At 39.4% G+C, this 212,424-nt stretch overlaps 8 protein-coding genes and 2 pseudogenes across 15 annotated transcripts; 1 reads left to right on the top strand and 9 right to left on the bottom strand.

The window, feature by feature from the left end:
• Positions 1 to 4,380: 4,380 nt before the first annotated feature.
• On the bottom strand, positions 4,381 to 15,467 carry hsd17b2 (hydroxysteroid (17-beta) dehydrogenase 2). 2 transcript variants are annotated; one of them, XM_020927537.2, is made up of 5 exons: positions 15,256 to 15,467; positions 10,459 to 10,671; positions 7,322 to 7,453; positions 5,998 to 6,135; positions 4,381 to 5,345 (listed from the first exon to the last, which is right to left on the bottom strand). In XM_020927537.2, exons 1-5 carry the CDS (start codon positions 15,458 to 15,460, stop codon positions 5,011 to 5,013), a joined length of 1,023 nt encoding a protein of 340 aa, XP_020783196.1. In that variant the 5' UTR covers positions 15,461 to 15,467; the 3' UTR covers positions 4,381 to 5,010. The 2 variants fall into 2 exon arrangements, with proteins under 2 accessions (XP_020783196.1, XP_020783195.1); XM_020927536.2 differs by having other exon boundaries at positions 7,322 to 7,507.
• A 966-nt stretch (positions 15,468 to 16,433) lies between these two features.
• gpia (glucose-6-phosphate isomerase a) lies at positions 16,434 to 32,341 on the bottom strand. The gene is made up of 18 exons (XM_020927556.2): positions 32,019 to 32,341; positions 29,235 to 29,325; positions 27,223 to 27,291; positions 25,606 to 25,725; positions 25,407 to 25,490; positions 24,761 to 24,907; positions 24,147 to 24,218; positions 24,009 to 24,053; positions 23,211 to 23,264; positions 23,044 to 23,104; positions 22,879 to 22,922; positions 22,369 to 22,521; positions 21,392 to 21,521; positions 20,575 to 20,651; positions 20,372 to 20,500; positions 17,101 to 17,176; positions 16,946 to 17,012; positions 16,434 to 16,793 (listed from the first exon to the last, which is right to left on the bottom strand). Exons 1-18 carry the CDS (start codon positions 32,135 to 32,137, stop codon positions 16,673 to 16,675), a joined length of 1,659 nt encoding a protein of 552 aa, XP_020783215.1. The 5' UTR covers positions 32,138 to 32,341; the 3' UTR covers positions 16,434 to 16,672.
• A 4,463-nt stretch (positions 32,342 to 36,804) lies between these two features.
• Positions 36,805 to 50,733, bottom strand: lsm14aa (LSM14A mRNA processing body assembly factor a). Of its 3 annotated transcripts, XM_055155330.1 has the most exons (11): positions 50,461 to 50,733; positions 48,046 to 48,209; positions 47,544 to 47,682; positions 45,639 to 45,722; positions 43,771 to 43,992; positions 43,097 to 43,168; positions 41,774 to 41,959; positions 41,354 to 41,528; positions 40,931 to 40,963; positions 40,562 to 40,790; positions 36,805 to 40,030 (listed from the first exon to the last, which is right to left on the bottom strand). In XM_055155330.1, the coding sequence occupies exons 1-11, from the start codon at positions 50,582 to 50,584 to the stop codon at positions 40,007 to 40,009; spliced, it is 1,452 nt and encodes a 483-aa protein (XP_055011305.1). In that variant the 5' UTR covers positions 50,585 to 50,733; the 3' UTR covers positions 36,805 to 40,006. The 3 variants fall into 3 exon arrangements, with proteins under 3 accessions (XP_055011305.1, XP_055011306.1, XP_020783181.1); XM_055155331.1 differs by lacking the exon at positions 45,639 to 45,722; XM_020927522.2 differs by lacking the exon at positions 43,097 to 43,168.
• Positions 50,734 to 51,619: 886 nt separating this feature from the next.
• On the top strand, positions 51,620 to 80,785 carry LOC110168308 (transcription initiation factor TFIID subunit 4-like). Of its 2 annotated transcripts, none has more exons than XM_055155321.1 (16): positions 51,620 to 51,970; positions 53,588 to 54,274; positions 55,170 to 55,333; positions 56,308 to 56,382; positions 56,870 to 57,034; positions 57,665 to 57,787; positions 64,250 to 64,339; positions 64,535 to 64,717; positions 65,116 to 65,185; positions 65,602 to 65,704; positions 66,549 to 66,718; positions 67,877 to 68,007; positions 68,701 to 68,826; positions 69,091 to 69,147; positions 72,268 to 72,390; positions 78,075 to 80,785. In XM_055155321.1, exons 1-16 carry the CDS (start codon positions 51,628 to 51,630, stop codon positions 78,231 to 78,233), a joined length of 2,769 nt encoding a protein of 922 aa, XP_055011296.1. In that variant the 5' UTR covers positions 51,620 to 51,627; the 3' UTR covers positions 78,234 to 80,785. The 2 variants fall into 2 exon arrangements, with proteins under 2 accessions (XP_055011296.1, XP_055011297.1); XM_055155322.1 differs by having other exon boundaries at positions 56,873 to 57,034.
• Positions 80,786 to 82,267: 1,482 nt separating this feature from the next.
• LOC110168314 (BTB/POZ domain-containing protein kctd15-like) lies at positions 82,268 to 91,562 on the bottom strand. The gene is made up of 5 exons (XM_020933747.2): positions 91,432 to 91,562; positions 88,768 to 88,943; positions 87,610 to 87,754; positions 84,143 to 84,445; positions 82,268 to 83,131 (listed from the first exon to the last, which is right to left on the bottom strand). The coding sequence occupies exons 1-5, from the start codon at positions 91,456 to 91,458 to the stop codon at positions 82,970 to 82,972; spliced, it is 813 nt and encodes a 270-aa protein (XP_020789406.1). The 5' UTR covers positions 91,459 to 91,562; the 3' UTR covers positions 82,268 to 82,969.
• Positions 91,563 to 96,720: 5,158 nt separating this feature from the next.
• On the bottom strand, positions 96,721 to 165,505 carry LOC110168307 (carbohydrate sulfotransferase 8-like). Its single transcript, XM_020933742.1, has 6 exons — positions 165,494 to 165,505; positions 163,866 to 164,003; positions 150,574 to 150,784; positions 129,814 to 130,038; positions 99,579 to 99,625; positions 96,721 to 97,713 (listed from the first exon to the last, which is right to left on the bottom strand). Exons 1-6 carry the CDS (start codon positions 165,503 to 165,505, stop codon positions 96,721 to 96,723), a joined length of 1,626 nt encoding a protein of 541 aa, XP_020789401.1.
• On the bottom strand, positions 148,548 to 148,664 carry LOC129409647 (5S ribosomal RNA; annotated as a pseudogene).
• LOC129409581 (5S ribosomal RNA) lies at positions 164,390 to 164,507 on the bottom strand (annotated as a pseudogene).
• A 9,290-nt stretch (positions 165,506 to 174,795) lies between the features above and the next one.
• Positions 174,796 to 187,715, bottom strand: tph2 (tryptophan hydroxylase 2 (tryptophan 5-monooxygenase)). Its single transcript, XM_055155329.1, has 13 exons — positions 187,408 to 187,715; positions 186,167 to 186,284; positions 185,064 to 185,374; positions 181,651 to 181,782; positions 180,978 to 181,161; positions 180,800 to 180,900; positions 180,318 to 180,385; positions 179,588 to 179,784; positions 177,123 to 177,258; positions 176,409 to 176,535; positions 176,231 to 176,326; positions 175,543 to 175,673; positions 174,796 to 175,459 (listed from the first exon to the last, which is right to left on the bottom strand). The coding sequence occupies exons 3-13, from the start codon at positions 185,226 to 185,228 to the stop codon at positions 175,285 to 175,287; spliced, it is 1,512 nt and encodes a 503-aa protein (XP_055011304.1). The 5' UTR covers positions 185,229 to 185,374; positions 186,167 to 186,284; positions 187,408 to 187,715; the 3' UTR covers positions 174,796 to 175,284.
• Positions 187,716 to 190,705: 2,990 nt separating this feature from the next.
• Positions 190,706 to 201,843, bottom strand: tbc1d15 (TBC1 domain family, member 15). 4 transcript variants are annotated; one of them, XM_055155326.1, is made up of 19 exons: positions 201,704 to 201,843; positions 200,173 to 200,274; positions 199,989 to 200,063; positions 198,672 to 198,813; positions 197,779 to 197,986; positions 196,299 to 196,401; positions 195,793 to 195,927; positions 195,656 to 195,715; positions 194,971 to 195,099; positions 194,178 to 194,281; positions 193,846 to 193,940; positions 193,533 to 193,649; positions 192,844 to 192,944; positions 192,489 to 192,588; positions 192,119 to 192,216; positions 191,614 to 191,730; positions 191,443 to 191,529; positions 191,297 to 191,317; positions 190,706 to 191,209 (listed from the first exon to the last, which is right to left on the bottom strand). In XM_055155326.1, exons 1-19 carry the CDS (start codon positions 201,725 to 201,727, stop codon positions 191,048 to 191,050), a joined length of 1,980 nt encoding a protein of 659 aa, XP_055011301.1. In that variant the 5' UTR covers positions 201,728 to 201,843; the 3' UTR covers positions 190,706 to 191,047. The 4 variants fall into 4 exon arrangements, with proteins under 4 accessions (XP_055011301.1, XP_055011300.1, XP_055011302.1 ...); XM_055155325.1 differs by lacking the exon at positions 201,704 to 201,843 and adding an exon at positions 201,289 to 201,476; XM_055155327.1 differs by lacking the exon at positions 201,704 to 201,843 and adding an exon at positions 201,285 to 201,476.
• Positions 201,844 to 212,424: the final 10,581 nt, after the last annotated feature.

Genomic DNA, 212,424 nt, shown 5'->3' on the forward strand with positions numbered 1-212,424 from the left:
CAACTGCAGAACTGCACACCAGAAACTAAAGGTTTATCCTGTACCAACATGTGTCAGTGCAGCAGCCAGTGCCAGAATGACGATGATTCCGAAACCATGTTGTTGCATAGACTGTATAAAAGAAGTGGACTAAGTGAGTGTGACCCACAGAGTTCAGTACCACTCAAATGACGCTTATGATGTTCACAGTTACAGGAGCCAATCTGGAGTCAGACTCTATATTATGAATAGGATCATGTGTCGTGGGTTAACACAAACATTTTAAGACCAAAATGTTGAGGCTCACTGCAGCAGGTACAGAGAGAGGAGCCACAAGAACCTAATGTAAGTCCATTGGAGCCAGAGTCAGAAGGAGCCGGAAGAGCCTCCTGGAGAACTTCCTATGTGGCACATGGCGGCTACAGTGTTAGATCTGTTCACTCATATATACAGTTTATGGTTGTATGAAAGTGATGATGATAATGATGATGTATAGAAAATGTCTCATCAAAAAGTTGTGTAATCATATTGTGTCTAAATGTGTGTGTTTACATCCAACATCCAAATTTTATGTTAGCTACTTTTAAACTCTTTGAGTTATCTGACCAACTGCATGTGATGTTTATAATTAGTTTTACCCATATTGTTGATGTATTTCAGCAGGATAATAAAAAAAACAAAAAAAACATGTATTTGGAGGAACATGGAGTATTACATCATTTTGACCCACTTATTCATCTAAGGGTTAATGTGGGTAGGTCTTACAGCTTTGTAACTAGCACCATTTGATTCCCTGACCCTGAAAATGTGGGTTTAGCAGTTAAAATCAACATTTCAACTTATTCAGAGGCTGAGATATTCCAAAAAGGGTTTTTTGGTGGCCTTTTTTTTTTTAAATCCAATATGGCCACCATAAAGGAATGTGGGCAAATGCAAACATTGATTTCCTGACTCCATTTACTATACCCTTTCCAAAAATATATAGGTTAGCAAATCCCCAAAAAATTCCCACAAAAGTATATAAGGAACCGGACTAGAAGCACAAATGCGCATTTAACAATGACTGGTACAAGAAATTCTCCGTTTTCCGTCCCGGTCGGGACAAGTGTGAGTCCATGTGCACAGGTTGCAAGGTGAGAGTACAGTGTCCCTCGTTTATCGCGGGGGTTACATTCTAAAAATAACCCACGACAGGTGAAATCCGCGAAGTAGTCAACTTTATATTTTTATATTTTAACTATTCTATCTGTGTTAAGGCTGTAAAACCCCTCAGCACACACTGTATACACTTTTCTCAGACAGGACAGGTGCAACCCTTTTTACTTCCTTCTTAAAACTTGTTGCTGCTGTCATCATGTTATTTTCCTCCTTCTTTATGTAACAAACTGAAGATTCATTTATTCCTCCATTTTTGGAGACCCCCAGTACAACACCGCACCTGCGCAGTACAACACCGCACCTGCCCGTTAACGCGAGATTATATCAAACTTTTGCGCTGCCTATGCCACGGACTGAACCAAGACTAAACCAGAACTAACCCAGGACTGATTCCAGGACTGTAGAGGAGGACTAATCCACGACTGAACTAGGACTAAAACAGGACTAAAAAAGGACTAAACCAGAACTGAAACAGGACTCACCGTCAGGACGGGCACAGAGGTGACGCAGGAGAAAGGACCGGCTCAGCTCCGCACCTCACGGAGTTAAATGCGGCAATTGCCCGATCGCGCTTTGCGGACAAACTGCTCGGCGTTTTCTCTCTTAAGTCCAAGATTAGTCCTGGTTTAGACCTGGTTTAGTTCTGACCCACCCGTGTGTAATTACTACCCGCCTGTAATACACAATACGCGTTCATATGCTGTAAAAAATTGGACACAAAAAAAAAAAATCCGAGAAATCCCCCCCCCCCCCCCCCCAAAGGTGTCCGGGTTTTCACAAACGGAAATATGGTCACCCTACAATCAATCAATGAACCTGCCCAGGGACGAGAGGTGGAAATTAGCACTGTTGCTACAACCTGACACAAAGCATCTCTCATCTCTCTGTTAAGGTTAATGTATACAGTGCCTGTCTCATTAAATAACCTAAACTAAAATTGTGTTTTGTTTCATTCACACATGTTTGAGTAATCCTTTATTATTCTGTCATCTCCAAAGCTCAGAATGCTCTGTTTCACTTTGTGATGTCATGTAGTGGTAGTTTTCAAGTTCAACAGCTACATTTTTACTTTTATTTAGAGATGGTCAATTCCAGAGCTGGAATCATAGAAATGATTCTACTGAAGATGGAGATTAAAAACACAGTAGAGTACTTCCTGTATCATCACATGACATCACAAGGTGGACCAAAGTGTTTTCTGTTTTAGAGAAGAACTATATGCAGGATTTGTGTGTTAAACATGTGAGTGAAACAAAACACAACTATAGGTCTGTTTGTGATGAGGAAACAACATAACGTAGATCAGAAAATAGTGTAATATGGGTCCTTTAATTATATTTTTGACATCTTGACAGGTTTATTAGTCCTAGGTTGTGTTCAAGTTCAAGAATTTGATGATGCTGAACCTAATTTTTTTATTTATTTGGGGTTGGCTCCACAAACTTGTCATATTAATTATATGTTTTAAAGTCCTTTCAACTGACAACAATCACGTCTTTGGGGTTGAATAATGACCCACTTTCTGAAGCTGTCTTATCTCATTTCATTTCACATAAATAGGCCCAGTAATTACAGAGATATGAACCATAAACGAGGCTAACAAATCTGCAATCTGACAGTCATACAGCAAATTCCTGAGCTGAGGCACACTTTACATGTTGTCCAATGAAAAAGCACATCGCTCACTTTGTTTGGGGCCCCTCCCTGAACTAGGCCCTGGGTAAACAGTACCTTTTCACCCACGCAGTGGTGGTGACTGAGGCCAGTGCAGGTGCTTATTCCTGGTTGTGATTTTTGGCGGTCACCTGTTGTACCTGGCATCTGTCAGTGTGGCTTAGGTTTGCAGTGTTCTGTGAATCATGATTCCACTTTATTCCCTCAGGCAGGTTCAAGCAGCGGAGTAAAAAACAAATCAAAGCATTTCAAATGTATTACTATGTCAGTCATTAATTTAATGATAAATTACACCAGTTATGAAGTTTAATTTGTGTTTTGGTAATTTAGTTCAGTTTTATTATCTGTCCCACTACAAATATATTGTATAAGCAGCTTTTGAGGTCAAAATAAGTTTGCGGCATATTGTCTGCATCTAATTATAAATGTTTTAGTGTCCAATAATCAGGAAATTCACTGTTAGCATGGTAGTTGTTGCTAACTTTACCATCACAATAAACTCTCTGCTGTTGTCTCTGAAAGTTGTGAAAAGTGCTTATAAAATCATCGTGGTGAGTAATTAAGATGCTCAGAATTCATAAGGTAAGTGAGGAAGAACTTTGGACAACTGCAAACTGTTTAATATGAACTAACTTTTCGTATTTTAAGTAAAACTCGGGTACAGGGGGTCAAACCAACTCAAATATGATTTATTTCTGAAGAAAATTGAATGCTTCTTTAGTTTTTGTATAATTTATTTATTATGAACCAGCAAAAAATATAAAACATTTTTGGAGGGGAGGGGGGATGGACACACACACGCATGCACGCACGCACGCACACACACACACACACACCCACGCACACCCACACACACACACACACACACACACACACACACACACACCCACACACACACACACACACAGGTACAGAGCCTTCATTAGGTAATAAAAAAATGTCATTGTCACTAACCCTGGATTAGTCCTGGTTTACACTTGGTTAAGAATAGTATAAAACTACAGCATTAATTTACACATCTCCAGAGGACAGCTCATACTAGTGGAGTGCACTGTAAGAAAAACACAAAATGCCAAGTTTCCCTGAGTAAGTAAGTTCTGTTGCTATTTGAAACTCTTTTCACATACTCTATTTATTCAGATAAAATTGAATTAGTAATTGACTTGTCAGTAGTTTCATTTTTAACAAGTTATTTCTTTTGTCATTTGTATTGTATTTAGCCTAGCTGTGAGACAGAAATGCTTGTATAACTACGCTACCAGTCAAAAGTTTGGACACCCTTTTTATTTTTTGTTTCTTCTTTATTTCCATGATTATTGCATTGCAGATTCTGACTGACAAAAAAAAAAAGAAAACTTGTTTTAGATTAAAATATCAAATGGCCACCCATTTCTTTGGACCCTGCTTTGCACTTTTGGCATTTTTTGACCCGGACATGGCCCTGCTGTGATGTGAAAACCATTTCAGGAGCCTTCATCATGAAGCTGTTTGAGAGAAGGCCGAGGGTTTGCAGCGCTGTCCACAAAGCAAAGGGTGGATACTTTAAGGGTTTGAATATAAAATATAAAAATATTTAGCTGAGTTATTTCACTTTTTTTCTTTGTTTCGTAATTCCCTATAGCTGGCTTCATATATGTCTTCCGTTTACATATAAAATGTAGACAGTAGTAAACATAAAGGAAAAAACATTGAATGAGAGGGTGTGTCCAAACGTTTGACCGGTAGAGTACAGATGTATGATCTGTTTGTTCTGCTCAGGCCCACCTGAAGCTGATTCTTCTCAGGCCCTATTGCTGAGTGTGGGTCTGTCAGCTGTTTGTCCAGGGCAGGAGCTCCTCTGCTCTTCAAATACAAAATACAGATGTACTACAGACTTTTGGACAAGTTTGTACTGCACGGAGCAGGAGAAGAGCTGGGACAGCACCCAGAGATCATCAGAGTCCAGAATGGGACAGTCAACAAAGATGTGAATTTTTCTGTTCAGTTATACAGGGGCAACAGGTGTAGTGACAGGTGTAGTTCAGTTTTGGGGGGGCAGGTGTAGTTCAGTTGTAAGTGCAGTTCAGTCTTGCAGGACGTTGAGGTGACAGGTGTCAGTTTCACAGGTGTAGTGGGATGACAGGCATAGTGACTAATGTCAGTTCTGCAGGGCACAGGGGTGACAGGTGTAGTGGCAGGTATCAGGTGTAGTGGCAGGTGTCAGTTCTGGAGGGCGCTGGGGTGACAGGTGTCACTGTTAAACTTCAATATGATCCTGTCAAAGACAGTGGTCGGCAGGTGCGTGTAGAGGAATGGGAGGAGCCAGGCGGCGTTCCCAGGACAGTACAGCTCTCTGGGACGTGTGGAGAGCAGAGCGTGCCCAATACAATCCAGAACCGGGGACACATCCTGCATTGCATTCTGGGACATGGTGTCCAGTGAGGAGGGTAGATTGGAAATGTAGTCCTGACCATAGTCCTGTAGGACCTCAGGGGGTGTGTGGGAGAGGAGCTCCTGTCTGTACCTGGACAAGTCCTCACTGCTGCCAAAGATCTCTGAGAAGAGAGGACATATACTTTAGAGAGGATTTCAAGATGTTAGATTATTATAATAAGCCTTACACTTGTAATGCGCTTGTCCAAGCCTCCCAAAGCTCTACACTGTAGTCATTATTCATTCACTTCACGCTCAGTGATGATAAAATATTTGTGCATCAACAGACTGCCCCTCCCACCACCAACACACTCACACACACACACACACACACACACACACACACACACACACACACAACCACGCACCCAACCACACACACACACACAACCATGCACCCAACCACACACACACACACGCGCACATGCACACCAAATCTAGAAAAAGCTAAGGTGGGTAAACCTTCTTGCCCAAGGATACAATAACAGTATGGAAGTAGTAGTATTGGAATTGAACTGCCAATTCAAAAGCACCAATATGAGACACTATTCCAACATTACTTTATACACAACTTACATTGGCATTAAATGCAGAATAACAGTAGTATGTACTATTAGTAACATTAGAAGTATCAGTGACTGTATTAAAAGTTACTTGTCTTGAAGCCTGATGCTTGGATGAGGACTACTAGTAGCAATAGTGTCAATAGTAATAATAGTAGCGCTAGTAGCAGTAGCAGTATTAATATCAGTGATTATAATAAAGGCCCCATACTTGTTTTAAACCCTGAGGGCTGGATGAGGGCCACGTGGACTCCCCATTGAATCATCTCCAGTCTGAGGACTCTGCAGAAGGAGCTGAGAGCCGCTTTAGATGAGGAGTAGGCCGAGAAACGTGGCAAGGGAACCGCTCCTGAACATGAACACACAATAGAACACAACCAGGAAAGTGACACATTGCATCTTTAAGTTCACCATTCATTCACTTTTGGGCACTGCTCCCTAACACAAACACACATAACATTAGGTTTCACTTTAACATAGTGTACCAAAACAAAACAACATGTACTCGGTGAGTGCTGCTGATCAAAACTGAGTGAGTATATGTTTAAATACATGCCTAATATTTTCCTGGCTATTTCCTCATCTGCTTCTCCAGATATGTTATTGTGATCTTTGAGATTCAATTCACATCACCTCAATCATAGTTCTTGGCTTTACTTGCATTTAGAAAAATCACTTTAAAATGGACTAGATCACTTTTCTGGTTTTCCTGTCATACTTGTAAAAGGTAGTGGTTGCATCTTTAACTCCACAGATACCTGAACCTCAACCACACTATTTCTGGCACATTTCTGATAGATTGTAGATTAGATGATCGTTTCTGAGATCTGAAATGACCTGCCAATAAAAACAGGTCAAAAAGTACAAATCTGATATGACATATTTGGATCCTATTGACCTTATTCTGGAAAATGCTACAGGCGCCTCACTGTGGTCGTGTGATTTTACGTAGGTATTTGCCTGTCAAGTCTAGACTGATATCTCTCTGTAGAAGTCAGGTCCCCACTCCTTGCGATACGTCTAGAGCCAAAACCAAAGATGTCCATCCAATCAGATTTGTTGTATTTCAGTGATACATGTAAAACGAAGGAGCTCATTGGTCACTCATCATTTTGAATTAAAAGTCATTCTCTCACCTCAGGTTAACAAGAGTTTAATGCTCTGCACATTGATTCTGCAGAAATCCACTATGTTTTTCAGTCCACTATGATATCTTGATTCCTTTATTTTTTCCTCATAAGCAGCCATATTTGTTTTGATATGGACAGACCTGCACAGCTGTTTGAAAGCAGTTGCAAATTTGACTTTTCAGAGCTTTTAACTATGTTATTGTTTCCCTATTCATTGACCGTCTGAATTTGTATTTAGAGAGATTCATGCATGTTTGAGTTGTTTTTATTTTCCTGTATTCAAGATGTCAGTGCTCCAAACTACCCTTGTTTTCACCGTCACTGGTGCAGATTAGATTATAAATACATAGCAGTGCTCTGTAATTAAAAGCATCATTTGTCTCCTTTTAATGTTATGGCTCTTACCTGCCAGACTGGACACACTGACCACCCGCCCTTTGGCTCTTCTGATCAGAGGGAGGAATGCCTGTGTCACGGTAACAGCAGACAGGAAGTTCACCTCCATAATGCGCCGGACAGTGGAAGTGGACTGCAGCTCTGCATCAACAGGGCACAAGAGGAGCCCAGCGTTATTTACCAGCCCCCACAGGCCTGCAACAAGGAGAGGTCAAGGGTCATAAGGAGATATCACAGTGTTACAGTAGTTTGTTTCATTCATTCCATTATTATTAGTCTGCCTACACCACCATAGCTCAAATTGCTCTGTTCCACCTTGTGATCTCAACTAGTTGTAGTTTTCAAGTTAACAGCTACCTTTTACCTTAGGTTCAGTAGAGACTGGAAAATGCAGAGCAGAAATTCTTAAAATGATTCTAGTGAAGGTGTATGGAGTTTAAAAACACAGTGAAGCTCTTCCTGTATTACTACATGACATCACAAGGTGGAACAGAGTGTTTTCTGTGTAAGAGAAGAACTGAGCTCAAATATGTAGGGTTTGTGTGTTAAATATGTGAATAAAACAAAAGGTATGTTTCAGGTATGTTTTTAATGAGGAAATGTTATAATAACAGAGACAAGAAAATAGAATAATATAGGTAAATGCATGGAAGTTTAGACGAAGTACTTCAGTAAAACACAGCTAATATATTTTTGTTTAATTGTTTTTACTGAAAATCTTGTCTAATTTTTTTAATTTAAATTTTTCCCTTTGTAAACGTCATCACAATGAGTGAAGCTTTTGGCCCCTCCTACTTTAACAATACTAACAAAATAGCTATATGATATTGCCAAATCCCGTGTCCCGTATCCCCAAATGCGTATCACAAATAAAATAAAATTGGAAAAGGAAGAAAATACAGAGCAGTGGGTGTATGCTGGGGGTAATGAAAATGGGGGTTGATTGGCAATATGGCGTTTTGAAAATAAGCAATTAAACATTGCTTGAATCACACCAAATACAACTTTGGATGAGGAAATGGTGAGGGAAAACAACTATAACATGGTCAAAAGCTCTCGATTTAAAAGTCAGTTTTGTAGAATATGTCTGCTTTAAAGCTGAGATAGAAATAAAACAGTGCATGTGAGCAGTAGGAATGTGGCAAAGGTGAGGTGGTTACACACATAAATCTAACTTTTTTTAATTTATATTAATCAGGCCTTGCAGCATACAAGGTCACACAGACTAATAACTGTGTTTTCTTGTTTATTACATTCATTAATTAGATGATGTCAGACTTGATTGACTGGAAAACATCTTAATTTGAGCCAAAGGGTGTGGGAAGTCAGTCTGAAAAGTCATAGTTTGAATATTAACCTTGTAATCACAGCTTTTCACAGACATAAGTGACAAAAGCCATTTAAGTACACACAATACATGATTAGACTGATCCAGCTGCTTCTGAAAACAAATAATTAGGAAGATCAGAACAAACTGTTCTTAGCATAATTTATACAAGGCATAAAGATCAGGAATTTAACTCACAACCTCTTTACTGAAAGCTGAAAACGGGCAGAGCAGGGTAGAGCAGCCAGTAATTTTACTCAAGTAAGAGTAATGTTAACTTAAAAAAATATTATTCAAGTACAAAGTAGCGGTCCAAGAAATGTGAAGTGAACAAGTATTTGAGGTAAACTATTATTCAAGCAAGAGTAACTTAGAGTTAAAGGTTGTATAGAGGATTTTCCAAAGAACGAAAAATCCAGCGATTGTTTGTCCTTTTTCAAATGTTGTGCATGCGTGAAACCACCCCCCCTCCCCTACAGCTCCCTACGTAGAAACGCCTCCTCCCGCCTCTTCCTTACGCCAGAAACAGGTTTGTTTACAGCCGGTGCGCTGCACATGACTTGTAAACAACTAACTACAGTGTTGGTTAGGCAAGACGGAGAAGTGAGGAGCGGGGGGAGCGGGTGTGCGGACATTTCGTGCGCGGACGAGAAGTGAGGAGCAGGGAGAAGAGCGGAGCAGGAAGCAGGGAGAGGAGAGAGGAGAGGGGAGCGGTGCGCGGAGATTCCGTGCCCGTAGAAGTGAGGAGCAGGGGGAAGAGCGGAACGGGCAGCGGGGACAGGAGCAGGAAATGGGTGCAGAGAAGGTTGCGCGGAGATTCAGTGCGAATGAACTAGCTACAACACGCAGCAGCAAGCGGACTCTTTCTTTGCCTTGAAAATTAAGTTTTCAGACATAGGATATCGCTTTCGTGTCCTGAAAAACGTTTGACTAGCTCTTGTAAATAAAGTACATTTTCATAATAAGCAGAAGTGACCTGTCCAGGAGTAATTTGGCGACCAGTGCGTCAGTCTTTAGACCCTGCGTCTGCTTCAGTCGCGCCATCGCTGGAATGAATCTTCAAGAATCACCTTAGTTTGGCTTCGCTGCTTTTCCCCTTGTCTTCTTCTTTCAGCAATCTCAAAAACGGACTTTCTTTTGCGGCTAACTGCTCCTGGATTCTTGTCGCCATTGCAACAAACTTTGTGCTAACTGTGAGGAAGATATAGGTCAAAAAAAGCCGCTAAGAACTGTTGCGTTGGTGGAGTAAACAGCGTCTGTGCGTCTGTGAACTGCGTGACAGGCGTACGTAAAACACGTACCGGTGGCGCGCAGGCAAGTCAGTTACGCTAGAAACGTAGGGAGATTGATTGACAGCCTGTCAGCTAACAGATAACGAGGCAATGTCGTTATCTATTAGCAAATGTTTAGCTGGCCCCACCACGTCCAGAGTTGATGAATTTTTATTCTCTTTTTTTTGGTCATCATAATTACAAGGCTACTGCACCTCTATAATGCTATCATTGACAATTTGAAACCAAAAAAAATCCTCCATACAACCTTTAATATAATTGGAATGACAAAATATTGTAAGACCATAAAAATTAAACAAACTGGTTCATATCTGAAGGAGAAGAGCAAGAAACACCAATGTGCAAATCATTTCATATTGTCCACATAAAGCGTTCGTCACTTGTAGACTTATACTCACAGAAGAGTGACCAAAACTTTTACTCAAGTAAGAGTACTCTTACACTGTACAATATATTACTCAAGAAAGAGTACAAACCCCTCTCCAGGCTAACCACTCTGCCACAGTCACACACTAGTTTAAACGTACCTTTCTCTCCCAGCTGTTTCTTTATGGCCTCTTTAACCTGTGCGATGTGTTCAGCATTAGTCACGTCCATCTGTAAAATTGTGATGCGTTCAGGGTCCTGTTCTTTCAGCTTCTTTGCTCCAGTGCCTTCACTGTCCAAGACTCCAGCGAAAACCTGCAGTCCGAGCCCACTGAGGCGCAGAGCCAAGGCGTGACCGAAGCCAGAGTCACAGCCTGAAGAAACAGAGGGGGGGAAAGGGTCACAACACTGTAGAATCCGTCTAACCTGCGCTGGAAAACTGGCAAAAAATTCAGCATATGTCACACTGCTCCCTTTCTGTGCAGAACCATAAAGAGCTGCACTTCACAAACTCTTCAGAATCCGTTCTTGTTCAGCTCTAGCTGAAGCATGGTGATGTAGAGACTGACCAATCACAGAGCAGCATTGCGGTTTGGGCAGAAGCCAGCTCCAAACAAAACAATCGTGGAGACACCAGCTGATGTACTTTAGCCAGTTGTAGCAGAAATCCAGACTGACTCTTTAGTTTGTAAAAAACGTGCAGAGAAAAGCGCTTCCTGGCTTTGTGGAGAGATGTCTGAGCTTTTCTCTCAACTGGATTTAGCTAAATGTTGATTTTTCAGCTTGGAAACCTGCATAAGGTCATATCTCAAATACTTTTCAATGAGCCTAATATTAATTTAATGGAGATTTTAAGATGTTAAATTCAAAACTAAATCTTTCATTCAAAAGTATGAATGAAGGCTTTAGTTTTATTTATATAGTGTCACTGACTATACTGGTGGCCACAGAAATTTCAAGTACTACGTGAACTGCCCTAGTTACTGCAAGGTGTTTCTGATTCCAAACACCTGGAACACCTGGCTGCAGGGGCGGAGTTTGAAGTGCAGAAAGGAAAAGGAAAGACTTTTATATATATATATATATATATATATATATATATATATATATATATATATATATAAAACACAATACACACTGTACATCATATAACATAAGTCATTACTCAAGTCCATTTTTTCCAAAGCTTTTTTTCTGGGGACCCATATTTTAAAGTCAAGTCAATAAACATTATTTGTAAATCACAAAATAAAATTGTGACCATTATTGCACATTAATGAGGATATTTTATTGTTGACTGAGTGATCATATCTCTCTGACCAATTACTATTACCGTATTTTTCAAACTATAAGGTGCACCAGATTATAAGGCACATTACACGAAACAAACGGATGACACTTGAAACTTAAGACTGTTTTGTTTCCTAAGAGGAGGACTCAAATATACATTTGTGTTAAATGCAGCTTTGCGCACATTTGTTTAAGTTTTACAGAAATTTAACTTAAAACCACATGACTTATTTGCATAAACTATAAGCATTAAAAAACAGCTCGCTAAGGAGCGGTCAGCTTCTGTCAGACTAAAGAACACGACTCAGTGGAATATATGTGAAAATCAGTTTGAGGTTAGTAAGCACAATCAGAATTAATACATAAGGTGCGCCGGATTATAAGGCGCTCAATTTTTCAAAAAATTAAGGGATTTAAATGCACCTTATAGTCCGAAAAATATGGGACTCAAGTTTTAAACAAGCAAAAAACAGTAATCAGTGTTTCCTACAGAAAATTGGTTAGGCAAGGCGATCCCGGCAAGTCACCGAAAAAGTGAGCAGCGGGGGTGTGCATAGATCCCGTGCACGGAAGAGATATATGTATATGTATGTATATGTATATTACAGACCTACATGCAGATCGTGACAAGACGACCCAAAAAAATCCTCTTGCGACCCACCTGAGGTACACCCAGTCTTTGGGAAACAATGCTCAAGTCCATCTGTCATTTGTTATCATTGGGTGAGCAAATTAAATCAGCTACAGGGTTTCTTAAGTCGCCCGGGCCTTTCTGTGTGGAGTTTGCATGTTTCTCCCAGTGTCTGGATGGGTTTCCTCCGGGTGCTCCGGTTTCCCCCATCAACCCAAAACATGCTACAGGTCTCCAGAACAGTTGATAGTCAACGTCAGTTAAATACAATCAATCAATGAACCTGCCCAGGGACTACAGGTGGAAATGAGCACTGATGCTACAACCTGACGTACAATGCACCTCTTCTGTTAAGGTAAATGCAAAAATTGTGCACTGTCCCTGTCTCAAATAAATAAATAAATAAAATAATTTCTAATATTGCTGATACCATTTGTTCAGATATTCGAGTCTTTAGTGCTCTAGATGTTTTTCTTGCATAACCAAGACCAAATGAATAACATTTTTGGTGGAATGTGTAATTGTCCCTTTGATTTTCATAATCTTCCCTGAGGTTGGGTGTGTATAAGTTTCATATTTATGGGTAAAATTACATTGTGTACATGACCTGCAGTGATAGTTTCCTAGTGGAGGGTCTAAAATGTACTGCTTCTTGGTGGAATCAGAAAAGAAAAAAGGAGAAAAATTTACCATAAGATTAGAGATTAGAGCTATACAGATCCCGGCATACCCTCCATCTGAAACTATGACATCATCAGATTCTTGAACCTGCTTTACCTTATGTTGTGTGGTTGGACTCACAGTTACACAAAAATGTTTTTTAATAGACTTCTGTGCATTCTGTTGCCCCATGTCTCGCCTCTGAGAGCACATAAGGTCAGTGCGTTTTACAGTAAAATAAAGAATGTATTGAACCAAAACAAACCTGAGTATAATACAAAATGGAGAATAGTCTGCTTAGGATGGAAAATAAGCAGACAAAAATACAAGGCATGTTAAAAAGCCTTTATTTGGTTGTAAACAGTAGCGAAAACAGTATTGTTGTAAACAGTATCAAAAATCAAATACTAATCGATACTAGATACTCTTTCTAGCAAGTAAGTCACATTCAGAGGACAGAAATGAACCTTTCCTGAATAGCTTTAGAATTATCTTGAGCTGTCTAAACCAGGTCTAAACCAGGTCTAAACCAGGCCTGAACCAGAACTAAACCAGGACTAAAGTAATATTGTGGTCATCTAACAATTAAACTGGAGTCTAATCCACAACCCTGTGACCTAAACATGTTTTCCATCATGTGTGTTCATGGTTTCTTGCTCTGAAAGCATCTCTCAGCGTTTTCTTGTGTCTCGATTATAATTGCATCTATTTAGGGAACACTGTAACTTATCTGGTTTATGGTTTGACACCTGACCTTTGCCATGGTTATACACTTATTACAACTTGTATATCCTCAGATCTGGCCTGTAAATTAGGCTTTGCTCCTCTGGCTTTGCTCCTCAGACTCTGCTCCTCTGACTCTGCTCCTGCCAGCTCCTGTTTGCTCTTGTCTGCACCTCTAAACCTGAATTACCCCCTACTAAAAATGTAATATCGACATAATAGCATTCATCAAAGTCAAAATACATTTTTTTTCAGTGTCACACTTTCACTGTATATTAGTCATTACAGTACCTAACACAAGTATGTCTACTTGTATTACAGTCGAGGGAAAAGTGAAAGTAAAATGGCTACATTACAGTTTTTTTTTCCAAGGTACGTATCTTTAAACTTGACCTGTAACTTGACCTGGTGGTCAATGTGTGTTTTTCAAAGTGGCTTTGAGTAGGGATGCACCCATCCAGCTTTTTCAGTTTTTATGATGACTACTTGAACGTGATTGGTCGAAACGTCACAACAGCGGAACAATCAAAAAAAAAAAAAATCAAACTTCGACATCTTTCCCTCCACAAATGCACAATGTGCTTATCTTCTGCATGTTTTCGTAAGCAAAATATTCTGTATTGATGCTAAAATAGTCTGAAGTATGTCTGTCTGTGTCACCATGTTTGGTTTGGCAAGGTCCAGTGCTTCTCCTTTGGCTTCCGCATAAACCTCAGTGCTGTGACGTGATTGGGCCGCCTGCCCGATTAACCGTACAGCAGGAGTCTCTCAAAATGGATTCTCATGAGTTTGTGAAATCACAAGTATCGCTACACACATCGATACAGACAAGCAGGTATAGAGGAAACTCCACTGGAAAAGTTCCATATCGACATGTAACATTACATAAAATGTCAAAATCCTGAATTATCTGTGTTTTTACAGAACAAAAATACAGCATTCTTACTTCCCATGATAGACGACAGAAAAGCTGTGTAGTGTACCTTTAAAGGAAATGTATGTAAGATTTAGATTTTAAATTTCATGAAGATGACCTAACTGTGTCTCCAGATTTGAGGTAAACATGTTCAAATCAAATAAAACTCTTACTGATAACAACTGCAAATCTAATTTATTGTTAATTACAGAAGAAATGCTATAATTTGGTGTTTTGGTTGGTTTTGGTTAAGGATTATTCAGTCAGAAAGCAGAATGAGCTCTCTCTCATTTGGGTTACCAGTTTCAATGCTGAAATGTATTTGAAATGCCTCTCTCTGATCTGAATGCTAAACTCCAGCACCTGCAGCCAGTTACGACTCAGTGCTAGTGCAGCTTCTGCAGCTCAATAAGGGAATTCTGGAGGTTCTGAACTTTCACATGAGGTATGGTGTGTCCATATACTGAGAATGTGACAAACTTGTATGTGTCCTCTATACCTTATCTGCGGGTTCAAGCACTGGCAACACAGGCTCAGTTGTGATTATAGAACCTTTTTAACTTACCCGAGAGCAAGGCTACATACAGTTCCTTTAAAATTGTACTACTTTTTAAAATGTATAAGCCTATACCATTTATACTTATTGTTTTGAGCTATTTCTTCTCTAGTTTTTCGGTCAAATTACAACAGAACTCATCTAAACGTGTTCAGGTGTTCATGTGCGCGTGTGTGCCAAACCTGTGATGAGAACGGCTCTCCCGGTGCAGGGCAGCGTCTCCTCTTCCCTCCACGCTCGTGTCCAGAGAGCGCTGAACATCAAAGCTGCGGCAGCTACTACACCTGCCCACGCGCCGCATGACCCCCACGGGCACGCACACAGCCCCGAGGCCACGCACACGCACGCCGTCAGCAGCAGCAGCAGCAGCACGCGCACCAGCTCCATGGCACAGACTGGCACACAGACGCACACAGACGCACTCACACCTGAGCGTCCCGGTTCACGTGCCACCCCCGCCAAACGGCCACGCCTTCCGCACGAGACACCGGAGCAGAAACGTGAGCTCGTGACAAAAGAGCGTGCACACACCCTGAGGAGATGTAGGCCACAAGTGACGAGATAAACAACTGCCTATTCCTTTACTATCAAAAGGACGCATACTTCCACGAAATGTCAAACTAACCAACAGCAGCTGGTACTAAACATTTTTGACTTCTTAAATAAAGCTAAAATAACATAATAAAATAAAATAATATTGATGAGTCTTCATGTTAACCACAATATGGAATTAAACATGTCTATATCCATGGAGACACTATCAGGCCAACTACAGATCTGTGAAGTACCCAGCTCACAGTAAGAATGAATGTTTTTGATGGTATGTTTGAGAAATTAAAACACCTGTAATTGAATAAAGGTAAACTGGTGGTGTACCCTCCACAGAAAGGTTATGAAGTGCACCTTTAAGTAAATATAACTGGTTTCTGTCTGTTTTGGATCTGGTTTGAGCAATATATTGTAAGGTGTAAGAAAACGTACAAGTGACAAAAGCTTTATGCTGGTAATATGAAATTATTTGAACATTTGTGTTTCTTGCACCACTCCTTCAGATAAAGTTTGTCTAATTTTTAGGCCTTTCCTCTGAAAATACCAGCTTTTGAGCATTATCTAAATAAAAAGGTACATCTGTGGGATATTAATTGTTAACACAGAACATATTTAAATATGCATGCACAATTATGGAGGATTGTCATGTGAGAGCAGAGTACTATATTACTCAAACATGCATGAATGACATCTAAAACCTTTTCAGGCATGTTTCTGATGAGGGAAAGCTAAAAATAATAGATACTGTGTAATACACCCCCCCTTCCTTTAAATCCTTTAAATCATAAATAAAATAGCCAACACTCAATGATTCAGTGACATAAAGAGTTTTATTTTTATATTAATTTTCATTTTATTTTAAAGTCAGTGCTGCTTTAACTCACGGGGCGTTTCTCACCTACAGTTTTCTGCACAAACACAGGAACACAAGATTCCCTTTTTAAACACGACTTTACAGCTGCGATGATCACGACATAAAGTGCACAAAGAGGAATGGTGGAAGCAATTTCAGACAGACGCAGGAATTTTCGGGAACGTTTTTAGCAGTTTTTAGAAGTTTTTCTTGAGGAAGTTGATGAGTCCATTTGTGGAGGAATCGTGAGAAGAAACCTCAGAATCGTCCTTCAGCTCCGGCTCGATCTTCTTTGCCAACTGTTTTCCGAGTTCAACACTGGGAATAAAATAGAAAAAAACAAGAAGTCATCCTTTGCCATCCGCTGACCCATCTAACCATCTCCCCGGTTCTATCAGACCCTCTCCTCTGCATAACATAAATGTACAAATAAGCTAAAGCAAAAATAATGTCAAAAGAACAATACTAACCCCCACTGGTCATAGCTGTTAATGTTCCAGATGACCCCTTGGACAAAGATCTTGTGCTCATACATGGCTGAAAACAAAAGAAATTATACTCAAATATTTGTGCATACAGAACTTTGCAACTTTTACAAAAACATGAAAAAGTAAATTGGACTCACAGATTAGAGATCCCAAAATGAATGGAGTCAACTTCTTGAATACAATGGAGTTGCTGGGCTTGTTTCCCTCAAACACCTTATGGGAAAAACATACACAATTACTGTTTTTTAAATAAGATTTGAGGGTTATTGTCAATGTCACAAGTAACAACAAAATTACATTTAGAGCAGACCATTAAACTGTACACATGATTATAGTGCAATATAGTGCTTCACCTCCTAGGCCCTCACCTGGTCCCTAACCCAAATTCTCTCATGCTCAACCTCCCCCGCCTTTCCCCAGAGCTGTTATCACCAAGAGCTAGGACGCACAGGGCCTCTGCTGTCCCAGGACAAAGAGTCATGATAAAGGTAATATCAGGCTGGGGCCCTGCGATGGAGATATATCTCCTGTTACACCACGTAGACGGATTAACAGGACAGTTAGTTTGTCTAATCAGATAAATTTAGTTCACATTCTCTGTAAGAAAATAACATCCCGTCCTACTGAAACTAATCTGAAACTTGCTGTGCTCAATGTCACATCTTTATCTAACAAATCATTTTTTAATTTATAATTTTATTTCTTCTTTTAATCATGACTTTATATTTTTAACTAAAACATCTCTTAACAAAAACACAGGTCATGCAGCGCAAATGGAATCAAATGGTCCCAATTTCAAATTTGAATCTGAAACACAGGTAAACAAAAAGGGTAGAGATGTGTGTGCATTTGTAGAGATCATTTGGTTACACACAGGTTGCCATACTCTACATAGTCATATACAAACCTCCTCAGCACTGTCAAAGTTTTATTGATGATTTTATTGAGATGCTTTCAGTCATTTGCACAAACTTTGATGGTTTGGTCATTACAGGTGATTTTAATGTACATGTGGATAATGTGTGTGATGAAAATGCTAAAGAACTCAGTGTTGTCCTTCAAACTTTTGGTCTGACTCAGCAGGTCACTCACAACAGAGGGCACACTCTGGACCTGCTCATTACAAAAGGTGTAAATATTTCAGATGTCAATGAGGTTGATGTTGCTCTGTCTGATGATTTCTGTGTCTTCTTTGACCTGTCTGTTATTCCCAAACCACCGGCTGCTCCTACAGCTGTTTGAAGGAGACACATGAACGATAACACAGGTGCACTGTTCATGGAAATGATACACTTTGAAATTGCCTCATGTTCTAATGTTGATGATGTAGTGAACTTTGTGACTTTGAGGGTTTTGAATTTTCTGGACACCATTGTCTCGATGAATGTTAAAACGGTTAATGATGGGCAAAAAGCTCTGTGGAGTGAAAAAGGAGTGCCGGATGGCTGAACAAAATCATTATGAGATTTACAGAGAAAAGATGCATATGTACAACCACAGTTTGGGTACAACAAGAGAGCTACTTTTCAGACATTATTGGAAATTGCATTAACAACTCTCATGTCTTGTTTGCTTGTTTGCCACAGTGAACAGATTAACAAGCTCTCCTGCCGTTAGAACTAATTTCCACATCTAAGTGCAATGAGTTTGCAGTATTCTTTAATGACAAGGTTCAGAGCATCAAAAATGCCATAAATTCCAAAACGCAAATAACAAGCATGCAGCCACAGAGACAGAGCTGAGTCATTTCACACCTGTAACTGACAAAACCTGTCTTAGAGCTCGTCTGAGTTCATCTATATGCTGCCTCAGTGTTTCACCTACCAGATTTCTAACGTCCGTTCTCAACGCTTTGCTTTCACCACTCGTTCACATAGTTAACATGTCACTTCAATCTGGAACTTTTCCAAGAGCTTTGAAAACTGCAGTCATTAAGAAAGAAGAGCAGTCTTGAAGCCACAGTACTGAACAATTACCCAAGGGGCCTGTGGGGTGCCCCAGGGGCCCCTGTTGTTCAATCTCTACATGCTTCCATTAGGCCAGATAATACACAGTAATAATGTGTCTTACCATAACTATGCAGATGACACTCAGATCTATGTCTCCCTGGCAGCGGGGGACTATGGACCAGTGGACTCACTCTGCTACTGCATCCAACAGATCAGTGTGTGGATTCAAAACTACTTTCTCCAGCTAAACTCCGACAAGACGGAAGTCATAGTCTTTGGCCCACAGAAGCAAGGAGACAGTTTCAGCAGTCACCTGTGGCTTAGGGAATAGACTTTAAGGTGGCTCTGCTTGTGTACAAGTCTCTCCATGGCCGAGCACCAAAGTACATCTATGATATGTTAGTGCCATATGAACCATCTGCACTCGGAGGAGCTCAGGGACCGACCTCCTGCTGGTGCCCAGAGTCAGGACTAAACACTGTGTGAGTGTTTCAGATTCATGCAGCTAAAACCTGGAACAGTCTCCTGCTGAACATAAGAAACATGCCTCTACTTTGACTCTGTTTAAGGCAAGGCTCAAAATAGCTCCGTTTATCTGCATTTGACTGAAAGGTTTTCATTTTTCATTCCAAACTCCTCTCCCTTTCTAATTAATTTTATGATATTATTTATGATTTGATTTGTTTGTACTGTGATTTTAATGTATTTCTTATTCTGTAAAGTACTTTGAATTAGTTTGTGTACAAATTGTGCAATACAAATAAACTTGCCTGGCCTTGTATAGTACATTCATAAAGTGCAAATAATGTAACTATATACACTATTGACATTGATTTTACAGTTTAAATCAATATTTAAAAACAATTATTTAATGTTGAGAGAACACATGGAAGAACAGACTTATTACCATTTATGGAATAATTTGCGATTTTGGGACAACAGATTTTTTTTTTTTTAACAATTAGCTACAGAAAAGCAGCTCTAATATTAGAAATCAACTGATTTTTTTATGGCCAATGCCAAAAAGTTATTTCATTTATTTTTGGACCATGTGGGTGTACTAATAATAATAAACAGCTCTACATAATATTATAATAAAGGAAAAATTATATCTAAAGGCAATGATATTTTGGCATCAACAGCCCTGGTTAACTAAAACCTTGCAAGAGAGCAGAGCAAACATTTGCTTTTTTGCACATAAATGTTCAAATAAAGCCCAGCAAACTTTGAGCTTGAATAGGCAATAGCCAAAACTGCAAATACTAGCCTGATACATCGGCCTATCTCAAACTAATAGTAACTAATAGTTGTCATTATGCCATAATCATACAATTATCTTGTTATGGTCTTGGGATGAAGAGAGATGGGGAAGTTACAATGCAAAAAGAATTATGAGCAGGAATAAGCCGGTTAACTTGAAGAATTCTCAAACATCATGGTTCTTGTGGTGGACTCTTACTTTGTGTGGTAGCAGTTTTTGCAGAGCGTCTCCCTTCAGTCCTCCAGCCTCGAGTTCAGCCCGAGCCTCAGACGCTGTTTTCCCTTTCATCAAAGCTTCAGTCTGGGCCAAAAAATTAGCCACCAGGATCTGCACAAGCAAGAGACATCAGGAGTCTAACCCACAACCTGCTTACAGGATAACCATTCTGCCACAGGGAGTACCTTGTGATGGAGGTTGTTTCTGATTGGATGCTGAGACTGTGCGGGAATGAGGAAGTCGCAAGGAATCATACGTGTTCCTAAAGAAATAATGATAATAAAAGATTTATCATGCAAGTTGCCTCTCCAGTGTTTCTAAATTCAAGGTTTGTAAAGACATTATGCACACTGGGGAAACAGCCTGCATTAGCACTTAATGATTGATCTGAATCGACGATTAAACCCCATCACTTGCAGTCAGAGACAGTCCATTTAGGTTTAAACCAAATGGATTTCAACATTGAAACTGGCAACTCAAATGAAATACTCAAGCATGCCTCTTTCTGACTGGATAATCCTTTTGGGAATCAAAAATACTAGATGATAACCAAATTACAGACATCATGTCCAATGTTTTTGTAGAATAAAACAACATTACAATGTTAAAAGCTATATTTGATTTGAACATGTTACCTCATATTTGGGGACACTGACCGATCATGTTTATGGAATTTGAAATAAAAATGAATTCTACATATTATCCCTTTAAGGCTACTTGGCAAGTTAATTGAATTAAATCACAGATCTAATTGCAATAGTCTCTGTGCACAACCGCAGCTGGCTATGTCCAATCAGAGGGACACTTCCACTGTAATGTAATCTCTTTGAGGTTTTTGCTGAGACATTCTGAAATCAATCAATGCTGATCCTGACAGATAAGGTAGTGGACAGAGTGCTGCTGGTGGATGTCTCTGACATGTTGACAAAAGCAGGAAATATTTCACAGGAGGACTCATTCTTTTAGAAAGGTAAGTCTCTATTAGATATACAAGTTTCAGACCTTGATGTATGAGCTGGTAGAATGCATGTTGTCCGTTGGTCCCTGGCTCCCCCCACACAATGGGTCCTGTATGGTAGTTCACCCGGCTGCCATCTTTAGTGATGTACTTTCCATTGGATTCCATGTCGCCCTGAGCAACAAACAGATATTAAATTAGAACTACAAGGCGTCAGCAAACTCAAGCACCACTTTATTTAATGTAAGTGTAATTTTGTCATTTAATAGATTATGTTAAAGTTTTTGTCCATGTAATTTGTTTGCAGACAAATAATAATAATAATAATAATAATAATAAATAAATAAATAAATAAAACTAGAAAAGCACTCAGAGAGCGCAGACCTCCGCCAAGGACTACACCCATTTTTTATATAAATTGCGATAAAATCAGTCTTCTGGATCAGATCCGGATCAGCCTTTGGAATATGAAAGAGGATGCCATTGTCCATCCCTGAGTCAAATTTCATGGGGTTTGGTCAATAATTAACTGAGATATTGAGAAACAAACCTTTTGGCCCCATTTACCACAATGTTAACTAAAATTTCAAAGTGATCCAGAATCCAGGATTTCTTCCGGATCACCCCCAAAATGAAATCAGTTCTTCCTTTTCACATTTCCAACAAATCCTGAAAATTTCATCAAAATCGGTCCATAACTTTTTGAGTTATGTTGCTAACAGGCAAACAAACAAACAAACAAACAAACAGACAAACACCGGCAAAAACATAACCTCCCTGGCGGAGGTAATTAAATAAAATACAAGTCTGCATATATGTGAGAGAAGGTCTATGAAGCAATGATCGAGAATGACCTTAACATATATAGGTTTTTGGTTGACTAAATGCTTGTCAAATCAGCTGACTAAATTAGCATTTTGCCATCTTAATGGTTCTAAATAAAAGCAACAAGGTCTCTATGGAGACAAGAAGGTGGAGGACCAGACAAAAGCAGCATGTAGCTCCTTTAACATTTTCTCACCTGTTGGAAGTATGCAGCAAAGCGGTGCATGTACTGGTCATAGGGCAGCAGCGCCTGGGTCTCTGCCCCAAACAGGTTTATATACCAGACCCCCAGCATGGCCATGATGACAGGCACATTCTGAGCCAGGGGGGCGGAGCAAAAGTGACTGTCCTGCAGGAAAGACCAAATATGTGAGTGTTACATAGCCTCCATAATGAAGTGGACTACGAGTGTGACGTCATCCATAGGGGAAAGAAGGCACCTGACCTTTGTTATTAATGTCCATATTTTCACTTAGGGAGGATCATGTACGTGGATTAATACGAACAATTTTACCTTAACATTTTTACCAAAATGATGAGCCTGACAGCAGCAATTACAGAGAGGCCATGTTTTTTCAACAGAATGTGAATTGGAGAAATACAGACCCATGTGTGATTATTCAAACTAAATTCAGACTATGGGTCCTGTTGGGTTTCTCACAGATAAAAATCACACAAAATTATGTTGATAAACATGAAACTTTACCATCCAGTGTGCTCCAGCCAGAAGCTGCTCAAAGTTTTCAAATCCTGAAATCAAAAAAAAAAAAAAAAAGCTGATTAAAATGAGATAGAAGAGGCCTGATTTATTTGAAGTACATTCAAAGAAAACTGTATACAAGGTTCTCATCTCATACTGCTGTGTGCTTACCTATGTGGAGAGCAATGGACAGACCGATCGCAGACCACAGGGAGTAACGGCCTCCCACCCACTGGAAAATAAAACCAGGATCAATAAAATGTAAAGGAAATGTATATTTCCTAAAATGTAAATAAGAATGTATATATGTAATACAAATAAAACCTGAACACACTTACATCCCAAAACTCAAACATGTTTGCAGTGTCGATGCCAAAGTCTTTCACTTTTGCCTGCGGAGAAAAGGCAACACACTTTTATTAACAGAAATGTCATTTTGCTTATTTGAAATTGCAGTTTTAATGGACACAATTAGCAAATCTTATTCTGCATAAATACTGTCACCCCTGCAGTTTAGATGTTGCATGCTCTGCTGCAGCAGCACAACCTACAGACCCTGCTGAGTACACTGTAATGTCTTTTGTAATGTGTGTGTGTTGTTGACGTCTGTCTGTATATGTCAAATGAGCTGTGCATTTGTGAAAAAGAATTTCCCCTCAGGGACAATCTTGTCTAAAGTCTAAAGGTCTAGATCTGTACAAACATGTTCTGAAATGTAATTCTTGTATTACTTTGTCAGTTCATATTGCAGTCTTTTCGTCAATTCTTTTGGGCATGTTTAAAATGGAACTCGAGTAAATTCAGCCTGGACGACTTCACTCCTGTCTAAATCACCACTTCTCCAGAGTTTACCTGCACCTCGACCTTCATCACCTCACTCCAGATACACCTCCCCATTGGTTTGTGATGTACCCCCTTGGCTTCTCATCCTCTCATCCTCTCATCATCCCCCTCACTCTCCTCTGCCTCACCTATCTTCTGTCAGGGCCAAAGCTAACTCATTCTATAAAACTACAAATACTTTTTCTTTGTGTCTGTCTGGGTCTCTACAGGTTGAAACAATAAATGTTCCAGATAAGTGTGTAGAATTCCATCTGGTGCTAGCCTATTTAGAACTTGATGCAAATGCTACTTACTGCGTTGGTGGATAGGGCCACGAAATGTTTAGCCACAGCTGATGCCTGTAAAGCAATTCCTCGTTAGCTTATTTGTTATCAGCATGGTTAGCATGTGATGTTAATATCTATGGAGGGTACAGATCAGTTTAAACTCACGTCCTTCGCTGTTTGGAGGAACCACTCTTTGGCTGACTCTGCATTGGTAATGGTCTCCTGGGTCGTGAATGTCTGGAAACAAAAAATTATCAGAAATTAAGGATTACATTTTTAGTACTTTTAAATGTTTTTAGAGACAGTTCATTTACTTGAGTCATATTTTTATGAAATTGTACTTCTCAAAGTAGTTTTCACATCCCATACATTACTATTATATGAGTAATATATTGTACAGCCAGCGGAACAGTACTCTTTACTTGAGCAAAATTGGAACTACAAGTTACAAAAGCTTTACGTTGACCATATGCAATTATTTAGATATGATTTGTCTAATATTTGTAACTATCCTTTGAAAATACCAGATTGTATGCATTATTTAATATTTTGTCCATCAAGTTCTCAAATCACTTCAAACTGTAAATAAGTTGTTGTGTCTATACAGTTAGTTTAATAGTAGTTTCCTCAAATACTTTACTCTTTTGGCCACTCTGTTCATCCAATTCTGGTTCATTCTGCATTTATAAACTGTACATTTATATAAAAAAAAAAGCAGTAGTAGTCTCACCTTGGATGTGATATGTTATGTATTAAATACAGTACCAAGTATTTTTTACCTTGGATGCAATGATAAACAGCGTAGTCTCTGCATTGAGCTGTTTGAGGGTTTTGGCCATGTGAGTCCCATCAATGTTTGACACGAACCAAACGTTGGGACCTCCAGCTGAGTATGGCTTCAGTGCCTCCGTCACCATCAGGGGGCCCTAGAGAGCACAAGGACAGATATACACTGTAATGCCTGTGTCACCATAGACAGTGTCAAGTTAAAATTAATATCCCAGATGCTTACATTTTGTTACTATTTTTGACAAACATGGAAAAGTATTATCAGTTTTATCAAGGGACTCTGTCCTCTGCATTTAACCTGTCATTCAGTGTCTCTGGATTAAATCTGTCAGTAACAGGAAGATCCATCTCCAGATCTTGAGCTAGTCTTGCTCAGGATTACTTTAGCTGGAGGATTTATTCTGCTGTTTGTTCTGCTGTTGCATGTTTTAGGTTGAGGGGAAAACTGGAGAGCTCAGAGGAAACCCATCCGGACACAGGGAGAGCATGCAAACTCCACACAGAAAGGCGAGCTGCTCAACCGTAGTGGTTCTTTGAGACAAAATTACACATCAAAATGGGTTTGTCTAACTGTTTTACATAAATTCCATCGAAGTTCAAATTATATTTATAAACCTGTTGAAAGACTATCCTTACCAGGTCTGATCCTCCGATGCCGATGTTGACCACATCTGTGATGGACTTTCCACTGAAGCCTTTCCACTCTCCACTGCGCACTCTCTGAAACAGCAAACAGAAGGGCGGTAACTCACAGCTGCTAAAGTGCATGATTACAAGACCCACTACAGTAGACAGAACAGAATAGTCTGTGTTAGAACCACAGGTAAGTCCTTACGTGGCAGAAGGCCTTCATTTTCTCCAAGACGCGATTCACTTCTGGCATCACGTCTTTCCCGTCGACAAGGATCGGAGAGTTTGAGCGATTGCGAAGGGCAATGTGGAGCACCGAGCGACCCTAAAGACATAACATATATAAATATACAGTCCACATACAAAGACATGTATATTAACCCTCTCAGGCTCAAATTAATTTTTAGTATCAGGAAAAATCTGATATTTGGGGAAAATTATAATATGGGGTAGTAATATACAATTCTGACTTTTTTATCCTTTGTAAACAAAAAAAGTATTTTGCACTTCTGGCAGGCCGTTCGTGTAGCCATTCTTGCACAGTCTGCATCTCCCACGTTTATCAGCTTGGATGGGAGAAAAGGCTCCTGAGTAAAAAAAGCTCATATAATATGGATGTGGAGCAAGTAGGTATTTGGAATTTAGCTGTTGCAAATCTGCAACGCATGCCTGGAGAGGGTTAAAGATGATTTTGCCTTGGCATCTTGGATCTCTGCTATGAACTCTTTCACTACGAATTTTACACTCATTTCGACTGCTGAATTTGAGGGCTTGAAAATATTCTTGCTGAATATTTTTAAAAATGTGTATATTTTTTGTAATGTAATGATTAAAAACACACTGAAAAGTATATGTACAATTCATCAACTGAAATGCAAAATAAAATCCTTTTCTTTTTTTTTTTCAGAAAAAATTTCCAACATTTAAACTAAATATCTTCCATACAGTATCCTGCAAATAATATTAACTGGAGTACTTTAAGTAGGTTCATCCGTGAAACAATTAGCACATTCCTATGACTGCAGTTGAGAATGAGGCTACTCAGAACAGCACAACAGCATATGCCTCAAGCCCTGATCAAGCCGGTGACAATTCCATTATATCCCATTATTTCCTCCACAAACAGAGGGCCTTTGTTAGAGTGGATGATGTAACAGAACGGCCTGTTTTTGTGCTGAAGGGTCACACTGAAATAACCTGTTTTTGTGGTGAAGAGTCACTCATTGGAATGAACTGTGAATGTGCAGAGTCACTGTGAGCTCAGGAAGATTCTGTCCTCGGCTCCTCTTTGGACATTTCTTTCAAAAACCATAAATCTCCCATAGAGTTCTGTAGGTCACTGTTCTTCATCTGAAATTATGATACGTGATATCATAGAGAGCCCTTTTGGGTTTATAACAAACTAGATCGAGACATATTGGTTTTACTGATAACACGATTTTGGTTTGCCAGATGTATTAGATTTGAACATACTCCAGCATCTTCAATCTGAAAAGCAGAACTATGTCTCCATCTTGTGGTGCAATGTGTTACTGTATTTGTTTGACCTGCCAGACCTACAACTTTCCACTGCAGAAGAGTCTGGAACTGGACCATAAAGGGGGTGAAAAAAACACCTTTGTTTAAGGTTCAGGTGCACTTTATCGGCTCTGGGAAATGCGCCCTCTGCATTTGATCCATCCTTCAGTGTTTCTAGGTTAAAAATGTCAGGAGCTAGAAGATCCTTCTCCGGATCTTGAGCTAGTCTTGTTCATACCTTAGCTAGAGGACTTGACCTGCTGTGCATGTTTTCAGTTGGGTTTATCACAACGTTTAAAATTACCTCAGTGAAGTTGATCTTTTCTCCAGAGAACATCTTATCTCTGGCCTCCTCCACTCCTCGAGACTTGGCCTGGACACAAAACAAAATAATGACATGTTAGTTTATTAAATAGGGGATATTATGCAAAAATCATTGTTTGCTGTTATGTCATTAAAAACATGTCTGAAGAGGTTTTAAATGTCATCCATGCATGTCTAAGTAATTATCAATTTCTTCAGGGCCTATTCAAACCCTCCTTATGATTAGATGTAAGATTCTGTCCAATGCTCACTCCACAAACCTACAACATCCATGCTCCCACACAACAAGATTTCATAAAAAACACTATACAAAACCTAGTTAATTGTGTTGTGATGGTGCTCTGAAGGGGGAGCGGCTTAACTGGAGGAGTAAAGAAAGGGCAGACTCAGAGCACCAAAAACAAACGTGAAACTTATAAAACATGTTAATATGTTGTTTTCTGTGAATATCTCATTTTCAAAACAATAAAAAGTGCCTATAGCCTTAATCTCTGTCATAGGGCGGCAAGATTAATCACAGTTTGAATGGACACAATTAGCAAATCATAAAGTACCATAATTTCCTCCACAAACAACAAAATCTCCTGTCTTATTCTGCATAAAAACTGCTAACCCTGTAGTTTAGATCTGCACAAACATGTCCTGAAATGTGATTCTTGTATTAGTTTGTCAGTTCATATTTCAGTCTTTTTCTCAATTCACCTGGATGAGTTTAAAATGAACAGAATCTTATTAAATCTAATCACAATTGCAACCTCAAAGCTCTTCACGTCCATTTTCTAGCCACTAATATTTCACTTCTGCAACAAAAAACCCAAATTTCCTCACAGCCAAACTTTGTCTTTGTGAAACGTTCCTCTTTTCAGACAGGAACCAGGAAGCAGCAGTCGTATTGTCTGAGCACGGTGAGCTTACAGTTAGCTCACATTGGGTCATTGTCACAAAGTCAAAGCGGTCATGATGGAGCAATGATGATGCAAGAGACACTTTACAAAGAAAGTGTTGCAAAAAGGGGGGGGGGGTATTTGAGAGTTTGACAAGATATGGAGAAAGAGAAGGGGGGGGGGGGGGGGGGGGGGAATACTAGTGTCGGGACAGAAAATGTCTACTGAACAGCTGAAGTTTTGTATGAATAAAAGTTCAAACACAATGAAATGTAAATAGTCTTATTACATTCAATTAAAGACCCAATCAGCATATCGGCTTAATCGATTTTATGGAACAGATGCCCTGTTCAGCTAAATTTTCAATATCAGTGCAGACATTTTATACCAGTAACAGTAACAGTGCATCCCTACTTTGAGATATGGAGAGACAGAAGTGAGGGAGAGGTAAAAAAGGGGGAGAAAAAGGGAGTAGAAGGGGCAATAGGGGTCTTTATAAATGTGTAAGCAACTTTGCCAAAATAAAGAGAAGGGGAAAGACAGAGAGAGGACAGAGATGAGAAAGTCAAAGAGATAAAATAGAGGCAAAATCAAAATGAGTACGGGGTAGAGAAGGGAGAGAGAAGGAAAGAGAGAAGAGGAAAAAGGAAAGAGTGGTGGAAAGCAAGGACAATGGATGAGTGTAAGTATTTGTAAATGTAAGAATGAGGAAAAGAGAGGGAGAGAGAGGTGAATGAAAGAGGGGAAAAAGGAAATGAGTAGTGTGTAAGGGGGAGGAAAAGGAGGGGTAGAGGGAGGGAGAGGGTGGAGGGATAGAGAAAGAGAGACAGAAGGAAGGCTAGCTGGAGAGAGAGGGAGCGATAGAAAAGAGAGGGAGAGAGTGAGAATGTGAAAATTGGATTAAAGAGGATCATGTCTTTTCATTATTGAGCTCCAGGCTTACAGGTCACCAGTTTAAAGGGACAGTGCCGTGTTTTCAACCTGCATTAGACATGTTTGAGTACACACAAAATAGGGTCAGATGAGGTCAAAGGTCACAAGCTCTTCTCTACCTAAAGCACTAAACTAAACAGGAGCTATGCCGCCATCTTTTTTTGTCGATACGTACCAGAGCAAAAAGCATGGCCATGATGTCTTCGTTGATGAGATTTTTGGAATAATCCAGAAGAATTGGTCCATCATCTGTTTCAAGAGTAGTGCTGTGAAAAAACAGACATATTAGATCATAATCAAAATGACTTGATTTACAGACATGTATCTGACCAGCAGAAAAATTGTTTAAGAAAATTTAAATATCAGTAACATAGTAACTCAGAAGTTTTAACAACTAGAACCCCAGTGTAAATAAAACTTCTATTTAACTTCATTTATTAACTAATTTAAAAATACAGTTCCCTCATAACATACTTACTAGGGATGCAATGATCATATATTAGTATCGGATATCAGCTGAAACATTTGCTGGGTTGCATGTTATATTATGGACATTTTAAATCACAATGATGTCATTAAAACATGATCAGAACAAAGAGTTGCATGCTGTTCATCCCTCCCATGGATAGCTGCACATCACAAAATGGGCAGGGATATGGGGTAGATTAGAACAGACATTTACTGAGCACTCATACCTTAAATATAAGACAATACAGGATTACTCAAACATACATGAATCAATCAAAATGCAAATCTGACTCAGGTAATTATGACGACAGAAAAACTATTACAACATAGTTTAAAGTCAATTTTACAGAATAAGTCTCCTTGATTTGATGTTTTAGTCAATCCAAGAATACAATAGCTGTCATGTCACAATACACAACAGAAAATGAGAAATGTGTGTAACTTCTTTTTAAATACCATGACCTAACCTCTATCATCAGCCTACAACTTTCTTTTATTCTTTTCCATTACCACGTGTGCAGGTCATGATTTTACATGCAGTTAGCTGTACTGATCTCTCATTAGTACGATGACTCACTGAAGGGAGGGTTTATGGGTGAATGACGTGCACAATACGAACTAAATGAAGGCAACTTTATAGTAATGTTAACTTTTACTCGTGATCCAGTATATTCTACTCATAGTGTTTCTGTATTTTTCTTAATACTCTCCCAGACAAGTTGCAGCATTACCCCTAAATACGCATACATTTACTATACTAGCTAAATTATCATCACACCCAATTTACTTGTCACCTCAACTGACCTTTAGTTGTGTCATTTGGCACAAAAAAGCAGTCAAGTTACTGCCAGTCTGCCACAGGGCAGCTGTGGCTGCAGCCATGACACTGCAGATGGAGCAGAGGCTACAGACCCTTGCTCCATCTGGCCCTCTCCTCTACATCCTTTACTCCTCTGACCTTCTCCTCTGCATCTTCTGCCGTGTCTGGCCCTCTCCTCTGCTTCCTTTGCTCGTTGTGGTTTATAGTTTATGGTTTATAGTGTCCCCTACACGGTTATTTCAGAGTCAGAAGAGGAGAGTGCAGCGGTGCACGTACACACACGGGGACTTTACGTAAACGCACATGAACCAAAGAGGCTGAGCAACACAAAGCAACGCGCTGGAATCTGCACAAGATGTACCAAAGCACCAAACAGAGGGTCAAACAGGCTAGAATGATCCTATAAAAGAAATAAAACAAATAATTACGATAGACATAGGCGATAATTAGTCTCTCCTTACTACTATTATAAACACGGGACTGCTGAAATTTATTAACTCGAAATACAACATGAAGAAAGTGTTCATTAGGCTCTTCCTCATAACATTCATTGTTTTAATACAGCATTCCTTTAGAAATATACGATATTAAAGCTTTTTACATGTGCATACACAATTAAAAGTGCGTTGTATCTAGGAGGTAAACTGGTAACTGTTTTTATGTAGTAGTACTAGTTAAGCTAGTTACTGCTTTGCAGTTAGCCTCATTATGATAATCAACAGGTATCTCAAACTAACTTTTGATTTAATTCATGTTCTTCATACATTAAAAAAAAAACATTTATTACACAGATGATAAATGATTATACTGCAAACTATACTAGCAAGAAATTACTACATTAACCAACAGCATCGTTTCCTCAGCTTCATTGCAGGAATTTTGGAATAAATCCAATATTGTCTCGTTTAGCCAATATTAAAATGTGTTTATTTCGTTATACACAACACATTTATACCTCCAGATTTTGTTAAAACTATCTAAAGAAAATTACTTCCCGGATTTGGGCGTTTAAACTGCGATTAATTATGTAAAATCCAACTACTATTACGCTGTCCGATAATGGAAGCTGTGACATTAGCTTTTAGCATTAGCAGGCTAGCGCAGTTACCCAACTCATTCACAAATCAAGTGTGACGTTCAATTATGATAATTTTAACGATCCACGTATGATATTTTGAAAGATGATGGGTACGTGATGTTCATTTCTAAAGCGGATTACGCAAACGAAGTGAAAACGTGGAGAAATTAAACTATGACCTTGCGATTAACTTTGGGCATGTTACACACTTGTGGCTAACAGCATTTACGAACCAATTACTACTTTTGGTTTGAATGAAACGAGTTACGATGGTTTGAATGACTGAACATGTTTTTGCGTGGAGGTATTTTAAAGGCCAAGCACGTGTGTCTCACAAGTAATTCACTTAAATTTCAGTCACGTTTCAGAAATGCTCTCCCCACGCCCACCAAAATGCTCCAGGACTGCTCCAGGACTACACCAAGACCAAATCAGGACTAAACCAGGACTAAGCAAGGTCCAAACCAGTTCTAAAGCAGGACTAAAACGGTACTAACCTAGGCCCGAAACAACTATAAAACAGCATAAGGCTAAACAAAGTCCAGAATAGCCATCTGCTGATCCAGCGTGCTCCAAATCGCACAAATATTCACCTGAATTTGGAGAACCGACCCGGGTCGCTGTCAAACATCTCCCGCATGTTTAGGCTTGAAGCATTGGCTTGGTACCACTGCTGCAGCTTCATGAAGTTAGGGTCGCTTGAGAGTGCCATTTTGTTGATTATTTCAGGTGGATCTTTTTAGCGGTGATGTGTAGAATCCGTCCCGGGGTTAAGGTGCTTGCGCGAAGGGTAAATTGATCCTTCAGTCCCTCTGTCCTGGAGGTTTTGGAGGTGTGGAGGGAGGAAAATTACAGATGGAGGCAGTAGCAGCAGGATGGAGAGCGGTGCAAAGTGAACAGACTGTTCAGGAAGAGGGGAGGTCCAAGCCGGGCCAATACAAGCGTAGAGCCGGCCCATTTACTGCAGTAATCACGCCCACGGATGTCAAGGACAAAACAGGAGCGTGCGCCCATTACAATGCATTTATTTTAACAATAAACGTATCTTATCATTTAACCAACAATTTATTTTTGCATAGCCCAATGCTTGTTATTGATGTACACCTTGGTTTGCTATGCCTACTTGTAATTCTAATAAAAGTAGTAGTAGTAGTAGTAAAAGTATTCGTTACGTCTAATTAAAGCAAATACAAAATAAACACAATATCTCTAAGGTGGTGTAAAACCACTGCTATACTGTTTACACTGATAATAAGCCATAAACCAAGACATGAAGTTAATGAACAAACGTTAATTTGCTTTTATGAACCTCAGAGAAGGATGCCATGCTGGGGATTTGGGGTTAGGTATGTGTCACTGTCATTGAGCAACGAAAAAGAAAAAACTGATTTGAAAAGTAAACATGAACTTAGCCCATGTTACCTCTGCCTCTACTCTGCTGTGAGAGGAGTAGCGAAAAGAGTACTTTACTTTAAAACACAAAGTACACGTAGAAAGGACGCAAACAGTAACAAAGGGTAACAAAATTTACAAAAAATATGAATTTGACGAAAACACCTTCAACTGATAGTTAAATAAACAACTAAAGTCCTACAAGCAATGAACATAATTCATTTTGGACTAACTGATTATTCAGCCAATGATTTCTTTTAAAGGGGCACTATGTAACTTTTCTGTTGAAGAGTCCATCACCTGCTTGGCTTCAAGGAAAACCATTTTGAAAAACATGTCTTCGTACAGTGACCCGGGCTTGCTACTTTATAAATCTTGTAACTTGGCCTAGTAGCATCATCTGCTTGTTTCCATGGAGACAGACAGGTCTATTGCCATTCTGTGTAAAAAAAAAAAAAAAAAAAAATTACTCCATGAAGACAAGCAAGTGAAAAAGTTACATGGTGCAGTTTTAGTATAAAAATGGATGTGAATGAACTATAACATCCTCTGTTCTAAAACTGTCTGTTCTTCAGGATGCTGAGGTCATATGATCAGGATGGGGGTATTTAAAGCTCTGAGGATGACTCTGCACCTGCAGCAGTATGAGCCAGCCTCCTCCTGTCCCATTTGTCTTAAGAGAGGCAGGACAGGGGCCTATATAACAACTCTAAATGAGATTCAGCTTTTTAAATAAATATCCAAATTTAAGATCCACAGATGTTGAATCTAAAGTGCTTTAATTTCAGTTTAGTTTAGTTTTGTTTTTTTTTGCTTATAATTAGGGTGTTTAGGACGTGTTGGGCGTGTCCACTCAGCTGTAGATGCGGTGGGCGTGCACCATGCTCCCAATCCTTTTAGTCAGGTACAAAAGAAATAACTATCATATAGGCCAAAAGTCGTTTACACGTTCAGTATTTGTCATCCCTAATGCACTGTGTAATTGGCTGGTCTAGAATAAAGAAAAAAATGTGACTGCGTTTGCCTATTATATGCTTCGTGATACAGAATATACATTCACCTGACCAGAGACAGACAAGAATGTTTTAGCATCAAGATCACTGAAAAACACTACACAATGAACATATAAACTTCAGTGACTACAAAAAGCCTCCAGTCCAAAAGGCTTGCATGCAGCCGCAGCGCAGCAACAACCAGATCAAGTTGTTAAGGCACGCCCACCACATCTGCAGCCGAGTGGACACGCCCACCACATCTGGATCTGGATGCAAAAGATGTAGTCTACCTGTAGTCTACAGTCAGATGTTTTATATCTGGTTTGATCCTAGTTTAGACCTAGTTTAGACCCATATTAAGGCAGCAAATTGTGTGAAATGTCACATTGCATATATGTACATATAATATAGGCCTATCTCTACACACGCAGACCCCTGAGAGTAACAGGACTGGCAACAGTTTATCTTTGAGTATTTTTTATCGGCAGGTTTGCGACTTGAAAGAGAGCACAAGAACCATAATATTAGTTGTTGACATGGAGCGTCTACAGCAGCAGCAGCGCAGCGACAACCAGATCAAGTGGTTAAGGTGCACGCCCACCGCATCTACAGCTGAGTGGACACGCCCAACACGTCTGGATCTGGAAGCAGGAGATGTAGTCTACCTGTTGTGTTCACAGCAAGATGTTGTGTAATATTTCACTCTGGGTGATTGTGTCAAAATGATCCAATGAGTCAATCCCTATTTTGGTAGCAAATTGTGTGAACTAGATCATTATACACATTATATAAGCCTGTACATGTCTACACAAACGCAACATTCATGACAGTGAAGACACGGACAGCATTTTGTGTTTGACCATATTTATTTGTTACACGACATAGTGATATGGCTCCTGTTATAGGAGCGTCTGGAGCAGCGAACAGATCAAGTGGTTGAGCGCGTTTATGCGCTGCAGTAAAAAGCAACGTTTGTTATTTCAAACCAGGTCTTGATGGGAACATGTGCGGGATACATTTGGATAATTTTTCAATGGGGAAATAATACGCCACGATAAAGAAGGTTTAACGCGACAACACAGCTCTGGCAGTTTTGTGTCTCTATGGGAGTGAATGGAAGCCGAGAGGACACGCCCCCCCATGCTTCCAGATGTGGCCCCGCCTTTACCAGTTAAACTGATCGCCAGACAATCCGGAACACCGGTCACCCCCAAATAGCTGTGGTTGCCAACTGAGGTCCAGTGATCTCCGGTTATAGCAACACAGTTGGGCGAATCCTCCACCAAAATCTCAAGTTTATTTTTCTTTTCGCTGTCGTACATCTTGCTGATTTTGGTGGTCACTGTAGTCCTGCACGGTGGCTTGTATGACGGGTCATTGGACGCAGTTTGCAACACCTCTGATAACCCTTCGCCTTCCACTATATTTATCGGCCAGCAGTTCATCGCTATCCACTTGGCAAGAACATTCGTCAGCCTGTCGGTAGCAGACTTGCTCAAACGCGTGGTGTTTTCCTCCAGTGTAGTTTGGCGAAGAGCTTTGCTTTGGCTTGCTAAATTGCTAATGTGTTCGCTGCTAACGTTAGCCGTGGCTACACTCGCGGCTGGGTGTTTTGCATTGATGTGATAGGCTAAACTTGAGTTGCTTCGGTGGTAAGCAAACTCCTTCTTACATAGAAGGCATATGACTTTACCCTTATTAATGGTGCCGTCGGGGCGTTTGTGAAATGTAAATTTCCCGTTCATTGGTCCAACTGTCAAATGCTCCTCCATTGTCACGTCTCCGCTCCTCACCTTGCCCTGCAAACAGGGTGTGACTGACCATGGTTCCACCCCCAACAATTCAAGCACAAGGAGCTCAACACATAAAAACGGATTTTATAGTAAGGCAACTCGCATACAGAATCAGTAAAGTTAGAGATTAAAAATGAGATTAACGCGATTAAAAACATAACGCGCTAAATATGGCTGTAATTAATTAATCGCAATTAACGCGATAATGTGACACCCCTAGTTATATCAGCACTTTATTTTGTGTTACACAATGTTACTTTTGATGTGCTAACTTACAGCACTGTGATGTGTTTGTTTTAATTTATTTTTTTATTATCTGAAGCAGAGGAAAAGCACCAAGTTCAGGGTTGTAGTGTTTTTGCTGTTTTTTGATAACTTATAACACTTTATAATGTGGACCTGATGTTTTATTTTATTTGTATTTTCTAATTATTTACAGTTTGTCAAAAGAACACAGCAGAATGTAAATGGCTGCATCTGTTAAAGTTCATAAAAAAAATAAATGACTTTATGAAGTATTTTTTTGTTCTATATCAGTCTTTTGATCTGCCACAATAATGTAATAATGAATTTAAATGAAAATACCTGAAATTGAAGGCTGTTCTCAGCTATTTTTAGGTGAGATTAAAAAGCGATTAATTAGATTAATTAATTACAGATCATAATTAATTAATCGCTCAATTTTTTTAATCGCATGACAGCACTACTTATAATACCAAGAGCAGTTGATACTGGCCTAATGTTTTGATCATGACCAACTACTGGCACTGACTGTTCACAGTTTAAACTGAGCTGAAGAAAAGGTCAGAATGCTGTGGTGGAATTTGCTGTTTAACCGTCAGATGGCAGATTTGTTGACCTGGTTTATGGTTCATCTCTAATCACTGGGCCTATCCACATGTGAAATCACATGAACATCAATATCACAACACATTAGACAAACCTTACAACAATTGTGCTTAGAATATATAAGAGTTCAATTCTTAAAAGGCCATGTAGTAAATTTTCATGTGTATTTGAGCTATTGTGACTTGCACCAGTACAGATATATTGTATAAGCAGCTCTTGCGGTCAAAATACATCCACTGTTGTACTGTTGCTGTACTAGTTCTGTTTTTCACATTTTTAAGACTGTAAAAATTTTGTAAAGCATCTTTAATCTGTAAATACTGATTTGAGAATAAAAAAACAATCCCAGATGGCATTGGTCTTCTACTGTTTATTCCAGCAGTACATTTTAAAAGGTTGCTTCAAAATGGCTTCGTGTTAATGGAAAGTCTCAACTATTTAATATATGTTTCTGGGCTTTTTACCCTCCAAGGAATTACAATGGTTTTGACAATCTCAGGACGAAATACATCAACAAAAACACAATTTATCCCCAAAAAAGTGCTTCACAACTTTTTCTATATTTTTTCTGCCAAATTTAACAAAACCAAAAGAATTTCAGAGACTGTTTTATGTCAAATATTACATTTCTTTGTATTGCTAGAGCTATTTGCTACAGGTAAAGTTGACATCAATAACTTTTGATGAGTTGAGTTTTGCAGTGTCTTGGGTCAAGGTTAGTGGCTTCAGGTGGAGTTTTTTGTATTTAAATATGTTGGGTGCAAGGTAGAAGATTTTTAGAACCAAATTCAAGAAGTTAAATCTGTGAATGTGTTTTTAACCAGATTATGTTGGTCAAATATGGCTTGTTTTGGCAGTGGCTTAAATTCCTGAAAATTGTGCAGCCAACAAAATAATTTGAATAAATATGTTTTTTCTTTTTGTATGTTTGAAACAGGTAAATCGTTTTAGCTGTATACTTGTTAGGCCCTTACATGGTTTGCAAGTTATATATTGAAATGAAAAGTTACACTATGTTGCTTTTCTGGAAGAGAAGTGTGTGCCACCTTCTTGTCACTGTGGAGATGCTATTGCTTTGCCAGGAATGTTCATCAATATGGCATTAATGCATCTACTTTCAGACAAGCAGGTGATATTAATACAGGACCAATTTCTTCTTAGCATTAAAAAGCCCTGCAAATGACCGATGAAAGACAAGTTTAATGCCGTACAGTGGAACATTTTAGGCAAAGCAATAACATCTCCTTGGAGACAAGAAGTTGATAAACCCTCCATTAGAAAAGTTACACTGTGCACCTTTAAATTATTAAAACATAACCAAAAATTGCTCAAAAATCTCCTAAAATGCACCCAAAGTTTGTGTATTTTTGAAGTGCCCTTTGTGAGACTATGGCTTGTGTTGCAGACTCAAAGCTGTGTTATAAAATTGTGTTTCCCAATGACGAACCATCCAACATATCATTAACATTTTATTATTAGCATTAAAAAAGTGCAGTGAACTTCATCTACTGGATGAACTGTTAGCAGACTTCAGCACCTTAACTATGGTAGAATGTATTGATTGAAAAATGAAAATGAAATACTGGATTTTGCCCAAAGCTTAGTTAGCTTGCAAAACTAAAATAAATGTACATGAATGCATTTACAGCATCTCCCTATTGTGAATATAATATTACTACTACTCCAAATACTTTTAAATTAACTTCAAATTTGTAAGATAAGTTACAAGTTTTCAATGCTTTGTCAGTTATAGCTATGCAAATTAGCCTTTCCTAGCAGTTTTTAGCATTTACTTAAGTTGAAGAATTATACATTTTAGCAGTTACTGTATGAATGCTATGAATGGGGTAACATTAGCCAAAACACTGCCTAAGATGTATAAATACAATGTCACATATTGGTCAAATGCTTGGAAAAAGTACCCAATTTGTTTTGAAAATTACATTTTTGGAGGGACAATATGATCTAAAACGATAAGGTCTAATTTTGTATTGTAGTGTTTTGTTTTGTTTTTGTTTATTAAACTGATCATATAGGCTTAAACACGTAAACCTTAATGACTCATCACTACAACTACTTAAGCTAATTTATATACTTAAAATTATATTCAAGTGAAATTTTAATTATCAGACTTGAGTACTTTTTACTATAGTAGTCCATTGCAAACAAATTGAATGCCAATAAGAGTATACAAGCACAGGATGGTTGAATTCTTGACAATCAAATGCTTTTAAATTTTCAGTAGAACTTAACATTGACTGAATCATTTTAACTTTTAAATGGTGGAAGTGTCAGTTTTTACCTTAAAGCTGTACTATGAAATTTTAGAGGTGCTACTGCTTTACCTGGAATGTTCCAGAGTACGGCATTACATTTTTATATCTTAACAGGTTCAAGTTACAAGTTTTTCTCAAGTCAATAAAAAAACCTGAATCAATGCATCATAAATTTAGTGCTACACTGCGGAACATTTCAGGCAAAGTAATCACATCTCCATGGAGACAAGCACCAGAAAGCTACATAGTGCATGTTTAGTGGTTTCAAAATGTTATGTAATTTTTTACAATTACTAAAATCTCAAATTAATTACTTTTAAAGCTCTAAAGAAGATACTGTTTAGATGGTAATTTCACATTCAGATGAACAAACATTAACTGACCAGTTTGGGCAGGGAACTGAAAACTGCTTTCTACAATACAAGACTTGCATTTTGAACAACACATTTCCAAAACAACTAAACAAAAAAGCTGAAAAGGTGAAAAATTACAGTGCCATAAGTTACACAGTTCACATAGATTCAATGCAACCTGGACTGTATTAGAAAACACAGGTAAAGGTGAGTTAGTTGAGAATATTGGATTGGTTTGGTGCTGAAGTTTCATTAGAGAAATATATAGACAAGAGATGACATTTCCACTCGGGGGTACAGCATGGTTTTGTTAGATTTGAGCATGTACTTAAATTCTCGTTTTTGTTTTTTAATGGATTCAAGAGTACTAAAAGCACCTGTAACTGAATAAATGTAAGACTGCTAGGTTTACTGCCATACTGTGAAACATTCCAGCCAAAGTTAGAACATCTCCGTGGAGAAGAGCAGATGGCAGACATCCCACCAGAAAAGTTACACGTTGTGCAGGTTTACATTGTTCCTTCCCATAGTCTCTTTATTAGTCGAGGGAAAATCGTCAGACGTAGTGATTACCGACAGTGTACCGCCCCAGTGGAAAAGTTCCGCAGTAAAGCTTTATATTTAAGTGAAGCTCGAAGTCCAAACTCTAACAAAATAATATCAAATAGAGGTTTAGGAAATGGGCAAAAGGGTTTCTATTGAACAAAACAGATTATACTGATATTAAACTTGAGATCACTGTAAGGTGTGTTAAAGTTAAGTTGCATTTGAGCGGTCTACCCCAGTGCTGGTGTCAGATACAACTACAAACTTCCATTTAGTCAAAAAGTCGAAACCAAAAATCTATTCTTGTTTTTTTCCGTGTTTTTTTTAAGCAAAGGTACACCTCATCGTCTCATCGTCTCCCACAGCGATGCTCAGGACTACGCCGACACTTTATTTTCCTTCTGGAAAAAAAGAAAAAATATTTTTATAGCAATACAAAAATGGCAAAAGAACAATGTAATTCTGTCAACTGGATAAAAGTTCTACAAAAATGGAAACAAACATACAGCAGAATTGATTGCAAATGTTACAGAAAAGGAAAAATTTAGGTGAAAACTAACCTTGTTTTTATGTATTTATTACAATACAATGTGGAAACAAAAACAACAAGCTACTCCATGTCTTGTTTTGGAATTTTAAATTTCATACTGTCTAATGTACAAATATCAGATATCAAATTCAAATATGGATCAAATATGATCTCAAACTGTAATGAAAAGAAAAGTAAAAAGAAATTTGTATCATTCTCAAATGTCCATCTTTGTCACTCTCTTCACTATTACTAGTCTACTCTTCTCTCTGCTGCATAAAAATCCTACATAACACCCATAAAATCATTCACATATTAATATACATTTTGGTCAGCTAAGACCCCATCATCAACAGACAATCCAAATTACAATTTGTGTATTTAATAAGTTATTTTCACTCACCCTGTACGACAGATCAGCGAACTCACGTCCTGCCTGGTTGTTGTTCCTGTATCCACCCCTGAAGCCCCCACTCTGAGGATGGCCCCCGAATGACCCCCGACCCCTGTTACCGCGGAAACCCATGCCCCCGCGTCCACGGTAACCGCCTCGGCCACGCCCATGGCGCAGTGGGATGCCGAAGGTCTCAGCGTTCATGCGCCTCTCCTCTGCCCACGTCTGACGCCGCTCCCTGAGAGAACAGAGGGAGTGAAAAAGTGGAGAAAAAGGGGAGCGAGGAGATGATTTAATAATAATGCATTTGAGTCATATTGGGCAATCAACTATATTATATACTATGTAGCCATAGCTGCCATGAAACATGATATTTACCTTCCAAAACCAGAGCCCCCAGACTTGTCTTTCCTGAAAAGAATGAAAAAAACATGATTTCGCAAGTGAAACTGTAGGACTTTTAAAAAGCACAATAACTTTCCTGACTGAGGGCCTGCCACATGCATGTCGCTATGGAGATATTATTGCCTTGTCTGGAATATTTTACAGTGTGGCATCAAACTTTACTCAATTACAGGTTTTTACATTGCAAAATAATTCATTAAAACATGCATTCTTGATGTAGCAAGCTCGCCTCTCAACAGATTGATTGAACTGATTGGTAACTTGGCCTAGTCTTGTCACCTGCTTCTCTTAATGGAGATAAACAAGCAAAGCAACATCATCTCTATAGAGAAAAGCAGGTGGCAGAGCTTCAATGAGAGGAGTTCCACAGTACATCTTTAAAGAGAGTGTTTGTACCTGGTGTCATCACAGGAGATGTTGTCGAAGAAGGACTTGGACTTGTCATAGTAACAGTTTGGTCCGAGTGGGTCGCGATCGTCTTCTCCCGTGGTTTCACTCGGAGTCTCTGCTCCGGGCTCCGCCTTCTCCTCTCCGTTCACTGCCTTCTCCCCGGGTTTGTCACTCTTCTCATCTGGGACAAAGGCAAAACACTGGGTTTAATACACAACTGGGCTGTGCTTAAAAGTTCCAGAACAATATCAGAAAATTGATTTATGGTAGGGATGCACCGATCCAGCTTTGTCAGTTCTGATATGATTCCAATACTATATATATATATATATTTTTTTCTGTATCAGTGCCGATATCACATACCAGTATCGGAGTGCATCCCTAGTTTAAGGGATAGATCTACTGCACTGTTAGCAGCTCATGTACCTTTAAGTTTGAGTTTGCTCTGGAACTCCCGGTCTATCTCTTCTTTGTTGAACTGTGCGTTGGCGCTCTCAAAGTCGAAGTCCTTCTCAAATTTAACCGGTCCGTCTCTGCGAACATTAAACCGACCTCTGCCCCTATGACCACCGCCACGACCGCCACGCCTGTTCGCTGGAGCGCCCATTACGGCTGCAGGAAAGAACAACCAGGGAGGTATGAGACATTTTTACCCACACTGTTTAGATAAGTGTGACATGTATAACATGACAAGAAACAGACAAAATGGTCAGATGCTTAAATGTTCTTCAGTCGACCTTGAAATTCATGCAATGTTAACAAATACAAGACAGTGCGATGTGAGCAAAAATGATATGGTTTGACCCGCAGTCCCCATAATGCCTGTTTAACATGCTGAACGATTACAGGGTTAAATATTTGACTAAATCTTGATTAGTAAAAATATATATATTAATCAAGTCAAAATTAACAAAATTATTTTTTTCTAATATTGTTAGGAAATTTCAGTACTAAGGAAAAGAATTGATGCCCATTTTAATACCGCAATGACAATACATTTTGTTTTTAGACAATAAAATATAATTTTTAACACAAATAGTACTTTACCCAGTGATCTGATACCATCAGCACCATTCCAAATCTACTCAGGAACAGTCCAATAGTTACTGATACTAGCATCAATCAGTTATGCTATTTGTATTGTACATTGAAAAATACACATTTTCACTAGATTTTATTTTGTTCCTAGATGGAAAACATTTACAAACAAAGTGTATAACTGATCTGTTTTTCAAGTTTGATTTAAGAATGCTGCTATCTGAAACGTCTTTTGGTGTGTGTTTACCAGTCTGTATATTTCAGATAACCATTATTAAATTATCCAAGTTTCAACTAGGACTGAATGATTTGGAATAAAATTTATAACAAACACTATGACTGCGAGTAGATTCGTGCTTTATGTTTTAAAAATTGGATTCTGTTCAAAGTTCACATTTTCACTTTTTTGTTGTGATTGTGATTAATTATAAAGCCCTAATCTCAACTGCACAGATTTTAGGACTGACAAGCGGATTAACCAATCAGAAAAATGCATGGGCACACAGCAGCAGTAGTGACAAATCCAACGACAAAAAGCTTTCACATGACTGGAAAACACAGGGTTAGTAGAACAAGTCTGATCTGTGTTGACATGAGAGAAACATGTCATACTTTAACACAAAATGAGATGAGCCACAGATGTCCAGCGTCCATAGAAAAACATGCACCATCTAAAGAAGAGACATTTCAGATTAGGCGTTTCAGTTTAACCTGTGGGACGTTTCGCCTCTCTCTCTCCTCTGCTCTGATCGCCCTCTGCTTTGGGTTTCTGAACATCTGCTCCTGTAAAAATCACATGCCATGTCACAAAACTACCACTGACTGATAGTGGTGGTAGAGATTTTATGGAGATTATGCACTGATGTAATTTTATTTGAGAAATGCCCCTCAAAATTCTGGGCATCTTAACAGACAAAATGTGTCTCTTTGCTTTTTACTGTCTCATTTATGTATTTCCTCATACATGGACTGACAGAAGTGAGGCTGCCAATCTGCGCCATTGTCCCCTCCCACCACCACCACTCATACACTCACACAGCACCACTAGGCAACATGGGTAAAGTATCTTGCCTAAGGACACAACAACAGAACTTCTAACCTCTAACCACTCCGTCACTGTAAGACTTACTTGATTTGTGAGGTTACAGTTCATATTTATCGAATTTAAAAGCTTAATCTTGCATACTGTCCATATAAATTACTTTTCTGATGAATTTAAAGGTGCATGCAAGTGACCGTGGAATCTAATGTAAAGATTGTTCAAAATAGTTATCAAGTAATAGTAATTTGTTTGTTCTTTCTAACAGAGAGTACCAATTTATAACCAAATAAGCACCATCAAACTAAAGGCCAGTCAGTAAATTTTTGTGTTTCTCTGGTCTCACCTCTCCTCTGGGCATCTCCGGCTCCTCCCAGGTCCTGCAGAACAGACTTCTGAGCTGTTCCAGAGGGAGGCGCTGTTCTCCCGTGAGCAGGACTCCTCTGACCCAGACCCGGAGCCGGGGGCGGGGCCGAGGGGGTAGCGCCAGAGGCAGGGCTGGAAGTCACGGAGGGGTCAACCGCAGACGGGCTCTTCCTCAACGGGTCCAGAGAGGGACTGGTACGACCTGAGAGAGAGAGAGAGGGAGGGGGGGTAAACAACAACAGAGAGAGAAGGGCAATGAAGAAAGATGACAGAAGATGGGAGGAGGAAGAATGGTACAAAAAAAGAAGAGAGATGGGAGGGAGGAGGGGGGAGAATGAGAAGGAGAGAGGTGAAAGGAGGAAGAGAGAATGAGGGATAGAGAGAGGGGGAGAAAAGGAGAAGCGGGGAAGGGATAACAGAAAAATGGAGAAGAGAGGGGAGGGAGAGATGGAGAGACACAGAGAGAGGCACAGGTAGGGAAGAGAGAGGGGGAGAGATCAAGTGGGTTAGAACCAAATGTACAATATAATAATGTATAATAAGCACTTCTTATTTCATGTTACTGAAATCACAGGATTATCTGAAAAATCACAGAAAACAAACGTGATTCTCAAACATGCATAATGTTACTGTGAATCTGTACAAATGATTTAAAGATTTATTTCAGTGAAAACAAATCAGAGCCTCTCCATGTGTGTTTAAGCCCTTTACAGACATGTCATCATTAGATTTGAGATTCCAGTTTTAAAGTCAGTTCAAACAAACTGTCCAGGAGCATTTATATTTGAGAGAATCCCACGCATTTCTGAACATGTTTTGTCAAAACCAAGGATTCCCAGCCTTTTTTGTCTCAAAGGACTCATTTATGCTGTGTTCTTGACTCAAAAAATATGCATGGAGCCTTCTGTCCGTCCTCTCTGTTGTTCTGCCTGTAATCTGATCCATCTCTGCAGAAAGTGGAACCTTAACAACAGAGCTGTACATGAGTTAATCGCTGGGGACAGTAGTGAACACAGCTCAAAAATGGAAACTTTTTAAACTTTTTAAAAAGTGACAGCTGTAAAACAAATAAATGCTTCCCTCACCTAATTTTTCAGCACATCTAAAAACTGTCTCCATGTTTATTTGTTGCTCTAGTACATCCTTTTGGTCAATTCTTTAACTGACTTTTAGCGCCCTCTGGTGTTTATTTAAAAGAACAAAGAATTGACATTAGAAACATTTGGAAGTATAAATGCAGGTATAAAGCAGAGATGGTTCGAAAGCACAGATCAGTTTACATATAAAGGTGGAGCATAAATGAGCCTTCAGCAACCCCTCATATTCAGAGTACCTCAATACATCATGTACCAGAGTTTCTAAATCAAATATCCAGTATATTGCTACTATACAATTCCACCTCTATTAAATCTGGGCGTCCCCTTACCCCTGTTTGGGAAACGCTGGTCTAATCTACAGGGTTACTTTTTTTTTTCATAATAAAGAATGTTTTGTTTGGTGAGGACAGTCCATACCCTAAATAAATCAAACTACTGGTAGATCTGTAAAGGGCTTGTTATTGAAGGAAAGATGTTAGTGATAGTGCTCCTTTTTTTTGTCTCTGGCAATCTTTGAAATCCATTAAAATCTATTTAAAATTCCACACAACAATACCAGGCATTTGAGCAAAAACCCAGAGTGACTGATCCGGTGAGTGAGGTAAAAATCATGTGTCATTAGTGCAGAGGCATCACCCACAGTGCCAAAGCTGAGAGGACATTTAGGGACAAAACCAGGACCAGACCAGAGTCCTAACCCAACGCCAGACTTAGACCCCAGAGTCCACAGCGCGTCCCAAAGGCGTGTTACCTTCATCTACAAAGGCCCCCACAGCCTGAGAGTCGAAGGAGCGTCCGAAGGCGCTGCTGTAAGAGTGAGCAGGCACTGAGCGTCCTGTAGGGGGCAGAGCAGGCACCTTAAACAAGCAGCACTCATTTAAGTCAATAGGAAGAGCCTGGAAGTCCTGAAATCTAAACTGATGAACTAATGCAAGGATCAAATCCCATATATTTAGAACATGTTTGTAGAGGTCTGAACTACAGGGTTAGCAGGTTATTGATAACCTGGTATAAAGGAGACTGATATTACAGAGCTAATAGCTCTAATATTAATCTGGAATATCAGTTTTAGCTAATCACAGCACCCAAGCATGCAACAATAATACAACAATATACTTTTGGGCTAAATGAATGTGTGAATCATAACCTATGTTTTTTTTTGGATGAAGAAAGACGAGATGGATTCTCAAGAGTTTGAAAACTCAAACTTAGACAGACTGAGACCCCATGGAGACACAGGGACATTTAGATTGCAAAGAGGACAATTTGGTTTTAATTCACTACTATAAAGATATTCTCTTGTTTTAGGATGGCAGTTTCAGTTTGAGAGAGTTTTGATTGTAGAGAAGACAGAACCCTGCCTCAGACTGAGACTTCTGTTCAGGTGTCTCTGCTGCTCCTCAGATTCTGTGGCATGAACTTCGTGGAAACAGAGCCACAGACAGACCCCGGACCCTTGGATGTCATGCACTTCACTAAAACTTTTACACAGACACATGTATGATGCAAAGACATGTGAAAATGGTGATACCATCTGAAAAAAAAACTGCATAAAAAGAAGGTGGATGTTTTTGTCCTCCTCTTTCTTTGTGTAGAAAAAGAACTTGTGCTTTATATTTAGTTTAAGTATGTTTTCAGTTTTTATGCAGTGTGTCTGTACCAGTGATTTTCGCAACATTATTTAAAGCCATAGTATGTAAATGTATAGTAAAAAAAAATGACTAAAATAAAAGCATGTAACTTTTCTGGTGTAGGGTTTCTCTGATGGAACCAAAAAAGTTACAGGTTAGATCTATGGAGGAGACCCAACCCACAGTAAAAATACAAAGTACTTTGAACAAGTGATACTTTAAATCTGATGTCATCAACATTTCATGGGGATGTGATGCTAATGTAGGCACTGCTCTGTCTACAGCTCTGTTACTCAAATTAGATTTTAATCTGATCTGAGTTTTAATACAGTCAGACTATAAAAAACTGATTTACATGGTTACAACATATGAGCTGATTTGTGCTGTTAAACAAGTTTATCTCAAATAAATTTGATCAAAAGCTAGCTAGCATTAGCCAACAGTTTTTCAGTTAGTCACACTCACCATTTTGGTTGAAAATCAAACACCTAAACAGGACCACGGACACTTGTATTGATCACAGGCTCCTGAAAATGTGTTGTTTACATTAATTTGTTTAGTTTTTTTTAGTTTTCAGACTTTTTTGGCAGTTATTGTTATTCCACCATAGGCACACAGCTAGAACAGCACTAGCATAAAGTCACTATTAGTATCAATACTTCTGATTCATTAAATGCTATGTAATTAAGTTTAATATGGATCATAGAATATTCCGGGCAAAGCAATAACAATTCAATGAAGATAAACAGACAAGAACAGGATTTCACCATTTGCTCATGGTGCCACTAACAAGGAGTAATCATAAAATTCTTCCTACAAAAATCAATTTAATAATATTCATTTCATCTGCCCCCTGCATTGAAAATTATTGGCCTACAGAGTGTTGTGATATCATCTGAAACCCAGCAACAATGACATCCCTAACCAGGAAAGAGAGCCAAAGTAGATGTAACTGTTTGGAATTCTAAAAAAGAAGTTGAAAATAGAATGAGGTCTTGATGAAACAGGATATGTGAAAGCCTTACCAACTCCCACAGCTCCAAATTGCGGTGACACCAGAGGACTGGAGGTGAACTGGTTGTAGGAGGGCACAGGAGCGCGGTTAAACAGGCCGTAGGAGGTGGACTGGAAGGAGGAGGGGGCAGAGGATGAGCTCATCGATGACTGGAGAGAGAATGAGAGGACAGAAAAAGAGAGGGATTTTAAAGAAAATACATTACTAGGGTGAACAATTTGGGCAAATATCTAATTGCGATTTTTCTTGTGTATATAATAATTGACAAAAAGATTGAAATATCAACTGACAAACTATTACAAGAATCACATTTCAGTTTGAATAGATCTCAACTACAGGATTAGCACTTTTTTATGCAGAATAAGACAGGAGATTTTGTTGTTTATTGAAGAAATTATGGTACTTCAAATATTACAACCTTTGTGATTAAACTAATTGGTGTCCATTCAAACTGTAATCCAATCAGAACCACAAACTCCTGCCCCCTAGTGGTCCAAGCCTTCTGTTGTTACCTGTACGATGGCGGGGTCGGGGGGCAGGGAGCAGGCAGATTTGGGCGGCTCACACACAGTCAGATCCTTGATGTCGCTGCCTCTGAAAATGATGTACTCAAAAGTATCATCTCGAGGAGGGATGGGTCGATCAGTTGGACGATCCTCCGTCCCAAATGAACGCACTAAAGAAAGAAAGAAAGAGGAGGGGGTGGTTGAGAGATGGTGGTCAAAATAACAAACTAAATCGTTGTATTTATTATGATTATATAAATGGCTGTAAGTGCTAGGTTTCAGATTTCACAACATTCAACATTTTCAACACAACATTTTCGTTTATATAGCAGAGATTTTATAATTCATTACTTATTTTTCTATTTTATTTTGACTTGTACATATACATTTATATAATTATGTCTTATTTTACACCTGTCTCTTGCTATATTTTTTGCTATTTATTTAGAATTTATATTTTTTACTCTTTGTTATTATGTTATCTTGTGATGTGTGAGCTACTGTGTCCAAATAATTTCCCTTGTGCATCAATAAAGTTTGTCTAAAGTCTAATATAGCCCAATAATATTTAATACATATTGGGCAGCCACGTGGTCTCTAAGCAGACTTAGAGACCATGGGACTGCAAAAGACATCTTACCTGTAAAAGTAAAGTGCTTTTCCAACAATTCATCATATATCCAATCAAAACCAAGATTTAAATATTAGTATCAAAAAAGAACGTGACCTGCAGAGTTGAGCAATAAAAATGGAAAAAACTTATTTTGTAATCAAATACACAAATAGAGTAAGATGTCCTTCCAAATTAGTTTTTATCATTACAGGACCACTAAATAAAAAGATACTGAGATGTTCATTTTTGTAATTCTCACTGTCTCACAAATGTCTAAAGTTCAGTCAGTATAACTTTTTTATTTTCCCCGTAAAACCCCAGCGCACTTCTGCACAGACCCAACTGACTGTAGGTTACATAATGCTCTCCCTCCTCTGCTACAATAACATGGCATCAGTGAAACCCAACTCTAACCCACTCATAAACTGCTGCTCCTGATTGGTTCCTTCAGCTCAGATTTATTTATAATTAAAGACTCGCGCTTGGCTTTTGTTGGTAAATCTTTGGAGAGAGCACAAATGACGTCAGACTTAAACCTGCAGCAACAAACACAGCTAAAACCTCTTTATCAGATCAGTTGATTAGAAACTTGAGTCAAAGCCAATTTTAAACACTAATTAAATATGTTACCTTAAGGCACACTTTGTCCCTGTGGGGAAAAGTGTCCTCTGCATTTGATCCACCAAGTGTGTCTGGGTTAAACCTATCAGGAGCAGTGGGAGTCATTGCCAGATCTTAAGATAATCTTGGTCAGGAAGAACATGCAAACTTCTCACAGCACAGGAAGACCCAAGAGACCTGGGAATCAAACCCAGAGGCTTCTTGGCGTGAGCCACTTTGCTGCTTTTGCTAAGATCAGAAATGATTCTTATTGTCTGAGAAGGGAGCAGGTCAAATGTCTCAAATTAATCTGCAGATATGCTGGTGTGCTAAATACAGATATTTTGGTGTGATAAATACGGCAAGATTGTGGACTTGTGGACATGTGTGATTTCTTTGCTATTTCTTATAAGCATAAAATACCATTTAATTATTGATAAAGGAATACTGGCTTCTGCTTCACTGAGGGAAAATGTACTACCTAAAAACAGCCAATAGCTTACCATAAGAAAATGATTGCAATAATTTATAATGGAGTCTTTAGACATCTGAAGTGGTAGTGAAAAAGAAAAGACTTTCTATAATAGGGCACAGTGGAAATGAGCACGTTAGCAATAGAACATCTTTGTTTGAACTTAGGCTAAAACCCAGAAACCAAAACTAAAATACAAGTATACGAAATTATCTTAGGGTCTGACAACTTTTTGGGTTCAGTTTACTTCGGTTTTAGGTCTACAAGTCTAATCTTTTTAGAACTGCACAAATAAATAAGATGAATCATTATTGCTTTCCAACTGTAGCACAACTTTGATTTGATATTGCTAAAGTTAGCTGCTAGCCGAGCATATGGATTATGTTTGTTTCCTTTATGCGCACTAAAATGTGCATATGATTTGACTATTATGTACAAATGAGAAGGCAGTTATATGCATTGTAAAAGTGCTGAATAAATGATGAAATGCGTGGAAAATGTGGTGTAAAAGTGTTGTTGTTGGTGGGATTGAGCATTAGCCGCTTAGCTCACGAATCTTCAGTAAGTGCGACAGTGGAGGTTTTTTATGCACACTAAATGGTGCATTTACGACAAAACTATTATGTGCACATGTAAAAGCATTTATATGTGTAGTACATGCGTTGAATAACCGTAAACATGTATATAAAAGTGTTGTTGTCGCTGGGAGTTAGCATTAGCCGCTTAGCTCTTGTACCTTTGGCGAGTGCGACAGTGGAGTTTTCTGTGTCGATGGTGTACAGGATTCCCTCGTAGCGGATCTCGGCCTTCGACACAAGGCTGATTTTACTGCCCAGGTAAGGCGTCCCTCCTCCGCTCATGGTGTCAGCGAGGACCGAGGGCACCGTATACGAGAAAAGTCCGTGTTAAAATGTGTAAATCTGACTCAGGAGCCGACAGTCTGGGGCGATTGTGGCACTTCTACGGGACAAGTTGCTCTCCGCTACAACATGGCGGCGGCTACCTCATCCACAGGGTTGCCAGATCTGACGAGAAAAACAAGTAACCGGGCATGTGGGAAAAAACATGGATCTATAATATGGGGAAAAACGTAAAGACATATTTGCTTCACATTCACACAATAAAAAATAAGAAAATAGAAATAATATGCATCATGGTAATTTTGTAGCTTTAATAATGCAGTCTGTTTGCTGTTTTGAGTTAAAGGTTCAGTATGTAACTTTCTGGAGGTGGGAAGTTGCCTGAATAATTCTATGGAAATAGAAATAAAAAGAAAACTTCAGAAAATTCTTCCTGGAGATAGCCAAGTTTAAAACATACAGTCGAAAATTACAACCAAAGGAACAATAATTTCATGGAAACCAGCAGGACAAGTCAGGTTTGTTTAGATGCAAGCCTGAGTAAGGATGCATGTTTTTCTGTGCAATAACACAACCAGTAAAAAGGGAGGGGGAGCGTTTATTATGTTTTTAAAATAAATAATACGTGATACTAATATATTTTAAAACATAATATTATGTAATAATACATAATGCTAATATTTGTAAATATTCTCTAACTAGGAAGCTTCAGTCACCATATTTCAACCTTGAAATAAATATTAACATAACATACTAATACAAAAGTGAATTAGTTACAAATTTGTTGGCTTGCATCTGGGACAATAGGACAAGGCATTACAGTCTCACTTAATATTTTATCATTTGAGCATTTAAAGAGTTGCTTTTTTATTTTTAAGATAAAGTGTATCACTTTTCTTGAATTTTATGATCTTGGCTTCCTTTGCTCTTATTTTGAAAATCCAGCCTTGGCGCTTCCTTCCGCTGAGGCCTGAAAACAACAGGGCAGCTCGGCGCATGCGTACATTCTAAAATACGATTTGCACAACGGTCCCAGATCAAAGATGGCGGGAGCCTCCGACCCACTGGAGGACATGCTCTTCACTGAGGTGGACGAGAAGGCGGTCAGCGACTTGGTGGGCTCCCTGGAGTCCCAGCTCGGCGACAGAAAGGCTCCCGCTGCTTCATTTACCGACGGGAAACGGGAGACGGGCCCGGCCGGAGCGAGCCAGTTCTCAGGGAAAGTGCGAGAGCGAGTGGGGTCTTCGGAGCAGCCGCCGCAGCCGCAACAAGGGCATCCGAAAGCGGGCTCAAACCGGGAGCCGTCCGCCGCTGCTGCCGACGGGCCTGCTGCGTCCGGGGGCGCGCTCGCCGCCTCTACTGCCGCTGGAACCGCCGGAGTCTCGGGTAAGACACCGGAGATGATGTCCCGAAAAGCCCAGCGCAGGAAAAAGAGAGGGAACCCCGCGTAGACAGTGCACGAACTCTCCCCTAAGTAGCTCCACGGATCTCACTTCTGCCAGACACCCACTGCAAACAGCTAAACATCTACTGTAAAATCAGATTCAGAGCGTAAAAATCTATCTTAAAGTGTTAATAATAGTGCCGTTTGGCCCCGGGATAAGTGATGGGTACACTGTGTTGTCATTCCACCAACTATCCTCAAGTAGCACATTGTACACACTCCAATCAGCTACCACAAGCTAAACTTTCTCTCTTAACACAAGCCGGGGATAGATAAACATATATTTTTTTTAATAATTTGACTTACAAAATATGTCAGAGAGCACATTGTTGTCAGTGCATTAACTTTATTAATGTGTATCGGGGTATAATAGCTAACTTTGCATTAATAGCTAATTTTTCTGTTCTGCATCTGATCAGTTTATTTAAATTAACCACAAAAATCTAATGTAGACAAACTCTAGGAGTAGATACTAAAGTGCAAGCTGTCAGTGCATAAACATTGCTGTACTACTAGATTGTAATACATTGATAATGCATTTAAGGCCTAAAAATAGTGCTGCTATTTCAAAATACTGGTTATTATTGCTTACAAAATGCTTTTAAAATTGGAGTATGTATAACAATGTATAACAAAAATAACAATATATAAGAAAAATATTTCAAAATTTTAAAAGGATTCTTGATGTATTTAATGATTTAATCATTGATAATTCAATTGAGAAACCTGGGTTTTAGAGTTGAAACAGTATGATGAATTGTTTGCATGGTAAATAAATTAAATTCATATTTTATGTATAAAAAAAAAAAAGTTTGTATAAACTGTTTTTTGGGGGGGGTTTTATATTATTGAAAAGCTGAGTAAGCTAATGACATAATAAGATGCATGGATAAGAAGAAATCAAAACACGGTTAGAGAATATTTTCTGTATATAACCTTGAAAAAGCCTATGACAGGTTTTCATGTTTTTTTTAATTCTGACATGATTTGGCAGGATAGTACCTGTGCTCAATATTCATCATAGTTTTACTTTAGTTATGTAGCAGTTAGTGGGGAAAAAAAGGAGAACGTACAAAAATACAGGAAGTAGTGCCGAGTTCTAAAACAGAATCCCTCTGTCTATGTCATCAACATGGAAAATTCTATACAAAATACAGAGACGATTTAAGAAGACATAGTTTTGACAGTTTAAACTTTTTTTTTTCCCACTAAATAAAGGTGTTTATGTGTTCATTGATTTTTTTATTTGTCAAATCATAACTATTGTGTACATTAGACAAGTTTTGGCCATTGTTAACATTATGGTTGCTAGGTAACAATTAGAGAATTACCTCTACATATGTCCTGTCTGTTGCCCATGTCCAACTAAAATGATAAACTGATCAAAAATGACAAGACTAGGAACAATTTTTAGTAAAATTGTTAATATAATGGTGTTAACTATGTTTTCTTGAAATGCATAGTTTAACTTTCCATATGCACTTTAAGTTCAATAGCTATCCATGCTAAAAGACTAACAGTTATATCTTCATCTGACATTATAATTTTGTGTTTTTCAGCTATTTCCGTGGCCCCTCAGCCCTCTGCTCCTGCGCCCTTCCACCCTGCTGCGGTCCCTACCTCCTCCCTGGCTCCTACCCCAGCCTCCCCTGGCCTCCAAAGCCTAAACGGTGCCCCTGGATCAGTCAAACTCCTCTCCTCTCCCTCCCTACCATCTACACAACAACCAGGAACTGTTATTAACGCCGTCAGTGGTTCTACTATCATGGCTTCTCAATTCACCGGTCAATCTTCTCCGACTGTCGCTTTACAGAGGCATCCAAGCCCTGTCCCGAATCAAAATGGAGTTGATCCGAAAAGCGCACCCTCTCCAAACACATCAACAGCTCAAGTTTTGAACCACACAAACCAGCTAATCCACAACAAAATAATGCCCCAACCTCAACCTGTGTCTGGGAATAGCGTTATCCTAGCCAACACGCCCCCATTGACTACGCAGATAGCCCAAACAGGAGCAACAGGAGGTGTAAAACCAGCGGTGAATGGATTGGCGCAGCCCGCTGTAGCAGTGGTGAGACCTCCAGGAGCTAGCACTGGTGTGGCGGCGACGGGTGTCCAGCCACAGAGGCCTACGCTGGGGGTAACCACAGCCACGACCAGGGCCCCGGCTCCACAAGCGCCAATAGCAGTGAGGCCGCAACAGCAAACTACCATCCAGCTACCACCGGGGTTCACTATGCCACCAGGTGAGAGAATACATGCAGGAAGTTGTGGGCAGTCCATCAGAATTGTGCTAAAATATGCTCATATTTGTCTGAATTGAAGTTCAAATATCATAGATGCTGGTTTGTGGACCTAGCTTATGGATAATATGTGTGTAATTACTGAGCCTATCTGGATGAAACAAAGTAGTGCCATTATTAAATTGTATTGATACTGCATTGATATCATGTTGGGGGTGTTGTAGTTGTATCTCTGTGGCAAAATGTTCAGCAGTTACCATGGAGACACAACGGCCACATTAGCAAACACTGTTAAAAAAAGTATAAAGATAATTTGTAAACTCGTAAAAAATACTAAATCAATTTAAACAAGACATTTTTAGGAGCCTGTGAACAATATGAGCAATAATGTTGGTTTAGGGGTTTGACTTTCAACAAAAAGATAAGAAAAGGTGGAAAACCATTGACTAAAAGCTATTTTGTGACAGTCATTTTATGTTTAGCAGCACATATCAGCTCACCTGTTGTAGTTTCAACTAAGTCCATTCTTTATGGTGACCCTGTGTTTAAAATAAAGCTCAGACAGAGCAGTGCCTACAGTTAGCATTACACCCCCAGGGAATGTTGATGATGTCAGCTGCAAAGTATCAATTATAAAAACATAAAATAACTGTAGTTCCTTTTAATATTTGTGCTCTTGTTTTAGTTATGATGTAAGTCACAACCATTCTAAATATTTGTGAAAGGTCTAGTTTTATCACATTTTTGTTTGGGTACAGATACCTTCTAGTGTTGATACAAATTTTATCAGTTACTATCGGACTGCATGTATATTCATACTACAGTTATAAAAATAAATGAATGAACAGCTAATGCATAATACAGTCTCTAAAAGTATATTTTTCCTCTTATATTGCAGGGATGGTGTTGGTGCGCACAGAGACTGGTCAGCTGGTCATGGTTCCTCAGCAGGTCCTGGCTCAGGCTCAGGCCAAAACTCAACAGAATCAAACCGTCAACCTCCAGAGACCTGCCACTCCTACGGCAGCAGGGGGCACTATACGGGTCAGCACACCCACATCGGTAAGAGGCTAACCACTCTAAAAATGTTGTTATGCAATGAGTGTGGATCTGCATAAGTGATGTCAAACCATAGACTGTAGAATAGAAATGGACTGAGGGAGTCTGATGTCACATGTTTGATTGCAACCAAATGAAGCTCATCGATGCTAGCAGTTACCATGGCTAATCTGCAACCAGAGGCCATATTAAGAAATCAGCACGTGAAACCAAAGAACCAATCTTTACAGGCGCTGGCACTTGGCAATGAGGCTGTCAATCAACCGGTTACCAATGCTAGCGGGAGCGACCTTGGGTAAAACAGGCACTGGATTTGTCGGGTATTTATTTTAATAACTTAATTTAGGGACAAAATAGTGAAATAAAAACACCAGGATCGCGTAGAGCAGGTTAATATAAACACTTAAGACCAAAATGATGAGGCGCACAGCAGCAGTTACAGAGAGTTGGGCCATGATTTTTCAATAGAAATCACTTGCAACCAGAGCTTGAAGGAACCACTTTGTGTCTATGCTTACTTTCTATTTTGGTAATGTAATTTTAAATACATCATTATTTATCTTGATACTACTAGTTGTCTGCTTTTGTTTAGTTCTAGACAACCTGCCCAGGGCTAAATTAAAGCCAGAATACATTTCTTTTTTTCTTTTTTTTTTTTTATCAATCACAGTGACCATATACGTTTTGGTGATAATGTCATATGATGATTCAATTTCTGTTGAGCACAGCTTTATCCCCCTTCCTGCTCACTTCTCCATCATGCCCTGAGTGAGTGACAGATGGTTTTAAATAATTACACTGAAGTGTGAACTCTCAGAAGCAGTAGATGACTTTAGTTTAGTTCTTAATAATGTCAATAAAGATGCTTCAAACATGGTTAGATCGAAATCGGGATCTTGAATCTAGAAAATGGTTTTATGACATTCTTGACATATGGCCCACCCTTATAACATATTTATAATACTTGTGTTGTCCAGGCTCCTGGAACTCCCACTGTGCGACTGGCCTCTCCTCAGACCAGAATGACTCAACCAGCCTCCAGCACAGTGCAGGTGCCATTTTAGTTTCACCTCATACTGATTTTTAAAAAATGTTTGTTTATATTTTCTTTTCTGTCACAAACCAATAAATGTCTATCAATATTAATTTCCTTAACCTAAACATTATCAGTGGCATTTAACACAAAAATAGTTAAAGGCTTCAAATCACATCCTTTTACTGAGAGAATTTGCTGTAGGCCTCCATTAAAAAGACCCAAGCTGATCATTGACCATTTGACCATTAGATATGCCTGAATCTCAATTTGATTCATTGCAAATGCCTTTAAATTCAAGATACCCTCTTTGAGTGACATTTTTTGCTTATACAAAGATTGTTTTTATTTATTTTTTAACCAAAGATGGTTCTAAACTGGAGACTTTTTATCTGTTAAAATAAAAGATGCTAATTCTTTCATGGTACAAATAGTGTACTTCCTCTGTCTGATCTTATGAGCTCTTGTTTGGTGGTGGTCTGCTCTTGATGGTGTGTATTTGTCAGAAGGCACTCAGTGCTGCCCCTGGAGGCTCTGCAGTGTCGGTGAAGATGTCCACCCCACAGAAGCCCCCTACAGTGATCACAGCCGGAGGGACCGTCCTGAACAAAACCAGTCCAAGTCCCAGCGCAGCGGTCACTGCTCCGGCTCGGGTCAATGTCGTCTCACAGGTCAATACACACAGGAATCAGATATCAGAGTGTGCTAGTAGGCCTGTCATGATAATTACTATATCGACTCATTCAATAAATGATAAATGGAACAAACTTTTGGTCAGTATTTATCATACTACTGGGAATTATTGTCTTATTTATTTTGCAATATGATAATTCATCTGTCTACAGCTAAAATCTTATGAACTTCTATGACTCATTATCGATACAAACTAAAGATAAAACCTAAAGTTTTCGATTCTGCTTTTTATTTAATAATTTTTACATTTTTGTGATAATTCTACTATATAGTTCAGTTTCAGTCTTCTTTAATTATTAATTCATAATTTTTTTAATTAATCATTGATTTATATAACGCCTTTCAAGACTTGCAAGTGCAAGAAAGCACTTTACAGTTTATTGTTCGTTCACTCCACACTCAGTGGTGGCAAGCTCCTATTGTAGCCACAGCTGCCCTGGGGCAGACTGACAGATTCTATCAATTTGTCATCTATATTTAATTAAGCAGCACATTCTCTCAATTTCAAGTTTCAAGTTCAAATTTATCCTCAACTGGCCATTTATTGTTGTAATACCAATACAATGTATTATTGTTGTAATACCATCTTCCTTACATCTGTCCAACAGGAAATGCAGGAAAATGTGAAAAAATGCAAGAACTTTTTGGCGACGCTGATCAAATTGGCGTCTCACAACTCTCCGTCTCCAGATACCTCCAAGAACGTCAAAGGCCTGGTGCAGGACCTGCTCGTAAGGACCAATTTTATTTTTTTTATGTCATAATTCGCCAAATCTTAGGGTCTATTTGACAGTTATATGGGTTATATAATATTCTGTTTTAAAGCTCTAAAACCTGTAGTTCAGACTTCTACAAACTGTTGATTTTAATGCTCCTGGACGGGTTTAAACGGTATACTGATTTTAAAACTTTAGAATAGGCGTAGCGCAATTTCAAACCATATACATTATAATAAATGTATTTGTAGTGTCTTTCTTTACTCTGTAACAATTCACCTGTTCTCGCCAAGAGAAAAGCTACAACGCTAAATTAAGGTCGCGGGAGGATCCATTCATTTCAGCGGGATGAAATAACGACATGCAAGAAAAAATAAGTGCTTTGGCCTATCTGGCGTTTATTGGCATTGCCAGACACAACCGAACACGGCCACACCAGACACACAATACCCCCAAACACCACCCCGCGCTCGAGCGCCCAATCCCCAAAACCCAGACACAAAACCCAAACCCCAGTGCAACAAAACAATAAACAACAGTTCAATATAGTCCACCACCCACAACAGTCCCGAGCAACTTTTCCCCCAAAAGTTCCCAAAGTCTTTCCCCGCCCCCCCCCCGCTGCGCGGCAGCGTGACGTGAGACGGTACAGTTTGCGAATTACTCACGCCACCCGCGCTCCGGTTCTGACGCTCAGTCCAGCAGCTCCCGTGGTAAAATAAGATTCCAGCACGATTGGCAACGCGATAATCCAAAAATGCAGCGACAATATTCCAATAGCGTGGTCCCACGGCACCGACAGCTCCTGGCAGGCGTCCAAAACGGCGTGTGACGTCACACCTGTGCGCGTTTTCGCGCGTGCGTCCTTCTCCCCTTAAATCCCGTGCGTACGGGGAGGGCGCAATAAACAGATATCGCCTGAAACAATGGCATTTACCCACAAATAAAGGACCATACACAACAGAATAATGTTAACAAATAAGAATTTCACCCAACTGAATGAATAGATAAAGGTGAAGACCTAAGTGGTCTTTACATCCCCCCCCCCCCCAGCCAGCGGCTTATCGGGTCCGAAATAGGGCTTCATGTCAACCACGTTTACAGTCTCCACCCTCAACTTATCCGTTAACCATCTTACTTGGTAGTTCACAGGTCCTAACTTCTTCTCTACCTTAGCTGGCCCTACCCATCTGGGCGCAAGTTTGGCAGAGAACTTGGCGGAAGCTTTGGACAGTGGGTGCGACCTAATCCAGACCAGACTACCGACTACAAAGTGTACATCCCTGCGCCGTGCGTTGTAGTATCTGGCTTGTCTAGCTTTGGACGCGCCCACGTGTTTCTCAACTTCCCCCCTTAGCTGAGTGTGTGTATGAAGTGTTTGGTATGCATGTGTGTGTGGAGGTGGAGCTTTGTGTACAAGTCTTTCAAGGGGCCCCTTCAACTCTCTCCCAAGAGCCAGCATGGCGGGAGTCACGCCAGTGGTCTCATGCACAGCAGTGTTGAGGGCCAACCGGAACTCAGGCAGCCACTTGTCCCAATCCTGATGGTGGTTCCCGACATAAGAGGCGATCATGGTCTTCAGGGTGCGATTGACTCTTTCTGTCATGTTGGTTTGGGGGTGATAGGCTGTGGTGAGTTTTTGAGTCACACCCCAGGTCTCGCACAGTTGGGACAACAGCTGACTTGTGAACTGGGGTCCCCGATCAGACACCATGTACTTGGGAACCCCCCAGCGAGTGAAGATCTCATTTTTCAGAATCTTGCAGACTTTAGGGGTTTTAGCATCCTTTAGAGCGAACAGTTCAACCCATCTGCTAAAATAGTCCACAACCACCATCAGCACTGAGTTCCGGTCTCTGCTTAGCGGAAAAGGGCCCATGAAATCCACTCCGATCATCTCGCCTGGAAGTTTGACCTCAGACGACTGGAGGAGACCCGCTGGCTTTTTGTTGGAACTTTTGTACTGTTGGCAAGTGCTGCAGTTGCGGATATGACCCCAAACATCCTTGCGTACTGTCGGCCACCATGCCACCTGAAGGATTTTTAACAAAGTCTTCATCCTGCCCAGATGCCCGCCAAAAGGACTGTCATGAAAGTATGTGAGGAACTGTGGTATCAGTGCAACAGGGACCACCAGTTGGTAGTTGTAGCCCCCATGCTTAGATGGAACTCCCCTGTACCACACGTCTTGCTGGAGTTGATAATGGATGCGACCTGGACTGGGTTGGTTGATAGACGGGCCAAGCTCCTGACAGGTGGGATCCAACTTTTGGGCGTCAGCGATTTCTTGGATTGAGCTTGGTATATCTGACCAGTATGTTTTCGGAACAGCAAGACTCACAGTTCCAGCAGGTGTTTGAGGCGCACGAGATAGAGCATCCGGCACAACGTTGCAGCAGCCCTTTTTGTAGTGGACCCGGAATGCGAAGGCTTGGAGCCGCAGAGTCCAGCGTGTGAGCCGTGAGGATGTTTTCGGACAGTTGAACGCCCAGGCCAGAGCACTGTGATCGGTGTAAACATCAAAGGTGGAGCCTTCGAGGAAATGCTTCCACTTTTCGACAGCCCACACAACAGCCAGACATTCTTTTTCAGCTGTGGAGTAACGGACTTCAGCACCATGGAGAGCTCTGGAGGCAAAGGCAATGGGGCGCTCTTCACCAATTAACAGTCTGCATGAGGACAGCACCCAGGCCCACATCACTGGCGTCACAGTGAACCTGGAAACCGAGTTGTGTTTGTGGCTGGGCCAGGACTGGTGGTTTCTGTAACAGAGCCTTGAGTTGGGTGAAGGCGGCCTGGCAGTCGGAGGACCATTCCCAGTGCACATCTTTCTTTTTTAGGCTGTTCAGGGGTGCAGCGATGTCGGCAAACCGGGGAATGAACTTGTGGTACCAGCCGACCATGCCCAAGAACCGTTGGAGGCTTTTTAGATCTGTTGGTGGTGGAAAGTCTGCTATGGCTGAGATTTTTGCAGGGTCCACTTCCACCCCTTTGCCTGAAACCAGATGACCGAGAAAGGTGAGTTGACGTTGAAACAAATGGCATTTTTTGACGTTCAGTGTTAGGTTTGCTTGGTGGAGTTTGGCAAACACAGCTTCGAGGTGGAGGAGGTGCTGTTCTTGTGTTTTTGAGAAAACAATGATATCGTCAATGTACACGAAACAGATCTTTCCCCTCAGCTCTCCCAAGACGATCTCCATCAGTCGTTGGAAAGTAGCCCCAGCATTGCGCAGACCAAAAGGCATGACTTTAAATTGAAAGAGGCCCAGGTGGGTGGTCATAGCAGTCTTGAGTTTGCTTTCTTCATCCATGGCCACCTGCCAGTATCCGCTCTTAAGATCCAGGGAGCTGAAATATTGAGCACCTTCCAGAGACTCCAGGATCTCGTGTATTAGGGGCATGGGATATGCATCGTGCTGGGTTTTTGCGTTTAAGCCTCTGTAGTCCACACAGAACCGTGGCGTCCCATCTTTTCTTGGAGTGAGGACGACAGGTGAGGACCATGGTGAGGTGGATGGCTCAATGACATTGTTTTTAAGCATTTTTTGTATCTGTTCTTCAATGACTGCTTGTTTTTGAATTGATACTCTGTATGCTCTCCTGCGCACCGGCACTTCATCCGTTGTTATGATTTTGTGCTTGATCACTTGAGTGACACCGGTGGTCTCAGTCCAAACAGTGGGCCACTTCTGCAGCAGTGGCCGCACCACTTCAGGCTGAGCTTCAAGGAGGGGAATGACAGGTCGGGTTGTTTCGGCTACGTAAAAGTTTACAGGAGGTGCTTTGTGACTCCACTGAAGCATCACTCGGGCCTTGGGGAGAAATGTGTACTCCTTCCCACCAGGCATGATGTATTTCCTGAGGTGAGGCTTCAGGGTAATCTGGGACAGGGTCATGAAATCGAGCCCGAGGAGCAGTGGCATGCACAGGTTGTTGTCGGCCAGTACATGAACTCCGAGAGTGCCGTGGAAGTCGTGCAGGTTGAGGAGTAGCGTGGCTTTACCAAGTGCTTTGTTCTCTTGCCCATTAGCCATGACAAACTTCGGGATTTCACTTGGGGCCAGTACTTCTCCTTCCTTTTTGATTGCGTTCCACAGCGAGAGGCTCATGAGGGAGTAGGTGCAACCTGAGTCAAGGACAGCATCCCCATTGGACCCACGGAGGCGGATGGGAACGACCAGGAGGGACGGCTCGCCCATGGCAGAGGCTAGGTCGGCCCCAGAATTCCGGCTTGGGCCGTGGTCAGTCTTTTTGCCAGCTCTTTTAGGAGGTTGGGACTGCTGGACCCGGCTCCAATATTCCTTTGTGTTGCTCCAGTCCTTTTCGATGAGAGAGCCCACCTTCACCAGCTGCTCCACTGTGGTGACAGTGCCGCGGAGCCCACTGGCCAGTCTGGGATTACACGCGCTGAGGATGCGGTGTACGATCTCACCCTCCAGCATGTCCGGCCTCCACTTTAAACAGAGTGCACGATGGTCGTATGCAAAGTCTCTCAAACACTGGCTTGGGGCCTGGACATTGGACCTGAGCTGTTCTTCAATCTCTGATTGATAGTCCATGGGCAGGAAGGCTTCGAGGAATGCCTTTTTGAACTCTGCCCAGTTGTTGATTTTATTGCGGGCTGCCATCCACCAACTGCGTGCAGGACCCTTTAAAACTGCGTTGAGTGTTCCCATCAGCTCTGCGTCATTCAGTGGTCTGAGTACCAGGAAGTTTTCACATTGCTCAATAAAGTCTGTGACATCAGAGGAGTTTCTTGACTCTCCAAACTGAGGAAACTCCATGCGAATGGGTGGTCGGGCAGTGGCAGTAGGGACAGTAGGGAAGGTGACGTCTCCGGTTGGTTGGTGAGCAGATGGTACAACAGCTGCAGGCGTGGAGAAACCAGCAGGTCTCCAGGATGATCGGGTTCTGGGCTGAGACCTTCTTAGCTCTTCTGCCCATCTCTGATCTCTGCGTTGGAGGCAAGCGGCAACTACCTCATCGAAATGTTGCAGCTTAGAGTCCACATACTCTTTCAGCTCTCTGGCTGTTCTGTCCATAGCTGCTCTTAGTCCTTCCTCTCTACATAGAGTACTGTCCACAGCTTCTTTAAGTTGGACCTCCAAGCCACCGACCCTCTGCTTTAAAGCATCCAGCTGCTCCATCACCATCTCCACATCTTCATCATTCCCCTCCTCAGCATTAGCTGCATCTTGGTCAGGCTCATTAAGGTACATTTGCTCCAGTTGACTTGTGAGCTCTGATACAACGCTTTGATTATGCCTGGTGGTGACATGGCGACAGGGGTCAAGAGTTGGTGTGGGGTCTTCCAAACATCCCTCTGTATCAGCTTCATGCAGTAAACTTTGATTAGGATTCTCCATGCTCCTTTTGAGTGTGAATGCAGTTTAGTGTGTGTGAGTGTCGCTTGGAAGTATGGCACTATGTGTAAATGCTTTAGTTGTACTTGTGAGTTGTGAGTGAATGAACGTAGGTGGGCGTGGGAGTGTGCGTAATCCGTGCGTAATCGTGCGTAACCGTGCGTAAAGCTACAATAGGTGAGGATAGGCTCAAATAAAAAGTGAATGGCGTGTCTAAACCCAGCTAATAAAACGAACTGCTGTAAAAGAACCACTGATATAAATGTGAATCTCATCCACGTCCCCGTACGGGCCACCACTCTGTAACAATTCACCTGTTCTCGCCAAGAGAAAAGCTACAACGCTAAATTAAGGTCGCGGGAGGATCCATTCATTTCAGCGGGATGAAATAACGACATGCAAGAAAAAATAAGTGCTTTGGCCTATCTGGCGTTTATTGGCATTGCCAGACACAACCGAACACGGCCACACCAGACACACAATACCCCCCAAACACCACCCCGCGCTCGAGCGCCCAATCCCCAAAACCCAGACACAAAACCCAAACCCCAGTGCAACAAAACAATAAACAACAGTTCAATATAGTCCACCACCCACAACAGTCCCGAGCAACTTTTCCCCCAAAAGTTCCCAAAGTCTTTCCCCGCCCCCCCCGCTGCGCGGCAGCGTGACGTGAGATGGTACAGTTTGCGAATTACTCACGCCACCCGCGCTCCGGTTCTGACGCTCAGTCCAGCAGCTCCCGTGGTAAAATAAGATTCCAGCACGATTGGCAACGCGATAATCCAAAAATGCAGCGACAATATTCCAATAGCGTGGTCCCACGGCACCGACAGCTCCTGGCAGGCGTCCAAAACGGCGTGTGACGTCACACCTGTGCGCGTTTTCGCGCGTGCGTCCTTCTCCCCTTAAATCCCGTGCGTACGGGGAGGGCGCAATAAACAGATATCGCCTGAAACAATGGCATTTACCCACAAATAAAGGACCATACACAACAGAATAATGTTAACAAATAAGAATTTCACCCAACTGAATGAATAGATAAAGGTGAAGACCTAAGTGGTCTTTACAACTCTATCTTTGTACAATGCCTTGTTTTTTTGTATACTTTCAGGACGCTAAGATTGAACCAGAGGAATTCACGACTCGGCTTCAAGCTGAGCTCAAGTCCTCCCCACAGCCCTACCTCATCCCCTTCCTCAAAGTAAGAAACAGCAGATCCAAGCACATGAACATCAGCCAATACAGCCAATAACATACTTTAACTGTTACTACCATATTGATTATTTTTCTTTAAATCCTTAGTGTTTTTCAAATTGAGTTTTGAAGACATTATAAAATGAACTGTGATATATAATATAGCTATATATTTAATCTTAAATAACTTTGTCTCTCTCAGAAAAGTCTCCCCGCGCTTCGTCAGTCCCTGTTGAGTAATCAACAGTCTCTGATGCCAGTCCCCAGCACCGCAGCAGCAGCACCCCCTGTGGTCACTACCAGCACCATCAGACCTCCGCTGCCCATCAGCCCAGCCACTAGTGCGGTCCGGCTTGGCTCGCCAATGGGGAACGCCACTACACTGGTAAAAACATATATTACATTTATGCAAAGTGAGTGGCATAGGGATGAATTTTACACCAGGGTTTAGCCTGTGAAGATAAGTAGCAGCTCACAGGCCTTCTTTGTCTTTTTGCCTTCATAAAGAAATTGTGTACATTTTCTTTCATTACACAATGCCACTGGCATAATGCAGAATAAGTATATTTTCAACAACCAATCAGCAACCAATTTGTTTCAATCTTCCGATCACTGGGTCTGATCACTTTCAGTAAGAGCCATTCCACAGTGATTAATAGAACTCCATTCAGAATGGAAGAAGGTGCATTTTATGATTCAAAAACTGATGGCAGTTAAAAATGTTGCCCTGGTGTCTTGTCTGTCATTTTCTTTGTATAATATATATAAAAAATTTATTTCAAGGCTGTGGCACGACCAGGCGTCCAAACGGTGACCAGACCTGTAGTAATCAGCCAGAACCTCAGACCACAAGGTAACAGAGTGCTTATTACTATGAACATTTAAAGAGGGGGTTATTCTGTCAAATTGAGAAAAACATGCCTAACAAGTTTTTAGATGACCTCCATGCAGCAGAGCGACTCTGTCAAGGACTCAACACACAAGCCTACGTCATCCATGCTCCCACAAGACAATTCACCATAAATATACAAAACAATACACTACAACTTCACAAACCTGATGCGATGTGCAGTAGTTTCATTAGTGGCATGCACAGATTGTGTTGTGATAGCACTTAAATCTGATCTTTAAATACAAAAGGATTTGGGATCTAAACAATAAAATAAATTTAAATAAAATTATTTCTAAAATGTTTCCAAAAGAAATTTTACTATAATTTGTATTTTTTTTTAAATATATGATTCTAAGATGCTTCCTCTCTTTCATCAGGTACATTGATACGAGGGCCGGCCACCATTTTAGGCAAGAGTCCGATCATGGCAGCTCAAGCCAATCAGAAGAAGCTTAGTGACCCAGGGGGCGGGACTTTCAGGTGAATTATCCCCATCAAATACTTTCTGACTGAACCGTAAGCAATTTAAAAGTAAGAAAAAGTGTTGTGTGTGTGAAATTACTTCAATTTTAGCTTTGATTGCCATTATTGCTCCAATCTATCAGTCTAGTTATAGTCAACGGATATGTCATGACATTTGAGTCAACTAAAATCCAGAGGTGAGTAGTACCCGGTTATATGCAGAAATTGTGCTATTCTAGCAGCATACCTTTATTCCTACTTGAGTAATGAGTAATAAGTAACAGTACTCTTACTTCAGCAAAGGTTTTGTAACTCTTCCCACTGTGAGTAAGTCCTGGAAGTTACTCTTACTTGAGTAGAAGTTTTCTCAAAATACTTTTTACTTTTACTTGAGTCAGTTCTTGGACCACTACTGTGTACTTCTACATGACAACATTATTATTCTGAAGTAACATTACTCTTACTTGAGTACATTTTCGGCTACTCTACACACCTCTGATCATAATCGACAAAATAAACAAGGCATGGGTGATATATCTACTCTGAGAGTCCTTTCTGAACAGCCTGAGTAAAAATGGTAATGGCTGCATGTTTATTCAAACATGTAACAAATGAATTTTATATTTCAGATAAATGTGTCTTATTATTTTTACAAAACTGAAAATATGATTTTTATTTATTACTTTATCTTAAGATACATTTGTGGACCTTGCTATGGATTTTAAATATTGGTATTGGCATATATTGGTTAAAGACCACCAACAGCCAAATATAAATTATCAGTATCAGCATACTATACCAGCCCTTCCCTAAAATAAACACAGATCACAATTAAAACATTTCTGTATTATTCCCGTAACAGAGATGACGATGACATTAATGACGTGGCTTCGATGGCGGGAGTGAATTTAAACGAAGAGAACGCTCGTATCCTAGCGACCAGCTCGGAGCTCGTGGGAACAATGATCCGGTCCTGTAAAGACGAAGCTTTCCTGCCCCCAGGAATGCTGCATCGGCGCATCCTCGACATAGGTATGTATTAGGAATATGCGCTGATACTTTGCAGTGACATTATGCTGGGGGTATTCTGCCTGTATACCTATGGCTGAATGTTCATCAGCCACCATGGTGACAAAATCCACACTTTAGCAAACACAGCCAAAAAGTCTCAGAACAAGAAAAAATAGAGAACAGATTTAAACAACACATTTTCAGAAGCCTGTGATCAGTACGAGTTGGCACTCGTAGGAATTAATACCATGTTAGCAATTAATACCCCACAGAAGTAAAACCCGGGCTCAGACTGCACTCAGTCCAGTTGCAGCTCAGTATTGGACCGGTATACTTGCTGTTACACTCACACAAGGACTAGAGCCCTGCTGTGCAGTTGCGGTCACCACCTTTTAAGGCAAAAACAGAATCCAACTGAATGAATCCGGAGCGCTGCAGCACCTTCGCCGGCACTGCCGGCACTACCGAACTGCACATGCGCTTTTCTCAGAGCTTCTCTTAATATTTTTAACTATACGCAATACTTGCAGCCACTGGGTCTCCAACCTGTAGCTCTCCACCCCTTTCCAAGTTGCCTATTACAATTGTACATGTGTAATTTTGATTCCTAACTTTGTACATTAATAAATGGATAATGGTTTACGTTTTATAGGCATCTAACTCTACCTCATCTATGGCTTGGCATGGCTCTTATTTATACTCAATTTCTTATGACTAGTAGCTCTCAGGCATTTTCGTTTTGTACAGATTGCTCAGCGGAGGTAAAAACGTTTGGAGACCCCTGAGTTAGAGCGAGTGACTAAAAAACTATTGTCTAGCTAGCTAACCCTTAACCTTACTGTGACAGCCCAAATCAGCTCACCTGTTGTAGTTTCAACTAAGTTTGATTGTATCAAATCAAGGTCAGAATAGTAAAAAAAAAACAACCAGAAAACCAGAGCAGTGCTTAAGTTGGCATCACAATCCCAGGGAATGTTGATGACTGGGGTAACAACATCACGATCTCAGTACTTTTACAATATATTGTGCAGCCCTAATATTCATGCTTGCAAACATGTGGCATGTTTTATTTCATGAATTCTTGTGGCGTGACAGGGTCTGGTGTATTGGAGGTCTCTGTTATGCTTTTATTTTGATTTTTATATGCTTTAATAGACTGTTCTGGTTTTCTCTGTTCAGCTAAAAGGTCCGGTGTATCGGAGGTCCCGGTGGATGTTGTTAACCTGATTTCTCACGCCACTCAGTCCAGACTCCGCACGCTGTTGGAGAAAGTGTCTGTGGTCGCTCAGCATCGAACAGACGGAGGGAAGGTGAGGGGGATCTTACTACTATATGAACTTTAGGAATGTACTCACTCCTGCAGCCAAAGGGGCGGTAAAAGAACAGTAAACTTCTAGGACTACTATCCACAGTGGAAACTTCAGAGAAATTAACTTTTTTTCCTGCACAATATATAGACTACTGTAACACCGCAACAGTTATTAACGAAGTCTCAACAACTAATGATGATTACAACAAATGATTTTAGTAGACGACTAGTCGGTTATGTATATTTTACATTGAGACTTAAAAACAAAAAAGTATTTTTAGATAGAGAATATTTACTATATATTATTGTTGAAAATTAAATTGAATAATAATGCAACAGACTTTATTATAAAAGGTCTTTTTATGTGTGTTAGAGTATTTAGTATTTTTGATTTCATTGCTAACAGAGATTAAAAGCAACACTTCATTGATCAGTAATTGAGGTTTAGCTCTGAGCATTGGCGGCCCACCTGCTTCACTTCTCCCTGAAAAAGCAGTTTTAAAGCTATGCGTGTGAATACTAGAGATGTGACAAAGGATTTGGGAGAGATGGGAGTGAGTTGGAGAGATTTACATACATACTGGTACGTCATCCTTTCAGGTTTTGAAAATTGGTTGCCTCATCTTAAAAATAAGTTCAAGAGAATGTACTCCAAATTTAACACAATAGTGTAACATTTCTGTCTTTTGTCCAGGACGAGGATAACTATGAGCAGACATCAGACGTGCGTTCACAGCTCAGGTTTTTTGAGCAGCTTGAGAGAATGGAGAAACAGAGGAAAGACGAACAGGAGAGAGAGATCCTGCTCAAGGCGGCAAAGGTACAACACTCAAACACCTATACACATTTCTACTTGTATACATACATATACAGGTTATGGCCATAGTTTAGTAGTAATAAACTGACAGGTCAAGATATTTTTCAGGTTTGGCAATAATATTCAAATATTGTGAATTTATACGTGAATAGTCAGTGTAGTTTTAGTTTTGGCCACCAGGTGGTGCAATTGTTTTTTTCATTAAACACCGTACTGTGCTGTTTGTTCATTATTATGTATTATATCTGCTTTTTCTTGTATTTCCAGAGTCGAGCGAGACAAGAGGACCCTGAACAGGCTCGGCTCAAACAGAAAGCAAAAGAGGTTTTTTTTTTTTTTTTATTCTTATGCTCTTTCTACTCATTACACAAACTTTCCCACATATTTGGTAAACAGAATAAAAACAATGTTGTTGTTTTTGTTTTTTTTTACCAAAATAACTGTTGATTAATTCTAGATTCATCCCTACTTTTACTTCTTTTTTTTTTTTTTAGCTTTCTACCATGTTATAATGTTCTCTCATGTTTCACAAACCTAATGCAACGTGCAGTAGTTTCATTAACGAGATACACACTGATTGTGTTGTGGTAGCTCTCTGAAGGGGGAGTGACTTAGGATGGGGATCAAAGGGAGGGCAGACTTGTTCATACATTGTTTTCGGGCTTTTTAAACATGTGTGAATGAAATAAAACACAATTACGTCGTAACATAGATTTTAAAAAAACGTGTAATTTGGGCTGTAGAACAGTTCTATATTTCTTCCATATACATACATGTATTATTCATGAGTCAGGCCATTGTGTAGCTCATGTTTTCGCCGCTAGTAAAACAGCTGTGCCACTGCTGCCAGCTCCAGGCTAACCCTCAGGCCACGGGGTCAAAGGGCGCGGTTACCCGTAATCCTCTGCTCCCAGGCGTTACCCACAATCCCGTACTGTGCGTCTGTAGGGCATAGACAGGAGCAGAGGAGACAGAGGAGAAGCCCAAGGAGGTGGTCAGAAAGAACGCAGTGTTGAAAATGCTAGAAACATTACATGAGAGTAAATGAGAAACTGTTGTGGAAGCAGCCACAAAAGTGGTGATAGTCAGATATGAATTATATATTTTGTATGTATATATATTTGTGTGTGTGTACATATTATTTAAATATATATATATATTAGGGCCGGGCGCATTAACTAATTAAGTCTTTAATGCCGTTAACGCAGTTTTTATTATTTATTTATTTTATTGTAAACTTCTGTTTCTGACTGGCTTTTATTTTGAAAAAGTCCACCGCGAGCGTTTCTTTAAGTTTGACATCTTTTCTTTACACTTTTTTCAGACCACGTGAGATGCAACGTGCCCGAGCCGCCGCGAGCCGCGGGCTCCGGCTCCGGCTCCGGGCTCAAGTTCGGCCGTGGGCTCCGGCTCCGGCCAGACCAGCCGTGTGCTCTGAGCTGAGCTTATTTCTTTAGTTTAGTGCTGGAGTAACTGATTTACCCAGATGCCATTGGAAGAAAAAAAGTGATTGGTCCATTTCCATTCCATTATATTAACCCTTGGTTTCCAAAGAAATATCAGTCCAAGTTTATAACACTGATCTAGAAATTATTACTAGTGTAGTGTTCATTACTCACAGCATAAAAAATATTCAGTAAATATATTAGTAGTACAAACGTCCATTCAATATTTTTTCTTGAGCCTTCCCTGAATACCTTGAAGGCTTTGAGGGTTCCCCTGTGAAAGAAATGCTGTTTGCACAACAAATGTATGGCTCTTTCATTTACATTTCCAATAAAAGAACGCTATACTCTACTTTTTAATTCATTAATTGGTTTTGCGTATAACATGCGATTAATCGCTCGAACTCATGCGATTAATCGCGATTTAAAAAAATTATCTTTGCCCAGCCCTAATATACACACACACACTTATATATATATATATATATATATATATATATATATATATATATTACACACACACACATATATATACACACACACACACACACATACATACATACATACATACATATATATTACACACACACACATATATATACACACACACACACACACACACATACATACATACATACATACATACATATATACATACACACACATACACATACATACATATACATACACACACATACACATACACATACACACATACACATACATACATACACACACATACACATACACACATACACACACATACATACATACACACACACACACAAAATTTGTTTAAAAAAAAAAAAAAAGTTGTTCTGTAGTTACTTGGAAAAAAGCTGGATCAGTGCATCTCTAGTACTGATATCTTTCTATCTGATTATTGTTATTGGAACAATGTTGGAAAATGGCTGTTTATTTTTTCTTCTCATTCTGGCCCCAGTGTAATGGTTGTGGTAACACTCTCTTGTGCAGCTTGGGTCTTGTGTATTTGATGCAGAGCCGATCAGACAGACAGATTGAGGCCACACTTTAGTCTCTCATTAAGCCTTAGTAACACTAATGTAAAGAGAAAGAGCACACATGGACTACTGTAACAGCCCATGTACAGCGCCACCTGCTGGGAAGATCAACCCACACACAGGACGAGTAGAGCACAAAGCAGAGGAGCAGAACAAAGCTGCTGAAAGATTAATAGTTTTCCTTCTCAGGCTCTTTCATTATTATACTTCTGACCTGGTTTGGTGGGGTAGCACCAGTGGGAAATATATATCATAGGTTTTACATCAGTTAAGTGGCACTTAGTGGAAAAATGTAGAAAACAAGGTTGGAAAATACAGGAAGTAGCAGTGAGTTTTAAATGGAATCCTTTTACCTTTGTCATCAACTGTCATCAATTTCATCCACAACCCAGAGACAATTTGTGCAAAAGGAAGGCATTTTTCTGACAGTTTAAACATTGATTTAACAGAATAATGCTGTTTTCATTTATTTTGTACTTGTCTAATCACAGTAATGATGTGTAAATTAGACAAGTTTTTCAGCCTAACATTATGGTTGCTTCTTGGTCACATTCTTCTACATTATGAGTCTGTATTAAATGAAACTATAAATTTCACCAAAATTACAAAACCAGAAAAGGCTAGGCAAGCTTTTTAGTGAAATCTTAATTACAATGTTAACTATGTTTTATAGAAATGAGTAGTCTAACCTGTCATACCCTTTTTAAAACCGTCACGCTCTCCTCGGGGTCACATTGACCTGAAGATTTTTTTTTTTTCCTTCCTGCTCTCTTGGAGCAGGTCAATCAGACCCTAAAATTTATGTGACCCCGAGGAGAGCGTGAGGGTTTTAAAACAATAATAAATAAAAATTATACTCCATAAATTGTCTAAAATGAATGTCTAAAAGTAAATGTACAAATATGGATTGCCAGTGCCACCATAGTCTCAGTGTAAACCTGTGGGAAATACTGATGTTGTGTATTCCTGGCTCACAGATGCAGCAACAGGAGCTGGCTCAGATGAGGCAGAGAGACGCCAACCTCACGGCTCTCGCTGCCATCGGACCTCGAAAGAAACGCAAGCTCGACTCACCAGGGGGCGCTACAGCAGGACCAGAGGTAACACACACTTACTCTTACTTTGAATGGCTCCAATAGATTTAATTTGTGAATTCAACTTATTCTAGAGATGTCACAGAAATTATTAGTCATACTTTGCAGCTCATGTCGTCAACATTCCCTGGGGGTGCTAACTATAGGCGCTACTCTGTCAGAAGTGCTATTAGACTGTAATCTGAGCTTTATTTCAACACAGTCTCACCAGAAAGAACTGTGCTGGAACTACAACAGGTGTACCAATGTGTGCTGTTAAACTCTCACACATAAAATGACAGTTTTTTTTTCTTTAGTTTACAGATTATGGTTACTTTTTAGGCAGAGTTTGCTAATGTGTGCTTTGTTACCTGCTGAACATTCCACCATAGTGATACATGCGTAACACCTCAAGCGTGATGACACTGTAAAGTATCTATAGAAACAAGGCTTTTGATTTAGGCCTTTTTCCTCTGTTCTTAAAGTACAACCACCTTTAGAGCTTTCCTCTCCCTTGGCCATCCTGTCCATTTTTTAACTCATAACACTGTGACCTTTGACCTTTTGTATCACCTCAAATTGATCTGTTTAATCCAGAAGAGCAAGGATTTGAGTGAAAGAGGGCACCACAGAGCCTCAGGATAGATTAAGGGACTCTCTACCTCTCTCTTTCCCTCAGTTTAGTCCCCCCCTCTCCTCTTTTTCTCTCCCTCCATCACTGCCTCTCTATTTTCTCTCCTTTGTCCTCTTTCTCCCTCTCTGACTTCCCCCTCTTCCTATTCTCTCGCTTCTCTCTTCCTTTTCTTTCTCTTTTCTCTTCATCTCTCTTGCTTCTCTCTTCTTTCTGTCTCTCCCTCTCTTCCATTCTCCCCTCATTCTTTCTTTCTCCCTATCACTGCCTGCCATTTTCTCTCTCCCTTCGGGCCTTGTTTGGTGTCCTTAGGCTTCAGTGCAGTGCATGATGGGAGGTTATGTGTTTCAACAGAAATAATCTGGTTGCTCAATTCATAAGGAACATGCAAATATCAATTGCTATGATTTTTTTTTTTTAAATGCAAAATTTTGCCATGTTATAATGTTGTTACTTTCTCAAAAACATACCTGGAGTTGTGTTTTATTTCATTCACGCATGTTTGAATAATGCTTCATCTGTCTCCATTGCCAAAGCTCAACATGCTCTGTTCCACCTTGTGATGTCATGTAGTGATAGTTTTCAAGTTTTCAGCTGTTACCTTTTTAACTTTTGTTTGGCAGTTCCAAGGTTGAAATAGTCCATTCTCTACTGAATGATTCTAGTGAAGGTGTATGGTGTTGCAAACTATAGTAGAGCTCTTCTTGCCTGACATCACAAGGTAGAACTGAGTATTTTCTGTTTGAGAGAAGAACTCAGCCTAAATATGTAGGATTTGTGTTTTAAACATGTGAGAATGAAACAAAACACCACTCCAGGTATGTTTGTGATGAGGAAACAACATTATAACAGTGTAATATAGGTTCTGTAGAAAGACCCCAGTTGATCATTGACAATTAGGCATGACTGCATCTAAAAAAAAAATATGAATTGCACAGCTGTACTTGTTAAATGTTTTTGCACATACAAAAATTCTAAATTATATTTTTATGTTGAGATATTCTTCAGAGAATCCCCTGTTGTTGACTGTTGTCTATAGGTTTGTAAAGGGTCCATTGTTACGACCAGTCTTAGATGTAGATCTTTGAAATTTGCTCCAGGCAGAGTTTAGTGCCCAGGGGTCTGCTGCAGTGCATCATGGGAGCTCCCCCTCTCTAACTCCAGGGCGGGCTGCGGGCAAGTGAGGGACACAAAGGGGCCAGAGCAGAGGACAGGGACAGAGGGATAATCTCCTAAAGAAATGCAAAAATGAGATCTGAGCTATGGGCCAGGTCTAGTTTTGTCACAGTACTAACATTTTCGATACCCAATACTGATTCCGATAACACACTGATAATAAAAACACTTTTTGTTTAGACAATACAATTGAAGAGCAGTATAATCTTCAATAGAATAGAAGAACATAGTACTTTCTTTTATATTACCGTGGCTTTATGTCTGTGTAATCTCTCAGTAGTCCAGGTAGGTTCCTTAGTGGTCCATGGGTGTATACTAGTCTATGTGCTCTCATACTTGTTCTGATACAGCTCAAGATCATTCTAAAACTATTCAGGAAAGGTTCATTTCTGTCCGCTGAATGTGACTTTTTCAGTATCAGTACCTGCTTAAATGTGCATCTAGTTTTGATACTAGTTTTAGTTTTGATTAGTATCTGATTTTCATCAACCCTAGCTGGCACGTTTGGGCACTACTGTCAAATATTACATATCAAGTCCTTGCTTCAAGCCCTTGGTTCAAGCCCTTGGATCAGCCCTTGGTTTAAGCCCTTGGTTCAGCCCTTGGATCAGCTCTTGGATCAGCCCTTAGATCAGCCCTTCGTTCAGCTCTTGGTTCAGTCTCTGTTTAGGCCTGGTTGTTTTGTTTTGCTGCTGGGGAAACAGAGCTAGTGGATTGCGTGCATTCACAGTCTGCCTTGGGGCAGAGGTTTGGAGAGGAGAGGTGGAGTGAGGGTGGAAGGGTACAGGAGAAGTGGAGGAAAGGAGAGGCAGAGTGAAGGTGTAGGGCTGTAGGAGGAAAGGTGCTAAAAGAGAGAAGGTGGAGGAGGAGTGAGGGTGTAGAGGTGAAAGAGAGGAGAGCTGGAGCGGGGTGTAGAGGTGTAAGAGGCCCAGGGCCTGACGGGGCCTGTGTGAACGCTCCAGGCCCCAAACAGGAACCTGTCCTGGGGCAGAGGCACAGGGTGAACAGCCAGAGTGGCGACAGCACAACCAGAGAAGGAAAATTCCATCGAGTTCAGCTACACAGAACAGAAGCAGAAGCACTGAGCTACAGTGTGAATTGGGATGGGCTCTACCTTATTATTTTGAGTTACATACATTTGTTTTCTTCTAGTACTCTATTGAAAAAAGCTGCTCTTGGAGCAAAAATCTGACTATAAATCAATTTTATCACAAACCAAAGCTTTAATCAAATATATACACAAAAACAAAATAAATAAATACATTTACAAAATATTAAACTATTTATTTATTTCAAGCGGATTCAATGAACACAAGACAACAGTAATACATGTATCCAGTATACTTAATGTACGTTTTACAGAAATATTTTTTCTTATTTAAGCCAGTTGTTTTAGTTTAACTTGTTGATAATCTTATTCCTGGCTGTCTCAAAATTTGCATCAATTAACTTATTGAAGCTCAAAAAGAAGAAAACATGAAATCCCATTAGAACATAATTAGGTGCTTTGTTTGAACTTCTTTTTCAATTGAACAAAAAAATATATATAATGAATTCATTCAGAATAATACATGTATATTTTCTTAGATTGACATAACACATGTGAAGCACTGTGTTATTTATACTGGATACACTATAATGTAGTGTCTGATTTAAGCTCTGAGGCATTGTTGAGCCTGAAGCAGCTCAGAACATTGGCCTGGTTTGTTCCATAATAATCAGAGACACGAGGAGTTTAACTTAATGCTGCGTTTTATTCACTGTTCAGTAGTTTTGCTCAGTTCATTCATTGTTCTGTAGGTCAGATGATCTTGGATTGTCCAGAGAAAACAGATTTCAGTGTTGTTTTAGATTTTTATTCATTTGACTTACAAAAAAAAGACCTGGATAGGACACTAGTGGCCATTTCATGTCCATGGTGCTGCAGCATAAGACTCTGCTGCCCTTGAAGTGTTCAGCTGATAGGGACCTACAGTTTTGTGCTGATAATTGTTTATACTCAGTTCAGTTAATGTTCAATTTTCTCAAAGACAGCTTTTTAATATTTAGCTTTGACTCTGAGTCTGCACCTATCAGATGGTCACATGAAACGTGAGCCCACTCACCATCCTGCCTTGTCAATGCCTAATCTCCACCTACTCTTTGCTCATTTTTAATGTGGTGAGTGTTGGTGGTGGTGGAAGAGGCCAGTGGATGGTGCAGTTTGGAAGACTCCGTTCCGCCGTCAGTCCATCCCAGGACATCTGTGACTTCAGTAGTAGCTTACCACCACCAAGTGTAGTGTGAAAGGTGCTATGTCCAAAGTATTAGTGCATAGGCATTATTTCTTGTGGGAAAAGAGTATGTTGTGAATGCAGGCCACACTACATGCATACATTCATAAAAACTTTAAATATATTTGCATTACTTTGACCAGTTTACCTGAGGTGAATCCCAGCAAACTGTCATGACTGTTGTGATCCCTGAAATTTCATTACATCTGATCAGCTTCTGTGAATGAACTGAGTTGGTTCTTGTCCCGTGACGTTCACTCTCGCCTGGAGCACTCAAAGGATCATGGGAACTCACCTCCAGCTATCTTTGGGAATACCACTGTTTGTGCAATACTGTAAAAGAGAGAGAGAAGAGGAGGGAGATGAAGAGAAAGACAGAAGAGAGAGGGAGGATAGAGAGAGTGGAGAGGGGGTAGATGGAGGGAGGAAAGAGAGATAAAGGAGGGAGGAGACAGAGGAGAGGAGACCTGTTCTATCAGTCTCTTAGTTTAGCTGTGGGCTCAAACCTGCAGGACGCAAACCTCCTCAGAGAAAAAGGAGCGGCCATTTTCAGGTCCAGACCAGCTCCAGAAACACAAGGCTGAAGACAGACACACCTGATGATAGGGAAACACAGATACCACTTTAACAGATAGAGTACCAGTACTTCATTTTGAGTACACCCATACCAGATATTTGATTCACTTTAGAAAACTAGAAAAGAATTTTAAAATGTGTACTACTATCACTAGGTATAATTGGGTATAATTTCAGTTTTAATGTGAGTTTACTTTTACAACTACCTTCTTTGCAGACTGTGTGTGCTCTATGCTAGGGAGCCAGTTCTAGCATAACAGAGTGTTGTCCTCTAGGTTCTTTATCTGCATTACACTGATGGGTACAAGTGCCTGGTGTCTGAGCGATACCAGCTGTACAAAGTCGGTGTAAATAGTGTTTATTTTATTTGTAACACCAACTTGCAGGGTGTCTGCACATGGAGAGTAGACTGAGGCTATTATCTGTCATATTTGATTTGTCTAAATGTTCATTAATATTTATTGTCCCCCCTTTTGTTGCCAGTATGCTAGGTGTGACCCATCAGAGTCCTCAATAGTTCACACTTAGTGTAGTTCAAAAGACCTGGCTAACAGAAGCTGTAAACAAATAAGTGTGTTCATTTCAGTGTAGCTAGCTCCTCTCTTCAGGCAGATATAAGAAGCAGCTCATTTAAGAAGAAGCCGCTTGGATCAGCAGTGAAACGTCTTTACTCTTATTATTATGTCAGTACTGTGTTTTCGTTGTATGTGCTGATGTTGTACAGGGTTTCTTTTTTCTTTATGTACTGGTCCCAGGTAGTTAGTGTCCCAGATTCCAGACAGTATAAGTTTCCAGATTCCAGATAGTTATTTGTAAAAAAAGATAGCTATGTCAGATTCTACATAGTTGGTAGTAAAAAAAAAAGATAATTATGTCACAGATGGTAATCTTAACACCAAACTGTTTAGCTTAGCTTTGTAAAGCACTGTAAAGAGCATTGTTTGTATGAAAAGTGCTCTATAAATAAAGTTTGATTGATTGATTGACATTTGTCCAGTTGACAGATTTGACATATTTCATGACTTTCTCCCCTCTCCCTCCTCTTCTCTCCCCAGTCTGCGAGCGGCTCCGGCCTCTCCTTGTCTCCGGCTTCGTCTCGGCAGCAGCTGCGACAGAGAATCACTCGGGTCAATCTCAGGGACTTTATCTTCTGTCTGGAGCAGGAACGAACCACCGCGCGGTCGCTAATGCTCTACAAGGCCCTGCTCAAGTGAAGCTAACTGCTAACTCTTGCTAGGCTAATTCTAACAACAGACGGTGTCCCACAAGGAATCGCACTGGGCCCCATGCAGTTTTCACCATAGGATATTTCAAGTTTTAAGGATTTTTGGACAATTTTCATCATGTTTTGGAATTCAACCTTCCCCCTGTTCATGACTGCGGAACTACAGCAATCTTCAAATCAAGTTTTTTTTTTTTTTTTTTTTTTTTTTTTTATGAAAGTAAAATTTGTGCTTCTTATAAATTATTTCAGATTTGACAGTATTCAAAAATGAGAATATATTATGACCAATACCAATACGGTTTTAAAAATGTGTGTACAATTTTCAAGTTTTAAGTAAATAGAGCTGCAGAACTGGGCTGGGAGGGTACTTAGTGACTTATAAAATTTGGTTCAGTATTGTGTCTTCTATATAACCAGTGTAAACAATTCAGTGTTTGAGTAAAAATGAAGTTTATAGTTAAGAAATACATGTTGGGAGAAATTGTATCTAAAACATAAATTGACACAAAAGCAAAGTTAATTAAAATTTCAACTTATGATTTTGAAAAATGTGAACTGAACATTATTGCAACAACTGTATGGAAAGACTCACTCATCCTGGTTTAATCCTGATTTAGTCTAGTCCAGGTTTACTTCTGGTTTTAGTCCTAATTTGGTCCACATTTAAATATTCTGAAAAATGAATACCATACCACTTTTAGATTTCATTGTCCAAATCTCGCTGTAAAAATTCTAATTGCATTTTAACCTTGGTCATAATATTTTCTCAGCTAATTCAAACCTGATAAAATTAAATACCTTTTTTTTTCTTTGGTTTTCCTTCAGGTCATTAGTCATTTACAGACGTATTCAATACCTGTCATATTTACATGTTGGTGTTTTTAACTTAATGATGTCTACTGTACCAACATGGAGAAATTCTGGGGTTTTGTAATTTGATCAAAGAAGTGTTGAAGTGGGATGTTAAAATTTGAACTGTTTTTGAGGGAAACATTGGAAGATTTTTAAGTGCCATCTTTTTTTTTTTTCTTTTTTTTTTTTTTTTTTTTTTTTTTTTTTGGGGGGGGGGGGGTCTAAATATTGAATGTTTGGTACAGGACATCTTTTACAAACGTAACATGTTGAAGGAAGAGTTTGATTTAATTTGGAAAATTCTAAATTGCTAATTTCTCTATTTATATTATAGCTCTATATTTGAATGGAATTACGTAATTTATAGATTTAAACATTTTAATTGAGATTAATTGCCTTATTTTGATGGATTTCTCCCTTGACTCCTATTGTACTGTTTAGTTTTTGCCAAATGTTTCTTCAAAAATATAAAAAAAACAAGTGATTGCACCGAATTTTAGAAGAAATATAAATGGGTAATGTATTTAAATTAGAAATGTGCATGGTTAATCGTGACTACTATGGCAAGCTACATCTATTATAATATTCACATTTCAAATTCCAAACATCAGTTTCAACAAAAACTCTTAACTCTGCAGTGATGTCACACTGGGGGTGTTGTGCCTGTATGCCTATGGTGGAATGTTCAGCAGTTACTATGGAGACACAATGCACACAGTAGCAATAACTACCAGAAGGTTTTAACGTCTCCAAGAAAAAATACAAAATGGGTTTAACAGCACATTTTCAGGTGTTCACGGTCCTGTTTAGGAGTTTGATTTGGTTAATGCTTGGCACTGTAATGTTATTTGAGAGGGACTTGTTTAACAGCACAAATCATCTCACCTGTTGTAGTTCCAGTCAGTTCTTTAAGGTCAGATTTTAGTCTAACTTGAGTAACAGAGCTTCAGACAGAGCGGAGCCTACAGTTAGCATCACACCCCCAGGGAATGTTGATTACCTCAAGAGCAACGTATCAATGGTTATCCTAGATGAGAAACCTTTAAACAAATTAAAAAATATTTTCATAGTTGTTCCATCATATTTTTCCCCAAACCTTTGCTCTAAAAAATAAGTTGAAAAAAAAACTCAAAACTTCAAACTCTTCCTTCACATCCGCACTTTCTTTACAGTTTCTCCTTTTGCCGTCATTTGGAGCTGGTTCTCCTCCATACCCTTCCACAATTTTCCCATTTTAGAATTACTCAGAAATTCCTACCATTATTCCCCAAACCATCTCACCTCTGTAACGTTCTCAAAAACTTGTAATATTTGAACCTCATCGTCGTAGATAATTATGCAGTTTTGCTTCCTGGTTTGCTGTTGACAAGTTGTTTTTAGATTTTATTTTTCAGAAAGCGTGTGTAAAATAATGAAAGGTTTTTATCGCTTTAATTGTCTCTCCCTCCTCCTTCGGGCATTGATTTGTATAATAATAATAATAATGAGATCATAGTAATACAGTAGGTTTTTTGGGGGGGTTCTGAAGCTGTAGTGTCACCATGTAACTACCACCTGTCTCAAAAAGGACACGATTTTTGCGACTATTTATATTTGCTATGTTCTGTATTAAAAACATTTCAGGCAATGCAATTTTACAGTTGTTTGTACCTTTGCAAAAAATAAATGAATAAATTGATAAAGATGTAATTTTGGAGTCGGTACTTGTGTTATTGTCTCAAAAATGCCTGTAATTTAAACAGAGCTGGAGGATAGGTCAGAATTCTATGCTGGAATTTGCTGTTAAACTGTTTTTTGTGCAGATTTGTTAACTTGATTTATGGTGCATATCTGTATAATTACTGGGCCGATCCACGTAAAACTCAAAAGGGCACAAAGTTCAACGTCTGTCAGCATAAAAGTCTAATGATTTTTAATGGCTACAGAAAGTAGTGCCGGTATTCAACCCCAAAGATGTTATTGTTGTCAACTGAAAGGATTTTAAGACATAAGATTAATTTGACAAGTTTGTGGAGCCAATCCCAAACAAATATTTATGAATCATAGTGAATCTCCCATAGAGTTTTATAGGAGATTATGAGATCATCCAGTTCTGAACGTGAATGCAAACTGACTGTCTCAAAACCATTCCTGTTATTAAATTTATTTCAATCTTAGTTGTTGTGGTTTAGTTCCTCCTTAGGCCTGATTTAGTCCTAGTCTTACTGTAGTTTAGTACTACTTGAAGATTTGTGTGAAAAGTTGTTTTACACTAAATACTAGGGATGTAACAATAGCCAAATTTCTCGGTACGATATTATCACGATATGCATCTCACGGTACGATATTTGTTGTGATATTTTGAAGAGACTGATATAATTGTAGATGGGAAACTTTTTTGTTTTTAAAATACCTTGACAAGATATTGGTGTGAATTATTTCCGTCATAATCCCAAGAATTCAAGTAAAAAACATATTCATGTTGTCTGTACTGAAATGCATCATGGGATATGTAGTTCCCTATGTTTATTAGCTGTTGCTACAATAAAACCCTGCATTTAAGCAAAGGAACTTGTAATTTGATATATTGTGACAGCCCACGATATTATTGAGAGATTTTTGACGATACAATATCACGATATTTGGGTTAATTGTGCAATGGTGGAATTCTTCTGACAACATTTGGTAAGTACAAGATTGTTAATTATTTTGTGATGTGAATGGTTGTCTTAATGAGGAAATTATCTTTTAATTCTTCATATTACTATTAGTAAATAAATATGATATACAGCTTTTTCATTGTGCAAAATTCTCATATAGACTGTTGTATATTGATACTTTGCAGTGATATCATGCTGGGGGTGTTCTATATCAATGCCAGCAGTTACCATGGTGACACAGTGCACACGTTAGCAAACACAGCCCAAAGGTTTTAGTCTGAAATCTCAAGAAACAAATACAAAATAGATGGGCCTCTGATCAATACGAGCGCTAATGGTGACTACGCTCGCTCAGAGAGACTAACTGAAAAACTGTTGGCTAATAAAGCTCAGATTAAATCTAACAAAGCCTCAGACAGAGCACTGCCCTAAGTTAGCATCATACCACCAGGGAATGTTGATGGCATCAGCTGCAAAGTATCAGTAAAGCTGTTTGCGAATGCGCCGAACTGTCTGTAATAACACAACAAAGATTGATTTTTCTTTTATGAATTCATCTGTACATGAAAAACATTACATTAAATATACAATTTAAAAATGTCCATTGTAGAAAAGACTTAAATTACACATCCTCAGATCAGTTTATAAAAAGAGTTTTGATCCAGACCAGAGAAGATTTCCTCCAACATACTGTACCAGCAACCATAGATCAGCCAAAACATTATGACCACAGCCCAGAATACAGTGAGCATAGACAGTAGACAGCAGTGTTTTTACACTGTTTTGCCTTGAGGGGTTGCCAGGTGTGTCTTGGATAAAATGTCCAATTTGAGCCAACTATTTCACAGCGAAGTTGATGAAGAATAAAATTATGATGCAATAATTGGCCGTTAGGAGTGCCCTGAGCAAACTTCTGAAATAAAAATTTAGCATCAAATTGGCCTAAGTACATCTGTCTGCATTTCTATCTTTAAAACACTGTAAACACGTTCATAATTTACAAGAGCTACATGATTAAGTTTTGGGTATGGGTTCAAGTAAATAGTTAAAATGTTCTGGCTGATCTGTGTGTATTATTTCTACATTTATTTTAAACTGCTTTCGTCCTTGGTCTCTCCTCAGTCTCTTGTGTCTCCTGTATTGCGTGTCCATAACGACCTCTCCACATTCCCCTCTCAGTCTAGCGCCTCCTGCTGGCTGTGGGTGGTCTGTCTTGCGCCCCACTGCTGTTGCGTCAGTCCAGAGGCTCTTGTTTGATGCGGAGGGGCGTGGCTGTGATCGGCGTGCACAGTTTAAGATCGCGACATAAAACATATTCGCTGAACTGAGAGGAGTCGACTCCGCCCCCACAGGACGCACGCAGAGAGAAGCCTTTCTGGAACAAGCGCTCCAAAACCTGGAGAAAAAACACCAAACAACAGGAACAGGTGAGGGTTACAGCTGCAAGCGGAGATAAAGGCCCCAGACAGCAAAGGTATGATAGGTCAGAATTTGATGTTGGAATTTGAGGTTTAATTGTCAGATTGCAGATTGGTCGACCTGGTTTCCTGTTAATATCTCTGTATTGACTGTAATTAACATATTTTTCACAATACTTTCAGAATGTGATGACTTTATTCAGTCATAATGTCGGGAATCTTGTTTACTGAAATAACTTAAAGCAAAACTGTAACTTTCTGGAGGTGGCAGAAAGTTAAAACCATACCATGGAGATAGAAGTTTTATACCATACTGTAGAATATTATTAGCCAGGCTGGCGCCACCTAGTGCCTACACTCAATTTCATTTCTCTCCAACAACTAGGACAGGAATTGGAATACACTAGATGGTTTGCAAGAACCCAGGAAATGCGAATCCCAGCACCAGGCAATCAGTGAAGAGCCAGACATTCTGTGCTGGCAATGATTCTCAAGATTGAGAATTTAAAGCCGGAAAAGAGAATGTTTGGTGAATTTTATCAAGGGGAAAGACATTATTGCCCTTCTTCCTACAGGATTTGAGAAAAGCTTAATATCTCAGTTAGTGGCACATTACAAATGGCATGATCAAATAGCAGCGATTGGTTAAATTTTAAAAAGTACCCGCCTACTGTTGAGTGAACGAATTCTAATGCTGAGAAGTCAGACAGTTTCCACGAAGTGAAACCGATTGATGAATCAGGCTAGAATATTATAGCCAAAGGAACATTTCCATGGAAAAGCGTGGATAAACAGGAGGAGGCCCTCTTTCAGTCAGATGAGAGTCAGGTTTGTGGAGATGCAAGCCCACTGGCAGTGTAATTTGATATTGATTACAGTGTTAGGCTGTATTGCAATATCGATATTTTTATGACATATTGTGTGGCCCTTGTGCAAATAGACTGTAAAAGAAGAATAAACTACAATAATAGAATACAGTCCACACTGACCTGTACAGAGTTGAGTCTGCAGTACCCGTTGAGGGGGAATCGTATGACGTGTGTGGGGTCCTGGTTCCAGCCAGCGTTCACAGAGTTACACATCACATCTCCGGTCTCTGGAAATACCTCTTCGATCAGAACTTTCTCTCCGCTCAGAGCGATTCTCTCTCCGAGGTCAGGGGTCACGCGGACCACTATGCACTCTGACCCCGCGCTACTCTGAGCCTCACGCTCCGCTCGCCATCGCTCCAGCTCTCGCACCATCGGGGTCAGCTGGTAGTACCGCGCCTCCTCATACAGAGCTGGGAACTCCTACAGAGAGAAGGAGATTTAAAGTGGGACTAAACACATAAACTCTGCCCACAATGCCATTTCAAACAGATCTGGACAGAGGAGACAAGGAGAAGTTTAAATTAGGGCTGCATGATTTTGGGGGGAGAGAAAATGAAATAGCAAATTTTGTGACAAATATTGTGATTATTTTTGCGATACATGATCAAAAAGTAGAATTCTGTTCAGAGTGCACATTGTAAACAACTGCAGGAGCGTTCATGTCTGAGAGAAGACTGAAATCTGAAGAACACACAGTTCATAGTCAGAATTGGTTGGTTGGTTGTTATAATAATAATGCATGAGTTATGTGGCACTTTTCCAGACGCTCAAAGTTGCTTTACAGTTTGTTGCATCATTCATTTACTCCACACTTGTGAGGGTATTGTAGCCACAGCTGCCCTGGGGCAGCCTGACAGAAGTGAGGCTTCCAATCTGTACCATCACACTCCACATTCATACTAGGCAATGTAAGTGAAGTGTCTTGCTTAATGACACAACAGCACTTTTGACACTAGCACTTCACTGTGGCACCTGGTATTCTCAGTGGTCTCCCCTCCAAGTACTAACCAGGCTTGGCTTTGCTTAGTTTCATAAGACTAGACTACACTGTAAAATCTAACACTTTGGTTAACTTGTGTTCAGATAGTTTACTTTACTCACAGCTACAAATTTGTGGATCTTAATGTGTTACTTTAGTACAGTAACAGTTACTTTCAGGGTGAAAAAAGCACATTACTTGTCAATTAGACTAAGGTCAACTTGAATGAGACGAGTAACTTCAACAGTGACGTGTTATTGCCAAGAGTCCAACTCTATTTTCCAGTCTGTTCCGGTCCTACTTTTGCTTCCTCCCTGTTTTTCCTACAGCTGCCACTGGTCTCTATATCCTCCCTCTCTTCATCCAGTCTCTATATCCTCCCTCTGTTCATTCAGTCTCTGTATCCTCCATCTGTTCATTCATTCTGTGTTCAATTACACCTGTTCACCTGTTTTATTTCTTCCAGGATTTTTTGAGCCCTAAGTTTGGGGGCCTTGGTTGAGTTGGTCATAGAATAGTTATATTATTTTATTGTTACACATGTTATGATGTGGGTTTTTTTTGTTCGTTTTTTTTTCAAAAACCAATAAATATTCAAGTCCTTGTGTCTGATGCAGATCTAAATGGCATTATTGTAGAATAGAACTCTAACTTGTGTATAGAAGTAACATTTACTCGCTCAGATGAAGACAATGGGTTTCCATGGTTTTACCAAGTAAGATGAACTTACTCTTAAAGTAAAGGTTACTACATATTTCAGATTTGAGGTTGGCACAGCTTCACAACATGAGTTCTATGAATGAAAACTAAAGTTCACTTCACTTGCTGTGCCTGGTTAGATGAAAGAGGAATTTACTGAACACTACACTGAGGAATTACTTGTAACTCAGCTTTAGATTCACAGTCCACTTTAGTCTGATTTTCAAGGCAATCGGTTTCCTAGTTTTTTTCAAGTAAGATCTACTTATTAGATTTTTACAGTGTCAACTTTAACAAGGCTTTGACAATGTGCTTTTTCCCTCATTAAACAATGCTTATTCTATTTTACATAGTCTTATAACAAACAAATTTGAATGTCCATAACCTGGTTGCTTTCAGTCAGAAAAATGTGAACCTGAACATCTGGCAAGCGTAACACCCAGCTCTAGAAAAGACACACATTTGGACTGAAGTATTGTTTGATATGTAACATTAGTGCTGCAGACACATGTTTCTGTTTCTGTGGCTTCTCAGTCTCTTCACTGCAGAGACACAGGCTCCTCAGGCCATCCACATCCTCACATCCTCACACACAGGGCTGTCAAAGCAAACTCCTCCTCTGTCTCCTCCTCTCTCTCTCTCTCTCTCTCTCTCTCAAATGATCTCTCTCGTTCTTATTTCCTTTATCCTTCTCTCCACTCACCCTTCCTTTCTCCATCTGTTCTCTCTCCATTTTGTTTTGTATCTCTCCACTTTATTTCTCCTCTCGTACTTCACTCTTATTCCTCCTCTATGTCGTCCTCACTCTGTCCATATGCCAACTCTTTCTTGCCTTCTCTCTCTCTCATCACGACCTTTCTTTGTTTCTCAGCACTTTTTCTCCTTTCTCTCAACCTTTATTTTCCTTTGCCCCCCTTCTCTCTCTCCATCTCTCACCCCACACCCTCTCTTCTTTTCTCTCCTCTCTCTCTTCTTCTCTCTGCTTTCCTCTAGGCCTCCCTCTCTCCCCCCCCCCCAACTCTCCCCTTATCTTTCCTTTCTTTTAGCTCTGGGCTTCTCTCTCTCCTTCTCTCTCTCCCCCTCCCCTCCTCCTCCCTCTCTCCTCTCATCTAACCATACATGCGCTTTATAAAAATCCCTTCTTCCCTCTGGGCGTTTTAGTCATCTTCACACACAGAAAATCTAACTACAAGAGGAGAGAGATCCAATATGGCCGCGGCTTCAGCACATAATCATTTGACAAAACCCACACGGCGCGCTCTGGCTTTGAGCTACTCTTTCTCGACCTCTTCTCCGCTCCAGGGCCTCAGCGTCGCACTGATTAAAAAGACGTGTAAAAAGAAGAAAGCTAAGATAGGAGCTGTTTTTTTTTTAAAGCTAAAACAGATCGTGAAATTGCTTCTGGACATAGAAAGATAATTGGTTTGACATAAGGTTGCGTTTCGTTTAATTTTCTTTCAATATTTTGCTGTTGACAGATGCAAGAGAAAAATGGAAAGACGAGACGAGGAAAGGCGTTTGAATCAGGGCTGCACAATAAAAAAAAATTAAACTGCAATTTTTCTGACAAATTTTTGAGTGAGATTTGCATTTACATCTGAGAGATCTGAACTTTAAACAAATTCAAGAATCCCATTCATTTAAAAACTTGTTTGTAGAGGTCTAAACTACAGTGTTAGCAGCTTTTACACAGAATAAGAGACACAGGGAGACACAGGGAGGGCATCTGATACACAGGGACATTTCATTTGTTTGTAGAGGTCTAAACTACTTTTCTATTAAAAGGTGGGATATATGGGATATATAGTGAAGTATTGTGCAGGCCTAGTTGAAATGGGACACTACTATGAGGACCTTGTGTTAACCACTCTGGCACAGTCTCACCGGGAGGGCATCAGGGCCTTACCTTGAAATCTTCTGGCAGCAGTAGTTTGCAGGTCCGGAGGAAGCTGAGGACGTATTTAAAGATGTCCCCGTCGCGGTCGATAAAATAGTGCTGCTTTAAACTGTCCAGGACGATGGGCTCAGTGCCGTTAAACAGACGGCCGATTCTGAAAACACAACAGATGTAAACACACAAGTAAAGCTCCATTCTAGAGATGGGCCACATATAATCCAGTTCCAATAAGTTCAATAGCAATACTGATAGCCTATATCTATTAACTTACACTACCAAGTCAAAAGTTTGGACACACGTTCTTTTTTAATATTTTTTTTCTGTAAGTTCACTACTTTCTACATTTTAGATCCATATAGAAGACATCAAGTATACTGTATTATGTGAGATATTTGGAATTATGTAGCAAAGAAAAAAAGTGAAATACCACAACTAAATATTTTTATACTTTAAATTGAAATGCTCATAGTAGCCACGCTATGCTTTGTCAAAAGCACAGCAAACCCTTGACCTTTCTTCAATGAGCTGCTTAGTGAAGTCTCCTGAAATAGTTTTCACCTCAGGGAGAAGAAATGCCAAGAGTGCAAATCAGTAAGGGTTGCAAATCAAAGTTATTTTGAGGTTTTTTTTTTTTTTTCTTTCTTGCATATTCTGGATAATTTTGCTAGATTTGGGTAAAGGTTCATTATGCCTTCAGTTTTAAACTATTAATTAATGATTCTTGCCCCCTAATGTCAGACAAAACCATATAAGCAGCTACAAGACACGTCACTGCACCATCTGCCACAGGACGGAGCTAAAACATGTGAAGCAGGTAAACAAACTCTTCTGCCTGACTAAAAGAATAGTTATTTCTAAATTTGACTAGATATTGACCTGGAAAACTGCCAGATGTGATAATGCAGGGAAATCAGTTCTGGCTTGTTTAGACAACTAATCCTGACAAAATGCCTAAGCACTACATGTGTGCAATAAGGTCAAGGTACACTTTTTTGTTCTTGTTGGTAAATGCGTCCTCTGCATTTGACCCATCCTTCAGTGTCTCTGGATTAAACCTGGCAGGAGTAGTGGGACCCATCTCCACATCTTGAGCTTGTCTTGGTCAGGACCTGTTTGCATTTGTGATTCTAACCTGTACTGGGTTTCAGTTCTTATTCTGGTTCTTACCTGGACTCGGGGTACTTGGTCAGCGTAGCCAGGCTGCTGGTGTACATGTGCCCACCCACGTCGATGTGCACTGGAGCGTTGGCTTTGGTCAGCTGGGCAGGGGAGGGGATGCCCAGGGGGGAGAGGGGGGAAGCAGGGGAACGACTGACGGAGAGACGAGACAAGCTCCGACCATCCTGTGAAAACAACAGAAGAGTATGAGAGAGGCAGAGAGAGAGGGGGATGCATAGTACAGTTCCAGTACGGATATGATATTGTATACGCAGCTCTTCAGGTCTTGTCTGCAATTAATTATAAAATGTTCTATTGTCTGATAAACAGAAAGTGAACGTTAGCATACTAGTTGTTGTTAGCATTACTGTCACAGCAAAACTCCGCTCTGGTCTCTGAAAGTTGTGAAAAGTGCTTATAAACTCAATGGACCACTGTAAACCGTTTAAATGAATAATAATAAATGAACTATTTCTGTTTTTCATGTTTTTATGAGAATAAAAATACATTCTATGGTGGGATTTGCTGTTTAATTGTCAGATCACGTATTTATTGACCTGGTTTATGATTAATATCCCTGTAATTACTAGGCCTATTCACATCAAACAAAAACTAGGACCAAGTTCAACGTCTTCTAAATAAACAAAAGTGAAATGATCACAATAGCTTCATAAAGTGGTGCCATTATTCAGTTGAAAGAACTTTAAGCCATAAGATAAATATGACATATTTGCGAAGCCAATCTCCAACAAATAAGGTTCAACATTTGTGCACCATACCTTTGGAGATTTCTTTCAAAACAGTAAATCTCCCGTAGCATGATACAGACCCTGCCCTTCATCTGAGATTATGACAATAAATTCTACAACATGAACCCAACCTATTGAATTATATATTTAATTACAGTATTATTCTTATTTCAGTCAGATTTTCCCCCTTAGGCTCCTATCATCCCTCATTTTCTCTTTTCTGAAACTGTCCATTGTAAAAAGAAGCTTTGAAGCATGAAAGGTGAACAGGAGGCACCAGGAGCAGGGAGGGGGAGCTCTGAGCGTCTCTGCCCCAGGACGTGCACTCGCCTGGGGGTAAACTGACACACAGCCCCCCCCTAACCTCCAGCTCTCTCTGACGTTCGCTGGTTGGGTTTATGTGATTGGAATAACTATTGTGCAGAAGAAAATAATGGTAGCTTCTTCTACCATGTTGGGTCCTGGATTTGTCCAGATTAAAACTATGTATTTCTGTGGCGGTTTAGTTTTAGTTTAAACCATCTTTGGATTTGATACTATTAACTTAGTCCTGGTTTTGACTGCATTTGACTATGGATTAGCCCAGATTTAGTCCACCTTAAGACGACAGTTTAGTTTCTGTGGAGGTTTAAGTCTAGTCTAGACCTGGTTGGAGTATAGTAGTTTTATGCAGTTTTCTATTTGGTACTACTAATTTGACCTGGTTTTGACAGTGTTTGGTCCTAGTCTAGTCCTGGATTAATCTTAGTTTAGTCCTGCTCCAGTCCAGGTCGTGTCTTGAGTTGAATATCATTTTAATCACAGTTTTGAAGTTGTCTATATGCAAGTGTGAACACAAATTAATTTACTTGGGTTTTAACTTTAGTCCAGGTGCTGGTGTTGTCATTCTGTTTAGATAGCTTTTAACGTTCAGTAAGGTAAAGAATGAATTATGTTACTTAAAAATTAACATTTTCTGAATTAAGCCTAGACTGTACTAATAGGAAATGGCGTTAAACTGAATCAAGATGTATGTATATATAGATTTTTTGTAGGAATGTGGCATTGTGGCAAAATAAAGGTTCTTTTATAGCACTTAAGTGGGTCTATGGTGTAGCCAATTATCTATTTGACTTGATCTTAGTAACCACAATAACACGGTGCTGCTGAGGTCACGTTAGCGTCACTGCACACGGTTAAATGCCCCGTGGGACGGCCCCGAAGAACTATGTCGGAGCGGGCCATATTCCTTTTGAAAACACCAACAATTTACGTTAACTGGTATTTATAGGCAAATTCTTAGCATTATTACACAATATCCAAGACGTCTTCATAAATACGAGTCTATTTATCAATTCGGCAGTGTTGTATTATCCAACATTTGAGGCATTATTCAAATAAATATACATGAATAGACAAGTTCCTGCATGACGCTACCGCCCACTAAATGGACAAAGTAGCGCACAAGCTAACAGCAAAAGTTAATTTATCTATAGAATGCTAACTACTTCGAATGTGTCATTCTAGCCGAATTAAAGATGAACCTTTTCAAATTACTGCTACATGTTGAATTAACAAAAATAATAATCTTATTTGCGTGTATTATTATTGTTTCGAAAATGTACAATTTTCAACCAAGTTCGGAAAAGTCAAAGCAAAGAATTTTTTATCAAGATGATCGGAAATAAACGTGGATGAAATCGAGATTGACCCAATGACAAATCCAAGACAAAATCCGGGACTACAAAACGGTTAAATCTGGGTTCAAACCACTGCATAAACCAGCGTTAATCCACAAAATATCCAATAGACTCAATAATGGGCATAATTACGCACCAATTCGGGTTAGGGTAAATGTTTTTAAAGACTGTGTTACGATCAAAATCAAAAACCTACACCCAAATAGAACTGTGAGCTTTTTACGTCGGAGTGGAGAGTTCCTTACCTGTGAGGACACCGACACTGTGGACATGTTCTTGACCGGAGAAAGCGCACACTTCTTGCATAAAAACCTCCACGATCCACCGCTGTCCTGTGGCTCTGGTCTGGCTCGGAGCTGCCGCGGTGCGCTCTGTCTGCTCCTTGGGTCCGTGTGCGTGTGTGCGGGGCAGAAGGAGGACTAAAGAGGCGGGGAGAGCGGAGGAGAAGCGCCCCGGGGGTTCACTCAGCCTCCGGGCCCACGCTGAATTAACTGTGACGGGGGAGAGCGCTCTGACAGCCCGCATGCATGGAGCCAGGGCCGGGCACATACCTCCGGGGCCCACATCCCCCCACACACCCCCACCCACTGTTCAGCTGTATTCAAAAATGGACCCAAATATAAGAGATAGAGGCGATGGTATTCTGCATCTTGGCTTAGAGGGAACTATGGGTAATGAAGGCTATCCAAAGATTTAACCTGAAGGACTCAAGAGAAGCCTATGTTACTTCAAAATAGCATTACTCAAGTAGAAGTACAAAGTTTAGAGTAAAAGAGTAAAAGTACTTGGGAAACTACCTAGTAACTTGTAGAGGAATTTGAAGTGAATGTAACTGTAAGAACAAAACATTAAATACTGTAATGCACAAATTCTGGTATTTTTTAAGGACAGACACAAAAAGTAGATAAACTAAATCATATCCGAAGGAATGGAAAGAAAGAAGAAACAAATGTTCAAGTCGTTTCTTTTTGTTACCATAAGGCTTTTTTCACAATGGGAAGAATGTCCAAAACTACACCAGGTTTCATTCTCTGTTGTATATTCTAAATATCCGGAATATACTCCGGTCTTGACAAGGTCTAAACCAGGTCTAAACCAAGTCTAAACCAGGTCTAAACCAGGTCTAAACCAGGTCTAAACCAAGTCTAAACCCAGTCTAAACCAGGTCTTTCTCTGTTGTATATTCTGTGCTCTGGCCTTGGGCGTTCGGTGCCATTTCAATTACTGCTGCTCTGTGAGATGGAGAAGTGTCCCTCAGGCTCTTCCACTGTCTGCTCCCTCCCTCTGCTCTCACTATTCTCTCTGTCTCTCCTATCCTCTGTATCCTCCTCCTCTTTTTCCTTCCTCTGCTCTATGCTTTCTTTCTTTCTCCTCTCCTCCTCAATCTCTCATACCCCTCCTTCTCTCACCCCCTTATCATCTCCGCTTTCCTGTCTTTTCAGCCCTCTTCTCATTCTCTTTCCTCCTCCCTTTCTTTCCTCTCTTCTTTTCTATTACTCCTGATGCCCTCCCTCTCCCTTTTCACTCTGCCTTGCTTTTTCTTCTCACCCCATATCGGTCTCTTTCTCCCCCTTTCGCTCTTTCTCCCTCCTTCTTTGAATATGCTGCCATCTTGTGGTCGTAAATTGTCAACATGATTATAATAAACCAGAGAAACATGTAGAACACCCTCAGTCTGATACCACTGCAAAATATAAATAATTTTGTTTTGTGGTTGTTGTATTAATACTTAAAGAGTCATAAAGTTGTTTGTAAATTGTGCCTTTTGGATAGCACTCTCTCTAGTGTGATGTCATTAATGTTTTAGAACTCTACTTACTATAATTTTCAACACATTTTTCAACTTTTCTTTATAAATATGCACTTTAAATTTCATGTGGGAACTACAGTCTCTTTTGTTCTGTGTATAGATGTAATATGGACCCAGCCTGTTGTGAGGACATCGAAACAGCCTGTTCATTTGCATTTGAAAAGTTTGTTATTTAAACCACAAACAGCTTTTTTCATTCATGATTCCTCTTGAATAGTCCAAATGGAGCAGAGGAGGGGAGGAGGGGGGTGTCACCTGTGTATGGGACAAACAGAACAATGTTTAAACTTATAACTGAGAACTCAAACAAGACTGAACAAGGACTAAACTCAGCACTATAACAGAACTAAACCAGGATTGAAGTGGTATCATATGAGAACTAAACTAGGACTAGACTAGAACTAAACCAGATTTACTGCAGCAGCAGTAGTAGTAGTAGTAGTAGTAGTAGTAGTAGTAGCAGCAGCAGCAGTAGTAGTAGCAGCAGCAGTAGAAGTAGTAGTAGCAACAGCAGTAGTAGTAGTAGTAGTAGTAGCAGTAGCAGCAGCAGCAGCAGTAGTAGTAGTAGTAGTAGTAGTAGTAGTAGTAGTAGCAGCAGCAGCAGCAGTAGTAGTAGTAGCAGCAGCAGCAGTAGAAGTAGTAGTAGTCGTAGTAGCAGTAGTAGTAGTAGTAGTAGTAGTAGTAGTAGTAGTAGTAGTAGTAGTAGTAGCAATAGTAGTAGTAGTAGTAGCAGCAGCAGTAGAAGTAGTAGTAGCAACAGCAGTAGCAGTAGTAGTAGTAGTAGTAGTAGTAGTAATAGCAGCAGCAGTAGAAGTAGTAGTAGCAACAGCAGTAGTAGTAGTAGCAACAGCAGTAGTAGTAGTAGTAGTAGTAGCAACAGTAGTAGTAGTAGTAGTAGTAGTAGCAACAGTAGTAGTAGTAGTAGTAGTAGTAGCAACAGTAGTAGTAGTAGCAGCAGCAGCAGCAGCAGCAGCAGCAACAGCAGCAGAAGAATTGCACTGATATTTAGTGACCTCTAGTGGTTTGCATTTTACCGCATATTATGCAAAATTGGCAAAATCCTGAAAGGCAACTGGAGGCAAAAATAATCCATAAAACATTAACTGGCTGAGATCAGACCTAAAAAACACAAATGAAACGTTTCACTTTAAAACCATAGAAAGAGAACAAACAAAACAAAAATTCTTACGTCTTGCTTCCTTACATTTTCTCACAATTTTTAAATAAGAAATCAATAGATGCAATAAAACCATACACACAAAAAAGTAATGGACTAAAATACTGTGAGAAGTGAGTGTCCTGCTCTGAGTGAGTGACAGGTGAATTTAACCAATCAGAGTGAAGTGTGAACAGAGACCCACCCACAGGTAAATGTTTTTCAGATTTTACTCATGTTTTTACACAAAGCCCAAACCAGTGGGTGGCAGTGTTAAAGCTCTAAGTTAAACTCAAAGTGTTAAAAGGGCAAAAACTCAACATTAGATTCACAATATTCTAGAAAGTGATGTTGATGTCATAATTCCAGATAGCGGGCTGAGATACTAACCATAAACTAACAATCGCCATAACCATAAGATGAATAAGTCTGTGGAGCCAATCTCAAACAAATAAAGATGAGGTTCAGCATTTGTGGTTTGTAAATTTGGAGATTTTTTTCCAATAACAGTGATCCCTGCACAACATCTGAAATTAAGACATCAACAAATTCTATGGCCTATTTGAAAATATGAGCAGTTTAAAATGTTCAGATGTCTGGAGAACCCACCAATCATAAATGTACTTTATTAAAGAGGAGATGAAGATGTTTTAGACGTCATGCGTGTTTGAGTAATCTAGTGATCTCTCCCGCACCATTCGAACCCTCATTATAGTTAGTAGTACAATTCTGTAAAAGACTCCGCCCACAAGCCTACATCACCCATGCTCCCACATGATAATTTACATAAATATAAAAAGCAACATACAAAACTGTACACAACAACTTCACAAACCTGTTACGATGTGCAGTAGTTTCATTGCTGAAAATAGATGCAAGCTGATTGTGTGATGAATATAACATTTCCAAAACAATAAAAAGTAACATGGTGATCTAAATATGTTATATTAGCAGATAATACCCCACAAAAGAAAAATACTCACTCTTTAATAAAGTAAAAAAAAAAAAAAAAGTCAAAACATTATACCAAAGAAGTTAGGTTCGATTCCCAGTTTATTGGAGAGTATATGAAACTTGTATTCATGTATACAGATATGATCCAAACATATTTACAAAATCTGATCAAATTAGAGTATATAAAAGTCACATTTTACATTGATTAGACAGTCAGTGCATATATAGACTTCATTGAAATTGCTGGGACTAAATGCAGCATTAAAGGTCCTGTACCCAATTTCACCCATCTATCTGAACAAAATGTGTCTTTCCCCATGCATATTGTATAAGCAGCTCTTGAGGTCAATATAAGTCCTCTGTTTACTGTCTAAATCAGGAAGTGCGGTTAGCATGCTAGTTGTTGTTAGTTTTATTGAGACAGCAAAGCCCCGCTCTGCTCTCTGGGAGTTGTGAAAATTTTTTAGGATTAGGCTGCTCTGAATGCATAAGGTACGTGAGGAATAACTTTGGTGCAGTAACATTTCCGGTGGAGGGTTACTGCTTTGCCTACAATGCTCCAGACTATGGCATTAAACTTTCATTTTTATGTTCAGTTCATCTCCATGAAGACAAACAGGTCATGCCACAGGACTATAAACCGGGACGAGGGGGCTTTTTTACTCTCACACACTTGGGATACTGTCCTGAGCAAGTCAGACTGCAGATGACGCTGTCATCCTGCCTCCACCGGTAGGAAGACAGCGCCAAAACCTGTTAAAATCAGATGATCGGACACGTCACAGCAACATCACATGACTCTGAGGAAGAGCGCTAGTGAGCAGTCCAAACTGTCAGCTATGAAAACAAACTCTTGGTCTGAAAAAGAACTTAATAACATAAATTATCGGAAGACCAAATGAACCTCATTGGACTAGGTCGTGCCACGAGACCAAGTTACAGGTCAGATCTATGGAGAGGCAAACCCATTCACAGCAAGTTTTTGAACTGAATAAATAGATGGTTAGATAGAATGGTTTAAAGACATATTGTGGAACATTCTGGGCAAAACAATAACATGTTCATTTGACAGAAAAGTAAAATACCTTTAAGATCTGATTCAGTCCTGGCTTAAGGCTATAAACAGGGAGGTACCTGATTTTTACATTCTCAAAAATCTGAAAAACACAACTAGTTCATGATAAACTCACTTTACTTATGCATTCTGAGCATCCTATCCAGTTTATAAGAGCTTTTTGCAACACCTATCATGCTAATGTACACTTTCTTTAACACACAATACAACACTTTATAATTATACACAGACAACAACGGGGCAGACTTATTTTGACCTCAAGAGCTGCTTATACAATATATCAGTACTGAGATAAGACACATTTTGCTCAAATACATGAACAAAAATCAGGTACAGACTCTTTAAGTCCAGGTTTTATTCATCAGAACAAAATGCTTATATATTCTCCTTCATCAGACCTGAAATCATTGCTACAAACTTCATTTTTATGGCAAATTGAATTAAAAAGCACAGATGTGTTATTGAAAAAACTACAAAACAGTTCCTTCCTAGTGCCGTAAGTGTCCAATCAAAGAGCACCTACAGTTTAAGGACTATTTTTAGTACAGGTCCTTGAAAGGCTTTAGATAGTCAAACATCAGGTAGTCCATGTAGTAGAAATCATACACTTTTTGTCTTTCCCTTGCGTTGAGTTGTGCAAAATATTGCTGAGTTATTTTCGCTGAAGTCCTTTCGTCAAGAGGATTCCTGTCTTTCAAATCCGGAAATGTGAGATTTTTGGGTGCGTTGATGTTCCGTAACAAAAAATTTGCTTCTTTTTGTAGATTTTCGAATTTTCCGATGAAGTTGTAGCGCATAAGACATGGACTGCACAGTTGACTGACAGGTTCCCAGTGGATATCCATACCAACTGGTCTCTTTATGTCCAGTAAGTACTGCACAAACTCTTGGAACGTTACCCCTGCTCCCGTTTTTAACGCTGCCCGAGAAGCATTAACGCGATATTTGGAAATTATCGCGCGTCCAAAAACAGGATGGTAGTATGAATTTGGATTTTCAAATTTATCACGAAAAGCAGAGACCAATCTTTCGAAAGGCTCCCGTACGAATAATATTTTCGTGTATGTTTCTAGCCGTTTTTCAATGCCAGCCCGGTCATAGGTTTCCAGTTTTCGTAGCTTGTTTGAGTAGTGCACTTTATCGTGTGGAATGTCCAATGCTGTGCGAGCTTGTCCATTAAGAACCATCAAAACGCGCTTCCAGTTTGAGCATCCGGACTTGGGAACTTCGCAGTACAGCAACTGATGGCGATCTTCAACATAAATGCGCGATATTTGCCTTTGGCTCATCTTGCGTACAGAGACGTCAGGCTGGTACCGCGAGCAGACGTCGAACAGACTATTTCGGCGTGATTCCTGAACAGCAGCGAGAGCATAGTAGTCCGGAGTGTAAGGGGCGCTGTAGGGGGCGCTGTAGGGGGAGTAGTCAGTGCGTTTGAGCAGGAGTTTGCGATGGCGTTTGGTGACCGAAGGTTTGGGGTTGAGCTGAAGTGGAGAAGAAGAGACGGCAGTGGAGTGAAAGGGTGCATCACTCTGAAAAACACAGAAAAATATTGTCAACAAACGTATCATTACTTAAAGTGTGAATAACAGGTTTTCATAGTTTTGTAGGTGGGATAGTACCTGTGGTCAATATTTATCATAGTTTTACTACAGCTAAGTGGCACTTGGTGAGAGAAAAGTTGAGAAGCCAAGTACAAAATACAGGAAGTAGCTCCGTGTTCTAAAAGAGAATCCCTCTAACTATATAATCAACCCGGACAACTCCAAAATATAGAGGCAATTTAGGCCCAAAGACAGCTTCATTTAACTAAATAAAGATGCTGTTATTTATTTATATATGTCTAATCATAATTATAGGCTCTATTCATGTTTACGTCATAAACCAGGAAGACCTTTAGAAACATGTCATGACAACTTCTGGCTGGCTCTATTTACGGTAATAAGTCTGACAAAATCTAGGAAAAAAGAGAAAATGGCCCAGTTTTCTTCATCTCCACGTCACTGTAAAGTTCTGTTATGTTTGGCTAATCAACAATTCCAATCATACCTCAGTTTTCAGCATTTCCCCACTGACACACAACTCTGAGTGCACTGGGTACATGCGATTAGAAGAGATGAGGGCATTAAATTCAAGATGATTCCAAACAGCACATACATATGCAGTCTTCATTTTACCACTGATCACATTTACTTTTATCACAGTCGGCCAGCAAGCCCACTGTTGGAAGTTGTCATTGCATCTTTCTAAACCTTTCCTCGTTTGTGACGTAAGCGTGACTAGAGCCTGTTGTCTAATTTCATGGATCTATGATAAAAACTGGATAAGCCATTCCCCCTCGAGAGACCCTCGCTTGAGACCCACTAGTGGCCGCTCCAGGTACTGCAACTCCCAGGAGCTTGGGAATTCAAACTGCCCGTGTTCGGCTGACAGGGCATCAACGACTTTCACAAAAGTTGGATTTTGTAGGGATTTTTTTCTATTTTCACAACATATACTTTTTAAACTTTTTAAATTCTCAAAGCGCCGAAAAGTTAACTTTGTAAAAGTCAGCCTAGCGCCGCTCTAGCAGCTCCCGCTCTGATTGGTTCAAACGCTCCATGCCGTGCACAGATGTCACACGGGTGGGAGGAGCTAAGTGCGGAAGTAAATGTGGAAGTGAGAATAATTTTTTGGACCCACGCACCAATGAACACAGATCACTGAAAACAATATGGCGCCATTTTGGATTTATCTTCCAAATTTGATTATAATTCTATGTGTAATTTAGACAAAGTTTTGACCCTTGTACATTATGAGGTACAACAGGTAACAGGTATCTAGGTAACAGTTATGGAATCACCTCTACGTATGTTATATCTGCTCCCTGTGTCCAATCAGGAAGTAACATGATAAACTAAAATGATCAAAATAAAAATAACTATCTAGAATTTTTTGTAAAACCCTAAAAACCTTCCTCTAGAAAACTACTAACTAAATAAGTTAAGGAAAGTGCAAAACTAAACTAAAGTAATTTCTCCTGTCTAATAATATACTTCTACAAGACTACTTCCACTACTACTATTACAATATAGTCAAATTACAATATTATTCTGTTATAATAAGCTTTAACTGTCCATGGTTTTCAGATTGATATACTGATGAGAAATTTGAATGGGAAATGTCTGAATGGGAAAAAGTCCAAGAAATGTTGCATATAACATTATACTAAAACCCATGAATAAGTGATTTAAATGTACACTATGTGACCAGATTCTTGTAAAACTCTCCACCAACATGTTTCTGAAGTATGTTGTGCTGCTGAACATGGCCAGAAGGTGGTGCTGTTTGTCTGTATTTGCATGTGCTCTGGAATGACCTTGGACTGGAGCTGAACATGAGAGAAGTTTTGGCTCACCTTCTCCATCGGCCACCGGGGGTCGACGGACAACTGGGAGCTTGCACCTGAGAGTGAGAGAGATGGATGGAGGGAAGGAAGGAAGGATGGAGAGGGAAAAAATGTAAGGGAGAGATCAGGAGTAAGAGAGCAGAGGGGGCAGAAAGAGAAGAGGAAGGGAATTGGAGAGGATTGGAGAGAGAGAGAAAGAGAAAGAAAGAGAGAGTGAGAGCAAGAGAGAGAGGAAGCGAGAGAGAGGGGAAAGAGAAAAGAATGGGAGTGAGAGAGAGCAGAGGGGAAGAGGGTAAAGAGAGAGCGAGATGAGTGAAGAAGGATAGTGGGGGAGAGAGAAAGAGGGAAAGTATACGGATAGGAAAGAGAAAAAGACAAAGGAGAGAAGAGAAGAGGACATTTTAAAATCAGTTTCAAAGTAATTACTATACATTTCCTTTCAACAAGTTTACTTCTGAAGTACTGTGTCAACAAAATCCCTGCATTACTGTGGCAGAGTGGTTAGCCTGCCTCCACCTCTCCTCTCACAGGGGGAGGTTGGAGCGGAACTTACCCACAGATGGTGACTCCGTGTGGGGCTGGTTTTGGAGGTGAACCCCCTCTGTCATCATTACCCACAATGCACCTCTCCTGAGCGGACATTAACAGGTAAACAACACTACAGTCTAAAAATAACTGCTACAGAATCAGTTATAGAGCGCAGGAGACGACAAGAGCAGGGTTCTAGATAACTGTACGGGTAAAATCTCCAAACCTATGATCCACATGTTGAACCTCATCATTATTTGTTTGGGATTGGCTCCACAAACTTGTCACATGCTGGAAGACATTTTAAATGTCATCTATTTCAGTAATTTAGTAATCTCTCCCAGGTCCTATTCGACCTCCTTTATGGTTATCTGTAAGATTCTGCAGAATGCTCAGCCCACAAGCCTATGTCACCCGTGCTCCCATACAGTCTCCAAAAAATATACATATATATTAAAAAAAACATACAAAACAATAACTTTTGATCAATTTCATTCATGCAAGATTGATTCTAACAATCCTTGTACTAGAAAAGTTACACAGTGCACCTTTAACGAGAGTGTATTATACAAAATCTTTTTTTTTTTTTTTTTTAGCTTTCCACAATTTTATAACATTGTTCTGTCATCAAAAATATGATTGATGATGTTTTAGATGTCATAAATCCAAAAAAACAATACAAAACTGTACACAACAACTTGATAAATCTGATGCATTGTGCGGTAGTTTTGTTAGTGGGAGGCCCGCTTATTATGTTGTGAGAGCGCTCTGAACGGGGAGTGACTTTCAACGTTCAAATTTATTATTGTCCCAGAGGGAAATTGTTGTGCAGCAGTGTCAGACATACTTGTTTAGTACTTTGTTGGGAGACCACTGGGAAAATCTGATGCCACAGGGGGGTGCCAGTCACAAAAAAAAACAGTTGTTGTGTCCTTAGGCAAGGCACTTCACCCATCCAGTATGAAATTGGTGTGTGTATGTGTTAGTGGTGGTCGGAGGCGCAGATGGTGCAGAATGGCAGCCTTCCTTCCATCAGTCTGACCCAGGGTATCTGTGGCTGCAATAGTACCACCACCGGGTATGGAGTGAATGAATAATGCTCTGTAAAACGTCTTTGTGACAAATGTTTGTGAAAAGCGCTATATCAATAAACACTGACTTACTGACTGACTGACTGACTTACTTACATATTTCCTTACTTACATACAGTAGACATACAATATAATTCAATGTTCCACTCAACCACATCTTAAGTTTAGCTCAACAATACAGACAAACATTCCCTTAAAAATAGGTAAAAAAGAACAGAAGATGTAACCACATTTCAGCAGGACTGATCCAAGCTATGAGCATTCATCCTAGTTAAGGCCGCCCAAAAGGAAGGAGGTTAAACTCCTCAAAGAGCGGGTGGTCAGGAGTTTAACCTTCTTCCATTTGGGCGGCCTCTGAGAATGCAACGCAGGAAGAAATCACATCTTTAGGGTTGAATAACTGCACCACTTTATTTCACCACAGACATATTGTACTGTATATACTGTATTGTATGTATAGTAAAAAAAAAACTATTATACTGACAGAGGAAACTGTGGATTTTGTGCTAGTTTTTGTTTCATAGATATACCCAGTAATAAGAGATATTAAACATAAACTAGGTCAACAATCTGACAATTAAGCCTCAAATTCCAACACAAAAGTCTGACCTGTTCTCCAGCTCAAATGACTTATTATTCTTAACCCCACACGACTGGAGCAGAGCTGTCAGGAAATAAGCGCAACCTCTTTTAAGTCCTGTCTCATTTATGCTCATGGACAGTGTGGATTGCATTTGCTTTGTTTGAAATAAGCCCCAGTTTATCTGAAAATGAGTCCTTATCTAGTTTATAGGAGACGTTTAAAAAAAAAAATTGAGTTTTTCGTCACAATGCAGTTTTAATGAATCAGGAAATTAAAGGAAAAAATGTTTTGGCTTAAAAATGGGAAAATTATAGGGGGTAGGAATGGATATGTACGAAGCGGTCAGATTACAAAGTTGTTTACTATGGGGTTGGAAGTAGTAGTAGTAATTCAATATGAAAGAAAAAAGTTACTGCAACACACTAAATGGTAAAACACTGCGGGTGAGTGCTGCTACTACTGCGGCTGCTACTACTGCAGCTACTACTACTACCACTACTACTACTACTACTACTACTACTACTTCTACTACTACTTCTACTACTGCGGCTGCTGCTACTACTACTGCGGCAGCTACTACGGCTGCTACTACTACTACTACGGCTGCTACTACTACTACTACTACTGTGGCTGCTATTACTACTACTGTGGCCACTATTACTAATACTACTAATGCGGCTGCTACTACTACTACTGCGGCAACTACTACTACTACTACTACTACTACTACGGCTACAACTACTACTACTACTATGGCTACTACTACTACTACTATTACAAATCTGCCTTTCTCCTTTCTTTCTCTTGTTATCTGCAGCCTTTGAACCTGAATTTAAGGTGTTTAAACCTACTGTATCATAAACCTCCTTTCCTCTCCTCCTTCTCATCCTCCCCTACCTCTATCTCTCTCATCCTCCTCTCCTTCTCCTCCGTCTCTTCCTCTTGTACCTCGGTGAAATGCCTTGATCTGAAGCACTGGATTACTCGGGATATTCTGGCTGGATTATTTGAGCCTGACTCACCTGCGCTCACCTGTAATTTCACCATAAATATGCAAATACTACTGCATTGCTAGTACTGATACTCGTAATACTAATACGACACTGACGACGGCCATTTCTTTTAAGTCTGTATTTTTGTATTTTGCTAAAAAGATTACATTTGTGCATATTTTAGCAATTTACAACACTTGGAGTCTCTCCTTTCTTTGCTACCTGCGTGAAGTTGGCTCCTCATCAAATGCAAACCTACACAAAAACTACGGAAATGTGCTGTTTGTGCTTCGTTTGTGCTGTTTTGTGCTGCAAAAACCTTTGTTCGTGCTGTTTTAGTTTTGGAGATATTAACGATTCTTTTATAGGTCAAATTGGGGTCAGGAAGTTTAAAAATGTTCTAGAATGGCTCAAAATAGTATCAGCCGTTTGTGCTTAGTTCGTGCTGTTTTGTGCTGCAAAAAGTTTAGTTTGTGATATTATGATGATTATGATATTAGTTATTATGATTCTTCTTCAGCCGCCCCCTGTGAACTATATGTGAACTATTACATAAATTATTTCTGTTTTATTTGTGCTGTTGTGTGTTTGGCTGTTGTGTGCCATTTATATTTCACTTTTTGCATTAATATTTGTAAAGTTATTATTTACTTATTTCGCTGATTACATTACGTCATTTCTGGCCAGAAATGACAAGGCGCTGGAAATGACATAACGTAATCAGCGAAATAACAATAAACAAAATAAACAAAACACCCCAAACAAAGCACAGTCGTTTCTGTGTAGGTTTGCGTTTAATGTGGGGCCAACTTCACGTCATTCCCTCTGCTCCCTGCATTACATTCCTTCCCCTTCAGAGCGCTATCACATGGTGGAAAGCTCAAAAAAATAAAATAAAATAGATTTCACATAATACACTCGTTAAAGGTGCACTGTGTAACTTACACTGTGTAGTGGGCTTGTTAGGATCAATCTTGTGTGAATGAAATTGCTCAAGTTACAATGAAAAACACGTGTTGTAGGTTTACCTCTCCACAGATCTGACCTGTAACTTGGTCTGGAGATACCTGCTGGTCTCCAGGACAGATACGTTTAACGTCATACTAGACATTAGGATCTGGCAACCCTCTTTCTGCTTTCAGATTGGATATTATCATTACAGCACACCATGACTCAGCACATTATCAGGTTCATCAGGTTCATCAGGTTTGTTGTCTACACTTTTGTATCATGTTTTGTAAATTTATGGAGAATTGTCATGCAAGAGCATGGGTGGCATAGGCTTGTGGGTGGAGCATTGGACAGAATCTTACAGCTATCCATGAGAGAGGTTCAAACAGGGCTCAGGAGAGATCTAAAAGCTCAGGGACGGCAACATTAAAAGCTCGCAAATCCAAAGAGCAGTGGATGAAAGTTCGAAGCGAGGACTGGTGGAGCCAGATCGTCCGGATTGGGTCAGATGGCAACCCAACGAGCATGCGCTGAATGACCGGAATTATTTTTAAGAAGAATAAATGTTTACATGATTGAGGAATAAATTAATTTGGCTTTACATCGCTTACATCGGAATCATGTTTAATTCTGAATCATCATTTTCATTAGGAATTAAGTGTTTGCATGGTCTTTTTAAAGCTAAATAATTTTTTATTCAGAATTAAATTATTTTTATTCAGAATGAAAGCGCTCATGTAAACATGATAATTGATGAGAAAATGATGTAACATGGGCCCTTTAAGCCTCTGCCCCAGTGTCAGACATGAGTAACGCACCAGGAGACCAGGAGCTCGGCTCTCTGTCTAAACCTCTTTAACACCTCACTTTTCACAATTTTAGAGCAAAATGTTCAAAATGTTTAAAAAGTTAAAAATAGCCCGAGTCCCACATTTGTCAGAGCAGAGCAGAGACACTGAGCTCACATAAAGTCGGCTGGATGTGATCTGAATGTGTAAACAGGAGATCTCTGCTGCACAAAACACTTCAGACTCATGTTTGTGTAGCATTAACACTCTAACATGATGATACTAACTGTAAGCACTGCTCTGTCTGAGGTCTGTTACAGTTTAGTCTGAGCTTTAATAACACTTTAATATGCTGATGCTAACTGTAAGCACTGCTCTATCTGCAGCAGGTTACAGTCTGATCTTTAATAACACTATAACATGGTGATGGTAAAGGGAGAATTATAATTTTGTGTTGACTCATCGCACACTACCACCATCGCCTTGTCGCTATCGTTTTTGATTTATGGATCTGTGTTGAAGTCTGTGTGCCACAAAGTAATTCACCGCCACAACTCTAGGAGGCGAGGATTTAAAACTGGCATAGAGAGGAGCAACTGTAAGCACTGCTCTATCTGAGGCTTGTTAGAGTTTAATCTGAGCTTTATGATCTGATTAGAGAGTGCTGGTTTAGCTGCGACTACAACACAGATGAGCTCATTTGTGCTATTAAACAAATCTTTCACACAAAAATTACAAGCCCTAGCATTAGCCAAAACTTTTTCAATTTCTCATTCACCTTTTTTGCTGAAAATCAAAAACCTAAACAGGACCATTAAATCCATTTTGTCTTTTTTCTTAAGTTTTCAGACGCTCTTAAAACTTTTTTGTCTGTTTGCTAAAGTGTGCATTGTGTCACCATAGTAACTACAAAATCATTCCACTATAGACATGAATGTAGAACACCCCCATCCTGATGTCACTGCAAAGTATTATGGGCCTATAGAATGTTCATCTGTCCTTCATGCTGGACAAAAGGACAAAAGAAGAGAACAGAATGTGATGGGACAGAGCGTCTATGTGATCAACACGAGGCTCCAGCTGTCACATTTTCTACATTCTTCTCCTCCTCCTACATCTGTACATCCCAAAGAGAGAGGGAGGAGAGAGAAGGGGAAAGAGGGAGATTGGGAGAGAAAGAGAAAGAGAGAAATTGAGAAAGAAAAAGGGAGGGGGTTGGAGGAGAGAGAGAGAAAGAGGGAGGGACAGAGTGAGTGCATGAAAGGAAAAACAAAAAAGTGACTGGAGAGAGACAGAGAAAGAAAAAGGGAATGAGAGGGAGAGAGATTAGGAAGGGAGTGAGAAGTAGGGAGTGAGGGAGAGAAGGAGTTAGGGAGAAAGTAAAAGAGAGTGGGCAAGGAAAGAGAGGGAGCGAGGGAGAGAGTGTGTGAGAGGAGAGACAGAAAGAGTGAGAGGAGAGAGACAGCGAGAGAAAGAGGCTGAGAGAGAGAGAGACAGGAAAGAGAGAGGGAGAGAGAAAAAGGGAGGACATAAGAGAGATCAGGAGATAGAAGGAGGGGGGAGAGAGAGAGAGAGAGAGAGAGAGAAAGAGGGAGGGTGTAAAAGAAGAGAGGGGAGGGCGAGGGAGAGGATGTGTGAAAGGAGAGACAGAAAGAGTGAGTGAAGAGAGACAACGAGAGAAAGAGGGTGGGAGAGAAATGGGAGAGAAAGAGAGAGGGAGAGAGAAAGAGAGCGGGGGAAAGAAGGAAGAGAGGGGAGGGAGAGAGAGAAAGAGAGAAAGAGGGAGGGTGAAAAAGAGAGATGGAGATAGAAGGAAGAGAGGGGGAGAGGGAGAGAGAAAGAGGGGGGTGTAAGAGAGAGGGGTAGACAGAAGGAAGAGAGGGGAGGGAGAGAAAGAGAGGGAGAGAGAAAGATGGAGGGTGTAAGAGAGAGAGGGAGATAGAAGGAAGAGAGTAGAGGGAGAGAGGGGGGGAGGGTGTAAGAGAGATAGGGGATAGAAGAAAGAGAGGGGAAAGAGAGAGAGAGAGAAAGAGGGAGGGTGTAAGAGAGATGGGGAGATAGAAGGAAGAGAGGGAAGGGAGAGAGAGAGAGGAGAGGGAGAGAGAGAAAAGGGGTGTAAAAGAGAGGGGGAGATAGAAGGAAATGGGGGAGGGACAGAGAGAGGAGAGAGAGAGAAAGAAAGAAAGAAAAGAAAGAAAGAGAGAGGGAGGGTGTAAGAGAGACAGGGAGATAGAGAGAGGAGAGGGGAATGAGAGATTGTGTGTGTGAAACGAGACAGAAAGAGTGAGGGGAGAGAAGCAGAGAGAGAAAGAGAGTGGGACAGAGAGAGAGAGGGAGAGATGTAAAAGAAAGGAGTAGATAGAAGAAGGAGAGGGGAGGTAGAGAGAGAGTATCAGTGAAAGGAGAGACAGAAAAAGTGAGGGGAGAGAGACAGAGAGAGAGGGCAAGAAGAAGTGAGAGATAGAGTGAAAAAAGGAGAGAGAAGCAGGGAGAGAAAGTGAGAGACTAAGAAAGAACGAAAGAGAAATGAAAGACAGAGAGAGTGCCAACACAAGTAGGAACACAACACAACACTTCCATCCATAAACAAAACAAAGCGAGCACATTCATCAACAATAATGAACAGGAAAAGTGAAGGAGAGAAAGAGAGAGACAGAAAGAGTGATGGAGGTGTGGAAAGAAAGAGATGGAACGTTAGAGATGAAGGGGAGAGGTAGTGAAAGAGGAGAGGAGGGATATTTGTCTAAAACGTTGTCATTTTTTCCCTACAACACAGTTTATTGGAACTGCAAAATGAATCGGTGACAAATCACAAATGATGCAATTATTTAGGTGTAAAATCTTCTCTGGGTGTGTCAGATGCCCTCCCAGTGTGTTAGATGCCCTTCTGGTGTGTCAGGTGCCCTCCCACGGTTTCTTATTCTTTGTAAAAGATTTCAGATGGTTAAAATGTACTAAACTGAATGAACTGAAGCTGAATAATTGTCCTCTCCACCTCTTCTGTATTCTCTGCACTCTCTGTGTTCTGTTGAGTCCATTGAGATGCGAAGGTCCCTGAACACGTCACGGCTCTAAACCTGAAGTACCTCGAACGCACCGCCCACAGTTTATCCTTCAAATAATGTAGTGGAAAACATGAGAAATCTGCTGCTTTAGTCACAAAATAACTGTGTTTTAGAATGAGAATCTGTTAAAGGGGGCTGTTATGCAAAATGAGTTTCTAAAGGGAAAAGGTCGCTGCTAGTTTTCTACCACGTTATAACGTTTCCTCATTAAAAACATGTCTGAAGAGATGTCATTCATGCATGTTTGAGTAATCTAGCGATCTCTCGAACTCTCCTTACGGTCAGCAGTATGATTTGTCCATTGCTCCACCCACAAGCTTACATCACACATGCTCCCAGAAGACAAATCTCCTTTAATATACAAAAACGTAATATGAAGTTGTACACAACAACTTGACAAACCTGATGTGATGTACATTTGAAAGATGGATGCCGATTGGAATGTGATAGATATACACATATAAATAAATAAATAAATAAATACTATAATGATAATATAATGATAGCACTCTGAAGGGGGAGTGAGCAAAGGGAGGGGGAACTCACAGTCTCAAAAACAAAACTGACACTTATTCAATTATTATTATTACATTATTAAATGTAATATAGCTGTTTAAAAACAATAAAAGGTAAAATGTTGATCTAAATGTTACATGTTAGCAGTTAAAGGAACAGTCTGGAATTTTGGACATAGGACCTCATTTCATAGTGAGTCAAGGTGCAGGAAACACTAGGAGACACTTTTTAAAATATTCCATCCAGTCCTTGTATTTGCAGAGGTCGCTGGTGCTAGGCTAGTGCATGTCAATGGCCACAGTTAGCCTGCCGCTAAAAACAGTCTTACCTACTCCACAAAACACCTGAAGCAAAACAATTATAACGCCAGACTGTCGATGTGAGTGTCTGTGTTGATAGAATAATTTTAGAAGTAAAACCAACCTTGCATTTGAAAGATTTATGTTGTATTTCCTGATAGAAAGCTTGGCAGTGGCGCACTGATATCACCTAGCACCTATCTTACCGGCAAAGTAAAATTCCACTGCTGCTGAGAAAATAGTCCCTCAACATGTGACAATTCAAGAGATTGTAACAGAGTTAAAAAAAAAATGTACAGGTTACTATTTCCTAGTTGTATTTTATGTTTAATTATAATTTATGTGAGTTTTATCATTATGATGTTCTATTTTGAAAACCGAAAATGCACACTGCTTCTGCATGTATTTTATTTTGGTATTTCAACGTCCCCTCTCAGTAGCACATTGGAGACTGCAGAGGGTGTGTTCAGTCTGGGTATAAAAGAATATATTTCACAAAAACAGCACACATTTAGCATAAATACCAGAACACATGTTCACTCACATGTGGTAAATGTGTTGTGGTGCACTGGTTTGAGTTTTGAAAATTTTATTTGGATTGGAAGTTAGCTTTATGTTGTAGCCTTGTGCTGAATGCCACGAAAATGAGTGGCAGTCTCACGGTGCTGTTTTCATTCTTGCAGGGAGCCAGTGCCTGATATATGGAGACATATTAAATTAGTATTTATATGTCACAGGAATAAAGCAGACTCATTCCACACTGTGTCCTGTTCTTTGTATACAGTCTGACGAAGACTTCACAGCAATTATGCGATGCAAGGTTAGTTTTATTTCAAACATTATATAACACAGACATTTACATCGATAATTATGGCCATAGATATGCACTAGTCTAGCAACAGCGACCTCTGCAAATACAAGGACTGGATGGAATATTTAAAAAAACGTGTCTCCACACGTCTATAACACTCTGGCTCACAAGGAAATGAGGCTGTAAGTCCAAAATTCTGGACTGCCCCTTTAACACCCCATAGTAAATGGTCACATTATTATACAGTGCTTTTCCACCTTCAAGGTACTCAAAATTCTTTACATCAAGGAACCAGTCACCCATTCACACACACACATCCATACACCAGTGTACACAGACACTATAGGCAAATTGGGTGAAGTATTTTGCCCAAGGACACAATAACAGCATTCATCTGTGGGAGTTGGAAATGCGCTGCCAACCTGTGGGTCAGTGGATCTGACCCCTCAACCAGTGATGTTTTTTATGTCAATCTGCCAACCTTCAGATCAGTGGTCACTCTTCCAACTGAGCTACTGTCGCCCCACAGAAGCAAAATCCCCGTCTTTAAACATCTGCGCCTCCTCAAGAAGAGAACTCTCCAAAGAACACTTGGACTCACACCCCCCTGACCCCCCCAAAAAGACTGTCTTATGCCTACCACTATATGCATTTTGCACTTGTTACCATGTGCACTAGACCCACATAAGAAACTGCCTTGCGCTCTGCACTGCATCTGCTGTTTTTATTACTGCAGCTAATACTTCATCTGACTTGAAATGCACTGTACTGTACACTAGTGTTTTAGCTTAATTTATGTATCTATGGTTACTGTAGTGGTTAGAGATGATGCTGTTTGTTGTGTCTGTGCACATGGGGTAGAGAAAAAGTAATTTCAATTCCTTTGTATGTCTAGTACACGTGAAGAGATTGACAATACATTGAACTTTGATCTGCATTTTGACAGTTAAAAGTAGCGCTTTATTTGTGAGGGAAACACCATGAATACTAGGAATGTAACAATAACCGAAATATCATATCGTATCTATCAGAATGTATCGAACTGCAAGGTTTTTCACTTAAAAGTATTAATAAAGAGGGAACTGCATAGGCCATGGTCCTTTACTTTCTTTGCTACATAATAAAATAATTAAGCACTTTTAAATCCTATTTGTTTGGAATATGGTGGTAATGATTCACACTGAAGACTGGTTAAGGTATTTAAAAAGAAAAAAAACAGTGTGATAATATTGTACCATGAGATTTGGATATCGTTACATCCCTAGTGAATACAGTTACCCCACAGCTACAACTCTGAACCTTTCCTACTGGATCCTCTTTCTGTTGGACCCCCACTGCGCCCCCTGTTGGCCGAACCCTTGCATAACATACAATGACTTATACCAGACTTCACTGTGCCCTCACCAGTTGTCTCTCTACATTCATCTTGGCACCTTTAACCTCTGTTTAAAAGGTCAAATCTAGCATACATGTCTGATCTGTCCTCCAGCTCCACTCCCAACAGGCTTTTAAGAATGACATCACCTGCCCCTGAACGACCTCCTGCACTTATGGAGCACTTATTGTAAATCTGATTTAAAAACTCGGAGAAGGATGAGGTCATGTGTTTGATATCATATGAGCTCATCTGCAGATACACACACTCAGACACACACAGACACACACAGACGACTGGGACAAAGATAGTGTTTTATTTATGTCTCACTAGAATTGTGCTGCTTCCACTTGTATTTGTTTGAAAAGTTCTAACCCGTCTCTCGGTAGATTGATAGGCAGCCCTCTGAGTTTATCTATCTGGAAAGGCTCTCGCTGAAATCGATCGGACCCAATGATCAGAACATTTAAGCCAATACCCAATCTGGACGCGTCACAACAAGGGGACAAGCCAAAAAATCTAACTGAATAAATCCAGCAGAGAGACAAAAGCACAGACTTCATAACCACAACACCCAGCGGCACTTCCCTCAGCACGTTTTTCACCAAAGAATTGAAGTACCTCTGTCTGTGTCGCCATCTACAAACCTCCACAGACCTTCTGAACTTTAACGCTACGGTATATTTAACCTCTCACCCTTTGCATCTCTTTCCTCCTCTCTCTTCTTCCTCTTTCTGTCCTTTCTCTTCCGCTCTCTCTATCCTTCTCCCCTCTCATCTCGCCTTCTCCTTTCTCTTTCCTCCTCCTCGCTCTCCTCCTCCTTTCTCTTTCCTCCTCTGTCATGCTCATCTCGCTCCTCTCATCTCCTCTCTCCTCCTCCTATCTCTATCCTCCTCTGTCTTTTCTTTCCTGCTCTCTCTCATCTTCTCCTCTCTCTCCTCCTCCTTTCTCTATCCTCCTCTGTCCTTTCTTCCCTGCTCTCTCTCGTCTTCTCTTCTCTCCTCCTCCTTTCTCTATCCTCCTCTTGCCTCCTCTCTCTCCTCATCTCTCATGCTCCTCTCTCCTCCTCCTGTCTCTCTCATCCTCTGTCGTTTCTCTCTTGCTCTCTCTCTCTCCTCCTGCCTTCTCTTTCTTCCTGTCTCTCCTCTTCCTCTCTCCTCTTTCCTTTCCTTTCTCTCCTGCTCACTTTCTCTCCTTCTCCTTTCTCTTTCCTCCTCTCTCTATTTTCCTCCTTTTTTTCCCTCCTCTCTCTCCTCCTCCTTTCCCTACCCTCCTCTCGCCTCCTCCCTCTTCTCTTTCTCTTTCCTCCTCTTTCTTCTCTTCCTTTCTCTCTCCTGCTCTCTCTCTGAGCTCTGACCGTGTCCTCACTCTTCTTTTTCTCCTCCTCTTCCCTCTCTCTTCTCTCCTTCTCATGTTTGTTTTGATTCATTGACAGATCGCTGTAGCTGCTTCTGTCCCACACTGTTGCTTGTTCAGACCTACACTAGAGCTCTCCGTATGACCTCTGACCTCTCTGCGTCCGTGCTACGTTCGAGGTCCGTGTGATTAAACGTACATCACAGCTTCTCTCTCTGCTCTTACACTGCTCTGGGCCTGCTCCGTCTGTGTGGTGCATTCAGGATCCATTTGAGCAAACGTACATCACAACTTCTCTCTCTGTTGTAAAGGCCCTGTGTGACCTCTCACCTCTGCGTGCAGAGTCAGAGCCTACATAACAGCTCTGCTCTAACGCTGCTCTGATGTGAGGCGTGTGAGGAGTTCAAAGAGCGTGTCACTGTGGGACGTTCGGGCGCTGTATTTTTAGATCGTCTCAGTTATTTTTAAGTGACCTTTAAACCAGAGGCTGTTTAAAGCTCACTTTGATCTGGAGCTTCACACACAGGACCACATGCAACAAATACTTTCAAACACACACGCATGTTTATCAGCCCGTTTAGTCTGGTTTAGTCTGGATAAGACCTGGCTCAGACCTGGTTTAGACCTGGCTTAGTCCTGTTTAGACCTGGTTTCTGGTTTAGTTCTGGTATAGTCTTGGTTTAGACTTGAGTTAGACCTGGTTTAGACCTGGTTTAGACCTGGAGTAGCCCTGGAGTAGTCCTGGTTTAGTCCTGCTCCAAACCTGGTTCAGATTTGGTTTGGTCCTGATTCAGTCCTGGTCTAGTCCTGGTTTACACCTGGTTCAGTCCTGGTTTTGTCCTAGTTTGGACCTGGTTTAATCCTGATTTAGACCTGGTTTAGACCTGGTTTAGACCTGGTTTAGGCCTGGTTTAGACCTGGTTTACACCTCTTTTAGTCCTGGTTTAAACCTGGTTTTAGTCCTTGTTTAGACCTGAGTTAGACCCAGTTTAAGCCTGGAATAGTCCTGGAGTAGTCCTAGCTTAGTCCTGGTTCAGGCCTGGTTTAGACCTAGTTTAGTGCTGGTTTAGACCTGGTTTAGTCCTTGCTCAGACCTGGTTTATACCTTATTTAATCCTGGTTTACAACTGGTTTAGACCTGGTTTAGTCCTGGTTTAGACTTGAGTTAGACCCGGTTTAGACCTGGAGTTGTCCTGGCTTAGTCCTGGTTTATTCCTGATTCAGACCTTGTTTAGCCCTGTTTAGTCCTGGTTCAGACCTGGTTCAGACTTGGTTTGGTCCTGATTCAGTCCTGGTCTTGTCCTGGTTTACATCTGGTTCAGTCCTGGTTTTGTCCTAGTTTGGACCTGGTTTAATCCCGATTTAGACCTGGTTTAGTTCTGGTTTCGACCTCTTTTAGTCCTGGTTTAGACCTGGTTTAGTCCTGGTTTAGACCTGGTTTAGTCCTGGTTTAGTCCTAGTTTAGTTTGACAGAGCGTCTAAAAGCTTCACATCTATAATATATGTCCTTCTCTCTCAACATGAATCTCCCATGACACCATCTTCCTCCTTCCTTCCTCCCTCTCTCTCTCTCTCTACACATTTCCCTTCCATCTTTTCTCTCTGTCTCTCTACCTCTCCCTCTTTTCCCCCCACTCCCCTCTCTCTTCTCTTCTCCCTCTTTTTTCCATCCCTCCTTCTCTCTCTGTGACACATTCAGGATCATGTGATAAAACATCCACAAACCTCCTGGTCTTTTGCGCTAAATTTAACCTCTCACCCTCTATATCTCTTCCTCCTCTGTCTCCTCCTCCTCTCTCTCTCTCCTCGTCTCTCCCACCTCCTCCTCCCTCTCCTCCTTGCTCACTCCTCTTCCATCCTCCTCTCTCTTCTCCTCTTCCTCTCTCCTTCCAAGTGTGTCTCTAAAAACCATAACTTGTTCCATTCCTCTTTCCATCTGTCCCTTTTTCCTCCCTGTCTGTCTCTCTTTCCTCTCTCCCATTCCCTCTCTTCTTTCTCCTTCCTTCTCTCTCTCTCTATCTGTCCAAATGCATGTCCCTTAAAAGCCATCCCTTCCTCACTGCTCCCTCCTTATTGTCTCTGTCCCTCTTTCCCCTCCTCATCCCTCTCTCCTCATCTTCCTGTGCTATTACATGTCCCTAAAAGCCATAACTTTTTTGTATCCTTTCCTCTTTCTCTCGCTCCCCATCTCCCCTCCTTCCTTTCTTCCTTCCTTCCTTTCTCTCTCTCTCTCTTTCTCATTCCTCCTGCCTCTCTTATCCCCCTCTTCATCTTTCTGTCCCTAAAAGACACAACTTGTTCAGATACCCCACCCCTCTTTCTCTCCCTCTCTCTGCCTCCTCCTTCTCTCGTTTCTCATTCCTGATCAGACCCCCCTCTTCTTCTCTCTCTCTCTTTCTGTCTATCCCCTTTTACCTTTTCTCTCCTCCCCTCTTCCTTCTCTCCATCTTTCTGCCCTAGTAAAGCCATACTTGTTTGTATCCTCTTCTCTCTCTCTCCCTCCTCTTCCCTTTCTCTGTCTACCCCCTCCTCGGTTCATTCACTCCCCTCTTTCTCTCTCTCCCTCTTCCTTGGTCTCCCACCCTCTTTCATTCTCCTTTTCTCTCTCTTCTATCCTTCCCTCTCTATCCTTCTGTCCTATTACATGTCACTAAAAGCCATAACTTGCTCAGACCCTTCTCTCCTTTTTCTTTCTCCTTCTCCCTCTCTCCGTCTCTACTCCTCCTCCTCCTCTCCCTCTCTCTCTCTCTCCCCCCTCTCTATTTCTGTCCAATTACTAGTTCCTAAAAGACCCCACTCCCCTTTTTCTTTCCTTCTCTCTCCCTCCTTCTTCTCCTTGCTCTCCCTCTCTCATTCATTCATTCTCTCTCCTTCTCTATCTCTCCCTCTCTCATTCATTCATTCTTTCTCTCTCTCTCTCCCTCATTCATTTATTCTCTCTGTCTCTCCCTCCCTCATTCATTCATTCTCTCTCTCTCCCTCCCTTATTCATTTGTTCTCTTTCTCTCTCTCTCTCTCTCTGTCTCTCCCTCCGTCATTCATTCGTTCTCTCTCTCCCTCGTCTCCTCCTTATTCATTTGTTCTGTCTCTCTCTCTCCCTCCCTCATTCATTCATTCTCTCTCTCTGTCTCTCCCTTTCTTATACATTCGTTCTCTCTCCCTCCCTCATTCATTCATTCGCTCTCTCTCTCCCTCCCTCATTCATTCATTCTCTCTCTCTCTCTCCCTCCCTTATTCATTTGTTCTCTTTCTCTCTCTCTCTGTCTCTCCCTCCGTCATTCATTCGTTCTCTCTTTCCCTCTTCCCTTCCTTATTCATTTGTTCTGTCTCTCTCTCCCTCCCTCATTCATTAGTTCTCTCTCTCTCTCTTTTTGTCTCTCCCTCCCTCATTCATTAATTCTCTCTCTCTCTCTCTCTCTCTCTCTGTCTCTCCTTTTCTTATACATTCATTCTCTTGCTCTCTCTCCCTCATTCATTCGTTCTCTCCCTCTCTCTCCCCTCCTTCCCTCTCTCCTTCCGTCCGATTACATATCTCTAAAAGCCATAACTTGTTCAGACCCCTGCTTTCTTTCTCTGTCTCTCTCCCTCTTCCTCCCTCATTCCAACCTCCCTCTCTCCGTCCCTCTTCCCTCCATCCCTCTCTCCGTCTGTCCGATTACACGTCGCTAAAAGCCATAACTTGTCGTGTGCTTCTCAAACACTGGGAGTCGCTCTGAAAACCTCAAATATTCATCATCATCACATCAATAAAACAGAGAGAGAGATCCAGAGCGACGGGACCATCTCTGCGTCACTTTCTGTTCATTACAAACCACAATATTGATCTAAAACAACTTGATTTTCCAAGTATCTGAGCAAAAAACTATCTTGCAGTACAGATATAGTATATATATATTCTAGGCCTGTAGTCAACTAAAAAAATTCTTGGTGGACTGAGCTGCTTAGTCTCTCAAAACTAGGCCTGTCGCTGTAATTGCTGTATATTTTTTGGGGTCAGTATTTATCATAGTACTTTTTCGTTGTACTACTGTGAGAAGTTTTTTGAGAATTTCTTCTTTAACAGTACTGTAGATTTTGATTTTTTGTGTGTGTGTGTGTGTGTTTTAAATTTGTTCTTGGGTTTTTGTGTCAGTGGAATAAACAAGTTTCTTATGGAGTACGGAAGCTTTCAGACATATTTGTGCGCATAAGATAGAAATCCATGCATATTTAGGAAATCTGTGAATATTTGGGAAATCTGTGCATATTTGGCTGTGGTTGAGCATAAAATAAATATTTGTAAACTCTTTAAATAGTCCAGTCGTGCATAAAATGTGTTGTGTGTATTTTATTCATAAGAATACGAATTGAAAAGTTACGACATCAAGAATTACAATCACAAAATGAAAATTTACGATTAGGATTTCTTCAGTACAAATATGAATTCACAGACGCAACTCGACTATGAAAAATGCGTCATCACTTCACTATTTACTGAGCAGAAGAAACATGGATCGAGATAACGGACTTTTGCACCACACACGGATTGAACCAGGACTGAACCAGGACTAAATCAAGACTAATCCCAGGACTGAACCATGACTAAAACAGGACTAAAATAGGACTGAACCAGGACTAAACCAGGACTAAATCAGGACTAAAACAGGACTGAACCAGGACTAAAACAGGACTAAAACAGGACTGAACCAGGACTAAACCAGGACTAAATCAGGACTAAAACAGGACTGAAACAGGACTGTAACAGGACTAAAACAGGACTATAACAGGATGAACCAGGACTATACCAGGACTAAATCAGGACTAATCCCAGGACTGAACCAGGATTAAAATGGGACTGAAACAGGACTAAAACAGGACTAATCCCAGGACTAAAACAGGGCTTTAACAGGACTAAAACAGGACTAATCCCACGACTGAACCTGGACTAAAACGGGACTGAAACAAGACTGAATCAAAACTAAACCAGGACTAAACCCAGAACTAAATCAGGACTAAACCAGGACTGAAACAGGACTAAACCAGGACTAAAACAAGACTAAATCAGGACTAAAATAGGACTAAAACCGGACTAAAACTGGACTAAAGCAGGACTGAACCAATACTAAACCAGGACTGATCCCAGGACAGCCAAATATGCATGGATTTCTATCTATGCATACAAATATTTCTGAAAGCTTTCTTACTCCATAGTTCTGTACAATCAGTTTATCATCTGTATTTACTTCAACAATATATCGTGCTTCAACTGTACTCACCAGACTACACCTGCACAATAGTTCATGCAGATACTACTTATTCATGCAGAAAAAAGGACTAGGAAATACTGCATTTACATAGAGATAGACCTTTTTGCATATAAACAGTGGTGGAACAAAATAAAAGTAGTAGTAAAAGTACTGCACTGTAAAAGGTATCTGTACTTTACTTAGGTGCACTTTAATGTACACACTTTTTACTTTTACTTCACTACAAATGAAAGCAGGTCTCTGTACTTTCTACTCCACTACATTTTTTAACTGGACTGAAAAGTAACACATTTATAGTGTGAGCAAACAAAAATAGTATAAGCTCATCCCAGTGAATAATGAGGATGCTCTGAATGCATAAAGGGAGTGAGGAATAACTTTGGACCACTGCAAACTGTTTAAAATGAACTAGTTCTGTTTTTCAATAGAAACTGCCTGAATACTTTTACAACACTTTCATTTATCATTTTGGAGTTAAATAAATCGCACTTTTCTCTCTTTCATTTGTTACACAGAGTTTGGGGACATTTTGATCCATTTGAATCATTATAAATTCAACCTCAACTTTAAGAAAACGAAAAACAACTGTGTCTTTGAGCTTTGTCTGAGAGAGAGAGAGATGGTCCAAACTTTCTCAGTTTTAGACTAATGGTTTATTTTGAAAGAGACTGTTCATCAACAGCTTTAAATTACTCTAAAATTACCCACCAAAAAAACTGTTTATCTGATCAATACTGGATTTCTAAAGCAAATGTTTTTATGTAGCGTAGAACTATTACACAAAATGGATTTTTGGAGCTTTCTACCATGTTATTAACCTGGCTCTCACCAGATTGAGATGTGTAGCCCTCTGAACTGAGCTCAACACATTTATCAGTGTGGGATGTCTCTTGCTTCCAAACAAATACTTGAAGTTTATTGGACGAAGTGTCATAACAGCAGAACAAACTGAAAAACCTACACTTAGTTAAATCCAGTTGAGAGAAGCAAAGACATCTTTCCTCCACAAATGCACAAAGTGCTTCCCTCTGCACGTTTGTCATAAACTAAATAGTCTATATTTCTGCCAAAATAGACCTGTTGGCATTGCCATGTTTGTTTTGGTTTATTCAGTGCTGCCCTGTGATCGGTCACTTTCCACACTGATGGTGCAGGACCAGTCAGCTGCAGCTGAACAAGACGCATTCTCAAGAGCTTATGAACTCACAAAATTCACCAGAATTTGTATTGCCTGCATTGCACAATATTTCTATATTTTTTATTTTGACTTACATACATTTATGTAATTATGACATATTTGACAGCAGTCCTTTTTATTTTTATTTTTGCTGCTTATGTTGAATTTATTATTACTATTTATATTTTTCTTTTTGATGTAATATTATATTATGATGTGTGAGCTCCTGTGTCCAAATAATTTCCCTTGTGGATCAATAAAGTCTAAGTCTAAGTCAGTCTAAAATGTTTTCATGCCAAAGTACAATGTAATCAATAGTGAAAACTAAAATCTCTTGCCCCCATCTGGGAGAATGACATCATCACATGCTAGAACCTGAAAACCACGCTTATTATAAACCTTATTATTGTTTTGTCTGGCAGTATCATATAGAAGAGGACATATTGAAATTACAGAAATCAAAATACCAGATCAGATTTCCAGTGTCTCTACAAAACAAACATATTTATCCACAAATGTCTGGCGCTGAGTAACCGGAGCCAGTCTCAAATACAGAAATGTTATCATTAATGCATGTTCCAGGAAGAGTCTTTACCAAAACCACCAGGCTATGTTCACGTGACATCAGCTTATTGTAGAGTCTCTATAGTACAAACTGAACTGGAGGACAGCTCAGAATGCTATGGTGGAATTTTCTGTTTAACTGTCAGATTGCAGATTTGTTGACCTGGTTTATGGTTCATATCTCTGTAAATGTAATGGACCTGTCCACATGAAACTAAAAATGGCACAAAGTCCGCCAGCTTTTCTGTCAGTATGAATAAACAAAAGTGAAATGATCTTCAGAAAGTGGTGCCATTATTCCACCCCAAAGACGTGATTGTTGTTGGCTGAAAGGACGTTAATTATGACAAGTTTGTGGAGCCAATCCCAAACAAATAATAATGATAAGATTCGACATTTGTGGATCAATTGTTTGGAGATTTCTTTCAAAACACAGAGTTAAACCTGAATCAGACAAGAAACCAGGACTAAACCAGGAATAAACCAGGACTACCTTACACTGTATGACATGGGTAAAATATGTAAAATGTAATATGTATATATGTAATGTATGTTAACAAATATTAAACATATGAACAGTGTTAAGTAAAAAGCATTTGGGATGGTTTCTCTTCAGTTTCCTCTCTCTGCTTCATTAATATACTATTTAAGGCTAATCGACAATACACAGACTTAGGCTATGTTCAGACTGCAGGGCTTAATGTTCAATTCGGATTTTATTGTGAAATCAGATTTTTTTGCAAGGTTGTTCACATTTCCAATTAAATGTGACTTATATATGGTCTCCAGTATGCTCTTTAAACGCTCCAAAGGTGTCCCGCATGCGCACTGGAGGACACGACGACATTACCCGCAGCGAGTGTGCTCAGCGTATACAGAAGTCGGCTAAATATGGACACTGCATTGAGCACATGGAGAGTTTAAAGTTGCTGTTGTACCGGACCCAGAACATGTACAGCTTATTTGTTTTAGGGAGCAGATTGAGAAGGAGAAGGATGAGGTTTTTGGCTTTAGCATTTTGTGGGGCAGTGGCAGCAATGTCCATAGAAAGGAACATGTTAGTGCGGAGTCACAGCCAAGAGTGGTGGGATTGTTATGTGCATCACTGCTTCACTGACACGGAGTTCATACACAATTTTCAAATGACGAGAAGAATGTTTGTGTACATATTAGTGCCTATTTCAGTGCAGAATAGTGATGTTTGTCTCTTGTTGATGACATGTAGGTGGGATGAATGTGGCCTGGCCGTTCAGAATGAAGTCGCTTGTCAAAAGATCAGATATGTAGCGGTTTTAGGAGCACATATCCAAGTGACCTGGGTCGCATTTGAAAAAATCAGGTCTGTGTCATTCAGACTGTCATTAAAAGATCAGATACAGGTCTCATTAACCCTCTCAGGCTCAAATTAATTTTTAGTATCAGGAAAAATCTGATATTTGGGGAAAATTATAATATGGGGTAGTAATATACAATCCTGACTTTTTTAACCTTTGTGAACAAAAAAAAGTATTTTGCACTTCTGGCAGGCCGTTTGCATGGAGCCATTCTTGCACAGTCTGCATTGTCCACATTTATCAGCATGGATGGGAGAAAAGGCTCCTGAATAAAAAAAAGCTCATAAAATATGGATGTGGAGTAAGTAGGTAATTGGAATTTAGCTGTTGCAAATCTGCAACGCCTGCCTGGAGAGGGTTAAGGGCAAAAATATCAGATTTGGGTCACTTCAAGCTGCAGTCTGAACATAGCCTTAGTTTTTGGATCACTATGAGACTATGGTTTAATCTTTCAAATGAAACTAAATAAAGTGTTAAAAAATGTTGATGTAAAAATACATTCATAAAACCCCAGGATTATGTAGAGCAGGTTAATACAATTTTAAGACAGAAATTGAGTTGGAGCCAATGGAGTTGGAGTGCACTCATGTTCACTTCCTATTTGGAACACAACAGCAGGTGAGCTATGTGCATTTATAGAGACAGTCTTTGATCAAATTGCAATGTGTTGTCATTGAGTAGTGATAGATAGTAGTAGTGATAGAATTAGATCTAATTACATTTGCATTCCAAAGTTCTGTCTATGATCATCTGGCCCAAACAAAAAAATGCTGTGACGGCTACATAATTTTGGCACCGCTGGCAGACTCTGTAGTGTTAAATTACTTCTGTTGACACAGTTGCCCTGAGGCACACAGAAAAGGCTGCCAAGCTGCACCGCCGTGTATGAGGAGGGTAGATGGTTAGGTTAGGTGAAGCAGGTTAGATAACTGATCTGAAAATCTAACTTTAAATCCGTAGAGACTGAAGTGAGTTTGGAGCTACACTTTGCTTTGCAGATTTTTGTAGTGATTTTGTGAGGAATTTTGATCCCAGCTTCACAAAGGAAATTTCAAGCATCACATCAGAATAATCACTATTCTGTTTCCATGGCGACAGCTCCAGCCCAGAGACAAACTTTAATGAAACTTTACCTCAGCACAGCGCCTTATGAAATGTATTCTTTTATTTCTTTATTTCTGGGTCTTTTGGAGGAAGATCTGATGCTGCGCTGGCACAGACACTGCAGACTGGATTACATCTGCTGCAAGCTTATTCTACTGTAGTTTTACGTGACTGTGTTTTAAATATAAGCCAAGATCTGCTTTGAAAACTACTGGTGTTTTTTAGATTATAAAATATTGTGACAAGGGGAGTGGCAGACTAACTAAATATAATGCTACATTAAATTAAATAAACAAAATAAACTAACAGCACCACTTGGCATAGCCCAGAAAAAAATAAATAAATAAATAAGAAAGGCTAAATGAAATAAAGGCACACAAGTTTATTCATTGACGATGTTAACTTTCCAGTTAAATAAGTTGACATTTATTTACTAAAGTGCTCTTAAAATATGAGTTGATTTACGTCACATCTTCAGTTATGAGGTACTGCACTCACTTTGTTGCACAGCTAAGAGTTCAGTTAATTATTGTTCAGTCCATTCTCATATTTCAAAATAAATTGTTCAAGTTCACACGCAAAAGCAAAACGCAAGACAACAGCACATCTAAAATGTGGATATATTTTACATTCATTTTGAGACTGAAAAGAAGTGAGGCTGCCAGTCTGCACCATCAGCAATGTGGATGAAGTGTCTTGCCTAAGAACACAATTACAGAACTTGGTCCAAGCAGGAATCGATCGTCTGACCTTCAGGTTGGGGGACCACTGCTCAAATCACTGAGCCACTGTCCCCTGATTAATAAAATACTTTCATTTCGAAATTGTTAATCTGGGTTAAGTCTTGGTTTAGCCCTGGGTTTAGCCCTGGTTTAGTCCCTAGTTTAGTCCCTGGTTTAGTCCCTGGTGTAGTCCTGGTTTAATCCTGGTTTAGTCCTGGTTTAATCCTGGTTCAATTCTGGTTTAGTCCCTGGCTCGGTCTGGTTTAGTCCTGGTTTATTCCCTGGTTCGGTCCTGGTTCAGTCCTGATTTAGTCCCTGGTTCAGTCCTGGTGTAGTCCTGGTTTAGTCCTGGTTTAGTCCTGGTTCAGTCCTGGTTCAGTCCTGGTGTAGTCCTGGTTCAGTCCCTGGTTCAGTCCTGGCTTAGTCCTAGTGTAGTCCCGGGTTTAGTCCCGGGTTCAGTCCTGGTTCAGTCCCTGGTTCAGTCCTGGTGTAGTCCTGGTTCCGTCCCTGGTTCAGTCCTGGTTTAGCCTTAGTGTAATCCCGGGTTTAGTCCTGGTTCAGTCCTGGTTCAGTCCCTGGTTCATTCCTGGTTTAGTCCTGGTGTAGTCCTGGTTTTGATTGGTTTAGTTCTATGTTAAGCCTCATTACATTATTAATGTAGATGACATTTTCCATTGATTAAATTAGTCAAACACAATTGTCCAGGCGTTTTAAATAATGATGAATATTTGTTTTGTTGATTGTTTCCGCGACAACACAAATCGATCTGGTTCATTTGGAGCAACGTCTGTTTGTCCATCAGGCTGGGCTCGCATCGACCGCGAGAAAAGTCTATATTTAGCTGCCAGTTTGTAAAAAACGATATGAGAGATTTTAATCAATGAAACACAGAGACAAAGAGATCCAGGACAGGGACAGGACTGAACCAGGACTGAACCAGGACTGAACCAGGACTGAACTAGGACTGAACCAGGACTGAACCAGGACTGAACCAGGACTGAAACAGGACTGAAACGGGACTAAATCAGATTCAAACCAAGACTAAACTAAGATTTAACCAGGACTGAACCAAAACTAAAACAGCACAAAAGCAAGTCTAAATCAGGTTTAACCGAGGACTCAAACAGGACCAAACCAGGGCTAAACCAGGACTAAACCAGGTCTAAACAAGGACTAAAGCAGGACTAAACCAGGGCTAACCCAGGATTAAACAAGGTCTGAACCATGACTAAAACAGGACCAAAGTAGAGCTAAACCAGGACTAAACCAGGACTAAACTAGGACTAAACTAGGACTAAACCGGGACTGAACCAGGACTTAACCAAGATTGGACCAGGAGTAAAACAGAACCAAACCAAGGCTAAACCAGGACTAAACCGAGACACAAACAGGTCTAAACAAGGACTAAACAAGAACTAAACCAAGTCTAAAGCAGATTTAAACCAGGACTAAAAGAGATCTAAACCAGGACTAAACCAGGTCGATAGCAGGTGCAAGCTTTAAGAAAAGCTAACCAAATTAAATTCAAATTAAAAGTGCACTATATAACTCCACTGCTTTGTCTCATGGAGATGTTATTGCTTTATGACTATAGCATTTAATCTGACAAACTAACACAAGGATCACTTTTCAGAACATGTTTGTACAGATCTAAATTATATTTTTATCTATTTATCATTTGTGCTTTGCTAATTGCCTCTATTCCACTTGCAATTTCAATTAGATTGCAATTAATCTTATCAAGCCCTACATCAATTCAAATTCCATTAATCACACAGAAACCAAAACAAAGCCACAGCAGTTTGCACGCTCTCCCTGTGTCTGGGTGGGTCTCCACAATCAACTTAAAACATGCACAGTAATCTTTCTTGAAAATTGTGTTTCAGATTCAAGTTTCATTTCCTGTTTGTAATTTAGCATTTTAATATTTGTGCCGAGAGGGGTTTTACAGGCTTCATTTTTCACACACAGGAAAAGCACTTTGAGAAATGACTATAATTTGACTTTCAGATTGCAAACAGGATTGGACCAAGAATGACAGATGGAGTGTGCATGTCCTCCTGTGTTATTGTGTATACAGAGCGGTTACCCTGTCTCCTCCTCTCAGTAAGGAGGTTGTGGGTTAGGCTCCTGATCGTTTAGAACTGGTTTAGATCAGTTTAATGTTCAGCCCACGCTCCTGCACAGCCATTTCTCATGAACAACAAAAGTGTGACACAAAACAATACACTACAACCTGACAAACCGATGTGCAGTAGTTTTATTAGCAGGATACATGCTGATTATGTTGTGATGTTTACCTGAGCAGCCAATCCCTTCCACATTCATGTTGGAATCCAGAAGGGACTGGAACCAGGCAATAGAGGGTGAAAATCCTCCGTCCAAACTTGAGACGCTCCAACCACAGCCGCTAATTTATATCACATGTCTCTGAAATACAGAAGACATCTCCTCTCCAAGATTCTTAAATCATTTAGAACAAAATATATATACCATATTTTTTCAACAAGTCTCATTTTTTTCATGGTTTGGGTGGTCCTGCAACTTATACTCGGTGTGACTTATATATTAAAATTTTCATCTTGACAGCCACGAGAGGGCGCTCTAGGCCCGTGTGCCAGTATCTGCTACTCCTATTACTTCAGTACCACTGTCACTTTGTGCTCTACAGTGCATGTCTCCTTCAGAAAGAGCCTCTGCCGTGTCTGTTTCATGTCAGTCGATCACACCATTACTTCTGTACCACTGAAAATTTTAAATTTAAACAAACTTAAAAAGATGACTGAGAAGACTGAACACAAATGCCCCCAAAAAGAAAGTCATATTTTGCAGATTACAGGCAGCAAGTAGGGAAATATGTAGTCGAAAATTGAGCAGCAGAAAGAAAGTTTGGAGTGAGCAAGAAACTTGTGACAACCAGGAGGGTGCACCAGGCAACTTTCCTGGAAGTCATTGGATGGATCGACAAAGCCTGGACTTCAGTGACACCGAAACCATCCTGTCGGGATTCAGAAAGGCCGGAATAATTCTAACTGGAGCTGATGCTGAGTCTGATGACAGCTACACAGAAGAATAAGTGGCGCTCTGTTTACCTCCAGAGGTCGCAGAGTTGCTCAGAAGTGACACAGAGGATGAAGAATTCAATGGATTTAGTGATTTGGAGTGAGATGGAGAGTTTGGTAAACTTGTTCTGTTGTTTATGTTATAGTTTATCTGAAGAACTGTTCATATGTGACATTAACAGTCTGTTGTTCTCTGTTCTATTGTTATTACTATATCTCGCCTTTCAAGATGAAATGTTGGTTCCTGATCTCTGATTTTATCAAATAAATTTCCCCCAAAAACTGCGACTTATAGTCCAAAAAAATACAATAACTTATTTTACCTGAGATAAGTAATAGTCTGGTGCTTCAATAGTTGATTTAGCAAAAATCTGCACTGTTTCTCAGTCCTTTATGTTGTTTTTTCCCCCTTTTTTACATGTGAACCGCCACGTTAGTTTGACGCCAATGTGTCTCTCTGATTGGATAACTTGCCTCTCAATCACCCCCTCTGAAATCAAGGAGAGAGGATACAGCTCCAGATCCACTTATCTTTATAAAGTTTTGTCAAAGCAGCGCATGGTTCTGTCTGGTAACTGTGATGTCACTCTGAAGGGCGAGTGATTTAGCACAGAGAGCAAAGTGAACGGAGACTCGGAGCTTATAAAACATGTTAATACATTGTTTTCAGGGAATATGTAGTTTCAAAGCAATAAAAGGTAACATGGTGATCTAAATGTGTTAGCAGTTAATACCTCATAGAAATATAATACCCCCTCTTTTAAATAAGAGGAGATGCATTGTGTCAGTGAACCCTTTCTCGTTGGTTCCCTGGAGAAAACATGGCTGATCATTGTGACAGGAAGTGAGTTGCCTTCACGACCTATGACCTCTGACCTCTGACCTCTGTCAGTAATATTAAGATGAAGATCTAACAGCTTTTGGATCTGGTTTCCACAAATCTGCTCTCTCTTGTCTATCAGACAAAAGGTACAAAACTCATCTGCACAAGTACAGATGCAATAAGGCTGAACAATACAGGGAAAAATATCCAATTCCAATTTTTCTGACAAGCAATTATAGGATTCTCAAAGTTCACATTTGAAACATGTCCACAAGACATCTTTGTGCAGATCTAAACTACACAGTTAGCAGCTTTTTAAACAGAATAAGACAAGAGACTTTTTTGTTTTATTCTGCATAAAAATTGTCCATAATCATTTGGTTTAGTCCTGGTTTAAACCTGGTTTAGTCCTGTTTCAGACCTGGTTCATTCCTGGTTTAGTCCTGGTTTAGTCCTGGTGTAATCCTGGTTTACTCCTGGTTCAGACCTGGTTCAGTTCTGGTTTAGTGCTAGTTTAGTCCTGGTTTAGACCTGGTTTAGACCTAGTTTAGTCCTGGATTAGCTCTGGTCTTGGCTGGATACTTCGATCTCTTATAAAGCCAACATAAAAATCAAAATAAAAACGTTTTAATTTTAAGGCGCTGTACCTGATTATTAAAAATTTAACAAATGTAGCAAAATAACTAGTTCATTTGAAAGAGTTATTCACCACGATTAAGTGCTTTTCACATAGAGTGGGATTTTGCTGAACACTAATGACAACTAGCATGCTAACAAACACTCCCTGAGAACTGGCGGACTTTCTTTGATCTCAAGAGCTGCACATACAATAGATCTGTACTGAGCCAAAATACAGAAACCAAGAAACCAGATATGAACCCTTGTGCGCTACAGATAGAGTACCACCACCTGCTGTTTAATTCTATATATTTCATCATCTAACGCATTTGTCTGAGTAGAAGAAGGGGGAATAGATCTTAGAATGATGTCTGTGGTTTTAATTAAAACTGGGAAAACTAATGAGCTGCTTTATCCATTTTTAATCTTGTTATGGGGAACTGGGAAATAGAGGAAATGAAAGGAAGGGCATCAGATGTAAGGATGATGCCAGTAAACATGAAAGTTGTTTATTGAGTTTTTTGCTATTTGAAATCACAATATCGATGGAAAATGACTTAATAAATGAGACAAGTCAGCTACTACGGTTAAGAGCAGTGGATTTTAAAATTTGAGCTACAATGTCTACACAACCCTGCCAAATCCTACGTGTATCACAGATTGAGAAAAGAATGGAAGAAAGTAGTCCAGTACATCACCAGAGCAGTGGGGATTTTGTGCAGAAAAATGTGTTTGGATTTCTTAGGTACTGACTTTGTACTGACATTGCTCTAGGGAGTTCTGCATGTACAATATGTCTATGGGGGAATGTTCAGCAGTTACCATGGTGGACACACAATACACAGTTGGCAAATACAGCCTGATGAGTTTTAAATTAAAGGGACAGTTCAGAATTTTGGACATAGGACCTTATTTCCTAGTGAGCCAGAGTGTTGGAGTCATGTGGAGACACTTTTTTAAATATTCCATCCAGTCCTTGTATTTGCAGAGGTCACTGGTGCTAGGCTAGTGCATGTTAATGGCCATAGTTAGTCTGCAACAAAAACAAAAACAGTCTTACCCACTCCACAAAACACCCAAGGCAAAACAATTATAATGCCAGATTGAATGTCTGTGTTGATAGAATAATTTTAGAAGTAAAACCAAACTTGCATTTGAAGGATTTATATTTATTTAACAGCAGCGAGTTGTACTTCCTAATAGCGTGAAATCTTTGCAGTGGTGTACTGATCTATGAGAAAATAGTCCCTCAACATGAGACGATTCATGCAATGCGAGATTAGTTTTTGTTCAAACATTAGCCTATAGACACAGACATTTACATCGACAGTCTGGCGTAATAACAGATTTCCTTCGGGTGTTTTGTGAAGTGGGTAAAACTGTTTTTAGTGGCAGGATAACTATGGCCATTGATATACACTAGCCTAGCACCAGCGACCTCTGCAAATACAAGGACTAGATGGAATATTTAAAAAAGTGTCTCCACACGTCTCCAACACTCTGGCTCACTAGGAAATGAGGCCCTATGTCCAAAATTCTGAACTGTCCCTTTAATCTGAAAACTCAAGAAAAAATACAAAATGCATTTTCAGAAACCTGTGATAAAACAGAGCTTTTCTGGTTTCTATTTAGGTGTTTGATTTTCAACAAAGAAGTGAGAGTAACTAACTTTATTTATTTTATTTAATGAGACAGGGACAGCACACAATTTACACAATAACCTTAAAAGGAGAGATGCATTGTACCAGTATCAAGGCTAATTTCCAGCTGTAGTCCCTGGGCAGGTTCATTGATTCATTGTATTTAACTGACCTTAGCTTTCAACTGTCTTGGAGACCTATGTAGCATGTTTTGGGTTGGGTTGTTTCAACTAAAAAACTGTTGGCTAATGCTAGCTAGTTTGTGACTGTAATTTTATTTGTCAGGGATTGTTTACAGCACAGATCATCTCACCGATTGTAGTTCTAACTAAATTACTTCCAGTTCCATGTAAATGTCTCTCACCTCCATTGTCTCCAGCCTCTGAATAACGTCATTAGGGGAATTCAGAAAATCTCAATGGCCCTCCCTTCCAGTATTCTCTTGGTTCTCTAATGGGGCTTTAGTTGTGTCACTTCACCTTAAGATTGTCAAATGTATCAAAAATCTGATATGACACTGAAACTAGATACTCATAAAAAGTCACATTCACAGGACAGAAACGAACCTTTCCTGAGTATCTTTAGAATGATCTTGAGCTGTATCAGAACAAGTATAAGAGCACATAGACTAGGATGCACCCATAGACCACTATGGAACCTATCCTGACCACTGAGGGACTACATAGATATAAATATAAAAGAAAGTAGAATGATTTATTTGTTGATATCTATAGTATCATATCTATAGTACCATACCATAGTAGTGTCAGAGTCAATATTGAGTTGCAAATCTACTCTTTAAATGTTCTCTATTAACTTTTTGGAAAGGGCCACCTGCTTGTCTCTATGGATATGTCATTGCTTGGTCTGGAATGTTCCACAGTATGACATTAAACAGCTCTTTCTTATATTTATTCAATTACAGGTGGTTTTATAGCTCAAAAATATCTAGAAAAACAGGCATTCTGACTGTGAGTAGGGATGCCTCTCCACAGACCTAACCTGTAACTTAGTCTGGTTTGGTTTCCATGAAGATTGAAAAGTGTATACCATACTGTGGAACATTCCAGACAAAGCAATAACATGTCCATGAAGAAAAGTATTTAACAGACCCTCCACCAGTTACACAATGCACCTTTACTATGGAAATTTCGGATGTAACAGTAACTGAAATTTTGTGATATTGTATCATCAAAAGTCTCACAATAATATCGTGGGCTATCACAAAATATTGAATTACAAGTTCCTTTGCTTAAATGCATAGTTTTATAGTAGCAACAGCTTATGAACATCGGAAACTACATATCCCATGATTCATTTCAGCGCAGACAACATGAAGAAATATGTTTTTTATTTGACTTCTTGGGATTACCATGCTAATAATTAACATCAAAATCTTGTCAAGGTATTTTAAAAGCAAAAAAGTGTCCTATCTACAATTATATTAGCCTCTTCAAAATATTGCAATAAATATTGTACCACGAGATACATATGGTGATAATATCATACTGTGAGATTTGGATATCGTTACATTCCTAATGGAAATGGAGTTTGAAGTATTAGTATGCTGACTGTAGTACTCTGCCTGGGTTCTCTTACCTGTGTTTTGGTGTTGGATGGGCTTGGGAGGCTCTTGCAGTCTGGACAGCAGCAGCAGAGACCCAACTCCTAACAGCAGCACCCAAATCCAACAGTAGAGGCCAAACGCAGCCTTCATCACACAGCGCCGCAGCACACAGTGACCACAGGGGGCACTACAGTCCACCAGGGCCATCTCCGGCACCATCACCTCATCACCTAAGACTTCAATAAAGCTCTTCCTACCTGCAGAGATGAGACAGGAGAAACGTTTACTAGTAGAGACATGCACATCCAACAAAAATTGTGACTGTGTGTTGGGTCCAAAGACAAAAACTCCCACAAGAAGCTCTCAAATTCTCTTTTGAATGACACCACAATGCGACGTCTCAGGTCAAGCCCTTCTTCAGACATACTCTTTTGCACAGGACAAACGTTTAACATTCAAAGGAGATGTATTCAGTAGAAGCAACTTTTATTAACTGAGCCAGAGGTGAGTAGAGCAGTCAAATTACTTCAAAATACTTAATTACTCCAGTACAAACCACTGTCTCAGCCCATGTTCCCACACAATAATACTCCATAAATATAGAAAAGCACAATACAAAACTGTACACTGCAACTTCGCAAACCTAAAGTGATGAGCAGTAGTTTAATTTGTGGGATCGACCCTGATTTTGCTATGATAGCGCTGTGAAGGGGGAGTGACTTAGTGCAGGGAGCAAATATGTTACATGCTAGCAGTTAGGACACACAACGAATCTCTTTATCTTCTCATCTTCCTCCTCGTCTTCCTCCTGTCTCAGACATTATTTGTGGCTCCAGATGGCTTGTCTTTGATAAATTATTTTAATTAAGAGCTGCATCAGTCACAGAATGTCATCCAGGAAATGACACCAGGAGCTTATTGTCAAACAAACAAAAAATATCATCAGGTTAAAGTTAAGTTTAGTTGTTTTTTTTTATTCTCCTCTGCATTTGACCCATCCTTCAGTGTCTCTGGGTTAAAGCTGTCTGGAGTAGGTTTGTCAAAAGTATCAAAAATCAGATACTAATCAATACTAAAATCATTATAGAAACTAGATACTCATTTGACCAAGTACTGATAAAAGAAAATCATTAACAGGAGAAGATGTGACCTTTGAGTTAAGAGTACTGCATTCTATTGTCTATTGTCCATTGTGTACTTTTGTACTTTTGTATTGCTGTATTTCAGGAGACATCACAGCATTTTATGGGACAATATTATTTAGCACAGATGGGGGCAGCTACAATAAATACTGTTAAAATGCAGATTTTAGTTGTAATACAGTGAGGTCAGTGAGGTCTAAATTAGATTTGCAGTTTGAGAGATTGATCCCATTTCATTCATTCAGATTATAGCCAATAGAAATATAAAACACATAATAAATAAATATTAATTAATTAATTAATTAATATATAATATATATATATATATATATATATATATATATATATATATATATATATATATATATATATATATATATATATATATATATATATATATATATATATATATATATATATATATATACATATATATAAAGAAGCAGGTTGAAACAAGGTCTAGACCAGGTCTAAGCAAGATCTAAATTAGGTCTAAAGCAGGAACCAGGTTTAAATCATTTCTAAAGCAGGTCTAAACCAGAACTCACAGTGTAGATTGTCACAGTTGTTTTGGTCAGTACTGAATCATCACTTGCTTTTATTCACAGGTGTAGACAGAAATAAACACCTTCAAGCTACTAAACTCTTCCTCCCCTCTTACTCCTCTCCTCTCCTCTCCTCTTCTCCTCCCACTTAACTCTTCACTCCTCCCTTACTCTTCACCCCTCTTTCTTTCTTTTTTTCTTTCTTTCCCCCTCTCCCACAGGGATTGAACCAGGAACCTTCTTGCTGTGAAGCATGAGTGCTAGCCACTCAGCCACCATGCTGCCCCTCTTCTTCTCCTCCTCCTCTCCTCACTCTCTCTAACTCCACTCGACTGAACCAGGTCTGTACAAAGTGCTGCGCTGCTTGTCCAATCAGAACTCATTTATAACAAAACGCTCTGGATTCATTCATTCTTTAGTCCTGGTTTAGTTCTTGCATAATTTTGGTTTATTCCTGTTTTGAAACTGTCCTGGTTCAGTCCTGGTTTGGACCTGGTTTAGTCTTGATTTTGTCCTTGTTTAAAGTGGGCTTATTTAGTCTTTAGTCTTGGTTTAGTTCTGGCTTAGTCTTGGTTTGATTCTTGTTTAGTCCTGGTTTTGCAGTTGTTCTTCAGTACTGGTTTAGTCCTGGTTCAGACTTTGCTCAGTCCTTTTTGCTTTGTCCTGGTTCAGTCCCAGTCTGGTCTTTGCTTAGTTCTGGTTTAAATTAAAGATGGGCTAATATGTTTTTTTTTCCATGACTGATTACAATTAGCCTGATTCATCAGCTGGTTTCACTTCGTGGAAACCATCTGACCTCGCAGCATTAGGATTCATTCACTTGACAGTAAGCAGGTACTTTCTTTATTTAACCAATCACTGCAATTTGGTTGTGACATATTGTAACGGGGCTAACTGGGATATTAAGCTTTTTCCCAAATCCCATAGGAAGAAGGGTAATAACGTCTTTCCCCTTGATAAATTTCACCAAACATTCTCTTTGTTCTGGCTTTAAATCCTCGATCTCGGGAATCGTTGACAACACAGAATGTATGGCTCTTCGCTGACTGGCTTGTGCCCGAACTTGCACTTCCAGGGTTTTTGCAAACTGTTTTGTGTATTCCGATTCCTGACCTAGTCGCTGGAGAGAAATTAAATTGAGCAGAGGCACTAGGTGGCTCCAGCCTGGGTAGATGCCAACACCAGTAATACAAACAAACCAATGGCAGATGAGCTCCCCAAATAACATAAAGTTACTACAAACCCAAGCCTTTTTGTTTTTAACCACAAATCTATAAAAAACCGTGTAGACACATTTTGTGCAGCTTCATATCTCTTCATATTAAAGGAAAAACACCCTATTCCACCTTGTGATGTCATGCAGTAATACAGGAAGTGCTCCACTGTGTTTTTAAACTCATACACCTTCACTAGAATCACTGGATGATTTCAACCCTGCAATTGTCAGTATGTACAGAACTAAAGGTAAAAGGTAGCTGCTAACTTGAAAACTACCACTACATGACATCATGAGGTGGAACAGAGCATTTGAGTTTTGGAGATGTTGACGGACTCATAATAAAGTGTTACTCGAAGTGTTAAAATTAAGATTTGTGTGTATTTTTTAGTCAGCAGATCAGCTAAAAATATGAAATATATCATTCTGATCCGATATATCAGTCTATCACTAGTTTCGATCTGTAATCCTCGGTTAACTCCTTGTTTATGTATGTTATATGTGTATTTTTATCCTGGTGTGTGTCATATTAATCAAGTTAGTCCAGAGTCTGTTTGTGAAGCCAGTATTTTCATGTGCTTATCTCCCCTTATTTTTTATTTATTTATTTTTTTTTACCTCTGATGTTATTAAATGGTCATAATATTATTCTTTCACCCTATCCTGGTTTAATCTGATCTAATCCTGTCAGGGGGGTTGAATTTTGACCTCTAGGTTGCTGTTAGCATTAATGTCGTGGCAAAACTCAAAGCCACTGGAGCTAGTTTTCGAATCATGAACAGCAGAACTATATTAGGGGTCACGAGGACTTCTAAACACTAAAAATAAAACTGCTCACACAAAGCTTCGTATTTAGACAAAAACTGGGCCATTTGCTTCAGGGCTGGACATGTTGTGAAGAACTCGAGAATTAACAGATCTCTGGCAATTTTTTTGTTTTGTTTTTTTGTTTTGTTTTTGTTTTTATTCCAAATATAGACCAAAATAATAAGGTGCAAAAGTGACTAGTCCTGGTTCAGCCTTTGTTAAGCCCTGGTTTAGCCCTGGTTTGGTTTAGTCTTGGTCTAATTTAGCCCTGGATTAGCCCTGGTTTAGTTTAGTCCTGGTTTAGCCCTGGTTTAGTAGTCTTGGTCTAATTTAGCCCTGGATTAGCCCTGGTTTACTTTAGTCCTGGTTTAGCCCTGGTTTAGTTTAGTCTTGGTTTAGATCTGGTTTAGTTTAGTCCTGGTTTAGACCTGGTTTAGTTTTAGACCTGGTTTAGTTTAGTCTTGATTTATATCTGGTTTAGACCTGGTTTAGCCCTGGTTTAGCCCTGGTTTAGTTTAGTCCTGGTTTTGCCCTGGTTTAGTTTAGTCCTGGTTTAGCTCTGGTTTAGTTTAGTCCTGGTTTAGCCCTGGCTTTGTTTGAGACCTGGTTTAGTCTTGGCTTAGCCCTGGTTTAGTTTAGTCCTGGTTGAGACCTGGTTTAGTTTAGTCCTGGTTGAGACCTGGTTCAGTTTTTCCTGCTTTTTAATTGTGGTTCAGTCCTCGTTCTTCCCTGCTTTAGTCCAGGTCTAGTCCAGATTTAGTTCAGGCTTAATCCGGATCTAGTCCGTATCTAGTCCAGGTCTAGTCCTGGTTTCTTCCGGGTCTAGTCTTGGTTTAATCTAGGTCTGGTCCAGGTTTAGTCCTGGTTCAGTTGAGTGGGGTCACTGGAATGATTCATCCACAGTCTGCGGTCTGGATTAGTTTGGTTCTAACCCTGTGATATTTTATCACAAGCTATGTTTTTTTCTTGAGACAATCTTAAAACTTTTTTTTTTTTTTTTTGTAGTGTGTCACCATGGTAACTGCTAAACGTTCCACATTAGAGATACATGTAGAACACCCCTAGTGCGATGCCACTGCAAAGTATCAATATTAGAAATGGATTTAATCTGGGATTTTATAAAAGCATTAAACATAAAACAACATTCAGTACATCCTCAGTTCAATCATTTTTACACCCGTCTGGACGTTATAATCTCTGTTCAGTCTGACATTTTAATCACACCCACTTCCTGTTTATCCTACAGATTTCCTATCCATGTTTGTGTCATTTTGATTTGATAAAGTTGCAAACCTTTTGACCTCTGTGTTTAACATTCACAGATATACAGATTTAGTCCTGGTTCAGTCCTGATTGAATCCTGGTTTATTCCTGATTGAATCCTGGTTTATTCCTGGTTTAGTCTTGGTTTAAACCAGATTTAGTTCAGCATGAGTTTTGTCCAGTTTTAGTCCAGGTCTAGTCCAGGTTTAGTCCATGTCGGATTACAATCTCATCAGTGAATGCAGATTATGGGTCTTTATCATGAGGAGCAGTGGGATTATCAGATTATCTTTATGGTGACGTGATATTTCACACAGATCTACAATCTTGTGCGACTCCATATTAAAGATGCAATGTGTAACTTTTCTGAAGTAGGCTCTGTCACTTGCTTGTCTCCATGGAGATGTTATTGCCTTGAACGTTCTACAATATATGTATATTGCATTTAATTGCAGATGTTTTTTTTTTTATTTGTTTTTTTTTATCTCAAATACCTTAAATGTACCCTCTTCGCAGTAAGGAGGTTGTGGGTTAGACTCCTGATCTTTCTGAGTATTTTTAGATCAAAGATGTCAGAAGATATGGAGCGTTATATCAAAGTCGAGTCTCCTGTTTCACGTGAGAGTGAGAGGAGAGGCGTTCAATACCTCTTCACAGTCTGAAATGCAAACGGATTTTCACAAGTATGGAAAAATTAATGTCTTATATATATTTTTGGATTATCCCTGTAACAAAATTAAGTTAGTACATTATGCAATCTGTCATAAAATGCTAAAACAGGACTGTAAATCTACTGATTGAGGTATACTGTTGTTGTGTCCTTAAGCAAGACACTTCACCCATTTCATCTGTGCATGAATGTCTCTTCCCTCTTCTTTTCTTTTCTGACCTATGCTCTCTCTCCTCCACCTCCCCCCTCTCTCTCTCTCTCATATGAAGCCATATCCAGGTGTCTCTCATCTCTCCTCCTCTCCTCTCATGTCTCCTCCTCTCTCCTTTGTCCCTCTCCCTCTATCCTCCTCTCATATGAAAATGTATGCAGGTGTCTCTCATCGCTCCTCCTCTATCCTCTCTCTCTCTTTCTCTCTCTCATATGAGACCGTATCCAAATGTCTCTCATCCTCTCCCCTTTCTCCTTCTCTTTCTTTCTCATATGAAACCATATCCAGGTGTCTCTTATCTCTCCTCCTCTCCCCCCTCTCTCTCTGTCTCTCTCTCTCATATGAGACCGTATCCAAGTGTCTCTCATCCTCTCCCCTCTCTCCTTCTCTCTCTCTCTCTCATATGGAACCATATCCAGGTGTCTCTTATCTCTCCTCCTCTCACCTCTTTCCTCCTCTCCTCTCTTCTTTCTTACTCTCCCTCTCGCCTCCTCTCATATGAAAGTGTGTGCAGGTGTCTCTCATCTCTCCTTCTCTCCCCTCTTTCCTCCTCTCTCACTCTCTCTCTCTCTCTGTCCCTCTCTCTCTCTATGAAACTATATGCAGGTGTCTCTCATCTCTCCTCCTCTCCCCTCTTATCTCCCTCCTCTCTCTGCCCTCTCTCCCTATTTTCTCTCCTCTCTCCTCTCTTCCTTCTCTCCTCTCCTCCTCTGATATGATGAAACCGTATCCAGGTGTCTTGTTAACGAAAAAAAACGCACAGACATTTCACACGTCCCAGTCAAACCTCCACAACTGCTATTTATGGACCCGGAGCCAGATTTCACATTTCTGCATCAAAAACACACACCCTGAAACTATACGCTATTTAAGAATTCACAAATTTTTACCCTCAAATGTGATAGAAAGTGGGGTTAGAACCGTGACAGTAGTTCACATTTCATATTTTTTAAAATCAAGGAGATTTGAAAGAAGACTGAAATTTCAACTTTAAACTAAGAATCACAAGCATTTCAGAACATGTTTGCAGAGATCTAAACTACAGCATTAGAAGCTTTTACACAGAATAAGAGTCCATGGAGATACAGGGAGGGTATCTGAGAAAATGGCAGGGCATCTGACACACATTTTAGAAGATGTCTGTAGAGGTCTGAACTACGAAGTTAGCAGCTGTTACACAGAATAAGATCCCATGGAGACACAGGGAGGGCATCTGACACACAGGGAGGGCATCTGACACACAGGGAGGGCATCTGACACACAGGGAGGGCATCTGACACACAGGGAGGCCATCTGAAACACAGGGACATGTCATGTTTTCACAGACCTAAATGACAGGATGAACAGTTTTAATGCAGTATAATTCAGTTCAATTCAATTCAATCTTTATTAAGAACACATAATATCTGGTTTATAGTATTAGAAAATAGTAAGAATAAACAATGTAAATACAGTGCATGTTGTAATGTATAAAGACAAGACCGCCAGTGTCTCCGCAGCTAAGAGGAAAATCTGACAAAGCTCCTCACAGGACACACTAAAGCTTCAATGATTTGATTACTCAGATTCATGGCTCTACACATAAATGAATAACTCTCACATCACAATTTACAAACATTTCACTGGCTCTACAGAATCTATCAAAGAGTCATTACAGGTGACTGTCAAACTCTGCAAACTCTTTTCTTGTAGTTGCGCCAAAGATGCACAGTAGACAAGGGTGAGCAGAAACATTTAAAAAGTGCAATTTTGACATCACTGCAGCACATGGACAACTTATGGACAAGCATATTGGCCTGACCGTAAAAGCTTACACTGCTGCCTATACATGTGTCTATCATGAGAGGTCACTGGTGACATAATGCCCAAGATATTTGACCTCAACTGTGAGTTGGAGGGCACTCCCACACAAAGAGAAAACAGGAAAGGATAGCTTTTTTTTTTGTCCTCTTTTGTTTTAACGATCATAATGTGACTTTTCAGAGCATTGTACTTAATGTCATATTCAAAACCATACTGAAACAGATCTTTAAAAGCCGCTGCACACCTGCACTGTAAAGGCATAGCAGTACTAGATCATCTGCATACATCACATGGTTATACAGATAATCTATAAATCAGGAGATTTCAATGTTTGTGGAGGAAATGATGGTACTTCAGAAACTGCAACCTTTCTGATTTGCTAGTTGCATCTGTTCAAATTGCGATTTCAATTCAATCAGGATTAAAGGTGAATACAGTTGTGTTGCGATTATGTTTTATTTACTTCACAGTTTAAACCAGAAGTCAATAGGTTAAATCTGATCACTTCTTATGCTGCGTTAAGGGTTAGTTTACAAGCAAGGTCTATGGAGGACTCGCATCTAGACTGGTCCATGGATTTTGTAAGCATTGGCAGAGTTAGAATCACATGCTGGCTGTGTTTAGCTCTGTGAAGCCTTTTCTATTTTGATTTCATTTGTATTTAAATGGAGGTTTGTACACGCTCTCCTGCTCTCTCTCTCTCTCTCTCTCTCTCTCTCTCTCTCTCTCTATTACCTTCTCTCTATCTCTTTTTTCCTCTCCTCCCTCCAGCTTGTTCTCTTTCACTCCTTGAGCATCTCTCTCTTCCACTCGCTCACACCCTGACTCCCCCTTTGTAACACTGTAGTACTGTAGTACTAGAAGCTCTAATGAGTGAAAGTACATTTGTGATTAAAAGTGTGGCAAATTACAACACTTCCAGGACTAAACCAGGACTGAACCAGGACTAATACAAGGTTACCCCTGTCTTAATCCTGGTTCAGTCCTGGTTTAGTCCTGGTCTAGTTCTGGTCTAGACCTGGTTCTGTCCTGGTTTAGTTCTGATTTAGTTCTGGTTACTTCTAGTCCTGGTTTAGTCCTTGGTTCAGACCTTGTTCAGTTATGGTCTTGACCTGTTTTAGACCTAGTTCAGTCCTGGTACAATTCTAGTTCAGTCCCTGTTCAGTCCTAGTTCAGTCCTGGTACAGTTTTAGTTTAGTCCCTGTTTAGTCATGGTTCAGTCCTGGTTCAGTCCTGGTTCAGTCCTGGTTCAGTCCTGGTCTAGTTCTGGTCTAGTTCTGGTCTAGACTTGGTTCTGTCCTGGTTTTTAGTCCTGGTTTAGTTCTGGTTACCCCTAGTCCTGGTTTAGTGCTGCTTTAGTCCTTGGTTTGAACCTTGTTCAGTCTTGTTTTTGACCTGGTCTAGTTCTGGTCTAGACCTGGTTCTATCCTGGTTCAGTCCTGGTTTAGTTCTGCTTTACTCTTGGTTTAGTCCTGAATTACTCCTTGGTTCAGTCCTTGTTCAGTCCTGGTTCAGTCCTGGTTTAGTCCTGGCCTAGTCTCTGTGGTCTGGAGCATAGATAAACACAGAAGTCTCTCCTCTTTCTCTCACTCTCTCCTGTTCTTTCTTTCTGTCTCCCCTGCTCCTCTCCTCTCCTTATCCCTCCCTTGTTCATTCTCTCCTCCTTGTGCCTCTCCTCTTTCTCACACTCTCTCTCTCTCTCCATTCCTCCTTCTTCTTCCACCCTCACTTCTCTCCCCCTCTCGCTCTGTGATTGGAACCAGACTCCAGGGACCCTCTGCATCTTTTAGTTGTTGTGTTCATGAGACTTGGCGACAGTACAGAGCTCCGAGCACCAGACAGCTCTTCCTCGTGCGTTTTAAAAGATGATTTTTATGTCTTAAAAACAAGAAAAACTGAACTAGTTCATTTGAAATCATTTGCAGTGGTCCAGAGTTATTCCTCATGCATTCAGAGCATCCTAATTATTCACTATGATGAGTTTATAAGCGCTTTCTGACATGACATTAAATCTAAAAGCAACTAGCATGCAAATGTAAATAATATCAGACAATAATCACTTTATAATTACATGCAGACAGTACACAGTGGACTTATTTTGACCTGAAGACTTGCTTATACATCATATCTGTACTGGGGCAAGAGACATTTTTGTCAGAGTACGGTTCCTTTAGTGTATTTCCTACTACTTTACTACTACTTTAATGTACATAAACATAATTGAGGAACTGTAATCTGTTTCTGCAGTGCTACAAATTGCTAATCACATTTTATCTGTTTTTGCCAGAGATAATTCTTTGTCGTCAAATTTAAATCCAGATTATGATGCGATCCAGTTTATTTTTGGTTGTTAATCCTAAACTCAGAATAGCAGTGAGGGAGAGGTTCAGATATGTGTGGAGGGAGGATAAATATAGTCCAGGAAACAATGCACTGTGATCAACTGCTACTACAACGCTGGGTTCTTTTACACGCACGGGGAAAAACAGATAACAAGAGACAGTAATCAGATAACCGATAATTAGATCTGATTTTGTGTGTGTGTATACATGCAAAAGTATCAAAACTCAGATAGTAATCAATACTAAAACAAGGACTGAAACTTGATCCTCATTTAAGCAGGTGTTGATACTAAAAGTCACATTCACAGGACACAAATGAACCTTTACTGACTAGATTTAGAATGATCTTCTGGTTTAATCCTAGTTTAGACATGGTTTAGAGATAGCTTAGTCAAAATTTAGTCATGGTTTAGTCCTGGTTGAGTCCAGGTTTAGCCATGGTTTAGTCCTAGTTTAGTCCTGGTTTAGATCTATAGTTTAGTCCAGGTTTAGCCAAGATTAAGTCCTGGTTTTGTCTTGGTTTAGTCTTAGTTTAGACCTGTAGTTTAGTCCAGGTTTAGCCATGGTTTAGTCCTCATTTTGTCCTGGTTTAGACTTACAGTTTGTCCAAGTTTAGCCATGGTTTAGTCCTCGTTTAGTCCTGGTTTAGACCTATAGTTTAGTCCAGGTTTAGCCATGGTTTAGTCTTGATTAGTCCTGGTTTAGACGTGTAGTTTAGTCCAGGTACAGCCATGGTTTAGTCCTGGTTTAGTCCTGCTTTAGACCTATAGTTTAGTGAAAGTTTAGCCACGGTTTAGTCCTGGTTTAGACTTATAGTTTTGTCCAGGTTTAGCCATGGTTTAGTCCTTGTTTAGTCCTTGTTTAGACATAGTCATTCACATACACATACACAATGGCTACAGCTCCATAAAACATAGTAGTGAGTTTTTTCTGCTCACAGACAGATGAGAATAAAGACGTTTAAACAATGAACCAGAAAATAACATCTGCTTCTGTCTGACCACATCTCATCTCCTCTGCTCCTTTCATACTACACTTTACACCGTATATGTGGACAGATCACAATACCAGAAAGCTGCACTATGGACTAAGGCCTGTTACCATGGAGATGTTATTGCTTTGCCTGGATTTAGGAGTGGGCCATATACTAGAACCTTAGAATCTTCATCTTTAAGGGAAACTAAGACTTAGACAAAATTTATTGACACACAAGGGAAATTACTTGGACACAGTAGCTCACACATCACAATATTATAATAACAAAGAGTAAAAGATATAAATAACTATAAGTATAATATACACTACCGGTCAAAAGTTTTAGAACACCCTAATTTTTCCAGTTATTTATTGCAGTTCAAGTCGTGCAAGTCCAATGAAGAACTTGAAATGGTACAAAGCTAAGAACTGAACAGCCAGAGGTTTAAAAAAAGATAAAAGAACAAAACACAAAGTCCAAGCTCTGCCAAAACTACCTCAGGAAAAAAAAAAGATGGTAAACTTGAAAACATGGAGTGTCCAGCAGTCTCCAGACTTAAAACCCATGAAGCTAGTTTGGGATGAACTGGACAGAAGAGTGAAGCAACCTACTAGTGCCCCACATTTATGGAACTTCTGCAACAGACTTGGGAAGAACTTTCTGAAGAATATTTAATTTCTATTGTAAAACAAACGAGCCAAGAGCGTGTTCAGCTGTTATATCTGCCAAAGGTGGACACTCTCTTTTGAATCAAAAGTTTAGAGTACGTTTTGGTCAACAATAAACTTGTACAACTTTTGACCGATAGTGTATATAACTATAAATTACTATAAGTATCTAAATAATAAAGCTATCACTGTTTCTGAGTGTATTCTTCACTGTGATTGGTTAAATCCACCTGTCACTCATTCGGCACATGATGAAGGCTGCCCAATAGGAAGAGAGGGTGCTGGGAAGTGCATTTTTGAGCAGAGAGCTGTATTAAACAGAAAAACAGTGAATCACGATATGGCATTATGACCAAAATAGCAGATCGTCACACGAATCACAATTTGATTTTGATTTGATTCTGGATTTGATTTGGATTTGGATTGCCCAGCCCTACCTAGAATGTCCCACAGTATGGCATTAGTATGTTGTTTGGGAAATGTATTTTGGCTATATGGTGTATAATAAGCCTGGGTTAACCATCTTCACTGAAAACCCCCACAAAGCCATTTCAGTTTCCTTCAGATTTGACACTCTTATTAAAAGAAGATGTAGTGTGCTTGTGTCTGCTATATCGTTATAATCTATGACACCCGTTGCTCATTATGTTATGTGAGTATGTTATATTAAGCTGCACATATCCATCTAAAACAGCATCATAAAAGAAAATTGCAGTGCCCAATGGGAGCTAACATCGCTGTAAACATCATCACGACTAAATCCTACATGTATTACCAATTAAGAAAATAAAATTGGAAAAAGTAAGTACAGAGAAGTGGGTGTGTATCGTGGTGGCGAAAACAGGAGATGATCTGCAATATGGAGTCTTGAAAATAGAGTAAGTGATTAAAAGATTACACAAACATGCACGAATCTTTCCAAATACAATTTCAGGTGAGCACATGGTGAGGGGAAACAACTAAAACATCCAATCTCTGAAAAGTTGATTTTACAGAATAGATCTCTTTTAAATTCACAAAACATAACAAAATACAAAAACGTACAAAAAGATCTTTTCCTTTCTCTTTATGGATGGATTGACTTATCGTATTGACCTAATTTCATATATAAATCCACATGCATTTAATAGCTTGTTATTTTGGTCAGATCACCCGTGTGCAAAACATATGGTAGAAAAAAAAACATTTCAATACAAATAATATACAATGTCAATTAGGGCTGACCGATTACGAAAAAATCATTATCACGATTGTTTTGGTCAATATTGAAATCAGGATTATACAAACGATTATTTTTTAGTTACACGATACATTCATTCAGCATTGATACATTCATTCAGCATTACTCTCATTACACAAAACTTTGAAAATAATTATAGGCTTTTGCGATGTATAAAACATAAAATGAATAAAATATACTTTGAACTTGAAATAAGGCATAGAAAAACATAAATGTATCCAAAATAAACGATATATCCAGCTGTTCTACAATCTCTATATTTAGCTTTAAGGCATTTCAACTTGGATTATATGATTTTGGAGATCGCTTGACATACAAATCAAAATCGCAATCCAATTAATTGCACAGCCTTAATGTCAATTTCATTAGTAAAAATACACAATAGTTTAGAGTAGGGAAGTAGAAAGCAACTCCACTGTACAACATTACTGTTACTGCAGCTGCTACGTCTACTGCTACTACTGCTCAAGGTTCTTTATTCAAGGTTCACTGTGCTTTATTTTTCATTCAAACACATGAGAAACACGTAACAGAATGAAATTTGTTCCTCGAGGCCTAGTGATTAAGAGAGATAAGAACCAAAGTTTATTCTTGCTACAGCAGATATGGACAAGGCCTAGGCCTGCCATGGCCAGACCCCAACAGCCTCTCTCCACCAGCAGTATGTCCATACCACATCTTGCCCCATCTAAGTATCTTCCCAGTATCTGCCCCAGTATCTGCCTCGTATCTCCCCCAGAGCATATGAGCTCTGAGTATTTATACAGAAATACAAGTTACATACATATCAATGAGAGACTTTGGTTTCAGAGGCTGGTGATAAATTAACATACAGTTGAGGCTAACAAAAGGCTTCCTGAAGAAGGGGACAGCCATGGAGTTGAAGTGAGTTCCATTAATTTGTTGAATTTGAAAGATGAAGGCAAATTCAACAGTTCACTTTTAAGGAGGATTGTTTTGTTCAGTTTGTCCATTTCCAATATGATTTGCAGTCACAAGTTGAATATCGCCTGTCCTCTGTCCCTTTGTCCTCCATTTGACCGTACATGGCTTTAGTCTCCCCACGCAGCTTGGACTCTCTGGAGTCGTCCTTTGGCCCATGTGTCCATCTTCAGGGCTGTGGTTGGGCACGAGAGGAACAGGTCGACTTTTGAAAAGTTGTGAATGGCTGAACATTTGTGAAGTTTTTCTCCAGTGACAGTTGTAAAGCAGAAGGATGGTTAAAAGATGCAGGTCTGGTTCTGCCCAGGAGAAGGTACTTTTTGTTTGTGCCAGGTGGAACATTATTTCCTGGCTTCAGACCATTCACTGTGGTTGTCTTTGTCTTGAAGGGCATTGTCAGGTTACAGGTCTTGTAGTTGAAAAATGGAAAACAGTCAGTAAGTGATCTAAAACTAATTTTCTAATATTCCCCCTTTGACACATTTATGTGTCAATTTTGTTCTAAGCAGGCATCTGTATTGGCTTAGTTGTCTTCTGCTGTAAGAAATTATGTTGGTTAAATTGCAATTCTGAAAGAAACATTTTGTTAAAACTTTTAGTGGTTACTTGCTAGTGTTGTTAGTCATAGGATATTTTAAGAAAAGAAGAGAAAATTATGCAGCATCCATATCTCCAGTAACAAAAACTATTCAAAGAAATTTGCAGGCGCATAGTGGTCAAGGATGGTCAAGTCAGTCAAGTCAAGTTTGTTGTGATCACAAATGGCTTTGATAAGGCCTTCATTTCGTATTTAAAGAGCTCACCAAAATATAACTGAATTTCCAGCTGGACATTTAGGACATGCACGTCATTAAAAATCAATAGGCAAAAACACAAAACAAAATATTAAAAATGAAAAAAAATGTAAATATAAAGAGACAAGTAACTCTAAGAACGAGTGAATCCGTTAACTGCATCCTATTCTTGCTGACACTGTTGATGACAGGCTCAAATGTTAAATACAGATTTTCGGACAATGCACAATTTACAACATACATTTTGATTGATAATGAGCAATTTTACTTTTTCTCTCATTTCAACTTCAATCTCACATAACTTGTTTTCCAATCTAAGAACATTCTTTAAAGTGAATGCACCAAATCCTGAAGACTTCTTATCTCCATGTTTTCTTCTAAAACAAATCAACAATGGGACCTTCTAGTAGCGCATACTCCCTTGAAGTTTTGCTCCCCATTTTGTTTTAGCACTCGTAACTTCCAGTAGTTTAGTTTCTGTGGCTTAAAAAATGAGCAGTCTAGAATGTCCCAAAGGTGAGGAAATTAAGAGCGGGGGATGGTCTTTGTTGCAGGTTGGGTGTTGAGCAACATGGTGGAACACACATGGGATTTTGGAGCCAAAAATACTAAAAAAGATCAATCAAGGAACTGAAATATAGGAATTTTAGCATTAGTGAGATGATTTTAAAAATAGGATAGGAACAGAGCTAGAGTTTGGCATGTTTTGAAAAGGCCATTTACCAATAGGAGGCACACTGTCCTTTGAACATTTCCAAGTGTTTGCAGATGAAGGTTTCCTTTAAATTATCTTAAATGAAATGAAGTCTATGTTGCAAAAGCTCACCAAGCAAATCTTGTTCGAATCCAGCAGTGATGATCCAGGACAGAAACCAATGTCCATCCATGTCTTTCTTTGCTCCATGAATCAGGAAAGAAAACCAAAGCAGACAAAATTCCATTTGCGCTGTGTTCTGGATGATCACTTGTGGATCGCACTTTTGACACCAAATTGTTGTGGCAAAAATTATGTATCTCTTGAATATAAATAATGAATCCATTTGCGAAGCCCGATGAGTTTTTGGAATATAGACCAAAACTTATTCTTGTTACAGCAGATATGGACAGGCCTAGGCCTGTTCTGGCCAAAGTCCAACAGCCTCTCTCCACCAGCAGTATGTTCCTACCACACCTTGCCCCATCTTCCAAATCTCTCCCCAGTATCTGCCCCAGAGCATTTGAGCTCTGAGTATTTATACAGAAATACAAGTTACATACATATCAAATCAGAGTAACTTTGTTTTCAGAGGCTGGGGCTAAATTAACATACAGTTGAGGACAACAAAAGGCTTCCTGAAGGAGGAGAGAGTTGTGTCTGATGAGCCTTTACACATGTTTAAGACTGGTCTGGGTTTCAGGTAGAAATCACATTCATTTACACATAGACAGATTGAAAGAAATCTTTCCACAATCTAAATTTCTATCACACTCTCCACTGAGACAACCAGCGATGACAGACTGACAGACTTCCACCAGAAAAGTTACGCAGTGCTCCTTGCTCGTAGTAAATGATCTGACTGACGTGGGTGTTCCTCTTCTGAATTAGGGCTGAACATTTGGGACAAACATTGAGATAACATTTGTGATCTATGTTCAAAGTTCACATTTTAAAGGTCCTACATTACGCAAAATTGACTCTTATGAGCTTTAAGTCATGTTATAATGATGTTACCTCTTCAAAAGCACACATGAAGTTGTGTTTTGTTTCATTCATACATGTTTGAGTGATCCTTTATTATTAGTTTGTCTACATCTCAAAATGCTCTGTTCCACCTGTAATGTTTTGTAGTGTTTCAAATTTAAGAGCTTTATCTTTAGTTCAGTAGAGATTGGCAATTCCAGCGCTGAAATCATCCAGATGATTCTACTGAAGGTGCATGGAGTTAAAAAACACTATGGAGTAGGGTTGGGTTGTAATTCGGTATTACGTAGGGGTGTAATGATATCCAAGACTCACGATATGATATCGTCACGGTATGAACCTCACAGTACAATATATATTGCGATATTGTGAGAAAGCTCACGATATGGTGTGAAGGCTCACGATTAGGGATGTAACAATATCCAAATCTCTCTGTACAATATTTTCACGATACACATGTCACGGTATATACTAATAGTATCTATAATGTTTCTTTTAACTGTGTGGGGAGATGACGTTCGATTAGTTTCGTTCCGTTGTCACATGATGCTCATAAGGGAGACCAAGACAAGATTGGCAAGCAGGCCGCAAACGCAAAAAAAAAAAAAAACAGTACTTCTGCAATTTGGCAGCACTTTGGCTTCAGGCATACATTTGTTTACATTTTACAGAAACAAAACTTAAAACCACATGGCTCATTTGCATAAACTATAAAGCGCTGATAAAAACAGCTCTTTCCTTGAGCGTTGATGTGGTTCAGCTTCTATTGAACTAAAGGACACAACTCAGTAGAATATGAGTGTTCTTTCTGTGATAGAGGATTTGCTGCTGACGGTGAGTCTGTTCAGTGCGTGGATCGCATTGGAAATGGTTCATGTAAAACTTTTCAGAGATTATAAATCTGCAGGTCACATGCATAAACCGTATAGCAGTGCATCATATTAAAACATTTTGGTAATACCGTAAACCCCGGTAAAATCCTGAGAAGGTTTAACAGTACCAAAATTTGGATACCGCCCAACCCCGTTGAGCACATCCTGTGATACCACATGACATCACAATGTGGAACAGAGTGTTTTCAGTTTGAGAGAAGAACTAAATCTCCAGGATTTGAGTAAGAATTAACAACACATGAAAAACACTACTCTAGGTTTGGTTTTGATGAGGAAACAACATTATGACATAGATCAGAAAATAGTGTGATATGAGACCTTTAAACTCATCCAGAAGAATTGAGAAAAACACTTAAATATGAACTGACAAACTAATACAAGAATCCCATTTCAGAACTTGTTTGTACAGATCTCAAGTACAGGATTAGCACTTTTTAATAAGACAGGAGATTTTCGGTGGAGGAAATGATGGTACTTCAAGAAATGCAGCCTTTGCGATTTGTTAATTGCAGCCATTCAAACTGAATTTTCGATTGGATTGCGATTAAATGTGCAGCAGCTCTATCTAAAAGTGTAAGCTAGCTGTTGGAGGATGCTATCTCTGATATTCCACTTGGTCGGTTTTGAATAAAAGTTTGATGAGTTCACTTAGACTGAACACAAGCGCGGCTCTGTGGGTCGACCAGTGACACCTGAGCAGGTAACTCAACCTACCCACGGTTAGCTCCAAGGAGGATGTAGGGCTAGGGTTGTAAACAGAAAATCAAATACTAATAAATAACTAGATTGAAACTAGATTTGAGCAGGTATCGATACTAAAAAAAAAGTCACATGACAGAAACGAACCTTTAGAATAATCTTGAGTTGGATCAGAACAAGTATTTGACCACAAAGACTACTAGTGTACACCCATGGATCACTATGAAACCAACCTGGACCACTGAGGGATTACACACATATAAAACCACATGGAAATATAAAAGAAAGTACTACCATTTAATGTTAAAATTAGGGGTTTAACAATATCCAAGTCTCACGATATGGTATCGTCACGGTATGAACCTCACGGTACAATATTTATTGCGATATCGAGGGAAAGCTCACGATATGGTGTGGAGGCTCACAATTAGGGATGATATTTGTATGATATTTGAACAATTTATTGTGATATTTTGTGGAGGCTAACAAAACTGTTGATACTGTTGCTACTTTTTCCTCTTAAAATGCCTTGACAAGACTTAATCCAAAGAAATAAGTCTTAAAAGTGCTTAGAACTGTTATTTCTTCTTGTAGTCGACACTGAAATGATTGATTGATTGCATTTATATAGCACGTTTCAAGATACCCAAAGCGCTTTACAGTTCATTATTCAGTCACTCCACACTCGGTGGTGGTAAGCTACTATTGTAGCCACAGCTGCCCTGGGGCAGACTGACAGAAGCAAGGCTGCCAATCTGCACCATTGGCCCCTCCGACCACCACCATCACTCACGCACTACTTTCATACTAGGCAATGTGGGTGAAGTTCCTTGCGTAAGGACACAACAACAGGGTTTTTTTTGCCACTGGCGCCCCACTGTGGCACCTGGAATTCCTAACGGTCTCCCATCCAAGTACTACCCAGGCCCAGCCTGCTTAGCTTCTGAGATCTGACGGGATCAGGCTTTGACAAGCTGGTATGGCCACAAATGGAGCAAAGGATCATGGTCTATGTAGTTCCCTCTGTCTTTTTTAGCTATTGCTGCACCATAACTCTTAAGTTAATATATTGTGATGGTCGATATATATTATCGATATATTGTGATGGTCCACGATATTACTGTGAGAACCTTGACGATATTTCGGTTATTGTTACATCCTTATTAAAACACAAAACACATTCTGTTGTCTAAATAAAGAGTGATTTTTTTTTTTTATCACTGCGGTATCACAATCAGTATTGAGAATCAAGTCTCATTGGTAAAGGTTAATTCCATCTACAGTTATAAACTTAAGAGTTAATGTTTCTTTTAGTCAGACAGGAGCATTTGTAAAGCAGGTAAATAAACACTCCTGTCTGACTAAAAGAATCATTCATTCTGAGAGTATCGAGTCTACTCTTTGGTATAGAAATAGCATTTGAAATGTTTGTATCGTGACTAGGGCCCTGTATCATTAAGAAGTTATCGATACGATGCACACCTCGATACATAGGCCACGATACAATACATATCTCAATACAGTGTACTTTCAATTTGATATTTCGATACAGTGTACTTTCAATTCGATATTTCAAAGCGATTCGATACAATTCCATAAAAAATAATGTCTAAATCATGACTGTGATACTAAAAGTCTTCGTTAAACAACTTCATGTGCAAAGTTCATATGAAAAACACAGATTTTAATCACCAAAACTGTAAAAATGCCAAATGTGTTGCATAAGTATTCCTCTAAACAAGTAACAAAGCTGTTGTGCTGTAACAAAATAATTTAGTAAAACATGCCAAAAATTACTCCTGCCGATATATCGATAGAGCAGCCCTCTATATCGATACTGTATTATCACATTAAACATTATGATATATCGATGTTTTGATTTGCACACCCCTAATCGTTTCAACACCATGTAGGACTAAACTTCAAATTGAAATAATTTTTTGGGTTAAAAAAATTCATGGGAAAAAATGTGACTAGTTGATCATTTAAATGCATTTTGATCAGACTCAGATTCTGTAAACAGACTCAGACACAAACACATGCCAAATGTTGTTCCATAAAGATAAAGCATTATTCAGTTGAGCATTGCAAAGTATGTTATTAAACTTATCACTGTCCCCGGAGAGAAACAAGTGTGACCATCAAGCAAGTTACATGTCAGATCTGTGGAGAGGTAAACCCACTCACTGTAAGAATGCATGTTTGTCAAGGAATTGAACTGAAACTGAAAATAACCAGTTGAATCATTATGATTTTAAGCTTATTAAACTTCTCTAAATTAAATATTATTGGCTGTGTAGCTTTCTTTAGTGTATTTATTATGAAATGCATAAAACATATTTCTGAAGCTTATGTTCCTGGTTGGTCAATAATCTAATAACCCACCAACATGATTTCAAAAAAGTTGTGATTAATGCTTAAAAGTCCTATACTACGCAAAATAGGGTTATGTTATAATGTTACGTCATCAAAAACATATCCGGAGTTGTATTTTCGTTCATTTTTTATTCACATGTGTTTAAGAAACCCTAACATTAGTTTGTCTAGATCCATCCAAAGCTCAAAATGCGCTGTTCTACCTTGTGATGGCATGTAGTGGTAGTTTTCAAATTACTACTGCTACTCTTTATCTTTTGTTCAGTAGAGATTGCGAATTCCAGGTCTGAAATCATTCATATTATTCTAGTAAAGGTACATGGAGTTTAAAAACACAGTGGAGCACTTCCTGTATGTTGTTTTCTGTTTGAGATAAGAACTCCAAATAAATATGCAGGGCTTCTGTGTTATGTGTGAATGAGAAAATATTATAACATAGATCAGAAAATAGCGTAATATTGGCCCTTTAACTGTCGACATAACAAATATATTTTTATCGCAGTTGTTGTCTCCGGTCCTCTTACCTGGGACCTGTCTGGAGTTGCCCGGACGCAGTGAACTCCTCAGGCTTCCCTGGTCCTCGCTCCTCGGTGAGTGATGCGGTTCCCAAAAAGCGATCCAAACTGCGCCAAACCGGGACACAACCGGGGCAAAAAACGTTGAACGTGGATGATAAAGTCCGGGAGACACGCCCTGGAGTCCGGCTGTGGTGATGAGAGAGGAGCGGGCAGAGGACTGGAGAAACGTCGCTCAGAGTGCACCCGAAGCGGACTGAGGATAGACAGAGGAGCGCGTCAAGGCGGAGGGAGTGACGGAAGAGAGAGGAGAGGAGGACTTTCACAATAAAAGCACACAACTAGAAACGCAAGTAAAATGTGTTGGTGATGGAAAAAAGTTTAATATCACTTTTATTAAAATCATAAAATCATGAAATAAACAATCTAAAATTCAAATTAATTACAGTAAAGACTACCCAATTATTTAAAAATGTTTATGGCCTCAGTTTATAGCGTTTTAATAATTATTATTCAAAAGGCAGAAGTGTCCTTCTCGGTGAACTACTTGTTTTATTTGTGTACTTTTTTACATGTTGTACAGGACTTACAACTTGTACTTCTTTACCATTGCATTTAAAAATATAAAAATGTTGATTTCTGTTGTATCGTTGCAAAAAAATAAATTAAAAAAAAAGAGAGAGAGACATGGAGCTCATTCTACAGCACCTTTAATGTTACAGAATTAATTCAAAGCAGGGTGAAACAGAGGCAAAAAATATCAGAGTCTATAAGTGTCTAGCAGAGAGTTTCTGAGAGTTTGAAGGTCTGAGAGTCTAACCAAAGCTTTAGTGTTGTTGATTTATAAATGTTATCTTAACTGATCCTGGAAATCTTCTGGAGTTTCGCGGAGTTTCTATGATAAATCAAAGTAGGAAGCACTATCCAAGGTTACTGAACAAAAGATTTTGCACTTTAATAGTAGCAAGTGAAAATGTGATCACACTAAAAGGCACCAGTCACTGCCTTCGAAACCAATCAACTAAACGTTGCCACAATTAAAACACAGTATAATGAAATGTGGATAATAATTATGCAAAAATATATGTGCCAGACGCAACATCTGCACAGGATTTTTTAGCTTTTATAGTTTTTATGGGTTTATAAACACAAAAGTAACACTTTAAAGTAATCATATACACAATTGCACAGCAAATTGGATTAGACAAAGAGCACTTATTAATAACTTTATTTTAGATTTAAATAGTGATCAGTAGTGAAATAGTGATGGTATTGTGAAGTTGGTTTAACAGTCTCATTACATTTGAGTGAAGTGAAATTGCTAAATATAACCAGACTACTTAATTATAACTAATAATTATAGTTACTATAGTAGGTACATTTTTAAATAATAGATAAAATAGTCACAATTGCTAGGTTTCAGTTGATGTCACAGCATTATAGGTCAGTCTAACATTTTTGCAATCATCCTAAATTATTCCACCTGAAATTTTATTTTGCAAAAGCATGTGGGGTGTAAAACTGATGGTTCTGCTAACACTGCTCCTAATGTCCAAGAGAACAAAAGGAAGAGTTGTAACTCAATCAAGTTTGTTAATGCACCATACTTTAGCTAGATTTCTCTTTATGCTGAGACATAAGGCATGCGCTTGTTGAGTTTGCTGAGGTTCCATAACCATTTTTATAGCTGCAGCCAGCTGGTTGGTTGTGACTGAAAATTCGTCTGGATCTTCTTTTACCATCATGAACTCAGTGGGCTTGTCTGATTTCTTCTTGTCTTTGACTTCAGCCTGCAACTTTTGCTCTTATAGTTTTAGGGAAGCCACTTCCATGCTTTGTTTCTGCTGTTGCGTATCTTCTTTGTTTGTCAACCATTTGGTGACGTGATAGTTGCAGTGAGTATCAAATTCTTCTTCAGGCTATGAGTAGAGGCCACCTGCATCACTCAGTGAGTCCTGCACAAGTCTGAGCAGAGAAGAACATTACTGTAATTCCAGTGCCTGTTTGCAGAGGTTTTCCAGTGGCGTCGTGAAACATTGCCTTGGCTCTTTGCTTGTAAGTATAGTAATCTTCACCAGAGTTTAGTTGTAGAGAGAGCAGTCCATCTGGAATAGTGGTTGGGAAGCAGGTTCTGAGTTCTTCGGTCAAGTGATACCAGATTGTTGTTAAAGATACACTGGGATGGAGTGACATAGCCATCTTGTGCTCAGTGGCCGTTTGTATATTGGAGGCGGTGGTTTCGTTGGCGGCTCTAATCAGTGCGGCTTGTACGTCTCCCCAGCAGAAAGTGTCACCTGCTGTGTACTTGAGTAGGGTCCTGAGCCAGGCCTGACCCCCTTGTGTGATATTTGACAGTGACAATATAAGAGAGTTGAGATCTTTGAGTGGAAATAGCTGATATACCGCTCTACGAGCTGCTGTGAGACTCAGTGGGGCCAAAAATGTTTTGTCTTTCTCTTCTTGTGTTTCATTGTTCTTCACCACAAATTAGGTGGAGGAATATAACATCATCTTGAGAATATATCAAAAGTTCAAATCAACAAAATGTCAAAAGCACAATTTGCATTTTTCTAAAATCCCTGATTTAATAAAAATGCTAAATCACAGTTAAAATTATTCAGAAATATTCAGTTTCAATAGGCTATATAAGGCTGCTTTACAAGAATACTTCACACTTAATGTGTGTTTAAAAATGGATTGTCTTATTTTCTGAGAAATAAAACACACCGCAGGGTTAAAACTTAGCTCTTTATTGTTGCCTCAGTATTTAATCTCTGTAAATACTCGTTGCCTTGGTAACTTATTTTTTAAAGGTTTATATCACAACTACTACTACAACTTTAATCATATAATAGAACATAGCAATGACATGTCACATCTTTGCAAAAAGACAAAATAGGTGCAGAGGCACGGAGATCATTCTACAGTAATTTTAATGTTACAGCATGCATTTAAAGCGGGGTGACATACAGATAATATCAGAAAGTCTATAAGTGTCTAGCAGAGAGTTTCTGAGAGTCTGAGCACCTATGTTATCTTGAACTGATCCTGGGAAACTTTTGGAGTTTCTCGGAGTTTCTATGTTAAATCAAAGTAGCAAGCCTTATCCAAGGTTACTGAAAAGAACATTCTGCACTTTAACTGTAGCAAGCATTGAGTATGAAATTAATACACTGAGGTTATTTTTAACTTTAAAAAGTGCCTCCTTCATACCACTGCAATGGAGTCCACTACAAAAGTACTATTGGCCTTTAAGCATTACAAGACTTTGCTGTTGCATTGCAGATCTGGAGCCTCATCAAGGACACTGGGAAATCTATAGAGCTCCTGCCCCCATGTGACTAAATCTGACAGGGACAGGGACGCAGTGGTGGATTAGCAGTAATGAATGGCACCGAGTCCACTTTTGAAGTTTTGTTGTAAATTGTAGACAATGACGTAGGCCTATTTTAAAACAAATCAGATCAAACATGAGTGACCCTTGACTGACTCTTGACTTTACACATTTTCTATCTAAAAGCTTTCAGTCACCATATTTCAACTTTTTTGGTCAAAAATTTATGAATGCATCTCAATGTACATTGTACAATATAAATAACCATTTGAGTAGTCAACTACTAAAATAACTGTTGCTTGCAGCCCTTGTGCAAAATGGGTTTATATGGGTGTTTAACAATGTTTTATCTAATTATTATGTTTGAGTTATTTATGCATATTTGAGAAATCATGTAGTGTCCTATTTTAAGTTTTCATTAAAACCATATTAAATATGTATTTTTTTTCTCTCACTTCCCTGAGAGGCGAGACTCCAGTCCAATCCCAATCCTGGTCCTGATCCCGGGCTTAATGGGCTCCAGTGAGGACTGTTGTCCCAAAAAGAGGAGCGAAGGAAACCTGAGCAGTTCTGCCTACGTTATAGTTGAAGCTTCTGGTATAAATTCGGGGACAGAGGGTTTGTGCGACAGTGGAGCAGAGCTGATGCTGAGCAGAAAAGTGATGGAGGAAAAAAACGTCTTCTGCAGCCGAAACAACAAAGTCACTAAGGTTCAATTTTCAATCAATAAACAATAAAGGTGATAGGTTGAAAGCTATCTGTGAAAATGATTATTTATATGACTGCTTTAGTTATTATTAGTAGTAGTAATAGTAATAGTAGTAGTATTACATGTTTTATCTATTTTGCTTGCACCTTTACACTTTAAGGTCTTTATGGGTTTTAACAAAATAAAGGTGTTATCACTGATTTGTGTCATTTTAATTATAACTATTGTGTTATTTAGGCAGGTTTTGGCCATTGTTAACATTATGGTTGCTACATGATGGAATTATCCTGTAATAATCTTGTTTCTGAGGGTTGAGTGCTCAAAAAATTTCTGGGTTAAGCCCATGGCTCTGTATGTGTGATTTTTTGAAAAAATAATGAGTTCTAGGTTTTTAAACTGTTTCATAGCTCTTTTCAACTATAAAAAAAACATGTGAATCAAAATCATGGCATCACCTATTTTGTTATAGGTCTTTCCCAGCTAAGTTTGAGATACAGGCCATATCTGTGCAGTAGCGACCTCGCTCACAGTATGAATGTATTTCATTCATTCAGTAAGATATTTTTGAGGGGTACAAACGCAGATAATGAAGTGAATGTTTTTTTTGTCTATGAAGCATCAACAATGTAGTCCTCACATCCAGTGTGTCTAATGAGACAGGGACGGGGTCTGGAAGAGACGGGAGAGTGATGAGGGGGAAGGAGGGGCGGGATCTAGGAGGGCTCAGAAACATCTGGCTGTAATCAGGGCAGTCCTGTGTGATGTCACCACCAACTTTAAATTGCAGAGGCCACTGGAGGCAGCTCATTTTTGACCATAAAGCTGCAAATTTGCATAGGTTGCTCTAATTGTGTCAAAAAGGTCTAGCAACAATATATACTATTAAAACACCACATACACAGTTTGGTTTTGTGGCAAATAAAATTTGATTTAGTGATTAAGTAAGCCTTCCGTTCTTTAGATGCTTTTATTTTGAACGTCAAACCGGAAGTCGCGTGCTCTTCTTGCAGCTGGACGATCTTCGTGCACAGCAGAGGTGTGGCGCGTGCGTCCCCACGGAGCTCACGCGCAGCAGCAGTCACGGCGCGAGGACTTGCTCTCTCCATGGCAACAGCCAGAGCGCGTGCGGGGACAGGGAGGATGAGTTTGGACTTGTCTCGATCAGCGCATCATTATGTCTGAAATATGTTGAACTCAGCTCTACTCTTTCTCAAATTCAATTTCACCCATATTTTTCCCATACATTTTCTATATTGACATATTTTTAGTGCGATTTGATCCTTGTCCAGGCATAGAATTCATTAAAGGTGCACTAAGCAACTTTCCTGGTGCAGGGTCTATAACTTATGGCCACATAAATGGTAATGTCACATTTTTATACAGCGTTTTTCCACCACCAAGACACTCAGTGTTCATGGCATCAAGGAACCACTCGCCCATTCACACACCACTGTACGCAGACACTGGGGGAAAGGTGGGTTAATTGCCTTGCCCAAAGACACAACAACAGCATTCATCTGTGGGAATCACACTGCCAACCTTTGGATCAGTAGGCAAACACTCTACCAACTGAGCTACTGTCGCATATGCATTATTATGCAAAATTGACTTTTTGGAGGTTTTTTTTGTTTGTTTTTTACCATGTTTTAGTGTTGTTCCCTCATCAAAAACATGCCTGAAGAGGTTTTATTTCCTCCATGAATGTTTCAGAATTTGAGTGATCTCATGGGCTCTTTTAGAACCCTCCTTACTTTTAGCAGAAGGAGCCTGCACAAAGTTCCACCCACAAGGCTGCTCCCACATGACAATTCTCCATAAATATACAAAACATGATCTAAAACAATACACTACAACTTTACAAGCCTGATGCGATGTGCAGTCGTTTCTTTAGTCAGATGCATGCTGATTGTGTTGTGAGAGCGCTCTGAAGGGAGTGTGACTGCACAGCAAAAACAAAAGTCAAACTGACTAAATGTGATGACTAAATGTGATTACAAATTAGCACTGTTGCCATAGCAGTTAACCATTTCAATATGTCACCTATAAACAGCTGAAACCCATGAATAGGCTTTAAACTGTGAAACATTTCAGGGAAACCAATAACATCATGGAGAAAAGCAGGTGACAGACAGAAATGTTACATAGTGCATTTTTAACTTGAGAATCTACAAGGTTAACAAACAAAAGCTCTAACACCACTTTAAACACAAACATGCAATGGAGTTCTTCTCTCAGACAGAAAACACTCTGTTCCACCTTGTGATGTCATGTGGTAAAACAGGAAGTGCTCCACTGGGTTTTTAAACTTCATAAACCTTCTTTAGAATCATTTAGATCTCATCTCTACTGAATGTAAAAGGAGCTGTTAACTTGAAAACTACCACTACATGACATCATAAGGTGGAACAGAGCATTTTGAGCTTTGGAGATGTAGACAGACTCATAATAAAGGGTTACTCAAACATGTGTGAATGAAATAAAACACAATTCTAGATTTGTTTTTGAAGAAAGAGCATTATATCATGACTTAAAGGTACATTGCGTAACTTGTCTGGTGGAGGTTCCATCAAATGTTTGCTTCCATGGAGATGTTATTGCTTTGTCTGGAATGTTCCACAGTATGGTATTAAACCTTTCTACCTTCACACCAAACCAGACCAAGTTACAGGTCAGATCTGTGGAGAGGCAGCCCCGCTCACAGTCAGAATGCCTGCGTTTCTCTGTATTTTTGAGCTATAAAACCATCAAATTGAATAAATGTAAAGTACAGGTGTTTAATGTCATACTGTGGAACATTCCAGGCAGACTGCTTGGGTCTATACAGCAACAGCCCTAATTTATCATCCCTGTGAAACTCGTAGATAGTGAAATGTGATTCTTGGATCTGTTTGTTCGCTTTAGTCCCACAGGAGTTCTCCTTCTGCTCGGCAACACCAGCCTAACAACAGCTGCAGACTGACAGAGGGATGGAGCTCAAGTGCAGGAAGAGAGAAGAGTAAAGCGACGCCTGATTTTCAAAACAGACCTTTCAGCTATCCAAAGTTACTCCTCACTTACCTTATGCACAGTGCCTGTAAGAGAAAAAGTATTTTATAGAGATTTTTAGAACAAATTTAAGGATGAAATTTAGTGATTTTGATAAAGAATTTGGCTGCTTTTAAGTGATTCAATTTACTTCTTTTATTTATTTTTTTCCTAGCCATTTTTGTGTATTGGTCAAAGTTGGGATGGAAACTCAAATAAAATCTGCTAAAAATAAAATCTCAGCCATTTCACTGGGTCTCAAACCATAAAGAAAAGTACTTTTTACTTCTCAGTCTAGATTTAAAATGTAGTGGAGTAGAAAGTACAGATACACATTCTGTTCTGTTTTTTAAGGTAAAGTGAAATGTATCCACTGTAAAATGTAGTAAGTAAAGTACAGACACCTAAAATTTTAAACTGAGTATTGTAATTTTACTATTGTATTTTGCTACCTTCCACCACTGTGTATAATAGTATAATAGAGCAACCAATAGCCAATGAGCTCTGCTGATATTTTTGAGCTGATATGTAGCTGTAACTTTCAGAAACCAGAGTGGAGTTTTGCCATGACCCTAAAGCAAAGAAGGAATTTACTTTTGTTCAGTTGACATTTAATTTCTCCTTTGTGATGGATCCTACGATTGAGAGATTACACAAACATCACGACCCTAAAGCTAACAACAACTAGCATGCTAACACACACTTCATGATTCTCTGTAAACATTTTACTTAGAAGCAGATAGTACACAGTGAACTTATTTTGACTTCAAGAGCTGCTTATATAATATATCTGAAGTAAGACACATTTTGCTCAAATACAAAAGGAACGATTAAAGGTCCTATATAACACAAAATGGACTCCTGTGAGCTTTTAGTCATGAACCTCCTCAAAAACATACCTGTTGTTGTGTGAGAGTTGTGTTCTGTTTCATTCAATCTAACTTTATTAGTCTGTTCACATCTCCAAAGCTCAAAATGCTCAGTTCCACCTTGTGATGTCATGAAGATGTAGTTTCCAAGTTAACAGCTCCTTTTACCTTTAATACAGTACACAGATCTGACCTGTAGCTTGGCCTTGTACTGTTTTCTGCTTTTCTCTTTGAGTTAGAAAAGGCCATACTGTTACAATTCCAGGTCAGGCAATAAAATCACCATGGAGGAAAAGTTACACAGTGCACCTTTAAGTTATGATACAGTTATTAATAGTTACAATGATTTGTTAAATTGATTAAATTTGTTTGTTAAACTTTATTAAATAAAACAGAAGGTAAATGCTTGTCATATTTTCTCTCCCTCGTTTTCCGCTGTCCTCTGTCGCCCCCTGCTGTTCACTCTCTGTTACTCTAAAACTGAACTAAACATATTTGACTTAAATTTGAGCAGTTTTGATTTATTAAAGACTTACTATATAACTTTTCTGGTAAAGGATCTGCTGGCACGTTTATGTCTCCATGTAATGTTCCACAGTATGGCATTAAACGCATCTATCTCCATGCTCTACCAGATCAGTAACTTTTAAAAGAAATTGAGCAAAAAGAGTACTTTTCTAGCAGCATACTTTTACTCCTTAAAATTTCTTGGACCACTACTCTGTACTACTGTTTGAGTAATATTATTTTAAAGTAACATTACTCTTATTGAGTACAAGTTTTGGCTACTCTAACCATCTCTGGATTTATGGAGAGACGAGCCCACTCACAGTAAGAATGTGTGTTGTTAGTGATTTTCACATGTACCAACACCTGTAATTGAAGTGTAAGATATGTACTATATGTTTAATGTTATACTGTGGAATATTTGAAGCAAAACTACAACATCTCCATGGAAATAAGCCAGTAACAGAAAAGTTCACGGTGCGTCTATAAAAGATTACACTGCAAGCTTAGTGTGACCAGACGTCCCTACTTACCTGAGACAGTCCCATTTTTGATCCCTGTGTCCCCTGTCCAATCAGATTTATAAAAAACCACTGATTTGTCCCAGTTTTATACAAGAAATGTCCCAGTTGTCCTTATTTTTGACCAATTTGATCTAAACCAGGACTAAACCAAATCTAAACCAGGACTACATCAGGTCTAACCCAGGATTTGTTTATTATTTGTTTATTTATTTCATTCATAAAGTATAAAAAGACATCGACAGTGTCACAACATCAAGCATACAAGAAATGAATGAAAAGGAGCAGAAAGAAGAGTCATCTTATGTTATCTGCCCCCTTTCCCTTTTCAAGACAATACGTCAACACCAATGGTTACTAAACATTTCAAATCAGTACATTTCAGTTCAGGCACAATTATTAAACAATTGCGAACTGAAATCTTCACTATTATGCAAAACAACCTAGTTTTCTTTTTCATACATACACAATCACATATCACAATTTTTTGACTAATCTGATCCCTGCCAACATTAAAGAGAAGCATAAATTGACATTTGTTTTGCAAAAATACAGAGATCTGCATTTGCAAATGACAATAAAGCAAAAAATGCAGCAACAGAAGTCCCTCAGATCATGACTTACATGAGAATGCACAATGTTACAGTCATCATTTTATTTCTACCAACCATCCTAACCTGGGTGAGTCAGGCTGGCACCACCTAGTGCCTCAGCTCAATTTCATTTCTCTCCAGCGACTAGGTCAGAAATCAAAATACACTAGACGGTTTGCAAGAATCCTGGAAGTGCAAATCTGGGCACCAGCCAATCAGTAAAGAGCCAGACATTCTGTATTGGCAACGATTCCTGAGATTGAGGATTTAAAGCTGGAACAAAGAGAATGTTTGGTGAAATTTATCAAGGGGAAAAACGTTATTGCCTTTCTTCCTATGGGATTTGCGAAAAGCTGAATATACCAGTTATCCCCGTTAGCGGATTATTACATATGTCATGACCAAATAGCAGCAGCGATTGGTTAAATAAAAAGTGTACCCACCTACCATCAAGCAAACGAATCCTAATGCTGCGAGGTCAGACGGTTTCCACGAAGTGAAACCGGCTGATGAATCAGGCTAAATCTGGGTGTGTCCCAGTTTAGAATTTTTTCTGCTCACCCTACGCAGTAGTTTTATTTGAATCAGTTCTTTTTACAGCTCTGCTTTTATAAAAGACTAATTCTATATAATTCTATATAATCTAATTTACAAACTCCAAAACAATTTTTTCATCAAACTATTGTAAATTAAACACGCTTTACCTGATTTGTACGGTCTTTTCAATTATTAGCATGTGCACTTCCTGATAATTAGACGTTAAAAAGCTTTATAATTACAGAACACACTACAACACTTATTTTGACCGCAAGAACTGATTATACAATATTTCTGTACTGGGAAAAGACATTTTGCTTGAATACATAAGAGTACAATCCCTGTAAAGTCCATTTTATACAATAGATATTTGTTTTTTGCAGTGACACATTTTCAATATTGTGGAGTCCATTAACTCTGCGTACAATATGGTCCCTCCCCCAGGTACAGGGAAACAGATGAGCCTCCTCCCTCATAGTGGCACTTATTGATCCAAAACAGGGACCTAATCCAGTCTAAAGCCAGTCTGAGCTACAGGGTGGTCCCATGGGAGAAGGAGAGAGAGGTGAGGAAGGGAGGAGAGAGGAGGAGGAGAGAGTATAGGGTGAGAGAGAGAAAGAGGGAGAGGTGAGAGGATGGATGAGAATGAGGATCAGGTGGGACAGGGTGGGGAGAGGGAAGGAAAAGAGAAAAGAAAGAGGGGGTGGTGGATGGAGGGTGAGGAGGAGGAGAGAAAGGAGAAGCAGGAAGAGAAGGAGGGATTAGAGAGGGAGGAGGAGGAGAGAGGGGAGGCCAGAGAAAGAAGAAAGGATAGAGAGGAGAGTAGCGACAAGGGAGAAGGGAGGAGAGGGAACAGAAAGAGGGAGGAGACAGGAGGGTGGAGGAGGAGAGAGGAGGAAGAGAGAATATAGGGTGAGAGGGAGAAAGAGAGGGAGGAAGGGAGAGGAAAGAGGAGGAAAAAGAATGAGGATGAGGTGGAAGAGGGTTGGGAGAAGAGAAAAGAGAGGGGGAGGTGGACGGAGGGGGAGGAGGAGGAGAGAGGGGAGGACAGAGAAAAAAGAAAAGAGGAGACTAGCGACAAGGCAGAAGGGAGGAGAGGAGGGAGGAACAAGAATGAGGATCAGGTGGGAGAGGGAAGAGAGAGGATGGGAGGAGAGAAAAGACGGGGAGGAAGGAGGAGGAAAGAGTATAGGGACAAGAGTAAGGAGAAGGAGGTGGAGAGGAAGGGAGGGATTGGAGAGGAGAGGATAGAGAGGAGAGAGAAGAAAAATGGGAGAGTAGAGACAAGGCAGAAGGGAGGAGAGGGAACAGAAAGAGGGAGGAGAGAGGAGGGTGGAGGAGGAGAGAGTATGGGGTGACGAACGAGGATCAAGTGGGAGAGGGTGAGGAGAGGAAAGAGAGAAAGGGGCGTGAGAGGAAGGGAGGTGAGTAAGGAGAAGGAGGTGGAGTAGGAGGGAGGGATTAGAGAGGGAGGAGGAGGAGAAAGGGGAGGACAGAGAAAGAAGAGAGGATAGACAGGAAAAGGGGAGAGTAGAGACAAGGCAGAAGGGAGGAGAGAGAACAGAAAGAGGAAGGAGAGAGCAGGGGGGAGGAGGGGAGAGGAGAAGGAGACAGTATAGGGTGAGAGGGAGAAAGAGAATGAGGATCAGGTGGGAGAGGGTGGGGAGAGGGAAGAAGGAGAGAGTATAGGGAGGAGGGAAAAGAGAAGGTGGTAAAGAGGGAAGATTAGAGAGGGGAGGACAGAGAAAGAAGAGAGCATAGAGAGGAGAGAGAAGAAAAAGAGGAGAGTAGAGACAAGGCAGAAGGGAGGAGAGGGAACAGAAAGAGGGAGGAGAGAGGAGGGGGTGGAGGAGAGAGTATAGGGTGAGAGAGAGAAAGAGAGGGAGGAAGGGAGAGGATAGAGGAGGAAAGGGAATGAGGATGAGGTGGGAGAGGGAAGATAGAAAATGGAGAGAGAGGAAGGGAGAAGAGATAAGAGAGGGGGAGGTGGATGGAGGGCGAGGAGGAGGAGAGAGTATAGGGAGGAGAGAAAAGAGAAGGAGGTGGAGAGGGCAGGAGGGGTTAGAGGGATTAGAGGAGGAGGAGAGAGGGGAGGACAGAGAAAGAAGAGAGGTGAGAGGAGAAAAAGAGGAGAGTCACGATAAGGCAGAAGGGAGGAGAGGAAACAGAAAGAGAATGGAGAGACTGATTGAGGAAGGAGGCAGAAAGAATGAGACAGAAAGAGGGTGAGGAAAGAAAAGAGGGTTCGAGGTGAACAGAGATGAAAAAGCTGAGGGAGAAAAAGAAAAGGTGAAAGAGGGAGGGAAGGAGGATAAAAGACGAAAGAGGATGGAGAGAGGGAGCGAGGAGAGAGGAGGGAAGAGTAAGAGAGATAGAGAACAAGAAGGATGAAAGAAAGACAGAGAGGTCAAAGGGTAGAGAGAAAAAGAGAAGGGAAGGAGAGAGAGGAAGAAAGAGAAAAAGAGAGAGGGTGGTAGAAAAGAGAGGATAAAGACAAAGAAGGATGGGAGAAGAGAAACAGTATGGGAAAGAGAGCTGAGGGGAGAAAGGGAGGGAGTAGAGAGGAGAAGAGAGAAAAGAGAAGAGAGAAAGGGGAAGGGAGGAGAGAGGAAAGGGGACTGAGGAGAGAACAGAGAGTCAGACAAAGAGGGTGAGGATGAGGAAAAAAAGAGAGGAAGAATAAAAGATGGGGAGAGAGGAGATCGAGTAAGAGAAAGAGAGAGAGGAAAAGGGGAGATGAGAGAAAAGAAGGGGTGTAGAGAAGGGGAGAGTTTGCCTCTTGGACGTAAGAAGGAGAGGAGAGAAGAAAAAGAAAAGAGAAAGAAATGGGGAGAGAGAGGATGAAGACGAGAGGACAGAGAGAAAGAGAGAGGGAGGGGGTAGAGAGAAAGAACGGCGATGATGGAGAGAGCAGAGGGAGGGGAGTTTGTCTCTATGGCTGTGTCCTGAGGAGATGGGTTCACATTGATCTGAAGATACTTTCCTCAGAACTGCACCGTCTTCTGTGATGGAGAATTTTGAAGTAGTAGCTGTAGTATTAGTATTAATAGAAGTAGTAGTAGTACTAGTAGTAGTAGTAGAAGTAGTAGTAATAGTAATCATTTTTGTAGTAGTCGTAGCCGCAGAAGCAGTAGTAGAAGAAATAGTAGTTGCTGTAATGTTAATTCATGAGACAGGATACGGTCTATATACAGTAACAGGCAGTACAATATGTGAGTGAGCCACCCCAAAGTCAATGAGCTTCACCTGGAGACTTGACACATGGTCCACCAACATGATATTTTCAGGTTTGAGGTCCACATGGATCAAACCCAGACCCTGCAAAAACCTGAGGGCTGTCGCTACCTGCACAGAGGAACCACAACCATGGGTTACAACTGACTCACTACAAGACACACAATGGCTTTACATATTAAGCTTAAACATGTTAATAACAAGTCATTCACTCTAACACTTTTATAATAATAATAAATGCATCAGTTTTATATAATGTTTTTTTGGACACTCAAAGACGCTTTACAGAGCATTACTCATTCACTCCATACCCAGTGCTGGTAAGCTAGTACTGTAGTCACAGCTGCCTTGGGGCAGACTGACAGAAGTGAGGCTGCCAACCTGCACCATCAGCATCTCCAACCACCACCATCACTCACACAGACCACTTTCATACTAGGCAATGAGGGTGAAGTGTCTTGCCTAAGGACACAACAACAGTTTTTTACAACTGGCGTCCCCTGTAGCACCTGATTTTCCCAGTGGTCTCCCATCCAAGCACTAACCAGGCCCAGCCCTGCTTAGCTTCTGAGATTTGATGGGATCAGGCTTTGACAAGCTGGTATGGCCACATTTATCTATTTGATTGATTGATTGATTTATCATTCACTTTACTCTGTACTGTTGATGTGAACTCCCAGAAGAGGCAGACATTGTATTTACTTCATCAAAGAGGGGGTATTACACTTCTATGGGGGACTAAATGTTAACGCATAATACATTTAGATCACCATGTTACCGTTTATTGTTTTGGAAATGCTGAAAACAACATATGAACTCTGAGTCCCTCTCTTTGCTCCTCGTTCAAAATCACTCCACCTTCAGAGTGCAATCGGTGTACTTGCTAATGAAACTACTGCACATTGCATCTGGTTTGCGAAGTTATAGTGTAATGTTTTGCATCTTGCTTTTGCATATTTATGAAAAATTGCATGTCCTCATATCCTCTGTATTTGTCACATGTGTAAAACTGACACTACAACCCACCTGGAAGAGTACAGCCCGGATTTTTCCCAGAATCAAGATTCCCCATTTGTTGCAGTAGGTCAAATAAACTGATGTCCAGTCTTTCAAACTCCAGGCAAAATGTGCCACTGAAGTGAAAGGAACTGAACCAGCGCGCTATGTTGTAGTCCTCTGAGCCGTACTCCTGAAGCATCTGCAGGACCTCTTGGTGTAGAGGAAAAGGAGTATTATCAGTACTACTAGTAGTATGACTCCAAACACTAAACTCAGCAACACAGCAACTGAATACTCGGTTACTACTGCTACTGCCACTAGATAATACTTTAAACCTTTATCTGTCTTGTTACTCAACTCTACGTACTATTACTAACTGTTACTGCTAATGCGAGTACAGAAGTCAAATGCAAGTATTTTAGTGTTTGTAAAAGTGCATTTAAGTGCTTTAAAGCGGAGGGTACCTCTCTCCCTGTGTCCCGCACACACACAAAGAAAAACACACACAGACACACAAAACACAGCGCTACCAGTACGTGCTACTCCTCTGAAAGCCAGACACAAACCGACCCAAAAGTGGAACTGAACTTGTAAGTTCTTACAGGGTTCGTCATTATCTCCGTGATGAGTCGTCATTGACGGCAGGGAGTCCTCACCTGACCGTGAGAGATTTGATTGGTTGTGTTGTTCCCGAAATTCTAAAATACGATAAACATGCTGTGGTAAAACCAATGTAAAATGTAATATAGTCGCAAGCGGCAATGATCAGCCTACTCTTCCCCGCAAAACACCTTTCCCCGCAAAAGTCACGCCCCACAAATGCAGCGCTCCCAAATGCCACACTGGCACTAACCCTAATAACTCTAAAATTAAACTTAACCCTAGTCGTAATCTTAACCATAGCCCCAACCCCACCCTTACCCCAACTCTTAACTTAACCCTGTCATTTTTCAAAATATTTGCATGTGTTTATTTAAAAAAATACTAATAGGCCCTTCGCCAGTTTCTGGTGCTCCGGCCTTAAATGAAAATGTTACTATTATAATGATATGCATCATGGTGTATTATTTAAATTAATTACTGCAATAGGAGACAAAGTTCAACATTTGAGACAGGAGCAGATACAGACAAGCAACTCAGCCAGATACAAACCAGCTTTTTAGCAAGTTCTGACATTTTTCATACTTTTGGGGCACGGTGGCTGAGTGGTTAGCGCATTGAACGCTGGTCCTACCCTGGGGTCCTTTATAAAATTATTGCCACAGCGTGAAATGATGACTCAATATTCCATTCAAAATTATTTAAACCAAATAAATGCAGACACTACCATGAATTAACAGAAAATACTACTTTTTGAACAAATATGAGGTCATTTTAAAAAAAGATACACCACAAACACACTGTAAACCCGAACATCCAAAGTAATTGAATAGATTAAGTTGTGTATACTCAAAGTTTTAGAAATAGTCCAACTAACTTAACTATGTCAAGTTTTTGTTTTGTTTTTTTAAGTAACTTAATTTTAACTAATATTTTTTGATTAAAGGGAACTATTGTGGATATAAGTGAGTGTAACTTATAATGAAGTACAACTTATTACAATTAAGTAATTAGAATGTTAAAGTCCTGTTACTTCTATTGTTTCATGTTACATTACAACATTAACTTGTAAAGTGAGTTATACATATGTTGGGCATTAAAAATTGACAAAAACTACCGTCTTTACAATCGAGACCAGGACTGGTTCAATGTAGAGAAGGTTTCAGGGCTAGTCATCTCTGTTTTGGTTCCAGAAGTCATTTTCTACTAGTTTAGTAGCATGAACTGAAAATGGCCTCTTTTGTAGTTTTAACAAATATATTTGTACATTTGATTATCACATATTGTAGAAAATATGGCATAAACATTTCATTTAATAGTTAACAAACTTTTACCAAGCCATAGTATAAAACCTTTTTCCCCAAAATAGAAAAAAAAAATACAAATTTGTCCTTACTCTGATCATATATATCTCCATGGAGAATAGTTTACACTTTTTTTATTTCCATTGAATCATGCAGCTGACTTTCCATCTTCAGAAAGTTATTATCATACTATCATTTTAAACAAACGATAAATATTTTATATTTATTAAATATTTTTTTATTTACAGTGTAACTTAAAATTACACTCTGCTACTCCGCTTGAGTTGGAGAGGTCATATTTTCCGCTTGCTTCTTGCAGCAGGTCATTTGCCGAATCTTTGACAGATAAAACAGTGGTCCGATGTAGAGCCCGATGCTTGGACACGCCAACAGAAAATACATCACCGTGCACTCCTCTGGAGTATACGCCTGTGCACCTTTAGATATGATGAACGCCAAGTACCCCACTAACACCACTAGGGGGAAGTAGGCCATCGCTGAAGGCACAATCACCATTATGACGTTAACCAGCGCTCGTTTCTTCAGCGAATCACTGCTGCTTACGCCATCTCCTGGTCCGCTCTGGCACAGCACAAATACTATCCCAGCCAAACACAATAGCATGATCAGAAACAACAGAACTATGATGACCACTAAAGACAAAGTAAATGAAAATGTTTGAAAAAAGAAAGACAAAATCGATACAAAAATTATCAAAATCCACGATACGACACACAGAATTACGCGATGTTTCCATTTTCCTAATCGTATGTACGTTATCGGGAATGCGGCAGCGATGTAGCGTTCTAAACACATGAGAGTCAAAAACAAAGGACAACCAAAAATCTTTAAAGTTCTGAAAGATTCAATGATTTTATGAAAAGTTTCTGAATTTTCGCTTAGCATGGCGTAGAATTCGATTGGCAAACACAGGCAGTACAGGACGTCGACGACGGAGATGTTGAAAGCTAACAGTTGTGATGGGGAAAAGTTGTGTCGCGATTTGAAGAGCAGCCACACGAGGGCGCTGTTGGCCAGCAGAGCCGTGATGAGGGTGAAGATTTTGAGTCCGAGCCAGAGAAATGTGCCCGATTCAATGCCACTGCAGTGGCTCATCATGTCGCTAATGCTTACGGTTATCCAGGTTAGCTCAAACAGAGAGAACAGTCCAAATGTGTGAGAGGAGTTGGAGCTGGAGTTTGTTATTGATGGAAAAGGGAGAAAAGCAGAGGATGAGAAAGAGGAGGAGGAGGAGGGGAAAGAGGAGAGAGAGGAAGAGGAGGAGGTAGAAGAGGAGAAGGAAGAAAAAGCCCTAGAGGTGGTGTTGTTGCCCATTGTAGATTGCAACCTAAAAACAAACAAAAAATTATTCATAATAATCATGCATGCATAGCACTTTTCCAGACACTCAAAGTCATTATATCATTTTGTGCATTATTCATTCATTCCACACTTTGTGGTGATAAGACTCTATTCTAGCCACAGCTGCCCTGGGACAGACTGACAGAAGTAAGGCTGCCAATCTGCACCACTGGCCCCTCGGACCAACATTCATGCACATATTTTCATACTAGGCAATGTGCTTGAAGTGTTGAAGGACACAATGACAGTTTTGGCCACTGGCGCCCCACTGTAGCCCCTGGCATTCTCAGCAGTCTTCCATCCAAGTACTAACCAGACCCAGCGCTACTTACCTTTTGAGATTTGACGAGAGCAGGCTTTGACAAGCAGGTTCTGCCAGATTTAACATCAAACATTATTATTATTAGTTATTTAGCCAGGAAAAGATTGAGATTAAAAATCTGTCTCTCTTTTTCAAGAGCCTTTTGGTCTAAACTATGTCTTAAAATTTCACAGCTCGAGCCTGAACTAAACCAGGACTACAACAGAACTAAACTTAGATTACAGTAAAACTAAACCAATACCACAACAGGTCTAAACAAACTTTCCAAACCAGGATTAAACTCGGACCCCTTGAGACTTGTGATGATCAGTTGTGCACTAACTACTCCAACTCCCCCAAAGTAAATGTCATTGTACACTTTATATAGGCCTGCCAGTATCACATTTTGCAGTATGATACAGAAGATAAATGATAATATTGAAACCAATTTATGCCCGTGACACAATAATCCTAAAGTGTGATAAACCCACTAAACCCTCTTCTAAATGTTGAATATTGTTAAAAAGCTTGAATGTATCTATAATGAGCAATGGAAGTTAATTATTCCACCCTCTGCAGCTAAAATCTTATCATAGCACAGACAAATAACAAAAAGGTCCCCAGGTGTACTCAGAAAGTACCCACAATAAATACTGGTCCCACAATCAGTCGATAGAGCAATTATCATGTCCTAACTGTGCACATCGCAAAACCTAGTTAGTGTAGCTTTTATTATTTTGAAGCAAGTCTCACATTTACATTTATAACAGTTAGACTAGAATGATACATCCAAATAACAAATATTCTTAAAAAAAATAGACAAAACGGCACTCCTTAGGTCTAGTGGTGCCCGTACCACATTTTGGGAACTGCTGCTCCAAAGACTTCCACTAGCCTTGCGCTCTAGCACAGACACCACAGAAACATTAATGGTAGTTAACATTTAAAAAGTGAAATAAAAGTAAAGGCACCTGTGTGGTTGGTGGGAGTCAGTTTTTCTCACTGGTCTGAAGCCTGTTGTTCTGCAGACCCTCCTCTCCTCTCTTTAAACTCCTCACATTTGCATTGATGTAAAGGATATTTGCTTAAGTTTAAATTTTTGTGTATATGTTTTTTACGTGAAATCAAGTTTAAACCACAATTTGAGCTAACTCAGGAATAAACAAGTACTGAGACAGTTTATATTACTCAAGATGGACTTTTGTGAGCTTTAATTTATAATGTGTTTTGTTTCATTCACACATGTTTGTGTAATCCTGCATTATCAGTCTGATCTGTTCCAAATTGTGGTGTTATGAAGTGTTGGTTTTCAGGTCAACAGCTACCTTTTTATCTTGAGTAGAGCAATTCTAGGGCTGAAATTATCCCAGTGATTCTAGCGAAGATGTGTGGTTTTAGAAACAAGGTGGAGATCACAAGGTGGACCAGAGCGTTTTCTGTTTGAGAGAAGAACTCTGCCTAAATACACAGGATTTGTGCGTTAAACATACAGTAAAACAAAACACCAGGTATGTTTTGATGAAGAAACAACAGTCTAACATAGATCAGAAAATAGCATAATATGGGCCCTTCATGCCCCTGTAGATTTGGTTTGATCCTGTTCTAGTTCTGGTTTAGTCCAGGGACAGTCCTAGTTTAGTCTCAGTGTTGATGTGGTGACTGTGTAAGTGTGAACACACCAACACACTAAAGCATGGACTAAATCAAGTTTAACCCAGGACTAAATTATGACTAAGCCATGGACTAAAGCGGGTCTATATCAGGTCCAAATTTTAAACCAGTACTTGAACAAATCTTTATACTAAGCTAGAACTTAACCAGGACCCAGGACTCAGCAGTGGCTTGACCCTATAATTTGTATTTACAGGACAACATTTGCCTGTTTTTTAAGAAAAATGTTTTTTTTGCATCTTTGAAAAACTTAACATGCAAATTCAGCCTTAGACCCACAGACCACAACCCCACATCATTTTGACTAATGCTGCCATTCAAATACATGGGCTTAGTTAATAGTATAATAATAGTTATAATCTTGACACCCATGGATACATTTTTACATTTTAAATAGCAATATTCATTTAAAACAAGTTAATGGGAGCTGATGTTGCTCTAAACATCATCGTCATCACAACAAAGTGCCGCATGCTGTCAGCAGCTTCTATGGATAGCTGCACATCACACGAGTGAGCAGCAGATTTTTTTTTCATTAGTACCAAAATGACTACACAATGCTAACAAATCCTGCATGTATGACAGATTAAGAAAATAAAATTGGAGAAGGAAGTAAGAACGTCACAGTGGGTGTGTACCGGTGGTGGTGAAAATGGGGTTAGACCCAAGCAGTGACATCTTGAATACAGGAGAGTAAAAATGACTCAAACATGCATGCATGACCCTAAATACAACTTCAAAGGGTCAGTGAGAAGGAAAACAACTATAACATGGTTAAGAGCTCTGAAAAGTCCATTTTGCAGAGTAGGTAACACATGTATGTGCATTGGCGGAATAGTACCTGTGGGAAATATTTATCAGTTTTATTTCAGTTAAGTTGCAGTTTGTAGGGGGAAAAAAGTACAAAAATACAAAAAGGAGCGCTGAGTTCTAAAACAGAATCACTCTACCAATGTCATCAACATAGAAAACAAATTACTCACAAAGGCACATTTCTGTAGCCTGATTCATCAGCCAGTTTCACTTCGTAGAAACCGTCTGACCTCGCAAAGATAGAATTCGTTCATTCGACGGTAGGTTATTTGGTCGTGACGTATGTAATGCGCCACTAACAGGGCTAACTAGTATATTAAGTTTTTCACAATTTCTGTAGTAAGAAGGGCTCTTTCCCCTTGATAAAATTCACCAAACATTCTCACATTTGTTCCAGCTTTAAATCCTGGATCTCTGGATTGTAGAGATCGAGAACACAGAATGTATGGCTCTTCACTGATTGGCTGGGGTTTTTGCAAATCGTCTATTGTATTCTGATTCCTGACCTAGTTGCTGGAGAGAAATTTAATTGAGCTGAGGCACTTGGTGGCGCCAGCCTGGCTAACATTTCTGACCATTAAATATACCACATGCAATTATTAAATACTGAAATTATATATTTGTTTAAAATGTTGTTAATGAAGTCACACAATTAATGCTTAACTACTGAAATCTGATACATGTGTTTAAAGAAACTGCTGTGTAGGTTGTCTTTTTAAGGAGATTCTGTACAGAGCAGCTGACAAGGGGACATCCTGGCTGGCACCAAACCTAAATAGATCCGGTCATTCCCATAAACGGAGAGGCTTCAGGGAGGATCCAAGGCGTGAACCTGATCAACATATCATTATGCATATTTCTGTGAATGTATATACTGGGATAAGGGACAGATGCAGGTGTTCAGACTGCCTGAAGTAAGACCTGTGTAGAATAGGCAATCAGGGATAGTGGTCTGACCCAGAGCTCTGTATTAGAATTGTATTGGATAGAGAATACATTTTGGTGATTTCAATCAGTCAATTCCAGTCATTATTTTCTACAATTGGAACACGCCAACAGTAACAATTATGAAACCACCTCTACGCATGTCACATCTGCTGCCCGTGTCCAACCAGGAAGTAAGATCTAAACTTCACCAGAATTTAACACCACACAACAAAAAAATTGACATCATTTTTAGTAAACCTTAAAATATATTAATGCTTAGTAAAGCCTGTCTAACCTGATATTTCACTCATTTTGCCAATAAAACAGGAAAATTAGAACAAATGACAAATGCACAGACTCATTTGCAGCACACCAGACAACAAAATAGACTTTATTACATATGTTACACACTTCATATTTTTATAGTTTTGTTTGCACTGTACAGAATAAATATGTAACCCACTGCATTTATCAGAGAAAGTGGACTTCAACTGACGTCATACATGTGAACTCACTGTTAGGATCACTCCAATACAATACTTGGAACATTACAGGAAAAGTAATAACATAGAGGAAGCACGTGGCCAACCATCCTGTAGAAAAGTTACATGGTGCATCTTTAAATTCAATATTTTCAGTAGCCTAAAATAAAAGCAAATAAATATAAATAGATAAATAAATAATATCTAACTATTCCTGTCATGGGAATTATCTCGACTTACTGCAGGATGTGTGTGTTAAACATGTGTGAATGAAACAAAACACAGCTCCAGATATGTTTGTGATGAGGAAACTACTGTATAAGAGATCAGAAAATTACATAATATCATTTAAACTCAAAATAAAATGATTAGTCTAATTCAAATTGTGGTTGACAAAGTACATAAAGTATTAGGGGTGTAACAATATCCAAGTCTCACGATACGATATCGTCATGATATAAACCTCACGGTACGATCTTTTTTTGCGATATCGTGGGAAAGCTCACGATATGGTGGGGAAGTTCACGATTAGGGATGTAACAATATCCAAATCTCTCGGTACGATATTTTCATGATATACATCTCACAGTATATTTATTGCGATATTTTGTGGCTAACAAAATTGTTAATATACTACTTTTTCCTCTTAAAATGTCTTGACAAGACTTAAATGTGCTTAGAAGTGTTATTTCTTCATGTAGTCTACACTGAAATGGAGCAAAGAATCATGGTCTATGTATTTCCTTCTGTCTTTTTTTAGCTATTGCTGCACCATAACTCTTAATTAATAATTCCATATAAATTGTGATGGTCCACAATATTATTGTGAGAACTTTGACGATACCATATCATGATATTTCGGTTATTGTTACATCCCTATAAAATATTATCTTTTATTCTGATTATTTCTGTTGCAATATATTGTAGTTCAAAATGCTTTATTGTGACAGGCCTAAATCTAACATCTGGACACAAAAAAAAAAAAAAATGTTTGGGTCATTTTGAACAGTTGAAGTGTACTATTTGTGAGTTTGAGTTTTTATGTTAGTCAGTATTTCAGTCCTCTGTCTCTCTCTTGTCTGTCTTCTTAAAGCCAATGTAAATTTCATGCTCTCTCCATCTGAACAAGACGCTGCATGAAACATTCAAAAAGCTCACTATTTTAAGAACTTCAATGGACTGACACACTGTAACCAAACATGGATTACATCACAGTTTCAGCATTAAAAATAAATATGTTTGTCATTTAATCTTTATTACATATTTACAGTGTGGGTTTGGGGTCAAGGAAAGTTGATTATTTTTCTCATTGTGATTATTTTGGAACAAATATATGTCTTATTTTGTGTAAAAGCTGCAAAACCTGTAGATTAGACCTCTACAAACAAGTTCTGACATGCACGGGATTCTTGTATTAGTTTAAAGTTCAGATTAATTGTATGTTTGAGCAGTTTTTGCACATTTCCTCAGGTGACAGTTTTATGGACTTAACTAATATTTAGGCTGCCACACACTTAAGGAGAATATGCCCAATTATGGCTGTAATTTTCTTCTCTCCAAGTTCGGGGAGGCGTGACCCAACTTTCTGTGAGATTTTGAAGCCGCTGTGCTTCTCAAGTGTGGTGTCAGTGTGACTCTGAGCTGCTTTGTCAGAGCGTAACCACCAACATCACCAACACTACGGCAACAACCAATAAAACAGCATCGGGGCAGAGGAGTGACGGACACAGAGGTGCAGGATACAAACTCGGGATAGAGCGAAAATAATGAGAAGACTTTATTACTCACCCCTCATGAAGTGATAAATTTGAAGTGCAGCATCTCATCCACATTATCCACAGAAATTTTCCTCTGCAAATAATGACATCCAGTCCACAAAACCGCGCTATTAATCCAGTGTGATGTGTCTTTGAAAGTAAAAAGGTGAGAGTAGTTCCTCAGTTCTTCAGGTGAAGCTGCAGATAAGTGATACTGACTCTACTTCTTGTGTACTTTATTGCCAATCTTTTATGCTTTAAAATTCCTGTATATGAAGTACTGCACTATATCTCACAAATAATAATGACACAGTTTTGATTTCTGTCTAAACTAGAAGTGCAGTGCTCTGATCTTTTGAATACTTAAGAGTCTCAAAGCAAGTGGTTTTACTGTAGACAGGAAACAGCCATACATATCCCGCTGCAGTCTTTGCGATCTGAGATTTTAAGTCTCATAAGATTCTCCTTGTGACTGTGGTGTGCACTTTTTGTCGCACCTTTAAAAATCATTTAAGACCAAAAAGTCCTATAGTGTGTGATAGCCTTTAGATACTCCACACAAGAATACATGGGTGCCACTGCTGCGAGACTGGACCAATCACAGAGCAGCACTGTGGTGTGAGTGAAGAGTGACAGGTTGCAGATTAAAGCTATACTATGATAAATAGTAAATTATCTTTTTTTTTTTTTACATCAAGGAACCACTCACCCATTCACACACATGTTCATACATCAGTGTATGCAGACACTAGGGGCAAGGTTGGTTAAGTGTCTTGCCCAAGGACACAATGACAGCATACATCTGTGGGAGGTGGAATCGCATCACCAACTTTCTGATCAGTGGATAAATACTCTTACCAACTGAGCCACTGTCGCCCACTATACTATGGGACATTCCAGGCAAAGCAATAATATCTCCATGGAGACAAGCAGGTGGGGGACTCTCCACCAGAAAAGTTACATATAGTGCACTTTTAAGAATTACTAAGGAAGCTGTGGGTCTCCCTCTGCTGGTCATACAGAGGAGCAAAGCATGTTCAAATGTCTCATTAGCAGCACGAATGTGTGAGGTTGTGAGTTAAATCATCATTAGCAGGGCTGTTGTGGGTTGCGAGTTGGACTCCTTTGTAGGTTTCATTAGGATGTTTTAGGTTGCAGGTTGTGTGAGGTTGTGGGTTATATTCCCATGTAGGTGTTCATCTTGCCCAGAGCGTCACAGACTGTGGTTAAGTCGCTGCGTAGATCGTGTACCACATTTTCAATGCTCCTTGTGTCTTTGAGCAGGTCTACGCTCTGAGTGTACGGGTTATAGTACACAGAGAAGGGACGCTTGATCGTCTTTGCAAACTCCCTGAAAACAACAGACAGAACAGTGTAAAATGAAGGACTCTACACTCACATTCATGCACCAGTGTACACTTTGGACATTGGTACCTCATCTTCTCTTTGGCCTCCTCGAAGCTCTCGGACACAAAGTAAACCTCCTGAAATGAGGTGATGCACTCCTGGTAACACGTGGTCTTTGGGTCAAAGGTCTTCACAACGGCCTTTTCCGACAGGGCATGCTGGGGAAAAAACAGGAAGAGTCAGGAACACAGGGCATGCTGGGGAAAAAAAGATACAAGAACAGTCAGGAAAGTGTATCCTAGGGCAGGTGTGTGCTCCATAAGGTTTAGTGGTCCTCAGTCATCAGGACCTAGCCCAGGATCCTCAAGCCATCAACTAACCGCTCAACCAATGATGATTTTGTGAAGAGCGGGATTTGAACCACCAACTTTCGGATTAGTGGACACACAACAGCTACTGTCACATTTAAACAACTCACTTCTACAATCCATACTCTTTGCAGTAGTAGTAGTAGTAGTAATAGTAGTAGTAGTAGTAGTAGTAGTAGTAGTAGTAGTAGTAGTAGTCGTTGTTGTAGTGTTTGTGGTTGTAGTAGGAGTGTTGGTGGTAGTTGTAGAAGTGTGTGTAGAATCCCTCAGTCATCCAGGTAGAATTCATGGCAAAGAACAAATTCGATTTGTCAAGTGGTTTTAGACCCAAATAAGCATTTGTCCAGTTGACAAATTTAGTCATAGTAGTAGGAGTGTTTGGAGTAGTAGTAGTCATGTTTGTTCACCTGTAGTTCTCCAATGGAGGACAGCAGACCTGCTCCATATGCTCGGAGCTGCCCGTCCTGTTTGCACAAGCCAAACTCGATGGTAAAGAAGTAGCACTGAAAACCACACAGGTTAGCAATAATAGTTGTAGTAACTGTAGCTGTAATAACGCGAACAATATTAACAGATAGTACTGACTGTGGCGAGTTTCTGTACGTCTTCGTCCGAGGCTCCTAATGAGGCCAAACCAATTTCTTGGGAAAACTGAGCGAACTTTGGATCAGCGAGAAGTGGAACATGCCCCAGCAGCTCATGACACGTGTCCCTGTGGAGAAGAGTGGTACTGCAAGTCAGAGCAGCTTTAATTCACCATTAACTATTCATCTTGTTTTGATTTGACTAGATCAGATTTATTTAGTTATGTCATCAATTTTGGGTAGTTGTAACTGCTTTCAACATTTTTGGATGGTTTGGGTGCGCATTTGAGGGTCCAGTTGTATGAAGGGGATTACAGTAGGTTGTACTCATAGTTAAGGTGTATAGGAGTGTTCAGTTATACTCACAGCTCTGGAGTGTATAGGGAGTCTGGTTGCATGTAGAGAGAATTGTTGAATTTTGAAGGGTTTGGCTGTATGTAGGACGGTCTGGTTGTATGTAGGAGGGTCTGGTTGTATGTAGGAGGGTCTGGTTGTATGTAGGAAGGTCTGGTTGTATGTAGGAGAGTCTGGTTGTATGTAGGAGGCTTTAGTTGTATGTAGGAGGGTCTGGTTGTATGTAAGAGGGTCTGGTTGTATGTAGGAAGATCTGGTTGTATGTAGGAGGGTCTGGTATGTAGGGGAGCATGTGGTTGTATATACTCAAAGTTCAGGTGTATACAGGGGTTCTGGTTGTATGGGTTTTATATATACTCACGGTTCAGGTGTATACAGAGGGTCGGTGCTGTGGCGGATGTACTGAGTGCAGTTAAACACACGATAGGCCAATCCAGCCAGAAAGTCCCTGGGAGAAAGGTACCCCGCCACCGGACGAACTGTGAAACCTGAGCGCTCTGAACATAAAGATAAAAGATTTGAGATTAAGAACATGTAAAACGCTGCATGTAAGAACAAAATGAAACTGAATTACTTAAATTAGCCAGTTCACCAAAGGCAATTCAGTGACAGTTCTTAAATATTCAGTATAAAATGTGTAGGCTTTAAAAACACAGGAGTTCGAGGGAGCCACTAAATTCTGCAATGGCCGACAGACTAAATCTGTGGGATTACAGAAACATGTGTGAATGAAATAAAACACAACTCCAGAGATGTTTCTGACAAAGATATGGCATTAGTATTAACTATCTCCATGGAGACAAACCAATGGTAACAGGCGATCCTGCTGTTAAGAAGCCAGGCCAGTACTATGCGGCCTGAGTCTCACTTCTTTTCAAATAACTCTAACAACACTCAAAATATCACTTAGCTTTAGAAAACACCATATAAATAACTCTAACAACACTTAAAATATCACTTAGACAACACTTAAAATATCACTCAGACAACACTTAAAATATCACTTAGCTTTAGAAAACACCATATAACATACCCCCTATATATTAGATTAAATTCATACCCCTTCTTACCTTATCTCATAACACTTGCCAGACACTTACTTATTTTTAACAGTACCTCAAAGCATTCAAAACCTTGCAGATATTAACTTATTTTCAGCAGTGCCTCAAAACATTTATCCAGATTTAGCTTTACACCAAACATTGCAAATATTCACTTATCTTTAGCAGTGCTTCAAAACATTTATCCAAATTCAGCATTGCATCAAAAACATTGCATCAGAAAATTTCCCCAACATTGCGTTTTATCAGATAACTCACCTGGGATGACTGGACTTGCTCGTGGTAGGAATATATGTATATTAATTAAAGGGAGAGACTCAACAAAAGATCCCAACAAGTGATCTGTCTTTGTCTTATTTTTCGGCTTTTTATTAATTTTATGCACTACTCATGTGGCTGATACCATCATTTATCGTTGTGCTAAAGTTCGCTCACTCAAGGTTTTTAGGCCTGGAAAGCTCACAACAGGATGACTATGACCAACTCACTCGGTAGCCGCTATTTTTCTTTAAAAGCTCATACAAAAACAATTAGGACAAATCACTATGCAAGTAGCCTTTTGGAGAAATTACCCTGTGACCAGGTAAGCTATAAAACGCTGCCTAGTCCAAAATTGGAGGATCTGACCTCCTTAGCAAAGTTACGCCGGAGGGGTCAATGCCAACCGAATCAGGATCACGTTTCTACGCAGATTTTTTCAGTATTTATATCCTTCAGGTCTTTCTAAGGTCACAGGACTCCACCCAGGTACATGCAAAGTGATTAGGACGTCACATATAGCACACATTTTCTAAGTACAGACAACACTTTGGAAACTGCAAACATCGCTCCACAGGCAAGGCGCCTCTTCCGAGCCCAGATGCGAGGTTCAACTGTCGTTCAACTGTCGAACGAGCAGGAAGCTCGCAACCGGTCTGTTTGCAGGTTTCCTGCACACAACATAGCATATAATGTTACAAAAAACAATGTCAAACAAGGGTTAACTGTCAAAAGACCAGGAAACTCTTGTTTGCATGTTTCCTGCACACAAACATAGTAGTTACAAAAATTAATGCCAAACAACCCAACCTGGAAATTAAGTTGGATGAATCAAATAAATCAATTTAAAAGAAACAAGTCAGGTTAAATCAAAATAAAACAAGTAACTTATGCTAATATAGATCACAAAAATGCCTCTATCATCTAAATCAATCATTCTTAATCTCTAATGCTCTAACAGCTATTCGTTTAATGAAATAAAGCATTATGAACATCTTCATCTGAATGTCAGGAGCCCCTCAATGGAATTTATGCCAAAACCTTCATCTTTTTAACCGACCCGGGTGAGCTCTCCTGTTGCTGAGGGGGGGTTCACGACACCCGCTCACAGTAAGAATACATGTTTTTCAAGAGAGCTTTGAGCTAAAAAAAAAAAAAAAAAAAAAAAGCATTATATAAAGGAAATGTATGTAATATTTTAATTTTAAATTCCATAAATATGACCTAACTGTATTCTCAGACATAAGGTAAACACATGCAAATCAAATATAGCTTTTACTGATAACAATTGTTTGTAATCCTGATTTATTTTTAGCTACAAAAACATTCTGAGCTTTATTCGGAGCTCTAACACAAAGGCATTAAGCTTTACTTTGTTTTATACTACAACCCAGATGATCCTCCTGGTAGGTTCAGGTGTGATCGTTCAGTTGTGATGTTTTTTTAAAACAGTAAGAGCGCAGACTACTCACAGTTCCTGAAATGTGTGTGGGGGTGCAGACTGTACCTCTAAGGAAGGTGGAGACATCCTGTAGCTGGGGGATGTTGTCTTCTCTGTAGCCGCAGTGCTTGGTCAGGAGGGGCCAATTCTTCAGGTACTCGCGACAGGCGTGAGTGGGGTACAGTTTAGTCAGCTCCCTAAAGACCACTCCCCAAGTCCTCACCTCCTCCTCTGTGTACTCGATACGTGGGATCGGCAGCCCACTGGGGGAGGATACAAGAGAGGACTAAATCAGGACTAAACCAGGGCTAAGCCAAGACTAAACCTGGACTAGATCAGGTCTAAACTACAGCTAAAACAGGACTATGTATACCAAGTGTAAACTACAACTAAACCAGGACTACATCACGTATAAACTAGGACTCAATCAGGACTAAACCAGGACTAAAACAAAAACAGCCAGTGGTGCAGATTGGCAGTCTCACTTCAGTTAGTCTGTCCCAGGGCAGCTGTGGCTACACAAGTAAATTACCACTATCTAGTGTGGAGTGAATGGATAATAAGCACAGTGTAGTACATGGATAAGAGCTTATAAAAGTCTCCTTTAAAATAAATTCTAATAGTTTACATTTTATGGATTGGACAAATGAGAGAAGAAATGCTCAAATCTTTTACTTGTCACATCAAGGAGAACCTTAATACAGGCTGTAAACACAGAGGGACAAAGGGACTACGGCTGAGCTAAAACTTGACTAAACCTAAGATGAACCAGGTCTAGTTTCCTGATCATACTCACAATTTGTAGTTCATGGCAACTTCCACAAAGTACTTCCTTCTCTGGCGATAAACGTTGTCTTTGAAGCCCTAAAATAGGACAAAAACAGTCAAGTCTAAACTGGATCTACACCAGAACTAAACAAGGTCTTCTCCAGGACTAACCCAGAGCCAGACCTATACAGGATTAGGACTGCACAATATCGAAATCAAATCAAGATTGCAATTTCAGTTTGTGCAAATCGCTAAGGCTGCAGTCATTTTGTATAATGTCCTCTGCACAGAACTATATATCCTTTTTTTTTTTTTATCCATGAATAAACCAGGGCTACACCAGGGCTAAACCAGGTCTAAACCAGGACTAAATCAGATCTACATCAGACCAAACCTAGGACAACTCATGTTTTATAAACCGGGATTATCCAAAGCATAAACCAGGTATAAATGAGGACTAGATCAGGTCTAGACCAGGTCTAAGGAAGATCTAACCATAGTAAAACTCACTGGATGGTCAGCGTCCAGCTCAGAGCCATACATCAAGACTCTGTGAGAACATTGGTCCAATTCTGAGATCTTCATCGGGAACCAGGGAACATCCTCGTCATCTACAAACAAACACATGTTGGGATTCTAAGATTGGTGGAGACAACAGTAGTAGTAATAGTGGTAGCAGTATTCGTACCTGCCTCTGCGGACCATGCATTTATGGGAGTATTATAAGATATAATATTGACGTGGTCTTTCAGGTTCTGCAGAAGTTCATTAAATTCTTTCTTGGAGCAGCTGCAGTCAGCGAAGATCTCCACCTCGTTTAAGACCCGCTTCGACACACGAGACTCTATGTGGTTTAGGTTTACTCTGCGCTCCTGAAAAAAGAGAGGGAGGAGAAAAAAGGGGAGAGAGAAGGAAAGAGAGGAAGTAAGGAGGAGAGAGGGGGAAAGGAGTCAACAAGTTTCAAGCATCTGCCCTCAAATGAATAGGCATCCAACTAGAGATGTGAACTCAGCATCAACCTGGCATTTATGTTGAGAATGTAACCACATAACCAATCTCATAACCAGGAAACTAATCTCATAATCAGGAAACCAAGATCGTAACCAGGAAACCAAACTTGTAACAAAGAAACCAAGTTTGTGCCCAAGGAAACCAATTGGTTATACTGACAATTTCCTGGTTTTATTCACACATACACATTCCCTGCACATTCCCAGTAATCTACTCAGTTAATTAGCAGACCACAAATGCAGGGAAAATCTGTTTGGGCATCATTCACACATGACCCTGTTCTGGTAAAATGCCGGTATATTCTCAGGTCAGAATGCATGTGTAAATGTTTTTTGTTTTTGACCTTTTACCTGAAATACTCGCAGCGCTCGGACCAGCCCTCCCACCTCATTCTTGAGAGAAAACACCACCGCTGTGCGCCCTGAGTCCTCACTCTGCTTCTCCTGCTTCTCATTTATGGGGCAGAAAGATGGCCGCCGAGACTGAAACACACAGAGGTATAATGGTAGATAGATGGATAGGATAAATGGATAGATGGATGAATAGAGGCCACATCACATTTCTCTTTCCTCGCTTTCTTCTCCTTGATTCCTCTCCTCGACTGTGCAGGCAATGGGTGAGGAAGTGTTACCCAAAGAGGAGACAAGAGAGGATCAAAGGAGAGAGACCAAAATGATCCTGTAGTGAGGACTACTACTAAGGATTATTTTATAAGATTACTTTTACAGGACTTTTAAATCTATGAGCAACATCTTTTTTCAACCGTTTTAGGAAATTTTTTGAAACTTGGTTTAGTTTGATCTTTTGATTCAAACATGTATCTGAAAAGGAGCACAGGTGCTCACGTCATTTGGAACATTTTTCACACAGTCCTCAGGATCTTTCTCAGAATATTTGGCACAGCTCTCACTCACAAACACACATGATCAGAGAATTAATCTTGTTTTTTCAACACTACAGGTCTGTTCTCAAGTGGTAAAAGACTGTGGGCCAAACTGTCACTTTAAATATAGAAACTCAAACATACCAGCAAATCAAAATTTGTGAGCAGTGCACCTAAAATATAACACAGCAGGATTTCACACACACTGAGTACTAGTTGTTTAGATTTTCAGAGACATAATGTCCTTATTTCATTTTCAAGAAAACATTACATTTTACAGTAAAAAAGTAGTGTTGATTTTCTTCTCCACATATATTTTTGAACAAATACTGCAAAATCTACTATGCAACTGGTTATGTACTGTGAATCCCAGTGTGAGACTGTACCAAACACTAACTAACTAAAACTTGTGAGCTGTAGTGTTAAATGAATGAAAGAGCACAGAAAAACACACAAGGAGAGTGATTTTAGAGAATGATTGAATAGTTTTGAATGAAAAACTGCATTTTGTTGAGATTAAACTTTGTTTTGGAAAACTGAAGTTCTGTTTAGGAACTCATGTGTTCACACAGTTCCAGACTCTTTTCAGAACACTTAGCACAGCTCTCATTCACAAACACACATGATCAATGAATTCAGCTAGTTTTTTTCAACACTACAGGTCTGTTCTCATGTGAACTTTGGCCCAAACTATCACTTTCAATATAGAAACTCAAACACAACTAGCACTAAAAATCAACAACAACAAAACATTTCACACATGAATCAAACATGTATAGACTATAATAGACATTTTCAGATACATAAAGTTCTGCTTGATTTTCAAGAACACATTACATATTACAGTACCAAAGTAGTATTGATTTGCTATTCCAATAGCTTTAAGTTTTCTTCCTCATACATATTTTTTTTATTAAATACTACAAAATCTACTTTGCAATTGGTAATGTACTTTTATATTTTACAAAACACAATACAGACAGGTTTTAGAATAAAAACTACAGCTTTATCAGCCCAAAATTTATCTGTGTGAAGTGTGAACCTCAGAGTCAGACTGAACTAAACCAGTGATTCTCTGTGGTCCCTCAGAGAAGGACTAAAACTTCTGAGCTGCAGTGTCAAATGAATGAAAGAGCACAGAAAAACACATGATCACAGTGTGAAAGTTCTTACAGTAAAATTAGTTTTTGGGAGATGATCAGTTTCGAATAAAAAAAAAATGCATTTTGCTGAGATTAATTATTATTAAATTATTAAATTAAAGAGATTCAGCTGAAATTCAGATGATCACAGTCTGGGAGTTTTAACGGTAAAACTGTATTTTGCTGCAATCAAATTTGGAATTCTGTGTGAGTTGTTTTGCAAATGTCAGTTTTCAATAAAGTGTGTGTCATAAGTGTGTCAAAGTAATAAAAAAAAAATGAAACAAAAAAAAAGGGAATGTAACATGTGTTTGAGCAAAATGTGTCTTGCCCTGGTACAGACGTATAAGACTTGAGGTCAAAGTAAGTCCGCTCTGTACTGTCTGCATCTAATCCTCAATAATTAGGCAGTGCATGTTAGCATGCTAGTTGTTGTTGGCATTACCATGACAGAAAAAGTCCACTCCGGTCCCTGAAAGTTGAGAAAAGTGCTTATAAACTCATCGTGGTGAATAATTAGAATGATCCGAATGCATAAGGTAAGTGAGGAATAACTTTAGACCAGTGCAAACCATTTAAAATGAACTAGTTCTGTTTTTCACATTTTAAAGAAATAAGGCACAGTGCCTTTAAATGTAAGGGTTGCCTGCAATGTTCCACAGTATGGCATTAGTATCTAGCAGGTGATCCAGTTATATTTTTGAGGAAGTAACAAGATTCTAACATGGCTTAAGGTTCAAGAGTCAATTTTGTGTAATACAGGACCTTTAAATGAGATCTTTGGCAGTTTTAGTTTCCTCCATGTCCATAGTGAGTGACTAAAGAGGCGCTGACAGTGTAGTGTGTCAGTTATATTGAACAGCAGGTCGGGTTGTGGTGGCAGCCCTGGAGACCACAGTAAACGTTTGACTGGAGCAAATAGACTTTATTAAAATAGAGACGTGCTGACAGGTGCAGACCAGTGCTGACAGGTGCTGACAGGTGCTCACAGATCCTCTGTGTGTGCCAGGTGCTGCACGGAACACTATGTTTAATTTGTCACACGGCATGTATGCAATACTAGCAGTGTTTTTTTATATGGCATCTAAAAAGTAACTAAAGTTATCCACGCTTCACTGTGATCGGTTAAATCCGTCTGTCAATCACTCAGAGCATGACACAGGCCTTCAGTCACTGCAGCTACAGCTTCCCTGGAGCAGGCTGAATGAGATATGGCAATGACTGCAACACCAAAAAACAAATGACCAAATTTGATATATTAACAGAGCTGTACCTGATTTTGTGTGTGTGTGTGTGTGTATAAGAAGAACTACTTATTTTAAATGTTTTTCTGGCAACTCAATTATTCACAACCATGAGTTTATGAAAAACTTTCAATAATAAAATGTTTTATAATTACATGCAGACAGTACACAGTGGACTTATTTGACCCAAGAGCTGTTTCTACAATATATGTGTATGGTGGCAAGATTTTAAACAAAACACTAAATTTTACACAAAATCTGGTATATCCCCTTTAAAAATCAAGCAACTAGCAAATCTCTAACAAAGAGAGACACCTCTGCAGTCACAGCTGAATAAAAGAGACCTGGCTGTCACTGTACAGAAGTAATACAGAGCAAAAAATGAAGATGGATGAAGAATGCAAAATAATGCATAAATGGGGTTTATTTAAACTGGTTTGAGTGTCTGGAAAATTTATATGAGACTAAACCAGGACTAAACCAGCTGGACTCACCATCTGGCCCCCAGTGTGCCTCTGGGGTTGGCTCTGTTGTTGGAACATGCCTGAGTCCAGAGACATGCCGCGGCGTGCCCAGTACTTGGATGAGAAAAGCATCATGGCGGGCTGCATCCTGGGCACCGGGTCTGGGGGGTCCTTCCTCACATGGGACGATGCCATGGGGTACCAGTGCGTGTAAGTGTACCAGGGCTCCAGGGTTAGACCGCAGAAGGGGGAACAGACAGAGAAAAACCCGGGGACAGAGGCTCAATCCTGGGGGGACAGTGGAGTAGCAGAGGGGTAGACCCAGGGAAGCTGACTTGATCCTGGGGACAGAGGAGGAGCAAACAGCGTTGTCAGATTTTCAGAGAACAACAAGCAACAAGCTAAAAAAAAAAAAATAAATTCAACTCCCAAACTTTTTTAAAAATACAAGCTCAAAGTCTAAAGAAGTGGCAACTATGGGAGCAGAGGCACAAGCAGGGACAGTGACTCGATCCTGGAGAGAAAGAGGAAAAAGACATGCAGAGGGGGTTGCCAGATTTTCAGAACACAGCAAGCATTCACAAAATACAAGCCAATAGTTAAATATTTGTCATAATGGAAAAGGCACAAACAAGATGCGCATAGGGCTGTCAAAAGTATCAAAAATGAAATACTCATTACTAAAACTTAAATTAATACTAGATACTCATTTGAGCAGGTATCAATACTAAAAAGTCACATTCACAGGACAGAAATGAACCTTTCTCGAGTATCTTTAGAATGATCTTGAGCTGTATCAGAACAAGTATAAGAGAACACAGACTAGTATATGCCCATGGACCACTATGAAACTTACCTGGACTACTGAGGGATTTACACAGATAAAAGGCAACATGATAATATAAACAAAAGTACTATGATTTAATGTTGAAAATGTTTTATTATAATCGTGGAATGGGAATCAATATTGAGGACTGAGTCTGTTCCTTAGTGCTAAATCAAATTTGAAATGTAGATGTGCATACTTTTTTATATCATAATTTCAAACATTAAGCTTGTATTTTAGTCATTACCATAGACTGCATGTGGTCATTACTAACATGAACTTGAATTGAAAAAAGGATAAAAATTACCTCTTTAAAGAGTGAAAGTGGAACAAGCCCAAAGAAATCCTGCAACTCTCAAAATTTTCATGAGAAAGAGTCCAAAGTTGCTATGAAGACGCACACTTGACAACTTGGTGACTTGATCCTGGGGAGTGAGAGAAGGAGTAAACCGGGGGCACACGCAGAGGCACACCCAGAGATGGTGGCTAGATCGTGGGGATGGAGCAGAGGAGAAGGGTGGAGGTGGGCCAGGTGTAGCAGAATGAGAGAGAGAGAGCAGAGGTGGGCTTATATCTGAGAGAGAGAGAAAAGAGAGGGGGCATAAAGAGAGAGGGATAAACATAGATGTAAAAGAAAAAGAGGGAGAGGGAGGCAGAGAGAGAATGAGAAAAGTTGACAGAAGAAGCTATGGGACGTCATGACCATAATGACATATTTAAAAAAAAAATGTATCAAAACTTGAAAATACAGAAGATTAAATGATTAGCTTGCAAAAAAGACACTATTTTGATGGCCTCACGCTTGATTTGAGAAAGACTTCAGGATTCCAAGTACCATCTAAATCCTGATTTCATTAATAATAATTTTTAAATCCCTCTATACATTACTCACATTATACTGAAACGCTACACATTTTACTTTTTTCATTCAGAGTTGTAAAAAGTAGTAAAAACTATAATGAAATTTTATGAATGGGGCTGGCTGGCAACTTTAACATTTCTACATAATTTTCTGGTTGATATTTGAAATGATATAAATCGATTTAACTTGTGACAGCCGTTATTTTCAGAGGTGGTAGAAAAGCCAAAAATCGTACTCAAGAGTAACATAACTTCAAAAATAATATTACTCAAGTAGAAGTACAAAAAAAAAAGTACCAAGAAATTACTCAAGTAGGAGTGAAAACCCATTTGGCAAAACTACTACTCAAGTATGAGTAACTTAACATTGTCAGACGTAACATCTCAATTATAATTTGAAGTGAATAAAACTGAAAGGACATCATATCTGGAGAAGTGGTGCAAGAAACACAAATGTTCAAATTATTTCATAAATTTCGACATAATGCTTTTGGCACTTGTAGACTTACTGACAGTGGGAAGAGGAATTAAAACTTTCTCTGTGAAATCAAATTTATGTTTATCTGAAGGGTTTTGTGTGTATCCTGATTTTTTTTTTTTTTTTTTTTATGAATGGGGATCATATCACAGCCTTTCTTTTCACAGCCTTTCTCTTCCATTTTGTCCGTCCTCGCTGTCCAAACTCACCGTCTCACGTCACGCTTCCTTCCCTTCCCGGTGACGGACAGGTGGCGGTGGCTTTATTAAACCTGAACGATCCTGCGCCGATAACTCTCCCGCCTCGAGCCCGCATTATCAGCGCCAAACCCGGGCTCCAATTTCCTCAGGGCGGAAATGAAAGCAGCTCGGCTCCGCTCGCTTCGTCTGTGGTGTCCGTTGAGCGCGGTTATGAGATGATGCGTTTTGGTGATAGCCGTGCGCCTTTACGCATGACGCACGGGGAGGCCAGACTTCAAACGGGCCAAACACGCGCTCCGCTGACGTCCATCACCGGTTTAAAGAACACAGTGACATTTAGAGAGACGGACAGAGGAAAGTGTGGCATTTTACAGATTTATGAATGAAACATGAATAAAACGAGAGCAAAAATGCATTAAACACACTATGGCATTAAACGTATCTTTTTTCAAGGTCCTCTCTAAACATGTAACCGTGGAGACATTACAGATGTGTTTATTGCAAAAAAGAAAAACTTGAAAATCCTTGGATTCTTACTGTGAATGGGGTCACCTCTCCACAGATCTGACCTGGAACTTAGCCTGGTACCGTCGCTTGCTTGCCTCTATGGTGAGATTTAATTCCATCATCTACTGTAGAATTTTATGGGCAAAGCAATAACATCGCCAAGGAGACAAACAGGTTGCAGACGCCCCCACTAGGGAAGTTTCATAGTGGCCCTTTAAAGGTCCTATATTACACAAAATGGATCCTTGTGAGCTTTAAGCCTTGTTATAATGCTGTCAGCCCATCAAAAAACGTGCGTAGAGTCGTATTTTGCTTCATTCATACGTTTGAGTAACCCTGGTCTAGTCTGTAATCTCCAAAGATCAAAATGTCATGCCATGAAGCTGTAGTTTTTAAGTTAGCAGCTACCTTTTACTTTTTGTTTCGCAGAAAATCCTGAATTCTATCATCATATGAAGTGAGATTGATAGTTGTTGATGGCTGTAAAAAAGTAATCTACCTGAACTGACAACTTAATAAAGCCATTTATTTATTGACAAAATCATAAACTTTATTGACCCGGATGTTTAAATATCACAGCGCTTCCTCCTTCACCGACACAATGATGTTTTCAAAATGAAAGCGTGAATGTACAGAAAATATATATGGCCAAAATAGACTTTTTAAAAACAGCTTAGTTTAAATGGGACACAGTTTAAATATATGTGGACAAAAGGCATAAATTGAATAGATACAAACTGCAAAACTTGTGTTGTTTTGACTGAAAAGTGAAAAAGAAAAAAAAAAAATCTAAATAAAAGTTACAATTTGGGATTTCAAGTTGGTTTTAGACAATGCCCAGTACTGCATGGTGGTAACTGATATGATATAAGCATCTTATATGGATGCTGCTAGTTTAGAGGAGTAGACAGCAACTAACTTCACCTTCTTAAAGAGACTCACATAAAATAGAAAAATGTTAACAAAAATAATAATGATGACAGAATTTTACTTCTGCTGTCCAGGATTTGTGTATTCCAAATCACTTAAATCGCAGTTTGAAATCTCCAGTCTAATAGTAAGGGATGTAGGATACCCTTCCGAGTTCAGCAAATCCATATAATAAATATTAGACATAGTTTAAACAGCTCTGTAGAGAAGCGACCCCATTCTCTGTAAAAATAAGTTCTGAAATTTTTTGTTTCCCTAGCAGTAAAAACACCTGTGATTAAATAAATGCAAGATGGAAACGTTTAATGCCATACTGCTGAGCATTCCAGTCGAATCAGTCAAAACATCACCATGGAAGCAGTTGGCGGTCTCCTCCCAAGAAAAGTTACATAGTGCACCTTTAAAGTTGCTTCTGTCTGCTCCTCCTCTATTGTTAATATATGTTTTTTTCCCGAACAATGTCATTTTGTGAAGTGTCAATATTTTGTGACAAGTAGCTCCATAGAAAATGCACTGAGGCTTGTTTAGTTCACCCAAATAAATGAATAGCTTAATATTTGAATCAATTTGCCACCATAATCTCTTTGTGATTAATACTGAAGGAAAGTACATTGTTCAGGGACTCAAGAATTTTATATTTGAAATCAAGAAAAAGCAGTCACCACCAGAGTAAAATATGTAGAGCAGTTGAGGATGGTTTAGTGAAATAAGCCAGCATTTTGTCTGTGGAAACTCACATACAAATTATTTTGTAAAAGGTAAAAACAGAATTGGAAAGTAATAGATTGCGATTGTGTTATGAGCAAAGACAGTGGAAGCATTGGTTTGTGTAGTATATTAAAGATGCACTATATAACTTTCTGGTAGAGGGTTGCTTTGCCTGGGAACACAACACTGGCCTAGTTACAGATCAGATCTGTAGAACACAAGCAAAGCAATTACATCTCTATGGAGACAAGCAGGTGGTAGACCTTCCACCAGTAGTTACTTAATGCACCTTTAATGTTTCTTTCTTTTATTACATTTGAGTGCAGTGCCATATTTTAGTCCTTCTACTGTCTGAGCTCCTAACCCAAAGATTGTTTCAGAGGGGAACAACATAACTTTCCTTATCTCTTTGGCGTTTCGGTCTCTCCCATAGCCTCTATATAATATATATATATTATATATATATATATATATATATATATATATATATATATATATATATATATATATATATATATATATATATATATATATATATATATATATATATATATATATATATATATATATATATATATATATATATATATAGAGCTATGAGAGACACCGAAATATATAAATATAAATAAAATGACTGCGTTCCAAATAGGAAGTGAGCATGGGCACTATTTGGCTCTGACTCCAATTTACTTAGTTTCTATAGAAAAAATGTCACTCCTCTTTCATTCTGACCTTAAAAGTTTTTCTTTCACTACTGTGCCCAATCAAGATATGAACATTAATAACAGACCAATCAGGTGCTTCTTTTCCCCAAGGTCGCTTTGATTAATGTTAGCAACACGTTTGATTGCTTCCTGCCCAATCCCTGCAGTTTGGGGCGAGTAACAGCGTCACTTCTGATTAGCTCTTTGGTTGCTATGATACACACAGTCAGATTTCTAAATATGGATCTCCAAAAAATTAGCCGACCATAACTGCCAAGCCTTGATTGGCTTCATTTGGCTGGATTCTAACACTGTGGGTAACATCACACTCCCTTAGTCCACTTCTATATACAGTCTATGTTCTCTCCATATGAACTACAGTCACAGAAGTACAGTGAGAATAAAGGTATTATAGTTACATTCTCTTATTACTGGGCCAATCAACATGAAACAAAAACTGGTGCAAAGTTCAACTTTCTTTAAATATCACTTTTTTGCTCTTCACCTGCAGTCTCATCTTATTGTGGATAGGCCCGGTAATTACTGATATATTAAACATGTGATGAAATATCTGCATTTGAATCATCAGCAGCTGATTGTAAATAATTACTTCCTGACCATTAGTCTCACAATATAGGCAGTAAAAAACAGTATCCCAAGGCTGCAATATTTAAAATGTAAAAAAGTTAAATTGTTCCCCTCTAAATGATCAGGATAAAGGAATGACAACTCAATAAAGAAAAAATGAGAAATTACAAAAATAGTCTTCTTTCTGTACACTCCCCTCTGCTCTGTGGGGGTTAGGAGACAAGGGCAGGGGTCTCTGATAAATGTCCATGTCCATTGGAGTAGGTATTTGCTCGCTGTGAGGCTCTGTGAGGGTCACGGAGGTCAGAGTCATCATAAGAGTCGCAGGGGTCAGAGGTGAAACCCAGGATCGAACTCACGGATCGGGGCAAGTCCTGGCAGAAACAAGAGAAATTGTAAACTGTATTTAAAAGTGCAATGTTTGTATTGCTAAAAAATATTTGTAATATGAGTGGGATTGCCTCTCCGCAGATCTGATTGGCCTGAATAAGTGAAAAAAGATTTTCCATCAATAACTGCACCAATGCAAATTACGATTCTGATTGTGATATACTGGGCAGCCCTGAGGACTATATAGAGGACTTGAAAAGTATCAGTTTATTTGTACCTTGCAGCTCTTGATCTGCAGACAGATGCCTTCAGCTTTGTGTAGAATCTCTTCTATGTCCAGCTTCATCGACAGCTCATTGATGTGCTACAAAAAGAGAAAACCTGATTGAGCATAACTCCAGTTTACAGTTTATAAACCTTCATTAAATTATGGCAAAATGTGCCGTACTTTGAGGATCTCGTTGAAGCCGTAGTTTTCCTCCATGATCTTCTGTTTCTCAGAGTCTAAAATGGCACAACATACAAGCAGGTGGAAGTTCTCACATGGGAGCTCCGTCCACATCACCTGTACACACAGACGCAAACGCAAGAAGAAAATACAATATTATTACAAGGAAATGGTTAATGTTGGCTGTGTGGTCACATGCTGACCACTGCCTCTCACAACAGCAAAGATAGAACATGCACAACAGGATGGAGAAGAGGAGGGAGAGAAGAGATGGAGAAGAGGAGGAAAGAGGAGTAAAAGCAGGAAGAGACAGGTATGCACAGTGCCTGAGCACAACACTGCTTCATTAACACTTTAAGCACAGTATACACTGTACACATTAAAATTATGTTATTATAAAAAGTGGTAGTGGTGGTAGTGATAGTAGTAGTAGTAGTAGTAGTAGAAGTAGTAGTAGTAAAGAAATATATATGGATATTTAAAGATTATAAACATGGTAACTGACCTCCCAGAGCCTAAGGACGTCCTGGAAGCTGAGCTCTCGTTTGAAGCGGATCAGGAGCCATCGGAAACAAAAGTACAAGAACCCAGAGTCCTGAGATTCTGTGGAGAAACAGTGGAGAGACATGTGAAAACAAGGCAAAGCATGTGATGTAGCATTTACCATACATGCTGCCTCCAACTGCTCCTATTGACTACAGTGTACTGGTGGGATTCACATGACAACACCCACTGCCTATTCTTTAACACTAAACTGGAGTACAGGTAGGAGTTCTGTGGTAGAATTTGTCTTTTAAAGCTGGGCACACATTTATTTGGTAAATGGGTAAATTTAGCCCTTCCTCCCCCAAAGAACTGTAACAGTGAGTTTGTACCGAGGTAGTTCCAAAAGGCCAGGTCGAGCAGCCGCAGCAGAGAGCCAAGTTGCACCAGCTGAGTTTTCATCCCCTGCATCTGCTCCTCAAAGTTTTGATGCTGAAAAACAAACAAACAAGACATTAGAATTCACTGGAAAGAGGCTCTATCTAGGGCTGAGAAAGACAAACTCATTGCACCATTATTTGCCTTTCCAAGTTACTAAGTTATAAATAAATAAAGGCTTAATTAAATGTGTGAATGAAACAAAACTCAAGATGTTTTGAGAAGGTAACAGCATGACAACACGGCTTAAAGAGTCAATTTTTTTACTACAGGACCTTTAAATATCACTAAAGTTTAACCTGTGCTAACCATTTGGTCCATGTAAAAGGCAAAGCACCAGAACGCATCCACCTCGTTCTCCATCACATAGAGGATGGGAGACAGCAGGTCACTCATGCCCTGAACATAACCTGAAAACAAACAATAAAATAAATACATTTTGGTAAAAACTCTAAAAAATATATGTTAGAATCAGAAATAGAATAAAGAGCAAAGAAGACCAGATATGTTTAAATAAAAATCTGATTTCCCCATTCAGTCTCCAATGATCTAGAAATACCTACATCAGCAAAAATGACTGATTAAAGATTAACTATATTAAGGTGAAATTCTTTAAAAAGCACTATAATTTTTCTGGTGAAGGGTCTGCTACCTGCCTATCTCAAGGGAGATCTGATTGCTTTTCCTGAAACATTCACAGTATAAGATTAAACGAAGACAAGCAAATAATATCACAAGACCAAGTAACAGATCAGATCTGTGAAGAGGTGAGCCCGCTCACAGTAAGAATGCATGTTTTTCAAGGTACTTTTGAGCAATAAAAAAATGCCTATAAATTTGTTTAATTCCATGCTGTGTAAATTTCAAGGCAAAGCTACCACATCTCCATGGAGACAAGCAGGGAAATTTGGAAGCAAATATAATGTACTATAACACATAAATAAAACTTCATAATAAAACCACAAACATGGCAAAGTAAAGTGATTGCATTTGCTTACCCAGGTCGAAGTCGTACATGCAGTACGTCATGAGAATATCGTTGAGCAGAACTAAACCTGGATTATCAATGCCTTCATAAAATCGGTTTGTTCGATCCGTGCGGTTCACGTCCTTCTCTGAAAAAAAAAAAAGAAAAGTAGTATTGAAGTTGAACAGTGGCTTATTTGGTTATATAGGATATATTATGATAGTCAAATGTATTTTTTGAGTCAAAATCCCAATATATCATAGACATATATACAGAATCCCCCAGCATGATGTCACTACTATATTATCCATCCTTAGCAGTTTATACTTGCATTAACCCCTCACCGATCAGACTGCGGTAGTCTCTCAGGCGTGAGTTTCGTCTCTCCTGTTCTTCACTCACAGACTTCCACTGAAGCTTCATCCTGAAATACTCGTCTCTGTGAACAAGGGACAAAACTGCAATATATATATATATATATGCATATATAAAACAGTTTTCATATTTGATCTTTTTATACAGAAGAGTGACTTCTACCACACTCAAAATGTCCTCAAGCTTCAAAAAGTTTAAAATATTGATATATGATATTGATAGCCAATTGTGCATGTTTCAGGGATAGCTTTGTTGAAACTGTTCTTTTCAATTTCGATGACGGTGGTGATGTGATCCTTACGTTTTGCTCCTCTGTAGAGCCTTCCTCTCCTCCGCTGTGCTGTTCCAGGGAAAATATCCCAATAAAAACTTCCAGGCTTCTTTCCTCACAGCATGACACAGACCCTAAACACAAACAGAATCATCCCATATAACACTTTATTTTGTCACCAGTCAAAGCCAACAGTCCCACTCCCACATCAATCTTTTGTCTATTCCCGAGAAAAGCCTTTGACTCCACCCAAACCTCAAGGCTGCCCTGTGAATGGTCCCATCTGTCAGTTACAGTAATTTGACTCAAAACACATTGATTCTGGTGAATTTGTGAACTTCAAATTTACACAAGATTAAATCTTGCAACAAAAAAAACCTATTAGTGTGTAGTTTACAGTTTAGCAAAATTTGATTTCCTTTGGGATCAATAAAGTATTTATCTATCTATTTAAAGTGCATATGACAGATTAGTAATCATTACTCATTTCTCTAATAGTTACGTAACTAATGTAGCTAAATGTAAAATTTTACTAAAAATCTTGCTTAGTCTTTTCTAGTTTTGTAATTTTGGTGAGGGTGATAATTTTACTTCCTGGTTAGACATGGGCCGTAGATGTGACATTCGTAGAGATGCATCACCTAGGGCCAAAACATATAGTCTATTTTTCTTAACAAAAGGGCACATGATTGATGTAAAACTATGAATATTTACCACAAGTACTATCCCACCTAACCAAGTCATAATTACAAAAATATGCACTTTAAAATCCAGAAGCAGTAATAATGTGGTTGTGTCTCACCTTGTAATGTTATGGTCTTACCCCTTTGAAGATGGCTTCTTTGAGCTGAGGCACTCGTACCACTCTCCCCTCTGGATCCTGGTGCTTGGTCCACTCCTCCACAGACACTGGGTCTCTCCTGGACACAGATGGACGAGGGCCCAGGTCGATCTGAGGGAAAACAAAGGAATGTATTTCATATATTTCAAAAAAATTTACAAGCATAATTGAATCCATACTTTGAGTGTGGATGGAAGAAAATTAAAGGACGATTAACAAACCTAAACCCAAACTATACTGGGACAAAACCAAGACTAGAACTAGACCAACCCAGGACTATGTCAGGACTAAACTGGTATCAAACCTGGACCAAACCAGGTGTGAATGCACCCTTAATTGGATACATATTCAGTAAAGGTAACATTAAATTAATTTGTTTAATATTTCACACCAAGTAACATTTATGTTTTTTGGTTTTCTGAGTACTACCAGATTTAAACTAGGACTTTATCATATAATTTATCTAAAGTTGGACTAAACCAAGTCTAAATGTAGTTCTAAATAATGACCCAAAAGGATAACAAAAGCATTAGGAGATCTGTCTTTAAATTAAAAAAAAAATTCTCAAACTGCACATGGCCCCGTAAAACACTAATCTACAGCCTTACATTTTACTCTTGATTTTGAAAAATAAAAATATAATAAAAACATGTCCCCTCTCCCTTACCCTGGTGATAACCTCGAAGCCTGGCTCTTCCTGCTGGTTTATGTCCAGTCCTGGGATCACCTGCAGAAGAGTCCATCTCATTTAAGCAACATAAAACGATACACAAAGGTTAAATTAAAACTAAAACTAAATCTGACCTCCCCGAGCAGATCTGCCATTTCCTCTGGGGGGCGCCGTGTCTGCTCCTCTGGCCCTCTTAGTGCATCAAACAGGTAGTTAGTCACTTTAGAGAAACCACCCAGTGTTGTCACATAAGGGTCTTTCTTTAATTTCTGTAAAAACACATACAAACAAAACAAACTACTCCATATCCAACTTCATGAGAGGAAATGGTCTAAAATGGTGTTTTTGCTGAATTATTTTGCTTTAACATACAAACTTATGTAAAAACATTACTAGTTGGCAACACCATTTTAGAATTATGACAAAAATAAATAATGAAACAGCGCAAACAAGTAACAGCCCATTGAATAGTTAGAGGGTTCAGCAGAAAAGAAGCTGACAACCTGAAGACTGCAGATTTGTTAACCTCATTTATAGTTCATATCTCTCTAATTACCGGGCTTATCCACATAAAACAAAAACTGACACAAAGTTCTTCTCTGTCAGTATTAATAAACAAAATTCTGATGTCTGTGCTCACATTGACAAGGCTGTAGTTGTTGTCATCCAGAAGGTTTTCAAAGGACTGGGACAGAGCTCTGTTTGGCGTGCTCACCACAAGACAGGACTCATCATCTGCAGATCTGAGAAGACAATATGGGGGATATGATGCTAACTGTAACGACTGCTCTAATCTTAAAACTTTTTGGCTGTGTTTGCAAATGTGTGCATTGTGTCAACATGGTGACTACGCAACATTCCATCATAGAAATAGTGTAGAAGAACCTCCAGTGTGATGTCACTGCAAAGTATCAACGCTACACAGACTTGTCTTTTAAATAAATCTTTAGCCTAGTGTAATCTTCTGTATGATCCTCACCATGACTCACCACCTTTTCCTGGAAACTAAACATAGAATCTCATCTTTCCATTCATCTCTTAATCTCCTCACGCTCACATGAACGTAACAAACACATGGACTGACAGACAAACAGCGCTCTGAGCCTGAACCCTCTGCTCTTAAATCAGCATGTTTTATTATTGACCGAGAGATAAGAAATTTAATAACAGTTATCACAGCGAGGTAGAGTTAGCAGGCAAGTGACGTGCAAAGCCAAGGTGAGGCTCTCCTGTTTCCAATGCATGTAAATAAAACATTAGCATATAAATGATTTTTGGAAAAACAATACATATTAAAATCTATGAAGACGTTTGAAGCCACTGATTGAACTTTGACAGAAAACTGCTGAGTCTTATGAAGCAAGTTTGTCAGCCATTTTTAGAGTGAAAGGTGGAGGTGGTTTACATGCAAATTTAGAACGCCTGTTTCAGTAGGAAGGATGTTAAACAAATAAAGGGCCACGCTGACTCCAGCAGTTTTTCAGTATTGTCATATAGTGCCCAAAACATTTTTTATTTTTATTTTTTTTTTGATAAATAGATTAGATTTTCAATGTAAGATATAGTAAAAACCAGGGAAGACTAAAATACAAACTGATAAATTAATAGAATAAAAGTACAATCCCATGCATTTAAGAACATGTACTTAGAGCTTTGTAATGATAATAATCAGATTGGGGCAGATTGCCGTAAAACAGACTGCCAATCTGACCACAACTAACACTCTCTCACACACACACACACTCTCACACACACACTCTCACACCCACACCCACACACACACACACACACACACACACACACACACACACCACAATCATTCTAGGTAAGGTGATTAAGTGTCTTGGTCAGCTGTAGCAATTGGTCCACACAAGTTTCAAACCTTTGACCTGGCAAAGATTTGAGTTGATATTTCAGGGTGTTTACTTTTTTGTGTGGGGAACATTTTTGATTCATATAAACTATTGTAGTGTAATACTTCACAGGGGAAAAAAGTAAAACATATATTGAATTTCCTTCAGGATCAAGAAAGCATTTATCCACCTATGTTGTAATATTTATTTTGGTCAGCAAGGCCCACCCCGCACCCCTTTTATATAGCCCCTGTGACCTGTACTCACTCGCTGAGCAGGGCGTATCTCCTGACCGCATCCAGGAACTCTGTGCTGCCGCCCTGGTGGAAGTGCAGCGCAGGCAGACAGGACGAAGAGTCTTTTAATTTGAAAATCAGAAAACTCCATCCTTCCTGTTTTATTGTGATAGAGCGCAACTCCCGCAGACTGAAGCTGAAGGCCCAGCGACTGCGCTCGTGACTGTGATGTAGAGAGCCTGAGACACAACCAAAGACAATGAAAGAAGAGAGCATGTTTTAAATATAGTGTTGGGTTATGTATTTACTTTTCTGTTAATCCCTTGCCTGAACAGCCAAGACCATACATGCTTTTACAATACTTTGAACAAGATGGCAAGATGGAGGAGGATCTGGCTAGTCTATCAGATTAATCCCATTAATATGGCTATACCTTAAAGCACACTTTCACCTACAACCACAAAATAAGCCTAACGAGAGACCAGAGACAATAATCACATTTTAGATGTAGTGTCTGGTTATGCATTTAATTTTCTATTAAATTCTATTACATTTTAAATATATTTCTAAGATGGAAAATCAGCCTTTCAGTTGTATGCAACTAAAATGTGCTGTGCATATGACATATGCCTGAAAGGATTCAAACTGCACTCTTCTTTTAAAAAATGTAATTTACAATCAATTTGATAATTTTGGATAAATCTGAATGAAAGTGAATTAAGGATTTCAGTGTTGCTTGTTTATGGTGTCAATATGAATAATATAAATATAAAACTGATTAAAATGACAAATATTTCTTTTCAAAATAATTGCAACACAAAATTTTATATTGAATTGTGGCATCTTAATTTTTCACTAAAACCATTCACAGAACAAAACTGTATTTACAATGGCGTGTGTATGTGTGTGTGTGTTTATCTATACCTTCTCCATTGGATCCATTGGAGCACGGCCTCTTCCTGAAGCTCACTGCGTTGATCATGTCCCACTCGGTCTCATAGCTGTGCTGAGTCTCCAGCACTCTCTCTCCTGGACTGTGGGCCCACTCCACCACTGAGCTTGAGTCCTGATCACAACACACAATTATGGCTGCAAGATTCATTCCAATCAAGATCACAATCTGAATGGACGCAGTGAGCAAATCTCAAAGGGTGCAGTTTTTTAAGTGCCATAATTTCCTCTACAAACAACAAAATCTCCTGACTCATTTTGCATAAAAACTGCTAACCATGTAATTTTGATCTGTACAAACATGTTCTGAAATGGGATGCTTGTATTAGGTTGTCGTATTTCAGTCTTGTCAATTCTTCAGGAAAAAAATGAACTCTGAACAACATCCCATTGTTAAAACATAAATTGTAAATATAATTGTAATCACAATGCATATCAAAAAAATCACAACTATTTTTTATTTTTTTTCAGTATTACACAACATACACACAGTATGCCTCTAATAGTATTAATACTGTATGTACAAGTCAAAAATCAGGCTTGTCTGTAAGAGCCTTTGTCTAGAAGTTTTCATTACATGACATTAGTCATGTAAATGTTAATCGGTACTGTCAGATATATAGGTCCTTTAAAAAGCTGTCATCAGAACATTCAAAATTTGAGGCAACTTTGAGTATAGTTAAATAGACCATAGCACATTTTCATTAATTAACTAGTAATAATAAGAAACAATTTGCAGGTCAGACATGTCAGTTAGTTTGCTTCACTGTTACATACAATAAGAAAAAAATAGCCTCGGCCTTAAATTTGTATTTTACACAAGATAAAACATGTCTTTAAACAGGGCTCTGATATCACTCACATGTGTCTGAGTGATTCTCATTTGTCAAAGCCACTTTGATGTTTCATATTCAGTGTTATTCTATTATATATTCTATTCCCCCTAAATCACATTAGGTTCCACTTCACTTTTGCCTCCAGCTGTCTCCAACCCACAATTTAAAATATTTTTTTTAACAAACTTTAGACATTTTTTAGATAAGAAAAAAAAATACACTGTAATGAAACTCATCATGTCACTTATCTAATAATATTCACATTCTGAGTAAACAAAATGTCATCTTTTCTTGAGATAAAAATAATGACCTCATTGTTATACTTAATGCATTTTGCACTGTATTCTTGTAAATGAGGAACTGAAGATATACATTAGTTCAGAAAATGTCTCAAGTTTCATTTCTCTGAACTAACACAGCTGCAGTTCAGAATTTTTGTTAACTGGTAACAAACCTTTCCTGCACAGAGCATGTTTGAGGGGTCCACTGTGTCCTCCAGAGGCTTATATTCCACAAGGATTTCACTGTCCTGAAAATAAATGAAAGATAAAATTAAACTCCTCTGTCTGATCCTTTGCCCTGTCCCGTCTGACCCTCTCCCCTGCTCCCTCTGACCGATCTAAAACCCATAGTTTTACCTTGTCCACAAGTCGAAGTGAACCAGAAATAAGTAAGTCCTGGTCAATGCCATCATCATCACTGTTAGGGTGAATAAAGACTCCTTCATGCTCAAATATCACCTTGAAAACAAAAGAAGAAGCAGAAGAAACAACATCAAGTTACACGCAAAATCATTCCACAAGTTGAATATTTAGTTTAAAAAGCTTAGTCTTTTCAATTAGGGCTGAATAGTTTTGGGTATGTCTGTCAAAGTAACAAATTTTAAAGTACGATATATACTGCTGAAGTAAATAGACATGCTAAATGATAATATTGAAATGTCATATGGTTGAAAACCTCTACTGCAATAAATAAATAGCACAATTAAATTCTTAGGTACTTAGTTTGTATCTTTAATGAGTCATAGAAGTTGTGCATTCAACCCTCTACAGGTTAAATTTTCCAGAGTGAAAATGAATTTATAGTAATTTAATTAATCTTATTTACTAATATCCGAAAGTGAAGATAGTGTTAATACAATGCTTTATCTGTTGTACCTATGTTTAATGATGAGTTTTTTGTGATTTATTGCAGGGTTTCAGATGACATCACAATATTCTATAGGCAAATAATATTTAATACAGATTAGTAAAAACAGAAAGTACAATGTAATCAGTCTGGAAATTTGTCTTGTCATACTCCCCCAATCTGGGAGCATGACATCATCACAAAACTACCAATAAATTCCTTGGAATAACACAATCTCAAATTCAGAATTGTTGTCGTGGTTTATTTTGATCACAATATATTCCAAAAACTTAAATATTCCTCTAATTTACAATACCAAACACTAGTTTATGACTATGGACGTCATCTCTGCAGTGAAACTAAAAGTGAAGCTAAAAACTGTTTTGTAATGAGTTTTAATGAAATTTGAGAACATTATTCAGCATTTACTACAAATACTAAAACTTAGACTTTCATGGGGATAAACTAAAAGGAAATGAACCTAGCCTAAAGCAATATAAACCAATCTCAGCCATGTTTCCTACTCTTGTCACGGTTAGCATCTTAGCAAGAGGAAAGCGCTAATTTTCAATACGCTTAAATGTTTTCTAGCTACTGTAAAGTATAAGATAACAGAGCTTACTCACAACTGTAGCTTTAGTGTCCTTTACCACGACAGACATTGTACAGAAGTGACTTAAAAGGAAATACGTTTGCATTTAGTCAAACTAGGGCCGACGTCACGAAGCTCAACATGGCTAAAGATCTGTGTATTTAATGAAGAAATAGTGGCGAATCTAAAAAGGTAAACAGTTCACATGAAGGTTAATAATAGGGTAGAAAAGAGGCGTGTTTTACTATGGGGTGACACCGTTGTAAGCAGGTGACAGCGGCTAAGCTAACATGTGCTAAAGCTGCTAAACAAGCCTTTAAGTTCAGCATTCTGCAATCACGAATCACAAAGTCTCCTCTGTCAAGTCCGGTAGTGTGGTATAAACCTGATTCAGTGAGAAAAACAAGGTAAAAAGCCGCGATGGGCTGTTTTTAAATGTTTTTTTTTACCTGGTGAAGAGAGTCCGACGCCATGTTGGCACCTCGCTCTGGTGACGACGCAACTCACGTGATTTTCCAAAACAACACGTCAGCCCCACTGCGCATGCGCGGGACACAGCGTCGGAATTTATGTATTATTTTCTTTTATTTGGTTTTATTCTGTTAAAAGGTTCTTACTTCATCAAAACACATACCTAGAGTTGTGTTTCATTTACATATTGAGTGACCCTTTATATATTAGTCTGTCTACGTCTTCAAAGCTCAAAATGCTCTGTTCCACCTTGTTATGTGGCGGTAGTGTAAGTTAACAGCTACGCACGGGTGCAGCGTGCCATTGAGATCTTGAAGGGAGCAGCGGGGATGGACGAGAACCAGGTCCACCTCTTCAAGGACGACGCGGCCATCGATGACCAGCCATTTGAAATTCTTGCCCGAATATTTGCCAAATGTGATGACAAGCTGACCCAGGATCTGTGTCTCAGTGGGGGAAGCTGTGACCAGCTGACATTTCTGTTGAGCTGAAGATGAGTAAGGGGGAACAAAAGCTCGGTTACAATGTGTGGACAGTAGGAAACAGGATTGGAACACACGCTCTGTTACCTTCTTTGTAAGCTGTTTTTGGGTCTGGACAGTGTGTGCTCGTAGCCTTGTAGGCCTTGGCCTCCTTGCTTGCCTGGAGGACACACTGCTGCCTGTCTTTGGGCACACTGGTGTCCAGAAGGCACAGCACGGGCAGTAATGGATCCATTATCTTCTCCAAAGACAAGAACAAAAAACAAACACACAGATAAAACAGAAAAAGACACAATGCACAAATTCAATGCCCAAAGAGTAAATTATTCACTTGTACTACAATCCAATAACTTATGGAGAAAAACAAACAAACACATCTTCAAAGGATTAATAACTATAAGTATAAGTATAAGTATAACTACACTGTTAAACTATTAAACAAGATTTATAAATGAGGCCCCAGCACTAGACCAGGATTAAACCAAGACTAAACCAGAACTAGACCAGAACTAAACCAGGACTAAAGCAGGACTAAACCAGAACTAGACCAGAACTAGACCAGGACTAAAACAGGACTAAGCCAGAACTAGACCAGGACTAAACCAGGACTAAAGCAGGACTAAACCAGAACTAGACCAGAACTAGACCAGGACTAAAGCAGGACTAAACCAGAACTAGACCAGAGACTAGACCAGGACTAAAACAGAACTAGACCAGAACCATATATATAGATAGATAGATAGATAGATAGATAGATAGATAGATAGATAGATAGATAGATAGATAGATAGATAGATAGATATAGATATAGATATATATATAGATATATATATAGCAGCTTACAGAAATATTACAAAATCTATAAAAGTCATGTTTGTAGATCATTTGTAATTCAAATAGAAGAACAAGAAAAGGTCATGAGATTTAAACAAAGTCTAAATGCACTCTGCACTGTAAAAAATATTAGTTGAAATTCTAAATTTAAAAAAAGATTCATATATTTATTTTAATAAGTTATAATGATCTATGTTATGATATTGTTTCATCATCACAAACATACCTGGAGTTGTTTTGTTTCATTCACACTCACACATTTAAGAACATTTTAAAGAGATACTTTTTACTGTACTACATTTGAGGGTATGTATTTGTGCTTTCTACTCCACTGCACTTTTGAACTGACTGAATTTTTATTATTATTATTATTATTATTATTATTTGAAACCCACTGAAAGGCCTGAGGTTTTTTTTTAACACATTTGTAGTGTCAACAAATACAAATATACAGAAAAAACTGCAAATGCAACTGTTTTTATTGAACAAGTCAGCACAAATCAGTATCAAATCACTACATTGGAATAGATTACAGTTTTTGTTTTTTTTGTTTTGTTTTGGGGTTTTTTGCTGTGCTTTTTGGATGTTTCTGTATCCAAAAAAATGCTAAATGAAGAAGAAAAAAGATATAAGTTGCACCAGACTATACGTCGCACTTTTTTGGAGAAATATATTTTATAAAATCAGAGAGCAAAAACACACATTTTATCTTGAAAGGCAAGTTATAGTAATAACAACAGAATAGAGAAAAACTGATTATTCAGATAGCTATAGCATAAACAACATAACATAACAAGTTTATCTAAATCCACTGAATTCTTCACCCTCCCTGTTACTTCTGAGCAACTCTGCAACATTCAGAGGTAAATTATTTTAATAGCTCCATGGGTAAACGGGGCGCCGCTTCCTCTTCTGTGTAGCTGTCGTCAGACTCAGCACCAGTTCCAGTTAGAATTATTCCAGCCTGTCTGAATCCCGACAGGATGGTTTCGGTTGTCAGTGAAGTTCAGGCTTTATCGATCTATCCAATGACTTCCAGGAAAGTTGCACGGTGCATCCTCCGGGATGCCGGGAAGCTGTGTTCTCCATCCCCGCCTTTTGCCAGTCCCTCGCAAGTTTCTCGCTCACTCCAAACTTTCTTTCTGCTGCTCAATTACTGTTTTAATTTTTCAGTGGGGCAGAAGTATTGGTGCGATCTACTGACATGATACAGACAGAAGAGCGGCTCTGCAGAGAGACAAGCGCAGTGACAGTGGTACAGGAGGAATGGGAGCAGAGCGCCCTTAGCTTAGCTTTGCTAAAGTAGCCATCTACAAAGCTCTACTTTGTACATAGTTCAAATGTTCCATGTCGATTTACCACATTTTTGTTAGAAGTTTGGAAATACACCATGACTTTTTCGGACTCTGGAAACACTGTTCATTTGGTAAGTGGACCTTTTGAGTTTGCAGTTGAGTAGCCCTGGATTATGCAGTATTTCTTATGCTTGCCTCGTTTTCATTTAGTCCATTTTGTGTCATGCGGAGTTCTCAGCTCCAATGTTAAATTAGACTTGGTTCCATATCCACAAATATTAGTTCTGGGGGTGTTAGTGTTCTGGCAAAGTTTCATGCTTGTACCATTAAAATGAACTATTTTGGTCCTTAACAGCACCACATTTTTTTAAATCCATATTTTATATAAATGAAACAGTTTAAATTTGAATTTAGTCAAATCGCAATCTGCATACATAAGACACCTTTCTGTGTCCAGGAGGTCTGACAGCAGCACAAATTAAAGCAAATTTAATCAAAAGGGTGTTAACTACAAATATGCAAATATTTAGGTTTGGAAAATTGTAAAAGCTTTGCTTTCGGTCAGATCAGCTATACTAATTTGGATGAAAACAACAAAAGCCTGGCACAAATTTTGGAAAAGAAAAATGCTGTCCCCCGCATGCTCCACACTCCTCCAGCCTCTGACTGACTGACCGGGGCAGAGGCACCACTGTCCTCCAATACATTTTCCCAGTGTCTCCGCAGCTCAGTGCTATGTAAACATGAAATGGTTTATAGTACAATTATGTCGATGTGGTATAGGATTTTGACCCCTGTGCGGTGACCCCGGGGTCAACATACCATATAGTATTTTGACCCCAGGGTCAGAATCTTATTATGGTATGATGACCCCACCTATAGAAAACTAACCCCCCTATGAAAATCTATATTTTATCAGTAAAGAACTTGAATTCTATAGAAAAACTTTGAATATTAATACCATATCTGCAAATTAAAACATTTAAAGGTGTTTTTTGAAGAACTTATGCATTTTTTATGTCGATTATAACTTTTGAATGTTAATTACTTAGTTGTTTAAACACATATTTTACTGAAAATTAAGTAGTTATTAATTAGTTAGGTAATTGATGTTTAATGATGTGGAATCTTGTTAAAATAGACAGGAGTGATAAATTGAGTAGTTAAATAGGGGATACCTATGGCTATAGTAATCTGACCCCCTAATATGTTTAACTATAATTACTCTTAATTATAGTTATTATGATGTAAAATAAGAAGTAACGTTAGGTCAATATTGACAATCATCAAGTGTATATAAAGGAAGTCAAAATCCTATGACTATAGTAATCTGACCCCCAGTATGTTTATTATAATTATGATGTGTAAACTCTTAGATAAAAACAATTGCATTAGATGAAAATGTAACATGAAGATGTGTGTTAATATTTTCGTGCCTACAACATGATGAGTAATGTACTTAAGGCATAGAGGTGTTACAGTGGTTTAATCCACATAACAGAAAGTCAGTCTATGTTCAGAATGTTTATAAATAAAAAACAAATATGTGATGTATGAACATGATGTGTGAACACAAATTTGTTGAACAAATAAGGCCTATTATGTGTGTGTTGTTATTTCTTCCTTGCATGAAAAACAGAAGACAAACACAAACCCAACAGACCAATGATCAAAACAACATGGCTAATAAGAAAACATTACTAAATTCGCCAATATCCTTATAAACCATTGCCTATATTGACATGATTAAGGATTATCTGAACATAGCAAACTAAAAACCATAACAATGTAAAATAAAATAGAAAAAGTGTCAAGAATGCTATGTATATGCAATTTTAACAATACGTTCAATCAATCAATCAATCAAACTTTATTTATAAAGTGCTTTTCATATAAAAAATTTAACACAAAGTGCTTTACAGTGATTAAAAACAATCCCGAGTGTGAAGCGGCTGGGATGAAGATCAGCTCTTCCAAGTCCGAGGCCATGGTTCTCGACCGGAAAAAGGTGGCTTGCCCTCTCCAGGTGGGTGGAGAGTCTTTGCCTCAAGTGGAGGAGTTCAAGTATCTCGGGGTCTTGTTCACGAGTGAGGGAAGGACGGAACGGGAGATTGACAGGCGGATCGGTGCAGTTTCGGCAGTGATGCGGTCGCTGTATCGGACCGTTGTGGTGAAGAGGGAGCTGAGTCAAAAGGCGAAGCTCTCGATTTACCGGTCAGTCTTCGTTCCTACTCTCACCTATGGTCATGAGCTCTGGGTAGTGACCGAAAGGACAAGATCGCGGATACAAGCGCTCGAAATGAGTTTCCTCCGCAGGGTGGCTGGGCGCTCCCTTAGAGATAGGGTGAGGAGCTCAGTCACACGGGAGGAGCTCGGAGTAGAGCCGCTGCTCCTCCACGTCGAGAGGAGCCAGTTGAGGTGGCTCGGGCATCTGTTCCGGATGCCTCCTGGGCGCCTCCCTCGGGAGGTGTTCCGGGCATGTCCCACCGGGAGGAGGCCACGGGGAAGACCCAGGACACGCTGGAGGGACTATGTCTCTCGGCTGGCCTGGGAACGCCTCGGGGTCCCCCCGGAGGAGCTGGAGGACGTGTCTGGGGTGAAGGAAGTCTGGGAGTCCCTGCTTAGGCTGCTGCCCCTGCGACCCGGCCCCGGATAAGCGGAAGAAAATGGATGGATGGAAAAACAATCCCACACTTCCTTCCACCCACTCACCAACCCCCACAGCTGCCCGATTCCACACAACCAAACAACCCAGACACACGCACACACAGGCACAAACATGTACACACACACACACACACAATAAACATGCTAAAATACATAAAACTACACATAGTAAAATGTGAGGCTGAATACAGGCGAACCAGTTGAGAAAGCACCATCAGAGAAGGCGTCTACATCAGGAGCAGAGAGCCGTCCACCACCACCAGGAGCCGCCACATGGCCAGGGGAGAGATGAAGACCATGGGACAGACCCGGCAGCCACAGCCGACCTATCCTAAAAATATGCCTAAAATAAATAAATATAATAAAATGTGTACAGTAGAAACAAGTATAAGATTTTACTTTCAATCAAAAGCTAAACTAAAAGGGTGGGTCTTGAGCCTACTCTTAAAAACATGAAACTCTGCAGCCCTGAACTCCTCCGGCAGGCAATTCAATAGACGGGAGCCATAATACTGGAAAGACGCCTCTCCGTGAGTGTGTGTCCTGACTTTGGGAATGACCAGGAGCCTGCTGCCGGAGGAGCGCAGGGTCCGTGAGGGTTCATAGGGTAAAAGCAGTTCTGAAAGATAAGAAGGTCCAAGACCATCAAGACATTTAAAAAACACTAAAAGAACTTTAAAATCAATCCTTAAAATCACAGGGAGCCAAAGCAGTGATTTTAAAACCGGTGTAATGTGGTCCCGCCCTCTGGTCCTAGTCAGGACATGTGCTGCTGAATTTTGTAATAATTGCAAACCTGAAATACTCTTTTTGGGAAGACCAGAGAGCAGGGCTTTACAGCAGTCTATTTGACTGGTGAAAAAAGTATGCATCAGCGTCTCCAAGTTGGCCTGAGAGAAATGGGGCAAACTCTGGCTATGTTTTTTAGGTGATAAAAAACAATTTTTGTGATGTTCTTAATGTGTGGGATAAAAGTCAGCTCAGAGATAAAAATGACGCCCAGGTTTTTCACTTGAGGAGATGGGTTAAAAGACTGTGCTTGCAGTTTGGGTAAAAGTTTCTCTCTCTGGTTCTCAGGACCAAAGACTAAAACGTCACATTTGCACAAAATACCAAGTTGTTATCCATCAGAACCTCCTTAAAATACCATAAAAGAAAGTGAATATGTAGCAATATTTAATAAAAGTAAATTACATGAGAAATAATGATCATATCAGTAACTACTAAAGAAAAATTGAGGGGAGTTTGCCCAAAATACCAAGTCGTTATCCATTAGAACATCCTTAAAATACCTTAAAAGAAAGTGAATATGTAGCAATATTTAATAAAAGTAAATTACATGAGAAATAATGATCATATAAGTAACTACTAAAGAAAAATTGAGGGGAGTCAAAATCCTATGGGGGGGGGTCAATATACTATGGGGGTCAAAATACTATCTCACACCGGGCATGTACATGGAGCCTCATCAAAGTGCAAAATGTGGTTACCATGAGCACCTGAACCCTTGTGTGGTGATCTTGGTGTTTTTATTGTAGTTTTCACATGTTATCTGTATATATGTATTTGTAACTGTTTCTTCTATTTTGTTGACTTGTATGTGAAGCTCTTTGGTCAGCTGAAGTTGTTTTAAATGTGCTATATAAATAAACTTGAATTGAACTGATCATACTGCGTCACAGCAATATTGCGGTAATCGTAACAGCTAGTTGTTTATCTAATCTGATAAAAGGATGCACTCTGTGCCTCCGTGCTTTCTGGTCAAAGGTCTGAGCTGAACTAACTGTGTCCTCTCAGAAAATGGACTGTTAAAACCACCCTCTTAAGTTTGAGCTGGGGTTATTTTATCGTTTGTTATTTTATATTATTTTATTGTTGCTGCCGAAAATCTAATTTCCTTTGGGATCAATAGATAAGTGTTTATCTATCCATAAATCTATCTATGTACTGTAAACCCTGATAGCATTGTTTACTTAGAAAAACTCAGGAAACCAATTGCCTTATTCTACCATAGTAACACAGGTACAGTAGATCAGTTAAAACATTAATAATGTTACATCAAATATCTGAGTAAGTAACAGTATTTTTTGTATTTATGTTACTCTTGATTTTAGTACTGTAAACTAATGTTATATTAGTAGTGATAACTTAAACACTTAAAATAATGAATACTTATTTTTTCCTAGTAATGTTACTGCAAATGTTTGACTAAAAAGGAGACACACAAATCTGAAATTCACAAATCATTTATTTGACCAAATTAAGCACAAGTAGAACCACCACTGATAAGGAAGTTTAATCAGTTAAAAAAAACAAAACTCAATAAAATTTGAGGAAGGTCTATTGGCCATAACTCCACATGAACACTTTAAGGACAATTCTTATATATGAATGATGTTTCAAAATATCTGCCATATTGTCTTTGTTCTGTTTATGTTATCTTTTAAAATGTCGATTGTCCAAACACTACTGAGGTAAAAATCAAAAACTGCACTTTCCTTTAAAATAAGTTGTGCTTTTTGCTAACATGAATAATGTGGTGTTCATTTTAGAAGTGTATGTTTTCACTGTATTCTGGAGCCTTTAACTGGAGAATTAACTGAAGAGGTCAGAAAGATTTGGTTGTAATTAATCATTTGCTGAGCACATTTGCACTCTTTTGACATTTTTTTATATTGTTATAATTCATAAACATATAGAACCCTATCTTGCCACACAGAAAAAATGGTCTGAGAGGGGTTGCTCAAGTTGCAAACACTTCTTTATGATTCTCTGTCCAAAATGTTTAAGTCTTACATTGGGTCGCTTGATTGTGACTGATGTTTGACGTGCATGTTTTAATCAGGCTGAGGAAACATGACTTTATTATGATTTGTACTGAAGCTTCTCCCTCTGGAATTCCCTTCCCTAAAATTTTGGGAGGGAAGATTCAAATGTTGCAGGATACAGTACAGTTACAGGAGAAGAGGACACACTCAGCAGGAGCAGAAGACATTGCAGTGTACATGCAGAAGGATAATGACAGCTGATCTGGAGATACTTTTCAAAAGATTTTATATGCTTTCTCTGGCCTAGAATGTAATCATTATAACCCTCCTACAACCCTAGGTACAATTGTGTACATCACGTCTTCTATTTTTTGCATAACGTTGGCTATATTGGATCACATATCATAAAAACACTGGCCAGTTTGTGTATTTTGTGATGCATTTTTAATTTCTGTTGTTTTTTTTTTTTTCAATATCACATTAATTGAAAGGTCCTTAATGAAAATACACACACACCTTAGGTACATTTTTGTCCCGTTGACTTCCATTCAAAATGGCTTTTTTTACCGCCATAACTTTGTCAGTATACATTTACTTTTTTATTTTCATTCTTTGGTTTTGAAAACCTTTCAAAATATTTAGTTTTAATGTCTTTTGAAATTTTTTATATTTTTCTATTTACTGTGTACCTTCCATTATAAGGTTATATCAATAGAAAGACATTTGAACTTATTAGTCCACACTGAAGGCCAGAGACATAGATATTTGAGCTTAAAATGATATGGGTGTGTTCTAGAGGAGTCTCAAAGTGCACTGAATGTTTGTTTGGGAATTTGTGTGTGCCTGTGTGTGCGTGTGCGTGTGTGCGTGTGCACGTGCATGTGTGCGTGTGTGTCTGTGTGTGTACGTGCGTGCATGTGTGTTTTCAAATGTATATATCTGTCACTGTTTATGCCTCTACTGATAAACATTGAAAATGTATGTATAGAGTAATTCCAATTTTATTACACTTGATACCTGTTTTTCCCCTGTCAGTGTGTGTTCAGATGTGTTCAAAATGTTATGTTTGATTGTTTTTTGTTTTTTTTTGAGTCCACTATTTCAAGAATGATCATAATATTTACATCTTCTCACATTTTTACACAATGACAATGTGACCCCTGTCACCCCCACACAGACCCATGTATGTGAACATATACACACATATCCCCTTACACCCATTTAGTACCAAATACACCCACAACCCACCCCAGGCAAGTATATGACCCCAGAACCCTCCTAAATACACATAGGCACAATCACTATAAATCCCACAGAACTCCATAGGAAAGCATTAAAAAAAACAAAAAATAAAACTAGTTCTGTTTGTATACAGGCCTACAAAAGGTGTAATGGGGTGAGTTGGGGTTGAATGGTAAAAATCGCTAATTTTACCTTTTCTTAACAGGAGAGATCTGTAAAAATCCACAATTTATGATTTCCTAGTGATTTGTCAGAGCAACCAAAAATGTGTTTTTGCTTGAAAAACGGTCCATATCTCTGAAATGAAATAACATACTGTATAAAGATTTCTGAAATCCAGTCAAATAAGGTGCAAAAAGTGTTTAATGGTTCTATGAAATGGTCCAAAATGTGTTCAACCAGTTTACCAAAGCTTTGCCATTGGATTCAGCTGGTTTTACTAGAATGTTTATGTTATAAGGTTCTTTTTTCAGCATGTGTTTGAGAGGTGCGCTGGGTCTATGTGTGGAGGCCTTGGACAGACCTGTCAGAGGCAGAGTACTAGGGAGCATCCAAGAGCCTAGCCTGATTAATTTGACCCAGAGAAGGCTCCCTGTCTCTGTGTGTAGCACCAAGAGTGGCCTCTTGAGCATCCCTGGTGCTCAGGCCCCAGGGGCTCAGCTTGACTACTCTAACCCAGGGAAAGCACTCTGTCCCTTGGTAGAGAACCATGACTCTCCTTCGCTGGAGCCAGAGTACCAGGGAGGTTCCAGAGGCCCAGCCTGACTAGGAAGGTTCCCTGTCTCTGGGTGTAGCACCAGGCCCCTGGAGCCCAGCCTGAATGTGATTGTGAGTAAGGCAAGCTCACTAACAGCTTCATCCACCAGGCTGTTAGGATGCTGAACTCTCTCCCCTCTCTAACCAGGCTGCCAGGAAGCTGCAAATCTGCATCTCCCCAAGAACACTTGGACTTTTATTATTATTATTATTATTATTATTATTATTATTATTATTATATTATTATTATTATTGTTGTTGTTGTTGTTGTTGTTGTTATTATTAATAATAATTATTATTATAATAATAATTATAATAATAATTATATAGTGTAGTGTTTTTACTCACTGAATAAATGAGAATTCTGAGGAGCCAAAGTGATATATGACACATTCTATATGGTAATATTAACTATTTAGCTGTAGTCATTTATGTTTAAATATGTTCTTAAAATATATTATATATCTTCTGAATTAAAAGAAAGATAATAGTTACTATCTATATGTTAGATGCTCTGTAAATGCACTTAAGGGATCCCACTTCTGATATAACAAGTCTGAGGAAGAGCTATTGGCTCAAAACATCACTGTAAATAAAATCTTTCAACAGGAACTACTGTATGTGTGTATCATTCTCAGTACCCATTCTAGAAAGC

The sequence above is a fragment of the Boleophthalmus pectinirostris genome, unplaced genomic scaffold (assembly GCF_026225935.1).
Source record: "Boleophthalmus pectinirostris isolate CB_2022bp ecotype Guang Dong unplaced genomic scaffold, ASM2622593v1 HiC_scaffold_2, whole genome shotgun sequence".
In the NCBI taxonomy this organism is placed as follows: Eukaryota; Metazoa; Chordata; class Actinopteri; order Gobiiformes; family Gobiidae; genus Boleophthalmus; species Boleophthalmus pectinirostris.

Excerpts from the sequence above, each read along its gene's own strand:
- gpia (XM_020927556.2), bottom strand. The coding sequence starts at position 32,137 with ATGGCACTCTCAAGCGACCCTAACTTCATGAAGCTGCAGCAGTGGTAC. Across the intron at positions 25,491-25,605 it reads AAATGAAGGCCTTCTGCCAC|AGAGTGCGCAGTGGAGAGTG; the intron begins GTAAGGACTTAC and ends TTGCTGTTTCAG. Across the intron at positions 23,265-24,008 it reads TGGCCCTATCCACCAACGCA|GCAAAAGTGAAAGACTTTGG; the intron begins GTAAGTAGCATT and ends TTTTCTCCGCAG.
- tph2 (XM_055155329.1), bottom strand. The coding sequence starts at position 185,228 with ATGGCATCGTCCCATGTGAGGAAGGACCCCCCAGACCCGGTGCCCAGG. Across the intron at positions 181,783-185,063 it reads GGCACACTGGGGGCCAGATG|TCTCGGCGGCCATCTTTCTG; the intron begins GTGAGTCCAGCT and ends TGTGTGTTTCAG. Across the intron at positions 180,386-180,799 it reads AGCTGGACGCTGACCATCCA|GGCTTCAAAGACAACGTTTA; the intron begins GTGAGTTTTACT and ends GTCCTATTTTAG.
- lsm14aa (XM_055155330.1), bottom strand. The coding sequence starts at position 50,584 with ATGAGCGGAGGAGGGACGCCTTACCTGGGCAGTAAAATCAGCCTTGTG. Across the intron at positions 41,960-43,096 it reads AGAGGCGAAACGTCCCACAG|CCGTAATGGGCGCTCCAGCG; the intron begins GTTAAACTGAAA and ends TCTTTCCTGCAG. Across the intron at positions 41,529-41,773 it reads GAGCAAACTCAAACTTAAAG|ATGAGAAGAGTGACAAACCC; the intron begins GTACATGAGCTG and ends CCTTTGTCCCAG.
- tbc1d15 (XM_055155325.1), bottom strand. The coding sequence starts at position 201,360 with ATGCAAACGTATTTCCTTTTAAGTCACTTCTGTACAATGTCTGTCGTG. Across the intron at positions 195,716-195,792 it reads TGGCAGATCTGCTCGGGGAG|GTGATCCCAGGACTGGACAT; the intron begins GTCAGATTTAGT and ends ACTCTTCTGCAG. Across the intron at positions 191,210-191,296 it reads CCAATCAGATCTGCGGAGAG|GACTTGCCCCGATCCGTGAG; the intron begins GCAATCCCACTC and ends TGTTTCTGCCAG.
- hsd17b2 (XM_020927536.2), bottom strand. The coding sequence starts at position 15,460 with ATGGAGCTGGTGCGCGTGCTGCTGCTGCTGCTGCTGACGGCGTGCGTG. Across the intron at positions 7,508-10,458 it reads GAAACAGCTGGGAGAGAAAG|GCCTGTGGGGGCTGGTAAAT; the intron begins GTACGTTTAAAC and ends TCCTTGTTGCAG. Across the intron at positions 6,136-7,321 it reads CAGTGTGTCCAGTCTGGCAG|GAGCGGTTCCCTTGCCACGT; the intron begins GTAAGAGCCATA and ends GTTCATGTTCAG.
- LOC110168314 (XM_020933747.2), bottom strand. The coding sequence starts at position 91,458 with ATGTCCACAGTGTCGGTGTCCTCACAG. Across the intron at positions 87,755-88,767 it reads ACCAAGTACCCCGAGTCCAG|AATCGGCCGTCTGTTTAACG; the intron begins GTAAGAACCAGA and ends TTGTGTTTTCAG. Across the intron at positions 84,446-87,609 it reads TGCTGCCAGAAGATTTCAAG|GAGTTCCCAGCTCTGTATGA; the intron begins GTAAGGCCCTGA and ends TTCTCTCTGTAG.
- LOC110168307 (XM_020933742.1), bottom strand. Across the intron at positions 150,785-163,865 it reads GGGTGGCTCACTCACATATT|TCCTCTGCCCGCTCCTCTCT; the intron begins GTACTGCCTGTT and ends ACGTTTCTCCAG. Across the intron at positions 99,626-129,813 it reads CATCCAACACCAAAACACAG|GTGCAAGCTCCCAGTTGTCC; the intron begins GTAAGAGAACCC and ends TCTCACTCTCAG.
- LOC110168308 (XM_055155321.1), top strand. The coding sequence starts at position 51,628 with ATGGCGGGAGCCTCCGACCCACTGGAGGACATGCTCTTCACTGAGGTG. Across the intron at positions 51,971-53,587 it reads TGGAACCGCCGGAGTCTCGG|CTATTTCCGTGGCCCCTCAG; the intron begins GTAAGACACCGG and ends TGTGTTTTTCAG. Across the intron at positions 65,186-65,601 it reads CCAGAACCTCAGACCACAAG|GTACATTGATACGAGGGCCG; the intron begins GTAACAGAGTGC and ends CTCTTTCATCAG.